The sequence below is a fragment of the Oncorhynchus clarkii genome, chromosome 16 (genome assembly GCF_045791955.1).
Source record: "Oncorhynchus clarkii lewisi isolate Uvic-CL-2024 chromosome 16, UVic_Ocla_1.0, whole genome shotgun sequence".
Classification (NCBI taxonomy): Eukaryota; Metazoa; Chordata; class Actinopteri; order Salmoniformes; family Salmonidae; genus Oncorhynchus; species Oncorhynchus clarkii.
The window spans coordinates 15416223-15704580 of NC_092162.1; the positions used below are offsets into that span (position 1 = coordinate 15416223).

General features: G+C 42.4%; 3 protein-coding genes, 1 long non-coding RNA gene and 1 pseudogene across 9 annotated transcripts in view; 1 reads left to right on the plus strand and 4 right to left on the minus strand.

The window, feature by feature from the left end:
• Positions 1–39229: 39229 nt before the first annotated feature.
• On the minus strand, positions 39230–40716 carry LOC139367467 (dexamethasone-induced Ras-related protein 1-like). The gene is made up of 2 exons (XM_071105680.1): positions 40322–40716; positions 39230–40109 (listed from the first exon to the last, which is right to left on the minus strand). Exons 1-2 carry the CDS (start codon positions 40593–40595, stop codon positions 39583–39585), a joined length of 801 nt encoding a protein of 266 aa, XP_070961781.1. The 5' UTR covers positions 40596–40716; the 3' UTR covers positions 39230–39582.
• Positions 40717–50290: 9574 nt separating this feature from the next.
• LOC139368030 (phosphatidylethanolamine N-methyltransferase) lies at positions 50291–168512 on the minus strand. Of its 6 annotated transcripts, none has more exons than XM_071106532.1 (7): positions 134775–135031; positions 123268–123375; positions 97516–97631; positions 85147–85292; positions 74847–74958; positions 55850–55924; positions 50291–50802 (listed from the first exon to the last, which is right to left on the minus strand). In XM_071106532.1, exons 1-7 carry the CDS (start codon positions 134847–134849, stop codon positions 50748–50750), a joined length of 687 nt encoding a protein of 228 aa, XP_070962633.1. In that variant the 5' UTR covers positions 134850–135031; the 3' UTR covers positions 50291–50747. The 6 variants fall into 6 exon arrangements, with proteins under 6 accessions (XP_070962633.1, XP_070962637.1, XP_070962636.1 ...); XM_071106536.1 differs by lacking the exon at positions 134775–135031 and adding an exon at positions 134257–134722 and having other exon boundaries at positions 50296–50802; XM_071106535.1 differs by lacking the exon at positions 134775–135031 and adding an exon at positions 168123–168512 and having other exon boundaries at positions 50300–50802.
• LOC139368031 (uncharacterized) lies at positions 135067–149185 on the plus strand. Its single transcript, XR_011626919.1, has 3 exons — positions 135067–135092; positions 147942–147974; positions 148584–149185. It is a non-coding gene; the product is annotated as an uncharacterized lncRNA (long non-coding RNA).
• A 30892-nt stretch (positions 168513–199404) lies between the features above and the next one.
• LOC139367276 (toll-like receptor 13) lies at positions 199405–200595 on the minus strand (annotated as a pseudogene).
• Positions 200596–204353: 3758 nt separating this feature from the next.
• LOC139367468 (ras-related protein Rab-26) overlaps positions 204354–288358 on the minus strand; it is a 127759-nt gene continuing 43754 nt past the window's right edge. Inside the window, exons 3-9 of the mRNA XM_071105681.1 lie at positions 281914–281955; positions 278944–279010; positions 254437–254489; positions 212875–212940; positions 212549–212605; positions 205778–205854; positions 204354–205570 (exon numbers count right to left, since the gene is read on the minus strand). Coding sequence (XP_070961782.1) covers positions 205468–205570; positions 205778–205854; positions 212549–212605; positions 212875–212940; positions 254437–254489; positions 278944–279010; positions 281914–281955 — 465 coding nt within the window. The 3' untranslated portion in view covers positions 204354–205467. The remainder of the gene's footprint in view (positions 205571–205777; positions 205855–212548; positions 212606–212874; positions 212941–254436; positions 254490–278943; positions 279011–281913; positions 281956–288358) is intronic.

Genomic DNA, 288358 nt, shown 5'->3' on the forward strand with positions numbered 1-288358 from the left:
GCAGCAGTAAAATAACAAGCGAGGCTATGTACAGGGGATACCGGTAAAGAGTCAATGTGTGGGGGCACCAGTTAGTCGAGGTAATTGAGGTAATATGCACATGTAGGTAGAGTTAAAGTGACTATGCATACATTATAAACAGAGAGTAGCAGCAGTGAAAAAAAGGGGTCTGGGTAGCCCTTTGATTAGCCGTTCAGTGGTCTTATGGCTTGGGGGTAGAAGCTGTTAAGAAGCCTTTTGGACCTAGACTTGGCGCTCCGGTATTAGCTTGCCGTGCGGTATTAGAGAGAACAGTCTATGACTGGGGTGTCTGGAGTCCTTGACAATTTTTAGGGTCTTCCTCTGACACTGCCTGGTACAGAGGTCCTGGATGGCAGGAAGCTTGGCCCCAGTGATGTACTGGGCGGTACGCACTAACCTCTATAAGTGCCTTGTGGTCGGAGGCCGAGCAGTTGCCATACCAGGCAGTGATGCAACTAGTCAGGATGCTCTCGATGGTGCAGCTATAGAAACTTTTGAGGATCTGAGGACCCATGCAAAATATTTTGCATTGTCATGCCCTCTTCACAACTGTCTTAGTGTGTTTGGACCATGACAGCTTGTTGGTGATGTGTACACCAAGGAACTTGACGCTCTCAACCTGTTCCAATACAGCCCCGTTGATGAGAATGGGGGCGTGCTCGGTCATCTTTTTCCTGACGTCAACAATCATCTCCTTTGTCTTGATCACTTTGAGGGAGAGGTTGTTGTCCTGGCACCACACGGCCAGGTCTCTGACCTCCTCCCTATAGGCTGTCTCCTCGTTGTCTGTGATCAGGCCTACCACTGTTGTGTCATCAGCAAACTTGATGATGGTGTTGGAGTTGTGCCTGGCTGTGCACTCATGAGTGAACAGGGAGTACAGGAGGGGACTGAGCACGTACCCCTGAGGGGCCTCCGTGTTGAGGATCAGTGTGGCAGATGTGTTGTTCCCTACCCTGACAAATCAAATCAAATCAAATGTTATTGGTCACATACACATGGTTAGCAGATGTTAATGCGAGTGCAGCGAAATGCTTGTGCTTCTAGTTCCCAATGTAGAGTAATATCTAACAAGTAATCTAACAATTTCACAACAACTACCTTATACACACAAGTGTAAAGGAATGATTAAGAATATGTACATATACAGTGGGGCAAAAAACTATTTAGTCAGCCACCAATTGCGCAAGTTCTCCGACTTAGAAAGATGAGAGAGGCCTGTAATTCATCATAGGTACACTTCAACTATGACAGACAAAATTATGGAAAAAAATCCAGAAAATCACATTGTAGGATTTTTAATTAATTTATTTGCAAATTATGGTGGAAAATAAGGATTTGGTCAATAACAAAAGTTTATCTCAATACTTTGTTATATACCCTTTGTCGGCAATGACAGAGGTCAAACGTTTTCTGTAAGTCTTCACAAGGTTTTCACACACTGTTGCTGGTATTTTGGCTCATTCCTCCATGCAGATCTCCTCTAGAGCAGTGATGTATTGGGGCTGTTGCTGGGCAACACGGACTTTCAACTCCCTCCAAAGATTTTCTATGGGGTTGAGATCTGGAGACTGGCTAGGCCACTCCAGGACCTTGAAATACTTCTTATGAAGCCACTCCTTCGTTGACGATGTGTTTGGGATCATTGTCATGCTGAAAGACCAAGCCACGTTTCATCTTCAATGCCCTTGCTGATGGAAGGAGGTTTTCACTCAAAATCTCACGATACATGGCCCCATTCATTCTTTCCTTTACACTGATCAGTCATCCTGGTCCCTTTGCAGAAAAACAGCCCCAAAGCATGATGTTTCCACCCCCATGCTTCACAGTATGTATGGTGTTCTTTGGATGCAACTCAGCATTCTTTGTCCTCCAAATATGACGAGTTGAGTTTTTACCAAAAAGTTATATTTTGGTTTCATCTGACCATATGACATTCTCCCAATCTTCTTCTGGATCATCCAAATGCTCTCTAGCAAACTTCAGACGGGCCTGGACATGTACTGGCTTAAGCAGGGGGACACGTCTGGCACTGCAGGATTAGAGTCCCTGGCGGCGTAGTGTGTTACTGATGGTAGGCTTTGTTACTTTGGTCCCAGCTCTCTGCAGGTCATTCACTAGGCACCCCCCCCCCCCCCCCCCCCCCCGTGTGGTTCTGGGATTTTTGCTCACCGTTCTTGTGATCATTTTGACCCCACGGGGTGAGATCTTGCGTGGAGCCCCAGATCGAGGGACATTATCAGTGGTCTTGTATGTCTTCCATTTCCTAATAATTGCTCCCACAGTTGATTTCTTCAAACCAAGCTGCTTACCTATTGCAGATTCAGTCTTCCCAGCCTGGTGCAGGTCTACAATTTTGTTTCTGGTGTCCTTTGACAGCTCTTTGGTTTTGGCCATAGTGGAGTTTGGAGTGTGACTGTTTGAGGTTGTGGACAGGTGTCTTTTATACTGATAACAAGTTCAAACAGGTGCCATTAATACAGGTTACAAGTGGAGGACAGAGGAACCTCTTAAAGAAGAAGTTACAGGTCTGTGAGAGCCAGAAATCGTGCTTGTTTGTAGGTGACCAAATACTTATTTTCCACCATAATTTGCAAATAAATTCATTAAAAATCCTACAATGTGATTTTCTGGATTTTTTTTCTAATTTTCTCTGTCATAGTTTAAGTGTACATATGATGAAAATTACAGGCCTCTCTCATATTTTTAAGTGGGAGAACTTGCACAATTGGTGGCTGACTAAATACTTTTTTGCCCCACTGTACTTATTCAGACTTATTTAAAGTCCATTCACACCTGCATTTTGAAGACAGACAGGTTTTAGACTATAGGTGCCTCTATAGGTTCCCCTTCAAATAGGCTTCGTCCCCTATCTCAGACTTAGAAACATTTGGATCTTAGTCATAGTATAAATATTAGCGCAATGGCGAAGTCTATGGGTAGTCTCTCGGTCCCAGCGTTGATGCACCTGTACTGACCTAACCTTTTGGATGATAGCGGGGTGAACAGGCAGTGGCTCGGGTGGTTGTTGTCCTTGATCTTTTTGGTCTTCCTGTGACATTGAGTGGTGTAGGTGTCCTGGAGGGCAGGTAGTTTGCCCCTGGTGATGCGTTGTACAGACCTCACTACCCTTTGGAGAGCCTTACGGTTGTGGGCGGAGCAGTTGCCCTACCAGGCAGTGATACAGCCCGACAGGATGCTCTCGATTGTGCATCTGTAAAAGTTTGTGAGTGTTTTTGGTGACAAGCCAAATTTAAACTTTCCACCTTCTCCACTACTGTCCTGCCGATGTGGATAGGGGGGTGCTCCCTCTGCTGTTTCCTGAAGTCCACGATCATATCCTTTGTTTTGTTGACATTGAGTGTGAGGTTATTTTCCTGACACCACACTCCGGGGGCCCTCACCTCCTCCCTGTAGGCCGTCTTGTCGTTGTTGGTAATCAAGCCTACCACCGTAGTGTCGTCTGCAATCTTGATTATTGAGTTGGAGGCGTGGCCACGCAGTCATGGGTGAACAGGGAGTACAGGAAAGGGCTGAGAACACACCCTTGTGGTGCCCCAGTGTTGAGGATCAGCGGGGTGAAGATGTTGTTTCCTACCCTCACCACCTGGTGGGCGGCCCGTCAGAAAGTCCAGGACCCAGTTGTACAGGACGAGGTTGTGACCCAGGGTCTTGAGCTTAATGACGAGTTTGAAGGGTACTAAGGTGTTGAATGCTGAGTTGTAATCGATGAACAGCATTCTTACATAGGTATTCCTCTTTTCCAGATGGGTTATGGCAGTGTGATTGCGATTGTGTCGTCTGTGGACCTATTGGGGTGATAAGCAATTTGGAGTGAGTCTAGGGTGTCAGTAGGGTGGAGGTGATATGATCATTGACTAGTCTCTCAAAGCACTTCATGATGACGGAAGTGACTGCTACAGGGCGATAGTCGTTTAGCTCAGTTACCTTAGCTTTTTGGGAACAGGAACAATGGTGGCCCTCTTGAAGCATGTGGGGACAGCAGACTGGGATAGGGATTGATTGACTGTCCGTAAACACACCAGCCAGTTGGTCTGCGCGTGCTCTGAGGACGCGGCTAGGGATGTCGTCTGGGCCGGCAGCCTTGCGAGGGTTAACACGTTTAAATGTTTTACTCAAGTTGGCTGCGGTGAAGGAGAGCCCGCAGGTTCTGGTAGCGGGCCGTGTCAGTGGCACAGTATTTTCCTCAAAGCAAGCAAAGAAGTTGTTTAGTTGGTCTGGGAGCAAGACATCGGTGTCTGCGGCGTGGCTGGTTTTCTTTTTGTAGTCCGTGATTGACTGTAGACCCTGCCACAAACGTCTCGTGTCTGAGCCGTTGAATTGCAACTCTACATTGTCTCTATACTGACGCTTAGCTTGTTTGATTGCAGGGGGAATAGCTACACTGTATTCGGTTATGTTTCCGATCGCCTTGCCATGATTAAAAGCAGTGGTTCGCGCTTTCAGATTTGTGCGAATGCTGCCATCAATCCACGGTTTCTGGTTGGGGAAGGTTTTAAAATTCACCGTGGGCACCACATCACCGATGCACATGCGAAAAAACTTGCTCACTGAATCAGCGTATACATCAATGTTATTGTCCGATGCTATCCGGAATATATCCCAGTCCACGTGATCGAAGCAATCTTGAAGCGTGGAATCAGATTGGTCGGTCCAGCATTGAATAGACCTGAGCACGGGCGTTTCTTGTTTTAGTCTCTGTTTATAGGCTGGGAGCAACAAAATGGAGTCGTGGGCACATTTGCCGAAAGGAGGGCGAGGGAAGGCTTTGTATGCGTCGCGGAAGTTAGAGTAGCAATGATCCATAGTTTTATTAGTCTGGGTCGCGCATTCAATATGCTGATAACATTTAGGGAGCCTTGTTTTCAGATTAGCCTTGTTAAATAAATGCAGCCTCAGGATATGTGGTTTCCAGTTTACATAGAGTCCAATGACGTTCTTTCAGGGCCGTCGAGGTGTCTGCTTGAGGGGGAATATACACGGGTGTGATTATAATCGAAGAGAATTCTCTTGCAAGATAATGTGGTCTGCATTTGATCGTAAGGAATTCTAGGTCAGGTGAACAAAAGGACTTGAGTTCCTGTATATTGTTATTATCACACCACAACTCGTTAATCATAAGGCATACACCCCCGCCCTTCTTCTTACCAGAGAGATGTTTGTTTCTGTCGGCGCGATGCGTGAAGAAGCCGGGTGGCTGTACCGACTCTGATAACGTATCCCGAGTGAGCCATGTTTCCGTGAAACAAAGAATGTTACAATCTCAGATGTCTCTCTGGAAGGCAACCCTGCTCGAATTTCGTCTGCCTTGTTGTCAAGAGACTGGACATTGGCGAGTAGTAAACTTGGGAGCGGTGGGCGATGTGCCTGTCTACGGAGCCTGACCAGAAGACCGCTCCGTCTGCCCCTTCTGCGACGCCGTTGTTTTGGGTCTCCTACTGGGATCCGATCCATTGTCTTGGGTGGTGGTCCAAACAGAGGATCTGCTTCGGGAAAGCCATATTCCTGGGGGAGGCCCGTCAGGAAGTCCAAGATCAAGTTGCAGAGGGAGGTGTTTAGTGCCAGGGTCCTTAGCTTTGTGATGGGCTTTGAGGGCACTATGGTGTTGAATGCTGACCTGTAGTCAATGAATAGCATTCTCACATAGGGGTTCCTTTTTTCCTGGTGGGAAAGGGCAGTGTGGAGTGCAAAAGAGATTGCATCATTTGTGGATCTGTTGGGGCGGTATGCAAATTGGAGTGGGTCTAGGGTTTCTGGGATAATGGTGTTGATGTGAGCCATGGCTATAGATGTGAGTGCTACGGGTCGGTAGTCATTTAGGCAGGTTACCTTAGTGTTCTTGGGCACAGGGAATATGGTGGTCTGCTTGAAACATGTTGATATTACAGACACAAGTCAGGTGGAAGGAGGTGTTCTTCAGATTTGAAGTTTCTATGAGACATCTTATGCAGGGAAACACGTCCAAAATAGACCTGTTTTGTCTTGGCATTTAATATTTGTGTCTAAATATTTACTCTCAGACTACAATAGCCCACACCAGACAGACTCACAGATTTATGTCCTTTAGTATCAGCTGAGCAGATGGAGGATTTAACGCAAAAGAACACACACAGTGTGACACCAGGAATGATGACAAGGTGTATGTGCGTGTGTGCGCGCCTGCGTGCATATCTGCACACGTGTCTTGCTTGTGTGTGTGTGTGTGTGTGTGTGTGTGTGTGTGTGTGTGTGTGTGTGTGTGTGTGTGTGTGTGTGTCTGTCTGCCAATGTTAGGCTTTGTAATATATATTTAAACTCTTCACTATAAAATGCTCCCTATAGAACTCCCTTACCAAGGGATATGACAAATTGCTAAATTTTACAGCCAAAATTACACTAGAATGACTGCTACTATTACTATTGAAGGACTCAAATACCCTAAGGGATTAGCAGCAGTTATTAACAATTTCAGTAGGACAGAGAAAATTACTGTAGGCAGGGAAATTGTCATTATAGTCACATTACAGTAGCAGTGTATTCGAAAGCTTGAATAAAATTTCAATACATTTGTTTCTGCAGAGCACCGGTGAATCATCACCATCCATATGCTATTTAATTGGAAACACACATGGCTGTCCCTCTGCCTGACGTGGGGTTATTTTAGGCTCATTATTAACTGTTAGTGGCTTGTTTTCGCAGCACGCAAGCAGGTTTTTTTCACACTCCATATTTGGAGCACCGAGAACGTATGGACAGAGATTAAAGGCAGCTATTAACTTGGCCACAAGGCTTCCAGCCTGAAATCGATCACCAGCCCACAGCATCCCACGCTCCTGCTCCCTTGTGGAGGGAGTACCAATCCATCCATGACTAGCTCCCTCTACATACACACACACACACACACGTGTATGCACACGCACGTCCCATCATCACGCACTCTGATTCCTTCATGCTACCACCAGTGCCAGTGATGGGGTGTATCTGTCTCCTAAACACCTTGAGGAAACACAGACTCACTCAGAATGGAAGTTAGACACATGTAGCGTGTCAACCTGCGTACTAGGCTTCTGATCACGCTTCCACTTACTCACATGCCACAATTTTGCAGCATTTATTTTTGTTGCTTCCTGGGGGTTTACTCATTGTAAAGTTTACTTATTGTAATCTATTTAGTCTATTTAGAGATTTCTTATCTACATGACTATATGCAAAACGGCTGAATGACAACGAGACAATCTATAGAGACCAGTGACTCACTGTTATTTTCCCATTGAACAGTTAAAGTGCGTGCAACACTAACAGTTGTTTTTATCAACAGTGACATTTCACAAATTAGTGTTCAGGCAGAGAAAAGAGAGAATGAAGACACTTTGAAGGCCAACACGACACAGTCGGGAAATTGAGTTAATCTAATAAAATGAGAAATGCAGAAACAGTGGGGTACCCTCCAAATGTAGGTCTCTAAGTACCTGCGTGCCTTCAATTCTAAATCTCCTCACTTAACGAAAACAAATGTGACAGACACTGCCTATCTATCCTTCTGGGAAGGGATACGAGAATGATTCCTTGAAACCCTTGCTGTGTCTATAATTGCGTTATGCTGCCTCAATAGGTGTAATTGCCAAGAGTTAACAATTGAGCTCTCTTACCAAAGCAATATAGAGAGGAACTGTGGGAGATAAATTAGTATAACATTTGGAAGATGCAGGAGCCTTAAAACCTCAATTTGTCCTGTTGTTTCAGAATCATTTATCAGAAGTGGTGGCATTTTACTTTTCCGTTATCCAAAGAGCACTTTCAACTGAAAGTTTAAAGTGTGTATTTTCACTGCTGACTGAGAAAGCATTTGTGTCTAAAGCTGTGTAGGTTTCTCACAACCATACAGGAGCAATAGGTTACCTAAATATTCCATATTTATCTTGGAGTGTTTTAGTTCCATTAGTGCTGAGCAAATGATCCTTCACCAAACTGTAAAACCTTAGGAGTACCATATTCCATTTCCTCTAGAAGGAGTTACACAGTATGGATTAAGCTACAGACTTGGCTAAAACGTTATCACTAAATTGCCATGCTACAAAGGACAACATTTTTGACACGAGCTGTCGGTTCGGGCTGATGGTGACCATCTAGACCAGTGTTACTCAACTCCAGTCCTCAAGTACCCCCAACAGCACACATTTTTGTTGTAGCACGGGACAAACATACCTCATTCAACTCATTTAGGGCTTGATGGTTAGTTGACAAGTTGAATAGGTGTGCTTGTCCAGGGTTAGAATAAAAATGAGTACTGTTGGGTGTACTTGAGGAATGGAGTTGGGAGACACTGATCTCAGTGGTGTGGTTTGTATGGATTGTGTCCAAAATTGTGACTGGCTGTACTATACCACAATCATTGGGATTCAGAACATTTAGGGTAAAAAAAGAAAGTCCACTGAAACAATCCCTTCAAGGAAACAGCGGCCAGAACATTAGTGACGACATCAGCGGTCACCGCGAACGTGCAGTCAACGAGAGGCTCTCCAAAGGGCCTTGGACTGTGTCAAGGACGTGTACTTTTTGTTTCTGTTTCTCTCTTTTTCTCTCTCTCCTTTCTCTGTCATTATTCTAACACATCATTTTACTCATGGTCAGAGAAGAGGAATGTATGAGCAAATTGTGCCCTTTTCCCTACAGATATGTGTCAGATTACAGATATCAGGGTGAGGGCAGCTATAGTGCCTTCAGAAAGTATTTATACCCCTTGACTAATTCCACATTTTGTTGTGTTACAGCCTGAATTCTAAATTGATAAATACCAAAAATCTCACCCATCTACAGACAGTACCCCATAATGACGAAGTTAAAACATGTTTTTAGAATTTTTGGGGGCAAATTTATTGAAAATTAAATACAGATATCTCATTTACATAACTATTCACACCCCTGAGTCAATACTTTGTGTCACGCCCTGACCTTAGTGTTCTTTGTTTTCTTTATTATTTTGGTTAGGTCAGTGTGTGACATGGGTGATGTATGTGTTTTGTCCCTGTCTAGGGGTTTTGTATGTCTATGGGTGTTTTACTAGTCTAGGTGTTATGTATGTCTATGGTTGCCTAGATTGTTTCTCAATTAGAGGCAGCTGTTTATCGTTGTCTCTGATTGGGAACCATATTTAGGCAGCCATATTCCTTGGGTATTCTGTGGGTTAATGTCTATGGTTAGTTGCATTTGGCTCCATTCATTGTTCACTTTATCCTTACAAGTCTCCCAGTCTCTGCCGCTGAAAAGCATCCCCATAGCATGATGCTGCCACCACCATGCTTCAAAGCAGGGATGGTGTTAGACGGGTGATGAGCTGTACCTGGTTTTCTTCAGACATACATTGGGGCAAAAAAGTATTTAGTCAGCCACAAATTGTGCAAGTTCTCCCACTTAAAAATATGAGGCCTGTAATTTTCATCATAGGTACACTTCAACTATGACAGACAAAATGAGAAAAAAAATCCAGAAACTCACATTGTAGGATTTTTAATGAATTTCTTTGCAAATTATGGTGGAAAATAAGTATTTGGTCAATAACAAAAGATTATCTCAATACTTTGTTATATACCCCTTGTTGGCAATGACAGAGGTTAAACGTTTTCTGTAAGTCTTCACAAGGTTTTCACACACTGTTGCTGGTATTTTGGCCCATTCCTCCATGCAGATCTCCTCTAGAGCAGTGATGTTTTGGGGCTGTTGCTGGGCAACACGGACTTTCATCTCCCTCCAAAGATTTTCTATGGGGTTGAGATCTGGAGACTGGCTAGGCCACTCCAGGACCTTGAAATGCTTCTTACGAAGCCACTCCTTCATTGCCCGGGCGGTGTGTTTGGGATCATTGTCATGCTGAAAGACCCAGCCACGTTTCATCTTCAATGCCCTTGCTGATGGAAGGAGGTTTTCACTCAAAATCTCACGATACATGGCCCCATTCATTCTTTCCTTTACACGGATCAGTCGTCCTGGTCCCTTTGCAGAAAAACAGCCCCAAAGCACGATGTTTCATGCTTCACAGTAGGTATGGTGTTCTTTGGATGCAACTCAACATTCTTTGTCCTCCAAACACGACGAGTTGAGTTTTTACCAAAAAGTTATATTTTGGTTTCATCTGACCATATGACATTCTCCCAATCTTCTTCTGGATCATCCAAATGCTCTCTAGCAAACTTCAGACGGGCCTGGACATGTACTGGTTTAAGCAGGGGGACACGTCTGGCACTGCAGGATTTGAGTCCCTGGCGGCGTAGTGTGTTACTGATGGTAGGCTTTGTTACTTTGGTCCCAGCTCTCTGCAGGTCATTCACTAGGTTCTGGGATTTTTGCTCACCGTTCTTGTGATCATTTTGACCCCACGGGGTGAGATCTTGCGTGGAGCCCCAGATCGAGGGAGATTATCAGTGGTCTTGTATGTCTTCCATTTCCTAATAATTGCTCCCACATTTGATTTCTTCAAACCAAGCTGCTTACCTATTGCAGATTCAGTCTTCCCAGCCTGGTGCAGGTCTACAATTTTGTTTCTGGTGTCCTTTGACAGCTCTTTGGTCTTGGCCATAGTGGAGTTTGGAGTGTGACTGTTTGAGGTTGTGAACAGGTGTCTTTTATACTGATAACAAGTTCAAACAGGTGCCATTAATACAGGTTACAAGTGGAGGACAGAGGAACCTCTTAAAGAAGAAGTTACAGGTCTGTGAGAGCCAGAAATCTTGCTTGTTTGTAGGTGACCAAATACTTATTTTCCACCATAATTTGCAAATAAATTCATAAAAAATCCTGTGATTTTCTGGATTTTTTTCTCTCATTTTGTCTGTCATAGTTGAAGTGTACCTATGATGAAAATGACAGGCCTCTCATATTTTTAACTGGGAGAACTTACACAATTGATGGCTGACTAAATACTTTTTTGCCCCACTGTATGTCAGTTTGTTAGGAATTCAAAAATGCCTAAAAACACATTTTCACTTTGTCATTATGTGGTATTGTATGTAGATAGGTGAGAGAGAAAAAATCTATCTAATCTATTTTGAACTCAGGCTTTCACACTACAAAATGTGGAATACCTCAAGGGGTATGAATACTTTCTGAAGGCACTATGCAGCAATGAACTGTATAGGAACAGCATCATTTGCTCTCAGATGTCTCATGATATGACGTAACAGATTCCAATAAAAATATTGCACTTCCAAATCTGCAATTCTGAAAGGCAGAGAGGATGCCTAATACATTGAGTTGTCTGAAGGGTCAATCTTCAATCTTTCAGTGTAGCCAATCACAGAGTAGAATAACCATACACACCCTCTTTGTGGCTCGTGCCATATTTCTATAGAATATCCCCTCCAAAATAATTGAAATTATGCAGCAATCGTCAACATACTGTATGGACACACACAACATACTGTATGGACACAAACAATGTGTATACACTGAGCATACAAAACATTAAGAACTCTTTCCATGGCATAGATCGACCAGGTGAATCCAGGTGAAAGCTATGACTCCTTACTGATGTCACTTGTTAAATCCACTTCAATCAGTGTAGATGAAGGTGAGGAGACATTCAGAGGGTGAATGGGCAAGACAAAATATTTAAGTGCCTTTGAACCTGGTATGCCAGGTGCACCAGTTTGTGTCAAGAACTGCAAAGCTGCTGGGTTTTTCAACTCAATATTAGGAAGGTGTTCCTAATGTTTGGTATACTCGGTGTATGAGGATTTGACTGAGAATCAATCAAGCCGTCATTTAAATGTTATTTGCATGGAGTTTAGAAATGCATGTGACACTGTGTGTGTGTGTGTGTGTGTGTGTGTGTGTGTGTGTGTGTGTGTGTGTGTGTGTGTGTGTGTGTGCGCACGCTGAGCTGAGCTGCAGGTTGGAGATGTTGAACACTGTGGGAAGGTTATTTTGAGATAGAGAGAGGAGAGCACATTTCACTCTGTGACAGTGCTGGGTCACTGAGATAAGCAGGCTGACTTTCTGCCTCCCCCATACTCATGTACGTAGGCAGCCCCTTGCCCCCCCCCCCCCCACAGACACACATATTCACATGGAAATCAATTGATATTTATGGTATACCACCACACAATCAAGAGGTATGCACACATAATAACTAGACATAGCTAGATCAAATCAAATGTATTCGTCACGTACACAGTTTACTGCATGTACAAACGCTGACAGTGAAATGCTTGCATGATCATACACACCCGAGCAGTTACGTACACAAAGCACGACAAACAAGTTGACACTAAAAAAACTTCACTTATGTGCTTAGTGTTAGTGCTACTAGAACAATCATACACTGAAACCCTTCTCTGAGGTCTTTAATGCGTGCACACTGGGTCCTATCTTAGCCATAACTATACGATATGTACACCGACACACCGGTGTTCACACAGGCCCCAACATGGTGGAACACTGTGTCTTACCCATGCTCTCTCTGGCACAGATAAGACCACACTACAGTGTGTAATGTGTCTCTGTTCTTCCATCAAAAATGCTGCTTAGCTAGCCTCTTTCAACTGCCACTGTGTCAGTCTGATATTCCTCCTTTAAAAGTTGCGAGCTTACACCGCGGGACTTAGAGGTACCCAGCGTCACGGCTTCAATGCTCCAAACCACCACAAGGGGGAGTTAGAGCACTCATTATGCATTTGGGTCCCAAGGTTTTTATATGACCAATCATATCGAGTGGTTCTACTGATGAATTTGACGCGAGTCACCCGTCCCTGGTGACTTTCTTCAGCAAAGGGGGCTGACAAAACATTACGGTGGAAGCAAATGTAAGTAATTATAATGTCATAACGAGTCAAGCAAAAAAATTACAATTGAGAGGAATATGTTAGTTAATGTAGAGACAAACGATTGTGCATACTTTTTCATTTACGAAAATCGCTATTTAGCAAGTTAGCTGACTAGCTAACATTAGCCAGCAAGCTAGCTGGTGTTATGACATGAGTATGACATTGTAATTCGTGTTGTTTAATGTTTTAGGGACTCCTGAGAAAACCAGCAAACCAGGCTGTCGTCTTGGGAAACAGTGGATGTAAAGAATCTAGCTAACTAAAGCATTTACTGCAAATTGAATGTACAATTGTGTAAGCTTGCCTTGCCGTGCAATGCAGCTGAAGTAACATAGCTAGCTAACTATTTACTTGCTTATTGTGTAGTGGAGGATAAAAATAACTGTATGCTGCCTCCCGGTTGGCGCAGTGGTCTAGGGCACTGCATCGCAGTGCTAGCTGTGCCACCAGAGACTCTGGGTTCTGTCGCAGCCGGCCGCGACCAGGAGGTCCGTGGGGCGACGCACAATTGGCCTAGCGTCATCCGGGTTAGGGAGGGTTTGGCCGGTAGGGATATCCTTGTCTCATCGCGCACTAGCAACTCCTGTGGCGGGCCGGGCGCAGTGCACGCTAAGCTAACCAGGTCGCCAGGTGCACGGTGTTTCCTCTGAAGGATGCGAGTCCTATATACATGTACTGTAGTTATTACCACACATGAGATCCCCACATTGTAGCCTGTACATTGAATATATTCACTGATCATGTACTTTTCCTTGGCAAATAAAGGTGCGGTTCAGGTATGAATCTCTGTGAGACATTCTTTTTCAGTCATATCCAATACCAGGTGTATCAAACTCCATTCTTTGAATGATGCTGTGTCTGCATGTATGTATTACAATTATACACTTCAACAGTGTTTACCACTCATGCTCCTGGGTCATCAATGATTACACATTGTAACTACGCAATAGACTAGAAACATGATTTAAGTAAAGGCTGATTTGTAATTCATATATACAGAAAAAAAAACGATGCATATCTAACTCCCTTTATGTGCATTAATCTGAGGACACAGGATAGTATTTGAGATACTTAATTTCAACCAGTGGAGAATGTGAAACACTTTATTGAAAGAAGTTCGTTATTCAGGTGTTATAAATACATAATACATGCATTATAATTATGATAAGTTTAATCTGTACTTCAATGCACATATGGTGTGCATTATAAAACGAGGAAGAAAGACGAGGTGGGGAGAGAGGTGTAGAAGACAGAATGGGAAAGAGGTAAGAACAGAGGCAGACAGCATATGCTTAATGAATTACAGTGCTACCCTAATATTCTCTCAGTTCATGACAATAACAGTGTCTCTAGCAGTGTCTCTCCTAACCAGCCTTGGGCCCCCAGTTGGCCCGAAGGTTATCTTAAGAGCGGGTGAGGTGGCGATGACGGGACTGACTTCCTCTCTCACATTAAAACCTACCTGCAGACGAGAGACAGATGGAGAGAGCATGATTAAGCCTTGTTTTTTTTATTCTAACATGGTCAGTCATCATAATCATCAGAAGGTGAAATGCAAAACTGACCTTGGATCATTAACTCTGGGACTACATCTCTATCTGTATTTAAATGTAAAGCATCTCTTTAATAATACTTCCTGTTGTCCCAACCAAGTGACCTCTCACCTATGATCATGCTGTGCCCTCTGTGTCAGCCAGTTCAGATGCGGGAGGGGTTCACCAACACAGTTGATATAACCTAGAGGATTTAGGGAGAAGGATGAACTGAAGGAGAGAGACTGTTATTGTGTGTGGTCTCACCTGGTGGCTACAGAGTACTTCATGCTGAAAAGCAGACACATGAGGAGAAACAATCGAAGATAATAACATTATTAGACATAAGGCAAAAACAAAGATGTGCCTAGGTGTTTGGAGCATTCTGATATGTCACAGTTGGTGAGGTGTCAGGTACTTAAAGGGTGATTATTCCAATTCTCTGTGAAATGCTGCAGATCTGCCTACAGACAAGGTAGGACCACATATCCCACACAGAAGAGGTGGATAGAATTCAACAGGTCAAGGTATCCTTCTTCCTCCAAACTGTGCATGTGAGACAGGTTCTATGTACAACAAGACAGACAGAGAGGAAGAGAAAAAAAGAACACAGAACAGTTTAATTACCTCTGGTTATGGACACTTTTGACAGCAATAAAGCTTCCACGGCCTGTTCCTCGGACAGTGAACATCTGGCAATATCTACATTTTCGACCCCTTGATCAGCTCGCACTCTGAAAGTAAAGGAAATAGATAGTTTTTTGTAGATATGAAAACAATAACTGAGATATGACCGTTCAATCTAAAGCAGCAGATGTCATTTTCAGGATACGTCAACACAGCACAGAAAGCTTAACGCCAGACTGGTATTGTGGTTGTTCATTAGGAGATGGGAAATATGCAATATGCATACAAAATAATATACTTACCTTCCTTGAAAATCCATCTATACCGCCAAAGATGACAATGTGGTATTTTGGTAAAAAAGCATTGGAATGAAAATTGAAATGTTTAACCTATTAATAACCTGCTTCATTATTTATGTATTACCAGTTGATGAAGAACAACTCCAATGTACATCATTGAAAATTTGTCTATGAATTTTATGGAGACATTATACATCTTAGTACCTTATCAATTTATGATTTGTATCAATGTGGACGAGAGAAAGGGGAGCAAGAACTGAGTATTTTTGCCGAGCAATGCAACGAAGCTGGATCATTCTGGCAATGATACCTGCACCATCTACACGCTGCAATGACTCCCTACCTCTTCGCCATTGTACACAATGGCCCATTGCTCTGAGACTTCTTTTGACCATTCTACAGCCCGCATGGGACATCCTTGCCTTAATGGCCCTGACTTTCTGGTCTAACTCTTCATCTGACATATCAGAATAGCATTCCCTGACAGACATATTGTGTTCTTTCATTCTTCTGTAAAAAAAAGCTAACCGTTACACTGTCATGAAATATGATTATTTATCAACTATGAAACAAATATGACATGGCCTGCTTATGAGGTGCCATGAAAGAAAGTTAGATGAATTCAACTGAAAATGGTGAGAACAGGTGTTCATAACTAAATGTTTTTGGTTAGCTTGAGAATAATAATTGCATGATTTATCATTCTACAGTATGTATGTATGTATGTATGTGTGTAATATAGTAGAATGTTATGAACCGACACTGTAGGAGCCAACTACTAGCTATGTAACTTTAGAAGTTGGACGGAAGAATGCCCAGTGCTGCTCACCTGAGATGCCAACATCACACAGTCCTTTGTAGGTGTCCGCTATGACTTCCTTTGTGTTGGAAAGAAAGGGTGAACAGTATTGGTTGTAGCCAAACTGACACTCAAAAAATGGCCAAAATGGAGGGTGGTTGATGGCAAAATTAAATTAGAGTTTTGTTTTCAAATATAATTATTGTTGTCAAAATATTTTGGGAGAATAAAATACATAAAATGCAAGTTTTGCGCTCTATTACAAAATATTTGATAGCAACATTTTTTGTTTTACTTTGAAGCCTCAATTTTGCTTTCAGAAAAATAATTTTTGATTGAAAATAAAAACCTTTTCCTTTCAACAAAAAGTTTGTTGCAAGTTGGGGAGGGGGGCTTATAGCTGAACAATAGACTATTCAACCTTTACTAAAGAATAGTCTAATAGCCAAGCTAGGTGTGGAGTTAGAAAACTGATTATGTTTTAGGGTCCCAATGCACTACAGTGTCTCTAACTGACAATGAATGGGCAATATAAACCAAATAATAAACTGATCATTGTGGACGACTTCAAATGAAACAAGCAGGGAGCAGGTTTCGAACTCTCAACCTTCTTGCACGAAGTCCAGTGCGATATCGACTGTGCACAAAAAGCATGCTCAAGGTGCAGAATCGATAGAGCGCATCCTCGCGGTAGCTTGCTACTCAATGTAATGAAGTAATGACTTTTCAAATAAGTTACCAAATAAGAACCACACAGCATATCATTACAGCAGTTTGTACCGGTATGTTAGCTATCTACCTAACGCTAGTAGTTATACATCAAATTTGCCAGTATATTAACTATAGGCTATCTAGCTACCCAATGTTTATTGACTTGATTATTCCTGTCATTCTTAGCTTAGCTAAATGGTATAGTCCTTGTGCATTCTCAATGGACATTCGGGTGCTTTCGTAAATTCGCTCTGGCTATCGACTCCGATTTCAGAGCAATCTCGTCTGAGTGTACCAGAGCGCAGAATAATGAATTTACAAGCGCTCAACACCCATTGATTATGGCCGGTGTCAATAAACGTTGGCAAAAAAGCATATTTAAATTGTTTCCAGCAGCACAGTTACAGTCTCCAACGCTCTGGTTAACAAGAAAACTGCCTAACCAGCTCTGCTAGGGTGAGTAAAATGGTCAGAGTGGTCTCATTTGTCTCTGGAAGTAGCTAGCAAGCTAGCCAACGTTCGCTTGGGTGTTTGACTGCCGTTGTAAGGCCAGAACGCTCAAATCAACCCTACTCCTCGGCCCGAGCGTCCAGCACTCCGAGAGCAAAATTGTCTGAATTTACCCAGAGGGTTTTTTGTTTCTCATGGAATAGAAATACCATAATATTAATCTAATTAATGAAGCAAGTACCAGTCAAAGGTTTGAACACACCTACTCATTCCAGGATTTGTCTTTATTTTACTATCTTCTACATTGTAGAATAATAGTGAAGACATCGCAACTATGAAATAGCACATATGGAATCAGTTAAGAACAAATTCTTATTTACAAGGACAGCCTACTCCTTCCTCCCTGTCAGGGGATTGAACCCCGGTATCCCGTCCGCACGACACAGGGATTCTTTAGCTAAATAGCCCAGTACTGTACTGCCGACGGTCACGTTGTACAACGCCATATTTTCCGTTCCATCCTAACAGAAACCAAGAGGATTTTTCATGTGTCATGGAATAGAAACACCATAAAATTAATCAAATCAATTACGCAAGTACCAGTCAAAAGTTTGGACACACCTACTCATTCCAGGATTTTTCTATATTTTTACTATTTTCTACATTGTAGAATAATAGTGAAGATGTCACAACTATGAATTAACACATATGGAATCAGTTAAGAACAAATTCTTATTTACAAGGACTGCCTACTCCTTCCTCCCCGTCGGGAATTGAACCCTGGTCTTCAGCGTGCCCTTATGCCAATATGAAATACTATCGAATGCTTCTCAAAGATGCCCTCTGGTGGTCAAACTAGCACTAACTTGCATTAACAGAAAAAAATGTCTGACAATTAAACGATGTGCCACAGAATACTGCAGCAGACCGCAAGGTGTGCCGCAGTAAGACGCAACTTTTAAAGGAGGAACCACTGTACAAGCTGGTGGTGCTCAAGTACAGGCAGGTCACCTGTGGTACAAGTCAGTATTCGACGTCTTTCCATGTCTAAGGACATCGGGAGATGACATGGAAACCGTCCACTAGGGGCAACAGTGAGCTCTGTTACCTTCAAGTAGGTTTCGGCTTTGCTAGGATGTTATGGATGAGGCTGGCTGTCACGCCCTGGCCATAGAGAGGCTTTTTATTCTCTATTTTGGTTAGGCCAGGGTATGACTAGCGTGGGCGTTCTATGTTCTTTTTTCTATGTTTTTGTATTTCTTTGTTTTTGGCCGGGTATGGTTCTCAGTCAGGGACAGCTGTCTGTCGTTGTCTATGATTGAGAACCATACTTAGGTAGCTCTTGCCCACATGGGTTTTGTGGGTAGTTCTGTTTTGTGTGTTTGCACCTTACAGGACTGTTTCGTTCACTCTCTTTGTTGTTTTGTTATTCAGTGTTCAGTTGATTTATTAAATATTAACATGGACACATAGCACGCTGCGCATTGGTCAGATCTTGACTACTCTTCCTCAGATGACGAAGAGAAACATTACAGAACTACCCACCAGAAAAGGACCAAGCAGCGTGGTAACCAGGAGCAGCAGTGCTATCTGGAGAAATGGACATGGGAGGAGATACTGGAAGGCAAGGGACCCTGGGCACAGGCTGTGGAATATCGCCGCCCCAGGGAAGAGCTGGAGGCAGCTAAAGCCGAGCGGTGGCGCTACGAGGAGTTGGCACGGCTGGCAAGGAAGCCCGAGCGGCTGCACCAGGCCTCCAGTGGCAGCCCGCCGCACCAGGCTGTCTCTCCGTCTCCTCCCTACAGGTGCTCCCGCCTGTCCAGCGCTGAAAGAGTCTCCCGTCTGCCCTGAGCTGCCAGAGTCGCCCGTCTGCCCTGAGCTGCCAGAGTCGCCCGTCTGCCAGAGTCGCCCGTCTGCCCTGAGCTGCCAGAGTCGCCCGTCTGTCCTGAGCTGCCAGAGTTGCCCGTCTGCCCTGAGCTGCCAGAGTCGCCCGTCTGCCCTGAGCTGCCAGAGTCGCCCGTCTGCCAGATCCGCCGGTCAGTCAGGAGCTGCCAGAGCCACCGGTCAGCCCGGAGCTGCCAGAGTCTCTCTCCAGCCCGGAGCTGCCAGAGTCTCCCTCCAGCCCGGAGCTGCCAGAGTCTACCTCCAGCCCGGAGCTGCCAGAGTCCCCCTCCAGCCCGGTGCTGCCAGAGCCTCTTGCCTGTCTGGCGCTGCCAGAGCCTCCCGCCTGTCCGCCGCTGCCAGAGCCTCCCGCCTGTCCGGCGCTGTCAGAGCCGCCCGCCACTCCGGTGCTGCCAGAGCCGCACTTCACTCCGGAGCTGCCAGAATCGCAGCCCATCAGTCCAGAGGCGCCCTCTACGAGGGTCTTTAGTCCGGTGCCCGCTGTGAGGGACCCCCGCTCCAGAGGCGCCACCTAAGTGGGCCAAGACTGAGGTGGAGCGGGGTCCACGTCCCGCACCCGAGCCGCCGCCGTAAGAGGGCCCACCCGAACCCTCCCCTTTAAAGTCAGGTTTTGCGGCCGGAGTCTGCACCTTTGGGGGGGGTACTGTCACACCCTGGCCATAGAGAGGCTTTTTATTCTCTATTTTGGTTAGGCCAGGGTATGACTAGGGTGGGCGTTCTATGTTTTTGTATTTCTTTGTTTATGGCCGGGTATGGTTCTCAATCAGGGTCAGCTGTCTGTCGTTGTCTCTGATTGAGAACCATACTTAGGTAGCTCTTGCCCACATGGGTTTTGTGGGTAGTTGATTTCTGTTTTGTGTGTTTGCACCTTACAGGAATGTTTTGTTCACTCTCTTTGTTGTTTTGTTATTCAGTGTTCAGTTGATTTATTCAATATTAACATGGACACATACCACGCTGTGCATTGGTCCGATCTTGACTTCTCTTCCTCAGATGACGAGGAGAACCGTTACACTGGCAGACGGAATCTGCCTCTGATTCCAAAGGTTGCATATTTGAATCCAGCGATAGAGAGTTGTTGTGGATATTTTTGTTTTAAGCCTATCCCAAACCTTAACTAACTTTTACCTTATTAACCATTCGGAGTTAATGTCTAACCTTAAGAATTCTGGTTGAATGCCTAAACCCAACCCTAACCTTAGAAATTCAAAGTAAATGCCTAAACTGAACTTTAAACACTTAAACACATTTGGATCATCTTTGAAATGTGAAATTTCTGAAACATGGATGAACGTCTAATTCTGATGTAAGACTGTGAGAGCTTGAAGCTCAAATGAGGGTGATGGTGGTGATGATGATGATGACGACAATGATGACGATCACCATCGTCAACATCTTCATTATTGCCCCATTGTTGCAGATTCCTGGTAAATGTCTGAGTTCACTGAAACTACATAACTGCATGTAGAGAACCAGACAGACATTGCCTTGACATGTAACACTTTTGTTCCATACTAATGGGCCCATTTGAACAGAAGATAAAACTGTATTTCCCTAAACAAATATACAACAGTGAAGGTTCACATTTGGACACAAAGAGGGCAATTGGCTTCTTCTTGGAATTCATTTTGGCAACTCATATCAGCGTCACAATATAGTAAGTACTGCTGCTTGTACTGTAGCTACCAACCAACCTTGATCTACGCAGTGAAGAAGGACAGGACAGAGTGTTTAAGGGAATAGGAGAGAGGGAGTTATAAAGGACAACCAGGGTTGGGTAGATTACTTTCTAAATGTAATCCGTTACTATTTACCTGTCCAAAATTGTAAAAAGTGACTTTTGGATTACCCAAACTCAGTAAAATAATTACATTCAGTTACTTTTAGATTACTTTCCCCTTAAGAGGCGAAAATGTACAGTACCAGTCAAAAGTTTGGACACACCTACTCATTCAAGGGTTTTTCTTTATTTTTAATATTTTCTACATTGTAGAATAATAGTGAAGACATCAAAACTATGAAATTACACACATGGAATCATGTCATAACCAAAAAAGTGTTAAACAAATCAAAATATATTTCATATTTGAGATTCTTCAAAGTAGACACTCTTTGCCTTGATGACAGCTCTGCACACACTTGACATTCTCTCAACCAGCTTCATGAGATAGTCACCTGGAATGCATTTCAATTAACAGGTATGCCTTCTTAATTTGTGGAATTTCTTTCCTTCTTAATGTGTTTAAGCCAATCAGTTGTGTTGTGACAAGGTATGGGTGGTATACAGAAGATGGCCCTATTTGGTAAAAGACCAAGTCCATATTATGGCAAGAACAGCTCAAATAAGCAAAGAGAAACGACAGTCCAACATTACTTTAAGACATGAAGTTCAGTCAATCTGCAAAATTTCAAGTACGTTGAAAGTTTCTTCAAGTGCAGTCGCAAAAACCATCAAGGGCTATGATGAAACTGGCTCTCATGAGGACCACAACAGGAAAGGAAGACCCAGAGTTACCTATGCTGCAGAGGATAAGTTCACTAGAGTTAACTGCACATCAGATTGTAGCCCAAAATAAATGCTTCACAGAGTTCAAGTAACAGACACATCTCAACATCAACTGTTCAGAGGAGAATGTGTGAATCAGGCATTCATGGTCGAATTGCTGCAAAGAAACCAATACTAAAGGACACCAATAAGAAGAAGAGACTTGCTTGGGCCAAGAATTATGAGCAATGGACATTAGACGGGTGGAAATCTGTCCTTTGGTCTGATGAGTCCAAATTTGAGATTTTGTGTTCCAACTGCCGTGTCTTTGTGAGACACAGAGTAGGTGAACAGATGATCCCTGCATGTGTAGTTCACAGTGTGAAGCATGGAGGAGGAGGTTTGATGGTGTGGGGGTACTTTGCTGGTGACACTATCAGTGATTTATTTAGAATTCAAGGCCCACCATCATGGCTACCACAGCATTCTGCAGTGAAACACCATCCCATTTGGTTTGCGCTTAGTGGGACTGTCATTTGTTTTTCAACAGGACATTGACCCAACACACCTCCAGGCTGTGTAAGGGCTGTTTGACCAAGAAGGGATGGAGTGCTGCATAAGATGACCTGGCCTCCACAATCACCCGACCTCAAACCAATTGAGATGGTTTGGGATGAGTTGGACCGCAGAGTGAAGGAAAAGCAGCCAACAAGTGCTCAGCATATGTGGGAACTCCTTCAAGACTGTTGAAAAAGCATTCGAGGTGAAGCTGGTTGAGAGAATGCTTTTTGTTTGAAGACTGTGCACAGCTGTCATCAAGGCAAAGGGTAGCTACTTTAAAGAATCTCAAATATAAAATATATTTAGATTTGTTTCACACTTTTTTGCTTACTACATCTATATGCGTTATTTCATAGTTTTGATGTGTCCAAACTTTTGACTGGACCTGTAGGTAAGTACAATCACCAGGATCACATTGGCAAAACTAAATGAGTCATGTCACAAACAGCTTTAATCACTTTTTGCAGTGAGTTTGTGAGATCATTTTGAATAATGTGCGTAGAAAAGGCAATGTAAGAAAAAAAAAAGTTGCTCAAATTGCACTTGAAGCAGATTGTATGATCATAGCATACTTCATGCCATTGAAATCAGCTAATTTGAATAATTCAGTGTATAATTATTGTCTTGTAATTTTGTCTCTGTCATTACTCTTTGGAAATTGCATCAGTGAGCACAGTGACGTCAACACATGGATACTCATAACACATGATGTAATGGATGACATTGTATGCAGGTGATCCTATTCAATAAATAAGAGCAGTCAACACTGTCAGAATTATGCAATGACATGAACAATTACGTTTCCTATCCAATAAACAGCACTACAATGTACAAAACCACAGTTATGAACAGAGTAACTGCAGCAAGATCGGTCTCTATTTTTACGATGACTCATATCTTGACAATCTAAATCTTCACTTCCTAGTTCTTTTTGGAATGTGACGTGAGGTCACCTCGGGAAAACACCCCCATGGGAATCATGACGTCCTCACTGTCACTATAACAAACATTGTGACCACCACCAAGGAAACCCCTTCTAGAAACCTTTAGACAACTCTAGACACCGCCAGCGTTCCTCTACCTTCTTTTTGCTCCAGTTCTTTGGGCGTTTACACTGAAACTGAGTCTGACAATGGGCCAGTGTTATGCATTTAGCACAGACCAACTCTGTCAGTATCATAAGGCCCCATACCAAAAAAAAACAAATTTGCCGTCTTTGCCAATATTGGCCAATATTCCATGACTAAGGGCTATTCTTAAGCACAACGCAACACGCAGTGCCTGGATACAGCCCTTAGCCGTGGTATATTGGCCATATACCACAAACCCCTGAGGTGCATTATTGCTATTAAAAAATGATTACCAACGTAATTAGAGCAGTAAAAATACATGCTTTGTCATAACTGTGGTACACGGTCTGATATACCATGGCGGTCAGCCAATAGCATTCAGGTCTTAAACCACCCAGTTTATAATGAAGAATAACCCGCTGATTAAAAAAACAAATGTGTCTCCAACTGGCAGTGTCTTCTGTTGACATTAACACATGCCAAAGGAGGTTACTGTATCACAAAAGGGTATCTGTTGTTCATCTCGCTTACAGCCATGCACAGTAATTTACGGTTACAAGCCTGTGAACTCATCAGAGCGTACTGATGTGAAAAATTAAGTTAGCAAACTCACTTCAAAGACTTCAAACAATAACAACAGAAGGTGCTCCTATGAATACATAATGAGAGAGATCAAGACACACCTGGACTGTCACCTGTCTGTGCAGACTAAGATATACTTAACAAAAATATAAATGCAGTCATGTTTCATGACCAGAATTAAAAGATCCAAGAAATGTTCCATTGGCACAAAAAGCTCATTTCTCAAATTTTTTATTTTTTTTTACATCCCTGTTAGTGAGCATTTCTCCTTTGCCAAGATAATCCATTCACCTGATAGGTGTGGCATTTCAAAAAGCTGATTAAACAGCATGATCATTACACAGGTGCACCTTGTGCTGGCGACAATAAAAGGCCACTCTAAAATGTGCAGTCTTGTCACACAACACAATGCCACAGATGTCTCAAGTTTTGATGGAGAGTGCAATTGGCATTCTGACTGCAGGAATGTCCACCAGAGCTGTTGACAGATAATTGAATGTTTATTTATCTACCATAAGCTGCCCAAATGTCATTTTAGAGAGTTTGGCAGTACGTCTAACCAGCCTCACAACTGCAGACCACGTGTAACCATGCCAGCCCAGGACCTCTACATCCGGCAACTTCACCAGCCACCCGGACAGTGGATAAAACTGTGGGTTTGCACAACCGAATAATTTCTACACACAGTCAGGAACCATCTGGAATGAACTACAAAAATGTCTGGAACTGGAAACACATCTTCCTCACTAGCTTTAAGCACCAGCTGTCAGAGCAGCTCACAGATTACTGCACCTGTACATAGCCCATCTATAATTTAGCCCAAACAACTACCTCTTCCCCTACTGTATTTATTTATTTTGCTCCTTTGCACCCCATTATTTATATCTCTACTTTGCACATTCTTTCACTGCAAATCTACCATTCCAGTGTTTAACTTGCTATTATGTATTTACTTCGCCACCATGGCCATTTTTTGCCTTTACCTCCCTTATCTCACCTCATTTTCTCACATTGTATATAGATGTCACGTCCTGACCTTAGTTCCTTTTTTATGTCTCTATTTTTGTTTGGTCAGGGCGTGAGTTGGGATGGGCATTCTATGTTTTTGTTCTATGTTTTGTATTTCTGCTTTTGGCCTGGTATGGTTCCCAATCAGAGGCAGTTGTCAATCGTTGTCTCTGATTGAGAACCATACTTAGGCAGCCTGTTTTCCCACTATGATTTGTGGGTAGTTGTTTCCTGTTGTGTTGCTGCACCTTACAGGACTGTTTTGTTTTTGTTTCACTCTCTTTGTTATTTTGTTTAGTGTTTCTGTTCTAATAAATATAACATGAACACTTACCACGCTGCGCATTGGTCCGATCCATCTTATTCCTCATCAGAAGAGGAAGACAATCGTTACAATAGACTTATTTTTCTGTATTATTGACTGCATGTTTGTTTTACTCCATGTGTAACTCTGTGTTGTTGTATGTGTCAAACTGCTTTACTTTATCTTGGCCAGGTCGCAATTGTAAATGAGAACTTGTTCTCAACTTGCCTACCTGGTTAAATAAAGGTGAAATAAATAAATCAATCAATCTCAGGGAAGGTCATCTGCATGCTCATCATCCTCACCAGGGTCTTGACCTGACTGCAGTTCACCGTCGTAATCGACTTCAGTGGGTAAATGCTCAATTTCCATGGCCACTGGCACTCTTCATGGATGAATCCAGGTTGAATCCAGGTTTCAACCGTACCGGGCAGATGGCAGACAACGTGTAATGCATTGTGTGGGCGAGCGATTTGCAACGTTGTCAACGTTGTGAACAGAGTGCCCCATGGTGGCAGTGGGGTTGTGGTATGGTCCAGGCATAAGCTACGGACAACAACACAATTGCATTTTATCAATAGCAATTTGAATGCACAGAGATACCGTGACGAGATTCTGAGGCCCATTGTCCACCGCCATTACCTCATGTTTCAGCACAACAATGCATGGCCCCATGTCTCAAGGATCTATACACACATGCTTGGGATGCTCTGGATCAACGTGTACGAAAGCCTGTTCCAGTTCCCTCCAACATCCAGCAACTTCGCACCGCCATTGAAGATTGGGACAACACTCCACAGGCCACAATCAAGAGCCTGTTCAACTCTATGCGACGGAGATGTGCAACATTGCGTGAGGCAAATGGTGGTCACACCAGATACTGACTGGTTTTGAGACCCAAGCCCCTACCTATTTTTAAGGTATCTGTGACCAACAGATGCATATCTGTAAAATCTTTGAAATTGTTGCATGTTGCGTTTATATTTTTGTTCAGTATATATATACAGTAACCTCCTTTGGTATGTGTTTATGTCAACAGTTAACAGAGGACACTCTCTGCCAGTAGGAGACACATTTGTTATTTTGATCATGTGACCTTACTCTCAGCGGGTTATTCTGCAAAGTCTCTCTTCTTTTGGTGCAGACCAGACACAAGCTACTGTCGCTGTAATTTGGCCTTGAGTATTGATGTTTCTGTGCACTAAACAGAAAGACAGTGTGTGAGACCTTGTATGTCAGGTAGATTCTAACAAAGTATTTCCAAAACTCAGTCCTCGGGACCCCAAGAGGTGCATATTTTAGTTTTTGCCCCTTGCACTACACAGCTGATTCAAATAATCAACTAATCCTCACGCTTTTTTGTTTCATTCTATTTTTGTTTCATCAGCCCAGAGGACATTTCTCCAAAAAGTGCGATCTTTGTCCCCATGTGCAGTTGCAAACCGTAGTCTGGCTTTTTTATGCCATTTTTGGAGCAGTGGCTTCTTCCTTGCTGAGCGGCCTTTCAGGTTATGTCGATATAGGACTCGTTTTACTGTGGATATAGATACTTTTGTACCTGTTTCCTCCAGCATCTTCACAAGGTCATTTGCTGTTGCTCTGGGATTGAGTTCAACTTTTCACACCAAAGTACATTCATCTCTAGGAGACAGAATGCGTCTCCTTCCTGAGCGGTATGGCGGATGCGTGGTCCCATGGTGTTTATACTTGCGTACTATTGATTGTACAGATGAACGTGGTACCTTCAGGCATTTGGAAATTGCTCCCAAGGATGAACCAGACTTGTGGAGGACTACAAGTTTTTTTTCTGAGTTCTTGCTGATTTCTTATGATTTTCCCATTATGTCAAGCAAAGAGGCACTGAGTTGGAAGGTAGGCCTTGAAATACATCCACAGGTACACCTCCAACTGACTCAAATGTTGTCAATTAGCCTATCAGAAGCTTCTAAAGCCATGACATAGTTTTCTGGAATTTTCCAAGCTGTTTAAAGGCACAGTCAATTTAGTGAATGTTAACTTCTGACCCACTGGAATTGTGATACAGTGAATTATAAGTGAAATCATCAGTCTGTAAACAATTACTGGAGAAATGACTTGTGTCATGCAGAAAGTAGATGTCCTAACCGACTTACCAAAACTATAGTTTGTTAACAAGAAATATGTGGAGTGGTTGAAAACCTAGTTTGAATGACTCCAACCTAAGTGTATGTAAACTTCCGACTTCAACTGTATAAGAAACAGTTGACCCATAAAAACATCCGCCTTGTGCCTATCACACAGTGTTTGCAGAGGGAGGACAACCATAACCAAGCGGTAACTCATTAATTGTTCATTATTAACGGCAAATACCTTATGAAGGGTGTAGGTTACAGCAGAAACATGGCTACTTGGCTAGGTAAACACACTGAGGTATGGGAAGTATGTGTGAGGAAGCCATTTACTGAAACATGTTGTGTCAGCTCACAGGATGTTCCAAAGGGCCAGGATGTTGACGTTTCCATTTGGGGAGTCTGTGACCTACTCGTGCCATAGATTCTCAGGTGTTCTTTATGCCCATTCTTGCAGTCATCAGTAATGGCATTGGCAAACTATTTTACTGTAAAGAGAAGGCATTAAAAGAACTCCATCACTTCAAATTATGCTCACCATTGAAAGGTTTGACAATAGAGCTTCTGTAAATTATGCAGGCTGTCCGTACATTACTGTGCCCTTTAGAAGAAAAAGCTTGGACTTCTCTGAACAGCCCCTCCACCCCTCCTACGCCCAATTACTAAGAAAAATTATGTGGTCAAACTTGTTCTCTTCTGACTTTCTTATTACAAGTACGAAAATTGCATTTTAATAAGGATGTGGCTTTGGATCCAAATGTCCTCAAATTTGAAAGGTCCCGAAGCTTCTGGCATGTGGGGATGGATCACATTCTGGGCATGTGTTTATTCTCTAATTTATGCAGTCTCTGCTCTGCTCTTCTGGCGAATGGTGCTGGTTTAATAACGTTAGATCAAAACTGAATCAATGTCTGCAAGATCACATATTGATAACATTCTAGATAACATAACTGAATATAATAGTCGTTACTATAACGTTACTTAACAGCTTCTACCCCCAAGCCATAAGACTGCTGAACAATTAATCAAATGGCCACCCGGATTATTTGCATTGAACCCCCCCCAAAATTTGTGCTGCTTCTTGCTGTATATTATCTATGCATAGTCACTTTTCCCCTACCTACATGTACAAATAACCTCGACTAACCTGTACCCCCGTACATTGACTCGGTACCGGTACCCCTTGTATATAACTTCATTATTGTTATTTTATTGTGTTATTTATTTATATTTATATTTTACTTTAGTTTATTTTGTAAATATTTTCTTAACTCTATTTTCTTAAAACTGCATTGTTGGTTAATTAAGGGCTTGTAAGTAAGCATTTCACGGTTGTATTCAGCGCATGTGACAAATAAAATAATATTTTTTGATTAGACAAAAACACCCCTGCATTTTTCTCTTATATGGCCAAAACTCCATAGCATGTGCAACTAGGTAAAAAATTGTCAAGTTGGCTATGCTACAGTTTGTTAATTAAGACCATCTGCATTTCGCTCACTGTATATCATTCAACATCACTGTAGGCTACATCAAAACAACAATGTAAATCTCAATAAGATCTAAATGCATATCCCAATGAAACTGATTGAGGTCAAACGGCCGGTAAGCAGATGCTGCATGGACATTTCACTGGAAAAAGTTGAAGAATTATCCTTCACGATTGACAGTGAGAAATGTGAAGGGAAGGAGACCACAAAAATGTGTGCGTAAAGTAGAGGTAAAGAAACACATGCGGAGAAAGCAACCACTGAGTAAAAATGTTCTGTCCTCCATTGGCGGCACTCACTACCGAGTTCCAAACTGCCTCTGGAAGCAATGTCAGCACAACAACCGTTTGTCGGGAGCTTCATGAAATGGGTTTCCATGGCCGAGCAGCCGCACACAAGCCTAAGATCACCATGCGCAATGCAAAACGTTGGCTGGAGTGGTGTAAAGCTCGCCACCATTGGACTCTGGAACAGTGGAAACGTGTTCTCTGGAGTGATGTATCACGCTTCACCATCTGGCAGTCCGAAGGACTAATCTGGGATTGGCAGATGCCAGGACAACGCTACCTGCCCGAATGCATCGTGCCAACTGTAAAGTTTGGTGGAGGAGGAATAATGGTCTGTGCTGTTTTTCTTGGTTCGGTTTAGGCCCCTTAGTTTCAGTGAAAGGAAATCTTAATGCTACAGCATTCTAGATGATCCTGTGCTTCCAACTTTGTGGCAACAGTTTGGCGAAGGCCCTTTCCTGTTTCAGCATGACAATGCCCCGTGCACAAAGCGAGGTCATACAGAAACGGTTTATTGAGATTGTTGTGGAAGAACTTGACTGGCCTGCACAGAGCCCTGACCTCAACCCCATCAAACCCCTTTGGGATGAATTGGAATGCAGACTGCGAGCTAGGCCTAGTCACCCAACATCAGTGCTTGACCGCTCTTGTGGCTGAATGGAAGCCCCCGCAGCAATGTTCAAACATTTAGTGGAAAACCTTCCCAGAAGAGTGGAGGCTGTTTTAGCAGCAATGGGGGGACCAACTCCATATTAATGCCCATGATTTTGGAATAAGATGATCGACAAGCAAGTGTCCACATACTTTTGGTGATGTGGTGTATCGAATGGAGGGGTAATTTGTGCAAAGGTCCTGCTCTCCCAGCAAAGGCCTGGTGTCATTACGCACTTCCACTGCACACTCACTCAGGCTACTTCTGTAACAACTTAGGTACTTATGTTAACTCAGGAGCAAGGAAGATCATAGGATCATTTTCATGAACACACTCATTATCACCTATACATGTGAATGGACCATGGCAACCTTCATGTCAAATAGGGTGTGCTTGTCAGTGGAGGCTGCTGAGCGAAGGACAGCTCATAATAATGTCTGGAATGGAGTTAATGGAAAGGCATCAAACTATGTGGTTTCCGTGAGGTTGATACCATTCCATTGACTCCGTTCCGGACATTATTATGATCCGTCCTCCACTGGTGCTTGTATTTGTCCTGTTTCACACGTACAAGTGTGTGGTGTGAAATGGAAATGTATTTTTTGCATATCCCACTTCTGGAGCAATTAGGGTTACGTGCCTAGATCAAAGGCAGATTGACAGATTTCACCTAGTTGACTCGGGTCGGGTATTCGAACTAGCAACCAAGGAGATCTATAATCGGGGGTTGGACACATGATATAGTAACAAAGCATTTTGAGGCCACTTCCTGTCAAATTGAGGTCATCAGTAAAATTGGGTTTTATCCATTTGGCCAATGTCCACACATTTCCAGGAAAATGTGACTCTGCCTAACTAAAAGAAATCAAAGTGACATACCGAGTTAGAAATCAAAGTGATATGATGGAGCAAGATCTATCACTCACAAATGCACAATCACACAAACAACAGACACACCCAAACCTCAGAGGTTAACTAGTCATGTATATATTGATTCAAACATAAATGAAAATATGCCATCTAAAATCTTGTGTCATGTCAGACAACTGACCAGTCAAAGATCATCAGAACATAAAAAAAAACACAAGGAAATTATTAAGACTGATACTAAGCACAGATATCAGGGCCTAACAGAGTCACAAGCCCTGACAGGGTGTTTATCATGGGGTTGGAGCAATTTGCATGGGTTTAGGAAGACTGGGCATGTTTTTGTGTTTAAGCGAGAGAATGCGTCAGAGAATGGCCCATCAAACCCAACCGGAACGCTTTGAGCTGATATCATCTGTAATTGAATTTATCTCTTGTTTGTTTACGGCCAGCTTCTAGCCCCAAAGCAGGCTCGGAGAAGGGGATGAAAACCACCCAATAAAAACAAGGATGATTCCATCAGAATATTTTATATCCAAAGACGAGAAATATGCGGATGTGTCGAGGAAAGCCATTTTGTGCAAGTGCAAAAAAAGTTGGATTTTTTTTTTACCACTTGAAGGAGAACGATACACTACATGAGCAAAAGCATGTGGACACCTGCTCATCGAACATCTCATTCCAAAATCATGAGCATTAATATGAAGTTGATCCCCCCCTTTGCTGCTATAACAGCCTCCACTCTTCCGACAAGGCTTTCCACTGTGGCTGAAATAGCCGAATCCACTAATTTGACGGGGTGTTCACATACTTTTGTATATATAGTGTAGGTCCTGATAAAGTCATTTAGGAGCACCTTGTTCAATACAGGCCTACTCATACACAGCCCCCACCTGTGGGTGGGTGTATGCCTGTAACACTGTCTGTATGGTGTGTGGGTGAGTACGTGTGGGTGAGTACGTGTGTGTGTGTGTGTGCGCGTGAGCTTGTGCGCTCGTGCGTGCGTGTGTTCGTGTGTTTGTGTGTGTGTGCGTGTGTTTGTGCGTGTGTTTGTGTGTGTGTGTGTGTGCGTGCATGCGTGTGTGTGTGTGTGTGCGTGTGTGTGTGTGTTTGTTCATGCAGCCAGGTGTGAGGGGATGTCAACATAATAACAGCTCCAAGTTGCTCGTTCATGGATGTCCTGACCAAAGGTTCTTCTACTCATGTGATTCCCCAATTAGGGGGAGGTGGTATTTCAATGGCCATTTCTTGGAATGTAACCAAATAGATCAAACACTATCCTGCACACAGCCACTTACACATCAGCAGAATTGGCCCCTCCCTCTTCCTGTTTACTGTTTAACCAAAGTCAGGTTTAGAGCAATAGGACATCTGTATTTGGAGACCATGTCCCCAAAATGGATATTGCAGTGTTGCAGAAAAATAATTTGTAATTGACTGTTGTCTCTAACCGGATATGATGCTAGTGAGTGAATGGAATGTTCCATGCTTGTTTTTAGGCCAGACATATATCAATAGACATATGTATAATACAGTAGTTGTAAATATTTTTCACCTACTGTAAGAAACTCCCTCTGCTGAACATGATACATTATGAGACAAAACTCCCCCCAGGACAGAGTTATGTCATTGGTATGATGCTAGTGGTCAGCAGTGTCATATTGAAACAAGAAAAGTTTCAACCTGGTCTTGGAATCACTAACATCACATCTGCTAATTGAACACAAATCCATTTTATCTGGTAATGTACCATTGTTCACTGAAAAAGCCCATTACATTATGATTGTCATCTGGTAAATGTGATTGAATTGTGGCTTGTCACGACATGCCAATGCATATTAAGGCTGTAATGTAGATATTAGCTAACACAGTAACTAGTCAATGAGACAGTCATTTCAGAAAGTTACAAATACAAATATATAATTAAATAAATTAAATGGGATTCATAATTAAATGGGATTTATACAGTTGGACGTACTACCAAATTCTCTGAAACGACATTGGAGGCAGTGTACGGTAGAGAAATTAACATTCAATTCTCTGGCAACAGCTCTGGTGGACATTCCTGCAGTCAGAATGCCAATTGCACGCTCCCTCAAAACAGGAGACATCTGTGGCATTGTGTTGTGTGACAAAACTGCAAATTTTAAAGTGACCTTTTACTGTTCCCAGCACAAGGTGCACCTGTGTAATGATCTTGCTGTTTAATCAGCTTCTTGATATGCCACACCTGTCAGGTGGGTGGATTATTTTGGCAAAGGAGAAATGCTCACTAACAGAGATGTAAACAAATTTGTGAACAGAATTTGAGAGAAATACACTCTTTGTGTGTATGGAAAGTTTCTGGGGATATTTTTATTAGCTCATGAAACATGGGATCATCACTTTACATGTTGTTTATATTTTCGTTCAGTGTAAATACCAAATAGAAACATATTATTTCAACCCAAATTAAATGAACATCTCTAATTGAAATCACTGTGCAGTAAGAGTATACCGGTATGTTAGGCCCTTTATTTATTGGATCAGTGGACCCAGGTTCAAATGCCCTGTAGCCTTGCACAGACACCACCCCCTATCATTGGCCCATCCAAATGAGGCACTTCATTTTTATTTAATAGGATCATCCAAACAACTGGAGGCCTTCTTCAATTGACTCTCCAAACAACAAGCACAATGTTATTTGAAGCATGAGGTCTCTACGCTGACTCAATGATCCAAATCAGTTGCTGTAACTGTGCTGCAATGTGCTTAAGGGTAATTTAAACCCTGTTACATCACAACGTGTTTCTTGGTAGTCTTAAACAAATCTACGCATACACCTCACACACATTGTTATTGGCTTAAAAAATGAAGCCAGCTGTATCATTTCAAAATTAGAGTTGAAATGTATTACATTTTGCATCCCAATATTACACTTTATACACAGTACCAGTCAAACGTTCGGACACCCCAGTCATTCAAGGGGTTTTATTTGGACTATTTTCTACATTGTCAAAACTATGAAATAACACATATGGAATCATGTAGTAACCAAGTGTAAAACAAATAAAAATATATTTTAGATTCTTCAAAGTAAAAACCCTTTGCCTTGATGGAAGCTGTGCACACTCTTGACATTCTCTCAACCAGCTTCACCTGGAATGCTTTTCAAGCAGTCTTGAAGGAGTTCCCACATATGCTGAGCAGTTGTTGACTGCTTTTCCTTCACTCTGCGGTCCGACTCATCCCAAACCATCTCAATTGGGTTGAGGTTGGGTGATTGTGGGGGCAGGTCATCTGATGTAGCACTCCATCACTCTCCTTCTTCGTCAAACAGCCCTTTCACAGCCTGGAGGTGTGTTGGGCCATTGTCCTGTTGAAAAACAAATGATAGTCCCACTAAGCCACTCGGGGCTCAGCGGTTTAGGGCACTTCATCTCAGTGCTAGAGGCGTCACTACAGACCCTGGTTTGATTCCAGGCTGTATCACAACCACCTGTGATTGGGAGTCCCATAGGGCTGCGCACTATTGGCCCAGTGTTGTCCAGGTTAGGGTTTGGCCAGGGTAGGCCGTCATTGTAAATAAGAAATTATTCTTAACTGACTTGCCTAGTTAATTGATGGTGAAATAAAAAATTAAATAAAAAATTAAATAAAAAATCAGTGGGATGGCGTATTGCTGCAGAATGCTGTGGTAGCCATGCTGGTTAAGTGTGCCTTGAATTCTAAATACATCACTGACAGTGTCACCAGAAAAGCACCCCCACAGTATCACACCTCCTCCTCCATGCTTCACTGTGGGAATCACACATGCTGAGATCATCCGTTCAGATATGGCGGTTGGAACCAAAAATCTCAAAATTGGAGTCATCAGACCAAAGGACAGATGTCCATTGCTCGTGTTTCTTGGCCCAAGCAAGTCTCTTCTTATTATTGGTGTCCTTTAGTAGTGGTTTCTTTGCAGCAAATTGAACAAGAAGGCCTGATTCACGCAGTCTCCTTTGACCAGTTGATGTTGAGCTGTGTCTGTTACTTGAACTCTGAAGCATTTATTTGGGCTGCAATTTCTGAGGCTGGTAACTCTGTTAAACTTATTCTCTGCAGCAGAGGTAACTATGGGTCTTCCTTTCCTGTGGCGGTCCTCATGGCGGTCCTGTGGCGGTCCTGTGGCGGTCCCCAACAGTACACATCTAGATTGTAACCCTGGTCCTTCAGTACCCCCAATGGTACACATTTAGATTGTAACCCTGGTCCTCCAGTACCCCCAACGGTACACATTTAGATTGTAACCCTGGTCCTTCAGTACCCCCAACAGTACACATTTATATTGTAACCCTGATCCTCCAGTACCCCCAACAGTACACATTTATAATGTAACCCTGGTCCTCCAGTACCCCCAACAGTACACATTTATATTGTAACCCTGATCCTCCAGTACCCCCAACAGTACACATTTATAATGTAACCCTGGTCCTCCAGTACCCCCAACAGTACACATTTAGATTGTAACCCTGGTCCTCCAGTACCCCCAACACTACACATTTAGATTGTAACCCTGATCCTCCAGTACCCCCAACGGTACACATTTAGATTGTAACCCTGATCCTCCAGTACCCCCAACACTACACATTTAGATTGTAACCCTGGTCCTCCAGTACCCCCAACAGTACACATTTAGATTGTAACCCTGATCCTCCAGTACCCCAACGGTACACATTTAGATTGTAACCCTGATCCTCCAGTACCCCCAACACTACACATTTAGATTGTAACCCTGGTCCTCCAGTACCCCCAACAGTACACATTTAGATTGTAACCCTGGTCCTCCAGTACCCCCAACAGTACACATTTAGATTGTAACCCTGATCCTCCAGTACCCCAACAGTACACATTTAGATTGTAACCCTGATCCTCCAGTACCCCCAACACTACACATTTAGATTGTAACCCTGGTCCTCCAGTACCCCCAACAGTACACATTTAGATTGTAACCCTGGTCCTCCAGTACCCCCAACAGTACACATTTAGATTGTAACCCTGATCCTCCACTACCCCCAACAGTACACATTTAGATTGTAACCCTGATCCTCCAGTACCCCAACAGTACACATTTATAATGTAACCCTGGTCCTCCACTACCCCAACAGTACACATTTATATTGTAACCCTGGTCCTCCAGAACCCCCAACAGTACACATTTAGATTGTAACCCTGATCCTCCAGTACCCCCAACAGTACACATTTATAAAATAACCCTGGTCCTCCAGTACCCCAACAATACACATTTAGATTGTAACTCCAGTCCTCCAGTACCCCAACAGTACACATTTATATTGTAACTCCAGTCCTCCAGTACCCCAATGGTACACATTTAGATTGTAACCCTGATCCTCCAGTACCCCCAACAGTACACATTTATAAAATAACCCTGGTCCTCCAGTACCCCAACAATACACATTTAGATTGTAACTCCAGTCCTCCAGTACCCCAACAGTACACATTTATATTGTAACTCCAGTCCTCCAGTACCCCAACGGTACACATTTAGATTGTAACTCCAGTCCTCCAGTACCCCAACAGTACACATTTATATTGTAACTCCAATCCTCCAGTACCCCAACGGTACACATTTAGATTGTAACTCCAGTCCTCCAGTACCCCCAACGGTACGCATTTAGATTCAGTCCAGTCCTCCAGTACCCCCAACGGTACACATTTAGATTCAGTCCAGTCCTCCAGTACCCCCAACGGTACACATTTTTGTTGCAGCCCCGGACAAGCACACCTGATTCAACTTGTCAAATAATCATCAAGCCCTCAATGAGTTGATTCAGGTGTTTTTATCTGAGGCTATAACAAAAATGTGTGCTGTTGGGGAACTGGAGGAGTCGGGAACCACTGTAATATAGGGCAGTTAGAGAACAGAATTGTCATGAATAACAGCTGAGAAGAGGTGTTAAATACTATATATTTTACAGATTGTATGGTTGTATTTATGACATATTGTAGAAATAAACATTCTCATTGTAGGAATATTTTTTTTCTCCTCAGTCATGTATGCTATCTGAAGTATTCGCTGATAACGATGATTGATTGATAGACACACCAAAGCAAATTCCTAGACAGGCCTAGCCCATTGAAGTATCTTTATTGTCCAAGTGCTGTACTGTATGCGCAGTGCCTGGAATTCACACCCATCCACATTTACAATGTGACACTGGTGCCTTGTGTCATTTCTGTTCAAATGGGGGTGGGGGCTGTGAATTTCATCCCAGAATTGTTCATATTGTAATGTTACATTTGGGACACTGTGGTCTTTGGAAAATTTCAGTAAGATCTATTTAATACAGGATGGTACATGGCCTATATTGGTTCTAGGCAGTTGGCCAATAGTACAACCTGCTTGTGTCCTATGATAAGGCGTCATAGAGCACTAAATAATATTGGCAAACACAAAGCAGTCACCTGCCAAGAGAGAACTGTGCATATTAATCAGCGTCGTAATAATGCATTTCAGCGATTAAACCAGAGGGACAAACAGAATGTTACAGAAAGCAGGGGGATTCTTTTTTTGAACGGTTCTAGAAGATTTTGTCCCAGTCTTCGTAGGATAATCAAGACATGTCACCGTTCTTGTGTATGAATTTACAGGATATACATATAGGCCTAGGCCCCTAAAATTCAACTCTGGACCTTGAAGCCAGTTCCACTCCTTTTTTAAAATTGTTTCCCTCTAATAAGGGACTTATTTAGAGCTGGGACACCAGGTGGGTGCTGCTCAGGTAGAACAAGGCCAGCAGGATCCAGACCTCGTTGGGTAAGAGTTGAATAACCCTGTTCCAGGCTATACATTATTTCCATGCTTTATTGTGTGACGTTTCACACGTTTGTGTCTGGCACCAAGGAGAGAGACATCTGCACACTGCAAAGTTTGAACTCAGAAGTCTTTAAAAAATATATATTTATTGTAGTATGTAGGCCAAGAAAAAACAATAGTGCAAAAGGTGAAAAGGCTGAGATTGTGCATGTCCCTTTAAATACACAAAAACAGGTGTGGACACCCCTTCAAATTAGTGGATTTGACTATTTCAGCCACACCTGTTGCTGACAAGTGTATAAAATCGAGCACACTGCCATGCAATCTCCAAAGACAAACATTGGCAGTAGAATGATCCGTACTGAAGAGCTCAGTGACTTTCAACGTAGCACCACCTTTCCAAAAAGTCAGTTCGTCAAATTTCTGCCCTGCTAGAGCTTCCTCGACTGTCAGTGCTGTTATTGTGAGGTGGAAATGTCTAGGAGCAACAACGGCTCAGAGCAAAGTGGTAGGCCACACAAGCTCACAGAATGAGACCATTGAGTGCTGAAGCACGTACCATGTAAAAATCGTCTGTCCTTGGTTGCAATGTTCACTAGCAAGTTTCAAACTGCCTCTGGAAGAAACATCAGCACAAGAACTGCTTGCCGGGAACTTCATGAAATTAGTTTCCATGGCCGAGCAGTCACACACAAGCCTAAGATCACCATGTGCAATGCCAAGTGTCGGCTGGAGTGGTGTAAAGCTCACAACCATTGGACGGTGGAGCAGAGTAAAACACATTCTCTGGAGTGATGAATCACACTTCACCATCTGACATTCCAACGGACGAATCTAGGTTTAGTGGATGCCAGGAGAACGCTACCTGCCCGAATGCATAAAGATAACTGCAAAGTTTGGTGCAGGAGGAATAATGGTCTGGGGCTGTTTTCATGGTTCGAGCTAGGCCCCTTAGTTCCATTGAAGGGATATCTTAATGCTACGGCATTTAATGACATTCTAGACAATTCTGTGCTTTCAACTTTTTGGCAACAGTTTTGGGAATGCCCTTTCCTGTTTCATCATAAAAATACCCTGTGCACAAAGCGAGGTCTGTACATTAATGGTGTGTCCAGATCAGTGTGGAAGAACTTGACTGGCCTGAACAGAGCCCTGATCTCAACCCCACCGAACACCTTCGGAATGAATTGGAACACTGACTGCGAGCCAGGCCAAATCGCTGAACATTAGTGCCTGACCTCATTAATGCTCTTGTGGCTGAATGGAAGCAAGTCCCAGCAGCAATGTTCCAACATCTAGTGGAAAGCCTTCCCAGAAGAACGGAGGCTGTTATAGCAACAAAGGGGGGGACCAACTCCATATTAATGCCCATGATTTTGGGATGAGATGCTCGACTTTTGGCCATGTAGTGTATGTGTATGTTCCATCACTGGGTAGTTATAGTTCTGACATCAATTAGGCTGCATTCTATATCAATCACTAAACATGTGGTGTGGTAGGGGACCATTTGGCTAGCAATTGTCTTACTGCAGCTACATCATTAATTCATGCTTTGATGTTTAGTCTAAGTAGTTTCCCTGGATCTCTAGGCCTACTGCTTAGGTAGGTGTATGGAGTGATGAGTGAAGTGTGGGCCATTTCAAAACACTTGTAAGAGAAGAAAAACATGAAGAAACAGAAGATTCAGATTATGTGTATTTTTTAAATATTTTTTTTAATTTTTTTTGCAAAAGTTGACTGACACAAAATATACATTCACAATATTAAATGTTTCAGGTTGCAACAATCAAGTATTAATTATCTGTTATAAAATGTGTTACAAAATGTAAAACTATTCTCAACATTGCACATGCCAGAAGTCTCTTTTCTCGCCTGTCTGTAAAGGCTGATGTCAAAACAATACATTTTACGCATTTGTGAAGAATATCACAATATTTTAAGCCACATCACAAAAGGCTCTTAACAGAACAAAGTAACATCCTTAAAAGTCTCGTGGACATGCGCTTCCACGTGTGCGGAGTGTCTGAATCTAGTCAGTGTCATTGCGCCCGGAGCACATCCGCTCTCGGCATCGCTGTCTCAAGTGTCCTCACTACGGAGCGACGGTAAGCGGCATGGGCAGCCTTGCGCGCCCAAGCCCCGTCTGTCAGGTGCATCACAAATGAAGCACACCCTTTTTGGTTTCAATATCTATAAGATTAATCTCAGTCTTAACTGATAGTACATCTCTCTTTATCCTTTCCCTGTCCGCCGATCGCCTTCTCCTTTATGTACATCAAATCACTGTGGACGCTCGGGCGCCGGGCGAATGGTGCCACGATGCCGTAGGCGTCTCCATTGTCCTTCTTGTTCTTGTTTTTCAGGGACTTACTGCGAAGCATGTCGCAGTACTGCACCGAGACCTTACGGTGGAGGTCCGGGCTCATCTCATTGGGCAGCTTGGCCATGGTGAATAGGGTCTGGAACATTTGATCCACGTTGGTGTTGCGCTTGGCTGAGATCTCAAAGTATGCGCACTGCTCGTCTCCCGCCACCAACTGCTCAATCTCTTCCTTCTGCACCTCCCGGTAAAACTCCCGGTCGCCCTTGTTTCCGCAGATAACAAGAGGAACGTCAATGTTCTCCTTTGTCTTGTTTTTCAGGCACGACTTGGTCTCAATTATCTGTTGCTTGAGCCTCTGCACCTCCTGGAAAGAGTCTCTGTTGTCTAAGCTGAAGACCAGGATAAAGACATCACCTGAAGGGAAACAAGAGGAGCAACGCATTTAGTATCTTAGCTTCTAAGAAACACATTGACATAGGCTACAGTATTTACATGCGTAATGGCACCAGTGGCGCGTTGTGCAGCCAATGCAAAATGCGCGCACAGTACATACAAAAATGCACGACTACAGATTGCTATTGGACATGTACTCTTTGAGTCGCATTAACTAGAGATGGAATATTTACCTGTCAGTATGGATAGTCTCCTCATTGCAGGGAACGGGTGGTTGCCTGAGGTATCCAATATGTCCAGTTGGTATACATCTCCCTTAATGCTATACAGTTTCCTGTGAAAGTCCTCGATGGTCGGCGTGTACTGCTCCTCATCGAATCTTCCGTTCAGAAACCGGGACACGATGGCTGTTTTGCCCACCTTGGTGGATCCCAAAATCACCATCCTGCAGCAATTCTTTGCCGGGATATCGAAATCGTTCTCTGAAGGAGACATTTTCTTGATCATGATTCTAAAGTAGCCTAAATAGTTGCCTAGAGTGAGTCAAATGTGTTCGGACACTTCGTTTCGTTTGATAGATTCAGCCAAAGTTGGATTTAACAGTAGGCTACCGTTCAATAGTTCTTAGTGTGCTCTGTTGCGTCTGTCTGAACTACAGTGAGCGCCTGATATTTAAGGTGAAAGCGGAGCCCTCCCTCTCCCGACGTCACGGGTTTCAGTGCTCCATTGAGCAGAATGTAAAATAGGTGCCCACTGATGCATCAGTCAGTTCCAGTCTGAGACTGAGAACGGCTGACCAACTAACTACCCTGGGGACTGGGACAGCAAAGCATTGTAGCTTAAAGCACATGAGAAGACGGAGATAAACAAAGCATTGACTCGACTTTGACAGTTGGGCATCCGCATATTTATCTTCATCTATTGTTAGTAATATTGTGCGTAATGCCTGCTTTCTGCAATATTACATTGTTAATAAATTACACCATTTCCGTCATTTAGACTACTCTGGGACATTCTGTTTGGAATGATGATGGACCTTGGACAACTTTAGTAATAGTAAATCTACAGAACGGAAGTAAGGACTTGTGACTCAAAATAACACTCTCCATACCAGCCAATTCCTATGCGTCAGAGCAGTGGGCCTACACAATCTGTCCTTTTACTATTTAACTGTGTCAGATCGTTTGTTTGATTAAAAGGAAAACTGCCCATGCACATTCAGACAGGTGGAAATAAAATTGCCATTCTAGACATGAACTAATTTAATTCAAGTGTAACAAAATGTAGCCTTGTATTATTCAACAGTGCACTTAGTTGATTCCTATTAAGCTAACACGAATACGTTTAGCAGTCTATGGATAAGGTATGACAGCAATCCATGCTTTGGTTTTGTTTACCTGGGCACTGTTTCAATTGCTAACTGCTTATTGGCATTTATGGCACAAATCCAATGCAAGTCAATGGTACCTATATTAGTATTTTTGCACTTCATGCCCAATCAATTCTAAAGTATCTATAAATTAGTAGTTCTTAATTCAAGGCCTGTCAAAAAAGTGTTGTTGTGCACGAAGAACATGTGTATTTACAAAGCCTACCACAAGGGGGCACTCATGTTATGACCCATACATGTGCCTTAGCAAACATGCTTTGTGTGATTATTAGCCATAGAAGCAGTATTTAGAGATGGTTCCCTCAGTGTGTGGCTGCATAATGCATAGCCATTGTGTGTACACATATCTGCGCTTACATGTGTTCCTGTATGCGTATTTGTCCTGTTTCACTGCATGTACAAGTATGAGGTGTGAAATGGAAATGTGTTTTTTTGCATATCCCAACTCCCTGTGAGACTAGGGTCACAGCCAATGGTTGCGTGTCATGTCATCAATTATGTCATCGACTGACAGATTGCTATAACATATAATGTGGTTAGCTGCTACATGAGATAGCTATCCAGGCATTGTAAGATCAAGCACACGTCAGCTAAGCCTGGGCAGAGGAATGCACCCAAAGCATGGGCCAAATGTCCCCTCTCTGTTCCGAAATATGCGAACAAAGTTCTTCGATAGTCGTCGTACCCAGATACCTTCCTTTTACGTGCGCCTGTCCATGAGAGACTAGGTATAGGCTAGAGGCAAGGCCCCCCACATTTTTTAGATACCCCTATCCAAGGGAGAACAAAACACAGCTGTGTTTTTTCACATGCCTAATAACCATATATGAAATGGATGGTTGTGTAGAAATATTTGACTGCAAAAGTGGTTAAATTGATATTGTGACACAGTCAAAAAGTACAGAATATGCCTGGCTGGAGGGGGGATTAGCAACATACATTCATGTAACCCATTAGTGCTGATATTGCTAAATCTGGACTAGTGGAGTGGGCCTATCGAGGAAGGGGTTTTTGATGATTGGCCACTAGCCTAGTAATCAGTATGTAACGTCAACCCTCCCTGAGGTGGAGGGTGGCAGAGGCATCCCCGCTGGCTGACTCACTGAAGTGGACTTCCAAGTGGGACGTGTGCCGGCCTCTCAGCGAAACCACTGGTGGGTTATGAAAGAGAGAATCCAGAGGTACTGTGACCCAATGTACCCACAACCTGTTTATGATGACTTACCCAGGGTCTCTCTGACCCGGAGCCTGGTGCACAGGTAATGAATGACCCAATATTAGAAACAGGTCAATAATATACCATGATGAGTTTGATTGATTGGAGAAAAAAAATCACCACTGTAAAGCGTCAAGCAGCTACTGGCTTTGTGTGGTTTCGCACCACAGGGCTCCTCAGTGTCCCCCCGCTGCTAAATAGCTTTTGATTGTGCCCGGTCCCCAGAGGCAGCCGGCCAGCCTCGTGGTAAACAGGAAAAAGAGTTGAGCACAGCTTGTAAGAAGAACGGGGAAAAAGGAATTGAACCTCTCTTTCCCTGCAATTTATCCTCTTGTTCCCTTTTCATCGGTCGGTAATGTATTGCTCTGGTCTGCAGTAACAGCTCACTAACTGCTCTCTCTCTTTCTCTTTGCGGTGTTTGCTGAGGAGAGGTAGCTACTGTACAGGGCATTCGGAAAGTATTCAGACCCCTTCCCTTTTTCCTACATAGTTTGTTACGGCCTTATTATAAAATCGATTAAATATAGATTTTTCCTCACTATACCCCATAATGACAAAGTGAAAACAGGTTATACATTTTTGCAAATGCATTAAAAACAAAAAACTGAAATATCACATGGACATACACCGCCGTTCAAAAGTTTGGGGTCACTTAGAAATGTCCTTGTTTTCCATGAAAATGTACATGAAATGAGTTGCAAAATGAATAGGAAATATAATCAAGACGTTGACAAGATTATAAATAATGATTTTTAATTGAAATAATAATAATTGTGTCCTTCAAACTTTGCTTCGTCAAATAATCCTCCATTTGCAGCAATTACAGCCTTTGCAGACCTTTGGCAGTCTAGTTGGCAATTTGTTGAGGTAATCTGAAGAGATTTCACTCCATTCTTTCTGAAGCATTCCACAAATTCCACAAATTGGATTGGATTGATGGGCATTTCTTACATACCATACGGTCAAACTGCTCCCACAACAGCTCAATAGTGTTGAGATCCGGTGACTGTGCTGGCCACGCCATTATAGACAGAATACCAGCTGACTACTTCTTCCCTAAATAGTTCTTGCATAGTTTGGAGCTGTGCTTTGGGTCATTGTCCTGTTGTATGAAGAAATTGGCTCCAATTAAGGACCGTCCACAGGGTTTGGCATGGCGTTGCAAAATGGAGTGATAGCCTTCCTTCTTCAAGATCCCTTTTACCCTGTACAAATCTCCCACTTTACCACCACCAAAGCACCACCAGACCATCACATTGCCTCCACCATGCTTGACAGATGGCGTCAAGCACTCCTCCAGCATCTTTTCATTTTTGCTGCGTCTCACAAATGTTCTTCTTTGTGATCCGAACTCCTCAAACTTAGATTCGTCTGTCCATAAAACTTTGTTCCAATCTTCCTCTGTCCAGTGTCTGTGTTCTTTTGCCCATCTTAATCTTTTATTTTTATTGGCCGGTCTGAGATATGTCTTTTTCTTTGTAACTCTGCCCAGATGGCCAGCATCCCGGAGTCGCCTCTTCACTGTTGACATTGAGACTGGTGTTTTGCGGGTACTATTTAATGAAGCTGCCAGTTGAGGACTTGTGAGGCGTCTGTTTCTCAAACTAGACACTCTAATGTACTTGTCCTCTTGCTCAGTTGTGCACCGGGGCCTGCCACTCTTCTTTGAGCTGTTCTGTGAAGGGAGTAGTACACAGTGTTGTACGAGATCTTCCGTTTCCTGTCAATTTCTTGCATGGAATGGCCTTCATTTACGTTTCTTATTTTTAATACATTTGCAAAAATGTCTAAAAACCTGTTTTTGCTTTGTCATTATGGGGTATTGTGTGTAGATTGATGAGGGGGAAAAACATTTTATTCAATTTTAGAATAATGCTGTAACATAACAAAATGTGGAAAGTCAAGGGGTCTGAATACTTTCCGAATGCACCGTATATTCACGAGCGCTCCAATGTATACATGCTTTGAAAGCTTAAAACAAGCATTTCATAAATGTAAATGTTCCTATGTTGTATTCCTATGACTAGCGAAATATTGGTGATGAGATAATATTTTGTAAAAGGGTTGCCTATTTTAGCACGCACAGTATCTGGATCTTCCCTTTTTCTACTGCAGCTTCATTTTAGTTGAGTCATTTAGCAGTTACTCTCATCCATCACTCTTATAAAGGGTGACTTATAGGAGGATTTAGCGTAAAGTTCCAGATTTTTTCATGTAGTCTGCTTGGGATTTGAACCAGTAACCTTGGTTATTGGCCCAACGCTTTTAACTGCTAGGCTACCTGCTGCTCTGTAATAGACTGGTAGTATGTAGTCAGCTAGCTAGCTATACATATTGCCAGCCAGCAAATAAATAATTTAGCTAATAAAAGCAGAATCTAATTTGTGTTAATAAGCTAACCCCATCCATTTTTTGTCATATGATAATGGTATTTGGTCCTATTATTATGGCAGGGGTCAAAGACAGGCAGTAGTGAGAGTGAGAGAGCGTCACCCATGCTGAGGCAGGGAGAGGTCAGGTGAGAATTTCAATTATAAGGCACTATCAGTTCAACTCCTCATCTTTGCTGACTAAGTGCTATAACAAATGTTGCCTACATTCGGATTTAATTTGGTTGTCATGGTAGGGGCCAGAGTGAGAGGGAAGCGTGGTGAAGGGTACACAAAGAATAATTGTTTTTGACATTAAAGGGCTCAAATCAATCAGATCCGCTTTAGCCAACATCTGCATAGAGCTGGAACTGGGTTAGAGGTGTCAAATCCACAAGTGGCTCCTGGCATTACACCTAAAGCAGACATTGCCAGAAATCCCATGCAGCCTGGTTTACGAACACTTGATTAGGATGACACAAATCCTAATTATTATTATTATAATAATGATTTCCTTTATGATTTTTCAATTTGAGCTGAATTATTTCTATATAGCCTACACTTTCTCGTTCTAATAACAGGAGTGGGGTGGATGTAGCTTCGTGACAATGATCGCGAGAGCAGCTGCTCACCGATTGGACGGCTCCAACTTCTGACAATGCCAAAACATCCGACACTGCCAAAATATCTGGGTGTCTGCTATTACTGGTTAACGCTTGACCTGATTGAATCTAGGCCGAAATGTATAAAGATGGGATGTGGTGGTGACTTTCTGAAATGTTAAAGAGATTCTCCAGAACTTTTTAGCCAGTAGTTCTGAAAGTAGCTCTCATGAGCCAAAACTGGTCCCTAAAAATTGCGTACTGAGTCACATTTGTTCAGATATGTGCACCAAGTCACTGCTCGCTCTCTCACTCTTCTATGTGTGCATCTTGCTAGCTGTCACTCAAATGGCGAGGGGCTGAAGCTCATTGGCTGAAACTCGAATTGCTAGGAGGCTGGCCTACATGGGGGAAAATATAGGGAAAATGGCGCAGCACAGCTTCCAGAAAACAGTCGCTTCACAACTAGGGATTTTGTGGCTATTTGAGGTAAAACAGTAATTCTGCTCATAGATTATGCATGTACTGTATGAACTTAACATAGACACATCCAACCCAAAGTCTCATATTTAAAAAATATTTACTCGTTGACAAAGTTCCGGAGCATGTCTTTAAAGACTCAATGCAGCCGTTTTTATATCAGTGTCACAATTAAGTACCTTAATGTAATACTTTTCTAATAAAATTGACAAAAATAGCTTTTTAACAAAAAACTTTCTCAAGCAAGAATTTTGATAGGACTGTCTGGGAGTGGTCGATACTGGTGATGTCACCAGGCAGGCCAAAAGTACAAATGACAAAAAAAAAGTCTCTATTCAATCTGTAAAGCTAAAACGTTGCAGAGTTCAAAATACACATTTTAAGTTAATTTGTGATGGAACCGGCAGCGTTTATCGTGAATACCGTCTCTGCTAAAGCAGGAACATTGCCTTCAAATTTAAATCACGCCGTAAAGCTGAACTTCTGCAATGCAGATTTTATAGAGCCCTTAGTTGCACCAGCTGTTGTATAATATTATACAAAATACAGGAAAACAGAATTTGGGCCTTTTAAGAGTAAGGGGAAAGAGGGATACCTAGTTAGTTGTACAACAATGCCTTCAACTGAAATGTGTCTTCCACATTTAACCCAACCCCTTTGAATCAGAGAGGTGTGGGGGGGGGGGCTGCCTTTAATCGACATCCACGTCTTCGGTGCCTGGCGAACAGTGGGTTAACTGCCTTGCTCAGGTGTAGGACGACAGATTTTTACCTTGTCAGATCTGGGATTCGATCCAGCAACCTTTTGGTTACTGGCCGAACGCTATAACCATTAGGTTACCTGCCACCTAAGAACACAGTAATAGTAATATAGAAAAAAATTGGTATTTCAGTTGTGATTGGGGTATATTCTTGGATGTCAACCCCCCAATATGCAATCAAAAGTTACGCCCTTGTTTCTAAAGCAATACAGGCACATAGCAATGGAACACACTCAGGCCAATGGCTCCACGGAAACAGCAGAAGAAACTGAACGTTTTAATCATGATGCATTATGCATGTTTATTTCACGCAATAGACTAGAACAAACAATCGACTGTATAGATATGACATTGTGTGCGAGAGAGGCTGCAGAAGAGACAGTCAAGCAGAGCTAAATAAAAAGAGCCCTTTCCGATAGCATGGCGAAGGATTTCTAAGAAATGACAGTGAATGCAGACAAGATGACACATTAAAAAGGAGTTAAAATAAAAAAAAATAAAAAACATTATAACCGGTTAGGTAGCGGTGGACACAAAGGGCCTTTATTACAGAGCTTAAGGGATGAGAGAACATTGACACAGAGAGAAGGAGAGGTGATCTCTCTTTAACACTGTAGGAGGGAACCAGGGAAGGAGACAGGACCCTGACATGAAAGACAGGGTTCAATTTCCCACTGCTGTATCCACCCATCCTTCACCTCCCTCGTTCCACATTACCAATGAGAGGAAGAAATGACATATTCACTTTCCCTGTGAATGTGAAAAAAAAAACCCGCAGGGAGCGAGACCACAAAACACACATAGAAAAAAAGATGACCATTGGGCCATTTTAATGTCAGATAACGATCTGTGATAGGAGAAGACAAGGATGCAGGTAACTGGTTACGGGTCCAGAGGCGATGGAGGAGAATAATGTGGAACACAAAATGTACAAAGCAAATTGAGGACTTCAAACAGCCGGGTTACAAAGGACTCTGGATGTGTGGGACAGAGAGAAGCAGAGGCAGGCAGGGGACACACAGCTTGGTGCATCAGCAGCCATGCTGGGGGATTGCTACACAGACGGTGATGGGAATACAACACTCATACTGGGAAGTTGCCCTGTACAAACACGGTTCCCACAAGCTGCAAAACATGGGGTGTCCAGAGTTCACATTACACTTAACACTGGCCAGCTGCTGGATGCAGGAGATGTGTTGATCTGGTGTTTGAGACAGTTTTTTGTAAGCAGATGTAATTCTGTAAGTCACAGGGCTCTCCAACCCTTTTCCTGGAGAGCTACCCTCCTCTTATACATTTTCACTTCAACCCCAGTTGTAACTAACCTGATTCAGCTGATCAACCAGCTAATTATTAGAATCAGGTGTGCTAGATTAGGGTTGGAGTGAACAGGAAAAATGTTGGAGAGCCCTGGTGTAAGACAAGTTACACAATCAGTTTTGTAATGTTCAGTAGATGCCACTAGTTTCTAATATACCTTCTCTGCATTCACCTCTTCCAGACATGTTCAAACACCGTATGGCCATTGGTGAAGTGAACATTCATGTATCTGGTAGTTTCTAGTGTGTGTTTATACATTTTTTGGTCGTTTTTAATGGTCTAGTTAAACATTCCTTGCAACCACCCATCCCTTCCAGTCAAAACCCCAAACAACGACTGAAGGCATACTAGTATATATCTGGTAGTTTCTAGTGTGTAGTTATACCAAGTTTGGTAGTTTTTAGGGTCTAGTTATACCTTCCCTGCACCCACCCATCCCTTCCAGACAGAACCCCAGACCATGACTCAAGGCAGAGCTGCTGTTCCATCAATGTTTATTAAGGGTGTGCATAGCAACAAGTCTGACTGTGTGTGACTACCTGGTCCCATCATAACCCAGTTAACTAAATAACAAGCAGACTTAATGATTACATACTATTATTCAAATAATAGCATCAGTCAAGCAATCATTCTGGCAAGTGTGCTTAAGAGCGTCTGGGAGAGTCTTCATTGGTCAGATTTCCTGGTCTGATTGTAAACAGACTGGGTAATAAATGGTCTGGTATACTTGTTTTCGGCGGCGTAACTGTGTTGGAGCAAATCAGTGAGCAGCTGCTGTTACGGTCATTGTCACTGAAACCACACCAGTCCGTCCGTATATCCCACCCACGTCAGAAGTTCAGAACGACTCAGTGAACACAATGGCAATGTCAACTCCCCCCGGGGACACAGTGCTGCACCGCAGGGGAACTTACAGCTCTGTAAATGGTCCATGTACATTTTCTCCTCCCTTTCTCTCCCTCCCCATCTTTCACTCTCTCTTCCAGAGTGAGCCTGAATTGGCCACAGTAAAAGTTTCTGCATCCATAACATGAGAAGAAAAAAGCAAAAGCGTCTGTCTGACCACAGCCTCACATTGATCTATTGATGTGACTTTCCCCAAGCCTTTAATCAGTGGCCGCTTCACACAGGTCCATTTAAAACCTCAATGAGTAAGTGTGCTTCTCATCTGATCCTAGGATAGTTATGCTAAATACAGTGGCTTGCAAAAGTATTCACCCCCCTTGGTATTTTTCCTACTTTGGTGCCTTACAACCTGGAATTAAAATAATTTGTGTGTGTTTGGGGGGGGGGGGGGGGGGGGGTGATTAATGCCCTCCTTGCCTGGTCTGTGAGCTTTGGTGTGCGGCCCGCTCTTGGCAGGTTTGTTGTGGTGCCATATTCTTTCTATTTTTAAATAACGGATTTAAATGGTGCTCCTTGGGTTGTTCAAAGTTTCTGATATATTTTTAGAACCCAACCCTGACCTGTACTTCTCCACAACTTTATCCCTGACCTGTTTGGAGAGCTCCTTGGTCTTCATGGTGCCGCTTGCTTGGTGGTGTCCCTCGCTTAGTGATGTTGCAGACTCTGGAGCCATTCAGAACAGGTGTGAATATATTTAGATCATGTGACACTTAGATTGCACACAGATGGACTTCATTTAACTAATTATGTGACTTCTGAAGGTAATTGGTTGCACCAGATCTTAACTAGGGGCTTCATAGCAAAGGGGGTGAATACATATGCACGCACCACTTTCCTGTTTATATTTTAGAATTTTTTTAAACAAGTAATTTTTTTCATTCCTCTTCACCAATGTGGACTATTTTGTGAATGTCCATTACATGAAATCCAAATAAAAATCAATTTAAATTACAGGTTGTAATGCAACAAAATAGGAAAAACGCCAAGGGGGTTGAGTATTTTTTGCAAGGCACTGTATAAGCAACAAAGGTCTCTGGTCAAAAGTAGTGCACTTAATAGGGGATGTGATGCTATTTAGAACATATACTTCAGTTATAATGTTGATGGTGTGTTAATCAACAACACAGACAAGACAGACAGACTGGTAATGAAACAACAGTTCAGGTAGTTGTGGGATCAGATCTGTATTTACAGTTTCATTAAGATACATGGGACTCTGCAAACATAGCCATGCAGAAGATATTATGGAATGATTGTCATTGGCTTTTGAGATAAAAACTACACGACTAAATAGTGTGAAATATGAAAACTACAGAGCATTCAATTTAAAAGCTGAAAACGATTGATCCAGCCCTCGCATTGTTAAGACTTGCTATTAAAATACTGCAAGCAGGGATCAAAGTTTTTATAAAGAGAAGTAGAATATCTTGGAATTGGGCCAGGATGAAGACTGTGCCAGAATACAAAAACACCCTCCATCCCTTCTCTCTCGCTCTCTCTAGCCCACCTCTCGTGCTCTGTGTAGCAGGCTGACGTGGTGTGTGGCCTGGTAGTCAGTCTGGTAGTCTCTGATCTGTAGGTATGATCCTCGGACAAACACAGTTCATCCTTCCTCTTTATTTGTGCTTGCAGCACTGTGCTCTCTGTCGATAGATATCCTCGGTGAAAGGTCTGTAAAAACCAGAGAAAAAACCCCACATAAACAGGAGAAGAGAGTATTACTGTTACTCCACCGTACCAACCCGTGCCTGGAGCCCCGTGTGTGTCTGTAAAAGGTGTCCCTCCTCCTGCATGTTATCCATTGATGTACACTTTTCTGCACCATTGAGCCTCCTTGTAAGGCCACGTCCTATACAGAAATTTGACTGCAGGGCCACTCTCCCTCCCTACCGATGGACTGGCAACAGGTAGGTGGAGACTGGGGAGGGATATGTTTTGAGTGGGAAGGACAGGGACAGGTACAGTAAACAGAGCTACCTATTATTTTACTAGTCTGTAAAGGAGTGGGAGGTTCGACATCAAATATTGAGGGATGTTTGGGATGAGAATTGAGCTTACAAATGTACGTTAACAATAATGCTTATTTAAATTCAACGAGAATCAACAATATCTGTGAACGCCTTGAGAGGGAATACAATGGCATAGAAATATAATCTCATCCTAGTTCTGCAGTGCACTGGCACCCGACTGAAATAGAACACGGACTTGATTGACACACACTTAGTTTCATGTAGAGTGATTGTGCAGTATCAGGGAAATGCAATCTCAGCATCTTCTGATGCATATCTTCTTCCCTGAGTCTCCTTGATGTTTATTTTGATAGGTGAGTAAATGAGTATGTCTTTATGTGTCCCTGTGTTGATGACCGGTCTGGTGTGTCATCCAAAGACAGGCAGCTAACAATCACCTTTCTGTTGTCCATCACTGGGGGTGGTGATGTCTCTTGCTCACACACACCCACATGCTCCATCGACAGCACGCACGCACATACCACACCCACAAGCTCCCCCAACCATACGCGCACACACACACTCCCCCGACCGCACACACACGCTCTCATGAGGACTGCCACTGCAAAGGAAGACCCAGAGTTACCTCTACTGCAGAGGATAAGTTCATTAGAGTTACCAGCCTCATAAATTGCATCCAAAATAAATAAATGGTTAACAGAATTCAAATAACAGACATCTCAACATCAACTGTTCAGAGGAGACTGGGTGAATAAGGCCTTCATGGTCAAATTCCTGAAAAGGAACCACTGCTAAAGGACAACAATAAGAAGAAGAGATTTGTTTGCGCCAAGAAACATGACCAATGGACATCAGACCGGTGGAAATCTGTCCTTTGGCTCCAACCGCTGTGTCTTTGTGAGACGCAGAGTAGGTGAACGGATGATCTCTGCATGTGTGGTTCCCACCGTGAAGCATGGAGGAGGAGCAGTGAAGGTGCATTGCTGGTGACACTGTCTGTGATTTATTTAGAATTCAAGGCACACTTAACGAGCATGGCTACCACAGAATTCTGCAGAGATACGCCATCCCATCTAGTTTGCGCTTAGTGGAACTATCATTTGTCTTTCAACAGGACAATGACCCAACAAACATCCAGGCAGCGTAAGGGCTATTTGACCAAGAAGGAGAGTGATGGAGTGCTGAAATCAGATGACCTGGCCTCCACAATCCCCCAACCTCAACCCAATTGAGATGGTTTGGGATGAGTTGGACAGCAGAGTGAAGGAAAAGCAGCCAACAAGTGCGCAGCATATGTGGGAACTCCTTCAAGGATATTGGAAAAGCATTCCAGGTGAAGCTGGTTGAGAGAATGCCAAGAGTGTGCAAAGCAGTCATCAAGGTAAAGGGAGCTGCTTTGAAGAATATAAAATATATTTTGATTAACACTTTTGTGGTTACAACATGTGTTATTTCATAGTTTTGATGTCTTCACTATTATTTCACAATGTAGAAAATAGTCAAAATAAAGAAAAAACATTGAATGAGTAGGTGTGTCCAAACTTTTGACTGGTATTGTACTAAACTAAAAATATAAACGCAACATATAAAGTGTTGGTCCCATGTTTCATGAGCTGAAATAAAACATACCAAAAATGTTCCACACAACCCCAGGACCTCCACATCCGTCTTTTTATTTATTTAGCCTTTATTTAACTAGGCAAGTCAGTTAAGAACAAATTCTTATTTACAATGACGACCTACCCCGGCCAAACCCTCCCCTAACCCGGACGACGCTGGGCCAATTGTGCGCCGCCCTATGGGACTCCCGGTAACGGCCGGTTGTGATACAGTAGTAGTGATGCCTCTAGCACTGAGATGCAGTGCCTTAGACCGCTTACACACTCGGGAGCCCTGCCGGATCAGAGACTTGTCCCAAAGCCATTCCTGCATCGTCTTTGCTGTTTGCTTAGGGTTGTTGCAAACTCCTAGTCGGCTGTCATGTGCCTTTTACTGAGGAGTGGCTTCCGTCTGGCCACTCCACCATAAAAGGCCAGAATGGTGCAGTGCTGCAGAGATGGTTGCCCTTCCCCAGATTTGTGCCTCGACACAATCCTGTCCCAGAGTGCTGACATGCTCTATAAACTGTTGGACCTTATTTAGGCAGGTGCCTTCTGGAACGTTCCTCCATCTCTGACACTCTCCATCCAAGCTTGTAGTGTCATACCCAAGAAGACTCAAGGCTGTAATCGCTGCCAAAGTACTGAGTAAACGGTCTGAATACTTGTGATATTTTTGCTTTGTCATTAGGGTATTGTGTGTAGATTGATGTGGGAAAAAAATAACTTCATCCATTTTAGAATAAGGCTGTAACGTAACAAAATGTGGAAAGGGTCAAGGGGTTTGAATACTTTCCGAAAGCACATAAATACAGTGTATGTATGTGGACCCCCATTCAAATGAGTGGATTGGGCTATTTCAGCCACAACCGTTGCTGACAGGTGTATGAATGAAATCGAATACACAGCCATGCAATCACCATAGACAAAACCTTGGCAGTAGAATGGCCTTACTGAAGAGCTCAGTGACTTTCGATGAGGCACCGTCATAGGATGCCACCTTTTCAACAAGTCAGTTTGTCAAATTTCTGCCTTGCTAGAGCTGCCCTGGTCAACTGTAAGTGCTGTTATTGGAAAGTGGAAACATCTAGGAGCAACAACGGCTCAGCCGCGAAGATGTAGGCCACACAAGCTCACAGAACGGGACCGCCAAGTGCTGAAGCGTGTAGCCCATCCTCTTTCTATTCTGGTTAGAGCCCGTTTGCTCTGTTCTGTGAAGGGAGTAGTACACAGCATTGTACGAAATCTTCAGTTTCTTGGCAATTTCTCGCATGGAATAGCCTTCATTTCTCAGAAGAAAGTTATTTGTTTCTGGCCATTTTGAGCCTGTAATCGAATCCACAAATGCTGATGCTCCAGATACTCAACTAGTCTAAAAGCCAGTTTTATTGCTTCTTTAATCAGTACAACATAACTGCAAAAGGGTTTTCTAATGATCAATTAGCCTTCTAAAATGATAAACTTGGATTAGCTAACACAACGTGCCATTGGAACACAGGAGTGATGGTTGCTGATAATGGGCCTCTGTATGCCTTTGTAAATACTCCATAAAGTTAAAAAACAATAATAAAAATAAAAAAAGTTACAAAAATAATAATCTTCCGTTTCCCGCTACAATAGTCAATTACAACATTAACAATGTCTACACTGTACTTTTTAGCAATTTGATGTAATTTTAATGGACAAAAAAAAATAGCTTTCTAAGTAAGCCCAAACTTTTGAACGGTAGTGTGTGTATATATATAAAAATGACCCATCCACCTCTTTGGAGGATAAAAATCAACATTTGGAAACGTTTTTATTTTATTTTATGTCTCATCGCATATTACCTACAGATTCTGCACCTGTCTGCTCACTCCATCTCTCACTAATATAACGTTTCAGAACGCTTGCGGGGGAGTTTGATCAGGGACAGGAAGACAAAACCTTTCTCTTTATCCTCACTCAACCCTTTCATGTGTGCAGCACGAGGGAGTGTGGATTTGTATGGGCTTGATGTGACTCAGCATTGAGACAGATGTTGGTCTGCTAACAGTAACAACTGTTATAGAAACACTTCTGTCACTCGGAACTAAACTGTGACTGTAAAGTTAAACTTCTGTCATTGTAAAAACCGAGGGAAAAACCCATAGGGAGGCTGGATTGTGATCAGCCTATTGGGCTTTTTAAAAATTTATTCAACTTAGTTGTATAAGTCATCCCACGTCATCATGATTAAAATCACATTGATCTGATGCAACACATGCTAAGAAACAACCAAACTTAACAAGGCCAATCAAGGAGATCAATATGTAACTGTATTTATGTTAATTTTAGTCATTTAGCACAGTGGTTCTCAACTGGTTTTGCCTCGGGACCCAAATTGAACCAGTTTGTTTAATTCGCGACCCAATATTTGAATCGCAAAAACAAATTGACAAAATACATGGAACATTTCTGTTTATGCTATATTGATAGTAAATGTAGCAATTATATGACAAGAGAACAACATCCCCACCTCTTTCATTGTCAATAATACAATTTTGCTCATATTTTTGATGAATAATGTTAAACTCACTGGCTTGAGACCATAAAATCAACCAAAATAGTGCTGCTAATAGCTCTATATTGAAAATGCTGTGATTTAAGAATTTTTTTTCAGATATTAAAGTATAAAAAAATGTAAGTTCATTATCATTTCTACTCACTTTCTACCTGGTTTAAGTTGTTAACATTCAGACTGGAGTATTTTTTCACCAGATTTTTTATAATCATTTGTAACTCAAGATACCGGCGACCCATTAAAAAAATGTGGGTTGTGACTCACCACTTGAGAATAGCTGATTTAGCAGATGCTCTTATCCAGAGCGACATACAGGAGCAATTAGGGTTAAGTGCCTTGCCCAAGGGCACATTGACAGATTTTTAAACTAGTCAGCTCGGGAATTTGAACCAGAGACCTTTCGGTTAATGGCCCGACACTCTTAACTAGGCTACCTCCTGCCCTGTACGTGTCAATCCATTTAACTGGATGTGATCTGATAGTGTCTGCATTGACGCAGCCAACTTGTTCAGCGCCTCACAAGGCTACGAACCCTGTTCACCGCTGAGACAGAAGAGTGTGATAAGATAGCCACAGTGAACAGACAGAAAACAAGAGAGATTGCTTACCCCTCAAAGATGATGGCCACTTGGTATGATATGGCTACCACTGCTGTCAGCACCAACCCCACCGGACTGGCATTCCTGGAGGAGGGAGAGGAGCATTATAATATGTTCACAATATGTACATTTATTCATAAAGTAAATATGTTATTCCACTGGCAAATTATACAATCTGATTATGTAGGGGTGGGGAACGTCCGGCCTCCGGGCCGTATACGGCCTACGAGACCGTTTGATCAGGCCCCCGAGCCAATTCATAAACAAAAAATAATTTAATAAAAAAAATCTGTTTTACCACAAAAACATGGTAAAAAACATTTAAAAAAAATCCACCCACACCCTCCCCCAAAGCTTTGGCAGTACCAGACAGCTCGTCATCATCGAGCACCTGTAGATCATAAAAATAACTACAGTAAAGAAAAGAAAAGTAGATGAGGAGTGTCACGCTTTCCAAGACAAATTAATATTTTTTTGTCGAAGTGAAAGGCAAACCTGTATGCCTAGTTTGTGTGGATGTACTTGCAGTAGTGAAAAAGGTGAATTTGGAGCGTCAAACATGCTAAACTGAATGAGTTGCAAGAACAACTTCGCGTGGATAAAGTCATTGCTCTTCAGTGGGGCGTGGGTGCCCACCAAGCCGCCTTTACGAAACCTCATATGGATGAGGAAAATGTTAAGCAAGTTTTGTGGTGAGCGAGCTTATCGCAAAGAAACTGAAGCCTCATTAGGAAAGAAAAAACATTGAAGGACTCCGCAAGACATTTCTTTGGCATGTGACGAAACGACTGACAACAAAAAACGCCCACTTTGCAGTTTTTGTGCGTGGGATTACCGCTGAGTTTGACACAGGGGAGGAATTGCTGTCTTTGGAAGCCATGCATGGCACCACCAGAGGTGCGGACTTGTTTGAGAGACTTGGCTTGAGCAAATTTGAGCTACGGTTTGAAAAATTATGTGGCCTTACTACAGATGGAGTGCCAGCCATGGTTGGCTCGAAAAAGGGGTTAACCTCATTAGTGAAAAAAGACATGAGTCGTCTCAATCTGGATCCAAGTGTATGCAACTGCATCATACATCAGAAAGTCTGTGTGTACAGTCCCTAAAGCCGACCAATGTAATGGCAACTGTAGTGTCGACCATTCATTTTTATCAAAAGCAAAGGGCTGAACAGCCGCCAGTTTAAGGAGCTATTGAGTGATCTTGAATCGGAGTATGGTGATCTGATTTACCACTGTGAGGTGCGATGGTTGAGCCGTGGAAACATACCCGTGCGGTTTTACGGACTGAAGGATGAAGCAAAACAATTCATGGAGATAAAGGGGAAACCTGTAGTGGAACTGAGTGATGACAAGTGGATGTGTGATTTGGCCTTCATTTCCATCTTGAACGTCAAGATTCAAGGGCCGAACCAGCTACTCAGCGATCTGCTGTCAAATGTGAAATTGTTCGAAGCAAAATTAAAGCTGTGGCAAGTCCAACTAGAAAGGGGTAACACAGTTCATTTTCCTACTCTGCAAGGACAAGAGCCTGAGATTATGTCGGAATATGCCGGTGAGTGTGGAAAGCTCGCAAAGGCATTTTGTGAGCGGTTTAAGGATGTGAAAAGTAAACAACTGGAGTTGAATATATTTGCAACCCCGTTTAATGTCGAACCAGCGGATGTGCCGGATGGCCTACGACACGAAGTCATTGAGCTGCAAAGCAATAACGGGCTCAAAGCCAGGTACAACAACCTCCCTCTCCTTGAGCTCTACAAAATGTATGTTAGCGCTGAGCATTTTCCTGTTCTGAGGAGACATGCACTTAAATTTGCATCTGTGTTCGGGACGACCAAACTGACTCTTGCAAAGACTCGATTCTGCTCAAGACTAACTGACACAAACCTGGAAAACCAGCTGCGAGTAGCGTCGTCTTCTCTGCCAGCTGACATCAAACGCCTCAAAGATAAGCAGTTTCAGCCATCGCATTAGAGGTGAGCTTGAACAAGTAATTATAATAACAACAACATTATTTACAATACTAATATTTATTTAAATAGGATTTGCACTTTTCTAAATACTCAAGGACACAAGAAACGTCATAAAAGTCATATTTAAACTATAAAACCAATGTCAGTGATTAAAGTCACATTAAAACATGAATAAAGCAGAAAATAGCACATTTTAATATGGCCACTGAATTAATTTATAAATATCCAAATGGCCCTTGATAGAAAAAAGGTTCCCCACCACTGATGTAGATGATACTTTCATGATACTAGTTGATTATATACAGTGTTTTTAAAGGGGGAGTGTGAATTAATGATGTTGTGGGATCATTGGGATGACAAACAACAGGAGATGATCAGGCTGGATTCAAGCCATGTGTTTTGTAATCGGATGTCAATTTCAGGCGCCTGTGTTATCGGCAATTATAGTAATTATAGAGGATATGGACAAAGCTGAAAGAAGTTGTACCGAGCTGGACAACAAGAGAAGGAGAGAGAGAGAGTTACTAGGGCTTACATATCCTCTATGTAAGGGGAACAACTGAAGACTATTTATTTTCTGCACCAGCGATTACTAAGGGAGCAAATGACCACTCTGCTTTCAGATGGAGTCTGGCCACGCTTCATGTGGACTCAATTAGGCACTAATCACATACATATTGAGCAGCAGTAGCATTTACAGTGAGGGATGAGATATGGAAGGCTTTTGGGAACGAAATGGAAGGCGCGCGCACACACACACACACACACACACACACACACACTTGCTGCCTAACTTCTCTTGACCTGGCTGAAGGTCTGCTGGGGGGTAAACGAAACATGGGCATTGCTGGTCAAAGTGCCCTTTTCCATTGAATTTCATTCAGAGACAACCGAATGTTAATTGTAAGACAAAGCGTCACCTTGAGTAATCCAGCCTAACCAAAACAGCTGTCACCATTTATCAAGTGTTATGCTTCTGTGCAAAGTCTGTACTCATTATTTTGCAGTGGATTTCAAACATAGCGAGAAGTTGGAACAAAGGTGAAATAAAGGTGAAGTTAAAGGGATACTTTTTTCAACGAGGCCCTTTACCTACTTCCCCAGTGTCAGATCAACTAGTGGATACCATTAGCACGTCTCTGTGTCCAGTATGAAGGCAGTTTCGCAAGTCAACGCTAACTAGCGTTAGCGCAATGACTGGAAGTCTATGGGTATCTGCACGCTAGTCTATGGGTATCCACGCTAGTGGATACCCATAGACTTCCAGTCATCGCGCTAATGCTAGTTAGCATTGGCTCGAGAAACTACCTCGTCAAGGAAAGTGCAAACAAGGACTTGTTGTTGGACTTTTCTGTTACCATCTGCAAACATATAATAAGTAAATACCTTATTCAGCACCAGATCCCGAAGTGAGCCACATTCATTATACAGATCAAATAAATATCTATTCTATGCAGCTGACAAAACCCACTCGATAATATGGGTCACTAGCTATATTTTGACATCCCCATTGCCCTACATCCCTACATCCCACACTGTCCTATGTTATATGAGCCGTGAATTGGCCGTGCAGAGCCAGACATGTAAAGTACTGTAACCAGAGCTTTTCACTGACTCAGAACAGCAGCATGTGTCAGACTCACCCAGTCTGGACGTGACTAAATGCCACACAACATGGCCTGCATATTAGTATGAGCTGTTTGTCGGGTCTCTACTACAGACTGTTTTATAGAGAGTGATGTGTAGTGGTTTGGTGCTCTAAGATCTGTATAAAATCTTTAGAAACCTTTTGCCTATTGTTGTCATACCATACCGTCAGAGTTATGGTCAAAGTTGGCTAAAACACATATAGATCTGGGGTGCATAGATTACCAAAGTATGAGTCATAATACCCATAAAACCTAGTAGTCAAACAAGGAAATGGTTCCAATTGTTTTCCCACCATTCATTTATCCCATATGGGATTTTAGAAACACTTAAAATAAGGGCTGTGTTTCATGTAGGCTTACGTTTGTGTGACGTTTTGATAACCGTGACAGGGTGACTTATCAATATATTCACCTGTATTTACCCCCCAAACATGAAATGCTAATTAGCTGCTAATGTGGCTATCATAAAGAACTACAAATGCCATGATGATCTGGACGAGACTGCCAAATCGAGGCAAAGGTGAGAATCTCTAGATTAACTATATGTTAGCTACATTTTGAAATTAATAAATTGGCAAAATGTAATTAAATTGACAATTCTGTGAACTGTCTTGTACAAGTTTTAACTTAACATAGTACCTGTTAGCAAAGGTGTCAGCAAGAGATGATGTGCAGATGCTTGCAGGGATTTGTAGTCTTGCATGATGTCTACTTTGATGCTAATGATCATTTTCTGATCTGAGAGTAAATAGTGCCAAATATATTGATAGACGTCACCTTGTCCGAGAGAGATTTACACGGTTATCAAAACATCGCCAGGGTAAGCCTTATATTAAGTGTTTATAAAATTCCCCATGGGAAAAATGAACAGTGGAAAAATTATTGAAACCATTTCCCTGTTTGACTGCTAGGTTTTATGGGTATTATGACACTGTGGGGCTCTATTCAAATAAAAAAAAAGTTTAATGACTTCATTATTAAAGTGACCAGTGTGTGTGTGTGTGTGTGTGTGTATGTATGTATGTATGTATGTATGTATGTATGTATGTATGTACAGTGGGGCAAAAAAGTATTTAGTCAGCCACCAATTGTGCAAGTTCTCTGACTTAAAAAGATGAGAGAGGCCTGTAATTTTCATCATAGGTACACTTCAACTATGACAGACAATGAGAAAAAAATTCCAGAAAATCACATTGTAGGATTTTTAATGAATTTATTTGCAAATTATGGTGGAAAAATAAGTATTTGGTCACCTACAAACAAGCAAGATTTCCAGCTCTCACAGACCTGTAACTTCTTCTTTAAGAGGCTCCTCTGTCCTCCACTCGTTACCTGTATTAATGGCACCTGTTTGAACTTGTTATCAGTATAAAAGACACCTGTCCACAACCTCAAACAGTCACACTCCAAACTCCACTATGGCCAAGACCAAAGAGCTGTCAAAGGACACCAGAAACAAAATTGTAGACCTGCACCAGGCTGGGAAGACTGAATCTGCAATAGGTAAGCAGCTTGGTTTGAAGAAATCAACTGTGGGAGCAATTATTAGGAAATGGAAGAAATACAAGACCACTGATAATCTCCCTCGATCTGGGGCTCCATGCAAGATCTCACCCCGTGGGGTCAAAATGATCACAAGAACGGTGAGCAAAAATCCCAGAACCACACGGAGGGACCTAATGAATGGCCTGCAGAGAGCTGGGACCAAAGTAACAAAGCCTACCATCAGTAACACACTACGCCGCCAGGGACTCAAATCCTGCAGTGCCAGACGTGTCCCCCTGCTTAAGCCAGTACATGTCCAGGCCCGTCTGAAGTTTGCTAGAGAGCATTTGGATGATCCAGAGGTAGATTGGGAGAATGTCATATGGTCAGATGAAACCAAAATAGAACTTTTTGGTACAAACTCAACTCGTCGTGTTTGGAGGACAAAGAATGCTGAGTTGCATCCAAAGAACACCATACCTACTGTGAAGCATGGGGGTGGAAACATCATGCTTTGGGGCTGTTTTTCTGCAAAGGGACCAGGATGACTGATCCTTGTAAAGGAAAGAATGAATGGGGCCATGTATCGTGAGATTTTGAGTGAAAACCTCCTTCCATCAGCAAGGGCATTTGTCAATGAAACGTTACTGGGTCTTTCAGCATGACAATGATCCCAAACACACCGCCCGGGCAACGAAGGAGTGGCTTCGTAAGAAGCATTTCAAGGTCCTGGAGTGGCCTAGCCAGTCTCCAGATCTCAACCCCATAAAAAATCTTGGGAGGGAGTTGAAAGTCCATGTTGCCCAGCAACAGCCCCAAAACATCACTGCTCTAGAGGAGATCTGCATGGAGGAATGGGCCAAAATATCAGCAACAGTGTGTGAAAACCTTGTGAAGACTTACAGAAAACGTTTGACCTCTGTCATTGCCAACAAAGGGTATATAACAAAGTATTGAGATAAACTTTAGTTATTGACCAAATGCTTATTTTCCACCATAATTTGCAAATAAATTCATTAAAAATCCTACAATGTGATTTTCTGGATTTTATTTTCTCATTTTATCTGTCATAGTTGACGGGTACCTATGATGAAATTACAGGCCTCTCTCATCTTTTTAAGTGGGAGAACTTGCACAATTGGTGGCTGACTAAATACTCTTTTGCCCCACTGTATTTATGTATACACACACAGGTCACTTTAATAATGTTTATGTACAGTTGAAGTTGGAAGTTTCCATACACTTAAGTTGGAGTCATTAAAACTTGTTTTTCAACCATTCCACAAATTTCGTGTTAAACTATAGTTTTGGCAAGTCAGTTAGGACATCTACTTTGTGCATGACACAAGTCATTTTTACAACAATTGTTTACAGACAATTCCAGTGGGTCAGAAGTTTACATACCCTAAGTTGACTGTGCCTTTTAAACAGCTTGGAAAATCCCAGAAAATGATGTCATGGCTTTAGAAGCTTCTGATAGGCTAATTGACATGATTTGAGTCAATCGAAGACCTCAGATAAAAAACTGTAGACCTCCACAAGTCTGGTTCATCCTTGGGAGCAATTTCCAAACGCCTGAAGGTACCACGTTCATCTGTACAAACAATAGTACGCAAGTATAAACACCATGGGACCACGCAGCCGTCTGACCGCTCAGGAAGGAGACGCGTTCTGTCTCCTAGAGATGAACGTACTTTGGTGCGAAAGGTGAAACTCAATCCCAGAACAACAGCAAAGGACCTTGTGAAGATACTGGAGGAAACAGGTACAAAAGTATCTATATCCACAGTAAAACAAGTCCTATATCGACAGAACCTGAATGGTCGCTCAGCAAGGAAGAAGCCACTGCTCCAAAACCACCATAAAAAAAACAAGACTACGGTTTGGAACTGCACATGGGGACAAAGATCATACTTTTTGGAGCAATGTCCTCTGGCCTGATAAAACAAAAATAGAACTGTTTGGCCATAATGGCCATCGTTATGTTTGGAGGAAAAAGGGGGAGGCTTGCAAGCCAAAGAATACCATCCCAACCGTGAAGCATGGGTGTGGCAGCATCATGATGTGGTGGTGTTTTGCTGCAGGAGGGACTGGTGCACTTAACAAAATAGATGGCATCATGAGGTAGGAAAATTATGTGGATATATTGAAGCAACATCTCAAGACATCAGTCAGGTTAAAGCTTGGTCGCAAACGGGTCTTCCAAATGGACAATGACCCCAAGCATACTTCCAAAGTTGTAGCAGGAGGTATTGGAGTGGCCATCACAAAGCCCGCAAGCCCGAGGCCTACAAACCTGATTCAGTTACACCAGCTCTGTCAGGAGGAATGGGCCAAAATTCACGCAACTTATTGTGGGAAGCTTGTAGAAGGCTACCTGAAACATTTGACCCAAGTTAAACAATTTAAAGGCAATGCTACCAAATACTAATTGAGTGTATGTAAACTTCGGATCCACTGGGAATGTGATGAAGGAAATAAAAGCTGAAATAAATCATTCTCTCTACTATTATTCTGACATTTCACATTCTTAAAATAAATTATCCAAACTGACCTAAAACAGGGAATTTTTTCTAGGATTAAGGTGTATGTAAACTTCCGACTTCAACTGTATATACTGTATTCTAGTCAAGGCCATCCTATTCAACTATTGTTGTATATATACTATTCTATCCACGTATTCTTCAGATAAACTATATAGTATATGCACAGAAATAGTTGAAAAGGATGGCCTTCACTAGAATACAGTATATACCCATTTTCATATGCAAAACAGTATTTAACATTATTAAAGTGACCAGTGTTCCATGTCTCTGTACATAGGGCAGCAGCCTCTAAGGTGCAGGAATCAGTAACCAGGTGGTAGCCGGATAGTGACAGTGACCAAGTTCAGGGCAGCGTACTGGGTGGAGGCCGGCTAGTGGCAGTCTGGACGGCCTTGAGAAGAAAGCTGTTTTTCAGTCTCTCAGTCCCTGCTTTAAAGCACCTGTACTGACCTCGCCTTCTGGATGACAGCGGGGTAAACAGGCTGTGGCTCGGGTGGTTGAGGTCCTTGATGATCTTCTTGGCCTTCCTGTGACACCGGGTGCTGTAGATAGTGTGCTCCCGGTAATGTGTTGGGCTGACTGCACCACCCTCTCAAAGGTGCATCTGTAAAAGTTTGTGAGGGTCTTCGGGGCCAAGACAATTTCTTCAGCCTCCCGAGGTTGAAGAGGCATTGATGTGCCTTCTTTGCCACACTGTCTGTGTGGGTGGACCCTTTCAGATTGTCAGTGATGTGTACGCAGAGGAACTTGAAACTTGTCACCTTCTCCACTGCGGTCCCATCGATGTGGATAGGGGCATGCTCCCTCTGCCGTCTCCTGAAGTCCACAATCAGCCTCTTCATTTTGTTGAGGGAGAGTATTTTCCTGGCACCACTCCGCCAGGGCTCTCACCTCCTCCCTGTAGGCTGTCTCGTCATTGTTGGTAATCAGGCCTACCACTGTTGTGTCATCTGCAAACTTGATGATTGAGTTGGAGGCGTGCATGGCCACGCAGTCATGGGTAAACAGGGAGTACAGGAGGGGGCTGAGCACGCACTCTTGATGGGCCCCTGTGTTGAGAAACAGCGTAGTGGAAGTGTTATTGCCTACCTTCACCACTTGGGGCGGCCAGTTCAGGACCCAGTTGCACGGGGCGGCCAGTCAGGAAGTTCAGGACCCAGTTGCAAGGGGCGGGATTCAGACCCAGGTCCCCGAGCTTAATGATGAGCTTGGAGGGTACTATGGTGTTGAAGGCTGAGCTGTCGTCAAATTGCAGTGGGTCTAGGGTGTCGGGTAAGGTGGAGGTGATATGGTCCTTAACTAGCCTCTCAAAGCCCTCCATGATGACAGAAGTGAGTTCTACTGGGCGATAGACATTACGTTCAGTTACCTTCGCTTTCTTGGGTGCAGGAGCAATGGTGGACATCGTGAAGAAAATCAATTCACCTCAATGTTTTGCTACGTTGCGTGTTGGTTTGTACTGAACAACACATTTCCCCGAAATGGTGTGCACCCTTCTTCAACAGCCTTTGGGGGTCACCATTTGAAATCGATCTTCCTATTGCTTTTCGACCCTTTTCCCCAATCTCCGCCCAGAGAAATATGACATTTGTGATGTCAGGTAAAAAAAAGGTAATCCTTTATCTCTGGTGTAACTTTGGGGTTATCGCTGGGAGGACATGACAATAGACATTCTCATTCCCACCTATAGGAAAAGGGGATTACTTAACTCCCCCACACACACACATAATGGCCGTCACCTAGGGAAAGTGTCATCTCAAATTGAACAGCAGAAAGTGGGTCAATGAGATTCCGTCGAAGGGAACAGGGCGACAGGTTGTTGGTGTTGTCGCTGCAGACCAGATCGCTGGGTGGGTGACTCTTCCTAACGCTCTGCTCAATACGGAAATGTTTTCCATTCTGTTCAATACGTGTCCATCCGCCATGCAGGCAGGGTGGAAGGCCTCAACGTCATGGCCCCAGGATGACCACAGGAGAGAGGAGCGGATAGGAAGGAGGAGAAGGTAACAGAGGGATTGAGACTTGAATAGAAGGGCAAACCTGGGGGATTTGAGACCAAAATAAAACCTAGATGACATGCTGGGGGATTTGAAACCAAAATAAAACCTAGATGACATGCTGGGGGATTTGAGACCAAAATAAAACCTAGATGACATGCTGGGGGATTTGAAACCAAAATAAAACCTAGATGACATGCTGGGGGATTTGAAACCAAAATAAAACCTAGATGACATGCTGGGGGATTTGAAACCAAAATAAAACCTAGATGACATGCTGGGGGATTTGAAACCAAAATAAAACCTAGATGACATGCTAGGGGATTTGAAACCAAAATAAAACCTAGATGACATGCTGGGGGATTTGAGACCAAAATAAAACCTAGATGACATGCTGGGGGATTTGAAACCAAAATAAAACCTAGATGACATGCTGGGGGATTTGAGACCAAAATAAAACCTAGATGACATGCTGGGGGATTTGAAACCAAAATAAAACCTAGATGACATGCTAGGGGATTTGAGAACTAAATAAAACGATATGCTGGGGGATTTAAGACCAAACAAAATCATTTACATTTGTATTTGTCATACGCTACATAAACAACAGGTGTCGTAAACTAATAGTGAAATGCTTAGTTACGGGTCTTCCCAACAATGCAGAGACAAAAAAAGAGAAATAATTTAAAAAATAACAGCAAGGAAGAAATACACAATGAGTCGATGTCCAGGGGTACAAGGGTATTTGTGTTTAGATATGTATGTATACTGTAGGTAGGGGTAAAGTGACTAGGCAACATGAGAGATAAACAGTAGCAGCAGCGTACGTGATGAGTCAAAAGAGTTAGTGCAAAAAAGGTCAATGCAGATAGTCCGGGTAACTGTTGGTTAACAATTTAACTTACTATTCAGCAGTCTTATGTATTGGGGGTAGAAGCTGTTCAGGGTCCTGTGTGCAATAATAGTGCAATAGCAATGTTTAACATGATTTTTGAATGACTACCTATCTCTGTACCACACACATACCGATAATTGTAAGGTCCCTCAGTCGAGCAGTGAATTTCAAACACAGATTCAACCACAAAGACCAGGGAGGTTTCCAATGCTTTGCAAAGAAGGGCACCTATTGGGACATGGGCAAAACAAAAAGCAGACATTTAATATCCCGTGAAAAATGATTATTACCTTTTGGATGGTGTATCAATACACCCAGTCACTACAAAATACAGGCGTCCTTCCTAACACAGTTGTCAGAGAGGAAGGAAACCGCTCAGGGATTTAACCATGAGGCCAACGGTGACTTTATAACAGTTATAGAGTTGAATGGCTGCGATAGGAGAAAACTGAGGATAGATCAACAACAACATTGTAGTTACTCAACAATACTAACCTAATTGACAGAGTGAAAAGAAGGAAGCCTGTACAGAATACAAATATTCCAAAACATACGTCCTGTTTGCAACAAGGTACTAAAGTAATACTGCAAAAAATATGGCAAAGCAATTCACTTTTTGTCCTGAATACAAAGTGTTGTATTGATTTTATCCCAAACAACACAATACTGAGTACCACTCCATATTTTCAAGCATAGTGCTGGCTGCATCATGTTATGGATATGCTTGTAATCATTAAGGACTTTGGAATTTTTCAGGATAAAAAAGAAACGAACTAAGCACAGGCAAAATCCTAGAGGAAGACCTGGTTCAGTCTGCTTTCCACCAGACACTGGCAGGGGAATTCATCTTTCAGCAGGACAATAACCTAAAACACAAGTCCACATCTACACTGGAGTTGCTTACCATGTAGACAGTAAATGTTCCTGAGTGGCCGAGCTACAGTATTGACTTAAATCTACTTGAAAATCTATGGCAAGACGTGAAGATGGTTGCCTATCAATGATCAAGGACCATTTGACAGAGCTCGAAACACAATCCAGGTGTGGAAAGCGCTTAAGAGACTTAAGAGAGTTGCTTCTACAAAGATGTGTGAATACCTATGTAAATTAGATATTTCTGTATTCATTTTCAATAAATGTGCAAAAATGTCACTTTTCATTAAGGGGTGTTGTGCGTAGATGGGAGAGAGAAAACAATCTAATCCATCCACAGTATTCAGCCCTAGACTTTTTCCACATTTTGTTGTGTTACAGCCTGAACTCAAAATGGATTAAATAGTTTTCCCCCCCTCTTATTTCTCTCTTACAGCCTTATTCTAAAATAAATAAATAAATAAATAAAAATCCTCAGACATCTACACACAATACCCCATAATGGCAAATCGAAAACAAGTTGACATTTTTGAAAATGAAAAACCGTATTTACATAAGTATTCAGACCCTTTGCTATGAGACTCGTAATTGAGCTCAGGTGCATCCTGTTTCCATTGATCATCCTTGAGATGTTTCTACAACTTGATTGGAGTCCACCTGTGGTAAATTCAATTGATTGGACATTATTTGGAAAGGCACACACCTATCTATATAAGGTTCCACAGTTCACAGTGCATGTCAGAGCAAAAACCAAGCCATGTGGTGGAAGGAATTGTCCGTAGAGCTCCAAGACCAGAGTGTCGAGGCACAGATCTGGGGAAGGGTACCAAAACATGTCTGCAGCATTGAAGGTCCCAAAGAACAGCGGCCTTCATCATTCTTAAATGGAAGTTTGGAAATACCAGGATTCCCAGAGCTGGCTGCCCCGCCATACTGAGCAATCAGGGAAGAAGGGCCTTGGTCAAGGAGGTGACCAAGAACCCGATGGTCACTCTGACAGAGCTCCAGAGTTACTCTGTGGAGATGGGAGAATCTTCCAGAAGAACAACCATCTCTGCAGCACTCCACCAATCAGGCCTTTATGGTAGTGGCCAGACGGAAGCCAGTCATCCTCAGTAAAAGGTACATGACAGCCCGCTTGGAGTTTGCCAAAGGCACCTAAAGACTCTAAGACCATGAGAAACAAGATTCTCTGGTCGGATGAAAACAAGATTCAACTCTTTGGCCTGAATACCAAGCGTCACGTCTGGTGGAAACCTGGCACCATCCCTACAGTGAAGCAAGGTGGTGGCAGCATGATGCTGTGGGTGTGTTTTTCAGCAGCAGGGACTGGGAGACTAGTCAGGATCCAGGCAAAGATGAACCTAGCAAAGTACAGAGAAATCATTGATGAAAACCTTCTCCAGAGTGCTCAGGCTGAGGCAAAGGTTCACCTTCCAACAGGACAACGACTCTAAGCACACTGCTAAGACAAAGCAAGAGTGGCTTAGGGACAAGTCTCTGAATGTCCTTGAGTGGCTCAGCCAGAGCCCGGACTTGAACCCGTCTCTGGAGAGACCTGAAAACAGCAACGCTTCCTATTCAACCTGACGGAGCTTGAGAGGATCTGCAGAGAAGAATGGAAAAACTCCCCAAATACAGGTGTGCCAAGCTTGTTGCTTCATACCCAAGAAGACTTGATGCTGTAATCGCTGCCAAAAGTGCTTCAACAAATTACTGAGTAAAGGGTCTGAATACTTATGTGAATGTCATATTTCAGTTTACATTTGATTTATAAATCAGCAAAAATGTAAAAAAAAAAGTTTTTGCTATGTCATTATGGGACATTGATGAGAAAAAAAAAACTACTTAATCAAATTTTACAATATGGCTGTAACGTAACAAAATGTGGAAAAAGTCTGGGGTCTGAATACTCTCTGAAGGCACTGTATATACAGAGTCAGGAAGGATATTAGGAGTGCAAGGGAAAAGGAGGGAGAGAAGAAGGAGGTGTGAAGAATGTTATACGGTGATGATGGCGAGAGTGTATTGGGGGTTGACAAACACAGGAGGATGGTTTCCAGGTGCTGGTGAATGAGGGAGGTCTCTCTGTTAGAGCCAGATGTATATGGATAGCAGGTAAAGTGCTAAAAACCTACTCGTGACAATACTGCATCAGTCTCAATGCATCTGCTAATCTCCTTTAGGTCATGGGATGGACGGAGGTAGAGTAAGTGGATGTGTGTGTGTTTGTGTGTGTGGGGGGGGGGGACCAGGCACCTGTTAAGAATGATCCTAGGAGATGAAGCCTCATAACTGTTGAACAGTCATGTGACGTTAAGAAATGAATGAACATGCAGTAATGCAACATCTCCAGTACTGTATCAGTCTGCATCATTGATACAATGGTGCAGTGCTATAGTTTGTGTGACTAAACAGCCTTTCCAATATCTGACCACTGAGCCACACGTGGGGGTCACACATGTGGGGGTCACCAGTTCACATATGAGTGGCCGGCACACCTCATGGTCCGACTGTAGCCCTTTCATCCCTGGGGTTACTGACGCTCGAGCACGGGGGGATGCTGGAACGGCACAGGGGCGATACCGCTGCCTAGCAACTCAAACGATTTGAAAATGGAGGGAAAGAAGGAGTGCAGGGAGAAAAGTAGGGAAAAAAGGGAGCTGCAGGAAAAGAGGATAATAGGCTGCAGTAATAGGCTGCTCTCTCCTGCTGTGTCTGCCTAGCAACAGTACCAAGCCACTCACCAGTGGTTTGGTCACTGTTGTCATGGAGACCACACACACATACAGTTTTCCGCTCCTGAAGGAGAAGTGATTCGAAACTCATAAACAGCAATACACAGAGTGACGTTTGACATTTGTAGTGCTCGTCATTGTTCCCCAGCTCCAAAATTATAATCTAAATGAGTCTTTATTTATACAGATTAGACGCAATTCCCTCAAGGTTTTGCATCCCTATGTTTTATCATGTACCGAAATGCAATTGTTTCTTTGCTGCAGGTAGAGTTTTTTTGTGTCCTGCATGAACACTCTAAAATAAATCAAATCAAAGTTTATTTGTCACGTGCGCTGAATACAACAGGTGTAGACCGTACAGTGAAATGCTTACTTACAGGCGCCATCCAATAGTGAAAAAAAGGTATTAGGTGAGCAATAGGTAAGTAAAGAAATAAAACAACAGTAAAAAGACAGGCTATATACAGTAGCGAGGCTATAAAAGTAGCGAGGCTACATACAGACACCGGTTAGTCAGGCTGATTGAGGTAGTATGTACATGTAGATATGGTTAAAGTGACTATGCATATATGATGAACAGAGAGTAGCAGTAGCGTAAAAGAGGGGTTGGCGGGTGGTGGGTGGGACACAATGCAGATAGCCCGGTTAGCCAATGTGCGGGAGCACTGCTTGGTCAGCCCAATTGAGGTAGTATGTACATGAATGTATAATTAAAATGACTATGCATATATGATATACAGAGAGTAGCAGCAGCGTAAAAGGAGGGGTGGGGGGAGGCACACAATGCAAATAGTCCGGTTAGCCATTTGATTACCTGTTCAGGAGTCTTATGGCTTGGGGGTAAAAACTGTTGAGAAGCCTTTTTGTCCTAGACTTGGCACTTCGGTACAGCTTGCCATGCGTTAGTAGAGAGAACAGTCTATGACTGGAGTGTCTGGAGTCTTTGACAGTTTTTAGGGTCTTCCTCCGATTCTGCCTGGTACAGAGGACCTGGATGGCAGACAGCTTTGCCCCAGTGATGTACTGGGCCGTACACACTACCCTCTGTAGTGCCTTGCGGTCGGAGGTCTAGCAGTTGCCGTACCAGGCAGTTGCAGCTGTAGAACGTTTTGAGGATCTCAGGACCCATGCCAAATCTTTTTTAGTTTCCTGAGGGGGAATTGGCTTTGTTGTGCCCTCTTCACAACTGTCTTGGTGTGTTTGTACCATCCTAGTTTGTTGTTGATGTGGACACCAAGGAACTTGAAGCTCTCAACCTGCTCCACTACAGCCCCGTCGATGAGAATGGGGGCGTGCTCGGTCCTCCTTTTCCTGTAGTCCACAGTGATCTCCTTAGTCTTAGTTACGTTGAGGGAGAGGTTGTTATTCTGGCACCACCCGGCCAGATCTCTGACTTCCTCCCTATAGGCTGTCTCGTTGTTGTCGGTGATCAGGCCTACCACTGTTGTGTCGTCTGCAAACTTAATGATGGTGTTGGAGTCGTGCCTGGCCACTCAATCGTGGGTGAACAGGGAGTACAGGAGGGGACTGAGCATGCACCACTGGGGAGCTCCAGTGTTGAGGATCAGCGTGGCAGATGTTGTGCTGCCTATTCTTACCACCTGGGGGCGGCCAGTCAGGAAGTCCAGGATCCAGTTGCAGAGGGAAGTGTTTAGTCCCAGGATCCTTAGCTTAGTGATGAGATTTGATGGTACTATGGTGTTGAACGCTGAGCTGTAGTCAATGAATAGCATTCTCATGTAAGTGTTCCTTTTGTCCAGGTGGGAAAGGGCAGTGTGGAGTGCAATAGAGATTGCATCATCTGTGGATCTTTTCAGACGGTAAGCGAATTGGTGTGGGTCTAGGGTTTCTGGGATAATGGTGTTGATGTGAGCAATTACCAACCTTTCAAATCACTTCATGGCTACAGACGTGAATGCTACGGGTCTGTAGTCATTTAGGCAGGTTGCATTTGCGTTCTTGTGCACAAGGACTATGGTGGTCTACTTGAAACATGTTGGTATCACAGACTTAAATCAGGGACATGTTGAAAATGTCAGTGAAGACACCAGTTGGTCAGCACATGCCCGGAGCACACGTCCTGGTAATCCATCTGGCCCCGCAGTCTTGTGTATGTTGACCTGTTTAAAGGTCTTACTCACGTCGGCTACGGACAGCGTGACCACACAGTCGCCTGGAACAGCTGATGCTCTCACGCATGCCCCAGTGTTGCTTGCCTCGAAGCGAGCATAGGAGTGATTTAGCTCGTCTGGTAGGCTCGGGTCACTGGGCAGCTCGCGGCTGCTTCCCTTTGTAGTCTGTAATAGTTTGCAAGCCCTGCCACATAAGACGACCATCGGAGCCGGTGTAGTATGATTCAATCTTAGCCCTGTACTGACGCTTTTCCTGTTTGATGGTTCGTCACAGGGCATTGTAGGATTTCTTGTAAGCTTCAGGGTTAGAGTCCCGCATCTTGAAGCGGCAGCTCTACCCTTAAGCCCAGTGCGAATGTTGCCTGTAATCCATGGCTTCTGGTTGGGGTATGTACGTACAGTCACTATGGGGACAACGTCCTCGATGCACTATTTGATAAAGCCAGTGACTGATGTGGTGTACTCCTCAATGCCACAGGAAGAATCCCGGAACATGTTCCAGTCTGTGATAGCAAAACGGTCCTGTCGTTTAGCATCTGCTTCATCTGACCACTTTTTTATAGACTGAGTCACTGTTGCTTCCTGCTTTAATTTTTGCTTGTAAGCAAGAATCAGGAGGATAGAGTTGTGGTCGGATTATCCAAATGGAGGGCGAGGGAGAGCTTTGTGCGCGTCTCTGTGTGTGGAGTACAGGTGATCTTGAATTATTTTCCCTCTGGTTGCACATTTAACATGTTGATGGAATAGTTAGAGAATGAACCGTTTATATCATCATCAAACTAATTCCATATAATGAGAGTACAAGACAGTGTGCAGGAAGGAACAACAGCGGAAAGAGCAACAGCAGACAATATGTTGTATTTTACACTGTGAGTGCAGGCTGATTTGGAGCTGCAGTCTAGGCTACCAACTGAGCCCTAGTGCACACTGAGACCTCCATTAGGGGTAATTCTGGCCTTCCTGTTCTGTCTGATGAGTGGAGAATATGTAGCTCCCACCAGCTCATGTGCTGTCTGTACAATTTTCATGCATTTACATTTTAGTCATTTAGCAGACGCTTAAGAACATACATTTACATACTTTTTTCATACTAGTGGAACCCGCAACCCTGGCGTTGGAAGTGCCATGCTCTACAAACTATGCTACATGGGACTACACCTGGGGCCGCATGGCAAATGGCCCAGGAACACAAGAACAATACTTGAGGGCCAGTCAGTCCTCCCCGTCAAGACGAAAGAAATCTCTCAAGGAAAGACGCAAGCAGGTTTATCAAATCAAGCACATAGCCATGTACATTGGCAGTAGAATGGCCTTACTGAAGAGCTCAATGACTTTCAAAGTGGCACCATCATAGGATGCCACCTTTCCAACAAGTCAGTTCGTCAAACTTCTGCCCTGCTAGAGCTGCCACGGTCAACTGTAAGTGTTATTATTGTGAAGTGGAAACGTCTAGGAGAAATAACGTCTCAGTTGCGAAGTGGTAGGCCACACAAGCTCACAGAACGGGACCGCTGAGTGCTGAAGCACGTACTACCAAGTTCCAAACTGCCTCTGGAAACAACGTCATCGGAAGCTTTATGAAATGGGTTTCCATGACTGAGCAGTCACACAAAAGTCGAAGATCACCATGCGTGATACCAAGCATCAGATGTAGGTGTGTAAACCTCGCCGCCATTGGACTCAGAAGCAGTGGAAATGCGTTCTCTGGAGTAATGAATCACACTTCTCCATCTAGCAGTCTGACGGAAGAATTTGGGTTTGCCGGACACCAGGAGAACGCTACCTGCCCCAATGCATAGTGCCAACTGTAAAGTTTGGTAGAGGAGGAATAATGGTCTGGGGCTGTTTTTCATGGTTTGGGCTAGGCCCCTTAGTTCCAGTGAAGGGAAATCTTAACGCTACAGCATACAATGACATTCCAGACGATTCGGTGCTTCCAACTTTGTGGCAACAGTTTGGGGAAGGCCCTTACCTATTTCAGCATGACAATGCCCCGGTGCACAAAGCGAGGTCAATACAGAAACGGTTTGTTGAGATTGGTGTGGATGAACTTGACTGGCTTGCACAGAGCGCTGACCTCAACCCTATTGAACACCTTTGGGATTAAATGGAACGGCGACTGCGAGCCGGGCCTAATCACCAAACATCAGCTCGACCTCACTAACGCTTGTGGCTGGATGGAAGCAAGTCCCTGCAGCAATGTTCCAACATCTAGTGGAAAGCCTTCCCAGAAGAGTGCTTCTACACCCGCATTGCTTGCGGTTTGGGGTTTTAGGCTGGGTTTCTGTACAGCACTTTGAGATATCAGCTGATGTACGAAGGGCTATATAAATACATTTGATTTGATTTGATTTGAGTGGAGGCTGTTATAGCAGCGAAGGGGGTACCAACTCCATATTAATGCCCATGATTTTGGAATGAGATGTTCGATGAGCAGGTGTTCACATACTTTTGGTCATGTAATGTATGTCCTACGGAGCCATTGTACCGACTTCCTGTTATGATGAATATTACTTCACTACAAAGTGAAGTGCTGTCATTATGTCTGGCCAATCAGACAGTGTGAGTGGGTCTTGGACCGGAGAATTATGGGTTTTCAGCTAGCCAAACAAACAAACCAATGCACACACACCTAGCACAAACATACACTCAAACACGCTCTCTCTCGCACCCACAAGCTCTCTCTCTCACACACACAGACACGGACACACAGACTTACATGAATGCGAGTCCCAGATAGTTGGCAGTGCTGCCCCAGTACATAGGGTTCTCAGTTACATTGAAGGGGAAACCTTTCACTTTCTCTTCCATCAGGATCCCAAAATAGTCACCTGGAAGAAACACACGGACATAAGATATTCAATACATCACACTACAGGTGACCAGATACACTACCCTCACAAGGCACACTGATAAGCTTTAATATTGCAGATAGATTGTGGCTCTATTAATGTTATTGTCTGCATCATTTCCAATGACCAATATACACTGAAAAAAATCTAAACGCAACATGTAATGTGTTGGTCCATGTTTCATGAGCTGAAGTGAAAGATCCCAGAAATGTTCCATATGCACAAAAATCTTATTTCATAAAAATAAAAAAGTGGCACAAATTTGTTTACATTCCTGTTAGTGAGCATTTCTCCTTTGCCAAGATAATCCATCCACCTGACAGGTGTGGCATATCAAGAAGCTGTTTAAACAGCATGATCATTACACAGATGCACCTTGTGCTGGGGACAATAAAAAGCCACTATAAAATGTGCAGTTTTGTCACACAATAAAATGCCCCAGATGTCTCACTTTTTGAAGGAATGTGCAATTAGCATGCTGACTGAAGGAATATCCACCAGAGCAGTTGCCAGATAATTGAATGTTAGTTTCTCTAACATAAGCCGACTCCAACGTCATTTTAGAGAACTTGTCAGTATGTCCAACTGGCCTCACAACCGCAGACCACGTGTAACCACACAAGCCAAGGACCTCCACATCCAGCTTCTTCACCTGTGGGATCATCTGAGACGAGCAACCTGAACAGCTGATGAAACTGAGGAGTATTTCTGTCTGTAATATAGCCCTTTTGTGGGGAAAAAACTAATTCCAATTGCCTGGCTCCCAAGTGGGTGGGCCTATCCCCTCCCAGGCCCACCCAAGGCTGCGCCCCTGCCCAGTCATGTGAAATCCATAGATTAGGGCCCAATTAATTTATATCAATTGACTGATTTCCTTTTATGAACTGTAACTAAGTAAAACATTTAAATTGTTGCATGTTGCGTTTATATATATTTTTCAGTATATTTCTTTGTAAATATATAGTAAATATATTATTTTAAATACTGTACATATATTTTTAAACAACCCCTCCCCTAATTGGAGTAAACTAATGGACAACAATACTTCGCCCAGCTTATAAATACTATATACATTTTGCAGACCGTATATTTTACATCAGTTATATTATGTTTGTTTTTAGTCTGAGCCGTCAGCTACCCTTAACCCCTCCCATCTATCTCTTAAGACCATCCGGTTTTGATTTCTAACTGCCATATATATATTTTCCACTCTGTGATGTTTTACAAAGGTTCTGAACCTTTATATGCTCATAGTTTCTACAGATTGCAAATTAAATCAATATTTTTGCTAAGAGTTGTATTATATTACTGATTGATTGACTATGACTTTTCAAATCACCCAGAAGCGCTCTTTTCAGAGTTAGCTCCTAATAAATGTTGCTATTTTTTTTACCATTCCTGAACATTCGGCCAAAAACAAGCTACATATGGGCAGTACCAAAACAAGTGATCTAATGGTTCTGTCTCTTCGCAGCAAAATCTGCAGAGCTGGGATGGTTGTATCCCCCGTATATATAAATAACATTTTATTGATTGCAAGAATTTGATATAATAATTTAAATAAAGTTTTGAATCCGGCGTCGTTTTATGCATCAATTCATTAACCATATGCCATGGAATCGGTACATCGAAAATCTCCTCCCAACTATTTTGCAACCTATATGGCACAGCTGTCAGTTTTTTGGTCCTTAAATAAAAAAGTACACCAGTTTTATTTATCACAATCTTTAACCAATTTTGGTCTTTAATGCAGGACAGACAAGTTCCTTATCTTCTCCCCCTTCCACTTGCCTCCTCCATTTTTGTGGTAATGCTGCAATCAGTTGGTTGTAACTTCGGATAGAGCAGAAATTTCCATATATTTTTGTTAACTGCATGTGACATACATTAACTCCACCAGTTCGATTTATGATAAAAAACGTATCTTTGTCAATTTATTTTAAAATTCTCAAAAAATCATGTTTTTTAAAATCAATTTGTGTGTTTGAGATGAACCATAATATTTGTTCTGTCTTTTCGGGTGGAATAAAACCAAAAAAATGGTTTTAAAAATAGCAATATTTTGGAGATTCATTCATTTTCAAAAGGCCATTCTTGAACACTGGGTGTGCCATTCTTGCTAATCTGCTAGAGAACCAGTTTGGATTTAAGTATGGTTTCGTATGACTGAAGCCTTTAGTGAGAGGTCTAATGCATGAATATTTAATCATTTCTGCCCTCCGAATTCATATTAATAATATAAATAGGCCCATTGAATTTTGTCTGGCTTGCCATTCCAAATAAAGTGGAATTTTTTTTGCTCATGTAATTGAAGTGATCATTCATACAAGTACGAATGATTATATGAATATAAAAGTACAGAATATGTTCGCTTTCGTATCAGGGTGCTAATGGCTAAATATTTTGGCTTGGTGGATGGTTATAAAATGGAGGAAGGTGTAGGGAATGTATGAGTGAGGCTGGTGGCAGGAGTCTCTGATCTGGGGCATAACTCAGTGAGCACCTGGCTGACGACTGCATAACCTGCCAGTGGGAGCTCTCCCACCATACACAGACGACACAAAAATGCACTATTATGGTTGGTTTGGCAACATCTCTGGATTTTTGCATTAGGGTGAGGAGGGGTATACTATGGAGTTACAGTTGAAGTCGGAAGTTTACATACACTTAGGTTGGAGTCATTAAAACTTGTTTTTCCACCACATCACACATTTCTTGTTAACAAACTATAGTTTTGGCAAGTCGGTTAGGACATCTACTTTGTGCATGACACAAGTCATTTTTCCAACAATTGTTTACAGACAGATTATTTCACTTATAATTCACTGTATCACAATTCCAGTGGGTCAGAAGTTTACATACACTAAGTTGACTGCGCCTTTAAACAGCTTGGAAAATCCCAGAAAATGATGTCATGGCTTTAGAAGCTTCTGATAGGCTAGTTGACATAATTTGGGACAATCGAAGGTGTACCTGTGAATGTATTTCAAGGCCTACCTTCAAACTCAGTGCCTGTTTGCTTGACATCATGGGAAATATCAAAATAAATCAGCCAAGACCTCAGAAACACTATTGTAGACCTCCACATGTCTGGTGCATCCTTGGGAGCAATTTCCAAACGTCTGAAAGTACCACGTTCATCTGTACAAACAATAGTACGCAAGTATAAACACTATGGGAACACGCAGCCGTCATACCGCTCAGGAAAGAGACGCGTTCTGTCCTAGAGATGAACGTACTTTGGTGCGAAAAGTGCAAATCAATCCCAGAACAACAGCAAAGGACCTTGTGGAGATGCTGGAGGAAACAGGTACAAAAGTATCTATATCCACAGTAAAACGAGTCCTATATTGACATAACCTGAAAGGCCGCTCAGCAAGGAAGAAGCCACTGCTCCAAAACCGCCATAAAAAAGCCAGACTCCGGTTTGCAACTGCACATGGGGACAAAGATCGTACTTTTTGGAGAAATGTCCTCATGTCTGATGAAACAAAAATAGAACTGTTTGGCCATAATTATGTTTGGAGGAAAAAGGGGGAGGCTTGCAAGCTGAAGAACACCATCCCAACCATGAAGAATGGGAGTGGCAGTTGTGGGGGTGCTTTGCTGCAGGAGGGACTGGTGCACTTCACAAAATAGATGTCATCATGAGGGTGGAAAATTATGTGGACATATTGAAGCAACATCTCAAGACATCAGTCAGGAAGTTAAAGCTTGGTCGCAAATGGGTCTTCCAAATGCACAATGACCCAAAGTTGTGGCAAAATGGCTTAAGGACAATAAAGTCAAGCTATTGGAGTGGCCAATACCTTGAGCCCTGTCCTCAATCCGATAGAACATTTGTGGGCAGAACTGAAAAAGCGTGTGCCAGCAAGGAGGCCTACAAATCTGACTCAGTTACACCAGCTCTGTCAGGAGGAATGGTCCAAAATTCACCCTACTTATTGTGGGAAGCTTATGGAAGGCTACCCGAAACGTTTGACCCCCATTAAAGGCAATGCTACCAAATACTAATTGAGTGTATGTAAACTTCTGACCCACTGGGAATGTGATGAAAGAAATAAAAGCTGAAATAAATAATTCTCTCTGCTATTATTCTGATATTTGACATTCTTAAAAAACTCCTTAGGGCTGCAATCCCGCTAACGGGATCGATATGACAACAGCCAGTGAAAGTGCAGGGCGCCAAATTCAAAACAACAGAAATCTCATAATTAACATTCCTCAAACATCTTATACCATTTAAAAGTTAATCTTGTTGTTAATCCCACCACAGTGTCCCATTTCAAATAGGCTTTACAGCGAAAGCACCACAAACGATTATGGTAGGTGACCACCAACTCACAGAAAAACACAGCCATTTTTCCAGCCAAAGAGAGGAGTCACAAAAAGCACAAATAGAGATAAAAATTAATCCCTAACCTTTGATGACCTTCATCAGATGACACTCATAGGACTTCATGTTACACAATACATGTATGTTTTGTTTGATAAAGTTCATATTTATATAAAAAAATCTCAGTATACATTGCCGCGTTACGTTCACTAGTTCCAAAAACATCCGGTGATATTGCAGAGAGCCACATCATTTTACAGAAATACTCATTATAAATGTCGATAAATACAATTGTTAGACATGGAAATATAGATATGCCTCTCATTAATGCAACCGCTGTGTCAGATTTCAAAACAACTTTACAGAAAAAGCAAACCATGCATAATCTGAGACGGCGCTCAGAAAATAAATACAATTATCCTCCATGTTGGAGTCAACAGAAATCAGAAATCACATTATAAATATTCCCTTACCTTTGACGATCTTCATCAGAATGCACTCCCAGGAATCCTAGTTCCACAACAAATGCTTGATTTGTTCGATAATGTCCATTATTTATGTCCAAGTAGCTACTTTTGTTAGCACGTTTAGTACGAAAATCCAAAAGCTTGTGCAGGTCCATCCAAACGTCGGACGAAAACTTCAAAACGTTATATTATAGGTCGAAGAAACTTGTCAAACTAAGTATAGAATCAATCTTTAGGATCTTGTTATCATAAATCTTCAATAAAGAAGAGAATTCCTATGTCTGTAGAGAAGCCATGGAACGCAGGTCGCTATCATGTGAAATGCGAGTGACCAGGACCTGGCTTTCTGCCAGACCACTGACTCAAAGAGCTCCCATCAGGCTCCACAACACAGTAGAAGCCCCATTCAAGTTTCTAAAGACGGTTGACATCTAGTGGAAGCCCTAGGAAGTGCAACTTGATCCATATCCCACTGTGTATTCAATAGGGGCTGGGTTGAAAATCGACCAACCTCAGATTTACCACTTCCTGTTTGGATTTCTTCTCAGGTTTTTGCCTGACATATGAGTTCTGTTATACTCACAGACATCATTCAAACAGTTTTAGAAACTTCAGAGTGTTTTCTATCCAATACTAATAATAATATGCATATATTAGCAACTGGGACTGAGGTGCAGGCCATTGACTCTGGGCACCTTTCATCCTAGCTACTCAATACTGCCCCTGCAGCCATAAGAAGTTCAAATAAAATGGTGATCCTAACTGACCTAAGACAGGGAATTTTTACTAGGATTAAATGTCAGGAATTGTGAAAAACTGAGTTGAAATGTATTTGGCTACGGTGCATGTAAACTTCAGACTTCAACTGTAGGTAGATCTGTCAGGATTTTCTAAAGCGAGCCAGCTTCATCTAGCTTCACATTCCAACTCAGGCTTCATCCATGTTACGAAGGTGGATATTGATCCTGCACCTGCCGCTAACTCAAACCAGGATTGCAACTGCACGTGTGTAGCAGCTGTATAGCACAACGAGTCGAATGCCAAACTCTTCATTGAGACAATGTAGGAACAGCAATTTACTCTAGGGGCAAATCCGTGACATATTTTAATTTTTTCAGAAATGAAAATGAGAGACAAATTATCCTGAAAATTCAGTCTACGGTGGTTAATAAACTGGGTGTTTCGAGCCTCTGATTCTGATTGGCTGAAAGACGTGGTATATCAGACCGTTTACCATGGGTATGACAAAACATGTATTTTTTCTGCTCTAATTACATTGGTAAACAGTTTAAAATGGCAATAAGGCACCCCGGGTGTTTGTGGTACATTGCCAACATACCATGGGCTTTATCCAGGCACTTGGTATATTGGCCATATACCAAGCCCCCTCGGGCCTTATTTCTTAATTAGAAGTGCCATCTTTCTTTTATTACACGCATCATTAATGCCGTCTTATCATTGAACCTGGCACCCTTTTTTCCAATCCTATTGATCAAATAATGGTCATACAAAATGCCATTGCTAAATTTGCAATTCGATAGGTATTTTAATATTAATATTTTCCATCAAATATTTAATCAGTCATTTTCCTCAAATGAAAGGGAGGATGATGTAATTTTTGCGAGAGGGAGAGAATCTGATTTCTGGCAAAAATGTGAGTCACCTTCGTGGCAACGGTTATCCCGAGTTTAACTCTGAATTTAGTTTAGCTCCTCTATCCCGCTTCGAAGTATACCCCTCGGCTGTTTGGTTTGGTAGGTGAAAGGTGGAGAGCGGTACGGGCGAAGGGAGGTGTCATGACGTTGGCCTGGGGGTAGGTTTATGACAGTCATAAATACCTCTTCCCCCCTTTTTCCTCTCTCTACCCTACTGATGTTACATTTGCAAAACCCTTGGTTAACATAGAGATTCTGGGAACATCAGAAGGTGGGGGAAAATGAACTATATTCTGGTAATCCGACCAATGGAACATATGCGGTGGTACTTAATGAATATGATGTCAGTTCGGTTGTCATCTGAGACATTCTCCTCAAGGATAAGATGACATAAACTCTACAGTGTTTTCGGATTCACATGGAATTGTTGTTCAATTTAAATGTTTGAATATTAAATTATTCGTGATGGGATGAAATGTGATTTTAGCTTCTAAAATGTGAGATTTGGGTTTTCATAAAGTAGGGCTCTGCTCAATCAGTGGCCCGCCCCTGTGACCCCACATGGGCTATAAAACTTTTCAAACACGCCCTCCTCTCCCTTCCTATATAAAGCCTTGACGACAATATAACATCCTGTTCCAAGGATGTGGGGACAACGGTCCAATGTCAGAATGGTTCAGATAATAACTACAGAACGAAGCCAACATCAGCGTGAGCTTTGGCTGCGAATGGTATGAACTTTGAACTCTTATTCACTACAGAAGTGATACCTCCTAGCTGTTGAGTTAGCAACAGCCGCTGCAAACGAGGGTTAGGAAGGAACAGACAGAGTATCCCGTCTACCACACAACGGCGTTACTACAACGTATCCAATTGACAACCAGAGACATTCTTCAAAGGACAAAGGACTCGGTTGGACAACACGGCCTTCCATCTACCACCAACCTACCGAAGCGCAGCTCAGAGTAAATATTTATTGCATTTTCCTTTTCCAAATGGGCGGTAATTTAGAATGCATAAGACACTGTATTTACGATAGCACAGCTTTGCCCTTTGTTCTTCAGTCTTCCCACTCTTTCACTCAAACCCAGCCCCTTTTCTTTTGTGTAGCAAGCTGTCATATCTGTTCCGCCCACTAGGGACGTTTTCCTTTATGACGTAATTTGTAATCAAGTTATGATTTAATTATGTGTAATTCTGTGTGATTAGTTAGGTATTTAGTAAATAAATAATTAAACCCAATTTTGTATTGCTGATTCAACTTGTTAGCCAGGGTTCGTGCAGATAACCAAGAATTTACAACTTTCAGATGAGACTGAATTAAGATGACGATTAATATTGACTGCTATTGATGTAAAATCTTATTAGGTCTTTAAGAGTTTATTCGGAAGATAACAGCTCTATAAATATTATTTAGTGGTGGCCGACTCTCTAGTTAATTACTTAATTAACAGAGGTTACACTAAAGTAAGGTGTAGGCTGATGCATTTCTCAGTGTAACTAGAGAACCCGCATGGCTTCGACTGCAGTGTGAATTATTTTCCATACAAACAGTACCTCTCTCTCTAAGTAAAACAGACAAGTTGATCTTTTCTAATTCACACAGATGGCCATTTCCATTTTCTCTTTAAAATGCCAAATGTAAGAGGCAGGTAAATACATGTTTTTATATATAATGGGTTACATTATGTAGTCTGTGTGATAGACTTACATCAACAAATCTTTGCTGAATAGAAACCTGGCTTTTAGGGGGTCATAACAAAACCATGGTAAGCTAAATTGACTTTCTCTGCGTCACTTTAGAAGATAACTATATTTTTCAATTTGGTTACGAGACTTCAAACCCAGATTTGTTGACAACTGACCAAAGTCACTGAAGGAGGGTTTCTTTACAGTACACTACATTATCTAGAGACTCGAAGCCCCCCCACCAAACTGATGTGGCTCTGCTTTATGTATTCTTTGAGTATTAGAAATACCGGTCTCTTGACGTTAAAAAAAAACTAAATGACACTCAGCATTCACATGATGGCTTAAAGGTAAAAAATAGAAGTGGTAAGCTCATGTTCTCTGTCTACATGATAAAGAGAGTTTCAGAGAAAAACATGAATGCAAGAGCTGTGGTATATGGACAAAAACCCATTAGAGTGATACGTTTATAACAATAAATGTGCACCTCCGTTACTTTTTTACATTACCCTTAAAACTACTACTAATTTGAATGGCATTGCTATCAACGTACCCATTAGCAAATTGGCCATATTAGCAGACTTAATTCATTTCAAACATCACATTTCCGTATAGGTAAACTATTTATATTTACTGACATCCTCGGTAAGTGGTCAGTTCGGTCGTCACGATAATTTTCTGTTTATCATCCCCGCTCTTATGAACACAATTTCGAAAAAGGTGTAGCTGCACGCACCCTACATGATCTTTTTAGAGGTTTGGAGGCCCCACAAACACTTACTCTCTTCGGAATCACCTCAAAACGCACTAGTCAGTTTACCTCCCCTCATGTCAATTGGTATGTTATTCGTCCTAGTCTACCCACCTAAAACTCCACCATCACCCGTTACGAGGATAAACACTAACTTCATAAACAGCCATCATTGTTCACTTAGCTGCTCCACAGCCAATGGGCTTGGTTTCACTTTAGGAGCTATGGCACTGTAGCTCATTCTAAATCACAGTTACCCATTCACACCTTATGGCAGTAAACACAAGTAACCGCTGCATGATTTGATTATTCCAAGCGTACTGTTGACACCTTTATCTTCCTTCAGGGCCTATTGACCTCCACAGTAGAAGACATAAAAAAGAAACATAGAAACTGACAGAAGAATTGGACCCAGGAGCTTCAAAACATTGTGGGATTCAGAGTGAGTCAACATTGAGTTATAGTTATTTTTAAACAAGCTCTGAGGCAGGGAGAAAAAGGGACCTGAGCAATACAAAAACATTTAAACAACAACAAGAGGCCTTAGGAGGACAACAGACGGAGCGTGAACAGAGGCTGAGTAAGCAGCTGAGCCCTATGGGTGTTTGATACCAAATCATAGAGCGGCGTAAAACCACAGGGCAGCATGTAGCCTAGCGGGCCAGTAACCGAAAAGTCGCTGTGTTATATTGCAAGTGGCTAATATTGCGTTGATTCGATCACAATTCCAACAGTAGAGCGAAACGTTGATACTGTTAACTAAAGGGGGAAACTCTAGAAAGTTGAGTGAAGTTTTAATTTCTTCTGTGCGGCAGTCTGAGGGGAGCTGCAGGCCCGCAGTCTAGAGGTAACATTGGTAGTAGTTGCCAGGCGCACCAGTTTGAGTGTGTCAAGAACTGCAATGCTGCTGGGTATCAAGAATGGTCCACTACCCAAAGGACAGCATTGAAGTCGAGATGGGCCCTGTGGAATGCTTTCAACACCTTACAGAGTTCATGCCCTGATTAATTGAAGCAGTTCTGAGGGCAAAAGGGGCGAAACTCAATATTAGGAAGGTGTTCCTAATTCTTTGGACTCTCAGTGTACATGTATTAAAAGAAACTCCCCACACACTGCACTTTTTAAGTCTTATGTATTTACTGTGCTAACGCCAAGTCTCACAACCTTTCTGCGAGAGCACAGCATTTGCACATATGTCACCACAATAAAAACAAATAATAGGTCTATAATATATTCTGAAAAGCAGTGGAGAGAAACTTTAAGACCCACCCAGGAAGGTCCCAGTGAATCCGAGAGCCAGGAAGCTGGTGACCACCAAGACAGAGCCCAGGGCCATGAGAGCTGCCCCCGCGTAGAACACCTCTGGGCTGGCCATCACCTCCCACCTCGCCTGGGCCTTCATCGCCACTGTCATACTGGAGAGAGGGAAGGGGCGTGGGGGGAAGGGGAGGATTAAGGGATAGGAAGAGGTAAAGATGCAGATGGAGAGGAGGAAAAGAGGAGATGAAAGAACAGAGAGAAGCGAAGGGAGATGAGAGAGAAGGAGAGAGAGAAGAGAGAACAGAAAAGAAGGGGGAAAGGGGAGATAAGGCTAGAAATTAGCAGGCAGCCTGGTTTTTGTTAACATAATCATACATATGAAACAGGAGAGATGATTAAACATGTATGTCAATGAAGTACGCAAAGCTGGCCTAGTTTCTTAAGGTCAACACATCACTGAAATTACATTTGGGTTAATGTTTTGCTGAGAAGAGCAAGCACAAACAATTTAAGCAATGTATCTGATAATGATGGCCAAAAGTAAACTTTCCCAGGGGTTTGGATTGAAAAACACAGATACTGTGTATACTCTGAGCCCTCTACGCACAGTACCCATAACATGTTTAGAGTTTCATGATAAATGATCAGGGAACACCAGCGATATAACGCAGAATGATCTTGATTACATTTAATATCAAAGTACACAGTAAAACTTTGAAGGACTCCCAACTTAACCCATGATCTGATAAGAAAACGTTTCCCATGACTTTATTTGGTTGTGATTTATTTGCTGTTGTCATGGAAACTATGCAACAGGCTCTCACAGTCTCTTTCATCTACTTTGTCCAAACATTACATTTCGAAGTTGGTTGCTGCTCCTACTGTTCTGTATCATTCCATTTCTCCAAATGTAAACATTTTTAAAAGTTAAGGCACTCATTCTGAATGGGTAAGGTAAGGGTTAAGGTTTTGGATAGGGTTTAAACAAAAAAATTAAAAGCAGTTTCCACGACTGGGATTATGTACCACCCCCATTCACAACGCCCTAATAAAACCAGAGCCTACTTGATGGAAATAGCTCACTGTTGCCTCTAGTGGCCAGTTTTGAAAGCATTTCCCGACATCCTCAGGACATGGATAGACATCCATCTTCGACGTCAATCTTGAACTATCTCCCTGAGTTGATGTTAACCAGACAGAGTTTAAAGGTGACATTCATTTTTCTTGTTATTTTCACACACAAAAAGCTGGTGACAAATGACAGACAGAAACTTACCTTCAACTGAAGCAAAAATAATGAACAATGACCAATGAAAATGACAGTAACAGAGAATTACAAAAACAGGGAGTTACTCCTCCCCTTCCATCTCAAATCACAGCTGCCACAGTGAGTCTTCGGCAGCAGGTGTTCCTACCAGGATCCCAGCACCCACACACAATTCCTGGTAGTCTGCCTTTGAAGTTGAATGCAATGCAACAGAAATGTGCACATCACAACAACACAGACCCTCCTGCCAGCTTTCCTAACCTAGTTTTCTTCTGATACCAACCTAGTTTCCCCTTATGGTCTGGAAAATAGTTTTCCATACATAATGTACGCATGCACAAACAAAAGCTATGCGCGCACACTCATACAGGCCAGGGATCTACGGTAACCTATTTTATTGATTTATATATTTTATTTTAGAGAACGTTTGCAGCTAAGATGAAACATGTAAGTGCACACAAAGACATGTAGGAGGAGCACAACGAAAACATAAAAAAATATGTGAGCGTCAGCGTTACCCACCACCATCAACAAAACACCAAATGATGGAATTCCTTATGGAAGAATGGTGTCGCATTTCTCCAAGAGGTCTATGTCAAGGCGCATTGGAGCTGTTCTGGCGGCTTGTGGTGGCCCAACGCCTTATTAAGGACCTTTATGTTGGTGTTTCCTTTATTTTGGCAGTTACCTGTACATACACACATGCACAAACAAAAGCTACACACGCAGACACAGATAAGCATGGAACGGAGGGCATTAAGAAACAGAAAGAATTACGAATCTCCAGATTCGTAGAGAAGAGTCAGCCGGGGTGTAGCTTCAATCTCATATTTTCTAGGTCTCTGGGCCACTGTCAGCTAGGAGTCATTATGAATAAAAAAGTGAACTAAACCCACTCCAAACCCTCTTAGAACACAGCAGAGACAGGCAGAGACAAGACGTCCGACAAAACATCCGACAAGACAACACATACTGTATGAGTCATCGACATGTAGCATGTTTTCACTCTTACTAATACACAGCTATAGAACACAACAGACATGATGAATAACCAGACAACCAAAGCAAATTCTTTAATTGAAAAGGGACATGTTTTCGTGCAGTGCATTGATTTTCATCGCAACTGTTTTTGTCCTTGAAGAAAATATCAGAGCTGGAAAAATTTACTAATAATAATAATACTAGTGGGCCATTTTCCCTTCACCATATACACTGAGTGTACAAAACATTAGGAACACCTTCCTAATATTGAGTTGCACCCCCTTTAGCCTTCAGAAAAGCCTCAATTCGTCAGGGCATGACTCTACAAGGTGTCGAAAGCGTTCCACAGGGATGCTGGCCCATGTTGACTCAAATGCTTTCCACAGTCGTGCAGTGCATTGATTTTCATCGCAACTGTTTTTGTCCTTGAAGAAAATATCAGAGCTGGAAAAATTTACTAATAATAATAATACTAGTGGGCCATTTTCCCTTCACCATATACACTGAGTGTACAAAACATTAGGAACACCTTCCTAATATTGAGTTGCACCCCCTTTAGCCTTCAGAAAAGCCTAAATTCGTCAGGGCATGACTCTACAAGGTGTCGAAAGCGTTCCACAGGGATGCTGGCCCATGTTGACTCAAATGCTTTCCACAGTTGTGTCAAGTTGACTGGGTCATGAAAATTGAAGGTGTTGGCTCATTCATTCGTATGGCCACTTGCTCTCTCCTCTGCTGTCCCACTTTGGGTGGTGGAGCATTCTTGATACACACAGGTAACTGTTGAGCATGAAAAACCCAGCAGCATGGCACTTGGCACCAACTACCATACCCCTTTCAAAAGGCACTTCAAATCTTCTGTCTTGTCCATTCATCCTCTGAATGGCACACACACAGTGCATTTGGAATGTATTCAGACCCCTTCACTCTTCCACATTTTGTTACGTGGATTAAATTGTCCCCCCCCCCCATCAATCTACACACAATACCCCATAATGACAAAGCAAAAACAGGATTTCAGACAAGCATTTAAAAAAGGAAATATCACATTTATTTAAGTATTCAAACCTTTTAGTCAGTACTTTGTTGAAGCACCTTTGGAAGCAATTACAGCCTTGAGTCTTCTTGGGTGTGACGCTACAAGCTTGGCACACCTGTATTTGGGGAGTTTCTCTCATTCTTCTCCGCAGATCCTCTCAAGCTCTGTCAGGTTGGATGGATTTCAGATTTCTCCAGAGATGTTCGATTGGGTTCAAGTCCGGGGTCTGGCTGGGCTACTCGAGGACATTGAGACTTGTCCCAAAGCCACTCCTGCATTGTCTTGGCTGTGTTGGAAGAACCTTTGCCCCAGTCTGAGGTCCTGAGCGCTCTGGAGAAGGTTTTCATCAAGGATGTCTCTGTACTTTGCTTTGTCTCCCAGTCCCTGCCGCTTAAAAACATCCCCACAGCATGATGCTGCCACCACCATGATTCACCGTAGGGATGGAGCCAGGTTTCCTCCAGATGTGACACTTGGCATTTAGGCCAAAGAGTTCAATCTTGGATTCATCAGACCAGAGAATCTTGTTTCTCATGGTCTAAGAGTCTGTAGGTGCCTTTTGGAAAACTCTAAACGGGCTGTCATCACCACAGATGATCTCTAGAGCGCTGTCACTGACCATTGGGTTCATGGCAGTGGTGTAAAGTACTTAAGTAAAAATACTTGAAAGCACCAATTAATAGTTTTTTTGGGTATCTGTACTTTACTTTTACTTCACTACCATCCTTAAGAAAATAATGTACATTTTACTTCATACATTTTCCTTGACACCCAAAAGTATTCATTTTGAATGCTTAGCAAGACAGGAAAATGGTTCAGTTCACGCACTTAAGAGAACATCCCTGGTCATCCCTACTGCCTCGGATCTGGCGGACTCACTAAACACATATGCTTTGTTTGTAAATTACAGTACCAGTCAAAAGATTGGACACACCTACTCATTCAATGGTTTTCTTTATTTTTACTATTTTCTAAATTGTAGCATAATAGTGAAGACATCAAAAACAATGAAATAACACATGGAATCATGTAGTCAGCAAAAAACGATATTTTATATAAAAGAGTCTTCAAAGTAACCACCCTTTGCCTTGACAGCTTTGCATACTCTTGGCATTCTCTCAACCAGCTCCATGCTTCAAAGAAACCACTATTAAAGGACACCAATAAGAAGAAGAGACTAGCTTGGGCCAAGAAACATGAGCAATGGACATTGGACCATTGGAAATCTGTCTATTGGTCTGATGAACTCAAATTTGGGATTTTTGGTTCCAACCGCCCTGTCTTTGTGAGACGCAGAGTAGGTGAACAGATGATCTCTGCATGTGTGGTTCCCACCGTGAAGCACGGAGGTGGTGTGATGGTCCTTTGCTGGTGACTGTCTGTTACTTAGAATTCAAGGCACATTTTACAAGCATGGCTACCACAGCATTCTGCAGCGATAAGCCATCCCATCTGGTTTGCACTTAGTGGGACTATCATTTGTTTTCAACAGGACAATGACCCAACACACCTCCAGGCTGTGTAAGAGCTATTTGACCAAGGAGAGTGATGGAGTGCTGCATCAGATGACCTGGCCTCCACAATCACCTGACCTCAACCCAATTGATATGGTTTGAGAGGAGTTGGACCACAGAGTGAAGGAAAAGCAGCCAACAAGTGCGCAGCATATGTGGGAACTCCTGTAATACTGTTGGCATTCCAGGTGAAGCTGGTTGAGAGAATGCCAAGAGTGTGCAAAGCTGTCATCAAGGCAAAGGGTGGCTACTTTAAGAATCTCAAATTATTTGTTTAACACTTTTTTGGTTACTACATGATTCCATGTGTTATTTCATAGTTTATGTCTTCACTATTATTATACAATGCAGAAAATAGTAAAAATAAAGAAAAATGGAATGAGTAGTTGTGTCCAAACCTTTGACAGGTACAGTATATATACTTTTTCTTCCACTTTGACATAAGAGTACTTGGCAAAGATTGTTAACAGAAAATGACAATTAAATCAATTTTAATCCCACTTTGTAAAACAAAATGTGAAGAAATCCAAGGGGTCTGAATACTTTTGTAAGGCACTCGATACTTTTACAATGCACTCTCGCAGCTTGAGACTCCTGTCACTTGGTTGACTGAATAGGGTCTCCTGAGGCACAGAAAGTTGTCATGGTACCTTAGGTGTTAAACATAACAGATTTGATAAACATACGCCCCACTCAAGAGAGTGAGTCATCATACTGCAACAATTTGTGACAGTTAAAGAGTTAGACCTGATTATAACAGCATCTTGAAGCAGCATCTGAAGGAAACTGGGATGTCGAGAAGGTGAGTAGTGAACATTTTTTCTCTGACATTGAGATACATACAGTACTTTCAACAGTTCAAAAGAACCTTCAATTCTTCGGTCCCATCATGAGAGACTGAGAGCGAGCATAGCATAGAGCATAGATGTGAATGAACAGAGGAGATCAAAATAAATAACCGTTATCCTATGAAGGAAGGGATTTATTGATTACTTTATTCATCGTTTCTCGTCAAACGTTTCCTGTGAGTGGGAGAAATACAGAAGCCGTAATAGCCAGGAGAGGCTGAGTCTGGGGAGTTTGGGGGGGGGGGGGGGGGGGGGGGGGGGGAATAGCTTCTCTTGAGGACAGCAGGGTTTTCATTTCGACACAGAACGCTGTGGATGGTTCATAATAATGTCCGGAACAGAGCGAATGGAATGGCATCAAACACTACCGCGAGCCCGTCCTACCCAGGTTAAGGTGCCAGCAACCTCCTGTAGTGGGATGTGATTATTGAACCTCATATGATGTTAAGGGCCACAGAAGAAAAATACAAAAAACACTGTCAAACACTGAAGCATCTACAAACACTATTACAACCCGAAGCCTCTATGCAACTACTACAACTATTGCTTCTTATAACCAGACCCTTGAATAACTTCATTTAAGACAGCTATACCTGTATACACTATTGAGAGAGTTGGATGGGGGACTAGTATACTTAATGGAGGCACAAAGACCACTCGGAGGTGTTATGTGACGTAGTGTTGTATCCTTGCACATGCACAAATAGACGAACACGCGTTGCATTACACGGTGCCTTCGGAAAGTATTCAGACCCCTTCCCCCTTTCCACATCTAGATTTAAATCATTTTGTAAACCTCAATTTACACACAATACCCCATAACGACAAAGCAAAAACAGTTTTTTAGACATTATTGCAAAACTATTAAAAATAGAAAACAGAAACACCTTACCACGCCGGACGAGATGTTTGCATTTTTACGGTCCTCTAACAAATTGTGCTATTGTATGCGTTTTTTGGTGTTATTGGTAACTTATTTTGTATATAATGTTCCGCAACCGTATCTTATGACCGAAAAGAGCTTCTAGATATCAGGACAGCGTTGGTGTCTAGTGGCCTCCTTGTTCGAACACGCCTTTTCAGTTCTGCCAACAAATTTTCTATAGGATTGAGGTCAGGGCTTTGTGATGGCCACACCAATACCTTGACTTTGTTGTCCTTAAGCCATTTTGCCACAACTTTGGAAGTATGCTTGGGGTCATTGTCCATTTGGAAGACCCATTTGCGACCAAGCTTTAACTTCCTGACTGGTGTCTTGAGCTGTTGCTTTAATATATCAACATACATTTCTTTCCTCATGGTGCCATCTATTTTGTGAAGTGCACGAGTCCCTCCTGCAGCAAAGCACCCCCACAACATGATGTTGCCACCTCCGTGCTTCACGGTTGGGATGGTGTTCTTCGGCTTCCAAGCTTCCCCCTTTTTCCTCCAAACATAAATGGTCATTATGGCCAAACAGTTGGAGTGGTCTTTGTGCCTCCATTAAGTATACTAGTCCCCCATCCAACTCTCTCAATAGTGTATATTTTTGTTTCACCAGACCAGAGGACATTTCTCCAAAAGTACGATCTTTATCCTCATGTGCAGTTGCAAGCCGTAGTCTGTCTTTTTTATGGCGGTTTTGGAGCAGTGGCTTCTTCCTTGCTGAGCGGACTTTCAGGTAATGTCGATATAGGATTAGTTTTACTGTGGAGACAGATACTCTTGTACCGGTTTCCTCAAATTCACTCAAATGATGTCAATTGCCTATCAGAAGCTTCTAAAGCCATGACATCATTTTCTGGAATTTTCCAAGCTGTTTAAAGGCACATTTAACTTAGCATATGTAAACTTCTGACCCACTAGAATTGTGAGACAGTGAATTATGTGAATAAACAATTGTTGGAAAAATTACTTGTCATGCACAAAGTAGATGTCCTAACCAACTTGCCAAAACTATAGTTTGTGAACAAGAAATTTGTGGAGTGGTTGAAAAACGCGTTTTAATGACTCCAACCTAAGTGTATGTAAACTTCCGCCTTCCACTGTATATCCTACCAACGGGACATTAAAAACTGTAATATCTTATGTTTCACCGAGTCATGGCTGAACGATGACATGAATAACATACAGCTGGCGGGTTTTACAAGTTTTCGGCAGGATAGAACAGCAGCCTCTGGAAAGCCGCCTACGTATATCTGTAAACAACAGCTGGTGCACAAAAAGTCTCGAGGTTTTGCATGCCTGAGGTAGAGTATCTCATGATAAGCTGTAGACCACACTATTTACTAGAGGCCGATTAATCAGAATGGCCGATTAATTAGGGCCTATTTCAAGTTTTCATAAACAATCGGAAATCTGTATTTTTGGGCGCCGATTTCCGATTGAAAAAATACATATTTTTTAAATATATTTTTTAATATCTTTATTTAACTAGGCAAGTCAGTTAAGAACACATTCTTATTTTCAATTGACGGCCTAGGAACGGTGGGTTAACTGCCTTGCTCAGGGGCAGAACGACAGATTTTCACCATGTCAGCTCAGGGGATCCAATCTTGCAACCTTACAGTTAACTGGTCCAACGCTCTAACCACATGTACTCCACGAGGAGCCCGCCTGTTACGCGAATGCAGTAAAAGCCAAGGTAAGTTGCTAGCTAGCATTAAACTTATCTTATAAAAAACAATCAATCATAATCACTAGTTATAACTACTAATCCAAACAAGTTTCTTTGGTGTGATGATACCAAGATTGAACTGTTCAGCCTGAATGACAAAGGTCACGCCTGGAGGAAACCTGGCACCATCCATACAGTGAAGCATGGTGGTGGCAGTATCATGCTGTGGGAAGGTTTTTCAGTGGCAGGGACTGGGACACTAGTCAGGATCCTGCTGTGGGAATGTTTTTCAGCGGCAGGGACTGGGGACACCAGTCAGGATCGAGGGCAAGATTAACGGAGCAAAGTACAGAGAGATGCTTGATGAAAACCTGCTCCAGACTGGGGCGAAGGTTCACCTTCCAACAGGACAATGACCCTAAGCACACAGCCATGAAAACGCAGGAGTGGCTTCGGGACAAGTCTCAATGTCCTTGAGTGGCCCAACCAGAGCCCAGACTTGAACCCAATCGAAAATCTCTGGAGAGACCTAAAAATAGCTTTGCAGCGACGCTCCCCAACCAACCTGACAGAGCTAGAGAAGCTCTGCAGAGAAGAATGGGAGAAACTCCAAACACAGCTGTGCCAAGCTTGTAGCGTCATACCTAAGAGGACTCGAGGATGTACTGAGTAAAGGGTTTGAATACTTATTTAAATGTGATATTTCAGTAGTTTTTATACATTTGCAAACATTTCTAAAAACCTGTTTTTGCTTTGTCATTATGGGGTATTGTGTGTAGATTGATGTGGGGAAAAAACGATGTTATCCATTTTAGAATAAGGCTGTAATGTAACATGTGGTAAAGGTCAAGGGGTCTGAATTATTTCCGTATGCACTGTAAATGTTTATAAAAACTTGAGAGCACTCTGGTGCCAGTACAGCACAAAGGGTCCCTCATCCTCGTTTGAGCTTTCAGGGCTCATAAACTGGTAAAGTCCTAATAATCTAGACACTTCAATTGAGTCATCATCAAGGGAGTCTAAATCAAGAGCTCTTAGAGAATTATAGTGCTGTTCAAAGGCATTGATTCGTTTTTTATACACTACTGTTCAAAAGTTTGGGGTGACTTAGAAATGTCCTTGTTTTTGAAAGAAAATGACATGTTTTGACCATTAAAATAACATCAAGTTGATCAGAAATACAGTGTAGACATTGTTAATGTTGTAAATTACTATTATAGGGGTAAACGGAAGATTATTTATGGATTATCAACAAAGGCATACAGAGGCCCATTATGAGCAACCATCACTCCTGTGTTCCAATGGTACGTTGTGTTAGCTAATCCAAGTTGATAATTTTAGAAGGCTAGTTGATCATTAGAAAACCCTTTTGCAATTATGTTAGCACAGCTGAAAACTGTTGTTCTGATTAAAGAAGCAATAAAACTGGCCTTCTTTAGACTAGTTGAGTATCTGGAGCATCAGCATTTGTGGGTTCGATTACAGGCTCAAAAAGGCCAGAAACAAAGACCTTTCTTCTAAAACTCTTCAGTCTATTCTTGTTCTGAGAAAGTAAGGCTATTCCATGCGAGAAATTGCCAAAAAACTGAAGATCTCGTAAAACGCTCTGTACTACTCCCTTCACAGAACAGAGCAAACTGTCTCTAAACAGAATAGAAAGAGGAGTGGGAGGCCCCGGTGCACAACTGAGCAAAAGGATAAGTACATTAGAGTGTCTAGTTTGAGAAACAGACGCCTCACAAGTCCTCAACTGGCAGCTTCATTAAATAGTACCAGCAAAACACCAGTCTCAACATCAACAGTGAAGAGGTGACTCCGGGATGCTGGCCTTCTAGGCAGAGTTGCAAAGAAAATGCCATATCTCATCCTGGGCAATAAAAATAAGATTAAGATGGGCAAAATAACACAGACACTGGACAGAGGAACCTATTCACTGTTGTAAATAGTCATTTACAACATTAACAATGTCTTCACTGTATTTGTTACTTAAATTGACTTTATATTTTTTTATTTCAGAAACAAGGACATTTCTATGTGACCCCAAACTTTTGAATGGCAGTGTATATATAATGTATTCCTATCTCATAGGGTCAGAGGGAAAAATCATTCACAAACGTCTTCATTAAAAATGCTAATTTATGAAGTTCTCCATGGCTCGGTTAGTGTTATTGTTGTTGACTGGTGCCCACAGGGAGGTGGTGACAAAATAGCTGTGGCGTTGCGGGCAAGAGGGACTGGCATGGCTTTTAGAAAATCAGCATGGCATTCATGCAATTATACACAATCTTGTTGCGTGTGTGTGTGTGTGTGTGTGTGCATGAGTGCGAGCGCATGAGTGTTTATCTTCATATAAGCTGTGCATGTCCGTGGTGCTTGTGTGTGTACACAAACTAACTTTCTAACTCTAGGATACTCAGAGCTCAGACGCACCATGCTGGGACAGAAGGGTTTTGTCAGCAACAGACTAAGCCATGAGGCGAGCTAGCGAGAGTGTGTGTGTTGTGCAATTGAAGAGGTCAGGTCACACTACTCTAACTTAAGGGTTTAACACACTGCTCCATCTGTCAATCTCTGTTCATTCAGTACGTCAGAGGTGAAGGCAGGTTATAAATACAAGCACAAAAGCTCCCCACACCTCTGAGAGCTGTCATTATGTCTAAATGGGCTACCAGACAGAGAGAGATGGGAGGGTGGAGGCTGGAAATTGAAACTGTCAGATAAATTGGTGTTGGGTACTTTCTGAATACGTCTTTCAAAACCAGCTCTACCTACCAGGAAAAGGGGCACACCCTCCACCCCTACTCACCCCTCACGACCAGGTTAGTGCAAGGACAGTCTTGGGGTGGGAAAGCCATCCAATCCAGGAAACTAGAAGTAACTTGTGCAACATTTAGTTTCACTAAGTAAAAGTGGGTCTGTCTGTCTAAACTGATGGAGTAAGTCAGACAAGTAGCTCTCTATGAATGGATAGTTACTCCTCACAAACACAAACAGGAAAATACCAGAAGCAGTAAACTGTTGGTCATTCTGTCCAAATATGGAGAGGAGCTGAGAGGTCCATTCATTTCAATGAAAGTTGTATATTTTCCAAAGAGCATTTTCCACTTCAATCATAATGGCCAACTATGTGAATTATTTGGAAAAAGAGAATAGACAGTCACTTCTTGGGGAAACCCCTAAAGGTCTCTCCACTTTGTCAAGTATCACATGAAACATAGTATTAGCACAAAGATAGATATGGTATTAGCTATGACTTAAGATCACTTTGTCTTGGGAGCCACAGCCTTGAGCTACACTTGAACTCCAACATACTGCAGAAACATACAGCGATTTGGAACTCAAATGTGCATCGCCACGACGGACATTCTGCAGCAATTACAGGTCACCAGTACAAAAAGTTACCGTTGTACAGCCTTCAGCCATAAGACTGACCATAGGGTGGATTCGACACGACTGGTCACAGCGGGAATTGAAGTGCGAAGAGTGTGACGAAGGAGAAGGCTGTTTTTCCCTTCACTATCAGAGATAAATACAACATAACCTTGATCTACTACCACTCACACAAACGCAAGTAACCACCCCCCCTCCCTGTCTTTAAAGTAAACAAGGAGGATAACAATCACCTGGAGGGAGGGAGAGAGAAAGCGAGCGAGTGAGAGCGCAGAGAGAGAGAGCGAGTGAGCGCAGAGAGAGAGCGGCAGAGAGAGAGCTAGAGCGAGAGAGCGCAGAGAGAGAGCTAGAGAGAGAGCGCGCAGAGAGAGAGAGCGCAGAGAGAGAGCGGCAGAGAGAGCTAGAGAGAGAGAGCGCAGAGAGAGCTAGAGAGAGAGAGCGCAGAGAGAGAGAGTGCGGCAGAGAGCGCAGAGAGAGAGAGAGTGCGGCAGAGAGAGTGAGAGAGTGCGGCAGAGAGAGAGAGAGAGCGCGGCAGAGAGAGAGTGAGCGAGAGAGTGCGGCAGAGAGAGAGCGAGCGAGAGCTAGAGAGAGAGCGCAGAGAGAACGCAGAGAGAGAGCGCAGAGAGAGAGCACAAAGAGAGAGCTAGAGAGAGCGCAGAGAGAGAGCTAGAGAAAGCGAGCAAGAGAGAGCGCAGAAAGAGCAAGTGCAGAGAGGCAGAGAGCGCAGAGAGATGGACACCAACCTGTGACTGCGGTAGACATTGAGGAGGATGATGAGGGTGCCTAGGCAGTAGCAGGCCAGATAGGGACCCCCAAACAGTCTGGTCAAACCTCTCGTACGATGCTCCCAACGCGCCACCTGCAACACAAGTTTTACTTCATGAATAAAGTGCCTTTTTGGTCATATAACATAACTAAATATGTAATATAACTAAAATAACTATTTATTTCAACATTGTTATAAAAAGTATAGGTTCAACTTCATAACAAACATGTTTTCCCATCTCCAGAGATTAAATTTAAAAAATGATAATAAAAAAGGTGACAATTAAAGTGACTGGGTTGGCCGTAAGAGGGTGGACAATGTCACCTTAATAAATCTGCCATGAATCCCCAAGTGACAGGGGGAATAGAATATTGTTGTGTACAACAGGAAGTGGCAATTGAATGCAAGCTTAAAACATGTCTAGCACATCTATGGGCAACAGGGTTGACGTGTCATGCTCGACAGTCAGTTTTCCACCACAAAACAGAAAATAAATAAATATAAATTCTCACCCATCTGCACACAATACCCCATAATGACAAAGTGAATGTTTAGACATTTTTGCTAATTTATTTAAATGAAACACAGAAATAATCCATTTACATAACTATTCCCATCACTGAGTCAATACATGTTAGAATATATTTTAAGTATATTTAAAATTACCTAAATTGGAACAATTTTAAATAAATGTAATGCATTTAATGTTCATTTTATTAGCATTTAAGTATATTAAATACATATAAAATCATCTAAATTGAGACACTTTTTGAACTTAAGTTTATTGTTATTATATTAGATAAAGAACAAAAAATATATAATATGAAATACAACTTATAAATTAGAAATATACTAAAATGGTATTTGAATCAGAATTCCTGTATTTTCTTTCTAAAAAAAAGTGCATTTATAATGCGTTTCATGTATACTTCTACAAATAACACTTCTACTCATTAATGACATTAGCTACTGTATTGAGCCATGTAAAGGTTACCTTTACAATGAACACTTATGAGATATATGCACCATTGGGATTTCACACTTTAGTTGTTCACATACATTTTTGGTAATAAATGATAATTTCAAAAAAATTTGGAATGTATATGTAATTAAAAGTACTACATTATTCAGTTATAAAATGAATATCAAAATATTTGAATAAGCTAAATATGAGAAACAATATCATATTATAAATCAAAACTTCAACTGCAGAAAATGATGCTGGGGAATAAGCCAATGTTTGTGCACATGCATTTCTTTGAGTATGCTTCAAATATATGTATGTATATATGTATGTAAGTTAAGTATACTTTCAAAAACGTATATTTAAGTATATTTTCTTGCAATATGAAAAAGTATACTCTCAGGAAGCATGTTCCTCAGCTGTGTAATATCATTGTCAACTTTCTCTGCACTCTTCTGAACAGGAATTCAGAAGGTACTTCAAAACTCATTGGCACTGAAACTACAGTGCCTTGCAAAAGTACTCATATCCCTTGGATTTATTCACACTTTGTTGTCCTACTGAAAGGGAAATTTGTATCCCAGTGTCTGTTGGAAAGCAGACTGAAATAGGTTTTCCTCTCTGAGTTTAACTATTCCGTTTCTTTTTATCATAAAAAACTCCCTAGTTGCAGTCTAAGGCACTGCATCGCAGTGTTTGGGCGTTCGGGAGTCCCATAGGGCGGCGCACAATTGGTCCAGGGTCGTCCGGGTTAGGGGAGGGCCATTATTTGGTTCATCGTACTCTAGCGACTCCTTGTGACAGTCTTCAGTTGAACGGTGTTTCCTCCAACACATTGGTGCAGCTGGCTTCATGTCTTGGAGGACACATGACTCGACCTTCTCCTCTCTCGAGACCATTGGGGAGTTGCAGCGATGAGACAAAAATGTAACCACAAGATGGGGAGAAAAAGGGAGTAAAAATGTGCAAACCCATAACAGGATGCAGCCACCATCATGCTGGAAAATATGAAGTGGTTCTTAGTGATGTTTTTCTGGATTTGAATTTGTCCCAAAATAACACTTTGTATTCAGGACTTAAAAAAAAAAAAAATGGCCACATTATTTGCAGTTTTACTTTAGTGTCTTATTGCAACTAGGATATTTTTATTCTGTACAGGCTTCCTTCTTTTCACGCTGTCAATTAGGTTCAAATTGTAGAGTAACTACAATATTGTACTGAATAAAAAAACTGGAAACACTTATCTCCCTCACTAGCTTTAAGCACCAACTGTCAGAGCAGCTCACAGATTACTGCACCTGTACATAGCCCACCTATAATTTAGCCCAAACAACTACCTCTTTCCCTACTGTATTTAATTTATTTATTTTGCTCCTTTGCACCCCCATTATTTTTATTTCTACTTTGCACATTCTCCCATTGCAAATCTACCATTCCAGTGTTTTACTTGCTATATTGTATCTACTTTGCCACCATGGCCTTTTTGCCTTTACCTCCCTTATCTCACCTCATTTGCTCACATCGTATATAGACTTGTTTATACTGTATTATTGACTGTATGTTTGTTTTACTCCATGTGTAACTCTGAGTCGTTGTATGTGTCGAACTGCTTTGCTTTATCTTGGCCAGGTCGCAATTGTAAATGAGAACTTGTTCTCAACTTGCCTACCTGGTTAAATAAAGGTGAAATAAAAATAAAATAAAATAAATAAAATAAAATTGTAGAACAAGTCCACTTTGACAATATGGGGTATTGGTTGTAGGCCAGTGATAAAAAATCTCTCGATGTAATCCATTTTAAATTCAGGCTCTATCTAGCACAACAAAATGTGGGAAATAGTCAATGGGTAAATACATTCTGAAGGCCCTGTTTTAATAATAATAATAATAATAATAATAATAATAATAATAATAATAATAATAATAATAATACACTTTTAGGCCTAAGTGCAAAGCCTTATGTTAGCGGCAAATCCAACAACACATCACTGAGTAACTACAGTGCCTTGCGAAAGTATTCGGCCCCCTTGAACTTTGCGACCTTTTGCCACATTTCAGGCTTCAAACATAAAGATATAAAACTGTATTTTTTTGTGAAGAATCAACAACAAGTGGGACACAATCATGAAGTGGAACGACATTATTGGATATTTCAAACTTTTTTAACAAATCAAAAACTGAAAAATTGGGCGTGCAAAATTATTCAGCCCCCTTAAGTTAATACTTTGTAGCGCCACCTTTTGCTGCGATTACAGCTGTAAGTCGCTTGGGGTTCCATTCCTTCTTGCAAAACAGCTCGAGCTCAGTGAGGTTGGATGGAGAGCATTTGTGAACAGCAGTTTTCAGTTCTTTCCACAGATTCTCGATTGGATTCAGGTCTGGACTTTGACTTGGCCATTTTAACACCTGGATATGTTTATTATTGAACCATTCCATTGTAGATTTTGCTTTATGTTTTGGATCATTGTCTTGTTGGAAGACAAATCTCCGTCCCAGTCTCAGGTCTTTTGCAGACTCCATCAGGTTTTCTTCCAGAATGGTCCTGTATTTGGCTCAATCCATCTTCCCATCAATTTTAACCATCTTCCCTGTCCCTGCTGAAGAAAAGCAGGCCCAAACCATGATGCTGCCACCACCATGTTTGACAGTGGGGATGGTGTGTTCAGCTGTGTTGCTTTTACGCCAAACATAACGTTTTGCATTGTTGCCAAAAAGTTCAATTTTGGTTTCATCTGACCAGAGCACCTTCTTCCACATGTTTGGTGTGTCTCCCAGGTGGCTTGTGGCAAACTTTAAACGACACTTTTTATGGATATCTTTAAGAAATGGCTTTCTTCTTGCCACTTCCATAAAGGCCAGATTTGTGCAATATACGTCTGATTGTTGTCCTATGGACAGAGTCTCCCACCTCAGCTGTAGATCTCTGCAGTTCATCCAGAGTGATCATGGGCCTCTTGGCTGCATCTCTGATCAGTCTTCTCCTTGTATGAGCTGAAAGTTTAGAGGGACGGCCAGGTCTTGGTAGATTTGCAGTGGTCTGATACTCCTTCCATTTCAATATTATCGCTTGCACAGTGCTCCTTGGGATGTTTAAAGCTTGGGAAATCTTTTTGTATCCAAATCCGGCTTTAAACTTCTTCACAACAGTATCTCGGACCTGCCTGGTGTGTTCCTTGTTCTTCATGATGCTCTCTGCGCTTTTAACGGACCTCTGAGACTATCACAGTGCAGGTGCATTCATACGGAGACTTGATTACACACAGGTGGATTGTATTTATCATCATTAGTCATTTAGGTCAACATTGGATCATTCAGAGATCCTCACTGAACTTCTGGAGAGAGTTTACTGCACTGAAAGTAAAGGGGCTGAATAATTTTGCACGCCCAATTTTTCAGTTTTTGATTTGTTAAAAAAGTTTGAAATATCCAATAAATGTCGTTCCACTTCATGATTGTGTCCCACTTGTTGTTGATTCTTCACAAAAAAATACAGTTTTATATCTTTATGTTTGAAGCCTGAAATGTGGCAAAAGGTCGCAAAGTTCAAGGGGGCCGAATACTTTCGCAAGGCACTGTACCTCCTTATTTTCAAGCATGGTAGTGGCTGCATCATGGTATGGGTATGCTTGACATCGGCAAAGACTGGGGAGTTTTTCAGGATGAAAAGACATTGGATGGAGCTTAGCACAGGCAAAATCCCAGAGGAAAACATGTATCAGTCTGCTTTACAACTGACACTGGGAGAGGAATTCACCTTTCAGCAGGACAATAACCTACAACACAAGGTCACATCTACACTGGAGTTGCTTACCAAGAAGACAATGAATGTTCCAGAGTGGCCAAGTCACAGCTTTGACTTAAATCTGTCTGAAAATCTATGGCAAGACTTTAAAATGTCTGTTTAACCATGATCCCCAACACCTTGACAGAGCTTGAAGAATTATGAAAATAATAAAATGGGCAAATATTGCACAACACAGGTAGCTTATGAGACTTACTTACCCAAGACGACTGTTGTTGGTATTTCTAACATGTATTGACTCTAAGCATAATGGGATATTAATTGCTTAATTAACTCAGGAACCACATATGTATGAAAGTACCTGCCTTTAATTCCTTTTGTATCCCTCAATTACTAAGTGTTTCCATTATTTTGAGAGTTAACTGTACCTTATATGCTTTATGACAGAAGATACTATAAATACACAGGTAGATCAAAGCTTTACCACACTGTGTGAATGCATTCTGTGCCAGCACCATTCACAGATTCAATCAAGGCTTAGGTAACAGCCTGGACAAGCCACTCCATCCAGTTACTTACCACGGGTGTATTTCAGACAACAAGGTCCTGGCTCGTCTCTGATATGATGCATTAGGAGCTCTTAAATGTGTTTGTGTGGGCTCTATTACAGAGGTACTGAGTGTCTTAGTGGGTGCAGGCTCAGTCCCCCGGGGCCCGGTTCTCTGACAGGGCCTTAGAACCAGCCTAATCACCACATGAGATTCATGCCCCGTATTAATGCACGGCCGCGCTCCGTCCCTGTCCCCAGCCCAGGGAAACAGAGGGAACAGAACATGCCCTAATCACATGCATAACTGGCTACACATTAGAACTCCTCCTCCCCTCCTACAGCTATGCTATTTACTGTTTAACCATTTCAGAAAATGAAATTAGAGCATCGGTCTTAGGTCTTCGATTAGATCCTATTTCTATCTCATCCGATCACACAGACTATACCAGAAATGTCAGCCTTCGACAGTCTAGATGCACAGTTGATATATAACTAAACAACCAAAAGACAAAACCATTACTGTCTTGTCTAAAAAGCGATACTAATACCTTCTCCCCTGTCAAGGTGAACCTCATCTATAGCACACCGTGGCCGTTGTTCCACTAGACATTTATATTTCAGTCATTTAGCAGATGCTCTTATCCAGAGCAACTTACAGGAACAACTAGGGTTAATTGCCTTGCTCAAGGGCACAGACAGGGTTTTCACCTTGTCAGTTCAGGGATTCGAACTAGAGACTTTTCAGTTACTGGCCCAACGCCCTTAACCACTTGGCTACCTATGCTACAGTACGCAGCCCTGAGTAGTCAAAGCCTTGGGGAAAATAATACATGCAGGGTGCAGAGAAAAGCCAGAGTTTAGAATTCTAGACAAAATGGTTATGAAACACACACACACAGAGAGAGACAGAGAGAGACAGAACGAGAGAGAGAGAATGACCTTATCCCCACTCGACGAGACAGAAGGGCTGAATCCTATATTGAAATTCAACGCTACAAAACCAGCAGCAATGGTTTCCATGCAAACCGTTGTTTGTGCTCCTACAGTCTGACTCCACTGGCTATCGTGAGGACGAATCGGCTATGGAGACAAACAAACATTGCATTATTTGAGCAGGAGATCGAGACTATCAAATCGGTTATCCATCCATAATCATTTTAAATCAAGAGTGAAATCATGAATCTAAAGCACTTTAATTCTAAATATACACCACCGGTCAAAAGTATGGACACACCTACTGATTCCAGGGTTTTTCTTTATTTGTACTATTTTCTACATTGTAGAATATAGTGAAGACATCAAAACTATGAAATAACATGTGTTGTGACAAGGTAGGGGTGGTATACAGAAGATAGCCCTATTTGGAAAACAAACAAGTCCATATTATGGCAAGAACAGCTCAACCAAGCAAAGAGAAAATGACAGTCCATCATTACTTTAAGACATGAAAGTCAGTCAATACGTAACATTTTCAAGAACTTTGAAAGTTTCTTCATGTACAGTTGCAAAAACCATCAAGCGCCATGATGAAACTGGCTCTGACGAGGACCGCCACAGGAAAGGCAGACCCAGAGATACCTCTGCTGCAGAGGATAAGTTCATTAGAGTTACCAGCTTCAGAAATTGCAGCCCCAAAAAATGCTTCAGAGTTCAAGTAACAGACGCATCTTAACATCAACTGTTCATGGTCGAATTGCTGAAAAGAAACCAATAAGAAGAGACTTGGTTGGGCCAAGAAACACAAGCATTGGACATTACACCGGTGGAAATGTGTCATTTGGTTTGTTATATCTGGAGTCTCTCTCTCTCTCTCTCTGTCTCTGGCATGATGACTCCTTGCTGTCCACCTGGCCGTGCTGCTGCTCCAGTTTCAACTGTTCTGGCTATGGAATCCTGACCTGTTCACTGGACTACTAATAACACACATATCCCAATTTAGGTCACCTAGCAGTACGAACTCTGACGATAAATGGGGGGCAATCAATTCACATACGGTGTCCAGGGCACAGCTGGCAGCAGAGGGGGGGTCTATAGCAAGAGGCAACAGTGAGGGACTTATTTCTGGAGATATGGATTTTTAAAAGTAGAAGCTCGAATTGTTTGGGCACAGACCTGGATAGTATGACAGAACTCGGCAGGCTCTCTCTACAGTAGATTGCAATTCCTCCCCCTTTAGCAGTTCTGTCTTGACGGAAAATGTTGTAATTGGGGATGGAAATTTCAGAATTTCTGGTGGCCTTTCTAAGCCAGGATTCAGACACGGCTAGGACATCAGGGTTGGCGGAGTGTGCTAAAGCAGTGAATAAAGCAAACTCAGGGAGGAGGCTTCTGATGTTAACATGCATGAACCCAAGGCTTTTACGGTTACAGAAATGAGAGTGCCTGGGGGCACACAGGCCCTGGGTTAACACATCTTAGGGCTAGGGCCCTTTTTTAAGAGTTTCCGCCTGACTGATGTGCCCAAAGTAAACTGCCTGTTAGTCAGGCCCAGAAGCCATGATATGCATATAATTAGCATCATTGGATATAAAATACTTTGAAGTTTGTATACATTTTAAAATAAGGTATGAGACAATAACACAATTGATATGGTAGCCCGAAAATCACAAGACAAACCAAAACAGAAATACTTTTTTTTTTTCATGCTCTTTCAATGGAAAGCTATGGATCCTATGTAATTTCGGCTCACAGATTGCAATTCCTATGGCTTCCAGGACATGTCAACAGTCTTTGTTCAAGATTTCAGGCTTGTTTCTTCCAAAAAACGAGGAAGAATTTTGAGTTTTGGTACCAGGAGTCACAGTTGGATATCAGTCTGTGGGCGAGCGAGGAAGAGGACACGCACTTGCTAATTTTCCTTTTCTATTGATCATACTTCTTTCCGTAGGAAATATTATAGTTTATTTACATTTTAGGGTACCTGAGGATTACATAGATTACATTTGTTTTAACAAAGTTTAGCGGTAGCTTTTTGGATTCCTTTGTCTGCATTTTGAACGAGTGGATTACTGAAATCAACGGCGCCAACTTAACAGACTTTTGGGGATATAAAGAAGGATTTTATCTAACAAAACAACCATGCATGTTGTAGCTGGGACCCTTGGTTCTGCAAACAGTGGAAGATTTTCAAAAAGTAAGTGATTATTTAATCGCCATTTGTGATTTTATGAAGCCTGTGCTGGTTGAAAAATATGTTGATGTGGGGCGCCGTCCTCAACATTTGCATGGTATGCTTTCACTGTAAAGCCTATTGTAAATCGAACAATGCAGGTAGATTACAATAATTTAAGATTTTAACCGATATAAGATACTTTTATGTTCAGAAATGTTTAATATTACAATTATTTATTTTAATTGCGCGCCCTCCAATTTCACCGGATGTTGTCAACAGGTGTCCAGTTGACAGGACGCCTAGCCCTAAGAATTAACCTCTACATCACCAGAGGAACAGAGGAGGAGTAGGATGAGGGTACGGCTAAAGGATTTAAGAACTGGTCATCTAGTGCTTTGGGAACAGAGAATAAAAGGAGCAGATTTCTGGGCTTGGAGGGATAGATTCAGGGAATAGTGTACAGACAAGGGAAAGGTAGGGTGCGAGTACAGTGGGGGTAAACCTAGGCATTGAGTGACAATGAGAGAGGTTGCATCTCTGGAGGTGTTAGTTAAGCTAGGTGCAGTCTCTGCATGTGTGGGGGTGGGACACGGGGGCTATCTGAGGCATGTTGAGCAGGACTAGGGGCTCCACAGTAAAATAAAACAATGAGAGCTGCCCTAAACAACAGTATACAAGGCATACGGACAGAGAGAGGCATAAAGCAATCACAGGTGTTGATTGGAAGAGCTAAGACCACGGGTGAGACAACAATGGTTAACAGCTAAGACAACAATGGGTAAATGGTGATAAATGGGCAGTGAGGGTCAGTTAGCTACATACAGGGCCTGAATTCCAGGCTGGGGCCGACAGATAAAAAAATGAAGTACCGTGTTAATGAACAGTCCAGCAGGCATCAGCTGTGTAGCCGTGTGATTATAGGGCCAATGAGCAGCAATAGATGAAACAGGGAGCCGTTCCGTAGTCAATTGCTACGCTAGGTGAGAGGGAGACCGTTTTCATGAAGCTAGCGGGCCGGGGCTGGCAGATGGATCTTCACCACATCCACGATGCTTAGGCCGGTTGAGAGCACGTTGGCCGAATTACGTCAGCAGATCAGCAGACCAGTAATGATGGATAGGCGGGAGGATTGGCAAGAGAGGCATTGTAGTTGGTGTACTTCGCTTGCTAGCTGATGGGCCTAACTCGAGGCTAACTGGTGCATACTTCTGGACAAGGGTGTTAGCCACAATAGCCACATGGTAGCAGCTAGCTAGCTGCGAAGATCCGGTGCAATGGCCCAGAGCTTGCGGCAGGAATCCGGTGATGTAGTGGAAAAAAGTAGCTGTCCGATATGCTCAGGGCTGATATCGCACTGTGCAGACTGGCAGGTATTATCCGGGCTAAAGTGTCTGGTGTCCGTGCTAAAGGTAAAGACCACTAGCAGTGGCTAACAATGACATAAATAGCTAGTAGCTAATTAGCTGGCTAGCTTCTGATGGAGGTTCCAGTTATTAGGTCTAAAAAATATCAGATTCGTACCACATTGTGCGAGGCGGGTTGCAGGAAGGTATATTTACTTCGAAAATGGTAAAAAAAGAGATTGAACTATAATGAAATGTATACCAGAAAAACGAAAAAGACTGAATATTTACATGGGACAAAAACAAATACGTCTTACTGATGCGCCATCTTGATTGAGAGAATGCCAAGAGTGTGCAAAGCTGTCATCAAAGCAAAGGGTGACTATTTGAAGAATCGAAAATCTATTGTGATTTGTTTAACACTTTTTTTTGTTACTACATGATTCCATGTGCTATTTCATAGTTTTGAAGTCTTCACTATTTTTCTACAATGTATAAAATTTTAAAAATAAAGAAAAACTCTTGAATGAGTAGGTGTTCTCAAACTTTTGACCGGTAGTGTAAGTAATGCAGATTCTCAAAATCTCCAACACTTATTTATTTCACCTTTATTTAACCAGGTAGGCAAGTTGAGATCAAGTTCTCATTTGCAACTTCGACCTGGCCAAGATAAAGCAGAGCAGTTTGACACATACAACAACACAGAGTTACACAAGGAATAAACAAAACATAGTCAATAATACAGTAGAAAAAGTCTATATACAGTGAGTGCAAATTAGGTTTTGAATTAATGAACACCTGGGTTGGGCATTGAGGCTACCATATTGAATCTGGCCTTTAACATTGTCTTGTTTATCCAGGTGAATTCCTAATTCATAGGAAACCCTGAAAAAACAAACAGTCTAGCTCTAAACCCACTGCAGCTGGTTGTAGGACATATGAATGTTAAGTAAAAATGCATACAGTGGTTCGTCCTTTATGGCGTACCTCGGAATTCTGTGCAAATTAATTACTTAAAAATCATACAATGTGATTCTCTGGATTTTTGTTTTAGATTCCGTCTCTCACAGTTGAAGTGTACCACGATAAAAATTACAGACCTATACATGCTTTGTAAGTAGGAAAACCTGCAAAATCAGCAGTGTATCAAATACTTGTTCTCCCCACTGTATATATTTTTTATTGCAGGAAATTGGCTGTAAAACACAAGATGGGGGCCTGAAAAATGTTCTTGCCCGGGACCGAATTCAGCCACGCCAACGGGCTGACCATGGTCATTGCCACGACGCCACCACGCTCACCACTTAAGCCCCTTTTTGAGCCAGGAAAAAAACCTGTGGGTGTGGGTGTGCATGCATGTGTGGCTGGGTTTGGAGCTAACTGCAAAAAATGTGAGTGTACACACACACGCTCCATAGCTGTCATATCCAAAGGAACGCTAAACATCCAAGCTAATAAATTAGGCTAAATATAACTCATTACGATTAAATGTAAGATAAGATCATGGTGGCCCAATTATATGCAAAGGGCTGTATGGTGCCACAGCTCATAAGAATATAATTTTGTGATTTTATTTATGGACTTTAAAATGAATGGTATATTAAATGGTATTGATTACTGCAGATTATAATTTCTAAATGCCTTGTGAGATCAATTGTTGTATCCCATAAAAACCCAAAATATAAGCTTGTTCACCCCATAACTACAATCTAAAATCTTAATAAATCACTGTATAGTCTCAAAACATGGTTTAAACTATCATTTTGATCTCATGGATAGTCAGACAGCGGTGTGAATGCAAGGACTATGAATTTGAGAGTGATTACATTTCTCCAGCCCCATCCCTCAGCTACATACCAAAACACCTCCGGGGTGGTCACAATCTTGTTGTTTGAACTGCAGATTGCCCCATTAAATTCAACAATCATCTCAACGTCCCTGGTCCACTTGACAGTCTGAAGTAGTAACAAAGTAACCTTGGCAATAACAACATTCATAGATTGTTATGTCGGCAGCCAATGGAAAGACATGGAGTAGCTACCATCTAAGATGAAGAGTTGCCCAATGTTGCTTTATAGTGAAAATTCAGAATTCAAACTATTCATTCAGATGAGCAAAGGTGGAACCTTGAATACCAGACTACTACACGTGAGGCTTCATGCAGAATCCCCATCACGTTTCTCTTCACTTTGTTTCACATTTTTTGCTTCCCTCTCATGATGTGCTCCCTCGCCCTTATCTCCCCTCCATTTCACTTTTCCATTGAAATGAAAAGTAATCTTACTTCCTTTCCATTCCACCCTGTAAAACTTATTTTTATTATTTATTTTTTACCTGCCCAAATGGTCAGTACATCTCCCTTTTATTATATTGTGCTTCTCCTCTCATCCCTTCACCCCTCTTTTCTTATCCTTTGTCAGCTAGTTCTGCTAAGCTCCTTTCATTCTTGCTGACTCATGGTCTGGTTGATTGTTCTGGGCTGTGACCATCAGGCCAACTCGGGCACTCAATAAAACACCCGAGGGGTGAAAAGGGGTCCTTCGGCCCTGCTGGCTAATGGGCTGGCACCCATTCTACATCAGTTGCATTTTCCACCTCTAGGCCTGAGAGGCTGCTTATTAAAATGGGCATAGGAGTGAGGCACCTGTAGTGTTGGTGAGTGTGAAAGGTGGATGGGAGTGAGGTTTGATTGCAGTTTTTCACAAACATTGTTTTTCTTCAACACCGATTGATAACTCCAATGCAACCACCGCCGCCCACCAACTTACATCAAGCCTCCTCATTCACCTCGGAGAATGAGTGAAAACTGTCATGTCAAAAACTCAACAATGCTATTGTGTTAGGGAGGTGTTGGGCACTGTGTGGGTGAAAAGGCATGCTGTACCAGAGTGTATGTTGCCATTTCAGAATCCACTGTATAAATGAAGAGGGTCTTTTAGGGTGATGTATTGTTTAAATATTTTGCATTACTCAAATCATATATACAGCTGAAGTCAGAAGTTTACATACACCTTAGCCAAATACATTTAAACTTTGTTTTCCACAATTCCTGACATGTAATCAAGGTAAACATTTCCTGTCTTAGGTCAGTTAGGATCACAACTTTACTTTAAGAATGTGAAATGTCAGAACAATAGTAAATTAATTATTTATTTCAGCTTTTATTTCTCTCATCACATTCCCAGTGGGTCCGAAGTTTACATACACTCAATTATTATTTGGTAGCATTGCCTTTAAATTGTTGAACTTGGGTCAAATGTTTTGGGTAGCCTTCCACAAGCTTCCCACAATAAGTTGGGTGCATTTTGGCCCATTCCTCCTGACAGAGCTGGTGTAACTGAGTCAGGTTAGTAGGCCTCCTTGCTCGCACATGCTTATCAGTTCTACCAACACATTTTCTGTGGGATTGAGGTCAGGGCTTTGTGATGGCCACTCCAATACCTTGACTTTGTTGTCCTTAAGCCATTTTGCCACAACTTCGGAAGTATGCTTGTGGTCATTGTCCATTTGGAAGACCCATTTGTAACCAAGCTTTAACTTCCTGACTGATGTCTTGAGATGTTGCTTCAATAGATCCACATCAATTTTCCATCCTCATGATGCCATTTATTTTGTGAAGTGCACGAGTCCCTCCTGCAGTAAATAACCCCCACAACATGATGCTGCCACCCACGTGCTTAACGGTTGGGATGGTGTTCTTCAGCTTGCAAGCCTCCCCCTTTTTCCTCCAAACATAACGGTGGTCATTATGGCTAAACAGTTCTATTTTTGTTTCATCAGACATGAGGACATTTCTCCAAAAAGTACAATCTTTGTCCCCATGTGCATTTGCAAACTGTAGTCTGGCTTTCTGATGGTGGTTTTGGAACAGTGGCTTCTTCCTTGCTGAGCGGCCTTTCAGGTTATGTCGATATAGCACTAGTTTTACTGTGGATATAGATACTTTTGTACCAGTTTCCTCCAGCATCTTCACAAGGTCCTTTGCTGTTGTTCTGGGATTGATTTGCACTTGTCGCACCAAAGTACGTTTATCTCTAGGAGACAGAACGCATCTCCTTCCTGAGCGGTGTGATGGCTGCTTGGTCCCATGGTGATTATACTTGCATACTACAGTTTGTACAAATGAACGTGGTACCTTCAGGCGTTTGGAAATTGCTCCCAAGGATGAACCAGACATGTGGAGGTCTACAATTGTTTTCTGAGGTCTTGGCTGATATACTAACTGTATATACTATATTCTATCCTACTGTGTCTTAGTCTATGCCACTCTGACATTGCTAGTCCAAATATTTATATATTCTTAAATCCATTCCTTTAACTTTAGATTGTGTGTATTGTTAGATATTACTGCACTGTTGGAGCAAGAAACAGAAGAATTTCGCTACACCCGCAATAACATCTGCTAAACCCGTGTATGCAGCCAATAAAATTTGATTTGAATTTGATATCTTTCATTGTCTGTACAGGAGCCGTGTGCAGCATGTGCAGGAGCAGTTCGAGCTTCAACTTGGTGGGAGAAGCTGTGCTGTTACTGTGTGGCAGCGTTTCACAAACTCGGTCCTGCGGACCTTAAGGGGTGCACGTTTTGGTTTTTGCCCTAGCACTACACAGCTGATTCAAATAATCAAATCATGATGATTAGTTGAATCAGCTGGGTAGTGCTCATGGAAAAAACAAAAATGTGCACTTGGGGTCCCGGGGACAGAGTTTGGGAAAACCCTGTTGCATTTCAGTGTAGAAAGTCATTTTGGTGCAAAGGGCAACATCGTCTAATGCTAGGTCGTGAATATAGCTTGGTTGACATTATAACCTGAGTGTAATATTATTTTTTTCACCTTTATTTAACCAGGTAGGCTAGTTGAGAACAAGTTCTCATTTGCAACTGCGACCTGGCCAAGATAAATCAAAGCAGTTCGACACATACAAAAACAGAGTTACACATGGAATAAACAAACATACAATCAATAATACAGTACAAAAAAAGTCTATATACAGTATGTACAAATGAGGTAGGATAAGGGAGGTAAGGTAATAAATAGTCCATGGTGGCAAAGTAATTACAATATAGCAATTAAACACTGGAATGGTAGAATGTGCAGAAGATGCATGTGAAAGTAGAGATACTGGGGTGCAACTGAGCAAGATAAATAAAATACAGTATGGGGATGAGGTAGTTGGATGGGCTGTTTACAGATGGGCTATGTACAGGTGCAGTGATCTGTGAGCTGCTCTGACAGCTGGTGCTTAAAGCTAGTGAGGGAGATATGGGTCTCCAGCTTCAGTGATTTTTGCAGTTCAATCCAGTCAGTCATCGGCAGCAGAGAACTGGAAGGAGAGGGGGCCAAAGGAAGAATTGGTTTTGGGGGTGACCAGTGAGATATACCTGCTGGAGCGCGTGCTACGGGTGGGTGCTGCTAAGGTGACCAGTGAGCTGAGATAAGGCGGGGCTTTACCTAGCAGAGACTTGTAGATGACCTGGAGCCAGTGGGTTTGGCGACGAGTATGAAGCGAGGGCCAGCCAACGAGAGCGTACAGGTTGCAGTGGTGGGTAGTATATGGGGCTTTGGTGACAAAATGAATGGCACTGTGATAGACTGCATCCAATTTGTTGAGTAGAGAGTTGGAGGCTATTTTGTAAATGACATCGCCAAAGTCGAGGATCGGTAGGATGGTCAGTTTTACGAGGGTGTGTTTGGCAGCATGAGTGAAGGATGCTTTGTTGCGAATTCTAGATTTAATTTGGATTGGAGATGCTTAATATGAGTCTGGAAGGATAATTTACAGTCTAACCAGACACCTAGGTATTTGTAGTTGTCCACACATTCTAAGTCTAAGCATTCTAAGCATTTAGTTTTACTTGCATTTAAGAGCAGTTGGAGGCCACGGAAGGAGAGTTGTATGGCATTGAAGCTCGTCTGGAGGTTAGTTAACACAATGTCCAAAGAAGTGCCAGAGGTATGCAGAATGGTGTCGTCTGCATAGAGGTGGATCAGAGAATCACCAGCAGCGAGAGCGACATCATTGATGTATATAGAGAAGAGAGTCGGCCTGAGAATTTAACCCTGTGGCACCCCCATAGAGACTGCCAGAGGTCCGGACAACAGGCCCTCCGATTTGACACGGACTCTGTCTGAAAAGTAGTTGGTGAACCAGGCGAAGCAATTATTTTGAGAAACCAAGGCTGTTGAGTCTGCCAATAAGAATGTTGTGATTGACAGAGTCGAAAGCCTTGGCCAGGTCGATGAATACGGCTGCACAGTACTGCCTTTTATCGGTGGCGGTTATGATATCATTTAGGACCTTGAGCGTGGCTGAGGTGCACCCATGACCAGCTCTGAAACCAGATTGCATAGCGGAGTAGTTACGCTGGGATTCGAACTGGTCGGTAATCTGTTTGTTAACGTGGCTTTTGAAGACCTTAGAAAGGCAGGGTAGGATAGATATAGGTCTGTAGCAGTTTGGGTCTAGAGTGTCACCCCCTTTGAAGAGGGGGATGACTGTGGCACCTTTCCAATCTATGGGAATCTCAGACGATACAAAATAGAGGTTGTGAGAGAGTGTAATCAGAATTGTGTAATCTGGTTGACGTTAGCGCCACCAGCTAGCCATTGAGTCAGAGAGATAAGAAGGAAGAAGAGGGACAGGCTGACCCTGCCATTACCTCAATGTCAACATGGCTGACTGAGCCCGCTGCAGAGGAACGTAAGGGGTAGGGCGGGCACACAGTCCTGTCCAGACCTTGAGGCTGAGCTGCTACACAACTCAAATCTCATGAACCACCGACCTGCTAACTATCATTTCTACTCTGCAATGATCAATTATGGTCACAGTGATTGCCTTGAGTGCACACACCTAGTTACTCAGGTCATTATCAAATCACTGATTAAAAAGAACGAAAACCAAGAGTAAATGGACACAGCCAATGAAGACCAGCGCTGAAATATCTCACTGAGCTCACTTCCCTTCTCTGCACAGCTAGAACACACAAACTTGTTTCAAGTCTATGGGTGCAACCCATGTCTGGGGCACAAATAAATATTGGACGGAGCTATGGTGGGACTAGCTAACTCATGTCTGACTACAACAATGTACTAACTGTGAAACACTTTTGACACCTTGTAGAGTCCATGCCTCGACGAATTGAGGTGGTTCGTGGGGCAAAAGGGGGTGCAACTCAATATTAGGAAGGTGTTCCTAATATTTTGTGCACTCAGCAAATTATATACACTAAGGCAACAACCAAAGGGTATTCAAACAAACCCTATACAGGTGTCAAATCCTCCATGTACATTCACAATTTTTACAAGTGCTCAGAATATTTCGCTTTCAATTAAAGGCCAGTAGGCATTTATAGGCTAAAGAAAAGTTGGGTAAGATATTTGTGAAAAGAAGCTCTACCCTTTTCTCTGAAATTATATAAAAAGATCTATTGAATAGCCTCTATTGAATAGAGTTTTTATTTTCCCCTTTCCCGCAGACCCACTTGAATGCTTTTAGGTTATTCTCACAGAGAGAGAGAGAGGACACATGCTGTACCGATTCAATAGAATTATATACTGGTCTCTCACAGTCCGAACATCTCAAGTTGGTTTATATTTCTCTACCTCTGTCTCCCTTAGTTTCTACTTATGGTGAGAGTTTTGCTGACTTTGTTTCATGTGTTAAGATTTTCTGAACAACAGATATGAATGACTGGCAAAAAAAGATCTGAGTAACCCACACAGAAAAAAGACCTGAAGAACTGGCTGTAAACTTCAGAGACCACTCGGGCTTGGTGCTGCTAGCCCAAAACTCTCCACTCTACTATTAGAAGAATACCACTAGTTGCTACAAAACAAATGCCGACAAACTATGACCTCTTTCATGACGTTTAGTGTGCCAAGTGTTATTGTTATCAACCAGTTGACGGGGGAAATCATTATTGTTTTGGTGTTTCAATATTACATCTGAGTCTAAAAGATAAAAGTGTTATATAACCAGCTGATAATGCATGTTAAGGGCGTGCATTTGCATAACCAGCCCAGATAAACGTGTCATGTTGTCCTCCTAAACCTGGGGCAGATCCTCGGTCTCTGCAAATGTGTTGAAGGCATGGCCTTAAAAACAGATGACTTCTTTCAGCATGTTAACCAATAGACAACTAACAATTTGTTCAGTTTCATTGAATTAACTTCCAACACTGATTGCTTTGATATGTAAACTGAGGAACTGTGAAAGAAATAGGTTGGGAGAAATAGAGGGAGAAGAACAGAGCAAAGAGAGGAGGGCAGGAAAAACAGGCGAGTAACAGAGAGAAGTTGGGAGAGGCTTTTAACTATATGGTTTACAGCTATGGACAGAATCAGTGTTGAAGTACTAGGGAGCGGTCTCCAGACTACATTCTTGTCTCGGATACCTTTGACTCGGTCTCGATAGTGAAGACTCAATTTCTTCTAGTCAGAATTATCAGCTTCAATTCAGTCAGAGCATAAAACCGCTTCGCCAGGCCAAATATATACACTCCTTTCTTGAAACAATCTCTTAACAGTCTTTATATGTATTATAGACATGTTTGCACAGTGGCAAACCTATAGGCCTTCAGTGTGCGACAGGTTTGTGATTCTGAAAGGATAGTAAGCATAATACTAGCTCACTCATGTAGGGGAAGTGCACTTTTTGCAAAACACAAAGGGCCTGTGGTGCAGTGGAAGGTATACGCAGGTATAAGCCGTATACACACTTTTTTGATGCGAATCAAAGTAGTTTAGTGGAGGTATACGACTTAGCAGCTCTAAATTACATGGGTAGCCGGTAGGGTAGAAAATACATTTTAGCATATGATATCTACCAGTAAATGCTAACTGAGGCAATAGAGGCAACAATGGATACGCAAACCAGGTATTGCATTTTTTTTTGTCAGAGGTGTTGGTAAAATTATTATTTATATTTTTTTAAACTAAGAATCTTGAAAGTGAAAATCTGAAAAAAAAGAATGTTTCACACAGGGTGCCCTTCCTTCACTGGGAGGGCAGTTAGGGAACTCTTTTGCAAAATTAGAGTACTCCAATTTTTCCAGGCACCATAAGGCTGATGGATATTGTTATCTTTATTTAGCCATCTTACATATAAAACCTTATTTGTTCATCAGAAACGGCGAAAAACTCACCACAGGTTAATGAGAAGGGTGTGCTTGAAAGGATGTTGGGTTGTATTGGAGAGAGTCTCAGTCTTAAATTATTTTCCACACAGTCTGTGCCTGTATTTCGTTGGCATGCTAGTGAGGGCCGAGAATCCATTCGCACATACAGTTGAAGTCGGAAGTTCACATACACTTAGGTTAGTCATTAAAACTCGTTTTTCAACAACTCCACAAATTTCTTATTAGCAAACTACAGTTTTGGCAAGTTGGTTGCATGATAAGACATTTTTCCAACAATTGTTTACAGACAGATTATTTCACTTAATCACAATTCCAGTGAGTCAGAAGTTTACATACACTAAGTTGACTGTGCCTTTAAACAGCTTGGAAAATTCCAGAAAATGATGTCATGGCTTTAGAAGCTTCTGATAGGCTAATTGACATAATTTGAGTCAATTGGAGGTGTACCTATGGGTGTATTTCAAGGCCTACCATCAAACTCAGTGCCTCTTTGTTTGACATCATGGGAAAATTAAAATAAATCAGCTAAGAACTCAGAAAAACAATTGTAGACCTCCACAAGTCTGGTTCATCCTTGGGAGCAATTTCCTAACGCCTGAAGGTACCACGTTCATCTGTACAAACAATAGTATGCAAGTATAAAGACCATGGGACCACACAGCCGTAATATCGCTCAGGAAGGAGACGCATTCTGTCTCATAGAGACGGATGAACTTGTGCGAAAAGTGCAAATCAAATCAATACCAGATAATTTACAGTCTAACCAGACACCTAGGTATTTGTAGTTGTCCACACATTCTAAGTCAGAACCATCCAGAGTAGTGATGCTGGACGGGCGGGCGGGTAGCGATCGGTTGAAGAGCATGCATTTAGTTTTACTTGCATTTAAGAGCAGTTGGAGGCCACGGAAGGAGAGTTGTATGGCATTGAAGCTCGTCTGGAGGTTAGTTAACACAATGTCCAAAGAAGTGCCAGAGGTATGCAGAATGGTGTCGTCTGCATAGAGGTGGATCAGAGAATCACCAGCAGCGAGAGCGACATCATTGATGTATACAGAGAAGAGAGTCGGCCTGAGAATTGAACCCTGTGGCACCCCCATAGAGACTGCCAGAGGTCCGGACAACAGGCCCTCCGATTTGACACACTGACTCTGTCTGAAAAGTAGTTGGTGAACCAGGCGAAGCAATTATTTTGAGAAACCAAGGCTGTTGAGTCTGCCAATAAGAATGTTGTGATTGACAGAGTCGAAAGCCTTGGCCAGGTCGATGAATACGGCTGCACAGTACTGCCTTTTATCGGTGGCGGTTATGATATCATTTAGGACCTTGAGCGTGGCTGAGGTGCACCCATGACCAGCTCTGAAACCAGATTGCATAGCGGAGTAGTTACGCTGGGATTCGAACTGGTCGGTAATCTGTTTGTTAACGTGGCTTTTGAAGACCTTAGAAAGGCAGGGTAGGATAGATATAGGTCTGTAGCAGTTTGGGTCTAGAGTGTCTCCCCTTTGAAGAAGGGGATGACCGTGGCAACTTTCTATGGGAATCTCAGACGATACAAAATAGAGGTTGCGAGAGAGTGTAATCAGAATTGTGTAATCTGGTTGACGTTAGCGCCACCAGCTAGCCATAGAGTTAGAGAGATAAGAAGAAAGAAGAGGGACAGGCTGACCCTGCCATTACCTCAATGTCAACATGGCTGACTGAGCCCGCTGCAGAGGAACGTAAGGGGTAGGGCGGGCACACAGTCCTGTCCAGACCTTGAGGCTGAGCTGCTACACAACTCAAATCTCATGAACCACCGACCTGCTAACTATCATTTCTACTCTGCAATGATCAATTATGGTCACAGTGATTGCCTTGAGTGCACACACCTAGTTACTCAGGTCATTATCAAATCACTGATTAAAAAGAACGAAAACCAAGAGTAAATGGACACAGCCAATGAGGACCAGCGCTGAAATATCTCACTGAGCTCACTTCCCTTCTCTGCACAGCTAGAACACACAAACTTGTCTCAAGTCTATGGGTGCAACCCATGTCTGGGGCACAAATAAATATTGGACGGAGCTATGGTGGGACTAGCTAACTCATGTCTGACTACAACAATGTACTAACTGTGAAACACTTTTGACACCTTGTAGAGTCCATGCCTCGACGAATTGAGGTGGTTCGTAGGGCAAAAGGGGGTGCAACTCAATATTAGGAAGGTGTTCCTAATATTTTGTGCACTCAGCAAATTATATACACTAAGGCAACAACCAAAGGGTATTCAAACAAACCCTATACAGGTGTCAAATCCTCCATGTACATTCACAATTTTTACAAGTGCTCAGAATATTTCGCTTTCAATTAAAGGCCAGTAGACATTTATAGGCTAAAGAAAAGTTGGGTAAGATGTTTGTGAAAAGAAGCTCTACCCTTTTCTCTGAAATTATATAAAAAGATCTATTGAATAGCCTCTATTGAATAGAGTTTTTATTTTCCCCTTTCCCGCAGACCCACTTGAATGCTTTTAGGTTATTCTCACAGAGAGAGAGAGAGGACACATGCTGTACCGATTCAATAGAATTATATACTGGTCTCTCACAGTCAGAACATCTCAAGTTGGTTTATATTTCTCTACCTCTGTCTCCCTTAGTTTCTACTTATGGTGAGAGTTTTGCTGACTTTGTTTCATGTGTTAAGATTTTCTGAACAACAGATATGAATGACTGGCAAAAAAAGATCTGAGTAACCCACACAGAAAAAAGACCTGAAGAACTGGCTGTAAACTTCAGAGACCACTCGGGCTTGGTGCTGCTAGCCCAAAACTCTCCACTCTACTATTAGAAGAATACCACTAGTTGCTACAAAACAAATGCCGACAAACTATGACCTCTTTCATGACGTTTAGTGTGCCAAGTGTTATTGTTATCAACCAGTTGACGGGGGAAATCATTATTGTTTTGGTGTTTCAATATTACATCTGAGTCTAAAAGATAAAAGTGTTATATAACCAGCTGATAATGCATGTTAAGGGCGTGCATTTGCATAACCAGCCCAGATAAACGTGTCATGTTGTCCTCCTAAACCTGGGGCAGATCCTCGGTCTCTGCAAATGTGTTGAAGGCATGGCCTTAAAAACAGATGACTTCTTTCAGCATGTTAACCAATAGACAACTAACAATTTGTTCAGTTTCATTGAATTAACTTCCAACACTGATTGCTTTGATATGTAAACTGAGGAACTGTGAAAGAAATAGGTTGGGAGAAATAGAGGGAGAAGAACAGAGCAAAGAGAGGAGGGCAGGAAAAACAGGCGAGTAACAGAGAGAAGTTGGGAGAGGCTTTTAACTATATGGTTTACAGCTATGGACAGAATCAGTGTTGAAGTACTAGGGAGCGGTCTCCAGACTACATTCTTGTCTCGGATACCTTTGACTCGGTCTCGATAGTGAAGACTCAATTTCTTCTAGTCAGAATTATCAGCTTCAATTCAGTCAGAGCATAAAACCGCTTCGCCAGGCCAAATATATACACTCCTTTCTTGAAACAATCTCTTAACAGTCTTTATATGTATTATAGACATGTTTGCACAGTGGCAAACCTATAGGCCTTCAGTGTGCGACAGGTTTGTGATTCTGAAAGGATAGTAAGCATAATACTAGCTCACTCATGTAGGGGAAGTGCACTTTTTGCAAAACACAAAGGGCCTGTGGTGCAGTGGAAGGTATACGCAGGTATAAGCCGTATACACACTTTTTTGATGCGAATCAAAGTAGTTTAGTGGAGGTATACGACTTAGCAGCTCTAAATTACATGGGTAGCCGGTAGGGTAGAAAATACATTTTAGCATATGATATCTACCAGTAAATGCTAACTGAGGCAATAGAGGCAACAATGGATACGCAAACCAGGTATTGCATTTTTTTTTGTCAGAGGTGTTGGTAAAATTATTATTTATATTTTTTTAAACTAAGAATCTTGAAAGTGAAAATCTGAAAAAAAAGAATGTTTCACACAGGGTGCCCTTCCTTCACTGGGAGGGCAGTTAGGGAACTCTTTTGCAAAATTAGAGTACTCCAATTTTTCCAGGCACCATAAGGCTGATGGATATTGTTATCTTTATTTAGCCATCTTACATATAAAACCTTATTTGTTCATCAGAAACGGCGAAAAACTCACCACAGGTTAATGAGAAGGGTGTGCTTGAAAGGATGTTGGGTTGTATTGGAGAGAGTCTCAGTCTTAAATTATTTTCCACACAGTCTGTGCCTGTATTTCGTTGGCATGCTAGTGAGGGCCGAGAATCCATTCGCACATACAGTTGAAGTCGGAAGTTCACATACACTTAGGTTAGTCATTAAAACTCGTTTTTCAACAACTCCACAAATTTCTTATTAGCAAACTACAGTTTTGGCAAGTTGGTTGCATGATAAGACATTTTTCCAACAATTGTTTACAGACAGATTATTTCACTTAATCACAATTCCAGTGAGTCAGAAGTTTACATACACTAAGTTGACTGTGCCTTTAAACAGCTTGGAAAATTCCAGAAAATGATGTCATGGCTTTAGAAGCTTCTGATAGGCTAATTGACATAATTTGAGTCAATTGGAGGTGTACCTATGGGTGTATTTCAAGGCCTACCATCAAACTCAGTGCCTCTTTGTTTGACATCATGGGAAAATTAAAATAAATCAGCCAAGAACTCAGAAAAACAATTGTAGACCTCCACAAGTCTGGTTCATCCTTGGGAGCAATTTCCTAACGCCTGAAGGTACCACGTTCATCTGTACAAACAATAGTATGCAAGTATAAAGACCATGGGACCACACAGCCGTAATATCGCTCAGGAAGGAGACGCATTCTGTCTTATAGAGACGGATGAACTTGTGCGAAAAGTGCAAATCAAATCAATACCAGAAGAAGCAAAGGACCTTGTGAAGATGCTAGAGGAAACAGGTACAAAAGTATCTATATCCACAGTAAAACAAGTCCCATATCGACATTTCCTGAAAGGCTGCTCAGCAAGGAAGAAGTCACTGCTCCAAAACCGCCATAAAAAAAGCCAGACTACGGTTTGCAACTGCACATGGGGACAAAGTTCGTACTTTTTGGAGAAATGTCCTCATGTCTGATGAAACAAAAATAGAACTGTTTAGCCACAATGAAAGATATCAAATTCAAATCAAATTTTATTGGCTGCATACACGGGTTTAGCAGATGTTATTGCGGGTGTAGCGAAATGCTTCTGTTTCTTGCTCCAACAGTGCAGTAATATCTAACAATACACACAATCTAAAGTTAAAGGAATGGAATTAAGAATATATAAATATTTGGACTAGCAATGTCAGAGTGGCATAGACTAAGACACAGTAGGATAGAATATAGTATATACAGTTAGTATATCAGCCAAGACCTCAGAAAACAATTGTAGACCTCCACATGTCTGGTTCATCCTTGGGAGCAATTTCCAAACGCCTGAAGGTACCACGTTCATTTGTACAAACTGTAGTATGCAAGTATAATCACCATGGGACCAAGCAGCCATCACACCGCTCAGGAAGGAGATGCGTTCTGTCTCCTAGAGATGAACGTACTTTGGTGCGACAAGTGCAAATCAATCCCAGAACAACAGCAAAGGACCTTGTGAAGATGCTGGAGGAAACTGGTACAAAAGTATCTATATCCACAGTAAAACTAGTGCTATATCGACATAACCTGAAAGGCCGCTCAGCAAGGAAGAAGCCACTGCTCCAAAACCACCATCAGAAAGCCAGACTACAGTTTGCAAATGCACATGGTGACAAAGATTGTACTTTTTGGAGAAATGTCCTCATGTCTGATGAAACAAAAATAGAACTGTTTAGCCATAATGACCACCGTTATGTTTGGAGGAAAAAGGGGGAGGCTTGCAAGCTGAAGAACACCATCCCAACCATGAAGCACGGGAGTGGCAGCATCATGTTGTGGGGGTGCTTTGCTGCAGGAGGGACTGGTGCACTTCACAAAATAGATGGCATCATGAGGCAGGAAAATTATGTGGATATATTGAAGCAACTTCTCAAGACATCAGTTAGGAAGTTAAAGCTTGGTCGTAAATGGGTCTTCCAAATGGACAATGACCCCAAGCATACTTTCAAAGTTGTGGCAAAATGGCTTAAGGACAACAAAGTCAAAGTATTGGCGTGGCCATCACAAAGCCCTGACCTCAATTCTATAGAACATCTGTTGGCAGAACTGAAAAGGCGTGTGCGAGCAAGGAGGCCTACAAACCTGGTGTACAGCTCTGTCAGGAGGAATGGGCCCAAATTCACCCAACTTATTGTGGGATGCTTGTGGAAGGCTACCCGTTTGACCAAAGTTAAACCATTTAAAGGCAATGCTACCAAATACTAATTGAGTGTATGTACACTTCTGACCCACTGGGAACTAGATGAAATAAATAAAAACTGAAATAAATAATTCTCTCTACTATTATTCTGACATTTCACATTCTTAAAATAAAGTGGTGATCCTAACTGACCCAAGACAGGGGATTTTTTACTAGGATTAAATGTCAGGAATTGTGAAAAACTGAGTTTAAATGTATTTGGCTAAGGTGTATGTAAACTTCCGACTTTAATTGTAATACATCTGTTAAAGTGTGTATGCGACGAATAAACTTTAATTGGATTTTCAATATGTACTGTTTGAGGTACTCGAGGACCGGAGTTGGGAAACACTGCTCTCTAGTTATATGATAAATAGAATTACGCTAGAACAGCCACTAAACATTTGAATGTGAAGATCCATTCTATTAATGTTATTTCTATGCAGTGGCTACTCATTAGTCATCAATATTAATTTGAATGGAAATCATGTCTATGAATTTGACATATATGCTTTGATTACTCACCACATTCCAGAAGAAAGGGTTGAAGATGATGGCGATGACAGCAACACAGAACCTGGGGTCATAGACGTCTATATGCTTCAGAACATCCTCCATTACTGACATGTCCACCTGACAGACATAGAAACAGAGAAATATCAGAAGCACAGAAATAGAATTCTAGATCAAAGTTCAAAAGACAGTTTAACTTTGACATTTGGAGTTGTTTTACTGATGAGTGCCTAGAGGTTTTCTTTGAGTATATGAACAGAGTTGTAGGCATTTTCTAGATGGGAAAATGAACTGTAGGTATTTTAATTCGGTCAGAGTGTTAAATAGTATTTCAGTATGACTGATGACTAATGTGATCAATTTTGGATATCATTCACGGCTTTATGCAGAATATTTATAGGGCAGCAGGTAACCTAGCGGTTAGAGCATTGGGCCAGTACCTAAGGGTACATCTGTCAATGTGCCATTGAGCAAGGCACTTAACCCTAATTTGCTCCAGGGGCACCGTCCTACTATGGCTGACCCTGTAAAACACATTTCACTGCACCTATCCGGTGTATGTGACAATAATATACAGTACCAGTCAAAAGTTTGGACACACCTAATCATTCAAGGGTTTTTCTTTATTTGTACTATTTTCTACATTGTAGAATAATAGTGAAGACATAACAACTATGAAATAACACAATTGGAATCATGTAGTAACCAAAAAAGTGTTAATAAAAACATATTTTATATTTGAGATTCTTCAAAATAGCCACCCTTTGCCTTGATGACAGCATTGCACACTCTTGGCATTCTCTCAACCAGCTTTCAATTAACAGGTGTGCCTTGTTGAAAGTTAATTTGAGGAATTTCTTTACACTTAATGCATTTAAGCCAACCATATGTGTTGTGATAAGGTAGGGGTGGTATACCCAATTTGTTAAAAGACCAAGTCCATATTATGGCAAGAACAGGCCCAGTGATGACAACTTAGCCGTTTTAAAAATGTATTTGGAACTTTTGAAAAGTTGCTCAAATGCTAAAATGCACGCAATTTCCCTCTAAATGACACAAAAACTATTTTCTCTGTCAAACACTCACAACACAACTGCCTGGCTGCAAAAGTGCATTGAGAGTAACGTCAGCAGCAGGCGCTCAGCTCGTGCACAGGCAGAAGCAGGCCAGCAGCAATTTCAGCAAATTGCAAATCATTGTTGGCTGACGGCAGCAGGAAGATTGTAGGCGTTCAACCAGACAAACCCAATGAATATAAACTCAGAAGAAAAAGGAATGTCCCCTTTTCAGGACCCTGTCTTTCAGTGATAATTGGTAAAAATCAAAATAACTTCACAGATCTTCATTGTAAAGGGTTTAAACACTGTTTCCCATGCTTGTTCAATGAACCATAAACAATTAATGAACATGCACCTGTGGAACGGTCGTTAAGACACTCACAGCTTAAGGTCAGTTGAGGTCACAGTTAGGACACTAAAAAGAGGCCTTTCTACTGAGTCTGAAAAACACCAAAAGAAAGATGCCCAGGGTCCCTGCTCATCTGTATGAACGTGCCTTAGGCATGCTGCAAGGAGGCATAAGGACTGCAGATATGGCCAGGGCAATATATATATTGCAATATATTGCCTAAGACAGAGCTACAGGGAGACAGGATGGACAGCTGATCGTCCTCGCAGTGGCAGACTACATGTAACAACACCTGTACAGGATTGGTACATACGAACATCACAGCTGCAGGACAGGTACAGGATGGCAACAACTGCCCGAGTTACACCAGGAACGCACAATACTTCCATCAGTCCTCAGACTTTCCGCAATAGGCAGAGAGAGGCTGGACTGAGGGCGTGTAGGCCTGTTGTAAGGCAGGTCCTCACCAGACATCACCGGCAACAACGTCACCTCTGGGCACAAACCCACCATTGCTGGACCAGACAGAACTGGCAAAAAGTGCTCTTCACTGACGGGTCGCGGTTGTGTCTCACCAGGGGTGATTGTCGGATTTGCGTTTATTGTCGAAGGAACGTGCGTTACACCGAGGCCTGTATTCTGGAGCGGGATCAATTTGGAGGTGGAGGGTCAATCATGGTCTGGGGTGGTGTGTCACAGCATCATCGTACTGAGCTTGTCGTCATTGCAGGCAATCTCAATACTGTGCGTTACAGGGAAGACATCCTCCTCCCTCATGTGGTACCCTTCCTGCTGGCTCATCCTGACATTACCCTCCGGTATGACAATGCCACCAGCCATACTGCTCATTCTGTGCGTGATTTCCTGCAAGACAGGCATGTCAGTGTTCTGCCATGGCCAGCGAAGAGCCCGGATCTCAATCCCATTGAGCACGTCTGGGACCTGTTGGATCAGAGGGTGAGGGTTAGGGCCATTCCCCCCAGAAATGTCAGGGAATTTGCAGGTTCCTTGGTGGAAGACTGGCGTAACATCTCACAGCAATAACTGGCAAATCTGGTGCAGTTCATGAGGAGGAGATGCACTGCAGTTAGTTAACTTCTCTAGGATAGGGGGCAGCATTCGGAATTTTGGATAAAAGCGTGCCCAGATTAAACTGCCTGCTACTCATCCCCAGAAGATAAGATAGGCATATTATTAGTAGATTTGGATAGAAAACACTGACATTTCTAAAGTTTTTTGAATAATGTCTGTGAGCATAACATAACTTATTTGTCAGGCGAAACCCCTAGGATTTTTATTTTTTGAGGTCACTCTTGTCAATGGCTTCTCATTGGGAATCCAGATTTCTTGCAGTTCCTATCGCTTCCACTGGATGTCAACAGTCTTTAGAAATTGGTTGACATTTTTCCTTTGTGTAATGAAGAAGTGTCACTGTTCAGAATGAGGCTAGAGTGAAGAGGACTCTTTGTTAGAGGCGCGTCGCCTGAAAGCTAGCTACAGTTTGTTTTCCTACTGTATTGAACACAGATCATCCAATCTTCAATTGATTTTTTACGTAAAAAAATACCTAAAGTTCTATTACAAAAGTAGTTTGAAATGTTTTGGCAAAGTTTACAGGTAACTTTTGAGATATTTGTAGTCACGTTGCGCAAGTTTGAACCAGTGTTTTTCTGGATCAAACGCGCCAAATAAATGGACATTTTGGATATATATCGACATAATTAATCAAACAAAAGGACCATTTGTGGGACATGTTTATGGGACATATTGGAGTGCCAACAAAAGAAGCTCATAAGGCATGAATTATATCTTTATTTCTGCCTTGTGTCGAGCCTGCAGGGTTGAAATATGCTTTTCTGTCTTTGTTTACTGGGGTGCTATCCTCAGATAGTAGCATCGTTTGCTTTCGCCGAAAAGCCTTTTTGAAACATGACATGTTGGCTGGAATCACAACAAGTGTAGCTTTAATTTGATATCTTGCATGTGTGATTTCATGAAAGTTTGATTTTTATAGTAATTTATTTGAATTTGGCGCTCTTCATTTTCACTGGCTTTTGGCCAGGTGAGATGCTAGCATCCCACATATCCCAGAGAGGTTAATGCAGCTGGTGGCCACACCAGATACTGACTGTTACTTTTGATTTTGACCCCGCCCCTTGTTCAGGGACACATTCTTCCGTTTCTGTTAGTCACATGTCTGTGGAACTTGTTCAGTTTATGTCTCAGTTGTTGAATCTTATGTTCATACATATATTTATACACGTTAAGTTTGCTGAAAATAAACAGTTGACAGTGAGTGAGATGTTTCTTTTTTTGCGTTTAGTTGGTCACACATGTTTGATCTTGAACAGAACTTACATCAACCAACATGTCTCAATCAAAAGAGTCTGTACTGTACCTGAATTTAAAGGGTGGCTGAAGCCAGTAATTGGGGATGATTGTCGGGCATACCGTGCGTACTGCAAATCAGATGTACTAAAAACATTGTGCTACAGCAAAGCATATAAATAAATCAAAACCGTACAACCACGCAATGCAGTCTACATTACCAGTTGGTTAAGAAAGTGGATAACTGCAAAAGCACAGAAGCTACTATGGCAATGGCCATTGCGGAGCATTGTTCGCTGCTAGCATGTGACCATTTAGGTATGGCTTGCAAATCTGCCTTTTCAGATTCTGTGGCAGCAACAAACTTCCAAATGCACTCCCCTAAATGATTAGGGGAGTACTGGCTCTTTATTTTCTCAGATGTGGGGGATGAGAAGTTCAGTCTCCTTTTGGATGAGTCCACTGAAGTCAGTGTCTCGAAATACCTGGGTGTGGGGATTTGGTATTTCAGTGCTAAAAAAAATAACCGGTGTCCACATTTCTCAGGCTGGTTGAATTGGAGGGGGAGGGGGGGGATGCCAGATCAATAGCAAAAGCGGTAGTTGAGTTTCTTGAGAAGTGTAACCTTTAAAAAGACGATCTTGTGGGCCTCCCGGGTGACGCAGTGGTCTAGGGCCACCAGAGACTCTGGGTTCGCGCCCAGGCTCTGTCGCAGCCGGCCGCGACCGGGAGGTTAAGCTATTGAAAACAAAGACTTCCACCTCCCAAATTGCAGTTCCTATGTCTTCTACAAGATGTCAACAGTTATACATGGTTTCAGGCTTGTATTCTGAAAAACCAACAAGGAATAGTTGTTTATCCTCACGGAGTCCTATGGCAAAACTAGTCTCCTTGCGTGCGAGCTTCGTTCTTTTCCTTTCCTATTGAAAGTAGTTAGCTCCGTATGAAATATTATTGTTTATTTAGATATTAGAGTACCTAATAATGTATTAGAAACGTCATTTGATTTGTTTGGACAAATTTTACTGGTAACTTTTGGAACTCCTATGTCTGCATTCTGAACGGGTGGATTACTGAACTCAATGAGGGCTATAAAGAAGGAATTTATCGAACAAAACGACCATTCATTGTGTTCCTGGGACTCTTGTGATTGCGATCAGAGGAAGATCTTCAAAAGGTAAGTGACTTATTTTGTCGCTATATGGGATTTTGTGACACCTGTGCTTGTTTGGATAATATGCTGTTGTGAGGCGCTGACCTCAGATAATCAATTGCTGTGCTGTCACCGTAAAGCCTTTTTTAAATACGACGATGCAGTTAGATTGCCAAGATTCTAAGCTAAAGAATCATGTATGACACTTGTATTATCATGAATGTTTAATATTGCGTGTTTTGTATTTTGAATTTGGCACTCTGCAATTTCACCGGATGTTGTTGAGGTGGGTCGCTAGCAGAACGCCTGCGTCAGAAAGGTTTTAAATTATGGACTGTTGTTAACCTTTGCTTATTTGAGCTGTTCTCAGTGTTGACAACTAATTTTCAGGGGAAGTTGCTAGAGGCAAGTCGATTTTGTTGCTAAATGAAGTTGTGATATCATTGTGTGATGACGTCATTACGTAATAACTTAAAACTGCGTCATTATGTAGAATACACAATAACGTTACTCAAATTGACTGGCCATCACGGCAAAAAATATGATTTTACATTTTTTAGTTTAGATTTGTTTCTTTATTATCACATATTTTTATTTGTTAAAGTAATATAAACACATTTTATATGATCAGATATTTTTATTTTTAAACACATTGAACTATTGAACAACTCCATATTATTGAACAATTACATTTAATTTATTTTCTTAACTAGTAAACCTACACATTCTGAACAATTATAGTTTAACCTGTCTAGGACACACATTCCGCTAGCGGAACCCCCCGCCCAACATTCCGCTGAAAAGGCAGCGCGGGATATTCAAAAATATTTTTAGAAATATTCAACTTTCACACATTGACAAGTCCAATAGAGCAAATGGAAGATAAACATCTTGTTAATCTACCCATCGTGTCCGATTTAAAAAATGTTTTACAGCGAAAACACAACATATATTTATGTTAGATCCCCACCAAATCCAAAGCCATTTTTCCCAGCCAAAGATAGTTACAAAAGCAGAAATAGAGATACAATTAATCACTAACCTTTAATAATCTTCATCAGATGACACTCATAGGACATCATGTTACACAATACATTTTTGTTTTGTTCGATAATGTGCATATTTACATCCACAAATCTCGGTTTACATTGGCGCCATGTTCAGTAATGCCTCCAAAATATCCAGAGTGATTACAGAGAGCCACGTCATATAACAGAAATAAATACTCATCATAACCTTTGACGAAAGATACATGTTTTACATATGATTAAAGATACACTTGTTCTTAATGAAACCACTGTGTCAGATTTTTTTTAAACTTTACGGAAAAAGCATACCATGCAATAATCTGAGACGGCGCTCAGAGGTACACAATATTTGAATCAACAGAAATACGAAATTACATCATACATATTCCCTTACCTTTGATGTTTCATCAGAATGCAGTGCCAGGAATCCTAGTTCTGCAATAAATCGTTGTTTTGTTCGATAATGTCCATTACCAGTGTCCAAAGTGAAAATGCTGCCCTCTATCCCTAAAATGTTAAGACACGAAGGTCAGTCAATCTGGAAAATGTCTTGAACTTTGAAAGTATCTTCAAGTGCAGTCGCAAAAATCATCAAGCGCTATGATGAAGCTGGCTCTCATGAGGACCGCAACAGAAAAGGAAGACCCAGAGTTACCTCTGCTGCAGATGATAAGTTCCTTAGAGTTACCAGGCACATAAATTGCAGCCCAAATAAATGCTTCAGTTCAAGTAACAGACATCTCAACATCAACTGTTCAGAGGAGACTGTGTGAATCAGGCCTTCATGGTTGAAATTGCTGCAAAGAAACCACTACTAAAGGACACTAATAAGAAGTAGACTTGCTTGAGCCGTGAAACACGAGCAATGGACATTAGACCGATGAAAATGTGGTCTGAGGAGTCCAAATTTGAGATTTTTGGTTCCAACATACGTATCTTTGTGAGATGCAGAGTTGGTTGAACCTGATGATCTCTGCATGTGTGGTTCCCACCGTGAAGCATGGAGGAGGTGCAATTCTGGTGACACTGATTTTTTTAGAATTCAAGACTCACTTAACCAGCATGGCTACCACAGCATTCTGCAGCGATATGCCATCCCATCTGGTTTGAGCTTAGTGGGACTATCATTTGTTTTTCAACAGGACAATAACTCAACACACCTCCAGGCTGTCTAAGGGCTATTGAACCAAGAAGGAGAGTGATGGAGTGCTGCATCTGATGACCTGACATCCACAATCACCCGGCATCCACAATCACCCGACCTCAACCCAATTGAGATGGTTTGGGATGAGTTGGACTGCAGAGTGAAGAAAAAGCAGCCAACCCAGATGGGATGGCGTATCGTTGCAGAATGCTGGTTAAGTGTGTCTTGAGATCTAAATAAATCACTGACAGTGTCACCAGCAAAGCACCCCATCACACCTCCATGCATCTCGGTGGAAACCACACATGCAGAGAACATCCATTCACCTACTCTGCGTCTCAAAAATATATGGCGATTAGAAGCAAAAATCTAAAATTTGGACTCATCAGACTAAAGGACAGATTATCACCGCTCTAACGTCCATTGATCGTGTTTCTTGGCCAAAGCAAGTCTCTTCTTATTGGTGTCCTTTAGTAGTGGCGTGCTAGGTTTATTTGAACAGTGAGACAGAATAACAACAAAGAAATCCTGAAAAATGCATGTCAAAAATTGTATAAATTGATTTGCATTTTAATGAGGGAAATAAGTATTTGACCCCTCTGCAAAACATGACTTAGTACTTGGTGGCAAAACCCTTGTTGGCAATCGCAGAGGTCAGACGTTTCTTGTAGTTGGCCACCAGGTTTGCACACATCTCAAGAGGGATTTTGTCCCACTCCTCTTTGCAGATCTTCTCCAAGTCATTAAGGTTTCGAGGCTGACGTTTGGCAACTCGAACTTTCAGCTCCCTCCACAGATTTTCTATGGGATTAAGGTCTGGAGACTGGCTAGGCCACTCCAGGACCTTAATGTGCTTATTTTTGAGCCACTCCTTTGTTGCCTTGGCCGTGTGTTTTGGGTCACTGTCATGCTGGAATACCCATACACAACCCATTTTCAATGCCCTGGGTGAGGGAAGGAGGTTCTCACCCAAGAATTGATGGTACATGACCCCGTCCATCGTCCCTTTGATGCGGTGAAGTTGTCCTGTCCCCTTAGCAGAAAAACACCCCCAAAGCATAATGTTTCCACCTCCATGTTTGACGGTGGGGGTGGTATTCTTGGGGTCATAGGCAGCATTCCTCCTCCTCCAAACACGGCGAGTTGAGTTGATGCCAAAGAGCTCCATTTTGGTCTCATCTGACCACAACACTTTCACCCAGTTGTCCTCTGAATCATTGTTCATTGGCAAACTTCAGATGGGCATGTATATTGGCTTTCTTGAGCACATATACGGGTGCTGCATGATTTCAGTCCTTCACGGCGTAGTGTGTTACCAATTGTTTTCGTGGTGACTATGGTCCCAGCTGCCTTGAGATCATTGACAAGATCCCAGCGTGTAGTTCTGGGCTGATTCGTCACCGTTCTCATGATCATTGCAACTCCACGAGGTGAGATCTTGCATGGAGCCCCAGGCCAAGGGAGATTGACAGTTATTTTGTGTTTCTTCCATTTGCGAATAATCGCACCAACTGTTGTCACCTTCTCACTAAGCTGCTTGGCGATGGTCTTGTAGCCCATTCCAGCCTTGTGTAGATCTACAATCTTGTTCCTGACATCCTTGGAGAGCTCTTTGGTCTTGGCCATGGTGGAGAGTTTGGAATCTGATTAATTGCTTCTGTGGACAGGTGTCTTTTATACAGGTAACAAACTGAGATTATGAGCACTTCCTTTAAGAGTGTGCTCCTAATCTCAGCTCGTTACCTGTATGAAAGACACCTGGGAGCCAGAAATCTTTCTGATTGATAGGGCGTCAAATACTTATTTCCCTCATAAAAATGCAAATCAATTTATAACATTTTTGACATGCGTTTTTCTGGATTTTTTTGTTGTTATTCTGTCTTTCACTGTTCAAATAAACCTACCATCAAAATTATAGACTGATCATTTGTTTGTCAGTGGGCAAACGTACAGAATCAGCAGGGGATCAAATACTTTTCCCCCCTCACTGTAACTCTGGGTCTCCCTTTCCTGTTGCGGTCCTCATGAGAGCCAGCTTCATCATAGCAGAGGTAACTCTGGGTCTCCCTTTCCTGTTGCGGTCCTCATGAGAGCCAGTTTCATCACAGCGCTTGATGGTTTTTGCGACTGCACTTGAAGACACTTTCAAAGTTCTTGACATTTTCCAGATGGACTGACCTTCATGTCTTAAATTAATGATGGACCGTCATTTCTCTTTGCTTATTTGATCTGTTCTTGCCATAATATGGACTTGATCTTTTACAAAACAGGGCTCTCGACTGTATACCACCCCTACCTTGTCACAACTGATTGGTTCAAATGCACTAAGGAAAGAAATTCCTCAAATTAACTTTTAACAAGGCACACCAGTTAATATACACACTTTTTTTATTTTACGTTGAATGAGTAGGTGTCCAAACTTTTGACTGGTACTGTATATATATATTTTTTATTGCAAACCCAAGACCCCTGCACGACTGAGTAGTGACACCATGTTCCCCTCCAATTCAAACATGAACATACGTCGCTGCTTGTTTGGGTTTCCCCACACTGAGGCATAGTGCCTTCTTCACCTGATACTTGTTGTTTTTAGACATACCCGACTTTGAACTGGGCTTTGAATGGGGGAGGAGAGGGGTCAGGGTTCAGTCAATTTTAGAGTTCCATTACCACAAGGCAAACACTTTATTTTTCATTTTGAAAAGAGCTTTTGACGCCTGCACATAGACACAATGACCTAGCCTGCAAAGGCCAGCAAACCACTTGAACTGGTCATGTCCAAGCCTACTCTGTGGTGATACTGAATTAAGTAGCCTACAGTACATCAGTTGACCATGTGTACCCACCTGCATGTGTTACTGGTTTGACTCTGTTAAACACCCGCTATAAATTTGCACTAGTAAATGTAGCCTACATTTCCAGCATGTTGTAGGAAACGATGGTTTAAGCAGGTGGGCTAATACTTCAGTTCAAGGTCTGCTTATAACCAAACCATCATCAGATATTTCTTATCCACTGGTTGTTTGTAAAGCATTAGTCTAGATATCACTTGTTAGTCATTAACAAGATTCAAAACCATTGTAATATGAAGGACAGTAGGCTAATCCTTTGTTAATCATGTAAGAGGCTAGTGGCTAAATTATTAAATAGGTAGCCAGTTTATAAGTAGACATTAAACCTACCTCATCCCCATATGTGTTTATTCCTGCTCTTTCGCACACCAGTATTTATACTTGCACATCCTCATCTGCACATCTATCACTCCAGTGTTAATTGCTAAATTGTAATACCTTCACCACTATGGCCTATTTATTGCCTTACCTCATTTGAACACACTGTATATAGATTTTCGATTGTGTTATTGACTGTACATTTGTTTATCCCATGTGTAACTCTGTGTTTTTGTTGCACTACTTTGCTTTATCTTGCCCAGGTCGCAGTTGTAAATGAGAACTTGTTCTCAACTGGACTACCTGGTTAAATAAAGGTGGTAAATAAATAAATAAATAAGGCTTACGTGCAGGCTGGTCTCATAGGCAAGACGTAACATCGTAAACAAAAATCCATGACCTCAAATTAGTATGACATGTTACATTTGATATGGTTACATTAGACAGAAGGTCGGGGTGGGAGTATAACGCAAACGTCAGGAGGATGGTTGTTCGGGATGGACGGGTGAGGGTATAACGCGAATGTCTAGCAACCCAAAGGCTGGATGTTCAAATCTCATCACGGACAACTTTAGCATTTTAGTAACTACTTAATACTTTTTAGCTACTTTGCAACTACTTAGCATGTTAGTTAACCCTTCCCCTACCCAGCTAATGTTACCCACCTAGCCACAACAAATTGGAATTTGTAACATATCATACGTATTGAAAATGTGTAACATATTGTACAAATTGTAATTTAGAAAATATCACGGTACCTTTAATACATACCTTACAAAATGTAACATTTCATTCTAATTTACTATGTTACGTCTAACCCCGGAGTCCAGGTTGCAAAGTGATACGCAGAGACGGTCCAGCCATGCAGGCTCGAGCAATATTCAGAAGCAGTAGGCTATAATATTTTTTGTATAAGCTGTCAGACCCACAACTCTCCAGCAGCTTGACTCTACACCATGACGACACTGTAGCCTACTACCTAAAACGTGTTATGCACTGCGTTGTAGCTAAACCAACTCGGTCACATCTCACATACACTCACGGAATGCAACGCTTTGCGCAGTGTGCACTGCACATTATTATCTATGACAATGGTCGATGTCACGTTATAGCGGTTGTGTGGCAATTCATTCGTTTCGATACATTCTTTGTCTAAAACGGGTTACTGTGTGGCGAATGACAACAAATCAACGATAGTTAGTTGTTGAGTAGACCATCCCAATTTTTGCCCTCTCTGAATGTCATGCGCACACACTAGTACCATATGTATCACCCACTCACTCGTGTACCTTACTGTAATCCACGTTATTCAGCCCTCCGCAACAATCCAGCACGGGATTTCTCTTGTCGGCAACGCCGCTCATACACACACCACGGTAGAAAGAACGACTGACTGAGAACTTGAATGCTTTATATGTGCTGATAGCAACGCATTTCAGAATAACTGAGCTAAATGTATGACAACATCTTAACCAAGACTAGTAGTAGAACAGATACAACAGCCAACTCTAACCCACTGAAGCCGACAGCGCGGTGTTTTCTGGGTAACGCGGTTCAAAGGTCATCGTCATTGAGCAACGACAGGCAGAACCGCGAGACACAACCAGGTAGGCCATATATTTACCAGAATCACTGTTGCGATGACCAACATTTGAGTATGAAACGCATTGTATACCGCGTAGCCAACTGAAATGTTCTGCAGGCAGACACAGTCTAACAGGTTGCTGTATAACATGCATTGATATTACTCAAAAACATTATCTGGATCTCACTACTGCCATCTAGCCTACTGCCATTAGTGCTTGCAGGCTAAATTAACAGGCGTTTGACACTAAATGCATTTAAAGTCGAGGATGAATGTGACCACAATGGAAATTAGTCTCTTACTTTATTGTGCTATCCTGGTCACGTTTTTAAAATGTATGTACTGTATATGTACTTTTTTCACTGGCAAATGAAAATCAATCAATGATGGATACATTAATACATTTATTTGCTGTGGATGATTACATTAAGAAATAAACAGAGGCATGATCCCATATCTTAGCATGACAACACTAAATTCTTCCACTGCTCTGCCGTTCGCTACATATTTTATTTTATTTCACCTTTATTTAACCAGGTAGGCTAGTTGAGAACAAGTTCTCATTTGCAACTGCGACCTGGCCAAGATAAGTCTGGAAGGTGAGTTTACAGTCTAACCAGACACCTAGGTATTTGTAGTTGTCCACATATTCTAAATCAGAACCGTCCAGAGTAGTGATGCTGGACGGGCGGGCAGGTGCGAGCAGCGATCGGTTGAAGTGCATGCATTTAGTTTACATGCATTTAAGAGCAGTTGGAGGCCACGGAAGGAGAGTTGTATGGCATTGAAGCTCACCTGGAGGTTGTCCAACGAAGGGCCAGAGGTATACAGAATGGTGTCGTCTGTGTAGAGGTGGATCAAATAATCACCAGCAGCGAGAGCGACATCATTGATGTATACAGAGAAGAGAGTCGGCCTGAGAATTTAACCCTGTGGCACCCCCATAGAGACTGCCAGAGGTCCGGACAACAGGCCCTCCGATTTGACATACTGAACTCTATCAGAGAAGTAGTTGGTGAACCAAGCGAGGCAATAATTTGAGAAACTAAGGCTGTTGAGTCTACCAATAAGAATGTTGTGATTGACAGAGTCGAAAGCCTTAGCCAGGTCGATGAATACGGCTGCACAGTAATGTCTCTTATCAATAGCGGTTATGATATCGTTTAGGACCTTGAGCATGGCTGAGATGCACCCATGACCAACTCTGAAACCAGATTGCATAGCGGAGAAGGTACGGTGAGATTTGAAATGGTCGGTAATCTGTTTGTTAACTTGTCTTTCAAAGACCTTAGAAAGGCAGGGTAGAATAGGTATAGGTCTGTAGCAGTTTGGGTCTAGAATGTCTCCCCCTTTGAAGAGGGGGATGACCGTGGCAGCTTTCCAATCTAAGGCTATAAGAACTGTCTGTCTAGCATGTTTGGAACAGAGAGTAAAGGGAGCAGGTTTCTGGGCACAATAGCATAGATTCAAGGCATAATGTACAGACAAGGGTATGGTAGGAAGAGAGTACATTGAAGGTAAACCTAGGCATTGAGTAATGATGAGAGAGATATAGTCTCTAGAGTCGTTTAAACCAGGAGATGTCATCGCATATGTGGGAGGTGGAACAACATGGTTGGTTAAGGCATATTGAGCAGGGCTAGAGGCTCTACAGTGAAATAAGACAGTAATCACTAACCAGGACAGTAATGAACAAGGCATATTGATATTAGGTAGAGGCATGCATAGCCAAGTGATTGAATGGGTCCAGTGAGTGGTTGGGCTGGCTGGGGACACAGCGATTCAGACAGTTAGTAGGCCGGGGCTAGCAAGATAGCCGTTAGCAGGCCGGGGCTTGCATAAGGGCCTTAGAGGGACGTCGCGATGGGGGAAAGTATGTTTTTGCCTCCTTGTGCAGTGATGTCGATAGACCAGTCGTGGGATTAGTAGGGTTCCAAGTACCAGAGGGGTCCAAGTCCAATTGGTACAGTGGTCCAAGAAACTGGCCGATGGATCAGCTAACAGTCCAATATGCTCTATATAGCTAGCAGGCCGCGGTTAGTAGAACGGGCCTTCAGGGGACGTCGCGCCTGAGGGGCCTGTTGGGATCCTCAGGCAGATTATGTCGGTATTCCAGTCGTGAAGGATTGGCGGGGTTCCATGCCCCGTACCGGCATTAGAAGGGGTCCGGATATTGTAGCCGAGGAGTGGGCTTTAGGAGTAGCCCAGGAGCCCTAGCCGGGAGATGGGTCTAGCATGGGCTAGCTCCAGGCTAGTTAGTGCTTGCTCCGGATTTGGTTAACGTTAGCCAGGAGTAGTCAAACCGGGTTGCGGTTAGCTAACTGCGATGAATCAGATGAAAAGGTTCAGAGTTTGCGGTAGGAATCCGGGGATATGGAAAGAAAAATAGGTCCGGTATGCTCTGGTTTGAAACGCGATGTACGAACTGATGAGAGCTTTCAGAGCTAAAGGTTAGCTGATGACCACTAGCATTGGTTAGCTGACTGATAGCTGGTAGCTAGCTAGCTTCAGTTGAGGTATTCCAGTTCGGAGGTAAATAGAAATACTTTAGGGAAATAAACAGATCCACACCACATAAGGTGAGGCGGGATGCAGGAGAGTATTTTGAAGTTGAGATTTAGGAAAAATATTAAAAAGAATGCAAAGAAAAATATATAAAAGATATGTACATGGGACGAGACAAGACAAAGACGTCTGACTGCTACGCCATCTTGGAAACCAAGTACTTTAGTCTGAAACTGCCATCAATCAAGTAGTTTGTGGTGACACGGGGCATTGAGCATTGTACAAAATAAAGTAATCAGCGATAGGATCGTCTTTAACCAACCAAAGCCAATGGTGAATTTGTTTGCATTCGGTGAAGGGTCAGGGAGGTACTCCGAAACCAGACTCATTACAAAGAAGAAACTTAACTTCCGTGTGTGTGGTGTAGCCAGGCAACATATCACTGATTGTCTCACCATCCCCCATATGATCGGGACATAGAAGCACGTCATGGCATTGAGGGACTCAACATGACACAACGACATGGAGGGAATGGGATCGAAACATGTGGAGACAAGAAGTTTCAAGTTTTAATGTCACGTGCACAAGTATAGTGAAATCCCTTTATTGCAAGCTCCAAAGAATATGATATTCAGCAGCATAGCAACAGTATATTTATCACTCTGGTAAATTAATCTTTATTTTATTCGTATTGGCCCAGTACAAGCAGATAAATCCATCTCTCAGAGAACAATGGGTAAACATGCTGGATGAAACCTTATCTGATACCTTTGATTGGTTCCTGTGAACTCCTCTCTCGCTGCTTATCTCCATGGTTAAGCGTGCGTAAGAGTTAGGCGTGCGTAAATGGAACGTATTTCCTTTTTTATGCTATTTTCTCTATGCGTATTCTGACCTTGAACTTGAGCATGAAAATAGCATGCTATTCACCCGCTATTCGTTTAAGATGGAGCTGGAATAAATGAATGTGTGGCGGAGGTGTGTCTAGAGATGTGCCGTATTCTGACCTTGACTTAATTCCACTACCTTTACGCGCGAGGAAATCGTGAATAAAGTCGAGCGAACCTGTCGGTTCCAAGTGGAAAAGCATCTACTTATAAATAACAGCAATCTCCATGCACTGTCATTTATAAATTGATAAGATCTATTGATAAGAGCTAGGTAAATAAGTAATCTGATTGGAGAAGGAGATTGTAAATACACATATCAAATCAAATCAAATCAAATTTTATTTGTCACATACACATGGTTAGCAGATGTTAATGCGAGTGTAGCGAAATGCTTGTGCTTCTAGTTCCGACAATGCAGTAATAACAAGTAATCTAACTAACAATTCCAAAACTACTGTCTTGTACACAGTGTAAGGGGATAAAGAATATGTACATAAGGATATATGAATGAGTGATGGTACAGAGCAACATAGGCAAGATACAGTAGATGGTATCGAGTACAGTATGTACAAATGAGATGAGTATGTAAACAAAGTGGCATAGTTTAAAGTGGCTAGTGATACATGTATTACATAAGGATACAGTCGATGATATAGAGTACAGTATATACGTATGCATATAAGATGAATAATGTAGGGTAAGTAACATTATATAAGGTAGCATTGATTAAAGTGGCTAGTGATATATTTACATCATTTCCCATCAATTCCCATTATTAAAGTGGCTGGAGTTGAGTCAGTGTCAGTGTGTTGGCAGCAGCCACTCAGTGTTAGTGGTGGCTGTTTAACAGTCTGATGGCCTTGAGATAGAAGCTGTTTTTCAGTCTCTCGGTCCCAGCTTTGATGCACCTGTACTGACCTCGCCTTCTGGATGATAGCGGGGTGAACAGGCAGTGGCTCGGGTGGTTGATGTCCTTGATGATCTTTATGGCCTTCCTGTGAAATCGGGTGGTGTAGGTGTCCTGGAGGGCAGGTAGTTTGCCCCCGGTGATGCGTTGTGCAGACCTCACTACCCTCTGGAGAGCCTTACGGTTGAGGGCGGTGCAGTTGCCATACCAGGCGGTGATACAGCCTGCCAGGATGCTCTCGATTGTGCATCTGTAGAAGTTTGTGAGTGCTTTTGGTGACAAGCCAAATTTCTTCAGCCTCCTGAGGTTGAAGAGGCGCTGCTGCGCCTTCTTCACGATGCTGTCTGTGTGAGTGGACCAATTCAGTTTGTCTGTGATGTGTATGCCGAGGAACTTAAAACTTGCTACCCTCTCCACTACTGTTCCATCGATGTGGATAGGGGGGTGTTCCCTCTGCTGTTTCCTGAAGTCCACAATCATCTCCTTAGTTTTGTTGACGTTGAGTGTGAGGTTATTTTCCTGACACCACACTCCGAGGGCCCTCACCTCCTCCCTGTAGGCCGTCTCGTCGTTGTTGGTAATCAAGCCTACCACTGTTGTGTCGTCCGCAAACTTGATGATTGAGTTGGAGGCGTGCGTGGCCACGCAGTCGTGGGTGAACAGGGAGTACAGGAGAGGGCTCAGAACACACCCTTGTGGGGCCCCAGTGTTGAGGATCCGCGGGGAGGAGATGTTGTTGCCTACCCTCACCACCTGGGGGCGGCCCGTCAGGAAGTCCAGTACCCAGTTGCACAGGGCGGGGTCGAGACCCAGGGTCTCGAGCTTGATGACGAGCTTGGAGGGTACTATGGTGTTGAATGCCGAGCTGTAGTCGATGAACAGCATTCTCACATAGGTATTCCTCTTGTCCAGATGGGTTAGGGCAGTGTGCAGTGTGGTTGAGATTGCATCGTCTGTGGACCTATTTGGGCGGTAAGCAAATTGGAGTGGGTCTAGGGTGTCAGGTAGGGTGGAGGTGATATGGTCCTTGACTAGTCTCTCAAAGCACTTCATGATGACGGATGTGAGTGCTACGGGGCGGTAGTCGTTTAGCTCAGTTACCTTAGCTTTCTTGGGAACAGGAACAATGGTGGCACTCTTGAAGCATGTGGGAACAGCAGACTGGTATAGGGATTGATTGAATATGTCCGTAAACACACCGGCCAGCTGGTCTGCGCATGCTCTGAGGGCGCGGCTGGGGATGCCGTCTGGGCCTGCAGCCTTGCGAGGGTTAACACGTTTAAATGTCTTACTCACCTCGGCTGCAGTGAAGGAGAGACCGCATGTTTTCGTTGCAGGCCGTGTCATTGGCACTGTATTGTCCTCAACTCGGGCAAAAAAGTTATTTAGTCTGCCTGGGAGCAAGACATCCTGGTCCGTGACTGGGCTGGATTTCTTCCTGTAGTCCGTGATTGACTGTAGACCCTGCCACATGCCTCTTGTGTCTGAGCCGTTGAATTGAGATTCTACTTTGTCTCTTTACTGGCGCTTAGCTTGTTTGATAGCCTTGCGGAGGGAATAGCTGCACTGTTTGTATTCGGTCATGTTACCAGACACCTTGCCCTGATTAAAAGCAGTGGTTCGCGCTTTCAGTTTCACACGAATGCTGCCATCAATCCACGGTTTCTGGTTAGGGAATGTTTTAATCGTTGCTATGGGAACGACATCTTCAACGCACGTTCTAATGAACTCGCACACCGAATCAGCGTATTCGTCAATGTTGTTATCTGACGCAATACGAAACATCTCCCAGTCCACGTGATGGAAGCAGTCTTGGAGTGTGGAGTCAGCTTGGTCGGACCAGCGTTGGACAGACCTCGGCGTGGGAGCCTCTTGTTTTAGTTTCTGTCTGTAGGCAGGGATCAACAAAATGGAGTCGTGGTCAGCTTTTCCGAAAGGAGGGCGGGGCAGGGCCTTATATGCGTCGCGGAAGTTAGAGTAACAATGATCCAAGGTCTTTCCACCCCTGGTTGCGCAATCGATATGCTGATAAAATTTGGGGAGTCTTGTTTTCAGATTAGCCTTGTTAAAATCCCCAGCTACAATGAATGCAGCCTCCGGATAAATCGTTTCCAGTTTGCAGAGAGTTAAATAAAGTTCGTTCAGAGCCATCGATGTGTCTGCTTGGGGGGGGATATATACGGCTGTGATTATAATCGAAGAGAATTCTCTTGGTAGATAATGCGGTCTACATTTGATTGTGAGGAATTCTAAATCAGGTGAACAGAAGGATTTGAGTTCCTGTATGTTTCTTTCATCACACCATGTCACGTTGGCCATGAGGCATACGCCCCCGCCCCTCTTCTTACCAGAAAGATGTTTGTTTCTGTCAGCGCGATGCGTGGAGAAACCCGTTGGCTGCACCGCTTCGGATAGAGTCTCTCCAGTGAGCCATGTTTCAGTGAAGCAAAGGACGTTACAGTCTCTGATGTCCCTCTGGAATGCTACCCTTGCTCGGATTTCATCAACCTTGTTGTCAAGAGACTGGACATTGGCAAGAAGAATGCTAGGGAGTGGTGTGCGGTGTGCCCGTCTCCGGAGTCTGACCAGAAGACCGCCTCGTTTCAATCTCTTTCGGAGTCGTTTTTTTGGGTCGCTGCATAGGATCCACTCCGTTGTCCTGTTTGTAAGGCAGAACACAGGGTCCGCGTCGCGAAAAACATATTCTTGGTCGTACTGATGGTGAGTTGACGCTGATCTTATATTCAGTAGTTCTTCTCGACTGTATGTAATGAAACCTAAGATGACCTGGGGTACTAATGTAAGAAATAACACGTAAAAAAACAAAAAACTGCATAGTTTCCTAGGAACGCGAAGCGAGGCGGCCATCTCTGTTGGCGCCGGAAGCAATCGTTATAGATTATTTTTCCTCATGATCCCTGGAGATAAATATGAAACCAGCCATATGGAAGTAAACTGAAAATCATATCAACATGATATGTATTGCAGCCCCTTTTCCACAGTTAAATAAGATATAAATAGACACCGTCAGTAATGACCACATACAGTGCATTCAGAAAGTATTCAGACCCCTTCACTTTTTCCAAATGTTGTTACGTTACAGCCTTATTCTAAAATGTAGTTAAAAAGTTAAAATCATCAATCTATACTCAATATCCCATGAAGACAAAGCAAAAACAGATTTTTATAAATGTTTGCAAATCTCTCTAAAAAAATAATGAAATATTTATTTTACATTAGTATTCAGACCCTTTACTTTGTTGAAGCACCTTTGGCAGCGATTACAGCCTCAAGTCTTCATGGGTATGATGCTACAAGCTTGACACACCAGTATTTGGGGAGTTTCTCTCATTCTTCTCTGCAGATCCTCTCAAGCTCTTTCAGGTTGGATGGGGAGCATCGCTGCACAGCTATTTTCAGGTCTCTCCAGAGATGTTCGATCAGGTTCAAGTCCGGGCTCTGGATGGGCCACACAAGGACATTCAGAGACTTCTCCCGAAGCCCCTCCTGCGTTGTCTTGGCTGTGTGCTTATGGTCATTGTCCTGTTGGAAGATGAACCTTCACCCCAGTCTGAAGTCCTGAGCGCTCTGGAGCAGGTTTTAATCAACTGTGGGACCTTATATAGACAGGTGTGTGCCTTTCCAAATCATGTCCAATCAATTGAATTTACCACAGGTGGACCCCAATCAAGTTGTAGAAACATTTCAAGAATAATAAATGGAAACAGGATGCACCTGAGCTCAATTTCGAGTCTCATAGCAAAAGGTCTGAATACTTATGTAAATAAGGTATTTCTGGTTTTATTTTTTATAAATTTGCTAAAATGTCTAAAAACCCCTTTGTCATTATGGGGTATTGTGTGTAGATTGATGAGGGAAAAAAAAGTAATTGAATCCATTTTAGAATAAGACTGTACTTTCCGAATGCACTGTAGGTAAGTCACAGAGGCTAAGAAATACAGTATATAATCATATACAGCAAGCAACTTAGTCATTCGTGCATATATTTTTACAGACAGGATGAGATATGGATAGGCACAGAGGATGATGATAAAAGAATGAACTGATTTTCCCTGGATGATTACGTTAAGGAAGCAACAGAGCCGTCATCCCATATCTCTAGCCATTTACGGTATGCTCTTCTGAATCATCTTCAGGGATCATCTGGCCAGAGCTCAATGACTAACCACATGGGATCTCATTAGGACGGTAAGTGTCGGAAGCCTTCCTCCTCCTCTCCCTCCATTTACCTCAACTCACCTTTCCAGCATTACTGACTGAGTGCATGGTGTTCACTCATCAACATCTTCAAGGTTTTCTGAGGTAGCTGCCTCTTACGTGTTGATTCTTTTCACCTGAGAAAGTACACAATATCCTATAGCATATCCTGTTTGATGAGTGATGTTTCTCAGGGCACACTTCTATCAACACCTCCCATCATTACATCCATTTACCTATAGGCATCCATGTGTGGTGATGTGAAGTGCGAGGACTTTTTCAGTAGAATTTTGTATTTATTCATTGTTATTATTTTTATTTTTGTATCTTGCTCTTTGAACTGGAGATCAGTCACAGTATATAACACGTGCACCAAGAGGGAAACGCAACAGGTGTAATCGCACTTAGGCGGTCCCTCTGGTCATGATTAAAACCTGCAATGTGTACTAGCTAGTACACTGACATTCTAAAACGATAAATCCAAATGGTATCATGGCACACAGATTTAATTGATTAGGCCAATTCTAAAACGTTGCTTTACTATTAGTTCACATAATACATATGAGCATAAATATTATACTGTAAGTTTGTAATATTGATGGGCACCAAAATATTTTGTTTTTTAAGTTTAATTTATGTAATAGACCCAGATTATATATTCATGAAAACAGAGTGACCAAGTCTCTCCAGTATGTGTGTGTGTGTGTGTGTGTGTGTGTGTGTGTGTGTGTGTGTGTGTGTGTGTGTGTGTGTGTGTGTGTGTGTGTGTGTGTGTGTGTGTGTGTGTGTGTGTGTGTGTGTGTGTGTGTGAGAAGGAAATTGAGCTGCAGTTCTGAGGTAGAGACACTGACTATTCATAGTATGTTAAAGAATTCTAGTGAAGTAACCCTTATGGACCTCACTATCTGCCATGTTGAATTCTAGTGAAGTAATCCTTTTGGACAACACTATCTGCCATGTTGAATTCTAGTGAAGTAACCCTTTTGGACCACACTATCTGCCATGTTGAATTCTAGTGAAGTAACCCTTTTGGACCACACTATCTGCCATGTTGAATTCTAGTGAAGTAACCCTTTTGGACCACACTATCTGCCATGTTGAATTCTAGTGAAGTAACCCTTTTGGACCACACTATCTGCCATGTTGAATTCTAGTGAAGTAACCCTTATGGACAACACTATCTGCCATGTTGAATTCTAGTGAAGTAACCCTTTTGGACCACACTATCTGCCATGTTGAATTCTAGTGAAGTAACCCTTTTGGACCACACTATCTGCCATGTTGAATTCTAGTGAAGTAACCCTTTTGGACCACACTATCTGCCATGTTGAATTCTAGTGAAGTAACCCTTATGGACAACACTATCTGCCATGTTGAATTCTAGTGAAGTAACCCTTTTGGACAACACTATCTGCCATGTTGAATTCTAGTGAAGTAACCCTTTTGGACCACACTATCTGCCACATTGAAGAACTTCGGGTTAAGTGAATTATCACTTCTACCTCTAATCAGCAATCATAGGATTCATTCACGCTCCTTAGATGTCAGGTTAGGGTTACACACACATTTTATGTCATGGTCTATGGCCCCCTGAAGTAGGGGCCACCCATGTATAAAACTCTACTTCCGTCGCTGCTCATGTGCTACAATGTTGTTTAGGCTTCATGGAAGCGCGTCATGGCATTGAGGAACTCAACACGAAACAACGACATGGAGTGACTATGATCAAAACATGGGACAAGTCACAGAGGGTTGTAAAGCAAAGTTCCTTCTCATTTTTTGAGGCACTGAGCAAATTTCAGCTCTGCTGAGTGCAAACTTGAACGTTGTGAAATTTCTGTGCAACTTCCAGTGTGCTTTTCCTGTGAACACTGAGGATGTACCCGCTTTAAGTTACAGTTTTATCAGTGGCCAAGTGGCTATTTGATCATAATGTAGGTCTACCAGAGTGGTCCTACCATCAAAAACAATAGAGAAAATGCATCCCATAACATTTTAACATGGAAATAGATGTTCTATCATTCAGCCTACAGTAGCAGCCAATCTGTGGTGTTCAATGTAGGCCTACATTCCATGATACTTTTTTTTTTAAACATGCAGGGCTTGACATGAACCTCTTTATCCACTTGTCCTTCAGGAAAGGAGGTGACTGAAACTGTTGTTTAATGCAAAAAAACACTGTACAAAATAAAATGTATTATTATTCCCCTACCATTATTACAATGAATCATACAACATATGCTACCCTCTGCCTATTGGCTACTTAGCTTATTCAAGTCTGTCTTAAAATACAACACTACCCCTTTAAGACAAAAAAAAAGCTAATTTACCTGACTCACTTGTGCTCTTGTCGGAAGCAATCACTCCCCTATTGCTGACATCAACATGTATTGATCACATCTTTAACTAATGCTGCAGAAATTTGCTTGAAAGCAGTATCCAGTATCCGTAGTGATCACAATATAGTAGCCATATCTAGGAAAACCAAAGTTCAAAAGGCTGGGCCTAATGTTAAGAATATATGTTGGTTTGTGGTGTGTAATGAGTAGCAAACAGACACTGCACTTGACACATTTATGAAATTGCTTATTCGAGTTGCTAATAAGCATGCACCCATTAAGAAAATTACTGTGAAAACTATTAAATCCCTGTGGATTGATGAGGAATTGAAAAATTGTATGGTTGAGAGGGATGAGGCAAAAGGAATTGCAAATAAGTGGCTGCACAACCGATTGGCAATTGAGAAATCATGTGACTAAACTGAATAAAAAATAAACTATACTATGGAACAAAGTTAAATGAAATAAAGAATGATAGTAAAAAACTTTGGAGCACCTTAAATTAATTTCTGGGGGAAAAGGCAAACTCAGCTCCATCATTCATTGAATCCGATTTCTCATTCATCACAACAACAAGTTGCTACAGTAAAGGGAAACGTTGATACTGTTAACTTACAGGGGAAACTCTAGAAAGTTGAGTGAAGTTCAATCTCGTGCTTTTCTCCTTGGGCTGATATTTCTTCTCATGCACTCTGTGCAGCAGTCCTGGGGAGCTGCACAGCAGTCTCAAGGCTACTGCGTGGCACACACGCACACAGTTTAGAGGGAACATTGGTTGTAATAGAGGTTGGTGCATGGGTGGATGTTTATGAATGGCAGACCTTGAGATATAGAAAAGAGAACAAAGCAAATACTATTTCTTAGAGACATTTTAATTTGTCTTTAAGCATATGATCTGTATGCAGTACCTCGTCTTTCCATTTAAAAGACCTGAATGCACAGCAATGAATGATAGTTACAGTACTGTGTATCCTAAAACTAGTAATTGAAGAAGCCTATACACAACAATTAAGTCTGATAATTTCCTTAAAGTTTTCTCATGATGTACAGTACCAGTCAAAAGTTTGGACACACCTACTCATTTCAGGGTTTTTCATTATTTTTTCAAACTAGTTTCTACATTGTTGAATAATAGGGAAGACATCAAAACTATGAAATAACACATATGGAATTATGTCGTAACCAGTGTTAAACAAGTCAAAATATATTTTAGATTTTAGATTCTTCAAAGTAGCCACCTTTTGCCTTGATAACAGCTTTGCACACATTGCACACTTTTGACTGGTACTGCATTCCCAAGCACCTTTTTCAGACATCAAGCAGACTAAAAGGAGATTATACATTTGTACTTCTGAGCTGATCAGTCAGACAGAGGAAGAGGATAAAGGAGAGTTATGCTCAAAAAGAGATAGAAACAGAGTGATAGATAAAGGGAGAAGTAGAAGACAGAAGGAGATGAAGAGAACAGAGATTGACTGAGAGCCATGAGCAATGTTCTGTATTTCTAATACTCCGAGCGTACTGATACCCACGGACTCACTCCCTCCTGCCTCCCACCCGGCAACAGTGTGATGCCCGTGGCCTGCCACCTCTTCCCTATACGCACACAAACACGTGCAGACTGAACGGCACTGCACTCAACCCCCTCCCTACCAACTAATCCCTCTCCCCCTTCGATTTGGCACTGGTTAAAGACAGTGCAGAGTACATTAGCGCCTACACTACAGGGGTCATAGAGAAAGCAAGAGAGAATGGGAAATAAAAGAGAGGTCAGGTGCTTCTACAGTTAATACCTATCTCACAACAACTAGATTATCCAGCTGTAAATGGGAATTTTCAGCCGGGGCCACTGCCTGGGACTCTTTACCGAGCCCTGGCCACCTGCAGGTCCCGCAGAACCACATTGACGTAACACAGAGGTGTGATTATAGGGACGATAGTGACCCATCCCTATCTTGTTGCACACGTATGATAGCTATTGATTAGGATTCTTTTTTTGTCTTTTGTCACAGATCGGGAAGCTATGACATGATTCTGTTGGAGACGTAAGTAGTGAGAGGTTTTGGATGGGGGTAGAAGTACGTTTACATTTTAGTCATTTAGCAGATGCTCTTATCCATACCCAGTGGGCAAAAACTGGTTGAATCAACGGGATGACGTTGAATCAATGTGGAAAACATATTGGATTTGCAAAAAGCCATCAACTTAATGGCATTTCGCATATTTTTCACTTAACTTTTAACCTACACTGAACAAAAATATAAACACAACATGTAAAGTGTTGGTCCCATATTTCATGAGCTGAAATGAAAGATCCCAGAAATATTCCATACACACACAAAGTTTATTTCTCTCAAATGTTGTGCATAAATGTTTTTACATCGCTGTTAGTGAGCATTTCTCCTTTGCCAAGATAATCCATTCACCTGGCAGGGGTGGCATATCAAGAAGCTGATTAAACAGCATGATCATTACAGGTGCACCTTGTGCTGGGTACAATAAAAGGCCACTCTAAAATGTGCAGTTTTGTCACACAACACAATGCCACAGATGTCTCAAGTTTTAAGGGAGTGTGCAATTGACATACTGACTGCAGGAATGTCTACCAGAGCTGTTAATTTCTCTACCATAAGCCGCCTCCAATGTTGTTTTAGAGAATATGGCAGTACGTCCAACCCGTCACAATCTTCACCTGCGGGATCGTCTGAGACCAGCGACTGGACAGCTGATGAAACTGAGGAGCATTTCTGTCTCTAATAAAACTATTTTGTGGGGAAAAACTAATTCTGATTGGCTGGGCCTGGCTCTCCAGTGGGTGGACCTGGCTCCCAAATGGGCGGGCCTATGCCCTCCCAGGCCCATCCATGGCTGCGGCCCTGCCCAGTCATGTGATATCTATACATTAGAGCCTAATGAATTCATTTAAATTGACAGATTTCCTTATATGAACTGTAACTCAGTAAAATCATTGAAATTGTTGCATGTTGTGTTTTATATGTTTGTTCATTAAAAATCCAATGACATGGTGCTATTTTTTGTTGATTTCACATTAAATTCACAATAGTTGACAACTCAACAAAATGTAAATCAAAACTAGATGTTTTACTGACATCTGTGCCCAGTGGGGAGTGACTTATAGTTAAGGTAGCTAGGAGAGCCTCCCGAGTGGCACAGTGGTCTAAGGCACTGCATTGTAGTGCTAGCTGTGCCACTAGAGATTCTGGGTTCGAGACCAGGCTCTGTCGCAGCTGGCTGCGACCGGGAGACACATGGACAATTGGCCCAGCGTCGTCCGGGTTAGGGGAGAGCTTGGCCGGCAGCGATGTCTTTGTCCCATCGCGCACAAGCAACTCCTGTGTCAGGCCGGGCACAGTGCACGCTGACACGGTGGCCAGGTGTATGGTGTTTCCTCCGACACATTGGTGCGGCTGGCTTCCGGGTTAAGTGGGCATTGTGTCAAGAAGCAGTGTGGTTGGGTTGTGTTTAGGAGGATGCGTGGCTCTCGACCTTCGCCTCTCCCGAGTCCGTACGGGAGTTGCAGCAATGAGGCAAGACTGTAACTACCACGAAATTGGGGAGCTACCTTTTTTTTTTAAGTAGCTAGGAGAGCCAACCTTGTATCACAGTTATAGTATCAGCAAAGTTAGTGCTATTAAGAAAAGACAAGTACGAGTGTTAGTGAAAGAAAGGTTCTAAATATTTTTTTTTAATTGTGCAATTAGCAATGAATATTAGTAATTTAGTCACCTGTTTTCGCAGCTATAAACTGAAATAAAGGCGGTTTTGCCTAGTTGTTCTGCAGAATTATTTGAGGAAAGAAAGAGAGGAAGACTCCACACCACTCTCACTTGACTATCTTACCTAGTTATTTTCAGATCTCATTCTGCTCTTTTGTAGCTTTGGCAACTACAGTATGTGTGTGTTTTTTAAAATCCCAATTCACTCCTCTCCCTCTAGGCTTTATAGACGCTCCCCACTCCGTGGCTGCAATTCTTCTAATTCACTGTACCCTGCTCGCCCGACCCATGTGAAATTCCTGGTCTCTGGCAGCGTTTGGAACTGCCGATCTGCAGTCAAGAACGCAGAGTTCATCTCAATTGAAATGCATTCTAACAGTATTTCTGTCTTCTCAACTCACTATCACATACTTTTAATGTGGGGCTATGACAGTCAATTGCAAATTAGCCTGACATAATGTATCTTATCTCACCACCACTAATGAGATGTGCTTGATGCATGTTGCGTCAGAGTTTCTCAAAGTTAGGGAGCGTGGTCGACATTGCGCATCTCATCTCTGCTGTCACATTCAACCTGGATCGATATTTGGTTGTAATGCAGAGGAGAGCACTGAATTGAACTTCACACAGATATGAGCTGGTGAAGTGTACCATGAGTTTTATGGTGCTTTCAAGACAACTGGGAATTCAGAAAAATACGAAATCATGACGTCAGTGATCTTGAATTTGGAAAGTCAGAGCTCTAGAAAGAGGCCTGAGTTCCTGAGTTGGAATATCGAGTTGGATAACTGTTCAAAAAAGAAAATATTTTTTTCCCAGTTGTCTTGAACTTACTGAAGTTGGAAGTCTGAGATTTCCGAGTTCCCAGTTGTCTTGATTGCAGCATTAATGCTCAGAGGGAGAAGGCAGGGTATTCCATTTTAAGTCAGGAACCAAAACTCCTCCGTAGTGACGTGAATGCGTTGTCTGCAGCATTCGGTCACATGACAGCTTGATCATCTGTTCGATTTCGCTTACCGGCACGTCAACTGAGCCAGGATCACAGTCAAACGGATTGGAAAGTAGGTCCCAAAGTTCTCTTCCATTCATTGGGGCGCCAGGGTAGCCTAGTGGTTAGATCGTTGGACTAGTAACCGGAAGGTTGCAAGTTCAAACCCCCGAGCTGACAAGGTACAAATCTGTCATTCTGCCCCTAAACAGGCAGTTAACCCACTAGGCCGTCATTGAAAATAAGAATTTGTTCTTAACTGACTTGCCTTAAATAAAGTTAAAAAAAATTGAGGTGAGCAGCCTTCACTCGTGTGGGACACCGGCCTGGTCTCATAGCACCCGGGACACTTACTGATGCTGTTTTCTGTTAGATACATGCACAGCTGAGGGAAGGGAGCATGATTCACATTTGAACGACTCTCCAATAGTGCTGCAAAGGGTCGGAAACTTTCCGGTAAATGTCCAGAATTTTAGGTGGGAATTTGGGAAATTTTGCTTAAATTCATCCAAAAAGTTAGCTTATAACAATTAACCTTTTTTTCTGGGATACACATAAGGCAATTGTTGACATATTTTGTTTAAACTATCACCAATTCAATGGAATTGCAACCCTCTGCATGCACAGTGCATTCTTCCATCACATGTGCTGTGCAATCTTCCATCATTCTCAAGATCTTGCACACTAATGAGAGGATATTGATCCCACACTACTACACTGTCTGAGCCAAGGACTACATGCTTTCTGGTAAGTTTGATTACAATACTGGGTGGGGTAAATATATTTTATATGACATACATTATTTTTTGTTAACTAGTAAATAGTAGCCTACAGCAAAGTGTGTTTAAATAATTTCTAACTTGTTAACAATTTCTGCTAGTTAGGTTTTGCTACCATGTGGGTTTTAGCTTGCTTGAGCCTGCTAACTGAGAAGTGTTAATTCACCTGTGCCCATATATGTTTCATTTTAAAACATTTATCTTACAAAGGAGTTGTTTCATCTAACTTCTTAACTATTTATCAGTACATGGAATTATATTTGTTTTTTTTTCTCATTTATTTTCTAATCTATACAGGAAAATGCCACGGGCACTATCTGATGTGTGGATACATTTCACTGCAGCTAATGTAGAAAGAAAAGCTGTTTACATTTGCAAATACTGTGCCAAATCATATGTGAAGAATACAACAAAGAATCATCTGGCCAAGTGCATAAAGTTCCCTCAACGCTCACAACAAGCAACCTCTGACAAAAGTCCCTCTACTTCTATTCAAGGTGAAAATGATCCATCAGACACCTTATCGATAGCAACAGCTCATGATCCTCCTGGAATCAAAAGTTTTTTTGACTCAATGGAGGAATGTAGTCAGAGAAATGCTGATGAATGTCTTGCTTGAGCTGTGTATGCAACTGGTTCACCTCTGATGCTCACAGGCAATGTGTATTGGAAGAGATTTCTGAATGTTCTTCGCCCAGCATACACCCCTCCAACCAGACATGCTTTATCTACTAATTTGCTGGATGCAGAGTTCGACAGAGTTCAAGTGAAGGTCAAGCAAATCATAGAGAAAGCAGACTGAATTGCAATCATCTCTGATGGGTGGTTGAATGTTCGTGGGCAAGGAATAGTTAACTACATCATCTCCATCCTTCAACCAGTATTATACAAGAGCACAGACAGAAGGGTCAACAGACACACCGATCTCTACATTGCAGATGAGCTGAAGGCAGTCATCAATGACCTTGGACCACAGAAGGTATTTGCACTTCCTCCTCCACTACACCCCGGGCATTACAGCCTAGCCCTAAGAAGATGCATTCCAGGTGACTGCCTCATGAAGCTCGTTGTGAGAATGCCAAGAGTGTGCAAAGCTGTCATCAAAGCAAAGGGTGGCTATTTGAAGAATCTCAGATATAAAATATATTTAGATTTTTTTTTAACACTTTTTTGGTTACTACATGATTCCATATGTGTTATTTAATCGTTTTGATGTCTTCACTGTTTTCTACAATTTAGAAAATTGTAAAAAATAAAGAAAAACCCTTGGATGAGTAGGTGTTCTAAAACTTTTGTCCGATAGTGTATAGCGAATCAAAGTCAATGCATGGGCCTTTCAGCCCTCACAGCTAACACCCATTTGGAGAGCATAAGCTGGGGAGTTTGAGTTGTTCAGTAAGAATTTCCTCTTCATTGTTCGCAAAAGCATAAATTATTTGTTTAACAGTGTTATCTGACAAAGGTATTGATATGAGTTTCTTTGCCTCTGCTTCCTCACACATTTTTCTCACCATATCAATTGCCCCATTTCTGTCCATGTCTGTCTAATATTGTGTGGTTTCATAGTGTAGCAGGCCTAGCCATTCACTGTGGGAATGGTTCAAGTGCAACAGTCAAGTGCAGACTTTTCCCATGATCTAAATGGCGCTATATGGTTGAAATGTACCTTTTATATTTTAATTATTTTAATTGAGATTTTTAAGGTTTAACCACATTACAATGATTTTGAGATACAAAGTCGATATTAGAAATTCTCCCACGACCCCATTTTCATATCAGGTGACCCCACATGGGGTAGGCCCCCCTAGTTTGGGATCCGGTGCCTTAGAGAGTTCCTCAATGAGCTTGACACCTTGATAAGCTCATTTCCTGATGATGGCCTAGCGCTCTTTGTACTTGGCGACTTCAACCTCCTGACGTCTCCCTTCGATTCATTTGTTCCCAACTCTCTCTTTCCCCTCCTTGCCACTTTTGACCTCACCCTTTCGCAGTCCCCTCCCAGGCAATATGCTTGACCTCATCTTTACTAGAGGCTGTTCGCCTACTAATATCACTGCAAACCCTTCCAGGTCTCTGATCACTACTTTGATTCCTTTTCTGTCTCCCTTTTCTCCAACTCTAGCCACACCCCCCCCCCCCCCCCCCCCCCCCCCCCAAAAAAAAATCATGAACTAACACTCGTACTTTACTCTTATTTTCCCCCTTACTACCTCTGCCTTTGCTGATAGCTACTTTATTGAGGAAAAATGTACTTACTATGCCTGTGAAATGTGGTTGTCCCACCTAGCTCTCTTAAGATGACTGCACTAACTGTTTGTCGATCTGGATAAGAGCGTCTGCTAAATGACTGAAATGTATCAACATTTGTTTTCCAAAAAATATCCCTTAAATGTCTAAATATACCTTTACTGTAACATATTTGAGACATCAGCAAACAGGACCTCATGAGTATCCAAAAGAAGTAGACTGCAGAAGAGGAAGCTTGTCACCTTTAGTGCACTACGGTAGAACTGTAGAAGACATAAAGAAATGTGACTGACAGTGAACAGAACAGTGAGTCAAGATGAGAATCTCTTCTCTGAGTGTCTGGAAAGTTATTTTAAGTCTAGACATTCATGTAAGATGGCCTATGACTGCATGCAACAGGCCTGAGCTTGCAGCTCCTGGTTTATATCTGGTTCTACAGAGACTGAGGGAAAACCAGAATAAAACAAGCTGTTTTGGTCCACCTTTCTTTGAACACGAAGGCAAATTACATTTTGTGGCTTGGTAGTGTATTTATTTTTAGACAATCTCTTATCTGCCAAGCAGCCTAATACTTGGTCATAGCTTTGATGATGAAGTAGAGACGAAGAGACTATGGCTTATGTCCATACTTCCCAACACCCTCAGGAGAAATGTTTGGTAAGACGGTCATAGGTCAACATTCCAGACTGTCAATTCAAATTGTTACACACAGTTATGACTGTACCTCAGAACCCCAGGGCAGTCTGAACCACAAGGTTGACCCATCCGAAGGAGCTTAAAGCTTCTTTTTTTTTTTACAACCAAATCTCTTATTTTCCCCCCTTAATTGCATGTTATAGAAGGGCCCTGACACTTTTTGTTTTTCAATTTCACTTATTTTTGAGATACTTACCACAACAAAATGTAACATCATTTTGCGGATAAAGTTCGGAATGACTTGTGTACAACATCTAAAGACGTGCATCACTATACTTCTGTTTCTAAAAGGACATACAGTATTTTGGTGTTTTTGGAGCATCTGTTTATGTTTTTTCAGAGTCCTGCTTGTTTCTCACAAACAAGTGTTAAATAAAGTTTTATTTAAAAAAAGGGTCTGGACATGCCATTTACATCAAAAATTGAGATTTGGTCATACAAAAGCTAAATTATCCTTTAAGTTAGAGAAAGAGATAAAGTTCTTATGTGAATTATTTTTGTGTATGTCTGCTCGGAGTGAACCAGAATGACAGTAAACTGGTTCATTCTTGCCTGGATGCAAAAAGCAGATACATATTGAGGAATCCATTGCAATGGCTTTAGGCGAGGGCAGACCTGTCTGCTTTCAAAACAGACTGACAGACAAACGAACGGGCAGAGACAGAAAGACAGGTGGGAGTTACTCATGTCTACCCAAACAGACAGACTGACAGAAATATAGCCAGTATAATGTATTTTGCATCAAATGATGCAAAATGCAGAATTGTGTGATGCAATAGCCATTATACCGGCTGTATTTATGTATTTTGAAAGTTATATATCTTCAAAACTTTATCTGACATGCAAAACATTTTGGGACTATATCAACAATGGACTAATGAAACAAATACCCAAAGAGTTTTCCTTTAACAAAACGGCGCTTTTGTGTCAAACATTTTCTTCCACCTTTGTTTGCTACTTTTCAGTTCTTTTCAGTTCTCTGTGGCTACATGTGTATATTCCTCAGGTTGAGTTACTCATCTGTTCAGCGACCCCAGATCCTGGATTAGGGTTGTTAGAACAGACAAACTCCACAACCTTCAGAGCAGAAAACATACGGTATCATATGTCCTACACTAATATGCATATTGGAGTTGTATGTTTTCCACATTGCATCAGAACAGAGTGGTCAGCTAAGTGATCAGTCAGAAAATAACTTTTGTGCGTGTGTATGTGGGGAGGTTCATGTGTTTTACGTGTGTCTCTGCTGGAGCATCCAGCCCCAGCCTTGCCCCAGGCTCCACTGTGTGAATATTTTGATGCAATCGCTCCCGTGTGTGTCACCCTCCTCAGCTCTTACAATGCTGAATGTGCTCAGGAGACCTGGTGTCACACGGTGCTGGTGGGTCTCACAGTGTCTCGACCTCAGCACGGTAAGGAAAGTCCCTATTAATTAACTATGACTCAATGGAACAGTTCAACCCACTCTGTAAATGGGAGTAGATTCACTCACAAGTTCTTTCAATAAATCAACGGAATGTCAATGTGAGAACCAGCAAAAGCTCATACATTTCAGTTGGTTTGCTGGGATTGAAAAGAAAAACAACGTGCTCTGTATACATCACAGCTCTTTCTGGGAAAGCAGACCGTATGAATCAAGACTGCTATTGTTTGTACAGTAGAATGTCAAGAGCGTGCTCGTAACAGACGAACGAGGGGAGGAAACATCCACCAGATAAGGTAGGCCTATTCCACATTGGTTTCATCTCTCCCTCTCTTTGTTGACTGTGTCAAACCTACTACTGATAAAACTGAGATTGGTAGGAAAAAAAACATCACATTTCCTCTCAAATGTTTTTCTGTCAAAGCTCAAAACCAATGTCACCAAGGAAATCATCGCTAAGATCACCACTACAATGGTTACGGGTATACGAGCACAGGACAATGTGATTTAGACCTAGCATACGTATGGGTGGAGATGGGCAGCTCGGTGTGTTTCAGAGGAGGTGTGCTTTCCACTAAATACACATTCCATGTCTTCAAACCATTTACATGGGACTCTGTCCTATTGTAACATGATACAGACGGCGGAAGTTTGGTGAAAGATAAAGGAAAGACAAGGAGCGGACATAAAAATCGAATCGTAAAATAGGTTGAATTCTAATCGGAATGTTTTGATGGATCATATCCAATTGTGTTATTTTGGGACTGGTTGATAGTGACACACCACATGTGTCACACACTCTCATGTCCAGCTTATTATATGGTTGTTCCGACAAAATAGCAAAGCTCTTAGCAGAACACACAATTACACCTTCTTTAACGGTAGGCAACAACACGTCTGCTAAGCTGATCCTCAACACTGGGGCCCCTCAGTGGTGTGTGCTTAGTCCCCTCCTGTACTCCCTGTTCACCCACGACTGCTTGGCCAAACACGACTCCAACACCATCTTTAAGTTTGCTGACCACACAACAGTGGTAGGCCTGATCACCGACAACGATGAGACAGCCTATTGGGAGGAGGTCAGAGATAACCTCTCCCTTAACGTCAGCAAGACAAAGGAGCTCATCGTGGACTACAGGAAAAGACAGGCCAAACAGGCCCCCATTAACATTGACAGGGCTGTAGTGGAGCAGGTATAGAGTTTCAAGTTCCTTGGTGTCCACATCACCAACAAATTATCATGGTCCAAACACACCAAGACAGTTGTGAAGAGGGCACATCAACACCTTTTCCCCCTCAGGAGACTGAAAAGATTTGGCATGGGTCCCCAGATCCTCAAAAAGTTTTACAGCTGCCCCATTGAGAGCATCCTGACCAGTTGCATCACCATCTGATATGGCAACTGCTCAGCATCTGACTGTAAGGTGCTACAGAGGGTAATGCGTATGGCCTAGTACATCACTGGGGCCAAGCTTCCTGCCATCCAGTACCTATTTACTAGGCCGTGTCAGAGGAAAGCCCAAAAAATTGACTCTAGTCACCCAAGTCATAGACTGTTCTCTCTGATGACCTTTGACCCCCCCCCCCCTCCATTTGTATTTTACACTGCTGCTACTTGCTGTTTATTATCTATGCATCGTCACTTCACCCCTACCTACATGTACAAACTACCTCGACTAACCTGTACCCCCGCACATTGACTCAGTACCAGTACTCCCTGTATATAGCCTCGTTATTGTATTGTGTTACTTTTTTATTATTTTTTGGTAAACATTTTCATAACTCTTTCTTGAACAGCACTGTTGGTTAAGGGCTTGTAAGTAAGCATTTCACGGTAAGGTCTACACTGTTGGTTAAGGGCTTGTAAGTAAGCATTTCACGGTAAGGTCTACACTGTTGGTTAAGGGCTTGTAAGTAAGCATTTCACGGTAAGGTCTACACTGTTGGTTAAGGGCTTGTAAGTAAGCATTTCACGGTAAGGTCTACACTGTTGGTTAAGGGCTTGTAAGTAAACATTTCACGGTAAGGTCTACACTGTTGGTTAAGGGCTTGTAAGTAAGCATTTCACGGTAAGGTCTACACTGTTGGTTAAGGGCTTGTAAGTAAGCATTTCACGGTAAGGTCTACACTGTTGGTTAAGGGCTTGTAAGTAAACATTTCACGGTAAGGTCTACACTGTTGGTTAAGGGCTTGTAAGTAAGCATTTCACGGTAAGGTCTACACTGTTGGTTAAGAGCTTGTAAGTAAGCATTTCACGGTAAGGTCTTTTATTCGGCGCATGTGACAAAGTCTGATTGGATTTGTCTCTTACCTCAGCTCTATCACACACACACACACACCGCGACTGCACAAACACCAACAAAACATGTGACCACCCACACAAATGAACACCTTTAGATGTTTGAGTGATTGACCTCTGACCCCTGCATGTTAGTAATGAAGCAGAGAGAAGAACAAAACACACTCTTCCTCTATGGTTTCAGCCATTAATGTGGCCCACTTACAGAGAGGGCAAACTAGGGCAGTCTGACAGCGATGAAGGCACCAAAAACAAGAGTGAGATGAATTGCCATGTTGCTATAGTAACACAAAAAATACAAAATGGATCGTGAATTAGAGAGAATGAAATGGAGAGACTACAATAGAAGAAGGATAGAGAGCACTAGATGTGGGGGGAAAAAACGAGACAAAGGCGATATAAGATCAAATCAAATCAAATTTTATTTGTCACATACAAATGGTTAGCAGATGTTAATGCGAGTGTTGCGAAATGCTTGTGCCTCTAGTTCTGACAATGCAGTAATAACCAACGAGTAATCTAACCTAACAATTCCACAACAACTACCTTATACACACAAGTAAGTGTAAAGGGATGAAGAATATGTACATAAGAATATATGAATGAGTGATGGTACAGAACGGCATAGGCAAGATGTAGTAGATGGTATAGAGTACAGTATATACATATGACATGAGTAATGTAGGGTATGTAAACATAAAAGTGGCATTGTTTAAAGTGGCTAGTGATACATGTATTACATATAGATGGCAAGATGCAGTAGATGGTTTGGAGTACAGTATATACATATGAGATGAGTAATGTAGGGTATGTTAGCATTATATTAAGTGGCATTGTTTAAAGTGGCTAGTGATACATTTTTACATCAATTTTTCCATTATTAAAGTGGCTGGAGTTGAGTCAGTATGTTGGCAGCAGCCACTCAATGTTAGTGATGGCTGTTTAACAGTCTGATGGCCTTGAGATAGAAGCTGTTTTTCAGTCTCTCGGTCCCTGCTTTGATGCACCTGTACTGACCAACGCCTTCTGGATGATAGCGGGGTGAACAGGCAGTGGCTCGGGTGGTTGTTGTCCTTGATGATCTTTATGGCTTTCCTGTGACATTGGGTGGTGTAGGTGTCCTGGAGGGCAGGTAGTTTGCCCCCGTTGATGCGTTGTGCAGACCTCACTACCCTCTGGAAAGCCTTACGGTTGTGGGTGGAGCAGTTGCCGTACCAGGCGGTGATACAGCCTGACAGGATGCTCTCGATTGTGCATCTGTAAAAGTTAGTGAGTGGTTTTGGTGACAAGCCGAATTTCTTCAGCCTCCAGAGGTTGAAGAGGCGCTGATTGCTCCTTCTTCGCCACGCTGTCTGTGTGGGTGTACCAATTCAGTTTGTCCGTGATGTGTACGCCGAGGAACTTAAAACTTACTACCCTCTCCACTACTGTCCCGTCGATGTGGATAGGGCGGTGCTCCCTCTGCTGTTTCCTGAAGTCCACGATCATCTCCTTTATTTTGTTGACGTTGAGTGTGAGGTTATTTTCCTGACACCACACTCCAAGGGCCTTCACCTCCTCCCTGTAGGCCGTCTCGTCGTTGTTGGTAACCAAGCCTACCACTGTAGTGTCGTCTGCAAACTTGATGATTGAGTTGGAGGCGTGCATGGCCACGCAGTCGTGGGTGAACAGGGAGTACAGGAGAGGGCTCAGAACGCACCCTTGTGGGGCCTCAGTGTTGAGGATCAGCGGGGTGGAGATGTTATTACCTTACCCTCATCACCTGGGGGCAGCCCATCAGGAAGTTCAGTACCCAGTTGCACAGGGTGGGGTTGAGACCCAGGGTCTCGAGCTTGATGACGGGTTTGGAGGGTGCTATGGTGTTAAATGCTGAGCTGTAGTCAATGAACAGCATTCTCACATAGGTATTCCTCTTGTCCAGATGGTTAGGGCAGTGTGCAGTGTGGTTGCGATTGCGACGTCTGTGGACTTGTTGGGGCTGTAAGCAAATTGTAGTGGGTCTAGGGTGTCAGGTAGGGTGGAGGTGATATGGTCCTTGACTAGTCTCTCAAAGCACTTCATGATGACGGATGTGAGTGCTACGGGGCGGTAGTCGTTTAGCTCAGTTACCTTAGCTTTCTTGGGAACAGGAACAATGGTGGCCCTCTTGAAGCATGTGGGAACAGCAGTCTGCGATAAGGATTGATTGAACACGTCCGTAAACACACCAGCCAGCTGGTTTGCACATGCTCTGAGGATGTGGCTGGGGATGCCGTCTGGGCCTGCAGCCCTGCGAGGGTTAGCACGTTTAAATGTTTTACTCACTTCGGCTGCAGTGAAGGAGAGTCCACAGGTTTTGGTAGCGGGCCATGTCAGTGGCACTGTATTGTCCTCAAAGCGAGCAAAGGAGTTGCTTAGTTTGTCTGGGAGCAAGACATCCTGGTCCGCGACGGGGCTGGTTTTCTTTTTGTAATCCGTGATTGACTGTAGACTCTGCCACATACCTCTTGTGTCTGAGCCGTTGAATTACGACTCTACTTTGTCTCTATACTGACGCTTATCTTGTTTGATTGCCTTGCGCAGGGAATACACTGTTTGTATTCAGTCATGTTTCCGGTCACCTTGCCCTGGTTAAAAGCAGTGGTTCGCGCTTTCAGTTTCACGTGAATGCTGCCATCGATCCACAGTTTCTGGTTTGGGAATGTTTTAATAGTTGCTGTGGGTACGACATCGCTGATGCACTTGCCAATAAACTCGCACACCGAATCAGCGTATACATCAATGTTGTTGTTTGACGCAGTGCGGAACATATCCCAATCCATGTGTTTGAAGCAATATTGAAGCGTGGAATCAGATTGGCCGGACCAGCGTTGAACAGACCTGAGCGCGGGAGATTCCTGTTTTAGTCTCTGTCTATAAACTGGGAGCAACAAAATGGAGTCGTGGTCAGCTTTTCCAAAAGGAGGGCGGGGGAGGCCTTATATGCGTCGTGGAAGTTAACAATGATCCAGGGTTTTACCAGCCCTGGTAGCACAATCGATATGCGGATAGAATTTAGGGAGTCTTGTTTTCAGATTAGCCTTGTTAAAATCCCCAGCTACAATGAATGCAGCCTCATGATATGTGGTTTCCAGTTTAAATCGAGTCAAATAAAGTTTGTTCAGGGCCGTCGATGTGTCTGCTTGGGGGGGAACCTTTGCGACCTTTTGCCACATTTCAGGCTTCAAACATAAAGATATAAAACTGTATTTTTTTGTGAAGAATTATCAACAAGTGGGACACAATCATGAAGTGGAACGACATTTATTGGATATTTCAAACTTTTTTAACAAATCAAAAACTGAAAAATTGGGCGTGCAAAATTATTCAGCCCCTTTACTTTCAGTGCAGCAAACTCTCTCCAGAAGTTCAGTGAGGATCTCTGAATGATCCAATGTTGCCCTAAATGACTAATGATGATAAATACAATCCACCTGTGTGTAATCAAGTCTCCGTATAAATGCACCTGCACTGTGATAGTCTCAGAGGTCCATTAAAAGCGCAGAGAGCATCATGAAGAACAAGGAACACCAGGCAGGTCCGAGATACTGTTGTGAAGAAGTTTAAAGCCGGATTTGGATACAAAAAGATTTCCCAAGCTTTAAACATCCCAAGGAGCACTGTGCAAGCGATAATATTGAAATGGAAGGAGTATCAGACCACTGCAAATCTACCAAGACCTGGCCGTCCCTCTAAACTTTCAGCTCATACAAGGAGAAGACTGATCAGAGATGCAGCCAAGAGGCCCATGATCACTCTGGATGAACTGCAGAGATCTACAGCTGAGGTGGGAGACTCTGTCCATAGGACAACAATCAGACGTATATTGCACAAATCTGGCCTTTATGGAAGAGTGGCAAGAAGAAAGCCATTTCTTAAAGATATCCATAAAAAGTGTTGTTTAAAGTTTGCCACAAGCCACCTGGGAGACACACCAAACATGTGGAAGAAGGTGCTCTGGTCAGATGAAACCAAAATGGAACTTTTTGGCAACAATGCAAAACGTTCTGTTTGGCGTAAAAGCAACACAGGTGAACACACCATCCCCACTGTCAAACATGGTGGTGGCAGCGTCATGGTTTGGGCCTGCTTTTCTTCAGCAGGGACAGGGAAGATGGTTAAAATTGATGGGAAGATGGATGGAGCCAAATACAGGACCATTCTGGAAGAAAACCTGATGGAGTCTGCAAAAGACCTGAGACTGGGGCGGAGATTTGTCTTCCAACAAGACAATGATCCAAAACATAAAGCAAAATCTACAATGGAATGGTTCAAAAATAAACGTATTCAGGTGTTAGAATGGCCAAGTCAAAGTCCAGACCTGAATCCAATCGAGAATCTGTGGAAAGAACTGAAAACTGCTGTTCACAAATGCTCTCCATCCAACCTCACTGAGCTCGAGCTGTTTTGCAAGGAGGAATGGGAAAAAATGTCAGTCTCTCGATGTGCAAAACTGATAGAGACATACCCCAAGCGACTTACAGCTGTATTCGCAGCAAAAGGTGGCGCTACAAAGTATTAACTTAAGGGGGCTGAATAATTTTGCCCGCCCAATTTTTCAGTTTTTGATTTGTTAAAAAAGTTTGAAATATCCAATAAATGTCGTTCCACTTCATGATTGTGTCCCACTTGTTGTTGATTCTTCACAAAAAAATACAGTTTTATATCTTTATGTTTGAAGCCTGAAATGTGGCAAAAGGTCGCAAAGTTCAAGGGGGCCGAATACTTTCGCAAGGCACTGTATATGCGTGTCTGATTATAATCTAAGAGAATTCTCTTGGTAGATAATGCGGTCAACATTTGATTGTGAGGAATTCTAAGTCAGGTGAACAAAAGGACTTGAGTTCCTGTATGTTGTTATTATCACACCACGCCCTTCTTCTTACCAGAAAGATGCTTGTTTCTGTCAGCGCGATGCGTGAAGAAACCAGGTGGCTGTACCGACTCCGATAGCGTGTCTCGAGTGAGCCATGTTTCCGTGAAGCAATGAATTAGTCTCCTATGTCTCTCTGGAATGCTACCCTTGCTCGGATTTCATCAACTTTGTTGTCAAGAGACTGGACATTGGCGAGTAGTATGCTCGGGAGTGGTGCGCGATGTGCCCATCTCCGTAGCCTGACCAGAAGACCGCTTCGTCTGCCCCTTTTACGGCGACGTTGTTTTGGTTCGCTGGCTGGGATCCGATCCATTGTCCTGGGTGGTGGGCAAAACAGAGGATCCGCTTCGGAAAGTCGTATTCCTGGTCGTAATGATGGTGAGTTGACGTTGCTCTTATATCCAGTAGTACCTCCCAACTGTATGTAATAAAGCCTAAGATTACCTGGGGTACCAATGTAAGAAATAACACGTAAAAAAAAAAAATACTGCACAGAAATAGGGAACAGAAGATGACGCTCGCCTTTGTCTTTCATCCTTGATATGCCAAGCTTTTTTTCTGCATTTCTCTCTGCTCCGATGTGAAATAGAGGATGTGGAGTGGAAAGAAAAACATGGTCTGTTATTGACTGTAAACATATAATTGTCTTTTAAATTTACCACCGTTCAGTGCACTGCGCCCGGCCCGCCACAGGAGTCGCTGGTGCGCAATGAGACAAGGATGAGACAAGGATATATATATAATGATATAATGATTTCATTATATGAACTGTAACTCGTTACAATCTTTGAAATTGTTTCATGTTGCGTTTATATTTTTGTTCAGTGTAGCATCATGGAATATTTAAAGTTTTAATTACATGCCCACATCACAAGATATTTTTGAACTCAGGAAATCTGAGGAGAAGAGCAAGGAAACTGATAAGGAGGAACTATAATTAGAGAAACCCAGTTATATCCAGTTTTGATCACTGCATCCCAGCAGTGGAACCGAATGTATGCGTCAGAGTGTAACAGATAGATCTATTAGGAAAAATTAAGAATGGGATAATGCCTGGATATATCAAGCCTTCAGGTCCAAACAAACACTCAGCAGCCTTTTACCCTTGTTCTATCTTGACAAATCAGTGACGAGAAAAGGGGAAATAAACAAACCATTTAGTTCTCTTTTCGGTGCAGGAGATTGGTCAATGGATAGCAACAAATTGATTCTCAACAAACAGATTTCCTTTGATGAATTTCCACGGTTTGCAATGCTCAAATGGTATCCCAAATGTTGGGCAATCAAAGCAATTTAAGAAGTTACACTTGTTCGTTAACATTAAATCCAGCAATGGATGTTTGTTGTATCATTGGAAATAAGTACACTTTATGACCAAAAGTGCTTGTCGAACATCTCATTCCAAAATCATGGACATTAATATGGAGTTGGTCCCCCCTGAGCTGCTATAACAGCCTCTACTCTTTTGTGATGGCTTTCCACTAGGTGTTGGAACATTGCTGCAGGGACTCTGCAGCCACTAGAGCATTAGTGAGGTCAGTGTTCAATGAGGTTGAGGTCAGGACTCTGTGCAGGCCAGTCAAGTTCTTCCACACCGATCTCGACAAACCATTTCTGTATGGACCTCGCTTTGTGCATGGGGGCATTGTCATACTGAAACAGGAAAGGGCCTTCCCCAAACTGTTGCCGCAAAGTTTGAAGCACACAATTGTCTAGAATGTCATTGTATGATGTAGCGTTAAGATTTCCCTTCACTGGAACTAAGGGGCCTAGCCCGAACCATGAAAAACAGCCCCAGACCATTATTCCTCCTCCACCAAACTTTACAGTTGGCACTATGCATTTGGGCAGGTAGCGTTCTCCTGGCATCCGCCAAACCCAGATTTGTCCGTTGGACTGCCAGATGGTGAAGCGTGATTCATCACTCCAGAGAACTCGTTTCCACTGCTCCAGTCCAATGGCGGTAAGTTTTACACCCCTCCAGCCAATGCTTGACATTGCACATGGGTGATTTTAGGCTTGTGTGCATGCGGCTGCTCAGCCAAGAGAACCTATTTCATGAAGCTCCCGGACTAACAGTTGTGCTGACATTGCTTCCAGATGCAGTTTGGAAGTCAGTATTGAGTGTTGCCAACGACTTCGTGACTGAGCCGTTGTTTCTCCTAGATGTTTCCACTTCACAATAACAGCACGTACAGTTGACCAGGGCAGCTCAAGCAGGGCAGAGATTTGACAAACTGACATCCAATGACGGTGCCACGTTGAAAGTCACTGAACTCTTCATTAAGGCCATTCCACTGCCAATGTCTACTGCCAGGCTATTTATACAGAACATGTGTATAAAACCTGTGTAAACTGTATACATGATTTATATGACAATATTTTACTTTGACAATAATTATATTACACAATTTCTGATAAATCACATGCCTTTGTTTTATTTTCCTACATAAGTAAAATCTGTATTATGCCTCTATTGCCATTCATTCCAATTAGACTGGTTTGGATTTCTCCCTGACCGATATGGCTGCCATGTTCACCCCATTCTGGAACTTCAAGGACTTATGACAGCGCCCCTCTAGTAATTTAATAGGATTTATATGGTGCACCCCCCCCCCCCCCTCCTCGAATTACAGGAAATTAGCTGTAAAACTGCTCCAAAAAACTGTGGTACGCAGCTGACAAGAGATGCTTTCTGCCCAGAGCCAAGACTTAATGTTGATTGCGGGGGCGAAATCTGGTTTACTTCCCGTGGGTGGTTGCATAATGCACTCTGCCCATCTCTTGGACAGGTATTGAATTACCAACATTTTAAAGTAGTCCTGACAAAGTAATGTAACCAGCGGTAATCATTGGGGCTTCTTTAGCATAGAGCCAGAAGAGGAGAGAGATGGTAGTTTTGCAACCTCAGTCTGGTGCCAATTAAGATACAACAATAGCTTCAAAAAGAGTTGCATTTAAGATCACAAGATTTTAAAAACAATAACTTTTTGTAACCTTGGTTAAATGCACTATACACTAGTGGCTCATAGACGTGTTCCCACAATGTTTAACTAATGTTTCACTGTAAAACACAGCTGGCTTTTTGGAGTTTTGTAAGTCACACACAATAGCAATGGCTTCAAATATTGCATGGTTAATCCCAAGTCAACTACAAGGTGAGCTTTCATTGGAAGATGGGATGAAGGTCAAGAGGAAATGAGAGGTCTGTTTATTGGGGGTGGGAGGCTATAAAAAAAATATTGACAAAGAAAAGGATGAAGTTAGCTAGTCAGACATATCAGATGGTTACCATGACGATATGAAGAGGACAGTTATCTCTGTAGAAAGTAGAGACATTATTTGGTTTTTGTCGTAGCCGTATAGCGGACATTAGACAACATTCTAGGAATTTCTAAGAAATAAGGCCTGTATTTGGACGCTCTAAAATTAAACTGTTGCTCTCAACCTGAAAATGAGTTAACAGGTAAACATGGAGCATGACTTTATGAATTCTGACTGACTTAAAACCAATGTCATGGAATAAAGAATGATCCAGGTCTGTGTTAGAAACTTCAGCTGTACGCACTTATTGTATTTTTCTATTCAATACAATTCTTTGTATTTTTTCCATTTTCTCTGACGTTTTCACATATTGCACACTGAATTTCTAAAATAAGTGTCTCAACAACACACTAACCATATGAATATTTCCACAGCATTTGGTGGCACTACTTTTAAAAAACCTCTTTCAGTTGATTGAAAAGACCAACTCGCACTCAGTAAAATGGATGTTTGTACAGTACATCATGACTCATACCCAGTATATAAGAAAAAAATATACAGTAACAAAAGGCACAATCTGTTTTTCACTCTCCCAGTCTTGCTGGTCAAGGTCCTTTCTGATATGCCAATGTTTGTCAGCTCCATTACAATATATCATTACATTATGTCATTACATATTTGACATTTCATTTCCTGTTTTGGCCTGGGAGTATTGTATGCAACAGAGAGCCTCAGTCCACAGAAGCCAGAGGAATGTACTAATTTGATGATTATGTAACAACAGTAGCTAACCTCCGCTCTTCTCTATTCAGCCCCTAGTCACTCCTCCACACTAACACAATGTCTTCACAGGAGGGAGAGCGAGTGAGCGAGCGAGAGAGAGCAGGTGCAGAACAGCAATGCCTTCAAATAAATACCTTTAAATCAATGCATTTGCAGCAATGCATTTTAACCAAAACCTTAACATCAAAGCCTTCTGTGAGGGTCACTTTATAATTCAAGCTTACGTTTACATTTTAGTCGTTTAGCAGAAGCTCTTATCCAGAGCGACTTACAGTTAGTGCATTCATCTTATGACAGCTAGGTGGGACAACCACATGTCAGAGTAAGTATACTGAACAAAAATATAAATGCAACATGTAAAGTGTTGTTCCCATGTTTCATGAGCTGAAGTAAAATATGCCAGATATTTAGCATTAGTACAAAAAGGTTATTTCTCTCAACTTTTGTGCACAAATTTGTTTACATCTGTGTTAGTGAGCATTTTTCCTTTGCCATAACTGATTCTAATTGGCCGGGACTGGCTCCCCAGTGGGTAGGCCTTGCTACCAAGTGGATGGGCCTATGCCCTCTCAGGCCCACCCATGCCTGCGCCCATGCCTAGTCATATGATAGCCATAGATTAGGGCCTAATTTATTTATTTCAACTGTCTGACTTTATGAACTGTAACTCAGTAGAATCGTTGAAATTGTTGAGTTTATTTTTGTTCAGTGTATATATACATTTTTCCTCAATAGTGTAGCTATCAGCAAGGTCAGAGCTAGTAAGGGGGTACAAAAAGTTAATGTTAATTCACAAAATTATTTTTTGGGGTGTAGGGGGGATTATTTAAGATACTCTTTGAAGAGGTAGGGTTTCAGATGTTTTCAGAAGATGGGCAATGACTATGTTGTCCTAGCTTCAGGGGTAAGCTGGATCCGCAATTTTGGTGCCAGGACAGAAAATAGATTGGACTGGGCTGAGGGGGAGCTGGCCTTCCTTAGGGGTGGGAGGACCAAGAGAACAGAGGTGACAAAATGGAGTGCTCAGGTTGGGGTGTAGAGTTTGAGCATAGCCTGAAGGTAGGGAGGGGAAGTTACACTTACGTCTCCGTTTGCTCCACAGGAGTTTGTTGGCACAAGCAGGGAGCTCGGCCAGTAGTCCAGACAGGATATGACAAGCGTCTGGATTAGGACCTGTGCCTTGTTCTGTCTGAGGTAGAGTCATACTCTATGGATGTTGTTGAGAATGAACCTGCAGGAGCGAGTCATTGCTTTGATGTTTGCAGAGAACAATAGGGTGTTGTCTAGAGTCACGCCAAGGTTCTTTACGCTCTGGGAGGGGGACACCGTGGGGTTCTCAATCTTGATGGAGAGGTCTTGGAGCGGGCAGGCCTTCCCCAGGAAGAAAAGCAGCTCCGTCTAGTTGAGGGTAAGGTGTTGGGCCGACGTCCAAATGGAGATTTCTGCCAGGCACACAGAGATGCGTGTCGCCACCTAGGTGGGAAGGAAACAAGTAGTTGAGTGTCATCCCCATAGCAATGATAGGAGAGACCATGTGAGGATATGACAGAAGCCTGGGGGATACCAGTAGTGAGAGTATGTGGTGCAGTTCATCTCCACGTCACCTGGTATGATCGGCCTGCCAGGTAGAATGCAATCCAAGAGTCTGCAGAGCCTGAGAACCCCCTGGGGGGGGGGGTGATTGTTCACGGTGTTTAAGTTAGCGGATAAATCTAGGAGGATGAGAACAGAGGAGAGAGAGTCAGGCTTTGGCAGTTTGGAGAGCCTCCATGACACAGACCAGAGCAGTTTCGGGTGAGTGACCCAACTTGGTTACAGTCAAGAAGATAATTCTGAGAGAGATAGCACGAGAGTTGATCAGGGACAGCACGCACAAGTGTTTTGGAAAGAAAATAAAGGGATTCAGTTCTGTAGTTTTTGACGTCAGATGAGTCTAATGTTGTTTGCTTGATGAGTGTCTCGGGCCATTTTGAAATCAGATGGGACGCAGCCAAGGGTCAATGATGTGCTGATGGAGGAATGGGAGATGGTCTCTGGAGATGGTATGGAGACGGGAGGAGGGGTTGGGGTCGAGTGAGCAGGTTGTCAGGCGGCCGGACCTCACTCGTCAATAGGCTGAGGAAATGAGGAGCGGATGTAATCAACCTTCTTTTCAAAGTGGTTGACAAAGTCATCCTCAGAGAGGGAGGAGGTGGAGGATTAAGGGAAGAGAAGGTGGAAAAGAGTTTCCTAGGGTTAAAAATGTAGAATGATAAAAACGTGGATTTAGCAGTAGATACAGGTAGAGAGGAGGAAATTAAATGATGATAGGTCCTCCAGAAGTTTAGTTTTCCTTCATTGTCGCTCAGCTGCCCGCAGCCTTGTTCTGTAAGCCCAAAATGAGTCACTCAGCCACGGAGCGGGAGGGGAGGGCCGAGCCATCATGGAGGAAAGGGGACAGTGCGAGTCATAGGATGCAGAAAGGGAGGAGAGTAGGGTCGAAGAGGCAGAATCAGGAGACAGGAAGGAGAAGAATTTAGCAGAAGGGAGAGGTGATAGAATAGAAGAAGAGATAGTAGTGGGCTATAGAGAGCATGGCCATCTGAGTAGGGGCTGAGTGGCTGGGGTTGGAGGAAAGGGAGACAGAAAAGGAAACAAAGTAGTGATCAGAGACCTGGAGGGGGGTTGCAGTGAGATTAGTAGGCAAACAGCCTCTAGTAAAGATGAGGTCAAGAATATTGCCTGCCTTGTGAGTTGGAGGGGACTGGGAAAGGGTGAGGTCAAAAGAGGCAAGGAGGGGAAACAGAGAGTTGGAAAGAAATGAATCGAAAGCAGACGTCGGGAGGTTGAAGTCACCAAGAGCATTGAGTGACAGTGACAGCATGGAATTCAAATGAACAGATGGGCACGTGAGAGAGGGAGAGAAGAGAAAATCTCAGAGAAATGAGTAGACCTGTGCCACCATTACCACGACCATATGCTCTCGGACTGGGAGCAAAAACATAGTCAGATGAAGAGAGAGCAGCTGGAGTAACAGTGTTCTCTGGGGTGATACATGTCTCGGTCAGGGCCAAAAAGTCAAGGGACTGAAGGGCAGCATAGGCTAAGATGAACTCTGCGTTCTTGACCGGAAATCGGCTGTTTCAAACGCTGCCAGAGACCAGGAATTCCACATGGGTTTTGCGTGCAGGGTACACTAAATTATAAGGGTTACAGCCAAGGCGTGTGGAGCGTCTGTAAAGCCTACATGGAGAGGAGCGAACAGGTATAGAAAACACACATAGTTGCCAAAAGCTACAAAAGAGCAACATTTGATTGGAAAATAACTAGGTAATGAAAATAGTCTGGGTAGCCATTTGACTAGATGTTCAGGAGTCTTATGGCTTGGGGGTAGAAGCTGTTTAGAAGCCGTGTGCCGTGCGGTAGCAGAGAGAACAGTCTATGACTAGGGTGGCTGGAGTCTTTGACAATTTTTAGGGCCTTCCTCTGACACCGCCTAGTATAGAGGTCCTTGATGATGTACTGGGCCGTTCACACAACCCTCTGTAGTCCCTTGCGGTCGGAGGCCGAGCAGTTGCCATGCCAGTGATGCAGTCAGTCAGGATGATCTCGATGGTGCAGCTGTAGAACGTTTTGTGGATCTGAGGACCCATGCCAAATCTTTTCAGTCTCCTGAGGGAGAATAGGTTTTGTTGTGTCCGTGTCCGCTTCACAACTGTCTTGGTGTGCTTGGACCATGTTATTTTGTTGGTGACCAAGGAACTTAAAGCTCTCAACCTGCTCCACTGCAGCCCCGTCGATGAGAATGGGGGTGTGCCCAGTCCTCTTTTTCCTGTCGTCCACAATCATCTCCTTTATATTGATCACATTGAGGGAGGGGTTGTTGTCCTGGCTCCACATGGCCAGGTGTCTGTCTCATTGTTGTCGGTGATCAGGCCTACCACTGTTGTGTCATCATCAAATGTAATGATGCTGTTGGAGTCATGCCTGGCCGTGCAGTCATGAGCGAACAGGGAGTACAGGAGGAGACTGAGCACGCACCCCAGAGGGGCCTCTGTGTTGAGGATCAGCGTGGTGGATGTGTTGTTACCTACCCTTACCACCTGGGGCGGCCCGTCAGGAAGTCCAGGATCTAGTTACAGAGGGAGGTGTTTAGTCCCAGGGTCCTTAGCTTATTGATGAGCTTTGAGGGCACTACGGTGTTGAACACTGAGCTGTAGTCAATGAATTGCATTCTCACATAGGTGTTCCTTTTGTCCAGGTGGGAAAGGGCAGTGTGGAGTGCAATAGCGATTGCATCATCTGTGGATCTGTTGGGGTGGTATGCAAATTGGAGTTGGTCTAGGGTTAATGGGATGATGGTGTTGATGTGAGCCATGACCAGTCTTTCAAAGCACTTCATGGCTACAGACGTGAGTGCTACGGGTCGGTAGTCATTTAAGCATGTGGAATTTTGGTCAGATTTGCCAAATGGAGGGCGAGGGAGAGCTTTGTATGCGTCTCTGTGTGTGGAGTAAAGGTTGTCCAGAGTTCTTTTCCCTCTGGTTGCACATTTAAAATGTTGATAGAAATTAGGTAAAACTGATTTAAGTTTCCCTGCATTAAAGTCCCCGGCTACTAGGAGCGCCGCCTCCTCTAGGTGAGCGTTTTCTTCTTTGCTTACGGCGGAATACAGCTCATTCAATGCTGTCTTAGTGCCAGCCTCTGACTGAGGTGGTATGTAAACAGCTACAGTTTTGCAACGAGACCGCCACTTACAGCTTCTGCTGAGAAACGAGGGGAGACGGAAGTACTAATACTAGTTGCTAATTGCCTTGCAGAGAGAGGAAACCAATCCCCTTCCAATACAGCTACTGATTACCAAAACAACAACAGTCACAAATTGTCCTGCCCCTTTAATCCCGGTTGATGTGTCAAATAATCATCTGCAATTGAATAGCAGTCAGCAGTTCACATGCCTCGTGGACTACAGGAAGACAGGCAGCACTTGGCCCCAGTAGATGGCCCCAGCTAGCAAAAACACAGTAGTAGACAACAGAGTTGTCAGGAGTCCTCTAGCTATAGAATGAAGCACATTGAAGACCATATAACTACAGAAGAGGTTGTTATGTTAAAGCACTGACAGACTTATGTAGACTTATTACTATGAAATGAATGAAACGGGGCACCCATCCAGTATTGGACAAAAACTGTATTCTAAGAAGACCTGACTTATGAGTTATTTTAGCAATAACTCTATAAGACAAAAGAAAATGGAACAATAGTAATAATTGATCAACATTTAATTACACAAATTAATACACTGCTCAAAAAGGGAACACTTAAACAACACAATGTAACTCCAAGTCAATCACACTTCTGTGAAATCAAACTGTCCACTTCTGATTGACACTGATTGACAATAAATTTCACATGCTGTTGTGCAAATGGAATAGACAACAGGTGTAAATTATAGGCAATTAGCAAGACACCCCCAATAAAGGAGTTGTTCTGCAGGTGGTGACCACAGACCACTTCTCAGTTCCTATGCTTCCTGGCTGATGTTTCGGTCACTTTGAATGCTGGCGGTGCTTTCACTCTAGTGGTAGCATGAGACGGAGTCTACAACCTACACAAGTGGCTCAGGTAGTGCAGCTCATCCAGGATGGAACATCAATGCGAGCTGTGGCAAGAAGGTTTGCTGTGTCTGTCAGCGTAGTGTCCAGAGCATGGAGGCGCTACCAGGAGACAGGCCAGTACATCAGGAGACGTGGAGGAGGCCGTAGGAGGGTAACAACCCAGCAGCAGGACTGCTACCTCCGCCTTTGTGCAAGGAGGAGCAGGAGGAGCACTGCCAGAGCCCTGCAAAATGACCTCCAGCAGGCCACAAATGTTCATGTGTCTGCTCAAACGGTCAGAAACAGACTCCATGAGGGTGGTATCAGGGCCCGACGTCCACAGGTGGGGGTTGTGCTTACAGCCCAACACCGTGCAGGACGTTTGGCATTTGCCAGAGAACACCAAGATTGGCAAATTCGCCACTGACGCCCTGTGCTCTTCACAGATGAAAGCAGGTTCACACTGAGCACATGTGACAGTCTGGAGACGCAGTGGAGAACGTTCTGCTGCCTGCAACATCCTCCAGCATGACCGGTTTGGCGGTGGCATTTCTTTGTGGGGCTGCACAGCCCTTCATGTGCTCGCCAGAGGTAGCCTGACTGCCATTAGGTACCGAGATGAGATACTCAGACCCCTTGTGAGACCATATGCTGGTGCGGTTGGCCCTGGGTTCCTCCTAATGCAAGACAATGCTAGACCTCATGTGGCTGGAGTGTGTCAGCAGTTCCTGCAAGAGGAAGGCATTGATGCTATGGACTGGCCCGCCCGTTCCCCAGACCTGAATCCAATTGAGCACATCTGGGACATCATGTCTCGCTCCATCCACCAATGCCACATTGCACCACAGACTGTCCAGGAGTTAGCGGATGCTTTATTCCAGGTCTGGGAGGAGATCCCTCAGGAGACCATCCGCCACCTCATCAGGAGCATGCCCAGGCGTTGTAGGGAGGTCATACAGGCACGTGGAGGCCACACACACTACTGAGCTTCATTTTGACTTGTTTTAAGGACAGTACATCAAAGTCGGATCAGCCTGTAGTGTGGTTTTCCACTTTAATTTTGAGTGTTACTCCAAATCCAGACCTCCATGGGTTGATAAATCTGATTTCCATTGATAATTTTTGTGTGATTTTGTTGTTAGCACATTCAACTATGTAAAGAAAAAAGTATAAGAATATTTCATTCATTCAGATCTAGGATGTGTTATTTTAGTGTTCCCTTTATTTTTTTGAGCAGTGTATATTTACAAACGTTATGAGAATGATCATGGGAAAAGGCAGTTAATAGAGTGAAAGACATGAAGTAAAGGCCTGGAGAATATCTGAATATTGAAGGAACGTTATACTCCGTCTGAGCAAGGTCTTTGTTGTTGATACATGGCTCTGCTAGGCTGACTGGAGGATACTGTCACGTTCTGACCTTAGTTATTTTGTTATGTCTTTGTTTAGTATGGTCAGGGCGTGAGTTGGGTGGGTTGTCTGTTCCTTTTTCTATGATTTGGGGTTTCTGTGTTTGGCCTGGTATGGTTCTCAATCAGAGGCAGCTGTCAATCGTTGTCCTTGATTGAGAACCATACTTAGGTAGCCTGGTGTCACTTTTGAGTGGTGGGTGATTATTTTCCGTGTTAGTGTTTGTGCCACACGGGACTGTTTCGTTTGTTTCGGTTATTCACGTTGTTATTTTGTAGTTTAGTGTTCATGTAAATAAAGTATCGTTATGGACATTTACCACACTGCAAATTGGTCCGATATCTCTTACTCCTCGTCAGAAGAAGAAGACGAGCGTTACAGACACCAAAAGGGAAGATGGCTGTTTGTCCTTTGGTCCTGAGTTGAGCTTCCTCTGTGCTCTTTTCCTCTCCTCAGAGTTGGGGGCTCCTTTCGGTGGTCCTTCTTTGGATTGTGTTCCTTGTTGCTTTCTCTTTTGTCTCTTCCTTGAGTTGTAGAGATTGCACTCTGATTGTCTTCTCCTTCTTTCCTTGAGGAAAGTTCGCTTAAATCTACCGTTCAGGCTACACTAGCTCTTTAAAGTCTTATGTCTTCTTCTGAGACTGTTTAATGCATGAGCTCTTCTATCCCAATTTCTGTACTGGATTACAGGTGCCATTCCCTAAAAGGCACTTTTCCTAATTTATCAGTTTACCTAGTTCTTGACATTAAAAGCGAAGGTCCAGAACCTGTGGTCAGCCTGCTGAAGATGAAGGTTATTCTCCCTTGAGGAGCTGTTGAGCACAGAGCAGGGCAGAGAGTACAAGGATAAGAGAGAGAGAGAAGCAGTGCTTTTCTAGTCCTGTGTGGTCACATGGTATTGCACCTACTGTAAGTGTGAAGTGCCACTTTTATGACCCTTTGTCTTAAAGTTACTACAAGCTCCACTCCGTTGAGCTATGTGTGAGGTCTGTGCGTGTACATGAGTGGAGTAGGATTTTTGGAGTAGCGGAATCCTTTTGGTAACATGATATCCTCACTGGTCCCACTCCCATTCACAAGGAGGCGATAGCAAAGAGTTATTTTTGTCTTAATTTTATGAAAACAAGGAAGAGTTGCCTTCCCTTGCTAACAGTGTTGCCAACTTAGCGACTTTGTAGCTAGATTTAGAGAGTTTTCAGACCCCTCCAGTGACTTTTATTAGTAAAAGTGTTTAGTGACAAATGTAGCTACTTTTTAATATTGCTCTAGCCACTTTTGGTTGATTTAGCTACTTCTCTGTTTGAGTGTGCTCACTCGGCTGTGCTCGCTGTGCTGCTTGTGGTTCCGCCGGCTGCTGCACCTGCCCCCTGATCCTCTCCAGTCTGCTGCAGCAGCGAATGAATCCAATTTATTAAGTTGGTACCTTGTTGTTAAAAAGTTCAAACATATATTTAATCAGTTCTTTTTTGTTCTCCTTCAAACATTCTATTTAGTTTTACTTTGGAGAACTGATCATTGCATGAGAGACTGTGGGACAGCATTAGTTTTAAAAAATATCACAAAAAAATATGTGCATACACAAATCACTACTATGCCATGATGTCATCTAGAGACTTCGAGCTAAAAATTGAGCAACCAACAGCTACTTTCCTTGAAAAATAGTTGGAAACACTGTCTACTAGTATAATCTATCTGGCAACCTGGCTAGCTGGCTTTAGCCTGGCTAAAAACATAGCAAGCTAGCAATTGAAAAAATATGCCCAGCAAATATTCTTATAATTGCCGGAGTAACCGAAAAGATTATCCCAGTTTGATATGCTGCTTGTGTATTCATTCCCATATCAGTAAAAAATGTACCGTCAAGTTTTGGTCACAGATCAAATAAATCACATGGCTAGCTACTTGGCTACAGCAGATTCTACCATTTCACAATAGCCTGTAACTAGATATTACTTCTAAACAAAATACCTTTTCGGGTGAACTCTTGGTTTTTCTTATCTTATTTGTAGTGAAAGCAAAAGAAGAGTCTCTTGTCTTGTTGTCTTCCCTTGCTAGCAAGTTGGCTAAACACTGCAAGCTAGCTAGCCTTTTACCTTCCCACATCTACATGTGAAATAATCTGATTTCTAATGAAATTGTCACGCCTGCTCCCGCTCTCCCTCGAGCGCCAGGCTGCCCTTCATTAAGCACACCTGTCACCATCAGTACGCACAACAGCGCTCATTGGACTCACCTTGACTCGTTCCCTTTGTTGATTTCCCCGCCTATAATTATCTGCTCCCCCGTTTGTTCCCGGTGTCTGCATTAATGTCGTAATGTGTTCATGTCCAGACGCTGTCTTGTCCTATGTCCTTTGATAATTAAATGTTCACTCCCTGTACCTGTTTCTCGACTCTACCAGCGTCGAGCCTTACAGAATGCTGACACCACTATAAGAAGCATCAGGGAGGTTTGGGTTTTTGTGTTTTGGTTGGTGACGTCGGGTCCGGGTGCCGTCGCCGAGGTAGCCTCAGCTAGCTTGTCGGTCTTCCACGCCGTAGCTGGCTCCGAGGTCTTCTTGTCTCGGTGGGCTTGGCAGGGAGCCACGTCATGCTTCAGTCGGCCCATCAGGCTCCCACGCCTCAGCCGGTTCGTCGGGCTCCCACACCTCTACCGGTTCGTCGGGCTTCTACGCTCTAGCCGGCTTGTGCAGCACCCATGCCTCGGGTGGCCCGCCAGGCTCGCCCAGGTGGGACGCCGGGTGGTACCCCTAGAGGAGGGGTACTGTCACGCCTGCTCCCGCTCTGCCTCTCTGGCATTCGAGGGCACCAGGCTGCCCATCATTACGCACACCTGTCACCATCATTATGCGCAGCAGCGCTCATTGGACTCACCTGGACTCCTTCCCTTTGTTGATTGCTCCGTCTATAACTGTCTGCTCCCCCGTTTGTTCCCGGTGTCTGCATTAATGTCGTTAAGTGTTTATGTCCAGATGCTGTCCTGTCCTGTTCCATGTCCGTTGATAATTAAATGTTCACTCCCTGTACCTGCTTCGCGTCTCTACCAGCATCGATCCGTACAGACATAATATGCCCTGGCAAGTATTCCTATACTTGCCAGTGTAACCTACAGTACAACAAGCATTTGCTCTCATATCAGCAAAAAATATGTCATCATTTTTAGTGACATATTTTTTTTAAAAGCACGACTATCCGTTTTAGCCTAGAATAAAGTTATCACATCTAGGGGGGGGGGGGTTCATTAAGGCTACAATGTTGGTTTATTTGAACAGTCGCTGAGATTATATTTGGTTATCATTGCAAAATAGAAGACTCATCTCTTCAGTAGGTCCTATGATTGAGTGTAGTCTGGCCTAGGGGTGTGAAGGTGAATGGAAAGGCACTGGAGCAATAAACCGTCCTTGATGTCTCTGCCTGGCTGGTTCCCCTCTCTCCACTGGGATTCTCTGCCTCTAACCCTATTACAGGGGCTGAGTCACTGGCTTTACTGGTGCTCTTCCATCCCGTCCCTAGGAGGGGTGCGTCACTTGAGTGGGTTGAGCTACTGACGTGATCTTCCTGTCTGGGGTTTGGCGCCCCCCTCGGGTTCATGCTGTGGGGGAGATCTTCCTGGGCTATACTCAGCCTTGTCTCAGGGTAGTAAGTTGGTGGTTTGAAGATATCCATCTAGTGGTGTGGGGGCTGTGCTTTGGCAAAGTGGGTGGGGTTATATCCTGCCTGGTTGGCTCTGTCTGGGGGTATCATCGGACGGGGCCATGCTGTCTCCCAACCCCTCCTGTCTCAGCCTCCTGTATTTATGCTGCAATAGTTTATGTGTCGGGGGGTTAGGGTCAGTCTGTTATGTCAGGACTATTTCTCCTGTCTTATCCGGTGTCCTGTGTGAATTTAAGTATGCTCCCTCTAAATCTCTCTCTCTCCCTCCCCTCTCGGAGGACCTATCCCTAGGACCATGCCTCAGGACTACCTGGCCTGATGACTCCTTGCTGTCCCCAGTCCACCTGGTCATACTGCTACTGCAGTTTCAACTGTTCTGCCAGTGGCTATGGAGCACTGACCTGTTCATCGGACGTGCTACCTTGTCCCGGACCTGCTGTTTTCGACTCTCTCTCTCTACCGCACCTGCTATCTCTAACTCTGAATGCTCACCTATGAAAAGCCAACTGTCATTTACTCCTGAGGTGCTGTTGCACCCTCTACAACCACTGTGATTATTATTATTTGACCCTGCTGGTCATCTATGAACGTTTGAAAGTATTGGCCATGTACTGTCATAATCTCAACCCGGCACCGCAAGAAGTGGACTGGCCACCCCTCAGAGCCTGGTTCCTCTCCAGGTTTCTTCCTAGGTTCCAGCCTTTCTAGGGAGTTTTTGCAAGCCACCGTGCTTCTACATCTGAGTTTCTTGCTGTTTGGGGTTTTAGCCTGGGTTTCTGTATCCTCTCTAGGGTATGTGGGACGCTAGTGACATCCAGTGAGATTGCAGAGCGCCAAATTCAAACACAGAAATACTCATTATAAAAATTCAGAAAACAAAACATAATTTACAAAGGTTTAAAGATGAACTTCTTGTGAATCCAACCACTGTGTCAGATTTTTAAAATGCTTTACGGCGAAAGGATACCTTACGATTATTTGAGAACATAGCCCAGTTGACAAATTATTACAAACAGTAACCAGCCAAGCAGAAGCGTTACAAAGCTCAGAAATAGAGATCAAATTAATCCCTTACCTTTGATGATCTTCATATGGTTGCACTCAGAAGACATTCAATTACTCAAATGTTCCTTTTGTTCGATAAAGTCTCTTTATATCCAAGAACCTCAGTTTTGTTCAAGCATTTTCTTCAGTAATCCACAGGCTCAAACGCAGTCAAAACAGTCAGACAAAAAAAATCTAAATTGTATCCGTAAAGTTCATAGAAACATGTCAAACACTATGTTTATATTCAATCCTCAGGTTGTTTTTAGCCTAAAGGATCTATAATATTTCAACCGGACAATAACGTCAATATAAAAGGTAAACAAGAAATGCACTCTCTCGGGATTGCGCATGAAAAAGCTCTGTGACACGTCAGGGTCCACACATTCAGACTGGTCTTACTCCCTCATTTATAAGAATACAAGCCTGAAACAATTTCTAAAGAATGTTGACATCTAGTGGAAGGCATAGGAACTGCAAATTGAGTCCTAAGTCAATGGATACTGTAATGGAATTGAATAGAAAACTACAAAAAAAATAATAATAATACTTCCTGAATGGATTTGTCTCAGGTTTTCGCCTGCCAAATCAGTTTTGTTATACTCACAGACACTATTTTAACAGTTTTGGAAACGTTACAGTGTTTTCTATCCAAATATACCAGTTATATGCATATCATATCTTCTGGGCCCGAGTAGCAGGCTGTTTAATTTGGGCATGCTTTTCATCCAAAATTCAGAATGCTGCCCCCAACCCTAGAGAAGGTATAGCACTTTGTGACTTCGGCTGAGGTAAAAAGGGATTAAAAAATACATTTGATTGATTGATTGATTGAAGGAACCAAGCAAGCTTCAAGCTTCATAAATAAGAATTTGTTCTTAACTGACTTGCCTAGTTAAATAAAGGTTCATTAAAAAATAAAAACATGTAATTGCCTACACAACACTGCCCCCACGGCTATGGAAGGGATGACATGAAGTGTAAAATGCTCATGCGGCACGAGAGTACGTTGAATGTCAGAGCGCACTTCTTCTTCTTCTTTGGTATCACAGTTGATAACCATGGCAATATATGCTAAGAAGCAAACCTTACTGAAGCACAAATTCGCATCACTCTGTATTGGCCTATCTATCTCAATTCCGTTCAATTTCTTTCTTTCTATACATTGTTCCATAAATATAATTTTCTCTTACTTCATGCTAGTTACAATCACAGAAAAACATACCAACACATCAAAGAAAACAAAAGGGGCATAGAAAGTGGTGCAGACCAGGAGGCAGGCATCAATTTCCTCAAGTTCTCATTTAAGCTTAAACTCCATTAGCTATGTGCTCTCACCAGACATAGAGCCACCATGCCTCTGGACTGCATCACTTCCTGTGGGCGCCTGCCTGGAACACAAAAACATGGGGGGTTTACACAGAGTTAAAGATAGCGTTCCCCTAATCATACGTTGCATGCATTAACCAATGGTTGCGTGCCACATCATAGACTGTGCCGTTGGGCACCAGATTGCTATAACATATTATGTGGTTAGCTGATACGTAAAATACCTATCCAGGCATTGTGAGATCTGGCATGCGTCAGCAATGCCTGGGCAAAGGAATGTGCCCAATATCACAGAGTTCAAATCACATGATCTATAACCAATAAAAATGCTTTACTTAGTCCATGCAAATCTGTGACACATACAGTACACTTATACACACACAAGTGTGTATGTGTTTATGCATGCATGTGTATGCAAGTGTACCTGTATATCCTGTGCTTTCTGTGCCCTTACTTTATCCTTCTTGATGGAGAGTGAATATAAGACATCAGCTTCATATTGACCCGGGATAAACAGGGTCTATATAAAGCTGATGTCAGACAGACGTTTGAGTCCATGGTGATCCGTTGTGAAAGACCTGTCATGTTGTGATGTGTGATGTGATGATAATCTGTTCTCCTCAATCTCTTGACAAGAAGCCTCATGCTGCAAGAACACAACAGCAGCCCAATGTGGTTTCGCATGAGGAAATAGAACATGGTCAATCACAGGTCCCTGTTTCAGTATTATATGTTGGATAAAAGAATCAAGACCGACACCAATGTCAAGTTCAATAGCCGTGTTCAAGCATTGTATAAGTCCCTACACACAGAGTCAGGGGAACAGCCCTTCTAGTCGATTACCTATCAACTAGACTCTGTAACATCATCCTTTTCAATAGACAGTGCAAACATAACGGCAGAACATTCAAGTCATAACAATTGAAAAAGCATTACATTTTCCTTTTACTTCAGTTGTCATCTTCCTCTTTTTGTTGTTGTATCATAAACCGAGGACAAGTTAATAACACAGTCCCTTGCTTACAGAGTAAGCCTGTCCGGTGGCTTGCAAAGCAGACCCACCAGTCACTAAGTATGGGGTCTGATGGGTAGGATTAGGGCCACGAGCTGGAAAGCTTGGTGGGGTAGATGCCTCGCCTTCAGTTGGCTCATGTCTCAATTCTGCGCCCCTTGACCTTAGGCCTGGACTGTGATCCAGCTCATCTAGGTGAGTGTATGGTGTGTTCTGGTTTGTCTGCTCTGCTACGCGCAGATCCACCCAATTGCGATGATAGAGGGAGCCACTCTCTGTAGGCATGTGCCCAGCCTCCAAAGTCCTGTGTGGTCTCCCAGCAGCGGTTTCATCCTTCATCTTTTCACCCACGTCCAGCTCTGGTAGGTCTCGAGCAGTGCAGTCGTAGAAGCACTTAGCGAGCTGCTTTCTGTGTCGCAATTTGTCCATGACGCCCACCATGACACAGAGCTCAAGTAGCTTGTTAGCTACCGGGATGGTAGTCTTCAGATGTCGGGACAGAAGGTGTTGCGCTGGGCTGTTAATGTTTTCGGTGGGTGTGTTCCTCCACTGTAAGATGGCTTTCCATGGGCTGTTGCTGTCACGCAAGGCCCTGCTTCACAGGTTTTTTGCAATCTTGACAGCTGACTCTGCCTTGCCATTTGCCTTTGGGTGTCTTGGAGAGGAGGTCATGTGGACAAACTCCCATTCTGAGGCAAAACGCTTGAACTGTGCAGCGAATTGTGGGCCATTGTCCGTGATGACCTTGTCAGGCTGGCCTTGCCTTGCAAACTGCGCCTTGCAGCACTTTATGACCCTCTCTGCAGACAAGTCAATTTCCCCAACACCAGAGTAATGATCAACAATGAGAAGATATTTTGTCTGTCAATTTGTCTGTGCCTGAATAAGTCCATGCTGACGATTTGCCAGGCCCTTGTGGCCAGTTTGTGGTTTCCTTTTGCTGTTCATGAGCGTACTCGTTGCATGTGGTACAGCTGCTGACATAGTCTTTCATTTCTGCTTGCATGTTTGACCAGTATAATGTTTCACGAGTAAAAGCATCTCTGGACATAGTGATTTGGGGAAAATGACCCTCTGACCTCTGAACAAGATGCAATTTTGCATCTCATCTCGAAAGGTCCAGTATTCTCTCACTGTGAAAGGTGTCTTATGTCATGCAATAAAATGCAAATGAATTACTTAAAAATCATACAATGTGATTTTCTGGATTTTTGTTTTAGATTCCGTCTCTCACAGTTGAAGTGTGCCTATGATAAAAATTACAGACCTCTACATGCTTTGTAAGTAGGAAAACCTGCAAAATCGGCAGTGTATCAAATACTTGTTCTCCCCACTGTAAATGTCACGTTCACTGTTCTGCTCTGAACACTGAGTGACATCATCAACACAGTGAATCTTGTTCTCACTCTTCTTTTGCTTTTGACACACACATTTTTGCAAGTGATAACTATGTTCCACAAGCTCTGCATGGTTTTCCGTAGGCAGGGTAGTGCTCTTTGCCCCGTGCATGTGCATTTCCACAGTATTTGCATGCTATGGGGCTCTCTGTGTTCACCATTTGTAGTGAATTACTCTGCCTCGATTGGTTTTGTTTGAATATCTGCCTGGCAACAGCGTGAACAGTATCAGCGTCTGAGCGTGGGGTTTCCATTTCCCTTGCTCTCATTCTCATGTCAGTGACTTCGGCAGTGCTGCACATTTCAATGTCAGTTAGTAATGTTAAGCCTCTCTCTCTTAGTAGATGCCGGCGTGTATCCTCTTTGCAATTCCCAGTACTATTTTGTCACGAATCAGTTCATCTTTCAATCCCCCATATTCACAAGTAGCAGATATTTTTCTCAAATGGTGTAAAAAGTTGTGTACTGACTCACCCTCTTCCTGTTTGCAGCTTCCAAAGGACAAACCGCTCGTAAATGACGTTCCTCGTGGGTTTGAAGTGATTCTCCAATGCATCCAGTATAGCCTTTAGATCACTCTGTTGTTGTGCTGTGAGGGTGAGATTGTGCCGGTAGATATGCCTGTATTCGCTGCCCATTAAGCTCCTCAGAGTTGCCACTTGGACCTCGTTGGGTTTCTCATGTAGACCAGTGGCCAGCGCATAGTCCTCAATTTTATCCCTGAAGTTCTCCCAATTAGTATTTCAGTCCCCTATGAGAACTATGGGATTTGGTGACAGAATGTTCGCTGCCATAACGATGAAATAGGAAATCTCTTTGCCATCAGCCTTTCAGGTAGGTAGAGATGCTAGCTAGCCAGCTAACAACGAGTTGATCAGTGATGTAACTAATGCTAGCAGTAGGAAACAGTGTGTGTTTGCATATTGGGCATAACGGCGCCCATACCGTACTGCTATAAAAATAACAAACGTGTGGTTTTCGAGCAACTTCTGACACCATGTTTCAGTATCATTTGTTGGATAAAAGAATAAAGACCGACACCAATGTCAAGTTCAATAATCTTGTTGAAGCATTGTACAAGTCCCTACACACAGAGTTCAGAAAACAGCCCAGCTAGTCGATTACCTATCAACTAGACTCCATAACGGTCCCCTCAGACAATGTTTCTGCCTCTGTGGTTTAACCACAGATGAAGTAGGTTTGGTCAAATACCCATTCTGCTTGGTGGTTATATGTTTCAAAGATGATTGACAATAGAGTGGCCTACTTGATCGCATTGTTTTTATAACCCTCGTTAAGGTGTTTGTTCGCGGGCCTGACTCGAGACGTCCTGTGTAACGATGTGTGCTGAGAGTCAGGAAGCAAGTACAGGGAGTGAATATTTAATAAATAAACTAAACATAATACCAAAGTGAAAAACTACCAGCACACAGACATGAAACAGAAACAATAACACCTTGAGAAGGAACCAAGGGAGTGACATAAATAGGGCAGGTAATCAAGGAGGTGATGGAGTCCAGGGGAGTGTCAATAAGTGCAGCGTGCGTGACAGGCGTGCGTAATAATCAGCAGTCTGGTGACCTAGAGGCCAGAGAGGGAGTATACGTGACATCCTGTTACAAAACAGAGTGTTTCTGACATACACTACCAGTCAAAAGTTTGGACACACCTTCTCCTTCAAGTGTTTTTCCTTATTTTTACTATTTTATACATTGTAGAATAATAGTGAAGACACCAAAACTATGAAATAACACATATGGAATCAAGTAGTAACCAAAAAAGTGTTAAACAAATCAAAATATATTTTATATTTGAGATTCTTCAAAGTAGCCACCCTTTGCCTTGATGACAGCTTTGCACACTCTTGACATTCTCTCAACCAGCTTCATGAGGTAGTCACCTGGAATGCATTTCAATTAACAGATGTGCCTTGTTAAATGTTAATTGTGGAATTTCTTTCCTTCTTAATGCTTTTAAGCCAATCAGTTGTGTTGTGACAAGGTACGCATGGTATACAGCAGATATCCCTATTTGGTAAAAGACCAAGTCCATATTATGGCAAGAACAGCTCAAATAAGCAAAGAGAAATGACAGTCCATCATTACTTTAAGACATGAAGGTCAGTCAATGCAAAATATTTCAAGAACATTGAAAGTTCATTGAAAGTTCCATCAAACGCTATGATGAAACTGGCTCTCATGACGAATGCAACAGGAAAGGAAGACACATAGTTACCTCTGCTGCAGAGGATAAATTCAATAGAGTTAACTACACCTCAGATTGCAGCCCAAATAAATGCTTCAGAGAGTTCAAGTAATAAACACATCTCAACATCAACTGTTCAGAGGAGACTGCATGAATTAGGCTTCATGGTCGAATTGCTGCAAAGAAACCACTACTAAAGGACATCAATAATAAGAAGAGAATTGCTTGGGCCAAGAAACACGAGCAATGGACATTAGAGCGGTGGAAATCTGTCCTTTGGTCTGATGAGTCCAAATCTGAGATTGTTTGTTCCAACCTCCGTGTCGTTGTGAGATGCAGAGTAGGATGAACAGATGATCTCTGCATGTCTGGTTCCCACTGGGAAGCATGGAGGAGGAGGTGTTATGGCGTGGTGGTGCTTTGCTGGTGACACTGTCAGGGATATATTTAGAATTCAAGGCACACTTAACCAGTATGGCTACCACAGCATTTTTCAGCGATACGCCATCCCATTTGGTTTTCATTTTTCAGCAGGACAATGACCCAAAGCACACCTCCAGACTGTGTAAGGCCTATTTGACCAAGAAGGAGAGTGGTGAAATGCTGCATCAAATGACCTGGCTTCCACAATCACTGACCTCAACCCAATTGAGATGGTTTGGGATGAGTTGGACTGCAGAGTGAAGGAAAAGCAGCCAACAAGTGCTCAGGATATGTGGGAACCCAGTCAAGACTGTAGGAAAAGCATTCCTCACAAAGCTGGTTGAGAGAATACCAAGAGTCTGCAAAGCTGTCAAGGCAAAGGGTGGCTACTTTGAAGAATCAAAAATCTAAAATATATTTTGAATTGTTTAACACTTTTTTGGTTACTACATGATTCCATGTTTTATGTCATAGTTTTGATGTCTTCACTATTATTCAACAATGTAGAAAATAGTAAAAATAAAGAAAAACCCTTGAATGAGTAGGTGTGTCCAAAATTTTAACTGGTACTGTACCTGATGCCTGTCAGTCAAGATGAGTGCACTAAATTGAGACTCCTCTTCCTCGGTGAGAGTGGAAAAGATAATGGAAGTTGGTTTAATGAATTGGTGTACTTGCGTGACTCACCAACTCTTTCTATGACTGAGATGTAACCACAAGACAGTCAGAAATATCTCTTTAATCTTAGAAATCACAGTCTGATTGCGTTACATCGAGGATATTACACATATAATGATACAATTTGAATGAATTAACTGGTCTAATTCTATGAGGAAAATTGCAGATATACCGCCCACGGAGAGAAGACACATACATCTCCGAATGTACTCAAGGAAGCAATCAAAGCTTGAATCAACTTCGCTTACTTTCAGCCTTATACCCACAAATGGACCCATAACCCATGTAATAATTTTCCATCGGTCTGCTGCTGTGTCCACAGAGAGCCTATCAGCCGTATCAATCGGGTAAATAGGAGCACTCACCATCACTGTTTACTCATACCTGTTCCACAGCATATCTCAGCCAATCAAACAGGACTGTTGAGTATTGACTGGAAGTATGAGTAGAGCGAGAGAAAGGGAGAAAGAAGAGCGAGAGATGGAAGGAGAGGGAGTGAAAGAGAAGAGCGAGAGGGAAGGAGAGGGAGGGAAAGAGAAAGAGAGGGAGCGAGAGAGAGGGAGCGAGAGAGAGAGAGAAGAGCGAGAGGGAGAGAACAGAGAGAGGGAAGGAGCGAGACAGAGTGAGAGAACCTTGACCATATCCCCACTCGACGAGACAGAAGGACAGAGGACTGCATCCCATTTTGAAATTCAAACCTACAAAAACAACAGCAGTGCTTTCCATTCAAACTGTTGTCAGTGCTGCTACAGTATGCCTCCACGAATCGGTAATGGAGACAAACACTGTATAATCTGTGCAGGGGATCGAAACTATCAATCGGTAATCCATCCGTAATCATGAGAGAACCTGTGGCCCCGAGTTACTGATCAAACACCCTTTTTGTCTTTGTTTTACTTGCCAACATGTAGGAGGAAGGAAAAACCTCCCAACAAAACAATAAGGGAGCTCTGTAAGACAAACAAAATAGATGAATACTTGACATGAACGGTTCACTGGCTCATCCGCTGGATGAATATCTACTGTATCCAATCAAATCAATTCAGGAAATACGTTTCCGGTGATATAGCCTACTCCACTGAGAGCCCAAGACAATGTATTATCTGTCAATAGGCAATGTGCTACCTGCCTGGAAGAGAAGCACTCCAACCCAGAAGACATTTATATCGTAATCGGATTTTGTATTTTTCTATGGTCTCTCCCAGCACTAGTCATAACCCAATAGAGTCTGTGATGAGGTTTCCTCCTCAAGATGATTGGGACTGCCTCTACTGTGGAAATATATACACACACACACACGCACCCACGCACGCACTTGCGTGCATGTAAGTACGCACATGCATGCATTTAGACACTAATGTGTACACACTAACACACACACACACAGGGTAAATGGATCTGCAGAGCATGTATCTCTATGTAATACATTGTATTCCATAACCCTATCAGCTGATGACACAATCAAGCAAGTGACCAGATGCTTCCAAGGCATGTGTTCCACTCATTAAACTCTCATCTTTCTCTCTGTCCTTTCATTCTCTCATTCTCTCCATCTCTGTCCAGGGTCAATTGGTCCACCATCTGCCCTGTCAACATGTTGCCAATTGCTTTTTCCCAATTTGTTTCGAGTGAATTGAAGTGAACTTCCAATAGCTTTTTTCCCAATTTGATGCCTCTCCTTGCTAGTCCCTATTGAGCATGTGCATTCACTCTAACACTCACAATGTCATCTCTAGTATCTTATTTTAGAAAGAACACAGAGGACACAAATTAGAATTGGTCAGAGACGATGGAAACTGTGGTGTAATAACGATGGGCACACGCACACAAAGAGAGACAGAGAGAGAGAGAGAGAGAGACAGACATCAATAGGGTGAGAGAGAGGTAAAAATAGGACAAGACAGAGTGTCAGAGAGAAAGAGTGACTCTCCAGTCACAAGGTGTTGCTATGTGCTATATAACACCAGTCAGCTGAAACAGAATATCACATATGAAGACATCACAATACGTGACAGAGAAAATGCTATTCAAATAATGTTCATGGTGTCTTTGGAATCTGTCTCTGTGAGCCATAGTTTACTTTCATAAAAACCTTCACATTCCCCAGTCTTCTTCATATAGGGTGTTGTTCATCAGGGGACTCCTTAAGTCCAGGTTGCCTCACCCTGTTTCAGTCCATTGTCTTCTGTTTTCTGCCAAATTAACACAACCTTGCTCTGGGCTACTCTATAATGCTGTTACTGGCTGTAGATGGGAAGGGAAGTATGGCTAAATTACTAAATTACTTTGACCTTTGACTTTGTAGCGGATGAGACCTAAGGCTCCCCACAAATCAGAAAAAAACTACTTCTGTTTCCATTACATAACAAAGGTCAGCAAATATACATAAATAAAATAGACACAGAATATAAACGATACCTAGAGGAGATGAAATGTGTGTACGGTAAACGTGTGTAGATGTGTGGAGTGCACTTATTAGTTCTGTGGATGATTCAATGCTCTCTATGGGAATATGGCGATTAGGCTTCGGCAGTAAATCAAACAGTGACTTCTGTGTCATTTTTCCCTTTCTCTCCTTTTCCATTGAAAAAGGCATATAGAGGAAATTATGTGAAGGAAACTCTGCTTGGATAGGGTGTGTACAGTACAGGTGTGTGTGTGTGTGTGTGTGTGTGTGTGTGTGTGTGTGTGTGTGTGTGTGTGTGTGTGTGTGTGTGTGTGTGTGTGTGTGTGTGTGTGTGTGTGTGTGTGTGTGTGTGTGTGTGTGTGTGTGTGTTCGTCTGTAAGGCTGATACAGGTGGGTGAGTAAACATAGTCTCTTTCTCTATGCCTCTCCTTGACTTTCTGCCAACCTCATTCTCTTTCTCAGGTACCTTCTGCCTCTATGTTGCACACTCTCTCCGGTTGAATGGGGGTGTGAGGTTGAATGGGGGTGTGAGCATGTGTGGATGAAAACACAAACGTGATTTTCTCATTTACTCTACGGAAATGCAAACAATGTGTGTGTGTGTGCATAGGTCTGTTATGGAGACGGGAAGACCAGTAGCCACACAGGCCCATTAAGATAAGCCCTGCCTCCCTTTCAGACAAAGTACATAAACAAACCCTGAGACCTCCTGCTGTGCTCCCGTCATATCTCGCTCACACACACACACACACACACACACACACACACACACACACACAGTAGACCTACTATTCTCTACAGGCATAGAAAGGATCAGACACACATGTATTTATTAATTTAGTTATTTTTGATTTAACCTTTAATTTACCAGGGAGTCATGCTGAGACCAAAGTTGGACCGCAGAGTGTAAAAAGTGGTCAATAAGTGCTCAGCATATATGGGAACTCCTTTAAGACTGTTGGAAAAGCATTTCAGGTGAAGCTGGTTGAGAGAATGCCAAGAGTGTGCAAAGCTGTCATTAAGGCAAAGGGTGGCTACTTTGAATATATTTTGATTTGTTTAACACTTTTTTGGTTACTACATAATTCCATATGTATTATTTCATAGTAACTGTGCAAGAAATCATAGGGTGCAGAGAGCTGCAGCAATATGGATCAAGCATATCAGCCCTAGTGGATTTTTTAAAACATAAATCTGCAAGTAATCTAGCACATCATGCATAGTACAGTGAGGGAAAAAGTAGTTGATCCCCTGCTGATTTTTTAAAGTTTGCCCACTGGCAAAGAAATGATCGGTCTATAATTTTAATTGTAGGTTTATTTGAAAAGTGAGAGACAGAATAACAACAAAAAAATCCAGAAAAACTCATGTCAAAAAATGTTATGAATTGATTTGCATTTTAAAGAAGGAAATAAGTATTTGACCCCCTCACAATCAGAAAGATTTCTGGATCCCAGGTGTATTTTATACAGGTAACGAGCTGAGATTAGCAGCACACACTTAACGGGAATGCTCCTAATCTCAGTTTGTTACCTGTATAAAACACACCTGTCCACAGAAGCAATCAATCAATCAGATTCCAAACACTCCACCATGTCAGGGACAAGATTGTAGACCTACACAAGGCTGGAATGGGCTACAAGAACATCGCCAAGCAGCTTGGTGAGAAAGTGACAACAGTTGGTGCGATTATTCGCAAATGGAAGAAACACAAAAGAACTGTCAATCTTCCTCGGCCTGGGGCTCCAAGCAAGATCGCACCTCGTAGAGTTGCAATGATCATGAGAACGGTAAGGAATCAGCCTAGAACTACACGGAGGGGGATCTTGTCAATGATCTCAAGGCAGCTGGGACCATAGTCACCAAGAAAACAATTGGTAACACACTACGCGTGAAGGACTGAAATCCTGCAGCGCTCGCAAGGTCCCCCTGCTCAAGAAAGCACATATACATGCTCGTCTGAAGTTTGCCAATGAACATCTGAATGATTTAGAGGACAACTGGGTGAAAGTGTTGTGGTCAGATGAGACCAAAATGGAGCTCTTTGGCATCAACTCAACTCGCCGTGTTTGGAGGAGGAGGAATGCTGCCTATGACCCCAAGAACACCATCCCCACCATCAAACATGGAGGTGGAAACTTTATGCTTTGGGGGTGTTTTTCTGCTAAGGGGACAGGACAACTTCACCGAATCAAAGGGACGATGGACGGGGCCATGTACCGTCAAATCCTGGGTGAGAACCTCCTTCCCTCAGCTAGCTTGACAATGACCCAAAACACACGGCCAAGGCAACAAAGGAGTGGCTCAAGAATAAGCACATTAAGGTCCTGGAGTGGCCTAGCCTGTCTCCAGACCTTAATCCCATAGAAAATTTGTGGAGGGAGCTGAAGGTTCGAGTTGCCAAACGTCAGCCTCGAAACCTTAATGACTGTGAGAAGATCTGCAAAGAGGTGTGGGACAAAATCCTTCCTGAGATGTGTGCAAGCCTGGTTGCCAACTACAAGAAATGTCTGACCTCTGTGATTGCCAACAAGGGTTTTGCCACCAAGTACTAAGTCATGTTTTGCAGAGGGGTCAAATACTTATTTCCCTCATTAAAATGCAAATCCATTTGTAACATTTTTGACATGCGTTGTTCTGGATTTTTGTTGTTGTTATTCTCTCTCACTGTTCAAATAAACCTACCATTAAAATTATAGACTGATCATTTCTTTGTCAGTGGGCAAACGTACAAAATCAGCAAGGGATCAAATACTTTTTTCCCTCTGTCACACCCTGACCATAGTTTACTTTGTATGTTTCTATGTTTTGGTTGGTCAGGGTGTGATCTGAGTGGGCATTCTATGTTACATGTCTAGTTTGTCTAGTTCTATGTTCGGCCTGATATGGTTCTCAATCAGAGGCAGGTGTTCGTCATTGTCTCTGATTGGGAACCATATTTAGGTAGCCTGGTTTTCACTGTGTGTTTGTGGGTGATTGTTCCTGTCTATGTGTTTTCACCAGATAGGGCTGTTTAGGTTTTCGTTACGTTCTTTATTTTGTAGTGTTTGTATTGATTCGTGTTTTACGTTTGTTTATTAAAACATGGATCGCAATCTACACGCTGCATTTTGGTCCGACTCTCCTTCTCATACAGAAAACCGTTACACCCTCACTGTAGATTGTTGAAATGAAAACAAAGATTCACTAGAAGTTGACAGGTTAACCACTGAGTCAGCTAGAGGCTGAATCAAATAAAAAGCTTGCCGAGATAAAATTATGATTAAAAGTATCACTTATCCCATTATTCTTAGTTATGATGCCAGAGTCAGACAGAACTTGCTTAGCTAGGCAAGAAGAGGATTTTTTAAAGCTTCAGTGCATTTTCTGTTTTCCAAGGATCAGCAATGTACGGTGCTAATTTCCATTTTATACTCCAACAGAATTTTGGAGGACGTATTGAGTCTGAGTAAATATACAGAGGTTGAATTGAAGAGGGACAGTTTATATACACAGTGGAAATCAAATTAACCTGGTAAGAAAGATCATGGAACATCAACACCATTTTGGAGACAGTCTCACCACCTACAAAATCCCAAGCTCCAGTCTTATACACAATTGAAAACGAATGAGTAGTAAATCAAATCCAACTGAAAAGTCTTATAATTGTCACAGCTGAGATAAAGGCTACTGCAAAAGGCATCAAAAGTCACATGGGCATTCACTATCTGACACTATTTGACTGACTTGGTATTTGTATTTTATATTTATTATGGTTTTCCCTTTAGCTGCTGGCAGCAGCTACTCTTCCTGGGGTCCAGCAAAATTGAGTCAGTTTCACATTTTTTTAAACATGACAATACATTCACAACAGATTTTACAACATGTATGCCCTCAGGCCCCTACTCTACTACCACATATCTACAACACAAAACCCATGTGTACGTGTGTGTATAGTGCGTATGTTATACTGTGTTTGTATGCATGTGTCTGTGCTTATGTTTGTGTTGCTTCACAGTCCCCGCTGTTCTATAAGGTGTATGTCTATCTGTTTTTTAAATGTAATTTTACTGCTTGCATGAGTTACTTGATGGGCAATAGAGTTCCATGTAGTCATGGCTCTATGTAGTACTGTGCATCTCCCAAACTTGGGGACTGTGAAGAGACCTCTAGTGGAATGTCTTGTGGGGTATCCATGGGAGTCCGAGCTGTGTGCCAGTAGTTCAAACACACAGCTTTGTGCAATGAACATGTCAATACCTCTCACAAATACAAGTAGTGATGAAGTCAATCTCTCCTCCACTTTGAGCCAGAAGAGATTGACATATTATTAATGTTACATGTTACATTAATGTTACATGTAAGAGATTACAAAAAACGGTAACTGTAATCCGTTACGTTACCAGCAAAAACAATGTAATCAGATTACAGATACTTTTGAAAAACTACATGATTACTTTGAGGACTACTTCTAAATTCAAAAAGGATGTTTGCAAAAAAGATATTTGACACATTTTTTATTTAACTAGACAAGTCAGTTAAGAACAAATTCTTAATTACAATGACGGCCTACCTCCGCCAAGCCCTAACCCGGACGACGGCATCACCATATTGAGATAAAAATGACGACATTGGACCTTTAAGTACTTTTAGGTAATGATAGGCTAGCTAGCATGTTTCACATGCAGCAGTGACCCAAGACTCCACTCAACTACACTACATGAACATACAGGACTTGGAAGAGGTGGGGCTGGAATTCATTGCAGGGCACGTTATAATGTAGCGCACTATAACAGACTTTTAAAGGTAATTTGCGATTGAGCCGACGTGCACAGTGTTTACCGTGAATGCGATCCCCGCAAACGTCTGGGAAAATGACGTTAAAAGCTTTCACGGGACTAGAATTCAATCTTAGTGCATCACAGCATGGAAAAAGTCGAGAAAACATGCATGACAATTGTGTTCTGGCCTTGGGCTTACACACTGAAGGAAGGACCAATACAAACACAAACAGTAGTCACCTGATTTTAGTGGGCACCTGATTGAAAACGCACCAGATGTGCCTCTTGAGTTAGACCCCATACCAACACAAGCACACACAGACATACAGGCATGCACACACACCCACACATGTACACACACCGCAGGAGGCTGCTGAGGGGAGGACAGCTCATAATAATGGCTGGAATGGAGTAAATGGAATGGTATAAAACACATGGAAACCAAATGTTTGATGTGTTCAATACTATTTCATTTATTCTGGTCCAGCCATTACTATGAGCCTGTCCTCCCCAATTAACTTTTCACCGGCCGCATGTGACACACACATCATTGAGTGATGTCATGGATTACTTGGAGACCATACATCAGGGCTGGTGTGAGAGTGTTGCTACTTAACTACAGTGAAGAGCAGTGAGCAGCTTGGTGAAGGGTGAAGCCACTAGTCATTGGGGTCATAACGCCCTCAAAACAGCTGATGAGCAAGCCAAGCAACAGATGTCCTGCTTGCCCCCCCCCCCCCCCCACACACACACACACACTCACACACACACACACACACACACACACACACACAGTCATTGAAAATAAGAATTTGTTCTTAACTGACTTGCCTAGTTAAATAAAGGTAAACAAGTATATATCGGATTGAGTTACTGAGTTTGGATAATCCAAAAGTTCTGTTACTGATTTCAATTTTGGACAGGTACTGTAACGGATTACATTTATAAAGTAACCTACCCAACCCGAGTATACATAGACACATTGGCTTTAACCTCTTGAAACTAGGGGGCACTATTTTTATTTTTGGAAAAATAACGTTCCCAAAGTAAACTGCCTATTTCTCAGGACCAGATGCTAGAATATGCATAAAATTGACAGCTTAGGATAGAAAACATTCTAAAGTTTCCAAAACTGTAAAAATATTGTCTGTGAGTATAACAGAACTGATATTGCAGGCTAAATCCTGAGAAAAATCCAATCAGGAAGTGACCCTTATTTTGAAACCCCTGTCTTTCTATGCATCCCTATTGGCCATTGAAAGGGATATCGACCAGATTCATTTTTCTACGTATTCCCTAACAGCCTTTAGACATAGTTTAACGCCTTTATGTTGAAGAATGAGCGTAAACGACTACATTGCGTCAGTGGCCAGCTGATGGCTCTCAGAGTGATTCTTGCGTAAAAGACAGGTAGTCATTTTTCCTCTCGCTCCTACTGAATAGCCAATTGTCCGGGTTGATATATTATCGAATAGATATTTGAAAAACACCTTGAGGGTTGATTATAAAAAACATTTTCCATGTTTCTGTCGATATTATGGATATAATTTGGACATTTTTTCGGCGTTGTCGTGACCGCTATTTCCGGTGGATTTCTGAACATAACGTGACAAACAAACAGAGGTATTTTGGGTATAAAAATAATCTTTATTGTACAAAAGTAACATTTGCTGTCTAACTGGGAGTCTCGTCAGTGAAAACATCCGAAGATCATCAAAGGTAAACGGTTAATTTCATTGCTTTTCTGATTTTCGTGACCAAGCTTCCTGCTCCTAGCTGGACATAATGCTATGCTAGGCTATCGATAAACTTACACAAACACTTGTCTTGCTATCGCTGTAAAGTATCATTTCTAAATCTGAGACGACAGGGTGATTAACAAAAGGCTAAGCTGTGTTTCGCTATATTTCACTTGTGATTTCATGAATATGAATATTTTCTAGTAAGATTATTTGACCATTGCGCTATGCTAATTAGTGTAGTTGCTGACAATTCTCCCGGATCCGGGATGGGTAGTTCCAAGAATTAAAGCCAGTGGCATGTCATTAGTAAAGATTGAAAAGGGGGCCGAGACAGCTGCCCTGGGGAATTCCTGATTATACCTGAATTTTGTTGGAGAGGCATCCATTAAAGAACACCCTCTGTTTTCTGTTAGATAGGTAACTCTTTATCCACAATATAGCAGGGGGTATAAAGCCATAACACATACGTTTTTCCAGCAACAGACTATGACTGATAATGTCAAAAGCCGCACTGAAGTCTAACAAAACAGCCCTCACAATCTTTCAAGTCTGTTTTCAATTTGTTTACTGTAAAATAGCATTGTATCTGGTCAAACACAATTCTTTCCAAAAGTTTACTAAAGGTTGATTGGTCAGGTTTTTGAGCCAGTAAATGAGCCTTTACTATTCTTAGGTAGGGGAATAACTTTTGCTTCCCTCCAGGCCTGAGGGCACACAATTTCTAGTAGGCTTAAATTGAAGATGTGGCAATTCCGTCCTCTATTATCCCTCAGTGGTGACATCATTATAACCCTATGTATAATGCAGAACACCAGAACACCTCTTAACCTTCAAATAAGTGAATGATTACAGTAAGCCTGCATTAGTTAAAGGCCCAGTGCAGTCAAAATGTAATTTCCCTGTATAATTTATATTTCCACACTATGAGGTTCTAATAATACTGTGAAATTGTGAAAGTTATGATAATGCCCTTGGTGGGATGAAGTTTTGGCCTGCCTGGTGGCATCACCATATTGAGATAAAAAAATGATGGCATTGGACCTTTAAGTACTTTTAGGTAATGATAGGCTAGACTTTTAAAGGTCATTTACGACTGAGCCGACGTGCAGAGTGTTTACCATGAATGCGATCCCCGCAAACGTCTGGGAAAATGAACTTAAAAGCTTTCACGGGACTAGAATTCAATCTTAGTGCATCACAGCATGGAACAAGTCAAGAAAACATGCATGACGATTGTGTTCTGGCTTTGGGCTTACACACTGAAGGAAGGACCAATACAAACACAAACAGTAGTCACCTGATTTTAGTGGGCACCTGAATGAAAACGCACCAGATGTGCCCTTTGAGTTAGACCCCACACCAACACAAGCACACACCACAGGAGGCTGCTGAGGGGAGGACGGCTCATAATAATGGCTGGAATGGAGTAAATGGAATGGTATCAAACACATGGAAACCACGTTTGATATGTTCAATACTATTTCATTTAGTCTGGTACACACACACACACACACACACACACACACACACACACACACACACACACACACACACACACACACACACACACAACATTGAGGGATGTCATGGATTACTTGGAGACCATACATCAGGGCTGGTGTGAGAGTGTTGCTACTTAACTACAGTGAAGAGCAGTGAGCAGCTTGGTGAGTGGTGAAGGGTGAAGCCGCTCTAGTCATTGGGGTCATAACGCCCTCTAATACAGCTAATGATATGGAGAGCAAGCTAAGCAACAGATGTCCTGCTTGTCCTATACACACACACACACATATGCATGCTCACGCACACACACACACACACACACACACACACACACACACACACACACACACACACACACACACACACACACAAATATTAGCCAAAACAAAGACAAGCCACAAGGCCACAACATGTACTTCGGTTAGAGATATCATGCAGAGACAAACATAAAGCTGGGACAGAAAAGGGATCTTTATTTTTTCCATCCTTGTGTATCTCTCTAGCTCTGCGTTCCATCTCTATCTATCTACAGTGTGCACCAAAAGTATTGGGACAGTGCCACATTTGTTGTTGTTTTGGCTCTGTACTCCAGCACTTTGGATTTTAAATGATACTATGAGGTTGAAGTGCAGACTGTCAGCTTTAATTTGAGGGTGTTTTACAGCACTTTTTCCACATAGTCCCCCTATTTTCCACATAGTCCCACTTATGTCTATTAAAGTAGTAAGAAATTAAATATTTGGGCCCATATTCCTAGCACGCAATGACTACATCAAGCTTGTGACTCTACAAACTTGTTGGATGCATTTGCTGTTTGTTTTGGTTGTGTTTCAGATTATTTTGTGCCCAATGGAAATGAATGGTAAATAATGTATTGTGTCATTTTGGAGTCCTTTTTATTGTAAATACGAATAAAATATGTTTCAAAAACACTTCTACATTCATGTGGATTCTACAATGATTATGGATAATCCTGAATGAATCATGAATAATGATGAGTGGGAAAGTTACAGACGCACAAATATCATACCCCCAAGACATGCAAATCTCTCACCATTACAATAACAGGGGAGGTTAGCATTTTGATATTTGTGCTTCTGTAACATTCTCACTCATCATTATTCACGATTCATTCAGGATTATCTGTAATCATGGTAGCATCCACATTAATGTTATTAAAGTGTTTAGATACATATTATGTTCTTATTTACAATACAAGTAATACATTATTTACCATTCATTTCCATTGGGCACAAAATAATCTGAAACACAACCAAAACAAACAGCAAATACATCCAACAAGTTTGTAGAGTCACAAGCTTGATGTAGTCATTGTGTACTATGAATATGAGACCAAATACATATTACTACCTTAATACACAAAAGTGAATTTGTCCCAAAACTCTCCTAAAATGGGGGGACGATGTACCAATAGTTTTGGAGCTCACTGTATTTCCCTCAAAACATCAGTGAGAGTGGAAGCCACCCTGTTGTGGTGGAAATGGTTTCCCATGAGAAACTATGGTACAAGCCTGCCCTCAACTGTTCACTTGAGAGACGACACCCAATGCTGGATCAGAGACACACAAGGTCACTAAAGAGAGATGATTTTTGTTCTGTGTTGACATCAAATGAATCATGTTGTAGCTTTAATACAATTGAAAATGACATTGTCTGAGAACCAAAAGCAGAGGTGACAGGGGTAATTAATAATCAGTTAGTATATATGTATTACACAGTCGTTACACCGCTGAACTCTGTGCTTCCTTCTTATATTGCAGGAGTACACTTACAGGGCATGAGAGCTAGTCTAAGTAATCTAAGATAAAGAACTTTAGCGATCTAACACTCTAGTTTAAGAGTGTTGTTTTGGCTCTGTACCGACTTCTTGCTTTCGGACAAGCTAAACACCTTTTTTCGTCGCTTTTGAGGATAAAACCGTGCCACCGACACGGCCAGCTACCAAGGACTTTGGGCTCTCCTTCTTCGTGGCTGATGTGAGTAAGACATTTTATCGTGTTAACTCTCGCAAGGCTGCCGGCCGAGACGGCATCCCTAGCCGCGTCCTCAGAGCATGCGCAGACCAGCTGGCTGGAGTGTTTACAGACATATTCAATCTCTCCCTATCCCAGTCTGCTGTCCCCACATGATGGCCACCATTGTTCCTGTACCCAAGAAAGCAAAGGTAACTGAACTAAATGACTTCTGTCAACATGAAGTGCTTTGAGAGACTATTCAAGGATCACCTCTATCTTACCTGACACCCTAGTCCCACTTCAATTTGCTTACCGCCCCAATAGATCCACAGACTGCCCTATCCCATCTGGACAAGAGGAATACGTAAGTAAGAATGCAGTTCATTGACTATAGCTCAGCATTCAACACTACCTGTCCTCCAGGACACCTACAGCACGATGTCACAGGAAGGCCAAAAAGATAATCAAGGACAACAACCACCCGAGTCACTGCCTGGTCAGTACAGGTGCATCAACGCTGAGACCGAGAGACTGAAAACAACATCTATCTCAAGGCCACCAGACTGTTAAATACGCCATCACTAGTACATTAGAGGCTGCTGCCCAATATACATAGACTTGAAATCACTGGCCACTTTAATAATGGAATACTAGTCACTTTAATAATGTTTACATATTTTGCATTACTCATCTCATATGTATATACGGTATTGTATTCTGTTCTGCTGTATTTTAGTCTCTGCCGCTCTGACATTGCTCGTACAAATATTTATATATTCTTAATTCCATTCCTTCACTTAGATTTGTGTGTATTGTATGTATTATTGTGAAATTGTTAGATATTACTTGTTAGATACTACTGCACTCTAGGAGCTAGAAACACAAGTCATTTCGCAACACTCGCAATAACATCTGCTAAACACGCGTATGTGACCAATAACATTTGATTTGATTTGATATGAGTGTATCTCAATAGTCTAAATTGGCTGGCTCTTGGAATCACCACACATACCCGTGTCTTCAGATCCCTGCAGATTAAGGAGAGAAGCTACAGGAAGGTGAGATGCACCGCTGAAGACGCATCATGATGCACTTGTAATGATTATGAGTGACACAATAATGATTTTGAGTAAGGATGAAGCTTGGCAGTCATCTTTGTCTCTTTTTGTCTTTTTGTACAGGAGACACAGGATATGTTTCACTACAATCCATTCATAAACGTTGATCCTGAGTTTTGAGACGTAACCATGTCAATGGCTGTCTTTTGGCACCAGTGTAGCCCCAAATCGGTCCCAAAATGCTGGGTATTGTTCTAGCTCTTCTGGCCAGTCCAGGTGGGACCTGATCTTCACCAGTCTGGCCAGTCCAGGTGTGCGGACAGCTGGCGAGGAGGGATGGCCTCCAAGAAGACCAGGATGAGGATCTCCCCGTTCTCCACCCGCAGCCGGTTAGTGGCCAGCTTCATCTCTAAAGAGCACCAGTTTCTGAGGAGGTAGTGGCTGCTGACCAAGGAGACGGTCCGGCAGCTACTGTAGAGGCTCTCTGTGATATTGTCCACAATATCCTTCCCCAGCTGGAAGTCTCTGCTGTGCAGACACAAGCGCAGGAAAGGGGGACCTCCTTGTTCCAGCTTGGGCAGGTCCTCCTACACCTCCCAGCGCTTGTCTTTCCTGCTGTAGGGCGAAGTACCGGTACTGTCCCTTGTTGTTCCAAAACACGACCTCCTCCAACCAGCCGTGAGGGATGTGGAACAGAGCCAGACAATAGTGGCCAGCCAGGTGATGTAGCAGAACCACCAGCATGAAGAGCTGGAGGCCCAGAGAGGTGGAGACAAACTAAATAAATCCTGTGTCCACAGGAGGCCCAGACAAACTAAATGAATCATGTGTCCACAGGAGGCCCAGAGAGGTGTAGACAAACAAAATGAATCCTGCGTTCACAGAACAATGCATGTGGACGTATTTGCAACGTAATCCCTCAAAGGTACAGTACCAAAACATGACATTAACTTATTGATTCCGTTTTGCCCAGTTATGAAACCAAGCATTGTCGCAACTGCATTGTAAAATAAGCTATTGTATGAGCAGATACCTTTTCAGGGGCCAAGGGAATTCTTTCATTATCATAAGTTCACTGTTAATAACCAAATGTAATTCTATCTATTACTCTAAGGTCCTTTTCCAAGTAGTCGATCCTGCAGTTGTGAAACATGATCTCAAAACCAGTCTGCTGATTGAGATCTACTCCTGTTAAGTTGCAAATCCCTCAGGTGCACAAGTGTATTCAGACTGGTTAGATCCACAAATAAATCTGAGGGATTCGATTCTAGCTTGAAGCATTGAAGGAACTTGAGTGAGAGGCCTCTTGGAAAGGCCTCTCACTGTCCTGAAAAGAGACTGTCCCTTCCGTATGCAGGCCCAAGCCTGGGTTCGGGCCACCATTGCCCCCAATAATGAGAGTCATGGGCCTCATGCCAGGGATGATGTAGAGCTATGTCAGTCCCCGAGGTATGCTGCCAAATACACACGTCAGATTGAGCTCAATCTTGGATTCTGGAGGGAACTTCAGGTCTCCAAGAGACATATTCTGTATTGAACTAAGGTGAGCAAAATATAATGCCTCACTGTTCACCAGTGGATTCACCTCCAGATTGAGGTACTCAAAGCAGCACATATCAAATACATGTAATTATTGGATTTCAGATATGTGGCCTAGGTTTAAAACCTATAAGGCACAGTATTTCAAATCCAGTTCTTCCAGGTTTTTCATGCCACAGAATTGGCTATGATGTATGCTAAGACTATTATTGTACAGCCATGAGAATACCTTTAAACACAAGATAGGACTGTGTTGAGTTTTACAAAGGGGATGTGACTCTAGTACTGTCCAAAGAAACAGACAAACTGGAGATTCCTCAAGACATGGATAAAACTCAGATCAATAAATATTTGTTGAACATTTTTGAATAGCAGACATTGAAAAGTTGATATGGTCCGTCGTCAATGAAACATAAGAAGTTGAGAGCTGATAGAGTCAACATGCTCCTGACAGAATTCAAATGATTCCACTTGGCTGACACCCGACTGCAGTAGTTGCATCTGCAGTAGATCATTTAGAGGTATGCTAAGAGATGAAATGTTTTTAAAACCTTCAAAACACACCTCTACCTATGGTCTTCAGACGACGGGAAGTCAAGACAACATCTTGAAGACTATAGAAACTTGGGTCATCTTGAATTGAACCACTAGAGGTGGTGCAGTTTGGGATCCTCAAAGTGGCAATGTTGCCTGACAGGTGCAGGGAGTTATTAACATACAATAAACCTCTGACAAGCTGTTCATGGCTACCTGTTTCATCCCAGCAAATGCATCTACAGAGAACAATCATTGTATTCTTAACTGTTTAAGAGTATGTGAATCTTTGAACGGATTGGAATAAATGGATAAGATCAAAGAGCAAGTAAGACTCTGTGTCTGAACTTCCGAAAGCGCTCTGCATCTATACCGACTGCCCGACGGTATAGATGCAGATTTGCCTAAGATGAACCTGAAGACACAGCTACAGGAAATGCAGCTCAATGTGACAGCTGAGACAGTAGACAGAGACTATAATTGTCTCAGTATCAACCTTGACAGGAAACTTCACTTCACACTTGCCCAACCAAACACACACACACACACACACACACACACACACACACACACACACACACACACACACACACACACACACACACACACACACCCACCCCCCCGGAAGGACACAGGAGGTTTTATTTCAGATTCATCTCAACTTCTTCAAATTCTTATCTTACAGAAAGGTCTTGGACTATGCTTCTGTAAGATATCACGTGTTTTTGTTCTACCTTGTTATTTTTAGTACTACATTGTTGGGGTTAGAGCTTGCAAGAAAGGCAGTTCTCTGTACGTGTGACATTTAAACCTGAAACTTGAATGAAAATGTGACTGTTAAAAGATAACTGAGAAAGAAGCAGCAGTTATAGTTTTCCTGGGAATCTGTTTTTTAAAGGTGAACATCATTTCATTTCAACTCAATACGGTATAAAGAGCAGAATAAATGGACTGCCGTCCTTGCCAACCATTTGAATGTCTTTAGATGTCTTTGAATGTCTTTAGCGCTCGCTTGATAATGGAAAGAACGTTCCTTAGACTTGACTTGAACTGACCTAATGTGACCAGATGGCGGTGCTGTGGACTCACGCAGGGATTGGACTCAGATCTGAGGAAATCAAGATCATATCATTCACTACTGTGCATCTTAAACTTTATTGTGAGTACTGAAGTTACATAGAAAAAATGTACTTACTGTGTCTGAGTGGATTATAGAAGTACAGTAGGTACACTCTTTTCTATAATCAAAACATTGAACGATTTGCTGCCCTCTGTACATTATTCAATATTCCAGCAATATTCTTTCATTGCGCATCATAGTACTTCAGTTAAACAGGAACAAAATACAGTATGAAACTCGATATCATTTACATTAGGCAATTACATACATTTCTCTTTATATGATGATGAATATATATGATATATATGAATATATGATATATATATATACAGTGCCTTGCGAAAGTATTCGGCCCCCTTTAACTTTGCGACCTTTTGCCACATTTCAGGCTTCAAACATAAAGATATAAAACTGTATTTTTTTGTGAAGAATCAACAACAAGTGGGACATAATCATGAAGTGGAACGACATTTATTGGATATTTCAAACTTTTTTAACAAATCAAAAACTGAAAAATTGGGCGTGCAAAATTATTCAGCCCCTTTACTTTCAGTGCAGCAAACTCTCTCCAGAAGTTCAGTGAGGATCTCTGAATGATCCAATGTTGACCTAAATGACTAATGATGATAAATACAATCCACCTGTGTGTAATCAAGTCTCCGTATAAATGCACCTGCACTGTGATAGTCTCAGAGGTCCGTTAAAAGCGCAGAGAGCATCATGAAGAACAAGGAACACACCAGGCAGGTCCGAGATACTGTTGTGAAGAAGTTTAAAGCCGGATTTGGATACAAAAATATTTCCCAAGCTTTAAACATCCCAAGGAGCACTGTGCAAGCGATAATATTGAAATGGAAGGAGTATCAGACCACTGCAAATCTACCAAGACCTGGCCGTCCCTCTAAACTTTCAGCTCATACAAGGAGAAGACTGATCAGAGATGCAGCCAAGAGGCCCATGATCACTCTGGATGAACTGCAGAGATCTACAGCTGAGGTGGGAGACTCTGTCCATAGGACAACAATCAGTCGTATATTGCACAAATCTGGCCTTTATGGAAGAGTGGCAAGAAGAAAGCCATTTCTTAAAGATATCCATAAAAAGTGTTGTTTAAAGTTTGCCACAAGCCACCTGGGAGACACACCAAACATGTGGAAGAAGGTGCTCTGGTCAGATGAAACCAAAATTGAACTTTTTGGCAACAATGCAAAACGTTATGTTTGGCGTAAAAGCAACACAGCTGAACACACCATCCCCACTGTCAAACATGGTGGTGGCAGCATCATGGTTTGGGCCTGCTTTTCTTCAGCAGGGACAGGGAAGATGGTTAAAATTGATGGGAAGATGGATTGAGCCAAATACAGGACCATTCTGGAAGAAAACCTGATGGAGTCTGCAAAAGACCTGAGACTGGGACGGAGATTTGTCTTCCAACAAGACAATGATCCAAAACATAAAGCAAAATCTACAATGGAATGGTTCAATAATAAACATATCCAGGTGTTAGAATGGCCAAGTCAAAGTCCAGACCTGAATCCAATCGAGAATCTGTGGAAAGAACTGAAAACTGCTGTTCACAAATGCTCTCCATCCAACCTCACTGAGCTCGAGCTGTTTTGCAAGGAGGAATGGGAAAAAATGTCAGTCTCTCGATGTGCAAAACTGATAGAGAAATACCCCAAGCGACTTACAGCTGTAATCGCAGCAAAAGGTGGCGCTACAAAGTATTAACTTAAGGGGGCTGAATAATTTTGCACGCCCAATTGTTCAGTTTTTGCAATGTTAAAAAAGTTTGAAATATCCAATAAATGTCGTTCCACTTCATGATTGTGTCCCACTTGTTGTTGATTCTTCACAAAAAAATACAGTTTTATATCTTTATGTTTGAAGCCTGAAATGTGGCAAAAGGTCGCAAAGTTCAAGGGGGCCGAATACTTTCGCAAGGCACTGTATATATGATATGATATGATGAATCCACTGAATTAAAAAGTGTTGTAAATCGATACGAAGGTCAGATGTGCGGAGTGCATCTCTTCAAAATACCATGGTTCGGAAAAGAATGATATAGATACAATTGTAGCATTTCTGAAATAAAGTCAAGGTAGGTATACTGAACAATACTGTATTCAAATACAGGACAGATGTTTTGCCTCCAGAATATCAATAACATGATGTTGGACACCCTGTACAGAAACACATAAACAACATTTAAACATTTGAACAAACCCTTCCATAGAGTGTTATAGATTTACAAAGATCCATATTGATATTATCTTGCCTCAATGCACATTTTGAATTGTATAAACAGCCCACAGTTTCTTGTTCTGCTACTTGACAATCTCTTGACTTTCTACATCACTTGACACCGTGTTCCATTTGGCCTCAACAGGACAACCATTTATAAGTAATGCAAACTATAAAGCTCTAGATTATACATTTCATTTAAAATATATACACCACATACTTTCTTAGTAATATTGCACAAAAGGACTCCAATGGATCATGAACGATGGATCCAAACGAGGATAATGCGAAGGGGTACAAATGGGGACCGTTTAGATACATTCACAGCTGCAAGAAGAGGTGGGTCAGGAGAGTTCTGCAGTTGGGTGGGGGACTTGGATGAGTACACAAAATATCACCAGGAAGAGAAATCATCAGAGAATGTGTAAGATGACACAGAGGTACTGTAACTTGAAATGCTCCAGCTTAATCTAGTGGGTGTACTTTGACAGGTTGCTGTTTGATGTCTACTTTGGTGGTCTTTACTGAATGAGTTTGATAGACTAATAGGCTGTGATTCTTACTGTACCGATGCACTGAAACTGTCATCCTTTTATCATACAGTAGGGGGCAGAAGATGACGCATTATGAATTCACTCGTACACCCTACACATACATACACAACCACCACTGTTAAAAACGTATCACACACACACACATGGGGAAAAGGAAACAGCGACACACACTTTATACACCGGTAGACATATACACACACACACGAGACAGACTCATAGCCAATAGGCCACAGCCACACACACACACACACAGAAAGAACAGGTTTATGTGCGGCAGCAACCAGCACTCTTCATCTCCTTGTTGACATAATCTTCAAGCTGAAACGTTGGTTCATCAGGCTCCTTCAGTGACCTGTGCTTCAGCTCTCTGAGAGAAAAGAGAAAACAAAGGGCAGAGAAAGCAATAAAGAAAGAAGAAAAGGACGGGGAGATTCAATCTCGTTTCAGCATATTTACTGCATAGGTTTATTTTTGATTCTGTGTTTATTTCCAAATCACATGTATGACAAAACAAAAAGGCATTGATTGACATGTCATCTCTAGAGAACACAGCAGTGGTAAACATCCTACTCACCTGGCCACAGCTGTAAATGCCAGCTCCACGTTCAGGCCAGATTTAGCACTGGTCTCCATGAAGGGCACAGCAAACTCCTGCACAGGGTAGAGTGAGAGTCCACCAAGTTTTAGGGTATTAAGTACCTGGTGTGTTTGTGTGTATGCAATATTGTGAAAAGCCGATAAATAAAACTGTTGCTGACCCCCCACCCCCCCCCCCCCCCCACAAAAAAATCCCATTGCATGGAAATATCGTTCTATAGGTTAATTTGCATAATTTTCATTACAAGTGCAGCAGGGTGTGAACTCTGCAAACAATGTTTCCACTCTGAGCCTGCCTGCCAGGGTTGGTCCTACAAAGCCAAAGCCCCCTGATGGGTGAGGAGGAATTTCTCAAAGCTGCTGATGAGAACCGTGTGTGTGTGTGTGTGTGTGTGTGTGTGTGTGTGTGTGTGTGTGTGTGTGTGTGTGTGTGTGTGTGTGTGTCCCACATCTGTTGCTATGGGGTAATGATGTTAGGGACACTATAGGATGAATCACAATAATTGTTTGCTAAAATAGTAACTGCTTGCCAAAAATGTACTCTTTGTAATGGCAATCCTGGGTATAGGTAACAATCCTTCATATTAACTGCCTACATTATTATTACACATATTATTTGTGAATTGTGGAAATTAAGATACGCACATTTTTTAAATATGTAAATGTATTTTTTTAGAACTATATATGATACAAAACGAGGTAAGGGCATTGGAAATGATTTTGGCGGTTGATCGGCTTCTGTTCTGTGGGTGGCACTGTGTGCTCTTTTCGAAGTATGAGTCTCGGTCTCTCGGGCCCTGGGATCCGGGAGAACGGGGTGGTCTGCCGGTCACTAGAATGACAACCCAATTTGGGATGGTGGGGATGGGTTCAGCGGGTGGAACAGTGCAGAACAATTGGAGGTTTACTTGGAGGCAAAGCAAATAATATGGTATAGCTACAGTATATGGACACTCAATCACTATGGTACTTTTTAATATTTACGAACATACAGTACCAGTCAAACGTTTGGACACACCTGCTGATTCAAGGGTTTTTCTTTATTTTACTATTTTCTACATTGTAGAATAATAGTGAAGACATCAAAACTATGAAATAACACAAATGCAATCATGTAGTAACAAAAAAAGTGTTAGATTCTTCTAAGTAGCCTCCCTTTGCCTTGATGACAGCTTTGCACACTCTTGGCATTCTCTCAACCAGCTTCACCGGTTGTTGGCTTTCAAACAGTTGTTGCCTGTTTTTCCTTCACTCTGATTTCCACCGATCTAATGTCCATTGCTTGTGTTTCTTGGCCCAAGGAAGTCTCTTCTAATTATTGGTGTCCTTTAGTAGTGGTTGCTTTGCAGCAATTCGAGGCCTGATTCACCCAGTCTCCTCTGAACAGTTGATGTTGAGATGTGTCCGTTACTTGAACTCTGTGAACCATTTATTTGGGCTGCAATCTGAGATGCTGTTAACTCTAATGAACTTGTCCTCTGCAGCAGAGGTAACTCTGGGTATTTCATTCCTGTGGCGGTCCTCATGAGAGCCACTTTCATCATAGCGCTTGATGGTATTTGCGACAGTACTTGAAGAAGTTTTCAAAGTTCATGAAATTTTACGCATTGACAGACCTTCATGTCTTAAAGTAATGATAGACTGTATTTTCTCTTTGCTTATTTGAGCTGTTCTTGCATTAATATGGACTTTGTCTTTTACCAAATAGGGCTATATTCTGTATACACACGCCTACCTTGTCACAACACAACTGATTGACTCAAATGCATTAAGAAGGAAATAAATTCCACAATTAACTTTTAACAAGGCACGTCTGCTAATTGAAATGCATTCCAGGTGAATACCTCATGAAGCTGGTTGAGAACGCCAAGATTGTGCAAAGCTGTCATCAAGGCAAAGGGTGGCTACTTTGAAGAATCTCAAATTAAATTTAAAAAAAAAATGGTTTAACACTTTTTTGGTTACTTCATGATTCTATATGTGTTATTTAATAGTTTTGATGTCTTCACTATTCTACAATGTAGAAAATAGTAAAAATGAAGAAAAAGCCTGGAATGATTAGGTGTGTCCAAACTTTTGACTGGTAGTGTAAATATCTATACGTTTCCACTCCAAGAATGAGAACGGTAAATTACTGTAATTAATAAATGCATTAATAGAAATGTATGTAACTAAATTACAGGGATTAACGGTACATTTACTACTGGTGACATATGTAATGGGGAATTGATAAAAATCTAAAATCAATGCTAAAACAACTCACGCAAGGAAACAATGAATGTCCAGCATCACTTCTCTGGACGGCTCTGACTTAGAATACGTGGACAACTACAAATACCTAGGTGTCTGTTTAGACTGTAAACTCTCCTTCCAGACTCACATTAAGCATCTCCAATCCAAAATGAAATCTAGAATCTGCTTCCTATATCGCAACATAGCATCCTTCACTCATGCTGCCAAACATACCCTCGTAAAACTGACCATCCTACCGATCCTCGACTTCGGCGATGTCATCTATAAAATATCCTCCAACACTCTACTTATCAAATTGGATGCAGTCTATCACAGTGCCATCCGTTTTGTCACCAAAGTCCCATATACTACCCACCACTGCGACCTGTACGCTCTCGTTGGTTGGCCCTCGCTTCATACTCATCGCAAAACCCACTGGCTACAGGTTATCTACAAGTCTCTGCTGGGTAAAGCACCGCCTTATCTCAGCTCACTGGTCACCATAGCAGCACCCACTCGTAGCACGTGCTCCAGCAGGTATATTTTAATGGTCACCCCCAAAGCCAATTCCTCATTTGGTAGCCTTTCCTTGCAGTTCTCTGCTGCCAATGACTGGAACGAACTGCAAAAATCACTGAAGCTGGAGACTCATATCTCCCTCACATAGCAGCTCACAGATCATTGCACCCGTACATAGCCCATCTGTAAACAGCCCATCTACAGTGCCCTGCGAAAGTATTCGGCCCTCTTGAACTTTGCGACCTTTTGCCACATTTCAGGCTTCAAACATAAAGATATAAAACTGTATTTTTTTGTGAAGAATCAACAACAAGTGGGACACAATCATGAAGTGGAACTACATTTATTGGATATTTCAAACTTTTTTTACAAAACAAAAACTGAAAAATATGGGCGTGCAAAATTATTCAGTGCAGCAAACTCTCTCCAGAAGTTCAGTGAGGATCTCTGAATGATCCAATGTTGACCTAAATGACTAATGATGATAAATACAATCCACCTGTGTGTAATCAAGTCTCCGTATGAATGCACCTGCACTGTGATAGTCTCAGAGGTCCATTAAAAGCGCAGAGAGCATCATGAAGAACAAGGAACACACCAGGCAAGTCCGAGATACTGTTGTGAAGAAGTTTAAAGCCGGATTTGGATACAAAAAGATTTCCCAAGCTTTAAACATCCCAAGGAGCACTGTGCAAGCGATAATATAGAAATGGAAGGAGTATCAGACCACTGCAAATCTACCAAGACCTGGCCCTCTAAACTTTCAGCTCATACAAGGAGAAGACTGATCAGAGATGCAGCCAAGAGGCCCATGATCACTCTGGATGAACTGCAGAGATCTACAGCTGAGGTGGGAGACTCTGTCCATAGGACAACAATCAGTCGTATATTGCACAAATCTGGCCTTTATGGAAGAGTGGCAAGAAGAAAGCCATTTTTAAAGATATCCATAAAAACTGTTGTTTAAAGTTTGCCACAAGCCACCTGGGAGACACACCAAACATGTGGAAGAAGGTGCTCTGGTCAGATGAAACCAAAATTGAACTTTTTGGCAACAATGCAAGACGTTATGTTTGGCGTAAAAGCAACACAGCTCATCACCTTGAACACACCATCCCCACTGTCAAACATGGTGGTAGCAGCATCATGGTTTGGGCCTGCTTTTCTTCAGCAGGGACAGGGAAGATGGTTAAAATTGATGGGAAGATGGATGGAGCCAAATACAGGACCATTCTGGAAGAAAACCTGATGGAGTCTGCAAAAGACCTGAGACTGGGACGGAGATTTGTCTTCCAACAAGACAATGATCCAAAACATAAAGCAAAATCTACAATGGAATGGTTCAAAAATAAACATATCCAGGTGTTAGAATGGCCAAGTCAAAGTCCAGACCTGAATCCAATCGAGAATCTGTGGAAAGAACTGAAAACTGCTGTTCACAAATGCTCTCCATCCAACCTCACTGAGCTCGAGCTGTTTTGCAAGGAGGAATGGGAAAAAATGTCAGTCTCTCGATGTGCAAAACTGATAGAGACATACCCCAAGCGACTTACAGCTGTAATCGCAGCAAAAGGTGGCGCTACAAATTATTAACTTAAGGGGGCTGAATAATTTTGCACGCCCAATTTTTCAGTTTTTGATTTGTTAAAAAAGTTTGAAATATCCAATAAATGTCGTTCCACTTCATGATTGTGTCCCACTTTTTGTTGATTCTTCACAAAAAAATACAGTTTTATATCTTTATGTTTGAAGCCTGAAATGTGGCAAAAGGTCGCAAAGTTCAAGGGGGCCGAATACTTTCGCAAGGCACTGTATCTACCTCATCCCCATACTGTATTTATTTATTTATCTTGCTCCTTTGCACCCCAGTATCTCTACTTGCACATTCATCTTCTGCACATCTACCATTCCAGTGTTTAATTGCTATATTGTAATTATTTCTCCACCATGGCCTATTTATTGCCTTAACTCCCTCATTTGCACTCACTGTATATAGACTTTTTCTACTGACTGTATGTTTGTTTATTCAATGTGTAACTCTGTGTTGTTGTGTGTGTTGAACTGCTGTGCTTTATCTTGGCCAGGTTGCAGTTGTAAATGAGAACTTGTTCTCACCTAGCCTACCTGGTTAAATAAAGGTGAAATAAAAAATATAAAAAAATAAAAATGTGCAAGAATTGGCGGGAGACAGCTGAGCCATTCTTGAGAGACTCGCCAAAATCTTTGCGGGCTTCCCAAATAGGCATAGGCCAACAAGCTTGTGATTTCAAACAATCCACAGCTATTTTTTTAAAGAAGTTAATGGTCCTTGATTTCTCTGTCATGCTTTCTGGTGAAGTATTTTGAATGTGCTGTTTAGAATGGTGTTTTCCTAGGTCCGCTGTTTAGAATGGTGTTTTCTCAGGTCCGCTGTTTAGAATGGTGTTTTCCCAGGTGTGCTGTTTAGAATGGTGTTTTCCCAGGTGTTCTGTTTAGAATGGTGTTTTCCCAGGTGTGCAGTTTAGAATGGTGTTTTCCCAGGTGTGCTGTTTAGAATGGTGTTTTCCCAGGTGTTCTGTTTAGAATGGTGTTTTCTCAGGTCCGCTGTTTAGAATGGTGTTTTCCCAGGTGTGCTGTTTAGAATGGTGTTTTCCTAGGTCCGCTGTTTAGAATGGTGTTTTCCTAGGTCCGCTGTTTAGAATGGTGTTTTCCCAGGTGTTCTGTTTAGAATGGTGTTTTCTTAGGTCCGCTGTTTAGAATGGTGTTTTCCCAGGTGTGCTGTTTAGAATGGTGTTTTCCTAGGTCCGCTGTTTAGAATGGTGTTTTCCCAGGTGTGCTGTTTAGAATGGTGTTTTCCCAGGTGTGCTGTTTAGAATGGTGTTTTCCCAGGTGTGCTGTTTAGAATGGTGTTTTCCCAGGTGTGCTGTTTAGAATGGTGTTTTCCCAGGTGTGCTGTTTAGAATGGTGTTTTCCCAGGTGTGCTCTGTTTAGAATGGTGTTTTCCCAGGTGTGCTCTGTTTAGAATGGTGTTTTCCCAGGTGTGCTGTTTAGAATGGTGTTTTCCCAGGTGTGCTGTTTAGAATGGTGTTTTCCTAGGTCCGCTGTTTAGAATGGTGTTTTCCCAGGTGTGCTCTGTTTAGAATGGTGTTTTCCCAGGTGTGCTCTGTTTAGAATGGTGTTTTCCCAGGTGTGCTGTTTAGAATGGTGTTTTCCCAGGTGTGCTGTTTAGAATGGTGTTTTCCCAGGTGTGCTGTTTAGAATGGTGTTTTCCCAGGTGTGCTGTTTAGAATGGTGTTTTCCCAGGTGTGCTGTTTAGAATGGTGTTTTCCCAGGTGTGCAAAATACATTTCTCGAACTCACTTCAAAGACTCCAAACAAGGCCTCTCGAGTGGCGCAGTGGTCTAAGGCACTGCTTCGCAGTGCTAGCTGTGCCACTAGATATTCTGGGTTAGAGTCCAGGCTCTGTCGTAGCCGACCGTGACCGGGAGACCAATGGGGTGGCGCAGAATTGGCCCAGCATTGTCCGGGTTATAGGAGGGTTTGGCCGGCAGGGAAGTCCATGTCCCATCTCACACGAGCGACTTCTGTGGTGGGCCGGGCACAGTGCACACTGACACAGTCGTCGGGTGTACAGTGTTTCCTCCGACACATTGGTGCGGCTGGCATCCGGGTTAAGTGGACATTATGTCAAGAAGCAGTGCGGCTTGGTTGGGTTGTGTTTTGGAGGACGCATGGCTCTTGACCTTTGCCTCTCCCGAGTCCGTACGGGAGTTGCAGCATTGAGACAAGACTGTAACTACCAATTGAATACCATGAAATTGGGTAAAAAAAAAGAAGAGAGAAAAAAAAACCTCCGAACAATAACAACAGAAGGTGCACCTATGAATAAATAAGTAGAGAAATCAAGACACACCCGGACTGTCACCCGTCTATGCAGACTAAAATAGATCGAAACCTAGACATCAAAAGGGTCAATACTGTGTGATTGAGTTGTGTATTTTCTTTCCTAACAGCGCACCTTGGCCAGTTTCTCTCCTTCCTCTCTCTTCACCACTCTCTCGTGTGTTGCATCAGCCTGTAAGAGATCACAAATATCTCCTGAAAACATTCTCTCCTTTCATCTATTCTCTGTTTCATCATCTACTCACACTAACAGCATCCTCTCCTTTATTTTCTGCAGAGACGCATATATCTACCTCCTTTTGCGCTCTCTCCATTGATAGTAATGCACTCATCATCCGTCCATCAATATCTACCTCGTTCTTTCTCTCTCTCAATTCATAGTAATGTACTTATTATCCATCCATCCATCCATTCGTCCGTCCTTTCAGTGGGGGGGCTGACCTTGTTCCCCAGCAGCATTAGCACCACGTCCTGCTGAGCGTACTCATGGATCTCTGTCAGCCATGCCTGGAGAGAGGGAGAGAGAGAGGGGCAGAGAGAGAGAGAAATAAAGAGAGAGAGATATGTGACTCGTTTCAGGAAACTAGGCGTATGTTGCATATCACTGCTTCATAAGAGAGGCATTTGAATGTAAACATTGATTTTTTTATAAAATGTTTTTTTGTTGTTGGCAGAAATGCCTTCCGGAACATGTGAACTATCATGTGCCTTAATAACAAACTTATATTCCATCTGTAAATACTAATGAAATGGGCGTGGTTATGGCGTTGAACTGAACGGATTCGTTTTTAGTGCTCTCCTGACAATTTCGGCTAAACTTCTTTTCATCTCTTCTTTTACATCCTCGTAACACGAACAGCAATTTTATTGGACAATTTCAGGCGTTTCTACATCCTTGATGAACCGACTTAAACATAGTCCTCCTAAAACAAGAAGAACATCTTTCAACGACAATGTAGTCGACGCTAGGCCAGTTAGCCCTGCTAATTCAGCCAGCTCTACTAACACAGTTAGCCCTGCAAGCTCCTCACACCACGAGTCCGACATGGCTACCAACGATGTAGACGACCTAAACCAGAAGCAGAACCAAGGGGTTTTGGAAGCAATCTCTGCCATGAGGGAGGACTTTTCCACCAAACTCGAAGGTGTTCTAACAGGGATTAGTGAGGTTAAACGTGACCTTCAAGCCTACTCCACACGCTTGGATGAAGCAGGGGAACGCATTAGCATGGTGGAAGATACCGTCGTCACTGTCAAAACAACGACCGAAAAGTTTGGAAAAACAGATGGCAGACCTTACTTCAAAACTAAGCTCGCTCGACAATCTACACAGGTAGTCTAATTTGAGACTGGTTAATCTACATGAAAAAGTGGAAAATGGTGACGCAGTTGCATTTCTCGAGAGTAGGCTTCCCGAGGCATTGGGGCCGAACAACTGCACATTGAAAAAGCCCATTGGCTTCTGGCTCATACAAGCCCGAGAAACCACCCCTCTCCTTGAGACAAAGTCAGAGTGATGCGGAAATCCAGGGCTATGGGCAAGGTGATGCACAGGGACCAAGAGATCATGTTCTTCCCTAACCTATCTGAGTGGCGCAGCAGTCTAAGGCACTACACCTCAGTGCTAGAGGCGTCACTATAGACCCTGGTTCGATCCCGGGCTGTATCACAACCGGCCGTGATCAGGAGTCCCATAGGGGGTGCACAATTTGCACAGCGTCGTCCAGGTTAGGGGAGGGTTTGGCCGGGGTAGGCTGTCATTGTAAATAAGAATTTGTTCTTAACTGACTTGTCTAGTTAAATAAAGGTTAAATAAAACTTGCCCGGAAAAAGAAAAGGCTACGACGGGGTCACACGCCAGCTCAGGTTCCTCAACATTGCCTATGGAATAGCCTTCCCAGCTAAACTACGGCTGACTTACAATGGATGGTCACACGAGTTTGCATCTCCCTCTCAAGTCGAGGTGTTCATCACCTGTCATACGTGAATCTTCTTCCTACTTGTGTTGCCGCTGTGAATTTTACCACGACTCTGGACTAGGGAGAACTAAACCATCTCGGATTATGTGAAGAGGAAAGCCCATAAAATTGTCAGAGACTCCAGTCACCCAAGTCATAGACTGTTTTCTCTGCTACCGCACGGCAAGCGGTACCGGAGCGCCAAGTCTAAGACCAAAAGTCTCCTTAACAGCTTCTACTCCCAAGCCATAAGACTGCTGAACAATTAATCAAATGGCCACCGGACTATTACATTGACCCCCCCCCCCCCTGTTTTGTACACTGCAGCTACTTACTGTTTATTATCTATGCATAGTCATTTTACCCCATGTACAAATTACCTCAACGAACCTGTACTCCTGTCAGACTCGATACCGGTACCCCCTGTATATAGCCTCGTTATTGTTATGTTATTGTGTTACTTTTTATTATTATTATTATTTTTTTTTTACTTTAGTTTATTTGGTAAATATTTTCTTACCTCTTCTTGAACTGCACTGTTGGTTAAGGGGTTGTAAGTAAGCATTTCACGGTAAGGTCTACACTTGTTGAATTCGGCGCATATCACAAATAAAGTTTGATTTGAATCGATTTTTGACTATTGGCAAGCTAAGTAACATTAGCTAATGTATTAGCTGTTACTGTAGTACTGTAGCTAGCATAACAGTTAAGTGAATAATATGAATAGCTAGCCAACTCAAAGTTTCCTTATATACTTGTAGCCTGTATGTGCTCTTTTAAAAAAACATTTTTTTAAACAACATTTTTTAGCCTGTATGTGCTCATCAGTTAGCCTGTTTGGGGTAGGGGGCAGCATTTTCACTTTTGGATAAATAGCGTGCCCAAACTGAACTGCCTCCTACTCTGTCCCAGATCCTAATATAGGCATATTATTATTAGTATTGGATAGAAACACGCTGAAGTTTTAAAACTGTTTGAATCATGTCTGTGAGTATAACAGAACTTATTTAGCAGGCGAAACCCGGAGGACAAACCATTCGGGGTAACTTTTGAGATATTTTGTAGCGACGTTGCATAAGTTGGAAGCGGTGTTTTTCTGGATCAAACGCACTAAATAAATTGACATTTTGGATATATATCGACGGAATTAATCGAACAAAAGGACCATCTGTGATGTTTTTGGGACATATAGAAATGCCCCCAAAAAAGCTTGTCAAAGGTAAGGCATGATTTATATTTTATTTCTGTGTTTCGTGTCGCGCCTGCAGAGTTGAAATATGCTACTCTCATTGTTTACTATTGTGCTATCATCAGATAATAGCATCTAATGCTTTCGCCAAAAAGCCTTTTTGAAATCTGACATGTTGGCTGGATTCACAACGAGTGTAGCTTTAATGTGCTATCTTGCATGTGTAATTTAATGAAAGTTAGATTTTTATAGAATTGCATTTGAATTTGGTGCTCTGCATTTTCCCTGGCTACTGGCCATGTGGGACGCAAGCGTCCCGCCTACCCCAGAGAGGTTAGCTCAGTTTCTTCTATATGACAGGCAAGATAGTTGAACGTTAGACGTCATGTTTAAGTTTATTTTTGTTATGTTGATAAATCTCTTCCATTGGATTACATAAAACACTGTGAAATGCCGGCGAAGATGTTTAGCACCATGTAAACTGACACATCGGGACCATATTCATTCATCCTGCACCACGGAGAAGCATCGGGATTACTTTATATGAAGACTTAAGTTTCGATCATATCCTTGGACTAAAATGATTGACACTCACATGCAAGCCTGACATCAGCATCATGTGCAAGGGCCTTTGGGTTACGTAGCACATATTCAATGGCATATTTTTTTCTCACGTAGCCTGTCAATTTCTGATCTTTGATACTTTCTGGAGTTTATAAATTACCATGGTATACTACGTTAACACTATACAGTTGAAGTCGGAAGTTTACATACACCTTAGCCAACTTCATTTAAACTCAGTTTTTCACAATTCCTGACATTTAATTCTAGAATTTAAAAAAACTGTCTTAGGTCAGTTAGGATCACCACTTTATTTTAAGAATGTGAAATGTTAGAATAATAGTAGAGAGAATGATTTATTTAATCTTTTATTTCTTTCATCTCATTCCCAGTGGGTCAGAAGTTTACATACACTCAATTAGTATTTGGTAGCATTACCTTTACATTGTTTAACTTGGGTCAAACTTTTGGGTAACCTTCCACAAGCATCCCACAATAAGTTGGGGGAATTTTGGCCCATTCCTCCTGACAGAGCTGGTGTAACTGAGTCAGGATTGTAGGCCTCCTTGCTCGCACACGCTTTTTCATTTCTGCCAACAAATGTTCAATAGGAATGAGGTCAGGGCTTTGTGATGGTCACTCCAATGCCTTGACTTTGTTGTCCTTAAGCCATTTTGCCACAACTTTGGAAGTATGCTTGGGGTCATTGTCCATTTGGAAGACCCATTTGCAACCAAGCTTTAACTTCCTGACTGATGTCTTGAGATGTTGCTTCAATATATCCACATACTTTTCCATCCTCATGATGCCATCTATTTTGTGAAATGCACGAGTCCCTCCTGCAGCAAAGCACCCACACAATATGATGCTGCCACCCCCGTGCTTCACGGTTGGGATGGTGTTCTTCGACTTGTAAGCCTCCCCCTTTTTCCTCCAAACATAACGATGGTCATTATGGCCAAACAGTTCTATTTTTGTTTAATCAGACCAGAGGACAAAAAGTACGATCTTTGTCCCCATGTGTAGTTGCAAACCGAAGTCTGGCTTTTTTATGGCGGTTTTGGAGCAGTGGCTTCTTCCTTGCTGAGCGGCCTTTCGGGTTATGTCGATAAAGGACTCATTTTACTGTGGATATAGATACTTTTGTACCGGTTTCCTCCAGCATCTTCACAAGGTCCTTTGCTGTTGTTCTGGTATTGAGTTCCACTTTTCACACCAAAGTACGTTAATCTCTAGGAGACAGAACACGTCTCCTTCCTGAGCGGTATGATGGCTGCGTGGTCCCATGGTGTTTATACTTGCGTACTACTGTATTGACAGATGAACGTGATACCTTCAGGCATTTGGAAATTGCTCCCAAGGACTTGTGGAGGTCTACAATTTCTTTTTTTCTGAGGTCTTGGCTGATTTCTTTAGATTTTTCCATGATGTCAAGCAAAGAGCCAGTGAGTTTTAAGTTAGGCCTTGAAATACATCCACAGGTGCACCTCCAATTGACTTAAATTATGTAAATTAGCCTATCAGCATTTTTTAAAGCCATGACATAATTTTCTGGAATTTTCCAAGCTGTTTAAAGGCACAGTCAACTTAGTGTATGTAAACTTCTGACCCACTGGAATTGTGATAAAGTGAATTATAAGTGAAATAATCTGTCTGTAAACAATTGTTGGAAAAATTACTTGTGTCATGCACAAAGTTGATGTCCTAACCGACTTGCCAAAACTATAGTTTGTTAACAAGACATTTGTGGAGTGGTTGAAAAACGAGTTTTAATGACTCCAACCTAAGTGTATGTAAACTTCCAACTTCAACTGTATGTATGGGCCATTTTACTAGCAGCAGACCCTATGTTGTGGATCATCTACAACTATTTTGGACTGTCCATACTGTAAAGGTAACGTTAGTCAGGCTTCACTAACTAGCTTTACTGTTTTCGGTGGAGCAATTCTTTGCCATTTTTCAAATGAATACTACGTGACATTTCACATATCATCTTTCTGGATATGCTTTTTGTTGTGATATTTCACATAACATCTTGCAAGATGTGCCTTTTGATTCGTTCGTGAGGAGTAATGGCTGAGAGAAGACAGGAGACACTTTTTGTTTAGTCGCTTAGGTCCCTTTAATGGATCAGTCATCCAGCAGGCTACACTCTACGATTAGGGGGAGGTGGGAGAGAAAGCGTTGGGTGTCTCGTTTAGGGAGACAAGGGAATGGGGTTTAGTGTTTTACTATTATGTATTTGTTTGTTCCAACAGATCTTTACATATTTTCCTCACTACAAAATATTCATGCGGTCCTTTTGGTTACTAAACATATTTTAGATATGCCTTTTTGCTATAGCGTATTCAATTTTTACATCTTTGGTTAAATGTCTTCAAATGTAAAACTGAAATTTACTTTGTGGAATGTCTGTGGAGTTTGTAAACTATCCAAGCTGAAACAGGTTATTACTAGGCTTAAACAACAACATTCATCTATTGTGTTCCTTCAAGAAACACACTTGTTGAAGGATGAGCTACTTAAAGTACGCAGGAGATGTCAACGGCAAGTAATAGCATCCTGTTTCTCCTCTCATTCTTGTGGTGTGATGGTATTAATTCAGAAATATGTTCTGTTTCAAGTGGATAATATTATAACTGTACAGGTAACTCGTTTTGACTGAGCGTATTAATCTGGTTAACGTTTATGGTCCTAATGATGGCAATTCCAAATTCTTTGAGAATGTATTTCTATTGATAGCCTCCCTTCCTGGTAAAGTCCTAATGGCAGAGGATTTTAATTGCACTCTTGATCCTCATCTAGATCGCTCCTCTGGTTTAGACACTTCCTACTTGAAGAGTGGAAAGAAATGACAGGATTTCATTAAGGACTTAAATCTATGTGAACCTTGGAGGATTCAGAACCCGGGTAAAAGGGAGTATTCATGTTACTCGTCGACATTTAAATCATATTCTCATATAGACTACTTTTTAGTTTCTTGCTCATTTCTTGCTCGTTTCTTGCTCATCCCAGATGGGAGGCTTTCAAAGCATATATCAGGGGGCAAATTATACATTTTACCAGTTTCAAATCAAATCAATTAAATCTGAAAATGAGAGAGACAGCAATATCAGAGAATTGGAGAGGGAAGCTTTTTTGGATAACTCAGTAGAAGTAAACAAGGAATTATTTGCTCTTAAAGCTCAGAATGAAGAACTTTCTACCTCAAAGGCTGCAAACAGCTTCACGAAGCAGAAACAGTCCTTCTATGATCAAGGTGAAAAACCTGGTAAATTGCTGGCATGGTGCATTAAGAAGTTAAATTCAGACAGAGCCATTAATACAATTCATAATTTACAAGAAAAATTATCAATGGATCCTGTAAAAATAAACTAAACATTTGCGTCCTATTACAACACACTTTACAACTCTGAGTCTCCTGAGAACTTAACTAATCAGACATCATTTTTGGATGGTCTTGAGTTTCCCGCTATTTCAGAAGACACAAAATTGGATCTGGAAGAGGAATTGGATGGTGTTGAAATATCTGATGCTATTTCCAATATGGTATATATGGCAATAAGGTAAAAGAGGCAGGTCCAGATGGGCTCCCAATAGATATTTAAGGACAAACTTCAAGGTCCACTTTTGGATATGTATTCTGAATCCTTTCAGCAAGGTTGTTTCTCCTCCTCTCTAAGGAGTGCTATAATCACTCTCATTCTGAAGCCTGATAAATCCCCAACAAAATGTGAAAGTTACAGACCGATTTCTATTCTGAACTCCGACTCAAAAACAATTGCTAAAGCTTTAGCCAAGAGAATGGATAGAGTGCTCCCATATCTAATACACAAAGACAAAAATGGCTTTGTGAAAAACCGTCAAGGTTTTCACAACGTGAGGAGAGATCTAAACATAGTGCATGTGTGAAGGGTCCCCTGATAGTGCCATACTCTCACTTGATGCAGATAAGTAATTCGATAGAGTTGAGTGGTCTTATTTATTTGAAATGCTTAAGAGATTTGGGTTTGGGAATTACTTCTGTAAATGGATTAAGATATTATATAGCGAACCCACTGCAGAAGTTGCCACAACCTTTTAAGCTTTTTTGTGGCACGAGACAAGGGTGTCCGGACAGTCCAGGGCTGTCTTTCTTTTAGCTATATAACCCTTTGCAATTGCAGTAATGGCCCACCCGTCAATTAGTGTAATTAAAACATAGGATTTTGAACATCGAGTGGCCCTGTATGCCGATGATACCCTCGTATTCCTAACAGATCTTCCCTGTCCAATTTAATTAACAACTTTCGTCAATTTTCTGGGTTTAAAGTTAATAAAACCAAATCTTCTATCCTTTTCCTCAGCAAGCAATGGAGACTGAATCCAGTTGTATAGCATCCATTTGTGAATACAGAACAAGGTTTCACATATCTTGGTATTAAAATCATACCAGAAATTAGCTCCTTGAGTTCAACAACTTATGAACCCGTGGTAATGAGTGTAACAGAATCCATCAACAGATGGACATCATTGCCTATATCTTGGTAGAATAAATATCATTAAGATTAATATTCTGCCCAAATTTCTTTCTCTATTTCGATCAATTTCTCTGGCTCTACCACCTTTATTTTCCCCAAAGATCAGAAAGATACTCTCAAATTGTATCTGGAGCAACAGAAAACCAAGGCTTAGACTTTCTCTTCTTTATTTGCCCTATGACAGAGGGGGGTTGCAACTTCCAAACCTACAGTGGTATTACTGGGCTACACAGTTTAGAGCTGCAATGTTTTGGTTCTCCAAGAAAGCAAACTTACCCTGGTCGCAGACTGAAATACTGTCCACAAAAGGCTTAACTTTGGATGGATATTTGTACTCTGCTCCCTTTAAGAAACTAAAGAATAATACTACTAATCACTTCGTTAAAAACATCCTAACTATATGGCACAAAGTATAGCAATATCTGGGTGAATCCCCTGTATTATCCAGTTTTACACCAATTTGGGGCAATAACAATTTCATAACATGTAAAAATGACTTTGGGTTTAAAGAATGGGCAAGAAAAGGGATTTATACAATGAAAAAGGGATCATGTCATTTGAAGAACTAAAGGGAAGATTTAATTTACCACAAAAGCATTTTTTCAAATACTTACAATTGAGAAGCTTTATTTTTTCCAGTCTAAAACAATCTGCCCTACAACCTCCTTTGACCACTTTAGAAACGCTCTCTGTTAATATGTGCTATGGGAGAATGGCTGCTACTCATAAAGACAACTCTGATAGTAAGAGACTTCAGTGGATACAAGATATTCAGGAAGATGTTTCAACAGAGGACCGGGGTATGATATGCTCTAGAGCTTAGATACAGACAATAAACACCCACCTGAGAATGTTGCTTTTAAGCTCCACAAATTTGACCGTAATATCCCAGACCTGTGTGTTAAATGTAACACGCATTTTTTAACATTGTATCATTGCCTGTGGGAATGTGCTGAGATACAAAAGTTTTGGAGCTCAGTACTGCACTATACCTCTACTCCAATATCTCCAATCCCTAAACTTTGCATCCTAAATCTTTACCCAGGGAATATCACTTTACATAGGAGAGAAAAGAAAATGGTTGACCTCTGTCTATTACAAGCTTGATGTTTAATTGCTCTCCACTGGAAGTATGTCAGTTCCCCCTCACTTGGTCATTGGTTAAAATAATTCACGTCAAGCCTGGCTCTTGAAAAAAAAAAGTACAATTGTTAAATTACGAGTCTAGTTGGTTTAGCCACGGAAAAAGCCAGGAACCTTCCCGCTAGCCATGATTGTCTGAGATAATGGATGGGCTGGACATGCCAGGGGATGAGTTTGGATTGGTCTGCCATGTAGCATGCTTCTGTCTATAACGTGAGCTGGTCAGTATGTGTTGAAAGTCCTTTCTACCGTGCCGTTTTTGAAAGATTTAACAGACATCGATAACTACACAAGTGTTGCAACTTTTCTCAACAACATCGATGCCCCGAATTTAGCAGGTGCTATCCACAGATCAGTTGAAAAAAGTGATGGGCTACTTTCTGACACGTTAATATGTAAAGGACCTTATATTTTAACTTACAAATGATTGGTGAATATGCATACAAATCACATGTAGCTTATCTGTCTTCAGCCAAAATAAATGTTGGGGAGTTTCAAAGAAGAGAAAGTGCACGATGGTGTGATCACATCCAACGTGGATCAAAAAAACTACTTTCTGAAATGATCCTACAGAGATTCATCCAGGTCAGATTTGTTATTTCTTTACATGATCGGACAGAGCAGATTTTACTCCCTCTATAGCAAAACAATTATGACATAGGCTCTGTTTAATTTTTTTTTTAAACGTTCTTGTTATATGAAATATTCTTCCATATATAGTTCCATCCATTTGTGACACTCAAAATATCTCTTCTATTTTATTCTGTTATCTTCCATTATGTTAATTCTAACTCTAAAATATAGACCCTATGTGTGTTAACTGTGATCACGGCATGGGGATGTATGCTAACCTCGTCACTATGTATGCTAACCTCGTCACTATGTATGCTAACCGCGTCACTATGTATGCTAACCGCGTCACTATGTATGCTAACCTCGTCACTATGTATGCTAACCTCGTCACTATGTATGCTAACCGCGTCACTATGTATGCTAACCGCGTCACTATGTATGCTAACCTCGTCACTATGTATGCTAACCACGTCACTATGTATGCTAACCGCGTCACTATGTATGCTAACCGCGTCACTATGTATGCTAACCGCGTCACTATGTATGCTAACCGCGTCACTATGTATGCTAACCGCGTCACTATGTATGCTAACCGCGTCACTATGTATGCTAACCGCGTCACTATGTATGCTAACCGAGTGAATTTTGGAACGCATCCTAATTTTTATTTATTTTATTTTATTTAACCTTTATTTAACTAGGCAAGTCAGTTAAGAACAAATTCATATTTACAATGATGGCCAACTTGTAAAGCCCCCTGGCCAAACCCTCCCGTAACCCAAACGATACAGGGCCAATTGTGCGCCGATCTATGGGACTCCCAATCACTGCTGGTTGTGATACTCCCGTGATCGAACCTGGGTCTGTAGTGACACCTCTAGCACTGCGACGGGAGGCTAATTGCTAATGAATGTGAAGAAATTAAAGTAGTGGAAGGTCTAAATTTAAACAAGAGGAATTTAGAACATGCAGCTGTCAGGTTACCTTGACAACGTTTGCAACAACAGGGTCAATGTTAAATGTCTCTTTCTCCTTCCCGACAAAAGCAATGGCTATATAAAAGGTGCATGCTGACAAGAAAGAGGTTAAAAAAAATAGGGCTGTTTGAAAGAAACAGTTGTCACCCCTGTACTCAGTCTGAGTAGTGCACTACTATCATCTTCCTTTCTCCTCCCCCATAATATGTCTTATTTCAAATACAGGTTAGTGGTCCCTGGCTGCCCTTTTAGCTATTCGGGTTAAATAGAGGTTAGTGTCTCTGGGGAACCATGATAGATTTCATGAAGGAAACCAGTCAAACACGCCACCATTACTCCTTCTATGAATCCCTCTGTTTACACACCTCCCTCTCCATCATTTCATTATCTGTGCATTAGGATGGTCAACTCCATTAGGATGGTCCACTCAATCTCTTCTCTCTCTTCTATTCACTCTCCATCTTGCTTTCTCTCCCTCTACTCTCTCTCTCATCTAAGGCAGCTCCAATCATCCGTGCTTCATGTCCCTCGTTCCTCAGCACTTAACGCCACCGGTCTTCCTACGGTCTGATTGGGAGTCTCAGGCACACCTGAAAGCAGTAGAGGCTTATGGGACACACTCTGTGACACTGTTCCTGTGATTAGTTTTGATGGCAGGAGGCTGAATAGAGGGAGAGGGAGAGGGAGAGGGAGAGGGAGAGGGAGATGAGAAAAGAAGTGAGTGAACACATGAGCTAGCCATTTGTCCTGCTGTGCTGTCTCCTTCTCTACCTGTTAGAGCAGAGCTCCATGTGAAACTCCTGCTAATGACAGCAGTGTTCTCTTATCTAATCACAGGGTGCTGGTCTACATTAGTGTTTTTCATTAACCCAAATAATGAGACATATTGTCAGTTATGGTAATTACTTTCCATTAGGTCTACTTTAGATCTGTGGCAGAGTGATCAGTGCTGGGAGGGAGGGTTGCTTGTATTTAGAGATTGTGACCAAATCTATCGCAGTGTGTCTGAGTAAGTGCTTGTGTGTGTGTCCGCGTGCATGCTTTGTGTGTAGCTCTAACTATATTTGAAAGTATACTGTATCTCTTCCATCTCACTCCTTAGTAGCTACTATCCTATCACTGTGATGAGACCGTGGATGGATGAATAAGCAAGCCAGCTCTACCGCTCACCTGGAGCATCTCTCTCCTCTACACAAGCATCAAATCACGGTTACCACGGTCATCGAGGGGAAAGGGGGAGGAGGGAGAGGAAGAGAGAGAGAAAGGGGAGAGTGATAAAGAGAGAGAGAGAGAGAGAGAGAGAGAGAGAGAGCAGGGATTCTATATAACAAAGGAACAATAATTGATTGTTTTCAATTCAAAAGGTCAACAAAAAATATATAAGCTTCTTAGCAAAGGGCAATTTATCAAGCAAGAATTTTGCCAGGACTGTGTGGGAGTGTTCTGAGCGGGGAGGGGAAAACTGAAAATGTACTGTTATTGGCAGAGGTTTGGAACTCTCTCTCTTATTGGTCTATTCACTAATTTACCGCATAGGGATTTCACCATGGAAGGCCAAAACTCCATCCCATCAAAAGAGTCTGAAATTTAAGGCGATCTTTTCAAACAGCTTTTACACTAAAAGGGCATTATCATCATTTTCACAATTTCACAGGGCAATATACACTGCATTCAGAAAGTATTCAGACCCCTTCACTTTTTCCACATTTTGTTACTTTACAGTCTTATTCTAAAATGTATTAAATAAAAACAATTCTTCATCAATCTACACACAATAGCCCAGATTGACAAATCGAACATAGGTTTTTAGACATTTTTGCAAATGTATTAAAAAATAACAATAGAAATACCTTATTTACATAAGTATTCAGACCATTTGCTATGAGATTCTAAATTGAGCTCAGGTGCATCCTGTTTCATTGACCATCCTTGAGATGTTTCTACAACTTGATTGGAGTCCAACTGTGGTAAATTAAATTGATTGGACATGATTTGGAAAGGCACACACCTGTTTATATAAGGTCCCACAGTTGGCAGAGCATGTCCTAGAGCTGGCCGCCCGGCCAAACTGAGTAATCGGGGGAAAAGGGCCTTGGTCAGGGAGGGGATCAAGAACCCAATGGTCACTCTGACAGAGCTCCAGAGTTGGGAGAAGGGAGAACCTTCCAGAAGGACAAACATCTCTGCAGCACTCCACCATGGTAGAGTGACCAGACTGAAGCCACACCTCAGTAAAAAATGAAAAAAAAATGAAGAGATGGAGATAAAACTGTCCAGTTTGAGTGTTTGTTGCAGCTCGTTCCAATCACTAGCTGCAGCGAACTGAAAAGAGGAGCGACCCAGGGATGTGTGTGCTTTGGGGACCTTTAACAGAATGTGACTGGCAGAACGGGTGTTGTATGTGGAGGATGAGGGCTGCAGTAAATATCTAAGATAGGGGGAGTGAGGCCTAATAGGGTTTTATAAATAAGCATCAACCAGTGGGTCTTGCGACGGGTATACAGAGATGACCAGTTTACAGAGGAGTATAGAGTGCAGTGATGTGTCCTATAAGGAGCATTGGTGGCAAATCTGATGGCCGAATGGTAAAGAACTTATAGCCGCTCGAGAGCACCCTTACCATAACACCTGTGGGACCTGCGGGAGGAGGGGCGTTCTTCTTACCAAACCACATGGCCTTTGTTTTGGAGGTGTTCAGAACAAGGTTAAGGGTAGAGAAAGCTTGTTGGACAATAAGAAAGGTTTGTTGTCGAGCATTTAACACAACATCCGGGGAGGGGGGCCAGCTGAGTATAAGAATGTATCATCTGTATCATCTCAAATGGATGAGAGAACTTCCTACTGCCTGAGCTATGTTGTTGATGTAAATTCAGAAGAGTGTGGGGCCTAGGATCGAGCCTTGGGGTACTCCCTTGGTGACAGGCAGTGGCTGAGACAGCAGATTTTCTGACTTTATACACCGCACTCTTTGAGAGAGGTAGTTAGCAAACCAGCCCAAAGACCCCTCAGAGACACCAATACTCCTTAGACGGCCCACAATAATGGAATGGTCTACTCTATCAAAAGCTTTGGCGACGCCGACCGCCGAGCACCGCCCGAACAGAGAGAGGAACCACCTTAGGTGAAAGTCGTGACAGAGACAGGTTAAAAAGGTTGGGGATAGGTTTGGTGATGATAGGGGCAGCAACCTTAAAGAAGAAAGGGTCTAAACCATCTGACCCAGATGTTGTTTTGGGGGGTCAAGTTTAAGTAGCTCCTTTATCACCTCAGACTTAGTGACTGCCTGCAGGGAGAAACTTTGTAGCAGGGCAAGGGAAAAAGAGAGTGTAGCATCGGGGATAGTCGCATTAGAAGGGTGGGAGATGAGGAAATGTTGGACGGGCAAGGAGGCATGGCTGAGTAAAATAGGAATCCTGACTTAATGAAGTAGTGATTAAAGAACTCAGCCATGTGCTTCTTGTCAGTAACAACCACATCATCAACATTAAGGGACATGGGCAGCTGCGATGAGGAGGGTTTATTCTCCAGGTCTTTAACCGTTTTCCAGAACTTCTTGGGGTTAGACCCAGAGAGAGAGAATGGCTCCTTAAAGTAACTTCCGGAAAGCCTGAGTGCACTTACTTCTCATTTGCCTTTCGCCAAATGCAATTCTTGAGGTGGAATAACTGTTTTTAATTCTAATGTTCTTTATGGAGGCGTGTTTGTTAACAATACCACTGAAAATTTCAAAAAAGAAGGTCCAAGCATCTTCCACAGAGTGGATCAAGCTTACTCTATTCCAATTTAAAGATACTAGGAGGTACTGGGAGACTTGTCAGGATCAAGGCAAAGATGAAAGGAGGACCTCAGACTGGTTCACCTTCCAACAGGACAGTGACCCTAAGTACACAGCCAAGATAACGCAGGAGTGGCTTCGGGACAAGTCTCTGAATGTCCTCAAGTGGCCCAGCCAGAGCTCGGACTTGAACCCGATCAAACATCTCTGGAGAGGCCTCCCGGGTGGCGCAGTGGTTAAGGGCGCTGTACTGCAGCGCCAGCTGTGCCATCAGAGTCCCTGGGTTCACGCCCAGGCTCTGCCGTAACCGGCCGCGACCGGGAGGTCCGTGGGGCGACGCACAATTGGCCTAGCGTCGTCCGGGTTAGGGAGGGCTTGGTCGGTAGGGATGTCCTTGTCTCATCGCGCACCAGCGACTCCTGTGGCGGTCCGGGCGCAGTGCGCGCTGTGTTAAGAAGCAGTGCGCGAAGTTGTGTATCGGAGGACGCATGACATTCAACCTTCGTCTCTCCCGAGCCCGTACGGGAGTTGTAGCGATGAGACAAGATAATTGGATACCACGAAATTGGGGAGAAAAAGGGGAAAAAAAAAATAAAAAAAAACATCTCTGGAGAGACCTGAAAATAGCTGTGCAGCAAAGGTCTGAATACTTATGTAAATGTGGTTAAAAAATGTCTAAAAACCTGCTTTTGATTTGTTATTATGTGTAGATTGATGAGGGGAAAAAACAATTTAATCAATTTTAGTATAACAAAATGTGGGAAAAGTCAAAGGCACTGGACATACCACCCACACCCACCCACACACACACACTACTGACACCTGCATGCACACCCACATTCCATTGATGATGTCATTGTATCTCATTGTGCTTATTCAATACTGCTGCACGTTTGCACAGCATAATCTCATGTTCATTTCTTTACTTTTTCTATACTTATCAAAACAACATGCTTTTTAGATGATCACATTCATATTAATATTTGTATTTATTTTATTTATTTACATTTCAAATAGAAATTGGAATATTTTTATACACTGAACAAAAATATAAATGCAACATGTAAAGTGTTGGTCTCATGTTTCATTTCACTGAAATAAAACATCCCAGAAATGTTCCATACGTTAGTGAGTATTTCTCCTTTGCCAAGATAATCCATCCACCTGACAGTTGTGGCATATCAAAAAGCTGATTAAACAGCATGATCATTACACACGTGCACCTTGTGCTGGGGACAATAAAATGCCACTTTAAAATGTGCAGTTATGTCACACAACACAATATCACAGATGTCTCAAGTTGAGGGAGCGTGCAATTGGCTTTAATGTTAATTTCTCTACCATAAGCTGCATCGAACGTCATTTTAGAGAATTTGGCAGTATGTCCAGTCCAACCGGCCTCACAACCGCAGACCACGTGTATGGCGTCGTGTGGGCGAGCGGTTTGAATGGCCTTACTGAAGAGCTCAGTGACTTTCAACGTGGCTCCGTCATAGGATGCCACCTTTCCAACACGTCAGTTTGTCAAATCTCTGCCCTGCTAGAGCTGCCCCGGTCAGCTGTAAGTGCTGTTATTGTGAAGTGGAAACAATCGCTCAGCTGCGAAGTGGTAGGCCAAGCTCACAGAACAGGACTGCTGAGTGCTGAAGCGCGTAGCTCGTAAAAATCATCTGTCCTCAATTGCAACACTCACTATATAGTCCCAAACTGCCTCTGGAAACAACGTCAGCAAAATAACTATCCGCCGGGAGCTTCATGAAATGGGTTTCCATAGCTGAGCAGCCGCACACAAGCCTAAGACCACAATGCGCAATGCCAAGCGTCAGCTAGAGTGGTGTAAAGCTCGCCACCATTGGACTCTGGAGCACTGGAAACGCGTTCACTGGAGAGATGAGTCACGCTTCACCATCTAGCAGTCAGATGGACAAATCTAGGTTTGGCGGATGCCAGGAGAATGCTATCTGCCCGAATGCATAGTGCCAACTATAAAGTTTGGTGGAGGAGGAATAATGGTCTGGGGCTGTTTTTCCATGGTTCAGGCTAGGCCCCTTAGTTTCAGTGAAGGGAAATCTTAATGCTGCAGCATACAATGACATTCTAGACGATTGTGTGCCCTGACATCAACCCCATTGAACACATTTTGGATGAATTGGAACGTCGACTGCGAGCCAGGCCTAATCGCCCAACATCAGTGCCTGACCTCACTAATGCTCCTGTGGCTGAATGGAAGCAAGTCCCCACAGCAATGTTCCAACATCTAGTGGAAAGCCTTCCCAGAAGAGTGGAGGCGGTTACAGCAGCAAAGGGGGGGACCAACTCCATATTAATGCCCATGATTTTGGAATGAGATGTTCGACGAGCAGGTGTCCACATACTTTTGCTCATGTAGTGTTTATATGCACTTTTTTTTACTGTTGTTGATGTCATTACCTCACTTCGCTTTAGCAACAGTGGGTTTGTCATTCATGCTAATGAAGCTTATCTGAATCTGAAATCTGAAAGAAATGTGGAAAGAGGGAGAGAGATGGGGAGAAAAGGAGAGTACATGGTGCTGTACCTAATGGGTCTGTACTTAATGAGAGTCAAGGCCAGAAGCAGGGTGGGACGGCTTCTCATTCTCATTAAAGAGCTTTTCCAGCTGACGGGAGAGCAGAGAGCAAGGGGAGGATTTGTGCTGCTCGCTCTCACAGAACTAGAGTAAATCTGGTGTTTGTCTCTAAGAACTCCTGCATACACACAAGCACACTTTCACATAAAACACACACAAACCTATTAGGTATACCTTACTGAACCAACAAACCAAGTTAGGATCCAATTAACTGGCTGTGCAGGTTTGTGTCAAAACTCATGAGTATTGATAAATATTGCACGTTTCCCTAAACATGTCTTTGGGGAGGAAAATACAGAAAACACAAGAGCTGAAACTGTGAACTGAATTTCAAGGAGAGGAATGTGACTGGAATAACATCAGAAGTTTAAAGGGAGGGGGAGTGGGAGCCATTACATATTCAACATACTTTATGTACTGTATAATGCATGAATATGTTATAGGTAGTAAATAAACTGGAGAATGTCGTGGAAATTTCCTCTATTTACCAAATGAATGGGCGCAAACCACACACACAAGTCAGACTTAGTTATCAAAGTCCATCTTTAATTATATGAGCTCTATCACAACCCTGTGACTCTCAGATCGATTCAGTGTCTAACCATGAATTCTCTGAGAGCCCCCTCCACATTTCAAATGAGGTCCTTTATAGTAAAGACACACACACAGGATAAGACAGCATAGACATAATAAATCGTTCAGCTTTGTCTCCTTACTCAAACCACAGAACCATAAACCAATCCTCCATATCAACAGGCATATATCAAATTGTCATTTAGATACAACCAACTCTAAATACAACCAATCCTGGACAAGCTCACAGAGAGGAGAATGATTCCAGACACTGCCATCTCCGATGGGAAAACTAGGGAGTGAACTGGCACACAGACATTGTGGAGCAAAAGATATGTTTACACATGATGACACTTTGACCTCTCCCCTCTCTGCGGGCAATGCAACTTAGTCTTGACATAGAACAGATAACTGCAACCTCGCCACAGTATTATACAAAAATACCATTCTGATGAGAAGTAACTTACACACATTTGATGAATATAAAACAATCTTACATATGTCACCAACAAATTCTGAATCTTCCACGACAAGACTAAGATCCTCATTGGTCAACCACTGGAGGTCTGTTGACTGAAAACAAGTGCTATTGGTTGGACTGATGTCCTTAACAGGGCATTAAAAATAAGATCTGCAGTGATTTGCTGGTGAAATCTGCAAGCTACTAGGAATCCATGTGATCCTGAATATACACTGTTCAAAAAAATAAAGGGAACACTTAAACAACACAATGTAACTCCAAGTCAATCACACTTCTGTGAAATCAAACTGTCCACGTAGGAAGCAACACTGATTGACAATACATTTCACATGCTGTTGTGCAAATGGAATAGACAGCATGTGGAAATTATAGGCAATTAGCAAGACAGCCCCAATAAAGGAGGGGTTCTGCAGGTGGTAACCACAGACCACTTCTCAGTTCCTATGCTTCCTGGCTGATGTTTTGGTCACTTTTGAATGCTGGCATTTTATACATTGTAGAATAATAGTGAAGACATCAAAACTATGAAATAACACATATGGAATGATATAATAACCCAAAAAGTTATTCAAAGTAGCCACCCTTTGCCTTGGACAGCTATGCACACTCTTGGCATTCTCTCAACCAGATGTCTTTTTTTTTATATATTTTTTTATTTAACCTTTATTTAACTAGGCAAGTCAGTTAAGAACAAATTCTTATTTACAATGACGGCCTAGGAACAGTGGGTTAACCGCCTTGTTCAGGGGCAGATCTTTACCTTGTCAGATTGGGGATTCAATCTAGCAACATTTCGGTTACTGGCCCAACGCTCTAACCACTAGGCTACCTGCCGCCCCAGAGGTACAGTGCCTTGCGAAAGTATTCGGCCCCCTTGAACTTTGCGACCTTTTGCCACATTTCAGGCTTCAAACAAAAAGATTTAAAACTGTATTTTTTTGTGAAGAATCAACAACAAGTGGGACACAATCATGAAGTGGAACGACATTTATTGGATATTTCAAACTTTTTTAACATTGCAAAAACTGAACAATTGGGCGTGCAAAATTATTCAGCCCCCTTAACTTAATACTTTGTAGCGCCACCTTTTGCTGCGATTACAGCTGTAAGTCGCTTGGGGTATGTCTCAATCAGTTTTGCACATCGAGAGACTGAAAATGTTTCCCATTCCTCCTTGCAAAACAGCTCGAGCTCAGTGAGGTTGGATGGAGAGCATTTGTGAACAGCAGTTTTCAGTTCTTTCCACAGATTCTCGATTGGATTCAGGTCTGGACTTTGACTTGGCCATTCTAACACCTGGATATGTTTATTTTTGAACCATTCCATTGTAGATTTTGCTTTATGTTTTGGATCATTGTCTTGTTGGAAGACAAATCTCCGTCCCAGTCTCAGGTCTTTTGCAGACTCCATCATTCTTCCAGAATGGTCCTGTATTTGGCTCCATCCATCTTCCCATCAATTTTAACCATCTTGTCCCTGCTGAAGAAAAGCAGGCCCAAACCATGATGCTGCCACCACCATGTTTCACAGTGGGGATGGTGTGTTCAGGGTGATGAGCTGTGTTGCTTTTACGCCAAACATAACATTTTGCATTGTTGCCAAAAAGTTCAATTTTGGTTTCATCTGACCAGAGCACCTTCTTCCACATGTTTGGTGTGTCTCCCAGGTGGCTTGTGGCAAACTTTAAACAACACTTTTTATGGATATCTTTAAGAAATGGCTTTCTTCTTGCCACTCTTCCATAAAGGCCAGATTTGTGCAATATACGACTGATTGTTGTCCTATGGACAGAGTCTCCCACCTCAGCTGTAGATCTCTGCAGTTCATCCAGAGTGATCATGGGCCTCTTGGCTGCATCTCTGATCAGTCTTCTCCTTGTATGAGCTGAAAGTTTAGAGGGACGGCCAGGTCTTGGTAGATTTGCAGTGGTCTGATACTCCTTCCATTTCAATATTATCGCTTGCACAGTGCTCCTTGGGATGTTTAAAGCTTGGGAAATCTTTTTGTATCCAAATCCGGCTTTAAACTTCTTCACAACAGTATCTCGGACCTGCCTGGTGTGTTCCTTGTTCTTCATGATGCTCTCTGCGCTTTTAACGGACCTCTGAGACTATCACAGTGCAGGTGCATTTATACGGAAATTTGATTACACACAGGTGGATTGTATTTATCATCATTAGTCATTTAGGTCAACATTGGATCATTCAGAGATCCTCACTGAACTTCTGGAGAGAGTTTGCTGCACTGAAAGTAAAGGGGCTGAATAATTTTGCACGCCCAATTTTTCAGTTTTTGATTTGTTAAAAAAGTTTGAAATATCCAATAAATGTCGTTCCACTTCATGATTGTGTCCCACTTGTTGTTGATTCTTCACAAAAAAATACAGTTTTATATCTTTATGTTTGAAGCCTGAAATGTGGCAAAAGGTCGCAAAGTTCAAGGGGGCCGAATACTTTCGCAAGGCACTGTAGTTTCAATTAACAGGTGTGCCCTGTTAAAAGTTCATTCCTTTCCTTCTTAATGCGTTTGAGCCAATCAGTTGTGTATTGACAAAGTAGGGGTGGTACAGTATACAGAAGATAGCCCTATTTGGTAAAAGAACCAAGTCCATTTTATGGCAAGAACAGCTCAAATAAGCAAAGAGAAACGACAGTCCATCATTACTTTAAGACATGAAGGTCAGTCAATATGGAACATTTCAAGAACTCTGAAAGTTTCTTCAAGCAAAAACCATCAAGCTCTATAATGAAACTGGCTCTCATGAGGACTGTCACAGGAAAGGAAGACCCAGAGTTTCTTCTGCTGCAGAGGAAAAGTTTATTAGAGTTACCAGCCTCAGAAATTGCAGCCCAAATAAATGCTTCACAGAGTTCAAGTAATAGACACATCTAAACATCAACTGTTCAAAGGAGACTGCATGAATCAGGCCTTCATGGTCAAATTGCTGCAAAGAAACCACTACTAAAGGACACCAATAAGAAGAATAGACTTGCTTGGGCCAAACACGAGCAATGGACATTAGACCGGTGGAAATCTGGCCTTTGGTCAGATTAGCCCAAATTTGAGATCTTTGGTTCCAACCAGTGTCTTTGTGAGATGCAGAGTAGGTGAACGGATGTTCCCACCGTGAAGCATGGAGGAGGAGGTGTGCTGGTGTGGGGGTGCTTTGCTGGTGACAATGTCAGTGATTTATTTAGAATTAAAGGCTAAATTAACCAGCATGGCTACCACAGCATTCTGCAGTGATACACCATCTCATCTGGCTTGCGCTTCAACAGGACAATGACCCCTCCAGGCTATGTAAGGGCTATTTGACCATCAGACGACCTGGCCTCCACAACCAACCGACCTCAACCCAATTGAGATGGTTTGGGATGAGTTGGACCGCAGAGTGAAGCAAAAGCAGCCAACAAGTGCTCAGCATATGTGGGAACTCCTTCAAGACTGTTGGAAAAGCAATCCTCATGAAGCTGGTTGAGAGAATGCCAAGGGTGTGCAAAGCTGTCATCAAGGCAAAGGGTGGCTACTTTGAACAATCTCAAATATAAAATAAATGTTGATTTGTTTAACACCATTTTTGGTTACTACATGATTCCATATGTGTTATTTCATAGTTTTGATGTCTTCACTATTATTCTACAATGTAGAAAATAGTAAAAATAAAGAAAATACCCTTTAATGAGTAGGTGTGTCCAAACTTTTGACTGCTACTGTATATATCTCACTCACTCACACACAGTTGTTGTCCAGAACTATATAACTATCTTTTACAGTGTATGCAGTTTAATAACTCAAGAATGTATATTCGGGATCACACCGATTCCGGGTGCTTTGCAGATTTCACCAGCATATCATTGCAGATCTTATTTTTAATGCCCTGGAGAGTGATGGAGTGCTGCATCAGATGACCTGGCCTCCACAATCACCCGATCTCAACCAAATTGAGATGGTTTGGGATGAGCTGGACCATAGAGTGAAGGAAAAGCAGCCAACAAGTGCTCAGCCTGTTGAATAAGCATTCCAGGTGACACTGGTTGAGAGAATGCCAAGAGTGTACATAGCTGTTATCAAGAGTGGCTATTTGGAAGAATCTCAAAAATAAAATATATTTAAATTTGTTTAACACTGTTTTGGTTACTACATGATTCCCATATGTGTTATTTCATAGTATTGATGTCTTCACTATTATTCTACAATGTAGAAAATGTTAAAACATGAAGAAAACCCATGAATGAGTAGATGTGTCCAAAATTTTGACTGGTACTGTATGTACAATTCAAGTCGGAAGTGTACATACACCTTAGCCAAGTACATTTAAACTCAGTTTTTCATAATTCCTGACATTTAATCCTAGTAAAAATGCCCTGTCTTATGTCAGTTAGGATCACCACTTTATTTTAAGAATGTGAAATGTTAGAATAATAGTAGAGAGAATGATTTATTCAGCTTTTATTTCTTTCATCACATTCCCAGTGGTTCAGAAGTTTACATATACTCAATTAGTATTTGGTAGCATTGCCTTTAAATTCTTTAACTTGGGTCAAACGTTTCTGATAGCCTTCCACAAGCTTCCCACAATAAGTTGGATGAATTTTGGCCCATTCCTCCTGAGGTCTTGGTGTAACTGAGTCAGGTTTGTAGGCCTCCTTGCTCGAACATGCTTTTTCAGTTCTGCCCACAAATTTTATATAGGATTGAGGTCAGGACTTTGTGATGGCCACTCCAGTACCTTGACTTTGTTGTCCTTAAGCCATTTTGCCACAACTTTAGAAGTATGCTTGGGGTCATTGTCCATTTGGAAGACTTGTTTGCGACCAAGCTTTAACTTCCTGACCGATGTCTTGAGATGTAGCTTCAATATATCCATATAATATTCCTACCTCATGATGCCATCTATTTTGTGAAGTGCACCAGTCCTTCCTGCAGCAAAGCACCCCCACAACATGATGCTGCCACCCCCGTGCTTCACGGTTGGGATGGTGTTCTTCGGCTTGCAAGCCTCCCCCTTTTTCCTCCAAACATAACGATGGTCCTTTCTATTTTTGTTTCATCAGACCAGAGGACATTTCTCCAAAAAGTACAATCTTTGTCCCCATGTGCAGTTGCAAACCGTAGTCTGGCTTTTTTATGGCGGTTTTGGAGCAGTGGTTTTTTCCTTGTTGAGCGGCCTTTCAGGTTATGTCGATATAGGACTTGTTTTACTGTAGATACCGATACTTGTGTACAGGTTTCCTCCAGCATCTTCACAAGGTCTTTTGCTGTTGTTCTGGGATTGATTTGCATTTTTAGCACCAAAGTACGTTCATCTCTAGGAAACAGAATGCTGAGCGGTACGACTGCAGTGTGGTTCCATGGTGTTTATACTTGCTTACTATTGTTTGTACAGATAAACGTGGTACCTTCAGGCGTTTGGAAATTGCTCCCAAGGATGAACTAGACTTGTAGAGGTCTACAATTCTTTTCTGAGGTCTTGGCTGATTTCTTTTGATTTTCCCATGATGTCAAGCAAAGAGGCACGGAGTTTGAAGGTAGGCCTTGAAATACATCCACAGGTACACCCCCAATTGACTCAAATGATGTCAACTAGCCTATCAGAAGATCCTAAAGCCATGACATCATTTTCTGGAATTTTCCAAGCTGTTTAAATGCACAGTCAACTTAGTGTATGTAAACTTCTGGCCCACTGGAATTGTGATACAGTGAATTATAAGTTAAATAATCTGTCTGTAAACAATTGTTGGAAAAATGACTTGTGTCATGCACGAAGTAGATGTCCTAACTGACTTTCCAAAACTATAGTTTGTTAAGTGGAGTGGTTGAAAAACGAGTTTGAATGTTTCCAACCTAAGTGTATGTAAACTTCCGACTTCAACTGTATATATATAGAGAGAGAGATACTACAGCAACAACAAGAAAAATACAGTATAGGCACATGTTCTTGGTTCTCAGCCACAAAACGCAAAGTGAAGTGAAGTTGAGTACTGTGGGGGCGATCTCTCTCTCGCTCTCGACCTGTTCTCCACCAGCCCAGTGGACCTGGCTGCAATCAGCTGAATAGAGGTGGTGATTCTATTGTGTGATGGATGAAGGCACCAGGAGGCCAGCCCAGACCCACTTCCACCAGCCAAACGCAGAGGCTCAAAGCAACGGGTATGCAAAGTAGCAATCAGGGATAACTTTGTTCTGAATTGCAGCCAAGTTCAGGGGAGGGCTATCTGAGCAGCTAACCGATCGCTGCAGCTGTACATAGCCCATCTGTAAATAGCCCATCCAATCTACCTACTTCACTACTATGGACTATTTATTGCCTTACCTCCTCATGCCATTTGCACACACTGTATATAGACTTTCTTTTGTCTATTGTGTTATTGACTGTACGCTTGTTTATTCCATGTGTAACTCTGTGTTGTTGTTTGTGTCGCACTGCTTTGCTTTATCTTGGCCAGGTCACAGTTGTAAATGAGATCTTGTTCTCAACTAGCCTACCTGGTTAAATAAAGGTGAAATAAAAAAAGGGCAGGACATAGTGGAAGAGAAGTATGAATAAACATGGACACAATTAAATGCAGATGTTTTGGTTTTGTGGGAGTACTGTACAACTCGGAGACAAGAAATCAAATCAAATGTTATTTGTCACATGCGCTGAATACAACCTTACCGTGAAGTGCTTACAAGCCCTTAACCAACAATGGAGTTCAAGAAATAGAGTTAAGAAAATATTTACTAAATAAACTAAAGTTAACTTCTTGGTGACAGGGGGCAGTATTTTCACGTCCGGATGAAATGCATGCCCAAATTGAATTGGATATATATATCGACGGAATTAATCGAACAAAAGGACCATTTGTGATGTTTATGGGACATATAGGAGTGCCAACAAAAGAAGCTCGTCAAAGGTAAGGCATGATTTATATTTTTATTTCTGCGTTTTGTGTCGCGCCTGCAGGGTTGAAATATGGTTAGCGTCCCACATATCCCAGAGAGGTTAAAAATAAATGTAATCAATTAAAAAGGAACACAATAAATGTACATAACAATAATAAATATATACAAGAAAAAACGACATCGTTGTCAAAAGCAAACATAAAACTGAATCTAGGCTTCTTCCCCCCAGGAAGAGAAATGCTGATGTGTCAGAAAAAAAAGACTAGTACATCAAAGATGCTTTAGACAGAGAGAGAGAGAGAGAGAGAGAGAGAGTACCAGGTGCTGGAATGTGTGCTTTAGGCAGAGAGAGAGAGAGAGAGAGTACCAGGTGCTGGAATGTGTGCTTTAGGCAGAGAGAGAGAGAGAGAGCGAGTACCAGGTGCTGGAATGTGTGCTTTAGGCAGAGAGAGAGAGAGAGAGAGTACCAGGTGCTGGAATGTGTGCTTTAGGCAGAGAGAGAGAGAGAGAGCGAGTACCAGGTGCTGGAATGTGTGCTTTAGGCAGAGAGAGAGAGAGAGAGAGTACCAGGTGCTGGAATGTGTGCTTTAGGCAGAGAGAGAGAGAGAGAGAGTACCAGGTGCTGGAATGTGTGCTTTAGGCAGAGAGAGAGAGAGAGCGAGTACCAGGTGCTGGAATGTGTGCTTTAGGCAGGTTAGTAGAGAGATTATGCCACACAGTTCCTCTAAGACATTATGCTGCACATATGGTAAGAAAGAAAGACACTAACACCTCCACACACAGCACTATCCTCCAAATCTAACGGCTCCATACGAGTCCCTGTCATTAACACGTTGAGATGTCCTCTTATCAAAGCACCAGGTCCAGAGACACACATTTCTGACATGCTTTGTCTTATGCAAAAGTCCACCAAGCCATGGTTCTCTAAACCAGAGTTAAGTAATATTGAGCCAGGGCTCATTGGTGAATGTTTAACACCAGTCTCTTCTGTGTCATGGCTTAGGACTGGGTTGTGGCCAGACATGTTTTTTTTAATCAATTTGGTGGCTCACAAAAAGACTGAGATGGCTTTAAGTGGGCAACAACAAAGAGAAGATTGGAACCCTCTGCTTTAATCCAACTGTCTCTGGACCTGGTGCAAAACACAAGGGGATGATGCAAGACTTCTAACCTTCCAATTACTTTTCAGGATTCCAAGTCAAAGTTAGATAAAACATTTACGGAGAACAGAATCAAGCCAGGAAACATTGAAGTGATCATCAGCCTCCCCCCACTCCCTCCATCCCGGAGAGAAGAAAGAGAAGAGGTGTTTCATCTTTCAGATAGAATGTTAAAACTAGAGGCAGAGGAGGATGAGAAGAGAGGGAGAAGTCATAACACTGTCTCTGATTAGGGTTGGGTTTGAAGGTGTTGCAACGCAGCATGCAGTGTATGTGTGTGTGTGTGTGTGTGTGTGTGTGTGTGTGTGTGTATGCGTGTTTGTGTGTATGCGCGTGTGTGTGTGTGTGTATGCGTGTGTGTGTGTATGCGTGTGCGTGTGTGTGTATGCGTGTGTGTGTGTGTGTGTGTGTATGCGTGTGTGTGTGTGTGTATGCGTGTGTGTGTGTGTGTGTCAATACAAAATCCCGAAATAACCAATTACTTTAGCCAACACAGTTACCTCTTGTTCCTTAAATCTCCTACCCCTCCCTCATCTTATCCATATTAATGTGACATATTCTTGCCAATTTATGCTGCCTTCCTAATACAGTCTGATCAGGAGAAGACTGGAAAGGAAAATGAATTCTCTCTAATTGGCGACAAGAAGCGATGACGATGTTAGCCTTGTGCGGAAGAGAAACACTAAAGGTTTTAGATGTGGTCTTGATAGAAGAGAGACGGTCTAAGAACAGAAGAAATTAACCAGACGGAGGCAGAGAGAAACGAGAGGGAGACAACATAGAAAGAAGGTTAGGTAACCTTTGTGAGAAAGAAAAAAAGGGAGAGGGGAGAAAGAGAGAAAGTGAAGTGTGAAAAGTTGCTGTGTAGCGGCTCTGAAAGGTTGATTACTCTGTAAAGGGCTGTAGACAGCATAGAATCTCCACCTCTCTGTCAATCAACATCACAGCATGTGAAGAGACAGTATAAACCTCAAAAAAATGGATATGCAGCACTACTCAACAGCAGTACTTGATAAACAAAGTCTCATTTTAACACTGTCATTCTGTGATCAATTCAGAAATATACTGAACAAAAATCTAAAACGCAACATGCAAGGATTTCAAAGATTTTCAAAGATTTTACTGAGTTACAGTTCATATAAGGAAATCAGTCAATTTAAATAAACTCATTAGGCCCTAATCTATGAATTTCACATTACTGGGCAAGGGGTGTTGCCATGGGTGGGCCTGGGAGGGTATAGGTCCACCCACTGGGGAGCCAGGCCCAGCCAATCAGAATTAGTTTTTCACCACAAGAGGGTTTTATTACAGACCGAAATTCTCAGCACCAACCCCACCCTTCCTCAGATGATCCCGCAGGTGAAGAAGCCGGATGTGGAGTTCCTGGGCTGGCGTGATTACACGTGGTCTGCGGTTGTGAGACTGGTTGGACGTTCTGCCAAATAATCTAAAACGACGGAGGCGCCTTACGATAGAGAATTGAACATTCAATTCAATTCAGAATTGAACATTCAATTCTCTGGCAACAGCTCTGGCGGACATTCCTGTAGTCAGCATGTCAATTGCACGCACCCTCAAAACTTGAGTTATCTGTGGCATTGTGTTGTGTGATAAAACTGCAACTCCATTTTAAAGTGGCCTTTTATTGTACCCAGCACAAGGTGCACCTGTGTAATCATCATGCCTTTAAATGAGCTTCTTGATATGCCACACCTGTCAGGTAGATGGATTATCTTGGCAAAGGAGAATTGCTCACTAACAGATGTAAACAAATGTGTGCACAAAATTGAGAGAATGAGATGAAACACGGGACCAACATTTTACATGTTGAGGTTATATTTTTGTTCAGTGTAGGTGACAGCTGTATCAGTAACCAAGGTCATAATTTCCCATGGTCAAAATAATGTATGTCCGCTGTATCAATAACCAATGTGATCATTTCCCATGGTCTCAGCATCTGTCAGCTGTATCAATAACCAATGTGATCATTTCCCATGGTCTCAGCATCTGTCCGCTGTATCAATAACCAATGTGATAATTTCCCATGGTCTCAGCATCTGTCCGCTGTATCAATAACCAATGTGATCATTTCCCATGGTCTCAGCATCTGTCAGCTGTATCAATAACCAATGTGATCATTTCCCATGGTCTCAGCATCTGTCAGCTGTATCAATAACCAATGTGATCATTTCCCATGGTCTCAGCATCTGTTTGCTGTATCAATAACCAATGTGATAATTTCCCATGGTCTCAGCATCTGTCCGCTGTATCAATAACCAATGTGATCATTTCCCATGGTCTCAGCATCTGTCAGCTGTATCAATAACCAATGTGATCATTTCCCATGGTCTCAGCATCTGTCAGCTGTATCAATAACCAATGTGATCATTTCCCATGGTCTCAGCATCTGTCAGCTGTATCAATAAACAATGTGATCATTTCCCATGGTCTCAGCATCTGTCCGCTGTATCAATAACCAATGTGATAATTTCCCATGGTCTCAGCATCTGTCCGCTGTATCAATAACCAATGTGATCATTTCCCATGGTCTCAGCATCTGTCAGCTGTATCAATAACCAATGTGATCATTTCCCATGGTCTCAGCATCTGTCAGCTGTATCAATAACCAATGTGATCATTTCCCATGGTCTCAGCATCTGTCCGCTGTATCAATAACCAATGTGATCATTTCCCATGGTCTCAGCATCTGTCAGCTGTATCAATAACCAATGTGATCATTTCCCATGGTCTCAGCATCTGTCAGCTGTATCAATAACCAATGTGATCATTTCCCATGGTCTCAGCATCTGTCTGCTGTATCAATAACCAATGTGATCATTTCCCATGGTCTCAGCATCTGTCAGCTGTATCAATAACCAATGTGATCATTTCCCATGGTCTCAGCATCTGCCCGCTGTATCAATAATCAATGTGATCATTTCCCATGGTCTCAGCATCTGTCTGCTGTATCAATAACCAATGTGATCATTTCCCATGGTCTCAGCATCTGTCAGCTGTATCAATAACCAATGTGATAATTTCCCATGGTCTCAGCATCTGCCCGCTGTATCAATAACCAATGTGATCATTTCCCATGGTCTCAGCATCTGTTAGCTGTATCAATAACCAATGTTCTGACTCATTAAGAAATGAAAAGAGAACGACCAGTTCTGTCTTTCTCTTCAACGACTGTACATGAATAACTCACATGATGTCTTGAACGGTTCTCGGTGTCTGTTCAGTATTGGTAAATAGAGTACACCACAGGAGGTTGCTGGCACCTTAATTGGGGAGGACGCGCTCGTTGTAATGGTTGGAGTGGAATTAGTGGAACGGTACGAAATACATTAGACATTCCATTCGCTTCGTTCCAGGCATTATTATGAGCTGTCCTCCCCTTAGCAGCCTCCACTGGTACATGAATTCCGAGACTACATATAGCTTATCACATAAACCATTTCCTATTAGGGCTATTTGCGCATTTTGAGTTGCTGATGTCTTTTCTTATGCAAAGTAACAAATATCCTTACGGAGCCTTGCAGCATCTACCACACTAAGCAGTACCTTTCATCACACACAGGCTACCACACTAAATCTTATTTATGACTTTGGGCACTTGTACCCCCTGGGTCACTCCATTACTCACGCTGTCTTAGAGCAGGTAAGCCACGCTGATACCCAGCTTGTTGTGAGCTACTGATGTGCTGCTTTGGTTTCAGTTCCTGGCTCAGCCATCTATTTTAATAGGAGCTATGTAAATGATGATGATGTGTGAGCATTGTGTGTGTGTGTGTGTGTGTGTGTGTGTGTGTGTGTGTGTGTGTGGTGTGGTGTGGTGTGTGTGTATCACATAAACAGTGAGCAGCAGCTGCAGGGATGGTGATATGAGGCAAGACAATAGACATATCTTTACAACCTCTCGGTGTCATTGGTTTCAACAGACTGTCAACACTGCAGAGGGGTGACTCTGTAACAGGTGAGCATGTAACGTGTCAGTGGCTGTAGATGTGGCTGCTTTCATGTCTGCGTTCATTTCAATTAACCTTTTACTGCTGTGTGCTAAAATCAGGGTCACACAGTGTAGTTTGAGACCAATGTATACACCTCACACACGTGATAATGATTTGATTTGATTGGATGGGCAGATAAAAAGACCTCTACCATGTCAGATATAGAGTTGAAAAGTAATACATTTGGAGTTTGCATCCCAATATTACACATCACAGATGACTGAACAATAAAAGCAGATTTTCAGCGTTTAAAAAAAAAAGAAGTTTATTATGAAACATTCCACCCATGAGGCTACAAGGTCATTTGACTGCATGAAAGGGCCCTAAGATCAGACTCAATACGTCAGGACATGGACTCTACAAGGTGTCGAAAGTATTCCACAGGGATCCTGGCCCATGTTGACTCCAGAGCTTCCCACAGTTGTGTGAAGTTGGCTGGATGTCCTTTAGGCGGTGGACCATTCTTGATACACACGGGAAACTGTTGAGCGTGAAAAACCCAGCAGCGTTGCAGTTCTTGAGACACTCAAACTGGTGCGCCTAGCACCTACTACCATACCCCCTTCAAATACACTTGAATATTTTGTCTTGCCCATTCACCCTCTGAATGGCACACATACACAATCCATGTCTCAATTGTATCGAGGCTTAAAAATCCTTCTTTAATCTGTCTCCTCCCCTTCATCTACACTGATTGAGTGGATTTAACAAGTGACATCAATAAGGGATCATAGCTTTCACCTGGATTCAAGCAGGAGCAGGTGTTCCTAATGTTTTGTACACTGTGTAGATCGCTGTGTATAGAGAGAGAGAGAGAGAGAGAGAGAGAGAGAGAGATGGTGAGATCCAGGGGAGAAAATTGAATCTCAGCTCTGGGGAGACAGTTGATATCAGACTGGTATATCTGTGGTACATCTGTTATGAGGGAGAGGGCAGCCAAGATGGAGATTGAAAAGTATTTTCTGAGATAAATACCTTTTTGACCTGTACTGGGTCTGTCAGAATGACTCCCACCTCTACAGTCAGTTCTGATCAAATTACAACCTTTCCATCCTGATGGACCATTTCTGCCTACTAATATTAATAGACAGAAATACCTAGAGAAACCTTGGTTGGAATACCTAGAGAAACCTTGGTTGGAATACCTAGAGAAACTTTGGTTGGAATACCTAGAGAAACCTTGGTTGGAATACCTAGAGAAACCTTGGTTGGAATACCTAGAGAAACCTTGGTTGGAATACCTAGAGAAACCTTGGTTGGAATACCTAGAGAAACCTTGGTTGGAATACCTAGAGAAACCTTGGTTGGAATACCTAGAGAAACCTTGGTTGGAATACCTAGAGAAACCTTGGTTGGAATACCTAGAGAAACCTTGGTTGGAATACCTAGAGAAACCTTGGTTGGAATACCTAGAGAAACCTTGGTTGGAATACCTAGAGAAACCTTGGTTGGAATACCTAGAGAAACCTTGGTTGGAATACCTAGCGCAACCTTGGTTGGAATACCTAGCGCAACCTTGGTTGGAATACCTAGAGAAACCTTGGTTGGAATACCTAGAGAAACCTTGGTTGGAATACCTAGAGAAACCTTGGTTGGAATACCTAGAGAAACCTTGGTTGGAATACCTAGAGAAACCTTGGTTGGAATACCTAGCGCAACCTTGGTTGGAATACCTAGCGCAACCTTGATTGGAATACCTAGCGCAACCTTGGTTGGAATACCTAGAGAAACCTTGGTTGGAATACCTAGAGAAACCTTGGTTGGAATACCTAGAGAAACCTTGGTTGGAATACCTAGAGAAACCTTGGTTGGAATACCTAGAGAAACCTTGGTTGGAATACCTAGAGAAACCTTGGTTGGAATACCTAGAGAAACCTTGGTTGGAATACCTAGCGCAACCTTGGTTGGAATACCTACAGAAACCTTGGTTGGAATACCTAGCGCAACCTTGATTGGAATAGGGAATAGTCCACGCCATCGGCCCCCGGGGAGCAGTTGCTGTTGTGGTTTTACTGCCTTGCTCAAGGGCAGAACGACAGATTCTTCCACCTTGCCTGCTCGGGGATTCAAACCAGCGACATTCTGGCTACTGGCCCAATTCTCTTAACCGCTAGGCTACCTGCCGACTGCTGGTGTGCAAGCTGGTGTGTGTGTGTGTGTGTGTGTGTGTGTGTGTGTGTGTGTGTGTGTGTGTGTGTGTGTGTGTGGTGTGGTGTGGTGTGTGTGTGTGTAATCATCGCAACAGAGGGAGCAGGGGCAACAAATGACCCATCAGCCAATAACAAGCTCAGCAGGGAAGTTTCTTTCAAATCAGGCTTCCCACACGACTGCCCCCAGTCTCCGTCTGTCTCAGACCAGACACACCACAGGGCACAGGTCTCACATTAACATCTGAAGAATAACTATGAACTGAGAAATTATTTAAATCTCCAATAGTCTGTCTGTTTTGTCCTATAATTCTCTCTCTTCTCCCTCCCCCTCTATTCCTCACCCTATACCCCTATCTCCATTCCCCTCTATTCCTCACCCTATACCCCTGTCTCCCTCCCCTCTATTCCTCACCCTATACCCCTGTCTCCCTCCCCTCTATTCCTCACCCTATACCCCTATCTCCATTCCCCTCTATTCCTCTCCCTATACCCCTGTCTCCCTCCCCTCTATTCCTCACCCTATACCCCTATCTCCATTCCCCTCTATTCCTCTCCCTATACCCCTGTCTCCCTCCCCTCTATTCCTCACCCTATACCCCTATCTCCATTCCCCTCTATTCCTCTCCATATACCCCTGTCTCCCTCCCCTCTATTCCTCACCCTATACCCCTGTCTCCCTCCCCTCTATTCCTCACCCTATACCCCTATCTCCATTCCCCTCTATTCCTCTCCCTATACCCCTGTCTCCCTCCCCTCTATTCCTCACCCTATACCCCTATCTCCATTCCCCTCTATTCCTCTCCCTATACCCCTGTCTCCCTTCCCCTCTATTCCCCCCCTATACCCCTGTCTCCCTCCCCTCTATTCCTCACCCTATACCCCTGTCTCCCTCCCCTCTATTCCTCTCCCTATACCCCTGTCTCCCTCCCCCTCTATTCCTCATCCTATACCCCTATCTCCCTTCCCCTCTATTCCTCTCCCTATACCCCTGTCTCCCTCCCCCTCTATTCCTCACCCTATACCCCTATCTCCCTCCCCCTCTATTCCTCTCCCTATACCCCTGTCTCCCTTTCCCTCTATTCCTCTCCCTATACCCCTATCTCCCTTCCCCTCTATTCCTCTCCCTATACCCCTGTCTCCCTCCCCTCTATTCCTCACCCTATACCCCTGTCTCCCTCCCCTCTATTCCTCTCCCTATACCCCTGTCTCCCTCCCCCTCTATTCCTCTCCCTATACCCCTGTCTCCCTCCCCTCTATTCCTCTCCCTATACCCCTGTCTCCCTCCCCCTCTATTCCTCTCCCTATACCCCTGTCTCCCTCCCCTCTATTCCTCACCCTATACCCCTGTCTCCCTCCCCTCTATTCCTCACCCTATACACCTATCTCCATTCCCCTCTATTCCTCACCCTATACCCCTATCTCCATTCCCCTCTATTCCTCTCCCTATACACCTATCTCCATTCCCCTCTATTCCTCTCCCTATACCCCTGTCTCCCTCCCCCTCTATTCCTCTCCATATACCCCTGTCTCCCTCCCCTCTATTCCTCACCCTATACCCCTGTCTCCCTCCCCTCTATTCCTCACCCTATACCCCTATCTCCATTCCCCTCTATTCCTCTCCCTATACACCTATCTCCATTCCCCTCTATTCCTCACCCTATACCCCTGTCTCCCTCCCCTCTATTCCTCTCCCTATACCCCTATCTCCCTTCCCCTCTATTCCTCTCCCTATACCCCTGTCTCCCTCCCCCTCTATTCCTCTCCATATCCCCCTGTGTCCCTCCCCTCTATTCCTCTCCCTATACCCCTGTCTCCCTCCCCCTCTATTCCTCACCCTATACCCCTATCTCCCTTCCCCTCTATTCCTCTCCATATACCCCTGTCTCCCTCCCCTCTATTCCTCACCCTATACCCCTATCTCCATTCCCCTCTATTCCTCTCCCTATACCCCTGTCTCCCTCCCCTCTATTCCTCACCCTATACCCCTATCTCCATTCCCCTCTATCCCTCTCCCTATACCCCTGTCTCCCTTCCCCTCTATTCCCCCCCTATACCCCTGTCTCCCTCCCCTCTATTCCTCACCCTATACCCCTGTCTCCCTCCCCCTCTATTCCTCTCCCTATACCCCTGTCTCCCTCCCCCTCTATTCCTCTCCCTATACCCCTGTCTCCATCCCCTCTATTCCTCTCCCTATACCCCTGTCTCCCTCCCCCTCTATTCCTCTCCATATACCCCTGTCTCCCTCCCCTCTATTCCTCACCCTATACCCCTGTCTCCCTCCCCTCTATTCCTCACCCTATACCCCTATCTCCATTCCCCTCTATTCCTCTCCCTATACACCTATCTCCATTCCCCTCTATTCCTCACCCTATACCCCTGTCTCCCTCCCCTCTATTCCTCTCCCTATACCCCTATCTCCCTTCCCCTCTATTCCTCTCCCTATACCCCTGTCTCCCTCCCCCTCTATTCCTCTCCATATACCCCTGTCTCCCTCCCCTCTATTCCTCTCCCTATACCCCTGTCTCCCTCCCCCTCTATTCCTCACCCTATACCCCTATCTCCCTTCCCCTCTATTCCTCTCCCTATACCCCTGTCTCCCTCCCCTCTATTCCTCACCCTATACCCCTATCTCCATTCCCCTCTATTCCTCTCCCTATACCCCTGTCTCCCTCCCCTCTATTCCTCACCCTATACCCCTATCTCCATTCCCCTCTATTCCTCTCCCTATACCCCTGTCTCCCTTCCCCTCTATTCCCCCCCTATAACCCTGTCTCCCTCCCCTCTATTCCTCACCCTATACCCCTGTCTCCCTCCCCCTCTATTCCTCTCCCTATACCCCTGTCTCCCTCCCCCTCTATTCCTCTCCCTATACCCCTGTCTCCCTCCCCTCTATTCCTCTCCCTATACCCCTGTCTCCCTCCCCCTCTATTCCTCTCCATATACCCCTGTCTCCCTCCCCTCTATTCCTCACCCTATACCCCTGTCTCCCTCCCCTCTATTCCTCACCCTATACCCCTATCTCCATTCCCCTCTATTCCTCTCCCTATACCCCTGTCTCCCTTCCCCTCTATTCCCCCCCTATACCCCTGTCTCCCTCCCCTCTATTCCTCACCCTATACCCCTGTCTCCCTCCCCCTCTATTCCTCACCCTATACCCCTGTCTCCCTCCCCTCTATTCCTCACCCTATACCCCTGTCTCCCTCCCCCTCTATTCCTCTCCCTATACCCCTGTCTCCCTCCCCCTCTATTCCTCTCCCTATACCCCTATCTCCATTCCCCTCTATTCCTCTCCCTATACCCCTGTCTCCCTCCCCCTCTATTCCTCACCCTATACCCCTGTCTCCCTCCCCCTCTATTCCTCTCCCTATACCCCTGTCTCCCTCCCCTCTATTCCTCTCCATATACCCCTGTCTCCCTCCCCTCTATTCCTCTCCCTATACCCCTGTCTCCCTCCCCCTCTATTCCTCACCCTATACCCCTATCTCCCTTCCCCTCTATTCCTCTCCCTATACCCCTGTCTCCCTCCCCTCTATTCCTCACCCTATACCCCTATCTCCATTCCCCTCTATTCCTCTCCCTATACCCCTGTCTCCCTCCCCTCTATTCCTCACCCTATACCCCTATCTCCATTCCCCTCTATTCCTCTCCCTATACCCCTGTCTCCCTACCCCTCTATTCCCCCCCTATACCCCTGTCTCCCTCCCCTCTATTCCTCACCCTATACCCCTGTCTCCCTCCCCCTCTATTCCTCTCCCTATACCCCTGTCTCCCTCCCCCTCTATTCCTCTCCCTATACCCCTGTCTCCCTCCCCTCTATTCCTCTCCCTATACCCCTGTCTCCCTCCCCCTCTATTCCTCTCCATATACCCCTGTCTCCCTCCCCTCTATTCCTCACCCTATACCCCTGTCTCCCTCCCCTCTATTCCTCACCCTATACCCCTATCTCCATTCCCCTCTATTCCTCTCCCTATACCCCTGTCTCCCTCCCCCTCTATTCCTCTCCCTATACCCCTGTCTCCCTCCCCTCTATTCCTCACCCTATACCCCTGTCTCCCTCCCCTCTATTCCTCACCCTATACCCTTATCTCCATTCCCCTCTATTCCTCTCCCTATACCCCTATCTCCATTCCCCTCTTTTCCTCTCCCTATACCCCTATCTCCATTCCCCTCTATTCCTCTCCCTATACCCCTATCTCCCTTCCCCTCTATTCCTCTCCCTATACCCCTGTCTCCCTCCCCTCTATTCCTCTCCCTATACCCCTATCTCCATTCCCCTCTATTCCTCTCCCTATACCCCTGTCTCCCTCCCCCTCTATTCCTCACCCTATACCCCTGTCTCCCTTCCCCTCTATTCCTCTCTATACCCCTGTCTCCCTTCCCCTCTATTCCTCTCTATACCCCTGTCTCCCTCCCCCTATACCCCTGTCTCTCTCTTTACCACTCCTTATTTTGAGAGTAAAATATTGTTTACATGCACTGTGTCACGACTTCCGCCGAAGTTGGCTCCCCTGCCTGTTCGGGGGGTGCTCGTCGTCACCGGCCTACTAGTCGCCACCGATCCCTTTTTCGTTGTCTGTTTGTGTTGTCTTATTAGTTGCACCTGTGTCTGTTTGTGTGCTTGATGGGCTTCCTTATTTAAAGTAGGTTTACCCGCCCTTGTTTTGTGCAGGATTATTCTTGTGTTACGTGGGTGCGTTATTTAGGTGTGTTCGTGTTCTAGACTTGGTACCCTGTGTTTTGGGTGGTCCATTTATTTCCGCACCCTGTGTTGTGGGTCTGGCTTTTGTGCTGCATTAAAGTGCACTTTTCCCTGTGGAACTCTCTGCTCTCTGCGCCTGATTCCTCCTCACACACCTAGTCCCGCGTGACACACTGTGGCTCTCTTGAACCTAATATTGTGGTACAGTTAAAAAAACACACTAACACAAATTCACAAAATTGTGTGGGTGCAAACCAGGTCAAGCTAGTGACAGTCTCCAATCTCCCGACAGTCTTGCCAAGGTCCCTGTTCAAACCCATCCATTCAAACTAACAGAGCTCTGAAAGCCCTTCACGTCTTTACAGATGACTCAACTCTCAACATACGTATTCTTTTCTCCAAGGTTAGAGGTTAGAGAGATGAGGGAAAGAGAGAGACAAGGGAAAGCGAGAGAGAAAGAGATGAGAGAAAGAGACGAGGGAAAGAGAGAGAGAAAGAGATGAGAGAAAGAGAGCGATGGAGGGATGGTCATGCAGAGTGGAGTGCTTGTAAAAACAGAACGGATGAAAGACGGTGGATTTTTGTGGCCCTGTCGAACCCACCCCTTGAGCTCCAGCATCCCGTCACGGCTATGGTGTTGTGAACATGGTAACACAAAGAAAAACATACGTATTACATACTCTACAAAGCACATACTATTGCAGAATGTACATGAATTATCGTGTAGGATGAAGAAAGACTTTCTGTTGACTGACCAAAATGAAACATCCAAATGTACCATGACCCAGATGCATTCAAATCAAATCCATTTATATAGCCCTTCGTACATCAGCTGATATCTCAAAGTGCTGTACAATGCAGGTGTAGAAGCATTTAGAGTGTAATAGTTACACATGATAAGAAAAAGTCCAAAGTGAAAACTAATTTGAATAAAACAAGTCGATGGTTGCCCTGGGGATAGCTCCCCCGCAGATGTAAGGTAATAAGCAATAGAATTCTAGTGTAATAAACTAGGTGGTTTGTTCCTCACTAAGTGCATTCGGTCCTGCTTTCAGAAATGCTTTCAACCTCTCGTGGCACTATGTGCTGCACTCTCTGCTGGTTACTCCCACACACTTGGCCATGCGCAAGTGTACACACACAAACACACACACACACACACACACACACACACACACACACACACACACACACACACACACACACACACACACACACACACACACACACACACACACACACACACACACACACACACACACACACACACACACACACACACACACACAATCTGCCAACCATGGCCTTTATTCTCTGCACTTCAATCACTGTGGTTACCATTGATTAACATGTATATGCCTGCATTGTGACGTGTGTGAACACATGCGTGCGTGTGCGCGCGTGTGTGTGCGCCACTACGTATAGAATAGCTGAACAGGTGTACTCTCTCAACCTGCCCCGGGTGGACCTGCACCAAACCCCACCACGTCTCTCTCAACACACATGCCTCTGAAGCATGAAACAGCACCTGCTTGAAATGTAAATGCTGCCACGAACTATACTCCAGTATGTGGGTGAATCTCCATGTTGAGGATGTAGATGGGCATAATATGCATGGGAGAGATAAGCAGGTTGGGATCCAACAAATTCAAATGGGAATGGTTGATTATCATACTGTAATCTGCAGCACGGACAGATAGGAAATAAACAGAAATGTGATAGTGATGTATTGTCTATGAATGAGAAGGAGGAGGGAGTTTACAGTGAAAAGGAAAAATAGATACAGTGCCAGTCTAAAGTTTGGACACACCTCCTCATTCAAGGCTTTTCCTTTATTCTTTCTATTTTCCACATTGGAGAATAAATGTGAAGACATCAGAACTACGAAATGACTTGTATGGAATCACGTAGTAACCAAAAACTATTAAACAAATCAAAACATATTTTAGATTTGAGATTCTTCGAATTGCACACGCTTGGCATTCTCTCAACCAGCTTCATGAGGTAATCACCTGGAAGGCCTTGTTAAAAGTTAATTTGTGGAATTTCTTTCCTTCTTAATGTGTTTGAGTCAATCAGATGTGTTGTGACAAGGTAGGATGGTATACAGAAGATTTGGTAACAGACCAAGTCCATATTATGGCAAGAACAGCTCAAATAAGAAAAGTGAAATGACAGTCCATCATTACTTTAAGACATGAAGGTCAGTCAATACAGAACATTTCAAGAACTTTAAAAGTTTAAAGTGCAGTCGCAAAAACAACAAGCGCTGTGATGAAACTGGCTCTCATGAGGACCGCCACAGGAAAGGAAGACCCAGAGTTACTTCTGCTGCAGAAGTTCATTAGAGCTACCAGCCTCAGAAATTGCAGCCCAAGTAAATGCTTCACGGAGTTCAAGTAATAGACACATCTCAACATCAACTGTTCAGAGGAGACTGCATGAATCAGGCCTTAATGGTCAAATTGCTGCAAAGAAACCACTACTAAAGGACACCAATAAGAAGAGGAGACTTGCTTAGGCCAAGAAACATGAGCAGTGGACATTAGACTGGTGGAAATCTGTCCTTTGGTCTGACGAGTCCAAATTTGAGATTTTTGGTTCCAACCGCCGTGTCTTTGTGAGATGCAGAGTAGATGAATGGATGATCTCTGCAAGTGTGGTTCCCACCCTGAAGCATAGAAAAGGAGGTGTGATGGTGTGGGGGTGCTTTTCTGCTCTGTGATTTATTTAGAATTCAAGGCACACTTAACTTGTTAAGCCTAGCATTCAGCAGGCAACATTTTCACAAAAACAAGAAAAGCATTCAAATAAAATAATTTACCTTTGAAGAACTTCGGATGTTTTCAATGAGGAGACTCTCATTCGTGACCCATACACAGCCATATAAGGACTCATTGAAACACAGCGCCTTCAAAATCTGGGGGCACTTCCTGTTTGAAATTTCATCTTGGTTTCGCCTGTAGCATCAGTTCTGTTGCACTAACAGACAATATCTTTGCAGATTTGGAAACGTCAGAGTGTTTTCTTTCCAAAGCTGTCAATTATATGCATAGTCGAGCATCTTTTCGTGACAAAATATCTTGTTTAAAACGGGAACGTTTTTTTATCCAAAAATTAAAAGAGCGCCCCCTATATCAAAGAAGTTAACCAGCATTGCTACCACAGCATTCTGCAGCGATATGCCATCTCATCTGCTTTGTGCTTAGTGGGACTATCATTTGTTTTTCAACAGGACAATGACCCAACACATCTCCAGGCTGTGTAAGGGCTATTTGACCAAGAAAGATGCATCAGATGACCTGGCCTCCACAATCACCCGACCTCATCCCAAACCATCTCAATTGGGTTGAGTTGGACCGCAGAGTGAAGGAAAAACAGCCAACAAGTGCTCAGCATATGTGGTAACTCCTTCAAGACTGTTGGAAAGGCATTCCTCAGGACCTGGTTGAGAGAATGCCAAGAGTGTGTAAAGCTGTCATCAAGGCAAAGGGTGGCTACTTTGAAGAATCTCAAATATAAAATATGTAGAAAAAAAAATCTACAAAAAAAACAACCTTGAATGAGTAGGTGTGTCCAAACTTTTAACTGGTACTGTACCTCAACACAAAACATGTAAACCATTTACATTTGAAGGAAAAATACAAACTTATACGAATTCATTTCATAGTAATACTGAACTCTACGGAACAAATTTTACACATTAATAAACGAGTGCTACACATTTGTGGTGAATGTGATGCTTTCCCCTTTATATAACCTGGTGGAATGCGCTGCATAAATAGCCAACCATTATTACGGTCTTCATCAACGCCAGCCGAATTGAAAGTAACCTGCGCTGTTGATTAAGTCAAAGTATGTGAGAGTAATCACACTGTCTCTGCTTTCTAGGGCCCTGCGTATCTCCTGTATGAGAACCAGCTGCAGTTCCACAAGTGGAAACAGACGGCTCTGCAGCTACACGACATAGCTTCTCTTTGATGACTACACACCATTTGAGGCCATTTAACAGCCCACGTCTCTTTAAACCCCCCTGTCGCGAAGACTTCTTGCCCTTTAATGTTCATCAAAGGACTAACATAGCTGTGGAGAGGACTGGGGGGGGTGAAAAGATTACGGCTGAAATGGCCTCCAGATCACAGTCTCATTAGAGAGCAGGCTGCAACGGTGGAGAGATGACACCATCTCGTGTCCTGACAGATCTGTTCCAACATTTTGGAAAATAATTACCTGTGATCTGCATCTACACACTCCATTCATCATCATCATCATAATCATCAGATCCAACTCTGACCTCACAATGGGCTCTATTTCAAAATGGTAGAATACAAAACAAGACAGCGCCATCATAATGTTCTTCTACACAGCTAATGGTACCAGCTCGTCACACGTCACCTCACATCACACAGGGTGGAAAGAAATAGAGGGAGAAAGAGGCCGCGGCAATGAGATGAGCCAGAAATGGAGGAAGGAGGAAGGGATTGAATAGGATGGACAGTAAGGGAGACATGGAAGGAGATGGTAGAGGGATGACAGAGGTCAATGGAAGAGAAATAAAGGAAGTGAAGAGAATGGAGGGATGACTATGGAACTTTGCCAAGACCCAAACGGCGTTCCATAGATGACGCAGGTTAGACAATGCCAGATATATAGAGGTGGGGAAGATTAAGAAAAGGAGAACCTTTATGCAGTGTTAAAGATCTGTCCCACAGACGGGACTTGACACCGGACCAAGTCTTACCTTGATGTTGTCAAAGGAGGCCTTGTTAGTGACATCGTAGAGCAAGAGGAGAGCTGGGGAGAGATCACAGACACAGAGCATATCAACAGGCTATCTACGGATGGCGTCCACTAGAATCACTATCATAAGACTTGACAGAAAGTAAAAGTCAAACTAAGGAAAACTTCCATTTGTGGACTTTAAAACCTTTTAAATTGATCATACATATTTGGCGCAATGTCATGAAATTAGAACAGAATATAGAATAGTGCAGAACCTGATTGTCTATCTGCGGTTGGAAATTCTGAATATGTAATCAGCCGAGCCAGAATTATCATGTTTCAACCACAGTGAACAAAGCCCACTGATGGCCTGTACCACAGTGATATATCATCATTCATCAATACATAACATTCATAATGGCATTTCCACCTCTGAAGTCAATACACAATAGTGACATGACAGCCTTTACATAAGCAACTATAGTATGCATTGGTTGAAGCTCAATCTTAAATTCCCTGCCATCATATCTAAGCCACTATGGCACCAATGTCGATGAAAATTCACAAATGAATTTGATTGGAGGTACACAACACACTCTTCGCCTCAGGGTGGTTAGCATTAGGGACGTCAGAAATGTCAAACATAGCTCAAATTCTAGACATTGGATTAAAATGAGGCTACAGCATCAATAAGGGGACCATTAGACTTAGATCCATTTAGACTAAATACGTTTGTATGTGCAACAGTTTTGATTAAATTCACAGTTTTACCGCTCACGTGCACATTTCTGTCCAATAAAAACCAATGATATGCTACCCTTTTGTAGCATTTCTGCCAATGCTAACATCTTTTCAGCCGAATCTTAGAGCGCATATGGCTGAAATTCTCTGTGTAAACTGCTGACCAGGAAACTTGTGTGTAATCAGAGCACAAACAAGATAGTGGACGTCCTTGGCTGCTATTATAGCCAGTTAGATGCACCAAACTTTGGGAACTTTGTGAAAACTTCCATGCTGCTAATTTATAATACATGCACACACCAGAACAGACGCGTCACTGTTCGAAGATCCAGAGCAATTCCTAGCGCTAACCTTATGCATTAATTATGCAAATTTATTCTTGACATTATGATTCAACTTTGTGCTGACTGATCAACACAGTGTCAAGTTACTTTTTAGCGTGTTCCAGAAGTCGCTATCCACAAGTAAAAAGAAGCAGGGGTGCGGGTTGCACACAAAGCACCTAGGTAAAACAACATCATTGCTTGCTTGCGGGACCTGTGCGCAGTCAAAAGAAAAAACACCATGTTTGCTAACCTGGTTAGCTATGTTGTAAAGCCAACTGTTAGACAAAAACACATTTTAACGAGCAAGAGACATAAAACGTTCAATGCACTGAGTGAATGAACAAAGACATTATGGAACAAACGTGTTCCGTCTTCACCAAACTGTCCATTTAAATAGAGCCAAGTTAATGTATCTACAGAATAACAGTGTCTGAAGTGTAACCACCCCGGGATTTGAAGGCCCTGGTTCGCCTAGTGGAGAAGATATTTTGACCGTTCACTTTCGTGTATAGTTTTTGATAACCCAACCCTTTCCCAACAAACACACACCGGTGTGCACACGCCAACACGCTGTGTGCTTATTGTCATTTATTAGGTGCCTCTGAAAATAGCCTTTGGGTTCGTTGAGCATCGTTGAATGGCAAGAGACAGGCAGTGTGACGTGTCCTAGTACTAGTTTGCTGTCACGTTCTGACCTTTATTTATTTTGTTTTGTCATTATTTAGTATGATCAGGACGTGAGTTTGGGGTGGGCAGTCTATGTTTTATTTTCTATGATTTGGGGATTTCTTTGTTTCGGCCTAGTATGGTTCTCAATCAGAGGCAGGTGTCATTAGTTGTCTCTGATTGAGAATCATACTTAGGTAGCCTGGGTTTCACTGTTTGTTTGTGGGTGTTTGTTTCCGTGTCTGTGTTTTTCGGTTTTGTCATTTCACGTATTCGTTTATTGTTTGTGTATTTTATAGTGTTCAGTGTGTTTTTAATTAAAAACGAAAACCCTTACATTTGCACGTCTTTATTTTCTTTAACCTTTATTTAAACATTGAGATTAAAAATCTATTTTACAAGAGAGCCCTGTATATATTACAATAAAGACCAGAATAATAAAACATACACATGTGTATGAAACAATATAATTCAGCATAAAATAACAAAATAAACATATTTAATAAAAGCAATCACATTCAACTACATAGAGGTCCTCAATCAATAATTTAAAACTGCCTGAGTGGCACCAGCACACGTAACTGCAGTGAACTCTGCAGATTGTTGCACAAATTATGGGAAACAAAAAAAACAACGCAGATTTTCCCAAATTGTGGATCTCTAGTGTTATCCATTCCTGAAAATGGGTTTGGTAACTTATGATTCTTAACTGAATTAATGAAGTTACATATGAAGGGAGTTTGTGAACGATTGCTTTATGAATAAATCAAAGAGAATGCCGCTCTCTTCTTACAAACAGAGAGGTCCATCCCACATGTTTATACAGACTACAAAGAGGAGGAGAGAACTGTGGAGAAACCAGCTCAAACTCTCAAGGAAGACGTCGTTGCCCTCATCCATCAGATGTAAGACATCCCTACGGTACAAATGCTGCACAGGTTGCAAACATTTCTCATTTTCAGGTGCCACTTTGTCATTTGAGAAGCTAAGAAATTTGTCAAGCGGGTCCAAGTGAGCTGACAAACGACTAACGCCTTTTATGCACACAGTACATCGCACACTATCAGTAGCACTTATGTACACGTAATGTAGAAAACATGAAGAACTTTCCATGACAGACTGACCAGGTGAATCCAGGTGAAAGCGATGATCCCTTATTGATGTCACTTGTTAAATCCACTTCAATCAGTGTAAATGAAAGGAAGGAGAGGTTAAAGAAGGATTGTTAAGCCTTAAGAAAATTGAGACATAGATTGTGTATGTGTGCCATTTAGAGGGTGAACAGACAAGACAAAATATTGAAGTGCCTTTGAACAGGGTATGGTAGTAGGTGCCAGGCCCACCGGTTTGTTTCAAGAACTGCATCGCTTCTGGGTTTTTCACACTCAACTGTTTCCCGTGCGTATCAAGAATGGTCCATCACCCAAATGACACCCCACAACTGTATTTTGTATTTATTATGGATCCCCATTTGTTCTTGCCAAGGCAGCAGCTACTCTACCTGGGGTCCAGCAAAATTAAGGCAGTTATACCGTTTTAAAAGCATTACAATAAATTCACAAGAGATTTCACAACGCATGTGCCATCAGGTCCCTACTTTACTACCACATATCTACAACACAAAATCCATGTGTACGTGTGTGTATAGTGTCTATGGTATCGTGTGTGTGTGTGTGTATGCATGTGTCTCAAATCAAGTGAAATGCTTACTTACAAGCCCTTAACCAACAATGCAGTTTTAAGAAAAATACCCCCCAAAAATTAAATGAAAGTAACAAATAATTAAAGAGCAGCAGTAATATAACAATAGCGAGGCTACAGGTGAAGTCCAAAGTTTACATACACTTAGAGTGTAGTCATTAAATCTCGTTTTTCAACCACTCCACAAATGTCTTGTGAACAAACTGTAGTAATTGTTCAACAATTGTTTACAGACAGATTATTTCACGTATAATTCACTGTATCACAATTCCAGTGGGTCAGAAGTTTACATACACTAAGTTGATTGTGCCTTTAAACAGCTTGGAAAATTTCAGAAAATTATGTAATGGCTTTAGAAGCTTCTGATAGGCTAATTGACATCATTTGAGTCAATTGGAGGTGTACCTGTGGATGTATTTCAAGGCCTACCTTTAAACTCAGTGCCTCTTTGCTTGACATCATGGGAAAATCAAAAGAAATCAGCCAAGACCTCAGAAAAAAATGTGTAGACCTCCACAAGTCTGGTTCATCCTTGGGAGCAATTTCTAAACGCCTGAAGGTACCACGTTCATCTGTACAAACAATAGTACGCAAGAATAAACACCATGGGACCACGCAGCCGTCATACCGCTCAGGAAGGAGACACATTCTGTCTCCTAGAGATGAACGTACTTTGGTGCGAAAAGTGAAAATCAATCCCAGAACAACAGCAAAGGACCTTGTGAAGATGCTGGAGGAAACCGGTACAAAAGTATCGATATCCACAGTAAAACGAGTCCTATATCGACATAACCTAAATGGCTGCTCAACAAGGAAGAAACCACTGCTCCAAAATCGCCATAAAAAAGCCAGACTACGGTTTGGAACTGCACATGGGGACAAAGTCGTACTTTTTGGAGAAATGTCCTCTGGTCTGATGAAACAAAAATAGAACTGCTTGGCCATAATGACCATCGTTATGTTTGGAGGAAAAGGGGGAGGCACCATCCCAACCGTGGAGCACGGGGGTGGCAGCATCATGTTGTGGGGGTGCTTTGCTGCAAGAGGGACTGGTGCACTTCACAAAATAGATGGCTTCATGAGGATGGAATACTATGTGGATATATTGAAGCAACATCGCAAGACATCAGTCAGGAAGTTAAAGCTTGGTCGCAAATGGGTCTTCCAAATGGACAATGACCCCAAGCATACTTCCAAAGTTGTGGAAAAATGGCTTAAGGACAACAAAGTCAAGGTATTGGAGTGGCCATCACAAAGCCCTGACCTCAATCCTATAGAAAATGTGTGGGCAGAACTGAAAAAGTGTGTGCAAGGAGGTCATGAAACCTGACTCAGTTACACCAGCTCTGTCAGGAGGAATGAGCCAAAATTCACCCAAGCTTGTGGAAGGCTATCCAAAACGTTTGACCCAAGTTAAACAATTTAAAAGCAATGCTACCAAATACTAACTGGGTGTATGTGAACTTCTGACCCACTGTGAATGTGATGAAAGATAATTGAGGTAACATGTACATGTAGGTAGAGTTATTATAGTGACTATGCATAGATAATAAACAGAGAGTAGCAGCAGCGTAAAGGGGGGGGGGGGGGGGGCAATGCAAATAGTCTAGGTAGCCATTTGACTAGATGTTCAGGAATCTTATGGCTTGTTTAGAAGCCTCTTGGACCTTTTGGACCTAGACTTGGCGTTCCGGTACCACTTGCTGTGCGGTAGCAGAGTGAAAGGTCTATGACTAGGGTGGCTGGAGTCTGACAATTTTTAGGGCCTTCATCTGACACCACCTGGTATAGAGGTCCTGGATGGCAGGGTGTCTCAGCATTGTCGGTGATCAGGCCTACCACTTTTGTGTCATCGGCAAACTTAATGATGGTGTTGGAGTCATGCCTGGCCATGCAGTCATGAGTGAACAAGGAGTACAGGAGGGGACTGAGCAAGCACCCCTGAGAGGCCCCCTTGTTGAGGATCAGCGGGGCGGATGTGTTGTTACCTATCCTTACCACCTGGGGCGGCCCATCAGGAAGTCCAGGATCCAGTTGCAGAGGGAGGTGTTTAGTCCCAGGGTCCTTAGTTTATTGATGAGCTTTGAGGGCACTATGGTGTTGAACACTGAGCTGTAGTTAATGAATAGCATTCTCACATAGGTGCTCCTTTTGTCCAGATGTGAAAGGGTGGTGTGGAGTGCAATAGAGATTGCATCATCTGTGGATCTGTTGGGGCGCTATGCAAATTGGAGTGGGTCATGTACATACTAACTCAACTAACCGGTGCCCCCTCACATTGATTCTGTACCAGCACCCTCCTGTATATATTGTTATTTTTTGCTACTGCTCTTTAATTACTTGTTACTTTTATCTCTTATTCTTATCAGTATTTTTTTGAACTGCACTGTTGGTTAGGGGCTTGTAAGTAAGCATTTCACTGTAAGGTTGAGATCAACCTGTTTTATTTGGTGCATGTGAATAATACAATTTTATTTAATTTGATCTGATCGCAATTTCGAGTCTCATAGCAAAGGGTCTGAATATATTATTTACATTATTTTTAACATAATCATTACAAGTGTGTAGACTGATGATCATTTTTATTTATTTAATCAATTTTAGAATAAGGCTGTAACGTAACAAAATGTTGAAAAAGTCAAGGGGTCTGAATAATGTTTTGGAGGCAAAGGCGGGTTAGACCCGGTAGTAGATTGGTGTACCTAATAAACTGTCTGGTGAGTGTATAAATATACAGTACCAGTCAAAAGTTTGGACACACCCACTCAGTCAAGGGTTTTTCTTAATTTTTACTATTTTCTACATTGTAAAACTATGAAATAACATATAGAATCATGTAGTAACCAAAACGTTGTTAAACAAATCAAAATATATTTTATATTTGAGATTTTTCAAAGTAGCCACCCTTTGCCTCTGTACACAGAAGATAGCCCTATTTGGTAAAAGACCAAGTCCATATTATGGAAAGAATAGCTCAAATAAGCAAAGAGAAATGACAGTCCATCATTACTTGAAAACATGAAGGTCAGTCAAGAACTTTGAAAGTTTCTTCAAGTGCAGTCGCAAAAACCGTGAAGCTCTATGATGTAACTGGATCTCATGAGGACCGCCACAGGAAATGAAAGCCCAGAGTTACCTCTGCTGCAGAGGATAAGTTCATTAGAGTTACCAGCCTCAAAAATTGCAGCTCAAATATATGCTTCACACAGTTCAAGTAACAGACACATCTCAACTAGAGGTTGACCGATTAAATCGGCAATTAGGGCCGATTTCAAGTTCTCATAACAATCGGTAATCTGCATTTTTGGACTCCGATCATGGCCGATTACATTGCACTCCACGAGGAGACTGCGTGGCAGGCTGACCACCTGTTACGCGAGTGCAGCAAGGAGCCAAGGTAAGTTGCTAGCTAGCTTTAAACTTGTCTTATAAAAAACAATCAATCTTAACATAATCACTAGTTAACTACACATGGTTGATGATATTACTAATTTATCTAGCTTGACCTGCGTTGCAAATAATCAATGCGGTGCCTGTTAATTTATCATCGAATCACAGTCTACTTCAACTTCGACAAATGGGTGATTTATTAACAAGCGCATATGCGAAAAAAGCACTGACAATGCACCAATGTACCTAATCATAAACAGCCATGCCTTTCTTAAAATCAATACACAATAATATTTTTTTGAACCTGCATATTTAGTTAAAAGAAATTCATGTTAGCAGGCAATATTAACCAGGGAAATGGTGTCACTTCTCTTGCGTTCATTGCAAGCAGAGTCAGGGAGTATGCAGCAGTTTGAGCCGCCTGGCTCGTTGCGAACTGTGTGAAGACCATTTCTTCCTAACAAAGACCGTAATTAAATTGGCAGAATTTTACATAATTATGACATAAGATTGAAGGGTGTGTAATGTAACAGCAATATTTAGACTTAGGGATGACACCTGTTCGATAAAATACGGAACGGTTGCATATTTCACTGAAAGAATAAACGTTTTGTTTTTGAAATGATAGTTTCCAGATTTGACCATATTAATGACCTAAGGCTCGTTTTTTCTGTGTGTTTATTATGTTATAATTAAGTCTATGATTTGATATTTGATAGAGCAGTCTGACTGAGCGGTGGTAGGCAGCAGCAGGCTCGTAAGCATTCATTCAAACAGCACTTTCCTGCGTTTGCTTACAGCTCTTAGCAATGCTCGAAGCACAGCGGTGTTTATGACTTCAAGCCGATCAACTCCCGAGATTAGGCTGGCAATACTATAGTGCCTATAAGAACATCCAATAGTCATAGGTGTATGAAATACAAATGGTATAGAGAGAAATAGTCCTATAATTCCTATAATACTACAACCTAAAAGGTTAAAAAGGAACCACCAACTTTCATATATTCTCATGTTCTGAGCAAGGAACTTAAACGTTAGCTTTTTTACATGGCACATATTGCACTTTTACTTTCTTCTCCAACACTGTGTTTTTGCCTTTTTTAAAACAAATTGAACATGTTTCATTATTTATTTGAGACTAAATAGATTTTATTTATATATTATATTAAGTTAAAATAAAAGTGTTATTTCAGTATTGTTGTAATTGTCCTTTTTTTTGTCCTAAAATAATTGGTATCGGCATTGAAAAATCATATTGGGTAAACCTCTAATCTCAACATCAGCTGTGTTGGTGGAAACTGTGTGAATCAGACCTTCATGGTCGAATTGCTACAAAGAAATCACTACTAAAGGACACCAATAAGAAGAAGAGACTTGCTTTGGCCAAGAAACACAAGCAATGGACATTAAATCGGTAGAAATCTGTCTTTTTTCAACAGGACAATAACCCAACACACCTCCAGGCAGTGTAAGGGCTATTTAACCAAGAAGGAGAGTGATGGAGTGCTGCATCAGATAACCTGGTCCCCACAATCACCTGACCTCAACCCAATTCAGATGGTTTGGGATGAGTTGGACTGCAGAGTGATGGAAAAGCAGCCAACAAGTGCTCAGCATATGTGGGAACTCCTTCAAGACTGTTGGAAAAGCATTCCTCATGAAGCTGGTTGGGAGAATGCCAAGAGTGTGCAAAGCTGTGTTTTTCATAGTTATGATATCTTTACTATTTTTCTACAATGTAGAAAATAGTAAAAATAAAGAAACCCTTAGATGAGTAGGTGTGTCAAAACTTTTGACCTCACATAAGGGTTTACAAGAAATTGCTCCACACGGACTTAGCTAGACTCTCCTCTCCTCAAAACAATTAGGAATGAATGTTTCCATCCATCCACCCCCCCCCCCCCCCCCCCCCCTCAACCTGCTCCACATCTCCCTATGGCATTTCACGCCCAATTTATTTATGGTTTAATTAATTTATTCTGTTTTAGTTTTTGGGGGTTGGGGAGGGGGAACAATTCCATGAAGGGTGCATAATTAGCGTATGGCTGGGGAGAAGGAAGCCGTAGCCTGCTCCATTTCGCTCACTGATAACACAGCCATGGCTTTTTACACACCACCAGTGGAGTGTGGGGGGGTTCTGTCTACTGGAATGAAGCAGCCTTGAACAGAACAGACAAGAACAGTACAGACCAACAAACTAGAACAGAAAGGAACAGATCAGAACAGTCCACAACAGAACAGACCAAAACAGACCAGACCATGTCTGAATGCAGCACGTCTTTATCAGCCTCTACCAGATGAGGGAGGGAAGGAGAAAATTAAAAAATCCTCTCCTCTCCTTCCCCCTCTCCAATCAAATTAACTCTCCTGAAACAGTGGGAGGAAGAGGGGAAGGTTCCGGTGGAGGTTCAAGGGAACTAAAGTTTGGTAAACTGTTGCTCCCAGGTGTTCCTAGTCAAATCCAATCAAATTTTATTGGTCACATACACATATTTAGCAGATGTTATTGCTGGTGTAGCGAAATGCGTGTGTTCCTAGCTCCAACAGTGCAGTAGTATCTAACAATTCACAACAATACACACATCTAAAGGTAAAATAAATGTATAAATATTAGGACGAGCAATGTCGAAGTGGCATTGACTAAAATACAGTAGAATAGAATACGGTATATACAGTTGAAGTCGGAAGATTATACACCTTAGCCAAATACATTTAAACTCAGTTTTTCACAATTCCTGACATTAAATCTTAAATTTCACTGTCTTAGGTCAGTTAGGATCACCACTTTATTTTAAGAATGTGAAATGTCAGAATAATAGTAGAGAGAATTATTTATTTCAGCTTTTATTTCCTTCATCACATTCCCAGTGGGTCAGAAGTTTACATACACTCAATTAGTATTTGGTAGCATTGCCTTTAAATTGTTTAAGTTGGGTCAAACGTTTCGGGTAGCCTTCCACAAGCTTCCCACAATAAGTTGGGTGAATTTTGGCCCATTCCTCCTGACAGCTGGTGTAACTGAGTCAGGTTTAGTGGCCTCTGTGCTAGTACACACTTTTTCGGTTCTTTTAACAGATTTCTATGGGATTGAGGTCAGGGCTTTGTGATGGCCACTCCAATACCTTGACTTTGTTGTCCTGAAGCCATTTTGCCACAACTTTGGAAGTATGCCTGGGGTCATTGTCCATTTGGAAGACTTGTTTGCGACCAAGATTTAACTTGGTGTCTTGAGATGTTGCTACAATATATCCACATAATTTTCCAACCTCATAATGCCATCTATTTTGTGAAGTGCACCAGTCCCTCCTGCATCAAAGCACCCCCACAACATGATGCTGCCACCCCTGTGCTTCACGGTTGGGACGGTGTTCTTCGGCTTGCAAGCCTCCCCCTTTTCCCTCCAAACATAAATGGTCATTATGGCCAAACAGTTCTATTTTTGTTTCATCAGACCAGAGGACATTTCTCCAAAAAGTACGATCTTTGTCCCCATGTACAGTTGCAAACCGTAGTCTGGCTTTTTTTTAATGGCGATTTTGGAGCAGTGGCTTCTTCCTTGCTGAGCAGCCTTTCAGGTTATGTCGATATCGGACTCGTTTTACTGTGGATATAGATACTTTTGTACCAGTTTCCTACAGCATCTTCACAAGGTCCTTTCCTGTTGTTCTGGGATTGATTTGCACTTTTCGCACCAAAGTACGTTCATCTATAGGAAACAGAATGCGTCTCCTTCCTGAGCGGTATGGCGGCTGCGTGGTCCCATGGTGTTTATACTTGCGTGCTATTGTTTGTACAGATGAACATGGTACCTTCAGGCATTTGGAAATTGCTCCCAAGGATGAACCAGACTTGTGGAGGTCTACAATTTTTGGCTGATTTAAAAAAAAAATCCCATGATGTCAAGCAAAGAGGCAGTGAGTTTAAAGGTAGGCCTTGAAATACATCCACAGGTACACCCCCAATTGACTCAAATGATGTCAATTAGCCTTTCAGAAGCTTCTAAAGCCATGACATAATTTTCTGGATTTTTCCAAGCTGTTTCAAGGCACAGTCAACTTAGTGTATGTAAACTTCTGACCCACTGGAATTGTGATACAGTTAATTATAAGTGAAATAATCTGTCTGTAAACAATTGTTGGAAAAATGACTTGTGTCATTGTCACGCCCTGATCTGTTTCACTGTTCCTGTTATTGTCTCCACCCCCTCCAGGTGTCGCTTATTTTCCCCCACTGTATTTATCCCTGTGTTTCCTGTCTCTCTGTGCCAGTTCCTCTTGTATGTTAGTCAAGTCAACCAGCGTGTTTGTCTCGTAGTCCTTCAGCTTTTCTCTTTTTGATAGTCTTAAGTTCCTGCCTGCCTGATCATCCTGCCTGCCCTGACCTTGAATCTGCCTGCCTTTCAGTACCTTTTTGACTCTGAACTGGTTTTGACCCTTTTGCCTCTACACAACCATTCTCTTGCCTTACCCTTTTGGATTAATAAATATTGTAAGGCTCCAACCATCTGCCTCCTGTGTCTGCATCATGTACTGATGAGTTTTGATTAATTCATTTTCAGACTAAGATCAAATTTAGAAAGAATAACGTGCATTAGAAATTAGCACCTTACATTACAAGGGATATCACTTCAATATGTATACAGATGTAGGATCTTAATTTGAACCAGTTTGCTACAGCAGGAAAATAATCTTGCAGAAACAGGAAATGTAAATTAATTTGAGGATTTTAATTAATTTACATTTTTGTAGGGGTTAATACATTATCTAATACATTATCCGTAAGGGAAAATCAAGTCTGAAATTTGAACGTTGAAATTACAAACTTCCAAAGCCTTTTTAAACATCAATTACACTACTTGCAGGAAAGTTCTCCTGCAACAGGGCGATCATATTAAGATCATACACCTGTATAACACATTCTGATTTCTGGTGAGTGACTGTTTAGATCATGGAAAGAATGGATCAAACACTGTGACAACTGCATTCCTAATTCCTCTGAATGGAGCTGCTGTCTTCAGATAACCATTTTGGTGATGGAGAGAGGAGAGGAGAGAAAGGGGGAGAAAGTGAGAGAGGAGAAGGGGAGATGGAGAAAATGAGAGGCAGGGTAGTAGAGGAGGATACTCTGCTGGAGGGTTCAGAAATGTGAGAAAACGTCTGAGTATCCTCCACTCACTTCCAATAAAATAAAGCCCTGGTCCTTCATCCAGTGACCTGAACGTCCTGGTTTAATATGCAGCAGAGCAGGAGGCCTGTTCTTTTCTCTCTCTCTCTCACTCACTCTCTCACTCCCTGTCCCCCTGAGATATTACATATTTCTCCTGGGGCTGCTGTTGAAAAGGATGCATAGGCCGCCTTTAGGGAGGAGAGGAGCAACTAAAGATGGAGACAACGAGCCAGAAAAGGAGAGGAGTGGTTGGACACACTGTATCATGAAGCGACAGTGCCGAGTGCGCTCCAAACTGTGATACTCCAAATCAGCCCACTACATGTATCTCTTAATCTCTATCAATCACTTCAATAGTTTCTTATTCTTGATTTGTATTTCATTCAAAATATCCCACATTCGTCTGAGAAGTAAGACTTTAGAGGACAACTCTAATGGTGGGCAGAACACAATAAACAACAACGCTAAATCATTTCCCTTTGTTCCATCCTTTCCTCCTCTTCTTTTTCTCTCTCTATCTATGCGTGTGCCACGCCTTCCATCAGGCCCCACATCAAGCCCCGCTCATAACAGTTTGGCCTGCATTAGAGGCACAAGCACGCATCTACAAGCCCTCATTCACACCGTGCTCACAGACCAGTGAAGCTGACAACGCTATTCCTCCGGTGCAGTGCAATGATAAAAGTTACATTCCCCAGCCCAGAAAGCACTGACAAACAGAGAGACCATCAAAGGGACTAGCAGCACGTCTCCTATTAGAGTTGCAGTATGGAAGGCTTGTAGGCAGAAGAAAGGAAATAAAGAAAGAAAGAGAGAGAAAGAAAAAAATAAATAAAGAGAGAGAGAGATGCTGTATTATTAAACATTATCACACTGTTCTCTACGTTCATTATACTGTATCACACTGTTCTCTATATTCATTATACTGTATCACACTGTTCTCTACGTTCATTATACTGTATCACACTGTTCTCTACATTCATTATACTGTATCACACTGTTCTCTATATTCATTATACTGTATCACACTGTTCTCTACATTCATTATACTGTATCACACTGTTCTCTACGTTCATTATACTGTATCACACTGTTCTCTACATTCATTATACTGTGTAACACTGTTCTCTACGTTCATTATACTGTATCACACTGTTCATTATACTGTATCACACTGTTCTCTACGTTCATTATACTGTATCACACTGTTCTCTACATTCATTATACTGTATCACACTGTTCTCTATATTCATTATACTGTATCACACTGTTCTCTACGTTCATTATACTGTATCACACTGTTCTCTATATTCATTATACTGTATCACACTGTTCTCTACATTCATTATACTGTATCACACTGTTCTCTACGTTCATTATACTGTATCACACTGTTCTCTACATTCATTATACTGTGTAACACTGTTCTCTACGTTCATTATACTGTATCACACTGTTCATTATACTGTATCACACTGTTCTCTACGTTCATTATACTGTATCACACTGTTCTCTACGTTCATTATACTGTATCACACTATTATCTACGTTCATTATACTGTATCACACTGTTCTCTACATTCATTATACTGTATCACACTGTTCTCTACGTTCATTATACTGTATCACACTGTTCTCTACATTCATTATACTGTATCACACTGTTCTCTACGTTCATTATACTGTATCACACTGTTCTCTACGTTCATTATACTGTATCACACTGTTCTCTACGTTCATTATACTGTATCACACTGTTCTCTACGTTCATTATACTGTATCACACTGTTCTCTACGTTCATTATACTGTATCACACTGTTCTCTACATTCATTATACTGTATCACACTGTTCTCTACATTCATTATACGGTGTCACTGTTCTCTATATTCATTATACTGTATCACACTGTTCTCTACATTCATTATACTGTATCACACTGTTCTCTACATTCATTATACTGTATCACACTGTTCTCTACATTCATTATACTGTATCACACTATTCTCTACATTCATTATACTGTATCACACTGTTCTCTACGTTCATTATACTGTATCACACTGTTCTCTACGTTCATTATACTGTATCACACTGTTCATTATACTGTATCACACTGTTCTCTACATTCATTATACTGTATCACACTGTTCACTACGTTCATTATACTGTATCACACTGTTCTCTACGTTCATTATACTGTATCACACTGTTCTCTACATTCATTATACTGTATCACACTGTTCTCTACGTTCATTATACTGTATCACACTGTTCTCTACATTCATTATACTGTATCACACTGTTCTCTACATTCATTATACTGTATCACACTGTTCTCTACATTCATTATACTGTATCACACTGTTCTCTACGTTCATTATACTGTATCACACTGTTCTCTACATTCATTATACTGTGTAACACTGTTCTCTACGTTCATTATACTGTATCACACTGTTCATTATACTGTATCACACTGTTCTCTACGTTCATTATACTGTATCACACTGTTCTCTACGTTCATTATACTGTATCACACTATTATCTACGTTCATTATACTGTATCACACTGTTCTCTACATTCATTATACTGTATCACACTGTTCTCTACGTTCATTATACTGTATCACACTGTTCTCTACATTCATTATACTGTATCACACTGTTCTCTACGTTCATTATACTGTATCACACTGTTCTCTACGTTCATTATACTGTATCACACTGTTCTCTACGTTCATTATACTGTATCACACTGTTCTCTACGTTCATTATACTGTATCACACTGTTCTCTACGTTCATTATACTGTATCACACTGTTCTCTACATTCATTATACTGTATCACACTGTTCTCTACATTCATTATACGGTGTCACTGTTCTCTATATTCATTATACTGTATCACACTGTTCTCTACATTCATTATACTGTATCACACTGTTCTCTACATTCATTATACTGTATCACACTGTTCTCTACATTCATTATACTGTATCACACTGTTCTCTACATTCATTATACTGTATCACACTGTTCTCTACATTCATTATACTGTGTCACTGTTCTCTACGTTCATTATACTGTATCACACTGTTCTCTACATTCATTATACTGTATCACACTGTTCTCTACGTTCATTATACTGTATCACACTGTTCATTATACTGTGTAACACTGTTCTCTACGTTCATTATACTGTATCACACTGATCTCTACGTTCATTATACTGTATCACACTGTTCTCTACATTCATTATACTGTATCACACTGTTCATTATACTGTATCACACTGTTCTCTACGTTCATTATACTATATCACACTGTTCTCTACATTCATTATACTGTATCACACTGTTCTCTACATTCATTATACTGTATCACACTGTTCATTATACTGTATCACACTGTTCTCTACATTCATTATACTGTATCACACTGTTCTCTACGTTCATTATACTGTATCACACTGTTCTCTACATTCATTATACTGTGTAACACTGTTCTCTACGTTCATTATACTGTATCACACTGTTCATTATACTGTATCACACTGTTCTCTACGTTCATTATACTGTATCACACTGTTCTCTACATTCATTATACTGTATCACACTGTTCTCTATATTCATTATACTGTATCACACTGTTCTCTACGTTCATTATACTGTATCACACTGTTCTCTATATTCATTATACTGTATCACACTGTTCTCTACATTCATTATACTGTATCACACTGTTCTCTACGTTCATTATACTGTATCACACTGTTCTCTACATTCATTATACTGTGTAACACTGTTCTCTACGTTCATTATACTGTATCACACTGTTCATTATACTGTATCACACTGTTCTCTACGTTCATTATACTGTATCACACTGTTCTCTACGTTCATTATACTGTATCACACTATTATCTACGTTCATTATACTGTATCACACTGTTCTCTACATTCATTATACTGTATCACACTGTTCTCTACGTTCATTATACTGTATCACACTGTTCTCTACATTCATTATACTGTATCACACTGTTCTCTACGTTCATTATACTGTATCACACTGTTCTCTACGTTCATTATACTGTATCACACTGTTCTCTACGTTCATTATACTGTATCACACTGTTCTCTACGTTCATTATACTGTATCACACTGTTCTCTACGTTCATTATACTGTATCACACTGTTCTCTACATTCATTATACTGTATCACACTGTTCTCTACATTCATTATACGGTGTCACTGTTCTCTATATTCATTATACTGTATCACACTGTTCTCTACATTCATTATACTGTATCACACTGTTCTCTACATTCATTATACTGTATCACACTGTTCTCTACATTCATTATACTGTATCACACTATTCTCTACATTCATTATACTGTATCACACTGTTCTCTACGTTCATTATACTGTATCACACTGTTCTCTACGTTCATTATACTGTATCACACTGTTCATTATACTGTATCACACTGTTCTCTACATTCATTATACTGTATCACACTGTTCACTACGTTCATTATACTGTATCACACTGTTCTCTACGTTCATTATACTGTATCACACTGTTCTCTACATTCATTATACTGTATCACACTGTTCTCTACGTTCATTATACTGTATCACACTGTTCTCTACATTCATTATACTGTATCACACTGTTCTCTACATTCATTATACTGTATCACACTGTTCTCTACATTCATTATACTGTATCACACTGTTCTCTACGTTCATTATACTGTATCACACTGTTCTCTACATTCATTATACTGTGTAACACTGTTCTCTACGTTCATTATACTGTATCACACTGTTCATTATACTGTATCACACTGTTCTCTACGTTCATTATACTGTATCACACTGTTCTCTACGTTCATTATACTGTATCACACTATTATCTACGTTCATTATACTGTATCACACTGTTCTCTACATTCATTATACTGTATCACACTGTTCTCTACGTTCATTATACTGTATCACACTGTTCTCTACATTCATTATACTGTATCACACTGTTCTCTACGTTCATTATACTGTATCACACTGTTCTCTACGTTCATTATACTGTATCACACTGTTCTCTACGTTCATTATACTGTATCACACTGTTCTCTACGTTCATTATACTGTATCACACTGTTCTCTACGTTCATTATACTGTATCACACTGTTCTCTACATTCATTATACTGTATCACACTGTTCTCTACATTCATTATACGGTGTCACTGTTCTCTATATTCATTATACTGTATCACACTGTTCTCTACATTCATTATACTGTATCACACTGTTCTCTACATTCATTATACTGTATCACACTGTTCTCTACATTCATTATACTGTATCACACTGTTCTCTACATTCATTATACTGTATCACACTGTTCTCTACATTCATTATACTGTGTCACTGTTCTCTACGTTCATTATACTGTATCACACTGTTCTCTACATTCATTATACTGTATCACACTGTTCTCTACGTTCATTATACTGTATCACACTGTTCATTATACTGTGTAACACTGTTCTCTACGTTCATTATACTGTATCACACTGATCTCTACGTTCATTATACTGTATCACACTGTTCTCTACATTCATTATACTGTATCACACTGTTCATTATACTGTATCACACTGTTCTCTACGTTCATTATACTATATCACACTGTTCTCTACATTCATTATACTGTATCACACTGTTCTCTACATTCATTATACTGTATCACACTGTTCATTATACTGTATCACACTGTTCTCTACATTCATTATACTGTATCACACTGTTCTCTACGTTCATTATACTGTATCACACTGTTCTCTACGTTCATTATACTGTATCACACTGTTCTCTACATTCATTATACTGTATCACACTGTTCTCTACGTTCATTATACTGTATCACACTGTTCTCTACATTCATTATACTGTGTAACACTGTTCTCTACATTCATTATACTGTATCACACTGTTCTCTACGTTCATTATACTGTATCACACTGTTCTCTACATTCATTATACTGTATCACACTGTTCATTATACTGTATCACACTGTTCTCTACGTTCATTATACTGTATCACACTGTTCTCTACATTCATTATACTGTATCACACTGTTCTCTACGTTCATTATACTGTATCACACTGTTCTCTACATTCATTATACTGTATCACACTGTTCTCTACGTTCATTATACTGTATCACACTGTTCTCTACGTTCATTATACTGTGTAACACTGTTCTCTACATTCATTATACTGTATCACACTGTTCACTACGTTCATTATACTGTATCACACTGTTCACTACGTTCATTATACTGTATCACACTGTTTTCTACATTCATTATACTGTATCACACTGTTCTCTACGTTCATTATACTGTATCACACTGTTCTCTACGTTCATTATACTGTATCACACTGCACTGTTCTCTACGTTCATAACACTGTTCGCTACATTCATTATACTGTATCACGCATACTGGACTGCAAATCTTATCAAGTATCAACTTCATTATTCGCTTAATATCTTTGTGAAGAAGATATTTTAGTGAAGACGCACCCTGTGGTGGAACTACATTCTGCAGATGGCTGTAAGGGAGTGAGTGACTTTCTCACTAGTCCTGGGAGAGAGAATTCTGTCTGGTTTTGGATGCGACAGGATTAACACAGATGGGTTCAACAGCTTGCAGGCATTGTGGGAGCAGTTGAAAAACTAATTTCTCCATTTGTTTACTTGAGATTTTCATGTTCACTCGTTAGTAGCGTAATTGATGGATTTGGGCCAACGGATGCCCTGGCACTGCCCAAACTGGAAAGGGCGCAAGTCACTATGTACTTAGCACTAATGGTTCTCCCGAGGACAACAAGATGCCTGTGTGTGTCTATGATGCCTATAAAAAAATCCTTGGAGTTGGTGATATCATTGACCAGTATGCTGTCAAACATATGGCCTGTGGGGTGGTTTGAGCAAAAAAAATAATTATAATAATAACAAACTCAATATACTTTAAAATGACTAAAACCAAATCAAAACTGTAGAAATTATAATGGACCTATATCCTTGACTCGCTAATAATCTCTGTGCACTGTCAATGGACCTACATTCATACAGTTTATTGACTGTCCAGCTTTCTAATAATCACTAGACAGTCAGGAAGCATCTAAAACTACAAAAACATTGGATGGAGGACAATTGTTTTTTATAATATTGACTGCAAGGAAATATACCCAATTTTCAGTGCGGCTCTCGGGACCTTGTTGAAGGCCGGATGTGGCCCCCGGGCAAAATGAGTGAGACACCCCTGGTCTAGATAGAAAATATCTATGATGAACTCCATATTGGTAAAGGAGTGATTTCCAAATCAACACAATTAAAGTAATCTATACATTTCTATGGTAAAGCCACGTGGTTTCCAGGCCCATCAAAACATACACAAGGTTTCAAGTACAGGGTGATTTCTGGCACTATTGAACATTTATCTGTCTTACTTTACATCCTCAGGCATGACATTTAGCAAATTATATATTCTCAACACCTTTGTGAACAAGTTCAAGCTTCCATTAAGGCCTAAACCGGAGTGGGAGCCATCTTTATCCGGCGGTTCGCAGGAAATGACAGGGTCCATGACCAGCAGTCTGAAAGCATCCACTGCTGCAGTTCTGACAGTCATTTTGAATGAGCTTTATTTAAAAAGGTATGTGAGACGAGTGAACGCTCCCTGAAGATCAGTGAACACAGAGCACTGTTCTGACAGATCAGCCCAGCACTGGCTCTCTGCCCAGCTCGAGATACTGGATGTGAGAATGAGAGAATACATACTGAACACACACACATACTTTCACTGTCACTTCTTCTCTACATCTGCATTAGACTTGACGACAAATACAACACAGTCTAACTGGTGTAAACACAACAATCATGCGTCTTCTCAAGTAGGTAAATGTTTACCTCCTTAGTCCCTGACATTACTAAGGAATGCTCAATTTTCCCCAAACTGAACTGCTGTCCCCTCCAGCAGTAAACACTACTTGTCTGTGTCTCATTCCAGTGGTGTACCAGAGAGGAGCCCACCTTACCACCTTCCCATCAGCAAGCCTCACAGCAGGAGGCAGAGGAAAAACTGTCAGCGATCTGCTGCTGGAGAACCAGAGAAAGTAATCTTCACATTAGAGGTAGACCGATTAACCTGTTGAGTGTAGGGGGCAGTATTTTGATGTTTGGATGAAAAACGTACCCAAATGAAACTGCCTATTTATCAGGCCCAGAATCTAGAATATGCATATAATTAGGATAGAAAACTCTAAATTTTCCTAAACTGTCAAAATATTGTCTGTGAGTATAACAGAACTGATATTGCAGGCAAAAACCTGAGGAAAATCCAACCCAAAGTGCTGTTTTTCCTGAAAGCTCTCTGTTCCATAGCCTGCCTTCGCTCCATTTATAGGGATATCAACCAGATTCCTTTTGCTATGGCTTCCCCATGGTGTGAACAGTCTTTAGACATAGCTAAAGCCATAGCTATGGCTTTTATTTTGAAAAATTAGCGAGAAAGATCACATTGCGTCTGTCACGTTCTGACCTTTATTTCCTTTGTTTTGTCGTTATTTAGTATGGTCAGGGCGTGAGTTGGGGTGGGCAGTCTATGTTTGTTTTTCTATGATTTTGGGATTTCTATGTTTCGGCCTAGTATGGTTCTCAATCAGAGGCAGGTGTCATTAGTTGTCTCTGATTGAGAATCATACTTAGGTAGCCTGGGTTTCACTGTTTGTGGGTGATTGTCTATGTTAGTTGCTTGTGTCAGCACAGTTCTCATTATAGTGTCACGGTCATTATTCGTTTATTGTTTTGTATAGTTTGAATTCAGTGTTCAGTGCTTTCTTTAATTATTAAAATCATCATGAACACATACCACGCTGCATTTTGGTCCGCTCCTTTCGACGATCGTGACAGAATCACCCACCACAACAGGACCATATGGCGTGGTGACAGGCAGCGGCAGCAGGAGCAGCGCAAGGAGGACGAGTTGGACGGTAAAGGACCCTGGGCACAGCCAGGAGAATATCGCCGCCCCAAAGAAGAGCTGGAGGCGGCGAAGGCGGAGAGGCGCTGGTATGAGGAGGCAGCACGGCAACGTGGATGGAAGCCCGAGAGTCAGCCCCAAAAATGTATTGGGGGGGCACACAGGAAGTGTGGCGAAGCCAGGAAGGAGACCTGCGCCAACTTCCTGTGCTTACCGGAGGGTGAGAGAGACCGGGCAGGCACTGTGTTATGCTGTGGAGCGCACGGTGTCCCCAGTGCGGGTGCATAGCCCGGTGCGGTATATACCAGCTCCTCGCATCGGCTGGACAGAACTTCCGCCCCTCAGTCCAGAGGCGCCAGAGCCCCTCAGTCCAGAGGCGCCGCCGGAGCCTCCCTCCTGTCCGCCGCTGCCGGAGCCTCCCGCCTGTCCGGCGCTGCCGGAGCCTCCCGCCTGTCCGGCGCTGCCGGAGCCTCCCGCCTGTCCGGCGCTGCCGGAGCCTCCCGCCTGTCCGGCGCTGCCGGAGTCTTCCGCCTGTCCGGCGCTGCCGGAGTCTTCCGCCTGTCCGGCGCTGCCGGAGTCATCCTTCACCCCGGCGCTGCCGGAATCTCCCATCCATTCGGGACCCATTTCTAAGGTCCCCAGTCAGAGGTCGGCGGCGAGGGTCGCCGTGTTTAGGATGCCACGGAGGCGGACAATGAGAGGGAGAAAGACTGTGTTGAAGTGGGGTCCACGTCCCGCGCCAGAGCCGCCACCGCGGACAGACGCCCACCCAGACGCTCCCCTATAGGTTCAGGTTTTGCGGCACCTTTGTCCGCACCTTTGGGGGGGGGGGGGGGGGGGGGTACTACTGTCACGTTCTGACCTTTATTTCCTTTGTTTTGTCGTTATTTAGTATGGTCAGGGCGTGAGTTGGGGTGGGCAGTCTATGTTTGTTTTTCTATGATTTTGAGATTTCTATGTTTCGGCCTTGTATGGTTCTCAATCAGAGGCAGGTGTCATTAGTCTCTGATTGAGAATCATACTTAGGTAGCCTGGGTTTCACTGTTTGTTTGTGGGTGATTGCCTATGTTAGTTGCTTGTGTCAGCACAGTTCTCATTATAGCTTCACGGTCGTTATTCGTTTATTGTTTTGTATAGTTTGTATTCAGTGTTCAGTGCTTTCTTTAATCATTAAAATCATCATGAACACATATCCCGCTGCATTTTGTTCCGCTCCTTATGACGATCGTGACAGCGTCATTGTATGGCTGGGTGCTAGCAGCGTTTTGCATGCTTTCGTGACCAATCTACTTGGCTGCTAGCTGTTTGTAATGTTTTGTCTACTGAGAGAGATGTTCTTACATAAACGCTTGGTATGCTTTTTACGAAAAGCTTTTTTGAAATTTGACATGCCAGGTGGATTAACAACAAGCTAAGCTGTGTTTTGCTATATTGCACTTGTGATATCATGAAAATTAAATATTTTTAGTAATTTAATTAGAATTTGGCGGTCTGCAATTCAGCGGACGTTGACGAAAATGATCCCGGTAATGGGATGGGTGCATCAAGAAGTTAATCGGAATGGCCGATTAATTAGGGCCGATTTCAAGTTTTCATAACAATCGGAAATCTGTATTTTTGGACAGCGATTTGGCCAATTTTTGTATATTTTTTTTACACCTTTATTTCATCTTTATTTAACTAGGCAATTCACTTAAGAACACATTCTTATTTTCAATGACGGCCTAGGAACGATGGGTTAACTGCCTCGTTCAGGGGCAGAACGACAGATTTTTCACCACCTCAGCTTGGGGGATTCAATCTTACAACTTTACAGTTAACTAGTCCAACGCTCTAACCACCTGCCTCTCATTGCACTCCACGAGGAGACTGCCTGTTACGTGAATGCAGTAAGCCAAGGTAAGTTGCTAGCTAGCATTAAACTTATCTTATAAAAAACAATCAATCATCAATCAATCAATCATCACGAGTTAAACAAGTAATATCATCAACCATGTGTAGTTATCTATCGTGTCCTGCTTTGCATATAATCGATGTGGTGCGTATCGTTGCTCAAATGTGTACCTAACCATGAACATCAATGCCTTTCTTAAAATCAATACACAGAAGTATATATTTTTAAACCTGCATATTTAGCCAAAATAAATCCAGGTTAGCAGGCAATATTAACCAGGTGTAATTGTGTCACTTCTCTTGCGTTCATTGCACGCAGAGTCAGTGTATATGCAACATTTTGGGCCGCCTAATTTGCCAGAATTTTACGTAATTATGACATAACATTGAAGGTTGTGCAATGTAACAGGAATATTTAGACTAATGGATGGCACCCATTAGATAAAATACGGAACGGTTCCGTATTTCACTGAAAAAAATAAACGTCTTGTTTTCGAGATGATAGTTTCCGGATTCGACCATATTAATGACCTAAGGCTCGTATTTCTGTGTGTTATTATGTTATAACTAAGTCTATGATTTGATAGAGCAGTCTGACTGAGCGGTGGTAGGCACCAACAGGCTCGTAAGCATTCATTCAAACAGCACTTTTGTGTGTTTTGCCAGCAGCTCTTCGTTGTGCATCAAGCATTGAGCTGTTTATGACTTCAAGCCTATCAACTCCCGAGATTAGGCTGGTGTAACCGATGTGAAATGGCTAGCTAGTTAGCGGGGTGCGCGCTAATAGCGTTTCAAAAGTCACTCGCTCTGACACTCAGAGTGGTTGTTCCCCTTGCTCTGCATGGGTAATACTGCTTCGAGGGTGGCTGTTGTCGTTGTGTTCCTGCTTCGAGCCCAGGGAGGAGTGAGGAGAGGGACGGAAGCTATACTGTTACACTGGCAATACTAAAGTGCCTATAAGAACATCTAATAGTCAAAGGTTAATGAAATACAAATGGTATAGAGGGAAATAGTCCTATAATTCCTATAATAACTACAACCTAAAACTTCTTACCTGGGAATATTGAAGACTCATGTTAAAAGGAACCACCAGCTTTCATATGTTCTCATGTTCTGAGCAAGGAACTTAAACGTTAGCTTACTTACATGGCACATATTGCACTTTTACTTTCTTCTCCAACACTTTGTTTTTGCATTATTTAAACCAAATTGAACATGTTTCATTATTTATTTGAGGCTAAATTGATTTTATTGATGTATTATATTAAGTTAAAATAAGTGTTCATTCAGTATTGTTGTAATTGTTATTATTACAAATAACAAAACAAAAAATAACACAAAAAAAACAACTCGGCTGATTAATTGGTATCTGCTTTTTTTGGTCCTCCAATAATCGGTATCGGCGTTGAAAAATCATAATCGGTCGACCTCTACTTCACACACACACACACACACACACACACACACACACACACACACACCGAGCTTGATGAACAATCACCAGGCAATGTGTACCAATGGAGGAGATCAAATGCAGCCAGGGTACTGTATGGTGCTCCTAAACACACACACAACTTACCATGAGCGTCGCGGTAGTAGGCGTGTGTGACGCTGCGGAATCTTTCTTGCCCAGCAGTGTCCCAGATCTGAGTAGGAAGACATATGACATCATCATCATCCCTCTCCCACTCTATAATGACTGTTCTCACTCATCAATGGGCCTACAGCAGCTACCAGCAGCTCAATGAATGAACTGTTAGGAATAGAGGATCTGAGATATGAATCATGTACATTAAATGCATTTTTCTCTCTGGGAAAAAGCCCATTTATAGTAACAATGACTATAATCCACTTTAAATTCACAACGGCAACACCAAGCACTGCTCCTGTGTACAGTCCTGAAGGGTTGGCTGAGGACACACCTGATTGGCAATGAGCACTTGTTCTCTCTCAAATACATCTTTACAGTTGTTGGTTAGCTAGTTAGCAAATTGTAGCCATATTAGCATTGATGTGAAATCAGTCAAAACACCTCAAAACAAGACATGGTATGAAGAACAAGATGAAATGAGTCACTTACGATTCCCCATGTGGCAGTTTCTTGCTATTGTTGGTAGCTATCTGGCCATTCAGAATCACAACAACTCACAGACTTCTGCTCCATTGAAGCGTGCGCATCATTTCCGTGACGTCAACTAACCCATTATATTAAATGAAGTGACCTTTAATATAGACCACATTGAAAATTCAATAAATCAGATTTTTTATATAAATAAAGACTTTAATAAAGAATAAAGAAATTCCGCATTTTGACATGTCCCTCTATGCATCATTATCTGTACTTTACTATTTACTCCACACTGCCCTTTCCCACCTCGACAAAAGGAACAACTACGTGAGAATGCTGTTCATTAACCACAGCTCAGCGTTAAACACCATAGTGCCCTCAAAGCTCATCACAAAGCCAAGGACCCTGGGACTAAACACCTCCCTATGTGACTGGATCCTGAACTTCCTGACGGGTAAGGGTAGGCAACAACACATCTGCCACACTGATCCTCAACACGGGGGCCCCTCAGGGGTGCGTGCTTAGCCCCCTCCTGTACTTCCTGTTCACACACGACTGCGTGGCCAAGCATAACTCCAACACCATCATAACTCCGACATAACGGCCTGATCACCGACAATGAGACAGCCTATAGGGAGGAGATACTTTACTTTATTTAGTTAATATTTTCTTAACTATTATTTTTCTTAAAACTGCATTGTTGTTTAAGGGCTTGTAAGTAAGCATTTTACTGTAAGGACTACACCTTTCGTGACAAATACAATTTCATTTAATTTGATCAGTGTTACCCTCTGCCCTTCCAATGGCACGCTATTTCTCTCTCACACTATCCCTCTATCCCTCTATCCATCTGGGCCTGGTTTCCCAAAAGCATCTTCAGGTTACGTTCATCATTAGAACCTTTGCAGGCGCATCCGTTAGATCTCCGAGGCTGTTTCTTGAAACTCTCGTTACTAAAGTTGCTCTTGAAAAGGCTTGTTGTTTTTTTGTTTTACTTGCCTCACACTTTAACCCCCCCCCCCCCCCCAAACTATCACTGACTTTACTGATAGCGTGTCACGCCCTGGTCAAAGTATTTTGTGTTTATCTTCATGTATTGGGTCAGGCCAGGGTGTGGCATGGGGTTTTTGTATTGTGGTGTGTTTTGTCTTGGGGTTTTGGTGTGTATGTATTGGGATTGTAGCTAGTGGGGTTATCTAGCAAGTCTATGGCTGTCTGGAGTGGTTCTCAATCAGAGACAACGATAAACACCTGCCTCTGATTGAGAACCACTCCAGACAGCCATAGACTTTGCACTAACTGTAATTTGCTCTGGATAAAAGTGTCTGCTAACTGACTAAAATGTCAAATGTAATGAGAGACGGGTGAGGGTATGAATACTAAATGTAGAGAGAAGGGAAGGCAAGGCAGATGACACACACAGACACACAGGCGTGGACACAGACACATACTTATACATGCAAACATGTAAGTATATACACTCACACACACAAGTGAACAGGCACACACAGACACACACACACACACACAGACATTGCATTGCAGTCATGTCCAGTCTATCATGATTACCTTTCCTACTTTCAAAATACCAATCACCTTCAGCGTCTTTTATGCGAAATCAGACACCAGGAGTCATTCAAGTGTGATTGGTGTCTTTGAACTAAGCAATGGACACATACATCTTCTATCTTCTATACCAGCATTACAGATGTAGGACTTTCCTGCAATGCAGGACATTTAAAACATGTAGTGTATTTGAGGTTTAAAAAGGCTTCTGAAGTTTGTCATTTCCACTTTGACAATTCAGACTTAACTTTCCCTTACAAAAAATGGATCAACCCCGAACAAACGTTTATTAATTATAATCCACATAAGAAATTATGTTTCCTGTTGCTGCAGGAGATCTTTTTCTGCGGTGGCAAACTGACGTATATTAAAATCCTACATCTGCATGATTACACAACACTGATAAGAGTGTGTGTCTGACAAACAGAACAGAATAATCCTAATGGACAGTGTAATATCTACAGAGAGTCTTCAGGCTACGTCCCAAATAGCACTCAATTTCCTTTATAGTACACTACTTTTGACCAGAACCCTATCGGTCTTGGTCAAAAGTAGTGCACTAAATAGGGAATAGGATGCGATTTGGGACAATGTCTTCAGTCTGGAACCCAGCGGGGCTAATCGACTGTTAGAGATAAACGATGGACTTCATTAAAGCCTCATTTAAAGTTGACGTCATCCATCCTCTGTTTGTCTGGAGATGGAGACGTATGCAGAGTATTTACATAGAGAGGACAATGCTGGAACAGCAGAATATTGGCACCTGCTAACTCTGACAGAGATTTGGCACACACCCACACACACACACACAGACACACACATACACACAGAGAGACAGACGCACAAACACACAATATTCAAGAACGAACATGAAATGAAAATGTGTTAAGGTTAAAAAAAAGCTATTTGTCTTACCTGCAGTTTGACCTTCAGCGCATCAATGTTCAACACTTTATTCTGAAAGATAAAAGGACAGAAAAAAATAATATGTTTTCAAACAGAAAAACATTGAACAGAACAGAATATGTCCTTTGATTCAGATGGAGCTCTTGGCAAAACAAGGACAACATTTGGATTACTGTTAAAAGAAAGTGATGCTTATATAACAGTATGAAGATCCTTGCTTGGAGACAACATGCTATGAAGTGAAATATTCTTGGAAGTATTTCCTTTTATTTACATGCTCAGGGTGTGTACGTGCCCCCCTCACCCCACCTGGTTGACTTTGATCACTGCTATCACCAGAATGACTGTACTGGCTCAGACCGTACGGCTCACAGTCACACTGCTGCCTGGCTGTTACACAGTGTTTCATCACATCAACCCTCAGCCATGGCTAAGCAGTTTTGGCCAACACTGCTATGACAAACACACGTCGGCATGTGAGCACACACACACACAAGCATGCAGGCACGGGTACACAAAAGCACGCAGGCGTGGGTACACACGTCATGCTGTTGTGCATTCACACACACACACTCTCACACACAGAGTGAGTTACAGGGCATTGGGGGGTCACAGTCAAGGCTACCACATTGTGTCTTGATCATTTGGTTGGGCCTGTATGGGGCAAGTTACAGTGTCCTGTAGCAGACAGACAGTCACACCTAAATGGCCAGGTGTTAATGTTACTGCTCTGCTGTTAAACTGTCTCTATGGGGATATGACTGTTTTACAGTTACCGGGAGACTGTATGGAGCAGCTGTTCCACAGCACGATGATAGGACTGGCCACCCCACATAGCCTGGCACCAAGATAGCATTGCATGTGCTGTATTCCGCCGTAAGCAAACAAGAAAACGCTCAACCAGAGGCGGTACTCCTAGTAGCCGGGGACTTTAATGCAGGGAAACTTAAAACAGTTTAACCTCATTTCTATCAACATGTTAAACGTGCAACCATAGGAAAAAGATCTCTGGACAACCTATACTCCACACACAGAGATGCATACAAAGCTCTCCCTCGCCCTCCATTTAGCAAATCTGACGATAATTATATCCTCCTGATTACAAGCAAAAATTAAAACAGAAAGCACCAATGACTAAATAATAAAAAAGTGGTCAGATGAAGCAGATGCTAAGCTACAGGACTGTTTTGCTACCACAGACTGGAATATGTTCCAGGATTCCTCCAATGGCATTGAGGAGTACACCACATCAGTCATTGACTTCATCAATAAGTGCATCAATGACATCATCCCCACAGTGACCGTACGTACAAACCACAATCAAAAACCATGAATTACAGGCAGCATCCACACTGAGCTAATGGCTAGAGCTGCAGTATTCAAGTACCGGGACTCAAGCCCAGAAGCTTATAACAAATCCCACTATGCTCTCCGACGACCCATCAAACAGGCAAAGCGTCAATACAGGACTAAGATCAAGTCGTACTACACCGGCTCTGATGCTCGTCAGATGTGGCATGGCCTGCAAACCATTAGACTACAAAGGGAAGCACAGCCGAGAGCCGCCCAGTGACACGAGCCTACCAGACGAGCTAAACTACTTCTATGCTCGCTTCGAGGCAAATAACACTGAAACAAGCATGAGAGCACCAGCTGTACCGGAAGACTGTGTGATCATGCTCTCCACATCCGATGTGAGTAAGACCTTTAGACAGGTCAACATTCACAAGGCCGCAAGGCCAGATGGATTACCAGGACGTGTACTGCAAGCATGCACTGACCAACTAGCAAGTGTCTTCACTGACATTTTCAACCTCTCTCCTTGTCCGAGTCTGTAATACCAACATGTTTAAGCAGACCACCATAGTCTCTGTGCCCAATAACACTAAGGTAACCTGCCTAAATGACTACCAACCTGTAGCACTCATGTCTGTAGCCATGAAGTGCTTTGAAAGGCTGGTCATGGCTCACATCAACACCATTATCCCGGAAACCCTAAACCCACTCCAATTTGCATACCGCCCCAACAGATCCACAGATTATGAAGTCTCTATTGCACTCCACACTGCCCTATTCCCACTTGGACAGAAGGAACACCTATGAGAGAATGCTATTCACTGACTACAACTCAGCATTCAACACCATAGTGCCCTCAAAGCTCATCAATAAGCTAAGGACTCTGGGACTAAACACCTCCCTCTGCAACTGGTTCCTGGACTTCCTGACGGGCCGCCCCCAGGTGGTAAGGGTAGGTAACAACACATCCTCCATGCTGATCCTCAACAAAGGGGCCCCTCAGGGGTGCTTGCTCAGCCCCCTCCTGTACTCCCTGTTCACTCATGACTGCACAGCCAGGCACACCATCATTAAATTTGCTGATGACACAACAGTGGCAGGCCTGATCACCGACAACAACAAGACAGCCTATAGGGAGGAGGTCAGAGACCTGACTGTGTGGTGCAAGGACAACATCCTCTCCCTCAAAGTTATCAAGACAAAGGAGATGATTGTGGACTACAGGAAAAAGTGTGAAGGTGAACGGAAAGGCTCTGGAGCAACGAACCGCCCTTGCTGTCTCTGCCTGGCCGGTTCCCCTCTTGCCACTGGGATTCTCTGCCTCTAACCCTATTACAGGGGCTGAGTCACTGGCTTACTGGTGCTCTTTCATGCCGCCCCTAGGAGGGGTGAGTCCTTGTGTGGGTTGAGTCACTGATGTGATCTTCCTGTCTGGGTTGGTGCCCCCCCTTGGGTTGTGCCGTGGCGGAGATCTTTGTGGGCTATACTCGGCCTTGTCTCCGGATGGTATGGTAAGTTGGTGGTTGAAGATATCCCTCTAGTGGTGTGGGGGCTGTGCTTTGGCAAAGTGGGTGGGGTTATATACTTCCTGTTTGGCTCTGTCCGGGGGTATCATAGGATGGGGCCACAGTGTCTCCTGACCCCTCCTGTCTCGGCCTCCAGTATTTATGCTGCAGTAGTTTATGTGTCGGGGGGCTAGGGTCAGTTTGTTATATCTGGAGTACTTCTCCTGTCTTATCCGGTGTCCTGTGTGAATTTAAGTATGCTCTCTCTAATTCTCTCTTTCTCTCTTTCTTTCTCTCTCTCGGAGGACCTGAGCCGTAGGACCATGCCTCTGGACCTCCTGGCATGATGACTCCTTGCTGTCCCCAGTCCACCTGACTGTGCTGCTGCTCCAGTTTCAACTGTTCTGCCTGCGGCTATGGAATCCTGACCTGTTCACCGGACATGCTACCTGTCCCAGACCTATTATTTGACCATGCTGGTCATTTATGAACATTTGAACATCTTGGCCATGTTCTGTTATAATCTCCACCCGGCACAGCCAGAAGAGGACTGGCCACCCCTCATAGCCTGGTTCCTCTCTAGGTTTTGGCCTTTTTAGGGAGTTTTTCCTACGCAACGTGCTTCAACACCTGCATTGCTTGCTGTTTGGGGTTTTAGGCTGAGTTTCTGTACAGCACTTTGAGATATCAGCTGATGTACGAAGGGCTATATAAATACATTTGATTTGATTAGTATACTACCTGTGGTGTCAAAGGTTGTTGAAAAGTGTGTAGCAGAACAACTTATTGCCCACCTTGAAGGCAGAATTCAGTGTGTCAGAGTGAGCAATGAGCTGTCGCCCATCTTAGCTATGATGTGTGTGTGCCCCAAGGGTCAATACTGGTGCCCCTCCTGTTCAGCCTGTACATTAATGATCTGCCTTCTGTCTGTACTGGGTCTGAAGTTCAAATGTATGCAGATGATACAGTGATATATGTGCATGCAAAGAGCAAACAACAAGCTGCACAAGAACTCACTACTGTAATGGTCCAGGTTACAAAGTGGCTCAATGACTTGTGTTTGTATCTCAATGTGAAAAAAACGGTTTGCATGTTCTTCACAAAGAGGGCAACAGATGCTACTGAGCCAGATGTCTATGTGTCAGGGGAGAAGCTCCAGGTGGTATATGATTTTAAGTACCTTGGCATCATACTTGATTCCAACCTCTCGTTTAAAAAGCATGTGAAAAAGGTCATTAAAATAACCAAATTCAACCTAGCTAATTTCTGATTTATACGAAATTGTTTGACTACAGAGGTAGCAAAACTGTACTTTAAATCTATGATACTCCCCCATTTAACATACTGCTTGACAAGTTGGGCCCAAGCTTGCTGTACAACATTAAAACCTATTCAGTCGGTCTACAAACAGGCTCTCAAAGTGCTTGATAGGAAGCCCAATAGCCATCATCACTGTTACAATCTTGTGCAATACACCGATGCATGTCTTGTATTCAAGATCCTAAATGGCCTGGCTCCCCCTCCACTCAGTATTTTTGTTAAACAGAAAACCCAAACATATGGCAGCAGATCCACAAGGTCTGCCATGAGAGGTATAGTTAAGGAAAAGCACCTTTAATAAATCCGCTTTCTCTGTGAGAGCTTCCCATGTCTGGAATACACTGCCATCAGACACACAACTGCACCACATATCACACTTTCACAAAATCTATGAAGACATGGCTAAAGGTCAATCAGATTTGTGAACATAATCCCTAGCTGTGTATTGCCGCTTTCCATGTTGTCTGTTGTCTGAAGCTTGTGAGGTGTGGAAACACTGTTGCTTTTATGAATTTTGTCTTGCTGCTTTTTATTCTATGTTGCTCTGTCTGTATGCTACGTCTTTCTTGTCCTATGTTGCTCTGTCTGTATGCTATGTCTTGCTTGTCCTATGTTGCTCTGCGTGTGCTCACTGCTCAATGATTATCTATATTGTAATTGTTTTAAATAACCTGCCCTGTAAAAATAAATAAACTTGTACATACTACCTCAAATAACCGGTTTTTACTGCTTCTCTTTAATTACTTGTTAGTTTTATCTCTTATTCTTATCAGTATTTTTTGAAACTGCACTGTCGGTTAGGGGCTCGTAAGTAAGCATTTCACTGTAAGGCCTGTTGTATTCAGCCTGTTGTATTCGGCGCATGTGACTAATAAAAATGTATTTGATTTGATCCTGAAGATGAAACGCTTCTGTCAGTTGGATGCCTATGCATTCCTCGGGTGTGTATGAGAGTACCTTTTGTGTTTATAGATGCCTGTGAATTGATCATTACCTATTCAAGTCAATGGGTCTGTGATGTATGGACGGTCGGCCATATTGAGTGTACACATGAGGGTGTAGTTAAACCGCCGTGGTCTTAGGTGCTTTTCCAATTCTAGAGTTTCCATGGAAGCAACCCCCATGCTGTGAGGTGAACCTGAAACTAATGTTCTGACACTAATTATATCTACAACACTGTGAAACTCTATAATACGGTGCAGTCATTTACATGAATCACCTAGATTGCATTCAAGCAGGCATTAGCCAGACATAATTAAATAACGAACACTTTAATTACCACTAGCCAAACAGGGCTGATTATATCATAACACTTAATGTTTCTGAGCTGGGAGAGAACAAGAAACAGAGCAAGGAGAGACTTAAATCTATACCTGTCCCATGTCATAAAAATGTAGTGCAAGGAGTTTAATCAGGGCAGCAGGTAGCCGAGCGGTTAGAGCGTTGGGCCAGTAACCGAAAACACAAGGTGAAAAATCTGTTGATGTCGACTTAACCCTAATTTGATACAGGGCGCCATACTACTATGGAGGACCATGTAAAACAACACATTTTACTGCACCTATCTGGTGTATGTGACAATACAACTTTTTTATGTGGCGAGAAGAAATTCCTAGCCCTAGTACTTTCTGCAAGTGTTTGGTTTTCTTACTAATTCTCCTCAGCTTGTGTAACCCAGACATACATGAGGGTAGCTGCCATGTTGGCTTAGTGCTGTGCCAACAAGTCTGGAGGAAATGGACCTGTGTTTGAGATAACACACCCGTGCACACACACACACACACACACACACGCGCACGCACACACACACAAACAGAACATAGGCACACACATTCACACTCCTTCCTCTAAAGCATGAAACACACCAAGAGTCTCACTGCCGATAGACTGCTGAGAGGTACTTATCACAGTGGTAGACCGTTCCTTCTCTTGCTAGAACAAAAGCAGTACCTGCTGTGTGCCGAGACCGGCTAGCGACGAACCTACCGATTCTACTTGTAGATTCGCAATGCTCGTCAGTCACCAACAACTTGACCATGAGCCAATCAGAGAGTGCAAAAATGTTATCTGTACAGCCAGGCACACTTCATATACAATGAAGCTATGGGATGGTAGCTAGCTAAGTGCACAGACGTAATGCACACATCACTTAATACTTCCTCAAAGCTAGCTAACTACTGTAGCTAGTAATGACATTATAATTAAATCACAATGGATTAGTTCGTTTCCATGAAACAGCTGTCTACGTTAGCTGCCGAGTTTGTGCAGTGTCCTTAGCTAGCTAGCTAATTGTTGTGCTAGCTAGTGAATATGCTAATGTTAGCTACCTAGCT

Excerpts from the sequence above, each read along its gene's own strand:
- LOC139367467 (XM_071105680.1), bottom strand. The coding sequence starts at position 40,595 with ATGATCAAGAAAATGTCTCCTTCAGAGAACGATTTCGATATCCCGGCA. Across the intron at positions 40,110-40,321 it reads GAGACTATCCATACTGACAG|GTGATGTCTTTATCCTGGTC; the intron begins GTAAATATTCCA and ends GTTTCCCTTCAG.
- LOC139368030 (XM_071106532.1), bottom strand. The coding sequence starts at position 134,849 with ATGAGCGGCGTTGCCGACAAGAGAAATCCCGTGCTGGATTGTTGCGGA. Across the intron at positions 97,632-123,267 it reads ACCCTTTCTTCTGGAATGTG|GTGGCGCGTTGGGAGCATCG; the intron begins GTGAGTAATCAA and ends CTTGTGTTGCAG. Across the intron at positions 74,959-85,146 it reads ATTCACTGGGACCTTCCTGG|GTGACTATTTTGGGATCCTG; the intron begins GTGGGTCTTAAA and ends TGTTTCTTCCAG.